Here is a 247,092-nt window from a genome sequence, read left to right as displayed (position 1 = left end):
TTTGACCATGACCATCCAACATTCTTTGATTAGTTAAATGTGGAAAGAAACCTTTTCTTAATTAAGCAATTCTTAATTCAAGGCCCAATGTGGAATAAACCATTTGCTCAGAGTGGTATGGGTGTTTTGACTGCTCAAAATATGGTAAGAGCTTTTACTCCAAAGTCTAAATGGAAAAAGCAGTCAGGTAATAGGTTGACCGCACATTTCTTCTTTTAAAAAAAATAAATAAATAAAATTATTTATTTATTTATTTATTTATTTACTGTAGAGACAGGGTCTCCCTATATTGCCCGGGCTGGTCCCGAACTCCTGGGCTCAAGCGATTTTCCTGCCTTGGCCTCCCAAAGGGCTAGGATTACAGGTGTGGGCCACCATACCCAGCCATTGATTACACATTTATACCCTGTGGGTTCCTCAGGGGTTGGCACTACTGGCCAAGAATTTGAGTCTGGTCTGGGTATTTCCTAGATTTGCAAACTGGCACCCCCTGCTGGTAAATGCAAATGTTCACTCCCAAGAATGAGAATTGGGAAATTTGTTCATTTCCATCCCAGTTAGAGGTACATTAGGTACAGAAATAATGAAATTATCTTAATTAAAAGAACACAACTGAACTACAAAGTGGTTGCACAGCACCCCAGGGATAGAAAAATCCAGCCCTGCTGGCAGTTTCTCTGTGAACAACTCATAGAGAGTTGTCCATCTTGTGCATTTGTCCATCTTGTGCATTTTGAATCTGGGGACAAAACCGGTCATCTCCTTTCAGGGTCTGGGGACCTAGGATCAGAATACATTTTGCTTTGTTAAGACTCAGTCTTAAGCAAAAGGAAAAATTTCTAACGTAGGAAAGGATCAATCAGTGGTTTTACATGCAGTTTTCACAGTACAAGGGCTATGTAAATTGTCATTTGTGTTTTAAAATGTGGATATGTAGCCTATCAGACTGGGTCTCGCCCTTAACTTCTCTGTATTCTATTATGAGATTCGGAACTCCCCAGAGAAAGCCTGCTCTCTTGCAAAGACAGCTTTTGATGAAGCCATTGCTGAACTTGATACATTAAGTGAAGAGTCATACAAAGACAGCATGCTAATAATGCAATTACTGAGAGATAATTTGACATTGTGGACATCGGATACCCAAGAAGACAAAGCTGAAGCAGGAGAAGGAGGGGAAAATTAACTGGTCTTCCAACTTTTGTCTGCCTCATTCTAAAATTTACACAGTAGACCATTTGCCATCCATGCTGTCCCACAGTTTTTTGTTTACAATTTGTGACAGGTTTATGTTACTTCTATTAGAATTTCTATATTTCCCATGTGGTTTTTATGTTTAATATTAGGAGAGTAGAGCCAGTTAACACTAGGGAGTTATCTGTTTTCATCTTGAGGTGGCCAATATGGGGATGTGGAATTTTTATACAAGTTATAAATGTTTGGCATAGTACTTTTGGTACATTGGGGCTTCACCAGGACCAGTGTAAAACCGCTTCCATGTCTAAGCAAAGAAAACTGCCTATATATTGGTTTGTCCTGGTGGGGAATAAAAGGGAGCATTGGTTCCAGTCACAGGTGTAGTAATTGTGGGTACTTTAAGGTCTGGAGCACCTAGAAGGCTGTGGTAGAAACATACCCCATGGATACCACAGGTTAAACCATGTGTATCTGTGGAATACTCAGTCTCAACGTGCACATCTTTGACTACAGCTGCAGAAGTGTTCCTTTAGACAAAGTTGTGACCCATTTTACTCTGGATAAGGGCAGAAATGGTTCACATTCCATTATTTGTAAAGTTACCTGCTGTTAGCTTTCATTATTTTTGCTACACTCATTTTATTTGTATTTAAATATTTTAGGCAACCTAAGAACAAATGTAAAAGTAAAGATGCAGTAAAATTGAATTGCTTGGTATTCATTACTTCATGTATATCAAGCACAGTAAAACAAAAACTCATGTATTTAACTTTTCTTTAGGTTTTTTGCTTTTGAGATTTTTTTTTTTTTTTGATACTTGCCTAACATGCATGTGCTGTAAAAATAGTTAACAGGGAAATACCTTGAGATGATGGCTAGCTTTGTTTAATGTCTTATGAAATGTTCATGAACAAGCCAAGCATAATCGTTAAGAACACGTGTATTAAATTCATGTAAGTGGAATAAAAGTTTTATGAATGGACTTTTCAACTACTTTCTCTACAGCTTTTCATGTAAGTTAGTCTTTTGGTTCTGAAACTTCTCTAAAGGAAATTGTACAATTTTTGAAATTTATTCCTTATTCCCTCTTGGCAGCTAATGGGCTTTTACCAAGTTTAAACACAAAATAACAACAAAAATACTACTAATATAACTACTGTTTCCATGTCCCATGATCCCCTCTCTCCTCCCCACACTGAAAAAAATGAGTTCCTATTTTTTCTGGGAGAGGGGGAGATTGATTGGAAAACAATATAATATGTTCCATTTAAAATTTTGGTATATGGCATTTTCTAACTTAGGAAGCCACAATGTTATTGGCCCATCATGACACTGGGTAGCATTAACTATAAGTTTTGTGCTTCCAAATCACTTTTTGGTTTTTAAGAATTTCTTGATATTCTTACAGCCTGCCTTCGATTTTGATCCTTTATTCTATTTGTCAGGTGCACAAGATTACCTTCCTTTTTTAGCCTTCTGTCTTGTCACCACCCATTCCTACTTGGTGGCCATGTACTTGGGAAAAGGCCGCATGATCTTTCTGGCTCCACTCAATGTCTAAGGCACCCTGCTTCCTTTGCTTGCACCCCACAGACTATTTCCCTCATCCTATTTACTGCAGCAAATCTCTCCTTAGTTGATGAGATTGTGTTTATCTCCCTTTAAAACCCTACCTATCCTGAATGGTCTGTCATTGTCTGCCTTTAAAATCCTTCCTCTTTCTTCTTCCTCTCTTCTCTAAATAATGATGGGGCTAAGTTATACCCAAAGCTCACTTTAACAAAATATTTCCTCAGTACTTTGCAGAAAACACCAAACAAAAATGCCATTTTAAAAGAGGTGTATTTTTTCTTTTAGAATGTAAGCTCCTCAAGAGCAAGGACAATGTTTTCTGTATGTTCTATTGTGCCTAGTACACTGTAAATGCTCGATACATATTGACGATGGGAAAATAAATAAATAAATAATAAAATAAAATAAAATGTGGATATGTAGGCTGAGCGTGGTGGCTCATGCCTGTAATTACAGCACTTTGGGAGACCCAGGCAGAAGGGTCACTTGAGGCCAAGAATTCAAGACCAGCATAGACAACATAGCAAAACCCCATCTACAAAAAAGTTAAAATGTAGATATGTAAATATACACTTATATTTTAGCATATACATATAGCCTGGTATATACATATACCCTTTTTTTCTGGAAGTATACACTTCCAGAAAGGAAGAACTAAAGGATATGGGAAGGAAACTTCACTACCTATTTTATACCCTTCTGTATTTGACTTTTACCATAGACATTTATTACTTTTTAAAATTAACAGCTTATTTTGATGGACTATTTAAATTTTGGAATGTTGAGATATTGTGAAATATTTAAATTTTTCTTATAGGTTTTTAATGTTAAAACTGAATATTATCTAAAAGAATTTTTTAAAAGTTTCCAAAAATATTTTAGTAACCACATTAAAGGATAAAGACAAAAGTAGAGAAACTACCAGAAATTTTTTTAAATTTCCAAAATTTTATGAAAATAAATGATTTGAGTCTCAGCCTCCTGAGTAGCTGGGACTACAGGCACATGCCGTTATGCCCAGCTAATTTTTTATATTTTTTGTAGAGACAGGGTCTCACCATGTTGCCCAGGCTGGTCTTGAACTCCTGGACTCAAGAGATCCACTGCCTTGGCCTCCCAAAGTGCTGGGATTACAGGTGTGAGCCACCATGCCTGGCCAAATTTATATTTTCATATGTATTATTTTTTAATGAATTAAGTTTAAATGGGACTCCTTGGTATTTGTTATTCATTTACTGATTCAACAAATATTTTCCAAGTACCTACCACATTCCATTAAAGGTACTAAATGCCTGAATTCAAAAATGCATAAAACACAGTGCTTGCTCTCAATGCAATCACAGTCCAGTGCCTTTACTTTGCAGAAAGGATGATGTCATCACCTCAAGGAGCTCCTTTTATTGTCTTCCTCGGCACTTTACAGTCAGAACATAAATAAATATTAAAATCAGAATCAAGAGAATATATTTTTCCCTGTATCCTGTATTCTTATAATTAATTATAGGCCATCTTAGTAGTTATTTTAACGTAGAAGCTAAAGTAAGAGACTAGTTAGGCTGGGTGGCTCATGCGTGTAGTCCCAGCACTTTGGGAGACTGTGGCAGGTGAATTGCTTGAGCTCAGGAGTTCGAGACCAGCCTTGGCAACATTGTAAAACCCTGTCTCTACTAAAAATACAAAAATTAGCCAGGCATGGTGGCACATGCCTGTAGTCCCAGCTACTCAGGACAGGTGAGGTGGAAGGATTGCTTGAACCCAGGAGGTCAAGCTTGCATTCAGCCATGATCAATCACATCACTACACTGTAGCCTGGGCAACAAAGCAAGACTGTCTCTCAAAAAATAAAAAATAAAAATAAAGAGACTAGTTAATTCATCTGAGCAGTTACCTTAAAAATATAAGGATTTATTTAGCAAATAACAGGATTTTCTTTTTTTTTTTTCTTTTTTTTTTTTGAGACGGAGTCTCGCTCTGTTGCCCAGGCTGGAGTGCAGTGGCCGGATCTCAGCTCACTGCAAGCTCCACCTCCCGGGTTTACGCCATTCTCCTGCCTCAGCCTCCCGAGTAGCTGGGACTACAGGCATCCGCCAACTCGCCCGCTAGTTTTTTGTATTTTTTAGTAGAGACCGGGTTTCACCGTGTTAGCCAGGATGGTCTCGATCTCCTGACCTCGTGATCCGCCCGTCTTGGCCTCCCAAAGTGCTGGGATTACAGGCTTGAGCCACCGCGCCCGGCCCAGGATTTTTTTTAAAAGAAAAATACATATTTACAAGCAAGATAAATACACAAAATATTTCCAGAATACTATTCTGATACTCAAAAACACAAGACACTCACTGGTGGGCAAGTTAACTATTATTTTCATTACTTACATACAATCACTTGCCAAAATCCCTTGCTAACTTCGGAAGAATTCTCAAAAACTGACTCTGTGGTACATCACTAAAGAAATATCATAAATGTTTCTAAAATCTTGATTTCTTAGCCTTTTTCCACTGCTAAAGCCTACCATTAAATTACAGTCATCTAAAAAAGAATAGAGTGGCTGGGTGCAATGGCTCATACCTGTAATCCCAGCACTTTGGGAGGCTGAGGCGGGCAGATCACGAGGTCAGGAGTTCAAGACCAGCCTGGCCAGCATGGTGAATCCCCGCCTCTACTAAAAATACAAAATTTAGTTTGGCATGGTGGCGGGCGTCTGTAATCCCAGCTATTCAGGAGGCTGAGGCAGGAGAATTGCTTGAACTCGGGAGACGGAGATTGCAGTGAGCCGAGATCATACCACTGCACACCAGCCTGGGTAACGGAGAAAGACTCCATCTCCAAAAAAAAAAAAAAAAAAGAATGGAGCCCAGGAGTAGACTCTACATAAACAGCAAGGTAGACTCTACATAAACATAAAACAAGGTTTTAATCCTTGCTGTTTATTGTCTCCAAAATACATTTAAAAGTGAATTAATTAAAAATACTTTTAATGTTATTAAAAAGGATAACAACAATTGAAAAACCTCACGTGAGTATAAAATCAACAGCTGATTCAAAATGGCACATGGAAAATGTGTAGCCTTTCATTGTGAAAAATGCCTAACCTTGTGATAGCACCAGAGTTTGCCATCCTTTGCAAAGGATTCTGTTAACATATTTAATATTCCATGATAAATAAGGATCTGTGGTAATTGACAACCTTAAAGGAGAGCAAGTGTGTAGATGACATATTTCCTAAGGTTCTTATCAGTTCTGAATTCTGTAACAAAACAGAAATATTTGGTATAGCTCATCCTATTATTTTTGCTGTTGTTCATTCTCATTCCATCATGATTATGACTGTGTGACTTTATTACTGTGAGTTCCCTAATTCGCTAATTCCTTTCTCTAGCCACCTGTACCTAAAGGTTTACACTTTCTTTTTAGGGTCCCATTTTCTATACTGAATGGCCCCATGGCCACAATGAAGAAAGTCACCCTCACACTCTTAAATAATCACATAATTTTTATTGGCTTTGTTTTTTATCGTTTTAAATGTATAACCATTCTAAGTAGCTAAGAAAACTGTTCATGGCTTAGCAGTTTTGTAGAACAATATAATCAAGAACATGGAAACATCCTTCTTGTGGTTCCAACAGTCTCTCTATAACCGCACTCCTTACAGAAAACATGTAAATATAGAAAGATAAGATACATAACCACAAGCTTCACTACCATTTTTGTCTTCTCTGTGATAATGTGCTGTGTGAGTTCACTCTTCTATCTATGTGGCTGTTGAAAGGTTCACCGCTTCTCCTGTTTCTTCTTCTTTGGTTTCAGCCCCTTCCCTCACTTTCTCATTCTCCATCTCTGTTTCCACCTTTTCCCCTGTCTCACCTGGAAAAGTAACCAAAGGAGATACTAAGAGACACTTATTTAGAGTTAACAAATTATCCCACAGTTTGTCTCCAATGGGGGGCAGTTCTTGATCTTTAGGTCTAAACAGTAAGTTTATCTGGGGGTATCAAGAAAAGTAATCATCTCGGCTGGGCACAGGGGCTCACACCTGTAATCCGACACCTCGGGAGGCTGAGGAAGGTGGATTGCCTGAGGTCAGGAGTTCAGGAGCCTGGCCCAAAGTAATGAAACCCCATCTCTACTAAAAATACAAAAATTAGCTGGGCATGGTGGCACAAGCCTGTAATCCCAGCTACTCGGGAGGCTGAGGCAAGAGAATCACTTGAAACCAGGAGGCAGAAGTTGCCATGAGCCGAGATCACACCACTGCACTCCAGTTTGGGAGACAGAAGAAGACTCTGTCTAAAAAAAAAAAAAAAAAAAAAAAAAAGGAAAATAAAAAGAAAAGTAATCATCTCGATTCTCTCAGAGCCTCTGAATGGCTGATGTCAAGTCAATTAACATCTCAAGTCTTGGCATACTCTTATGAAATAAATTCTCTCTATAAAATCAGGATGCAAAATTACCAAAGAAATGGCGGTAGAACATGTTACAATAGAAAGTTCATGACCAGGTGTGATGGTTCACACCTGTAATCCCAATGCTTTGGGAAGCTGAGACAAGAGGATCACTTGAGGCCAGGAGTTCAAGACCAGCCTGGGCAACAAGACCTCCTGTCTTTACAAAATATTTTTCAAAAAGTAGCTGGGCAGTTGGGCGTGGTGGCTCACGCCTATAATTCCAGCACTTTGGAAAGCTGAGGCAGGCAGATGGCTTGAGCCTAGGAGTCTGACACCAGCCTGGCCAACATGGTAAAACCTTGTCTTTACAAAAAATACAAAAATTAGCCAGGGATGATGGCACCCAGCTACTCAGGAGGCTGAGGAGGGAGAATGTATTGAGCCTGGGAGGCAGAAGTTACAATGAGCTATGCACTCCAGCCTGGGTAACAGAGCAAGACTCTGTCTCAATAATAATAATAATAATTTTCTGAAAGAAAAAAAAAATTAGCCAGGCATGGTGGCACATTCCTGTAGTTCTATAGCTACTTGGGAGCTGGGTCAAGAGGATCCCTTGAGTTCAGGAGTTGGAGTTTATAGTGAGCTATGATTGCATCACTGCACTCCAGCTTGAAGCTCTTGTCTCTGAAGAAAGAAAGAGAGAGAGAGAGAGAGAGAGAGAGAGAGAGAGAAAGGAAGGAAGGAAGGAAGGAAGGAAGGAGGAAGGAAGGAAGGAAGGAAGGAAGAAGGAAGGAAGGAAGGAAGGAAGGAAGAAAAAAAAAGAAAAGAGAAAGCAAGCAAGACTAATTTGTAAGTAAATCAAAGGGTGGTCCAGGGGTGCCCCCAAACCTGTCTGACTTGGCCATTATGTGTTTAAATACAATCGTTAAACATTTACAGACAGCTAACACTAACAAGTCTGGACATTGCACATACAACCCTGTTTCCCTGAGAAGTTGGCTTTGGCAACATTGGCTCTAGTTCCATGGCTGGAGATGTGCAGAGCTTCCTCTTTTGACAAGGCTGTGCTCTCCTGTTTGCCAAGGTCCCCTGGGCTCCCACGGTATGACGTGTGTCCTTTACCTCACTCATTTTCAGTATCCTAGGCCTAAAGACTTTTGAGTTTGACAATCCTGATGTAAAAACTATCTGCTTTTATTTGCCTCTCCCAAGTTGTTCCCAGAGCACTTCTTATACATTCTTAGGAAAGCAGTTCCCACAACAGACTATGGTGATGCACACACATCCTGCCTTCCCACACTAGACAGTGAGTCCCTTGAGGACACAGACTGATTCTTCCTCAGTCTGCATCTCAGCACCTAGCATATGTTCAGTTAATAAATGAAAGAATTGGCCAGACACAGTGGCTCATGCCTGTAATCCCAGCAGTTTGGGAGGCCGAGGCGGCAGATCATGAGGTCAGGAGTTGGAGATCAGTCTGGCCAATATGGTGAAACCTCGTCTCTACTAAAAATACAAAAAGTAGCTGGGTATGGTGGTGTGCACCTGTAGTCCCAGCTACTCGGGAGGCTGAGGCAGGAGAATCGCTTGAACCCTGAAGGCGGAGGTTGCAGTGAGCCGAGATTGTGCCACGGCACTCCAGCCTGGGCAACAGAGCGAGACTCTATCTCAATAAATAAATAAATAAATAAATAAATAAATAAATAAATAAAATGAAAGAATTAAAAAAAAAACAGATGGATGATGATAATGAATGTTTCACTTAATTATACTGAACTGTGAAGCTAAAATTTACCAAAATGTAAATCATACCCCAGAAGAAAATATTTTCTGAAATTATAATACCAATAAAGAACACTGTAAACATCATTTGTTTTATGCTGGTAAAATACATTTAAAATTTTAAAACACTATATGCTAAGACATAGTACATTTTCTCTGGTCTTCTAATACAGATTTTAAAACTACAGAAGAACAAGAGCAGACTGACAGTCATTTTCTTTTTTCTTTTTTTTTTTTTTTGGAGAACGAGGTCTCACTATGTTGTCCAGGCAGGTCATGAACTGCTGGGCTCAAGCTATCCTCCCCTCTCTGCCTCCTGAAGTGCTGGGATTACAGATGTGAGCCACTGCACCCTGCCCTGACAGTCATTTTCTAAGATAAGCTTCACAAAGATGAAAATAACATTCTAAGATCCATTATGTATATATCATTTCATTGGAAGGTGAATTCCTCCAGTAATCATCTATTCACCTTTACTTTGGATCCTTATTTCATACATAGGGCCTGATGAAGCATCAACTTGGAAAAATTCAGAAAGTTTCACACGTTGCCTTCAAAGTTAGACAGTATTTAAACACTAGGTTAAAATTTTGAACAGAGATGATGTTTCGGAAAAGTTTTGCTGATAAACTGAGCATTAATTGAATGCCTCTTTCCCAGGCATAGAAGCCTTTTTGGTTTGGTCAAACGAACTTCAACCACCTGAAAATGACTTCAGGTACTGTGTGTCAGTCACCCCACCCCACCCCCCAGAGCTGGTCTCCTATGGAACACATCTAAACATCCAGAAGGTTTGCCAGCATAACTTTTACCTTCAATGTGTTGGTCCTCTTCATTAGTATGGATGTTCCTGACCATTTCCACATATGCTCCTGTCTTTACATTTCGTGCTGGATGTTCCATGCTTCCAACTATTCCTTCAGATTGAATCTGCTCCATGTTTCCTGGACCTTCAGGAGTTTTATGGAGTGGATCATTCATAACAGGCTTTTCCACAAGCTGACTTCTGTCCAATACTTCTGGTGTTACATTCTCTTTGGGAATTGTTTCTAGAAGCTGGGGCTGCTCCTCTTTTCCCAATGTTGCCTGAAGTTGCTGCTTTTCAGCTGTTTCCACAAACTGACTTCCTTCCAATATTTCTGGAGATTCGTTCTCTTTGGAAAATGTTTCTAGAAGCGGGGCCTGCTCATCCTTTCCCATTGTGCCCTGAGGTTGTAGCTCTCCAGCTGTTTGCAGAGGCAGAACATTCCCAGTTGTTCCTAGAGGCTTCATCTCTGCAGCAGTTTGTGGATTCTCGGTGGCCTCCACTGCTCTGAGGGAGTCCTTCTCTCCTTCTGTCCCCAAAGACTGACCCTTGGCTTCTGGTCCTAAAGGCTCAGCTTCAGCATTTCCTTTTAGAGGCTCAGCCTCTGTCCCTACTCCTGCATCTTTCTTCTTTCCTTCTGCTGCTGAGGCATCCTCTTTGCCACCTGGCTGAGGTGGCCCAGATTCCTTCAGTCCCTCTCCAGGCTGAGTCTTTTCTGTGGACCCTGATTGGTCTGCAGCATCCCTTCCAGGCGCTACGTCCTTGGTCAGGGTCTGTTCTTGGAGGGGTTTAACACCATTCGCTGTAGGCTCTGCTGAAACCTTGAGCTTTTGTAAGGGAGGATGGCTTTCCCTTTGTACATTGCCATCAACAGTAGATTCTCTTCCCAATGTATGTGGCTTTGGTTGGGCAAAGCAGGACCCACTTTCTTCTGCAGTTGAAAAATGCTCATTTGAAGTTACTTTTGGTTATTCATTTGAAAAATAAAAAGAAAAGAGAAAACACAAATTATTGTTTAGTTTTTCTTGGAAAGTGAATTGACATCACAAAGTAGATTTAACAGTTCGACAGTTCCAAGTATATCTGAGTACAGAAAGGCCATACCATGCCCCTAACACTCTCCAAGTCAAATCCCTTTATTGTCTTCATCTCAAACATTTCATCTTAAGCTCTGAAGTCCTCCAAAACCACAGTTTTCTCCTGTGTGCTCCTTGTGCATCTTTTCATGGCTCCTGTCCCAGATTCTAACTGAGCTTACTCCACTTTGTTTCTCTGTTCTTTTCCTTGTCTCACACTTTCTTGTCTTGAGACTTAGAAGGTTTCCTTTTTTTTTTTTTTGAAATTTTTTTCCATTTTTTGCAGGGGGGAGGGCAATAGAAGATTCCTAAACTTAGAAGATTTAATGATGTGAGGTCCTTGGGCTGCTAGAGAGGTCTTATTTTCCTTCTAACACAGAAAAGCCCCCAGCAAATGGAAAAGGGACTGTGGCAGAGAAGCCCTAATAGGTAAAGGCTAAGATGTCTGGGAAGGGAAGTAGCAGAGACAGTTCAGCCTGAGTTGCATGTCATTTGGGGGACACAGTGGGAAAAGAAATCAACAGAAAGTAGGGAAACATGCATTTTACTTCTGGCCATTGTTCCAACCATATGAGCTTGGAAACTTAGCTCCCAATGATCTTGTCTCTAAAACAGCAGTGAATCTCTCTTCTTTCCCTCATATTGATCTCAGAGTTGCATGAGGCATGATAGTTTAAAGGATGCAAAAGTGCACTGAATAGTTAAAGATAAGAAATATATTTGGGGGGGCGGAGCAAGATGGCCGAATAGGAACAGCTCCAGTCTCCAACTCCCAGCGCGAGCGACACAGAAGTCCGGTGATTTCTGCATTTTCAACTGAGGTACTGGGGTCATCTCACTAGGGAGTGCCAGACAATTGGTGCTGGTCAGCTGCTGCAGCCTGACCAGTGAGAGCTGAAGCAGGGCGAGGCATCGCCTCACCTGGGAAACGCAAGGGGGAAGGGAATCCCTTTTCCTAGCCAGGGGAACTGAGACCCACAACACCTGGAAAATCGGGTAACTCCCACCCCAATACTGCGCTTTAAGCAAATGGGCACACCAGGAGAATATATCCCACACCTGGCCGGGAGGGTCCCATGCCCACGGAGCCTCCCTCATTGCTAACTAGGCGATCTGCGGCGATCTAACCGCAAGGCAGCAGCGAGGCTGGGGGAGGGGTGCCCACCATTGCTGAGGCTTAAGTAGGTAAACAAAGCTGCTGGGAAGCTCCAACTGGGTGGAGCTCACAGCAACTCAAGGAAACCTGCCTGTCTCTGTAGACTCCACCTCTGGGGACAGGGCACAGCTAAAAAACAACAGGGGAAGCAGCAGAGACCTGTGCAGACACGAACGACTCTGTTTGACAGCTTTGAAGAGAGCAGTGGATCTCCCAACACGGAGGTTGAGATCTGAGAACGGACAGACTGCCTGCTCAAGTGGGTCCCTGACCCCTGAGTAGCCTAACTGGGAGACATCCCCCACTAGGGGCAGTCTGACACCCCACACCTCACAGGGTGGAGTACACCCCTGAGAGGAAGCTTCCAAAGTAAGAATCAGACAGGTACACTCGCTGTTCAGCAATATTCTATCTTCTGCAACCTCTGCTGCTGATACCCAGGCAAACAGGGTCTGGAGTGGACCTCAAGCAATCTCCAACAGACCTATAGCTGAGGGTCCTGACTGTCAGAAGGAAAACTTATCAAACAGGAAGGACACCTATACCAAAAACCCAACAGTACGTCACCATCATCAAAGACCAGAGACAGATAAAACCACAAAGATGGGGAAAAAGCAGGGCAGAAAAGCTGGAAATTCAAAAAATAAGAGCGCATCTCCCCCTGCAAAGGAGCACAGCCCATCGCCAGCAACGGATCAAAGCTGGTCAGAGAATGACTTTGATGAGATGAGAGAAGAAGGCTTCAGTCCATCAAACTTCTCAGAGCTAAAGGAGGAATTACGTACCCAGCGCAAAGAAACTAAAAATCTTGAAAAAAGAGTGGAAGAATTGACAGCTAGACTAATAAATGCAGAGAAGGTCATAAACGAAATGACAGAGATGAAAACCATGACACGAGAAATACGTGACAAATGCACAAGCTTCAGTAACCGACTCGATCAACTGAAAGAAAGAGTATCAGTGATTGAGGATCAAATGAATGAAATGAAGCGAGAAGAGAAAACCAAAAGAAAAAGAAGAAAAATAAATGAACAAAGCCTGCAAGAAGTATGGGTTTATGTAAAAAGACCAAATCTACGTCTGATTGGGGTGCCTGAAAGTGAGGGGGAAAATGGAACCAAGTTGGAAAACACTCTTCAGGATATCATCCAGGAGAACTTCCCCAACCTAGCAGGGCAGGCCAACATTCAAATTCAGGAAATACAGGGAAAGCCACAAAGATACTCCTCCAGAAGAGCAACTCCAAGACACATAATTGCCAGATTCACCAAAGTTGAAATGAAGGAAAAAATCTTAAGGGCAGCCAGAGAGAAAGGTCGGGTTACCCACAAAGGGAAGCACATCAGACTAACAGCAGATCTCTTGGCAGAAACTCTACAAGCCAGAAGAGAGTGGGGGCCAATATTCAACGTTCTTAAAGAAAAGAATTTTCAACCCAGAATTTCATATCCAGCCAAACTAAGTTTCATAAGTGAAGGAGAAATAAAATCCTTTACAGACAAGCAAATGCTTGGAGATTTTGTCACCACCAGGCCTGCCTTACAAGAGACCCTGAAGGAAGCCCTAAACATGGAAAGGAACAACTGGTACCAGCCATTGCAAAAACATGCCAAAATGTAAAGACCATCGAGGCTAGGAAGAAACTGCATCAACTAACGAGCAAAATAACCAGTTAATATCATAATGGCAGGATCGAGTTCACACATAACAATATTAACCTTAAATGTTAATGGACTAAATGCTCCAATTAAAAGACACAGACTGGCAAACTGGATAAAGAGTCAAGACCCATCAGTCTGCTGTATTCAGGAGACCCATCTCACGTGCAGAGACATACATAGGCTCAAAATAAAGGGATGGAGGAAGATCTACCAAGCAAATGGAGAACAAAAAAAAGCAGGGGTTGCAATCCTAGTCTCTGATAAAACAGACTTTAAACCATCAAAGATCAAAAGAGACAAAGAAGGCCATTACATAATGGTAAAGGGATCAATTCAACAGGAAGAGCTAACTATCCTAAATATATATGCACCCAATACAGCAGCACCCAGATTCATAAAGCAAGTCCTTAGAGACTTACAAAGAGACTTAGACTCCAATACAATAATAATGGGAGACTTCAACACTCCACTGTCAACATTAGACAGATCAACAAGACAGAAAGGTAACAAGGATATCCAGGAATTGAACTCATCTCTGCACCAAGCGGACCTAATAGACATCTACAGAACTCTCCACCCCAAATCAACAGAATATACATTCTTCTCAGCACCACATCGCACTTATTCCAAAATTGACCACATAATTGGAAGTAAAGCACTCCTCAGCAAATGTAAAAGAACAGAAATTATAACAAACTGTCTCTCAGACCACAGTGCAATCAAACTAGAACTCAGGACTAAGAAACTCAATCAAAACCGCTCACCTACACGGAAACTGAACAACCTGCTCCTGAATGACTACTGGGTACATAACGAAATGAAAGCAGAAATAAAGATGTTCTTTGAAACCAATGAGAACAAAGATACAACATACCAGAATCTCTGGGACACAATTAAAGCAGTGTGTAGAGGGAAATGTATAGCACTAAATGCCCACAAGAGAAAGCAGGAGAGATCTAAAATTGACACTCTAACATCACAATTAAAAGAACTAGAGAGGCAAGAGCAAACACATTCAAAAGCTAGCAGAAGGCAAGAAATAACTAAGATCAGAGCAGAACTGAAGGAGATAGAGACACAAAAAGCCCTCCAAAAAATCAATGAATCCAGGAGTTGGTTTTTTGAAAAGATCAACAAAATTGACAGACCGCTAGCAAGATTAATAAAGAAGAAAAGAGAGAGGAATCAAATAGATGCAATAAAAAATGATAAAAGGGATATCACCACCGACCCCACAGAAATACAACTACCATCAGAGAATACTATAAACACCTCTATGCAAATCAACTAGAAAATCTAGAAGAAATGGATAATTTCCTGGACACTTACACTCTCCCAAGACTAAACCAGGAAGAAGTTGAATCCCTGAATAGACCAATAGCAGGCTCTGAAATTGAGGCAACAATCAATAGCCTACCCACCAAAAAAAGTCCAGGACCACATGGATTCACAGCTGAATTCTACCAGAGGTACAAGGAGGAGCTGGTACCATTCCTTCTGAAACTATTCCAATCAATAGAAAAAGAGGGAATCCTCCCTAACTCGTTTTATGAGGCCAACATCATCCCGATACCAAAGCCTGGCAGAGACACAACAAAAAAAGAGAATTTTAGACCAATATCCCTGATGAACATTGATGCAAAAATCCTCAATAAAATACTGGCAAACCGGATTCAGCAGCACATCAAAAAGCTTATCCACCATGATCAAGTGGGCTTCATCCCTGGGATGCAAGGCTGGTTCAACATTCGCAAATCAATAAACGTAATCCAGCATATAAACAGAACCAAAGACAAGAACCACATGATTATCTCAATAGATGCAGAAAAGGCTTTTGACAAAATTCAACAGCCCTTCATGCTAAAAACGCTCAATAAATTCGGTATTGATGGAACGTACCTCAAAATAATAAGAGCTATTTATGACAAACCCACAGCCAATATCATACTGAATGGGCAAAAACTGGAAAAATTCCCTTTGAAAACTGGCACAAGACAGGGATGCCCTCTCTCACCACTCCTATTCAACATAGTGTTGGAAGTTCTGGCTAGGGCAATCAGGCAAGAGAAAGAAATCAAGAGTATCCAGTTAGGAAAAGAAGAAGTCAAATTGTCCCTGTTTGCAGATGACATGATTGTATATTTAGAAAACCCCATTGTCTCAGCCCAGAATCTCCTTAAGCTGATAAGCAACTTCAGCAAAGTCTCAGGATACAAAATTAATGTGCAAAAATCACAAGCATTCTTATACACCAGTAACAGACAAACAGAGAGCCAAATCATGAATGAACTTCCATTCACAATTGCTTCAAAGAGAATAAAATACCTAGGAATCCAACTTACAAGGGATGTCAAGGACCTCTTCAAGGAGAACTACAAACCACTGCTCAATGAAATCAAAGAGGACACAAACAAACGGAAGAACATACCATGCTCATGGATAGGAAGAATCAATATCGTGAAAATGGCCATACTGCCCAAGGTTATTTATAGATTCAATGCCATCCCCATTAAGCTACCAATGAGTTTCTTCACAGAATTGGAAAAAACTGCTTTAAAGTTCATATGGAACCAAAAAAGAGCCCGCATTGCCAAGACAATCCTAAGTCAAAAGGACAAAGCTGGAGGCATCACGCTACCTGACTTCAAACTATACTACAAGGCTACAGTAACCAAAACAGCATGGTACTGGTACCAAAACAGAGATATAGACCAATGGAACAGAACAGAGTCCTCAGAAATAATACCACACATCTACAGCCATCTGATCTTTGACAAACCTGAGAGAAACAAGAAATGGGGAAAGGATTCCCTATTTAGTAAATGGTGCTGGGAAAATTAGCAGCCATAAGTAGAAAGCTGAAACTGGATCCTTTCCTTACTCCTTATACGAAGATTAATTCAAGGTGGATTAGAGACTTAAATGTTAGACCTAATACCATAAAAACCCTAGAAGAAAATCTAGGTAGTACCATTCAGGACATAGGCATGGGCAAGGACTTCATGTCTAAAACACCAAAAGCAAGGGCAGCAAAAGCCAAAATTGACAAATTGGATCTAATTAAACTAAAGAGCTTCTGCACAGCAAAAGAAACTACCATCAGAGTGAACAGGCAACCTACAGAATGGGAGAAAATTTTTGCAATCTACTCATCTGACAAAGGGCTAATATCCAGAATCTACAAAGAACTCAAACAAATATACAAGAAAAAAACAACCCCATCAAAAAGTGGGCAAAGGATATGAACAGACATTTCTCAAAAGAAGACATTCATACAGCCAACAGACACATGAAAAAATGCTCATCATCACTCGCCATCAGAGAAATGCAAATCAAAACCACAATGAGATACCATCTCACACCAGTTAGAATGGCAATCACTAAAAACTCAGGAAACAACAGGTGTTGGAGAGGATGTGGAGAAATAGGAACACTTTTACACTATTGGTGGGATTGTAAACTAGTTCAACCATTATGGAAAACAGTATGGCAATTCCTCAAGGATCTAGAACTAGATGTACCATATGACCCAGCCATCCCACTACTGGGTATATACCCAAAGGATTATAAATTATTCTACTACAAAGACACATGCACACGTATGTTTATTGCGGCACTATTCACAATAGCAAAGACTTGGAATCAACCCAAATGTCCATCTGTGACAGAATGGATTAAGAAAATGTGGCACATATACACCATGGAATACTATGCAGCCATAAAAAAGGATGAGTTTGCGTCCTTTGTAGGGACATGGATGCAGCTGGAAACCATCATTCTTAGCAAACTATCACAAGAAGAGAAAACCAAACACCGCATGTTCTCACTCATAGGTGGGAACTGAACAATGAGATCACTTGGACTCGGGAAGGGGAACATCACACACTGGGGCCTATCATGGGGAGGGGGGAGGGGGGAGGGATTGCACTGGGGAGTTATACATGATATAAATGATGAATTGATGGGTGCTGAGGAGTTGATGGGTGCAGCACACCAACATGGCACAAGTATACATATGTAACAAACATGCACGTTATGCACATGTACCCTAGAACTTGAAGTATAATAAAAATAAATAAAGAAAGAAAGAAAGAAAAGAAAAAGAAATATATTTAAGATTGGCAAAATGTTGATACTCTTTGGCCCAGCAGTTCTACTTCTGGAAATTTTTGTTGTCATTGTTTTACTTCTTGAAAATTTATTCTAAAAGCATAAACCTATGTAGATGCTTTGGGAGAGAATATATATGTGTGTGTATATATATATATAATCCCAATATTCTTCCATGTTTTTATTTTTGTTTTACTTTTCTATTTAAAGACACAGGATCTCGCTATGTTGCCCAGGCTGGTCTTGAACTCCTGGGCTCAAGTGATTCTCCTGCTGCAGCCTCCCAAAGTCCTAGGATTTATAGGCATGAGCCACCACACCCACCCCACAGTGTTCTTTATAGCAGCAAAAGCTAGAAAACAACTTAAAAGTCTAATAAGTTAGAGAATGGATAAATATTCCATACCATGGAATATTATTATACCATGAAAAAGATGATCATCAAGACCAGATGCTAAAATAAGAAAATAATTATGATACAATAACTTGAGAAATCACTCATGATTGGGTTGATCAAATAAAGTAATGCATATAAAGTACTTATTAACCCAAAGTCTACTGTGCGATTAAGTGCTGAACAAGTTAGCTATCAATTTCATATAAAGTATGATTACAGCAATGTTGAAAGAAAGGCAGGCAGGGGAGGAAGGGCAAAAGAGGGAAAATAAATCACAAATGAGCGGGGAGGAAACTGGAAGAAAGTAAGTCAAAAGTGAAAGTGGGTCTCTAGGGGATCTTTTTTCTCTTCTTTTTTTCTCCAAAGATTGTTTTTTTCTTTTCTTTTTTCCCACTAAGTTACCATCCACCTGTCATATGTGCATGCAGTTTAGAGTTATCTGCTTATCTAGTGTAAGCTAAAGACAAGTATACTCAGGTCTCCTCTCCATTTCCCCTTCTAAAAAGAAATATTTGCTTATAGAAGCAATAATTCGCTTATAGAAGCTAATTGTTTTAGCTGTTTTGGAGGAATATTTTTTTCTATGTTGCTAAATGAATTGTGCTTCAGGATTTTTCAGTTTGGACCTTTCAATTAACTTTTTTTTTTTTTTTTTTTTTTTTTTAATAGCGATGTGGTCCCATGCGGTTCGAGTTGCCCAGGCTGATCTCAAACTCCTGGGCTCAAGTGATCCACCAGCCTTGACCTCCCAAAGTGCTGGGATTATAGGCGTAAGCCACCACGCCCTGCTCAATTAACTTTTACTCTGGAAGATAAAAACTTAGCTCTTTTCCTATTCTCCTCGACCACCAGCCACTCCCTCCTGTTACACATTCACATTTCCTTTTTTTTTTTCTTTTTTCTTTTTTGAGAGGGAGTGGTAATACCCTACCTTGTTTTACCTGAGTGACTCTCTCCTAGCAGAGAGAGAGCCAGTCAGACTCCATTTTTAGTTTCTTCACTTGCAGCTCCCTTTCACCTCCCTCCCTTAAGGCACACCTAGTGTAAAACTGACTCAAAGCACGTCCAGGAATGCACCTACTGATAAGATATTGAGGCAAGCTGCACCAGCAGCTCCAGGGGATGCGCTCGGTGGATGGCACCCAAACCCCTGCATTTATCTCTGTGATAGTTTAAGCCCCTGCACCTGGAACTGTTTATTTTTTTTGTAACTGCATTTGTAACCAATTGATTTTTTAATTTTTTGCCAGTTCTGCTTCTGTAAAAATTGCTTCAGCTAAAATCCTCCCTCCCCTATTTAGACCACGGTATAAAAACAAAACTAGCCCCTTCCTCGGCGCCCAGAGAATTTTGAGCGTTAGCTGCCTCTCGGACGCCGGCAAATAAAAGACTCTTTAATTTGTCTCAAAGTGTGGCATTTCTCTATAATTCGCTTGGTCACAACCGAGTCTCACTCTGTCACCCAGGCTGGAGTGCAGTGGCGCGATCTGGGCTCACTGCAAGCTCCGCCTTCCGGGTTCACGCCACTCTCCTGCCTCAGCCTCCCGAGTAGCTAAGACTACAGGCGCCCACCACCACGCCCGGCTAATTTATTTGTGTTTTTAGTAGAGATGGGGTTTCACTGTGTTAGCCAGGATGGTCTTGATCTCCTGACCTCGTGATCCGCCTGTCTCGGCCTCCCGAAGTGTTGGGATTACAGGCGTGAGCCACCGCGCCCGGCCCACATTTCCTTTCAGTTCGTGACTGTACATTAATTATTTAAAATAGTAATGTTGTAATTTGGATCATACCAATATCCAATTATATGTCGGTATAATGACTGTGTCTTTTATGAAGAACTGAGCCATATATTAAGCTATTACAATTTTTTATTTTTCCCCGAGTTAATAATTGTCATGCCTTTTCATTTCCTAGGAGTTCAGGTATTATCATTTATTCAACTCACTGCCATTTTTCTCTCTTTTGAACACACGTATTCATATCAAACAGCCTATCAATTTAATCTTCATGAAGAGGAAGGACTTACTGAGGTACCAAGCCACCAGCTCCGGAGCGTTTTAAGGAGCCCGTGGTATCCAGGGTGGTTCTCAGTTTTCTCTACTGCTAATCAAATTGAGCTTTCCTTGGCATGTTAAAAGAGTTATCACATGTCTGTCTGCTTCCTAAACTCCAGTACTGTTCTATTATTGTCTTTCTTTTCCCTGTTCTTCCCATTTCTGTGGGTTTAAACTATTTTTTAAAATCTCTTTACTGTCATATTAGTGGTTTTCAGGAAGGCACAAAATGAGATCCATATCTTCAATCTACCACCTTCACTAACACCTCTGAAGATGCTTTAATGATTATTTATAATGTAAAAAAGAAAACTTTCCAAATGAAAACACGGGATGTACAAAAGCAGTTTACGTACAAAGATGAAAACTACAGGCTCTAGTACCACAGTTGAAGCCATCAGAAGCAGTAATCTAACAAAAACAATCCCATGCGATAAACGCTGTGTGACCTCTGTGTACTCAGAGTGGCAAGAGGTCACACATGAGTTGAGTGTGCTCAGAAAGTTTCTACGAGTTCCAGGAGAACACACGGGGAAGACTGAAGGACTCAGGAAAGGATAGTGTGGCTGGAGGCTGGCGCAGAAGCCGGGTCAGGGAGGGCCCTGCAGGTGGTGCTAAAGAGTTTAGATTTTATCCTCGAGGCACCAAGGATAAGAATTTCTAGCAGGACTTTTTTAAAAAGTTAAATAAATACACATGCACCATATTGCTCAGCCATTTAACTTATAGGTATTTTCCCAAGAGAAAAGAAACCACATGTCCATACACTTATACACAAATGTTCATAGCATCTTTATTTGTGACTGCCCAAACCCGGAAACAATCCAAATGTCTATCAACAGGTGAATGGGCCAAAAAATCTATGGAACGTTCACACCAGGGAATATGACCCAGTAATAAAAAAAGAAATGAACAATTGATAAGTGCAACAACATAGATGATTTTCAAAATAATTATGCTGAGTAAAAGACGACAAAAAGATTACATAGCATATGATTTCATTTATATAAACTCTAGAAAATACCAACTTATCTACAGTGATAGAAAGCAGAACCATGGCTCTCTGGAGACTGGGATTGGGTAGACAGGAGGGAGATTTCAAAGGGGCACAATCTTGATTGTGCTGATGCTTCTATGGTATACAGATATACCAGAGTTTACTACAATGTACACTATAAATGTGTACAGTTTACTGTATGTCAATTATACCTCCAAAAAACTGATCATTTTTAAAATATAAAAATAAATAAAAGATAACTAAAATAAAGAATTGTGAGCAGAGAAATGAATCAATCCAATCTGGATTTTAAAAACCTCCCAGCTGGGTGCAGTGGCTCACGCCTGTAATCCCAGCACTTTGGGAGGCCAAGGTGGGTGGATCACCTGAGGTCAGGAGTTCGAGACCAGCCCGGCCAACATGGTGAAACCCTGTCTCTACTAAAAACACAAAAATTAGCTGGGCGTCGTTGAATGCACCTGTAATCCCAGCTACTTGGGAGGCTGAGGCAGGAGAATCACTTGAACCCGGGAGGCAGAGGTTGCAGTGAGCCGAGATAGCACCATTGCACTCCAGCCTGGGGGACAAGAATGAGACTTCATCTCAAAAAAAAAAAAAAAAAAAAAAAAAAACTTCCCTCTGTAGAATGAATTAGAGGCATGCAACACAGAAGTCAACGTGTCCAGTGACACAGGGCAAATAGGACTCAGAAATGAGAAGTAAAAATGACTGGATATAATGACAGTTCAGGGGCTGAAGAGAGAGGCAGGGTCTAGAGAAACACTGGTTCATAGCTCTGTTGCTGGAGATAGAAAATATAGGATAGACTAGGCACAGCATGCCTGTAATCCCAGAACTTTGGGAGGCTAAGGCAGGAGGGTCACTTGAGGCTAGGAGTTCAAGACCAGCCTAGGCAATATAGCAAGACCTGATCGCTATAAAAAAAAATTTTAATTAACTGGGCATGGTGGTGTGCACCTGTAGTACCAGTTACTTACAAGGCTGATGGAGGAGGATCACTTGGACCCAGGAGTTCAAGGCTGCAGTGAGCTGTGATCGTGCTACTGCACTCAGCCTGGGCAAGGGAGAGAGACCCTGCCTCTAAAAATATGTGTTCTGGGGAAGGGGAGAGGGATAGATGGATTTGGGCCAGTGAGAGAGACATGAATTGCTCAGGCTGGGGCATGGCATCTTGGAGATGGTTGTAGATTGTACATCCTGGTGGCAAATCCAGGAGGCTATTGGGCATATAAATCTTAGCTGGAAACATATGTAACAGCCTGGAGCTGAGCTCTCTATCTTATTAACAAATATGTCTTCTGTTTTGAGAAAGGGGCAGTTTTTATAGAGAGGTTCCTGTGAGGAGGGAAATGAGGAGGGTAGCAGGGTGTGTGTGTGTGTGTGTGTGTCAATATCTGCATCTCCACCCTGCCTCGGGGACTAGGTATGAATCCTCCTGCAGAGAAGGATTACAGCTGGAAATAGAGAAGCAGAACTCAAGAAAAACCTTATGAGACTTAGGGCTCAATTAGAATTGAGGAGAGGGCTATTTTTCACCTCCCCCCTCCCCCGCCTCATCATGAATGAAGCCTTCAAATTAATTGCAAGTAGGGCGACTTAATCAAGGTGATTTTTCAGGTCTAAAAAGAAATTCATCCTGAGAAGACAATGCATTTAGATATCACACAAAGGATGGTCTGGTGATAATTGCCTTAGGGAAAAAAACAGGAAATGTGTTAATGTACTAATCACAGATGTCTGCCAAATTATATTTTCTGGTAAAATAGTTATTACAGTGATTAGTACTGTCAGTTAAATGAGACAAACCATTTTCATCCACCTGTGCCAATAGTGAGTACATTCTAAAGGCATCATTCTCCTACAGCAAAAATTGTGCAGAAAAAAATGTGATGGCACACCCAAAACACAGCCATAAAATTTTACATTTTGAAAAACATATTACGCTATCAGTCTAAGTTTTCTCTCCCAAAAAAAGCTTTGTGAAAGTTTGAGAAAATTAATTTCTCCACAAATGGTGTCCTAAGTGTCCAAGTGATCCGTTGATTTTTGCCATAGCTAGAATATTTACACCCATGATGACAATATCCATTCACTTTCATTCTTTTATTGTTGTTGTTGAGACAGGGTCTCACTCTGTCACCCAGGCTGGCGTGCAATGGCATGACCATAGCTTACTGCAGCCTCAATCTCCCAGGCCCAAGTGATCCTGCCACCTTAGCCTCCTAAGTAGCTGGGACTACAGACATATACCTGTGTAGTACATGTGGCCCTGCCCTTCTAGCATTTTCTCTATTTTGGGTGTGTATGGTCATTTTAAAAGTATTATATGTCCTTTGGGCTACCACAAAAAAAAAATATTAGAAGACAATGACATTCTTTTGTAAAGTTTCCCAACTTGGTTGACTATTTTCAGGTTGTGTTTTATAAAAGTATATGTTGTGGACACTTGCCTACTTCCAATGTACCAGTACAATTGGGAAAGTTACATAAGAACTGGCTTCGTGCCTGTAATCCCAACACTTTGGGAGGCCGAGGAGAGCGGATCACCTGAGGTCAGGAGTTCGAGACCAGCCTGACCAACATGGAGAAACCCCCACCACGCCAGGCTAAGTGTTAAATTTTTTTAGAGACAGGGTCTCTCTGTGTTGCCCAGGTTGGTCCATTTTTTTTTTTTTTTTTGAGATGGAGTTTTGCTCTTGTTGCCCAGGCTGGAGTGCAATGGTGTGATCTTGGCTCACCGCAATCTCTGCCTCCCAGGTCCAAGCGATTCCCCTGCCTCAGCCTCCTGAGTAGCTGGGACTACAGGCATGTGCCACCATGCCCGGCTAATTTTGTATTTTTAGTAGAGATGGGGGTTTCTCCATGTTGGTCAGGCTGGTCTCGAACTCCTGACCTCAGGTGATCCGCTCTCCTCGGCCTCCCAAAGTGTTGGGATTACAGGCACGAAGCCAGTTCTTATGTAACTTTCCCAATTGTACTGGTACATTGGAAGTAGGCAAGTGTCCACAACATATACTTTTATAAAACACAACCTGAAAATAGTCAACCAAGTTGGGAAACTTTACAAAAGAATGTCATTGTCTTCTAATATTTTTTTTTTGTGGTAGCCCAAAGGACATATAATACTTTTAAAATGACCATACACACCCAAAATAGAGAAAATGCTAGAAGGGCAGGGCCACATTTACTTTGTAATTCATATTGATTAATTACACTCTAAATTTTTAAATGGCTGTATTTCAGAGACAGTAGCTCCCAAGGAATAGCTCAGTTCTTTTTCCTATGTGATAGAAGAGACAAATCTACTCTAAAAGGACAGACACCTTATGACCTTGAAAAGGACACCTATAGCATAGTGGATTTATATGTGTGTCTATATATATATTTATATATGTATATATATTTTTTTCAGATGATGTTTCATTCTTATTGCCCAGGCTGGAGTGCAATGGCGCGATATCGGCTCACTGCAACCTCCGCCTCTCGGGTACAAACGATTATCCTGCCGTAGCCTCCCAAGTAGCTGGGATTACAGGCATGCACCACCAGCCTGGCTAATTTTGTATTTTTAGTAGAGATGGGGTTTCTCCATGTTAGTCAGGCTGGTCTCGAACTCCCGACCTCAGGTGATCCACCTGTCTCAGCCTCCCAAAGCGCTGGGATTACAGGCGTGAGTCATGGCACCCGGCCAGTGTAGTGGATTTTAACTCCAGTTCCTGCACTTACCAGTCTTGTTAAGCCTCTCTCTGCCTCAGTTTCATCACCTGTAAAATGGGAATAGTGTTATTACTGAACCAGGGAACTGACATGAGGATTATATGAGATAATACTCAGAACTAGTACAGAGACTAGCACCCACTAATCTTGTCAATCTTAGCATCACTATTGTTATACGTCCCATAGTGGCCCAAACAAGGGTGAAATTAGATGCACAGTGTCTGGGTGTGGTGGCTCACATTTGTAATCCCAGCACTGTGGGAGGCCAAGGCAGGTAGATCACTTGAACCCAGAAATTTGAGACCAGCCTGGACAACATGGCAAAACCCTGTCTCTACAAAAAAATGTAAAAATTAGCCGGATGTGGTGGTACAGGCCTGTAGTCTCAGCTACTCGGGAGGCCAAGATGGGAGGATAGCTTGAGCCCAGGAGGTTCAGGTCACAGTGAGCCATGATTGCACCACTGCACTCCAGCCTGGGAGACAAAGCAAGACCCTGTTTCAAAAGAAGAGAGAGAGAGAGAAATTATGATGCACAAACAGAAAAGTAAGGTGATTTCATTCATTCCAATATTGGTACATTTGTGTGAAAGAAGAAAGATTAGGCTGGGCACGGTGGCTCACGCCTGTAATCCCAGCACTTTGGGAGGCTGAGGCGGGCAAATCACTTGAGGTCAGGATTTCGAGACCAGCCTGGCCAACATGGCAAAACCTCATCTCTTTAAAACAAAAAAATACAAAAAATTAGCTGGCCATGGTGATGAGCACCTGTAATCTCAGCTACTTGGAAGGCTGAGGTCGGAGAATTGCCTAAACCTCAGAGGCAGAGTTTGCAGTGAGCTGAGACCACGCCAGTGCACTCCAGCGAAATGCCTAAACCTCAGAGGCAGAGTTTGCAGTGAGCCGAGATCGTACCAGTGCACTCCAGCCTGGGCAACAGAGCAAGACAAAGACGAAGACGAAGAAGATGGAGAGGAGGAAGAAGGAGAGGAGGGAGGAGAAGAGGAGGGAGAAGAGGAGGAGGAAAAGGAGGAGGAGGAAGAGGAGGAGGAGGAAGAAGAAGAAGGAAAGAAAGAATGAGAAGGAGAAGGAGAAGAAGAAGAAAGAGGAAATAAATGAAAAGATTGGAAAACAAATAGTTGTTTTGAACCGTCTCTCAGAGAACACAATAAAGGCTACAATTACCACTAAAACTTCCTTTCTGGCTCCAGATTACATAACCCTCACCTTAGTCTTACCCTTGAGCTGCTAAAGGAAGTACATTTTTTAGTGTTTGATCTCCCTCCCTTCCCTCTAGCCAAAGCAGAGCATTCAGACTGTTCAAACACTGGGTGTGAATCCTGACTCTGCCATTTATTTACTTAACTGTGCAATCTGGACAAGTTAGTTCCTAACCTCTCTGGATCTCAGTTTCCTTATCTGTAAAATGTGGATATTGTTTGCCTTTCAGGCTTGTCAGGGGAACTGACAGAGTGGATAATGTGTGTAATTTTCCCAGCATGGTATCTGACATGAAAAGGTAGCCACTAAACAAGGATGCAGCACACAGCCGTACAAGCTTCTCACTGCATGAGGCAGAACTCCAGCCTGGGTGCACCTGAAGGGTGCATGTGTTGTTGGTGGGGAAGGCCTCTTTCTAATTGTACAAAGGTCCCTTGAGTACCAGGGGTGACCTGTCAATACACTATAGCTAAATTAGCAACAGAAAAACTAACTTGCAACATTAAAGGGCTTAGATACACAGTCTCCTAAACACTATGAAGTTGTCAGTGTTGACCTACAAAGTTGTATTGTTATCATGGTACAGTTTAAAACATGATTATTGATTAATAATAGAAAAGTAGGCTGGGCATGGTGGCTCACTCTGTAATCCACTTTGGGAGTCTGAGGCAGGTGGATAACCCGAGGTCAGGAGTTCGAGACCAGACTGGTCAACATGGTGAAACCCCTTCTCTACTAAAAATACAAAAAATTAGCCAGGCTGGTGGTGGGTGCTTGTAATCCCAGCTACTCGGGAGGCTGAGGCAGGAGAATCACTTGAACCCAGGAGGCAGAGGTTGCAGTGAGCCAAGATGGTGCCACTGCACTCCAACCTGGGCAACAAGAGCAAAACTTCATCTCAAATAAATAAATAAATAAATAAAAGTACTCGTAACATTAGCAATGATTTAACTAAACTTGATTGGGGTTAACAAAGGCCATTCATAATTTGTATATAAATAAATGTTTCATTCTGTTTGCTGGCTTTGATTTCACTCATTCATCACATTTTCATCAAATGCATACTACAGGCAAGATCTGGGTGGCCACAGGGGTTCTAGCAGGTAGCAAGATTTGGATTAGCTGGGCAAAGTGGCATGCACCTGTAGTCCCTGCTACTCAGGAGGCTGAGGTGGGAGGATTGCTTAAGCCCCAGAGGTCAAGGATATAGTGAGCCATGATTGCGCCACTGCATTCCAGCCTGGGCAAGAGACAGAGACCTTGTTTCAAAAAAAAAAAAGAGGAAAATGTGGTCCCTGGTATCCTAGGGTTTACTGCCTTCAAGGAAATTCAAATAGCTACTCCCTTCATTAAGCACAACTTAGTGGCTATACATTACCCCTTACCCAAGTATTTCCATATACTCTGTCCATATGAGTTTGTGAATCCTCACCATACCTCCTCAAGGTAGAAAAAGGTACTATATCATTTCTTCTAGCAGGCTAACTTGAAAAGTAATGAGATATATTTTTGTCCACAAATAGGACACATTCTATGCCTAATCTATGTTATTACATAATAAATATTATAGACAGATGCATTGTTTTCACATCTGAATTTGAAGATGTGTCTGTTTTCTGAACTCCACATTTCATCAAATCATGCACTGCTCTGAGCCTAATCCTTTGGTGCTCATTATCTCCCTTGATTCTGTTGTAAATTGATCTATGCACAAATTCTGTGTGACAGCTGAACTAACAGAACCCTTGTTGTAAGCACCGTTGTGATAGGCACACAAAGAAACTAAATACTAGGCAACATTACAGAAGGGATTAGAACTAGAGCTAACATACCTGAAATTCACATTATGGTGAAAGCTTTTCAACTCAGTTCAACCCTAATCAGAAATGAAAAGTTTCTACCCAACAAAAAGAAAATCTTGTCGTTATTTCCTGTGACTATGCCATATCAGACATCCTAAAGACTTCACTGGCCTGTCTGCTGGGTTTTTGAGCAACTTTGTAAGGAAGGGGGTCCTGGTATTTTTCCTTGCTGTCACCATTTCTAGGTTCTTGAGCTTTTGACATTTTGGAACCAAGAATGTAGCATGAGTCAACTCCAGAGAAGTAGTCCACTCATCTTCCTTCTCATTTTCTTACTTTGCTTTTGCCTCAATTCCATTCTATCCTTCATCCATTCATCCAATCAACATTTGTAGAGCAGCATTATTCTAGATCTTTTTGCCCTTTTCCCACATCAAAGCATGTACAAACACTGTCTTGTGTGCCATGGTACAAATGCTAATCCCCAAGTGTGCATTCCATCAGCTGGTAGATGCCAACAGGACACTCATTTGAAGAAAGGCGAACTTAGGCTATATTCCATGTAACTGACATATAAAATTATCAACCAAAAAATTCTTTGGGGGCAAATAAAAATCAATCAGACCGCTTTTCTTTTTTAGTAAAAGCACCTGAATTTACATACCTAGAATTCGTTTTGATCATCACAAAGTAAATGTGATGAAGTTGGAAGACAAACTTAATCTTGAAATTTAAATATAGAGAAACAAGAATAGGCTAGGCATGGTGACTCACACAAAAACCCATAACTCCAGTGTCATCGTGAGAAAAATACCAGACAAATTCCAGTTGAGGAACCTTCCACAAAATAGCTAACCAGCGCTCCTCAAAACTGTCAGAGTCATCAAAAACAAGGACAATCTGAGAAACTCTTAGCCAAGAGGAGCCAAAGGAGGCATGATGACTACATGCAATGTGGGTTTCTGGATGGGACGCTGGAAGTGAAACAGGTCATTAGAGAAAAACTAAGAACATCTGACTAAAGCATGGACTTTAGTTAGTAATCACGTAACAGATTTGGTTCATTAATTGTGACAAACATATCCTACTAATATAAGATGTTAAAAAAGAGGAAAGTGAGAATGCAATATGTGAGAACTCTGTACTACATAATTTTTCTGTAAATCTACAACTATTCTAAAATAAAATTTATTTTTAAAAATTATAGCAGGGAGGCTGAGGCAGGAGTATCACTTGAGACCAGCAGTTTGAGACCAGCCTGGGTAACATAGTGAGACCTTATCTTTACGAAAAATAAAAAATTAGCTGGGTATGGTGGTGCACATCTGTAGTCCCAGTTACTCAGCAGGCAGAGGCAAGAGGATCACTTGAATCCAGGAGGTTGAGGCCGCGCTCAGCCTGGGTGACAGAGACCCTGTCTAAAAAAAAAAAGTAAATTAACATAAAAAAATTTAAAAATTATAGCAGCAAAAATACAAGAGCAAGTAATCTAGCTAAATAAGAAGACCTGGTAGCCTTAGAAAAGCTGTCTCATAAACTGTGGCCATTCACATACCACTTTTATGATTTTTGAGTATTTCTTTACCATTTGTGCTATTATTGACTTAATATTTTTGTCACCATTTTTCTTTAAATAAATTTACTTTTTAAAAAATTGAGCAAGGCCAGGTGAGGTGGCTCACACCTATAATCCCAGCACTTTGGGAGGCTGAGGCAGGAGGATCACTTGAGCCCAGGAGTTAGGGACCAGGTTGGGCAACATGGCAAAATGTTGACTCTCCAAAAAACACAAAAAAAATTAGCCAGGTGTGGTGGTGCATGCCTATAGTCCCAGCTGCTGGGCTGAGGTGAGAGGTGAGAGGCTGAGGTGGGAGGTCGAGGCTGCAGTGAGTTGTGATCGCGCCACTGCCTTCCAGCCTGGGTGACAGAGTGACAGAGTGAGTTCCTGTCTCTAAAAAAAAAAAAAAAATTTAAAAAGGAAGGAAATCAACAAACTCAGGGATCTAGAACTTGATCTTGAACAAACAAAAAAAGCTGTGTGCGGTGGCTTACACCTGTAATCCCAACACTTTGGGAGGCTGAGGCGGTTGGATCACCTGAGGTCAGGATTTCGAGGCCAGCCTGGCCAACATGGTGAAACCCCATCTCTACTAAATATACAAAAATTAGCCAGGAATGGTGGCACATGTCTGTAATCCCTGCTACTCTGGATGCTGATGCAGGAGAATTGCTTGAACCCGGGAGAATTGCTTGAACCCGGGAGAAGGAGGTTGCAGTAAGCCAAGATCACAGCACTGCACTCCAGCCTGGGCAACAGAGTAAGACTGCCTCAAATAAAATAAAATAAAATAAACCACTATGTTGGTTAGGCTGGTCTCGAACTCCTGGCCTACAGAGCAAGATTCCTGTCTCAGTCTCCCAAAGTGCTGGGATTACAGGCATGAGTCACTGTTCCTGGCCCAGACTATATTCTCAGTGCATTATATGTATTAACTCATTTATTCCTCAGCTCTATTAAGTGCTATTGTTGATCCTATTTTGTAGCTGAAGAAGCATGGAGAGGGTCAGTACCTGGCTCAAAGTCACACAACTAATAACTGATCCTGAATGAGGATTTGAATCCAGTTTAACTCCAGGCCCACATTCTTAATCAGCACTCTATACTGTCTTTCAGTTGAAATGAAATGTTGAAATTCATACCCAACCATCCTGACTAACACGGTGAAACCCCGTCTCTACTAAAAAATACAAAAAACTAGCCGGGCGAGGTGGTGGGTGCCTGTAGTCCCAGCTACTCGGGAGGCTGAGGCAGGAGAATGGCGTAAACCCGGGAGGCGGAGCTTGCAGTGAGCTGAGATCCGGCCACTGCACTCCAGCCCGGGCGACAGAGCGAGACTCCGTCTCAAAAAAAAAAAAAAAACAGAAATTCATACCCATACATTAATGCAAGGTGTACAGGTAACCAGAACCTCCCATAACATCTAGTCTACAGGTGCTATACCTGTAGACTAAGTACTAAGTAAAGCAAATTAGCAAAAAAGAAACTCTGTGGTTTATATCAGAGTCTTGAGAAAATGGGAAGAGGCAGAAACAGGCACACACACAAAAATCACCTTACAGGAAAAAAAAAAAGAGAAGGTTCATTATCATTATCATTAACAGTGAGGAAAAGAAATAAGCAAAGAGAATGTTTTAGGAAGAACATTCCAACAGAAGTCCTTGCTGGGGTGGCTGAAGGCAGATGTTGTCTCTAAGCAAAAGAAACTACTAGTGAAAATGACAGACGAGCTGGAATGCACATCCCAGCACTTTCTTTTTTATTTTAATTTTTATTTTCTTTATTTTTTTTGAGATGGAGTCTCACCCAGGCTGCAGGGCAGTGGCACAATCTCGGTTCACTGCAACCTCTACCTCCCGGGTTCAAGTGATTCTCCTGCCTCAGCCTCCTGTGTAGCTGGGACAACAGGTGCACGCCACCATGCCCAGCTAATTTATTTCGTGTTTTTTGTAGAGATGGGGTTTCACCACGTTGGGCAAGCTGGTCTCCAACTCCTGATCTCAGATGATCCTCCTGCCTCGGCCTCCCAAAGTGCTGTGATCACAGGCACGAGCCACTGCACTGAGCCACCCACACTTCCTGATCTTTTCAATGTCATGACATACATAGAATATGGTATTTGTGCATTACACTGCAACAAATGGAGGAACCTGCTTCCAGGTGGCTCAGTCTGTCAAGATCCCACCTGGCTGCCCTAAAGGCTAGGAGAAATGCTGGCATGGCTATAATCTATTCTCACAGGCTGGGAAACTCTGATATAACAACTTAGGTAGTGCTAAATCATGCACACCTGCACTGCCTGTCTTATTTCACCCGCCTTCATAAGGCTTAATTCCTAGGGGATTTCAGCTGCCAAAAACCATGTGGGGCTGGGCATGGTGATTCATGCCTGTAATCCTTTATTTGGGAGGCTGACTGAGGTATTAGGGTTGCCTGAAGCCCAGAGTTTGACACCAGCCTGGGCAGCATAGTGAGAACCAGTCTCTACCAAAAAAAAAAAAAAAAAAAAAAACTTAAAAAATAAAATAAAAACAATGTGGATTGTTGTTTTCTCAATCTTCATTCTTAAAGGATAAAGCTCAGACACCCTTGATTATATACAATGAATGAACTTGAGAGCCCAAAGGCAGTTCCCAAGAAGTGGTTCAAGGACTGTAAACAACAGCAATAGCCCTGAGATGGGTGAAGAAGCTTCTGAGGTCATTACAGTACTTTCAAGACATAAACACACCTGGAGAGCTATAGTCTGGCATTTTGCTTAAAAAAAAAAAAAAAAATTTACGGTGGGGCACAGTGGCTCGTGCCTGTAATCCCAGTGCTTTAGGAGGCTGAGGTGGAAGGATAATTTGGGCCCAGCAGTCCAAGCCGCAGTCAGCTTTGATTGCACCATTGCACTCCAGCCTGGGGAACAGAGCAAGACCCTGTCTCTAAAAAAGAAAAAAAAAACTACCTAGTACTACTCACACTTACACACTCTAGGATTAGAAGCCTTGTCAAGTTTGGCTGGGCGCGGTGGCTCAAGCCTGTAATCCCAGCACTTTGGGAGGCCGAGATGGGCGGATCACAAAGTCAGGAGTTCGAGACCATCCTGGCTAACCCAGTGAAACCCCGTCTCTACTAAAAAATACAAAAAGCTAGCTGGGCGAGGTGGCTGGTGCCTGTAGTCCCAGCTACTTGGGAGGCTGAGGCAGGAGAATGGTGTAAACCTGGGAGGCGGAGCTTGCAGTGAGCTGAGATCCGGCCACTGCACTCCAGCCTGGGCGACAGAGTGAGACTCCGTCTAAAAAAAAAAAAAAAAAAAAAAGACTTGTCAAGTTTTTATCAGCTTTGGTGAGCCTTTCATTAACCCCCACAGGTATTCAGGGTTTCTTTCAACTTGATATTGTTAAAACATTAACATAGAAGTGAAACTGTACACATGAGCTGGATGTGGGGCCATCTTACAGAAGCATGATTTTTTTTTTTTTTTTTTTTGAGACAGAGTTTTGCTCTTGTCACCCAAGCTGGAGTGCAATGGCGTGATCTCTGCCCACTGCAACCTCTGCCTCCCAGGTTCAAGAGATTCGCCTGCCTCAGCTTCCCAAGTAGCTAGGATTACAGGTCCTAGCTACCACCAGCTGCCACTACATCCAGCAAATTTTTTTATTTTTAGTAGAGACGGGGTTTCACCATGTTGGCCAGGCTGGTCTGAAACTCGTGACCTCAGGTGATCTACCCGCCTTGGCCTCGCAAAGTGCTGGGATTACAGGCGTGAGCCACTGCGCTCAGTCCAGAAGCATGATTTAATGGTAGTCAATCAAGCGTTGTTTTACAGTGTTAACCTTTTCCTGCATAGCTAGAAGGCCTCTTCATAACCCAACACTCTCTTCCCAAGCCCATCTTGGCCAATATTACCTTTCAGTTTCTGGTATTCATTAGGTTCTGATTCCTCCTCTACTTTTCTGAGTAATACTCTTACCTCCCTGAATCCCTGTCTCTGTCAATCATCCATTTACCCATCCAACTACTCAACAGTTATTGGTTGCCTCTGTTCTTTTCTTTTCTTTTCTTTTTTCTTTCTTTCTTTCTTTTTTTTTTTTTTTTTTTTTGATGGAGTTTTGCTCTTGTTGCCCAGGCTGGAGTGCAATGGCATGATCTCAGCTCAGTGTAACCTCCACCTCCCGGGTTAAAGTGATCTCCTGCCTCAGTCTCCTGAGTAGCTGGGATTACAGGCATGCGCATACCTGTAAAACATTAGCCACCTAATTTTTTGTATTTTTAGTAGAGATGGGGTTTCTCCATGTTGGTCAGGCTGGTCTCGAACTCCCAACCTCAGGTGATCTGCCCACCTTGGCCTCCCAAAGTGCTGGGATTACAGGTGTGAGCCACTATGCCCGGTCTCTTTTTTCTTTTCTTTAGAGAGAAGTCTCACTCTGTTGCCCAGGCTGGAGTACAGTGGTGCTTGACCTCCTGATTCTCCTGCCTCAGCCTCCCAAGTAGCTGGGATTACAGACTCAAGCCTCCACACTCAGCTGATTGTATGTGTTCTATGTGTAAGGCCACACTACAGGTTTCTTGCAGAACTAGGATTAGATCCCAGATGGAACTGGAAGTTGTGAAAAGAACAGGGGCTTTGGAGTCACACAAGTTAGCCATGTGCCCCAGGTCCATCTATCCATCTAGTAAGTAGGCTTACTAGACTTACTAGCTCTGAGACCAGGGCAAGTGACTTATCTGCACTAAGCTTCCGTTTTCTAGCTGTATTTGGTGCAACTAATGTTTGTGTTTTAAGGCTATTGTGAGGATTAAATGAGATCACAAACTAAAGCACCTGAAACCAAGTGCGTGCTCCTTACCTTGTCTCCTGACTTCTGTCCCATGTCTATGTTTCGATGCGATTACCCAAATGTCTGAAAGTTTTCCATTTTAGAAAGAGATTTACTTTATTGTTGATGACAGTGTAAACTGCTTCAACTCTTACAGAATACATTTAGGCAGTTATCTATCAAAATTATCAGTGCGTATTTTGACCTAGTAATGCCACTGCTGGGAAACTGTCCTACAGATATACTTGCACACATTCAAAATGATGTAGGCACAAAGGAATTCATGGCAGTCTTGTCTGCAACAGGAAAAGACTGTAAACAAATTAAATGTCCCTCAATAGGGGACTGGTTAAATAAATCAAGGAATAAATTATTATGCAGGTATAAACACGAAGAAAGAAGTTCCCTATATATCAACATGGAAAAATCTCCATAGTGTTAGGTAAAAAAAACAAAGTGAGGAACAGTGGGTATAGTATATTACATTTTATAAATAAAGATGAGAGAAGGAAATAATATTTGCAAAGCATAAAGAAACTTTGAAAGAATATATCCAAAAAACCCCTAAAATAATAAGTGTTTATTCATGTGTGTGATTCGAACTAAATAGATGATGAGGATAGGGTGGAAGGTGTACTTTTCAGGCCTGACTTTTCCCAGTATTTTCACATTTTTGAACCATGTATGTAGTTTTTTTATTCCATTTCAATTAGCTGTATGCAATTGCCAGGCCTACCACAAAGACATACCAAATGCTATTTATGTGCCAGGCTCCAGAAAGGACACGAAGGCACACATTTGAAAGAAAAAAAATTTATATAATTTATATATGCAAGAAAAGCCTAAACAAATTAAGTTTAAGGTTAATGAAGTTTCTTCTTCAATTCAAAAGGAAAACTTTTGTGTAGTTAGGACCAGATGACCTAACTAGATGTCACAGTGTGAAATATTGGGTGAAAACTGAAGGTATGACCACAGTACAAAGAACAATTCACATAACTGTGTGAAATTCAAGCTTCATCTGATTGCCTAGGCAGCATGGACAGCAAGCAGCTAGTGAAAGTTCAGGTTAGAACAAACAAATGATTATAGCTGTCAGTGGAAATGTACACATTAACCTAGCAATGAACTTGTCAATAATTACCACCTATTGACTTTGTCCATGTTTGGTGCTTGGGCTGTAACACCTTGGAAAGAAGTCTGCCAAAACAGATCGCATTTATAGTACGAAAGAATCGAGCAGTGATTATCCATGTTAGCAGAGGGCTAGGAATACTGGGAGGAGGGTTTGGATGTGAACGTCTAGACACCTTCAAGCACATTAAGGTCTGCGGAGTCAATAAAACCTTTGTGTTCAGATTGCATCGGATCCTCAGGACACTCAAAAGAATAGAAATTGTCCTAATATTTAAAACTTGCTTCCACAAACACAAGAAATTCCAAACTTAATCTGTCTGATTATCCTTTGGAAAGAAAATCTCTTTTCTCACACACTTCAGGGCACGTCATAAAAATCGATGACTACCACATATGAGGCACTGTTCTACGCTTTGAGGAGCACTGGATAATTGTTTGCAATCAGAGTCTCCAATTCTGCTCTCCCCAAAACACACACCTATCAGATCAGTCATCTTGGGAGGCAATAGGAAGAAGCTCTGTGAGATTCAGTGTCTAATGGGTCAGGGCAAATGTCCCCACATAATCAGTAGAATAGATTATTCCTGTGCAACCTAATGTCTGTCTACTAGTAGCTGCTGTCTAATTTAAATTTACAACATAGGCTGGGCACAGTGGCTCATACCTGTAATCCCAGCACTTTGGGAGGCCGAGGTGGGAGGATCACTTGAGCTCAGAAGTTCAAGACCAGCCTGGGCAACATAGCAAGACCCTGTCTCAATTTTTTTAAATAAAAAATAAAATAAATATATAATATTTGTATAACACATTATACTATATATCTTATTTAGGGATTAGACTAATATTTAGAATCATAATAAGGGATTATTCTATCCCTAAATAATATATATAGTATAGGCTGGGCACAGCGGCTCATGCCTTTAATCCCAGTACTTTGGAAAGCTGAGATGGGTGGATCACCTGAGGGCGGGAGTTCCACCAACATGGAGAAACCCCATCTCTACTAAAAATACAAAATTAGCCGGGTGTGGTGGTGGACGGCTATAATCCCAGTTACTTGGGAGGCTGAGGCAGTAGAATCGCTTGAACCTGGGAGGCGGAGGCTGCAGTGAGCCGAGATCACACCATTGCACTCCAGCCTGGGCAACAAGAGCAAAACGCCATCTAAGAAAAAAAAAAAAAAGATATATAGTATAATGTGTTTATTGTATTGATTTCACTGTTTTTATAGTGGGTGACCACATACCTAATGGGGATCCAGAGTGATCTGAGGCAAAAACAGATTTACATCTCGTTAGCAGAAGTTGGTTTAAACATATAGGTTCTTTTTTTTTTTTAATTGAGTCTCACTCTGTTGCCCAGACTGAAGTGCAGTGGCTCAATCAGAGTTCACTGCAGCCTTGAACTCCTGGGCTTAAGCAATCCTCTCACCTCAGCCTCCTGAGTAGCTGGGACTTCCGGTCTGTACCACCAAGAGTTACACTCCCTGAAATACATGTTTTAATTTTTTTAAAAAATTTTTAGATACAGGGTCTTACTATGTTTCCCAGGCTGGTCTTGAACTCCTGGCCTCAAGCAATCCTCTCCCATCAGCCTCTAGAGCCACTGGAATTACAGGCATGAGCCTCTGTGCCTAGCAAAGCATATGAGTTCAAAGCACCAGCTCTGATTCTTAGGAGCCCTGTGACCTTGGGTAAATTATTTACTCTTATTTGTAAAAACAGGACAACCATAATATTTAGCCATAACATTGTTATAAGGATTAAATGAAGTAATTCATTCAATAAATCATTACTGAGGACCTATTATATGCCAAGTATTGTTAGGCACTGAGAGTACAGTGAATAAATGCATATACCAGACACATAATAAACTTGGACTGTTTTTGTCTAAAAGTATGTACACTCAAGCTTGCGGTTGTACATAGGATTTAAAGAAGTTTAAAGCTGCAGAAACAGGAATGAATTATTTATTGGGCCTAAGATCATGAAGTTGAAATGCTGACGAACACAGAATAGTATCTAATTACAAGAGAGTATTGTTTGATCGAGGGTCAGAAGCAAATAGACCTGTTGATTGATTCAACATGTGTGTTGAGCAATTTATGCAGCATATTAGGTTAATTTTCTAAAGGCTAGAACTGGTTGTCAGGTGTTTTAACACCTCTTTCACAACATCTGTGAAAACTCAGAACAGCAATGAGTTCTAGAATAAAAAATGGAAGAGTATAACTCAAGTGGAATAGTTATCAATATTGATGATAAAATATTTTTAAGATAAAGTTATTCATTATTTTCTGAGAGGATTAAAAACTGCACTCCACCTACTGAATACTTTTGCCCCGAGAGTTACATTCCCTGAAATACATGTTTTAATCAGTTTAGAACTATGTAATGGTGACTCAGTACTCTGCTTGTTAAACCAGGATACTCCTCCTAGCATAACTGAAGCACAGCAGGGGTTAAGAGAAGTCAGAATAATAAAATGTATCTTCCTGAAGCATCCATTTTCCCTCAACTTTTCATATTGAAACCCACAAAAATGTATCAGAGAACAGAATGCGAAACTCTACTTACTTTCATAACATAAAACATGACACATTGGAGAAACAGCTTGCTCTGGCCTCTCGTTGAGGGTATGGAAGCTCTGGGCTCTTTAGGAGAAAAGTTAGCAGCACTGTGCATTATAAATGAATTTTTCCATCTTTTCACATTGTTGTCAGTGAGAAGGGGTTTGGAATCACTTTTATAATGTTTTTAATTTTTTGTTTACTTCCTGACTTGTCATTGCTTTCTGTTATCTATGGAAACTAGAAATAAACTATCATACATCACAAAAATAATAGAAACACAACCTATTTCTGACTAGGACACAGCGGCTGAGCTTTGAAAAGCATTCATGACCATCTGGTGCGCTCTACCAACAACATCAGAGAGGAAGACTTTTCTGTTACTGCAATAACACAAGGTGCTAAGAGAAGATCTGTGAAAAGGAATTCACTCCAGTACAAAATCCCCGCTAAAGTTCGCCTTGCAGAAGACTGTAAACTACCTTGATGGAGTTTGCTTAACCTCTATAGCATTGTCCAAAATGTTAGACATTCAAAATCTAAGAAAAGTGAGTCGGCTGTAAAACCCATTCTCTAATTCATGGATCTGCGTGTATACTTTTCACAGTACTTATCACTGTCAGAAACGATCTTAGCCAATTGTTTCACGTGTTTCTTGTTTCCTCCACCCTCAATCTCCACAAACGGTCACTTGTATCTCCAGCATCTAGCCAAGCACTGGGGTATTATATAGTAGATGCTCAAAATGTCCTTGTTGAGTTTCTTCAGCAAGAGTCAGTGATGACCACTTTTGATCATACATACTTCTCAATGGATACTTAAGTCAAAGATAGGGGAAAGTGTGTCTGACCTATTCAGAGTGGAGGGACCCATTTGATGGAGTGAATGCTTCTCTGGATTCTCCTCATCTTTTGCAGTCTTTGATGCTGAAACGCTAATGGGAGGCGTAAATGGGGAAAAGTGTTTTTTGTTGTTGTTTTAGTAGAGACGGGGGAGTGGAAGATCTCGCTTTGTTACCCAAGTTGTTCTCGAACTTCTGGTCTCAAGCGATCGCCCCGCCTCAGCCTCCCAAACTGCTGAGATGGCAGGCGTCAGTCACGGCCCCCAGCCTTGGGAGAAGGCCTTGATAGGACATTTCTCCTGTGTTTAAGGCAATGCCGAGGCTAACCGCCTTAGGGCTTCAACACCAATTCCCCGAGATCCCATCAGCGGACAGGGTGAGTCCAGCTCCCGGCCTCGGGCCCCCAGCGTCCTGCAGCTAGCGCTGCGAAGCGCACCAGGGCCGCCGCATCCGCGGTCACAGCAGCGCCGCTCCAGATTCGGGAGGAAATCGCGCTTTGTCCCTGGTTCTGCTGGCATCCTCCGGGGTGAGGCCCGGCTCCTGCCAGGAGGGGTGGACACGGGGCACACCCTTTGGACCTCCCGGGGAGTTAGCCCACCCGAGTCCCCAGCCCGGACGCCGGCGGCGCCGGTCCCTTGCTCACCGCTAGGGAACCTGCTGCTGTCGCCGGCCTTGTTGAGGGCGCTGCTGGAGCAGCCCATCTCGGGGAGCGCAGACACCTGTCTCAGCCCCGCGCGGGTGTCGGCTTGGAGCCGGGATCCGAAGGCAACCGCACCGGTAGCGGCGGAAGTTTCTCCAGCTCTGCAGCCCGGTTCCCTTGGGCGTAGAGCGCAAGCGCGCGGCGGAGCTACGCGTAGGGGTGCGCACCTGGAGGCGAAAGGTAGCTGGCAGGAGGTGGAACGAGCCACGGAGGGCAGAGCGGAAGAGAGCGGGAGGGCCAGGACGCAGAGGAGGGCAGAGACAAGTGGATCCCAGGAGGCAGGAGGGGAGACGGTGGAGGGTATGGCACAGTCAGAGAGGAAAAGTCTCCAAAGCAGGGATAGGGAGGATGTCAGGGGGCGAGGGCGAAGCGCTGGGAGGTATCATCTGACTCATCACTAAATAGCCAGGGACGGGAGGCAGCCTTGGGACTAGGGGCTATTGATTGGTGGACTAGATGTGCGATGGCAGTCTTACATAACTACAATTACCACAAGAAAGTTTAACTTTGATACAGTACGGTTTAATCCACCCTCCATGTTTCCTTGTTGCCAATTGTCCAGTACAGGACTGCAGGTTGCATTTAGTTGTGTGTCTCTTTAGTTTGCTTTAATCTGAAGTAGTTCCTCCTGTCTTGCTTTGTCGTTCATGACTTTGACATTTATTAAGAGAACAGACTTTTTTTTTCCCCTGAAACCGAGTCTCTTTCTATTGCCTAGGCTGGAGTGCATGGCACAATCTCGGCTCACTGCAACCTCTGCCTCCCGGGCTCAAGCGATTCTCCAGCCTCAGCCTCCGGAGCAGCTAGGATTATAGGCGCCTGCCACCGCTCCCAGTAATTTTTGTAATTTTAGTAGAGACAGGGTTTCACCATATTGGTCAGGCTGGTTTCGAACTCCTGACCTCAGGTGGATCACCCGCTTCGGCCTCTCAAAGTGTTGGCATTACAGGCGTGAGCCACCGCGCGTGGCCTTTTTTTTTCCGGAGACTGAGTCTCACTGTGTCGCCAAGGCTGGAGTGTAGTGGCAAGATCTCAGCTCACTGCAACCTCCACCTTCCTGGTTCAAGCAACTCTCCCTGCTTCAGCCTCCTGAGTAGCTGGGATTACAGGCATGCGCCACCACGTCTGGCTATTTTTTGTATTTTTTAGGAGCGATGGGGTTTCTCCATGTTGGTCAGGCTGGTCTCAAACTCCCGACCTCAGGTGATCTGCCTGCGTCAGCCTCCCAAAGTGCTGGGATTACAGGCATGAGCACCGTGCCTGGCCAGGCCTTTTTTTAAAGAGATATAGAGAGAGGCCGGGCGCAGTGGCTCATGCCTGTAATCCCAGCACTTTGGGAGGCCGAGGCAGGTAGATCACCTGAGGTCAGGAGTTTGAGACCAGCCTGGCCAGCATGGCGAAACCCCGTCTCTACTAAAAATACAAAAATTAGCCGGGCTTGGTGGCACACACCTGTAATCCCAGCTATTGGGAGGCTGAGGCAGGAGAATCTCTTGAATCCAGGAGGTGGAGTTTGCAGTGAGCCAAGCCTGCTCTTCAGCCTGGGTGATAGAGCAAGATTCCATCCAAAAAATTTTTTTTGTAGAGACGGGTATGTTGCCATGTTGCCCAGGCTGCTCTTGAACTCCTTGCCTCAGGGGATCCTCCTCCCTCTGCCTCCCCAAAGTGCTGGGATTATAGGCATGAGACACTGTGCCTGTAATTTTCTAATTACATTATTCCTTCTATATTGATTAGCTGCCATTCTATGAAGTAAGGAAGTGCTTTTCCTTTCCCCCATTTATTAACTTACATCAGTGAGCACTCATGAAGTCTCACACTATCCAATGTAGCATGTTACCATCTGTGATCGTTTGCTAGGCCTGCTATAACAAAGTACCACAGACTGGATGGCTGGAAGTGCAGACATGGATTTCCTCATAGTTCTTGAGATTAGAAGTCAAAGATCAAGATGTCAGCAGAACTGGTTTCTTCTGAGGGCTTCTCTTCTTGGCTGGTAGATGGCCACCTTCTCTGTGTCTTCACTTAATCTTCCCCTTGTGCTTGTCTGTGTCCTAATCTCCCCCCTTACAAGGACACCAGACATATTGGATTAGAGCCCATATTACCTCATTTTACCTTAATCACCCAATCAAAGGCTACATTTCCAAATAGTGTACACATTCATAGGTTCTGGGGGTTAGGATTTCAGCATATAAGTGTCCCAGGAGACAATTCAGTCCATAATAGCATCATTTTAAAATATTTGAGACAGAGTCTCACTCTGTCACCCAGGCTGGGGTGCAGTGGTGTAATCATAGCTGGCTGCAGCCACGAGCTCCTGAGCTCAAGTAATCCTCCAGCCTCAGCCTCCTGAGTAGCTACGACTGTTAGGCATGCACCACTATGCCTGGGTAATTAAAAAATATTTTTTTAATAGAGATGGGGTCTTGCTATGTTGCCCAGGCTGGTCTCAAATTCTTGGCCTCACGTGATTCTCCTGCCTTGACCTCCAAAAGCTGGGATTACAACACCATCATTATTTACTTTGATGCTCAAATTGCCTAACATTTGCCATATTTGTCTATATGGGTCATGTATACACAGCCCTGGGCTTTACTATATGTTTAGAAGTCCCTCCCTTCCTTCTTTTTTTTTCCTTCCCTTCCTCCCTCTCTCCTTCTTTCTCCTCCTCCTGTTCCTCTTCTTTTCTTTACTTTCTCTGTCCTCCTCTTCCTCTTTCCCCTGTAATTCAGGCCTGAAAAAGTCTTGGCCACTCAGTAATCGAATCACTAATCCCTTTGAATGCAGGGAGACTGGGTACCTTTGAGGAAGTGTCCTTCATAACAATACCAATATGTACAGTGATTCTACCTTCCAGCCTTCCACCAAGGGTTACTGTGCCTCAAGGAAAGAGAAATATGTTGAAAGTGGCTAGTGATTTCACTGTATGGTTAGAGACTTGGAAGGAACAAGATTACAGGATTGGCACAAGGAATTTAGGGGAAAGGAATTAGATGGACCTTTCAGAGTGAGTCCAGATGTGGGGAGTATTTGTATCTTATGTAAATGCTTACAAAAGGCCCTGTATTAGTCAGCTTGGACTTCCATAGCAAAATTCCATAGACTGGGTGGCTTAAACAACAGAAGTTTATTTCTCACAGTTCTGGAGGCTGGACAGTCCAAGATCAAGGTAGGGGTCAGTTCAGTTCCTGCTGAGGCCCTTTTCCTGGCTTTGCAGACAACCACCTTCTGGCTCTGTTCTCACATGGCAGATCTCTCTCTCTCTTTTTTTTTTTTTTCTGAGACGGAGTCTCCTTCTGTTACCCAGACTGGAGTGCAGTGGCACGATCTTGGCTCACTGCAACCTTCACCTCCGGGGTTCAAGTGATTCTCTTGCCTCAGCTTCCCGAGTGGCTGGGATTACAGGTGTGGGCCACCACGCCCCGCTAATTTTTGTATTTTTAGTAGAGACAGGGTTTCACCATGTTGGCTAGGCTGGTCTGGAACTCCTGACCTCAGGTGATCTACCTGCCTCAGCCTCCCAAAGTGCTGGGACTACAAGCATGAACCACCACGCCTGGCCTCTCTCTCTCTTTCTTATATTCTCTTACACTTATTAGGCCACAGTCCTATTGACTTAGGGTCAGACCCTTATGACTTCATTTAACCTTAGTTATCTCCTAAAAACCCAGTCACACTGGGGTTAGGATTTCAATATATGAATTTGGGTTGTGGACGGGGGGAACACAATTCAGTTGACAGCAGGCTTCTACTTCTGATGGCGCATTTTAAAATTAAAATCACATTTAATTTTATTAGATAGTGAAATTTCTAAAAACTCCATTCTTCCCAAAAGAGAAATGCAATAACCTCACAGATTAAATATCAATATGTAATTTAAAATTCTCCGAATCTTAATACTTTCATGTTAAACCAGGGCTTATTGAGCCCAGTTAAGTTCCCCCCTTTTCCCCATCAATTATCTTTTAGGAGCTCCCTCGGATCTCTCACTTTTCCTTAAGGGTAATTTGTCAGCCAAGCCATGGTATCTTCTATTTTCTTCAGAGGAAGCATTTTATAATTAGGTGAACAACCATAATTATGGGCTCAACACCACGCTCTTCCTCTTACTAAGGTTTACCTGGCTGAGTGCCTAATTTGCCAGCAGTAGCAAGAGGCTGAAATGGTACCATACTTGGAGAGGACAGCAGATGATCTTTACTGTATTGGACACTGCATTAGATTTGCTTTTCCTGCCTATCATGCTTCTGCCAGCATCACCCAATAGTGTGCATGCCAGCATGGTACATTCAGTACAGTTGGCCCTTGATATTTGCAGGCTCCACATCTACCAATTCAACCAACTGCGGATCAAAACAATTCAGAAAAAAAAAATAAAAATAACAATACAACAATAAAAAATGCAAACAAAAACAATACAGTGTAACAACCATTTGGATAACATTTACATTATATTAGGTATTATAAGTAATCCAGAAATGATTTAAAGCACACAGGAGGGTGTGCATAAAATATATACAAATACCACACCATTTTACATAAGGGACTTGTGCATCCATGGATTTTAGTATCCTAGGGGAGGGGGTCCTGGAACCAATCCCCCAGAGATACTGATGGAAGACTACTGTATCTTATCAAGGAACTCATTTTATTATGAGTAAGGTAGTGTGAGACAAGTAAGGTAATAGGTTAATTTCTGTGTGATTTACTGATCTTTCCATTTACCTCATCATCCAGAAGCAGCCAAACATATACAATGGTGGAATGGCACCTTGAATATTTGGCCAGGGCCGGGCGCAGTGGTTCACGCCTGTAATCCCAGCACTTTGGGAGGCTGAGGCGGGTGCATCACCGGAGGTCGGGAGTTGGAGACCAGTCTGCCTAACATGGTGAAACCCCATCTCTACTAAAAATACAAAAACTTAGCTGAGTGTGGTGCTGCACACCTGTAATCCCAGCTACTCAGGAGACTGAGGCAGGAGAATTGCTTGAACCCGGGAGGCGAGGTTGCAGTGAGCCAAGATCATGCCATTGCACTCCAGCCTGGGTAACAAGAGTGGAACTCCATCTCAAAAAAAAAAAAAAACAACGGCCGGGTGTGGTGGCTCATGACTGTAATCCCAGTACTTTGGGAGGTTGAGGCAGGCAGATCACTTGAGGCTAGGAGTTCGAGACCAGCCTGGCCAACATGGTGATACAAAAATTAGCTGGGAGCGGTGGTGTATGTCTGTAATCCTAGCTACTCGGGAGGCTGGGGCAGTAGAATTGCTTGAATCTGGGAGGCAGAGGTTGCAGTGAGCTGAGATCATGCCACTGCACTCCAGCCTGAGTGACATAGCAAGACTCTGTCAAAAAAAAAAAACACTCAATTATAGTACCAGACAAGGTAAGATTGAGGTGCCACCCTGCAGTTTGCATGGTGGGCTCTGAATCAGTGACTAATAACTTGTGCTGCTTCTCTCATGACCTGCATATGCAGATCTGGCTTCTTGTTCATTTGTGGTTTTTTCGTTGGTTTATTTTGGTTTTGGTTTTGGTTTAGAAACAGGATCTGGCTCTGTCACCCAGGCTGGAGTACAGTGGCGCTATCTCGGCTCACTCAACCTCCACCTCCCGGGCTCAAGCCATCCTCCCACCTCAGTCTCCTGAGTAGCTAAGACTATAGGCATGCCATCATGCCTGGCTAACTTTTGTATTTTTTTTGTAAAGACGAGGTTTCACCATGTTGCCCAGGCTGCTCTCAGACTACACCTGAGCTCACGTGTTCCTCCTTTCTAGGGCTCTCAAAGTGCTAGGATCACAGGCATGAGCCACTGTGCCTGTTGAACTACAAAATAAATTTCTTTTCTGCTTAGTTGAGCTACTTTGTTTCTGTTGCTTACAAGTCTCCAAACTAATACACACACTTATACCACCTCCCCTTTCCCTGACTGCTTTCTCAACAATTACCTGTCCTGTCTTATTCCTTTAGTCTTATTTGATGACTAGCTTCATACCAGGTCATAAGTGATACTGTGATTAAAAATTTTATTATTACTATTATTATTATTATTTTTGAGACAGGGTCTCACTCCTGTTGCCCAGGCTGGAGTTTAGTGGCATGATCACAACTCACCTCAGCCTCAACTTTCTGGGCTCGGGTAATTCTCCCACCTCAGCATCCTGAGTAGCTGGGACTACAGGCACGGGCCACCTCACCTGACTAAGTTTTTGTATTTTTAATAGAGATGGAGTTTTGCCATCTTGCCCAGGCTGGTTTTAAACTCCTGGGCCCAAGTGATCCATCTGCCTCGACCTCCCAAAGTGCTGGGATTATAGGCGTGAGCCACCTTGCCTGGCCTGATATTGTGATTTTTATAGCTGAAAATAGACAGTAATTCATAAATCTTTTCACCTCCAGGGACTCCTTTTATCATTTTTCTTCCACATACTTATGTTTTGATTTTATCACAAAATTGCATTTATTATGTATTTCCCCATTAAGTAATCAGTGATATTTTCTGATCAGCATGACACGTAGTGTTACATTAATATTACTCTGATTAAAAGCAAAAAACATGTGACATCTTAGTCTGTGCTTCCTGGCTTTATTAAGGACAAAAGTACATTGTAGGCTTTTCAAATCATTGAAAATGGTATGTAAAACTTCATACTCTTGTGGACAGAGACACACAGGAATATCAGTTATGGTAAAATTTCAAAAACTGACTCTAAGAAATGTAAATCAACCAAAAGACCAAACTTTTTAGATAACATTTTACTTTCCAGAAGTGTCACTTCTCCACAGTAAAATAGTGAATAAAGTACTGTGAGCTCTCTGTACCCCAGAATATAAAAAGCATATGCTTCCTTGGATTAAAAAAAGTTTTAGAAGAAAATGGGAGATAGCATTTATCTGGCCTATTTTTAACCAAGTCCAGCAGGATTCGTAGAGTGTGAAGGCCAGAAAACAAAACTGTTAAGAGTCTGGAGCACTCCCAGTCTGAACAGAATGAAATAGAGAAGTATTTCAGATTCCGTATTATTGTGGAGGCAGAAATGGTAGAGATGAATAGGTAACCTTCATTCCCTCTTATTATTGTGGAGGCAGAAATGGTAGAGATGAGTAGGTAACCTTCATTCCCTCTTGTCCCCTGTTCAGAATTCTGTATAGGTGTATATATGTTTTTAATGTTTTATGGGTTTTGTTTGTTTTTGAGACAGGGTCTTGCTTTGTTGCCTAGGCTGCAGTGCAGTGGCATGATCACGGCTCACTGCAGCCTTGACCTCCTGTGCTCAAGCGATCCTCCCACCTCAGCTGAGAGTATAGGCACATGCCAACCACCATGCCTGGCTAATTAAAACGAATTTTTTTTTTTTTAATAGAGATGGCGTCTCACTATGTTGCCCAAGCTGGTCTCAAAATCCTGGGCTTAAGTGATCCCCCAACTTTGGCCTCCCAAAGTGCTGGGATTACAGGCATGAGCCACTGTGCCCAGCCTATGTAAATGTTTTAGTTAGCTGTAAGGCCACCAGCTTTCACTGAGTTTACCGGGTTCTCTCACTTGGATTCATTGTCCTTCCCTCTCCTGATCTTTGTGAGCATGTTTAATGTCCAGGATGACTGGCAAGAATATGAAGGATGAGTTAGGCAAATTAAGTTCCAAATCAATAATAGGCGGCTTCCTAATCTGAACACTAAATAGTAGATGACAATGAATATGATAGTTTTCACTGCTTGACAATAAGGAGATGGGCCAATACAAACCAGATGAACTTGTCAGTACTTGCTCCAACAGGAAATGCAGCCTTGTCACTTTTAATTTTCATAGCAAGTAAAAGCCAGAAGCACAAGAATTTCAGGTGTATACAGAGTTCTCAGAAACTTGGAGCGGCAATTTTGGTGAAGGAAAACCAAAGGAGGGCCTTGTGTTAATTCTGTCCAACATTTACCTGCTGGTATTCTTTCAAAGTCACTCTGAAATGCTAGACTAGTATCAGAAAGAATAACATCTGGATGGCAAAGTCCTTTCTTAAAGCATATACATTTCCCAACTTTTTGGTATGAAGGTTTTTAAATTTACAAAAAATTGAACGGTAAAATGAACACTCATATACCCTCTACCTAAATTCAACAATTAACATTTTGTTGCATTTGTTCTACCTGCCTATCTACATACATTTTTATTTGAACTATTTGAAAATAAATGGAAAAAATCATGATATTTCACCCCAAATATGTCAATGTACATCTCTTTAGAATAAGGGTATTCTCTATATGACTTAAAAATAGTTATGTTCAATAACAGTAATCTTCTTATAGTCTGCACACCAGATTCAGCTGCTGCCTGATTTTGTGAATAAAGTTTTATTGGAACACATTCGTGCCCATTCCTTTACATATTGTCTATGGCTGCTTTTGTGCTACAACCGCAGAACTGAGTAGTCACAGAGACCATATGGACCTAAAGACCTAAAATAGTTACTATTTTGTTCTCAACAGAAAGTCTGCCAACCCCTGCTCTAATAATTATGTATGCGGAAATGTTTACAAAATATTCATGAACCAAAGGATCTGGCTGTCATTTTTGCATTTCAAGTGTTTCTCCCTCTAGTGTATAGGTTTTGTGCTGTTGTGATTAACTGCAAAAGGTATGTATGGGTTGCAGTGGTGTGGAGGTGGGAGTGAGATTGAGGAATATCCACTGCCTGGTTTTCCTATACAAGGCCCTGTGATCGGTGCTATAATATTTACCGAGATCCTCACAACGATACTATGAGGTACACATCTTCATTTTATCCAGTTTTTTTGTTTGTTTTTGAGACAAAGTCTCACTCTGTTGCCCAGGCTGGAGTGCAGTGGCACAATCTCAGCTCACTACAGCCTCTGCTTTCTGGGTTCAAGCAATTCTCCTGCCTCAGCCTCTTGAGTAGCTGGGACTACAGGTGCATGCTAACACACCCGGCTAATATTTGTATTTTTAGTAGAGACGGGGTTTCACCATGTTGGTCAGGCTCATCTTGAACTCCTGACTTCAAGTGATCCACCCATCTCTGCCTCCCAAAGTGCTGGGATTACAGGCAGGAGCCACTGCGCCTGGCCTATTCTATTTTATCCAGTTTTATTGATGAGGACACGGGGGCTTACAGAGTTTTTTTTTTTTTTTTTTTTTTTAGATGGAGTCTCACTCTGTCTGTCACCCAGGATGGAGTGCAGTAGCACGATCTCAGCTCACTGCAGCCTCCGCCGCCTGGGTTCAAGCAATTCTCCTGCCTCAGACTCCCAACTAGCTGGAATTACAGGCACCTGCCACCACATCTGGCTAATTTTTGTATTTTTGGTAGAGACAGGGTTTCAGCATGCTGGCCAAGCTGGTCTGGAACTCTTGACCTCAGGTGACCCGCCCACCTCGGTCTCCCAAAGTGCTGGGATTACAGGTGTGAGCCACCACACCCAGCCGCAGAGATTTTAAAAATTGCTCAAAGTCATGCAGGTATGAAAGAGAAATGTTGACCAGACACAGTGGGTCACACTTGTAATCCCAGAACTGTGGGAGGCTGAGGCAGGAGGACTGTTTCAGGAACAGTTTCAAACCAGCCTGGGCAACAAAGTGAGATCTCCATCTCTACCAAAAAAAAAAAAAAAGAGAGAGAGAGAGAGACAGAGAGACAGAGAAACCAAGGCCTCAAGTCCGTCTCCAAAGAGAGATACAGTGGATTCAGTTAAGATTCCCTAGGAGGCATTCCCATTTTGTGGTCATGATTCATACACAAAATGAGTGCTTTGGGCATCACTGGTGTCCAGTACAAAATCATGGTAAGATCCTTGGGAGAAAGCAACTAAGTCCTTTCTTTAAAGTATAGTGAGGACACATAGTATCTTAGTCTTTTCCTGCTGCTTTAACAGAACACTTGAGACTGGTTAATTTATAAACAGAAATTTACTGGCTCACAGTTCTGGAGGCTGGGAAGCCCAATATCTAGGTGCCAGCAGGTTTGGTGATTCTTATTCTAAGATGATGCCTGGAATGCGGCATCCTCTGCAGATAGGAATAATTTATCTTCACAAGGCAGAAGGGCAAAAGAGACAATGAACCTTCTCATGGCCCTTTTTATGGCACTAATTCATTCATCAGGGCTCTGCCCTCATGACTTAATTACCTCTTAAAGGCTCTACCTACTAACACTATCGCATTGGGGCATTAGGTTTCAACCTATAAATTTTGGAGGGGACACAAACATTCAAACCATAGCACATAATTGGGACAGGATACTTGGTATCATATAAAGAAAAGTGCCTCAGAAAAGTTACCTCATGCACTTTAATCATTCTGTAAAACAGGGACAGCAACTATCCTGATTACTTTGGAGGAAAGTGAGTATTTAAAATCTTTGTGGCCAGGCACAATGGCTCACACCTGTAATCCCAGCACTTTGGAAGGCCAAGGCAGGCAGATCATTTGAAGTCAGTAGTTTGAGACCAGCCTGACCAACATGGTGAAATTCCGACTCCACCAAAAAATACAAAAATTAGCCGGGCATGGTGTCGGGTGCTTGTAGTCCCTGCTACTCGGGAGGCTGAGGTGGAAGAATCGCTTGAACCGGGAGGCGGAGGCTGCAGTGAGTGAAGATCACTGCCACTATACCCCAGCCTGGGTGACAGAGCAAGGCTCTGTCTCAAAAAAGATTAAAAAAATAAATAAATAAATAAATAAAAGCTTTGTGCCACTTACTCTGCTCTCCTTCCATCTCCTCTCTCCTAAATTAATTAATAAAAACTTTGGCACAGCAGCTCACACCTATAACTCTAGTACTTTAGGAGGTTGAAGCAGGAGGTTTACTTGGGGCCAGGAGTTCAAAACCAGCCTGGGCAACATAGTGAGATCCCATCTCTAGAAATAATTTAAAAATTAACTGGGCATGGTGGCATGTACTTGTGGTCCCAGCTACGCTGGAGACTGGTGCAGCATTGCTTGAGCCTAGGAGGTCGAGGTTGCTGTGACTGTGCCACTGCACTCCAGCCTGGATGACAGAGTGAGACCTGGTCTCAAAAAATAAATAAAACAAAAGCTTTGAGGCAAGTTCTTGTAATCTCAGCACTTTGGGAGGCCAAGATAGGAAGATTGCTTGAGCCTAGGAGTTCAAGACCATCTTGGGCAACATAGTGAAACCTGTCTGTACAATAAATATATTATATAAATATAATATACATATATATATAAGCTAGGCACAACAGCACACACCTGTAGTCCCAGCTACTCAGAAGCTGAGGTGGGAAGATCCCTTGAGCCAGGGAGGTTGAGGTTGCGGTGAATCATGACTGTGGCACTGTACTCCAGCCTGGGTGACACAGCAAGACCCTGTCTCAAAAAAAAAAAAAAAAAAAAAAAAAAGAAAGGAAAAAAGGCGGGGCATGGTAGCTCATGCCTGTAATCCCAGCACTTTGGGAGGCCGAGGCGGGTGGATCACGAGGTCAGGAGCTCGAGACTAGCCTGGCCAACATGACAAAAACCCGTCTCTACTAAAAATACAAAAAATTAGCTGGGCATGGTGGCAGGTGCCTGTAATCCCAGCTACTTGGGAGGCTGAGGCAAGAGAAGTGCTTGAACCTGGGAGGTGGACGTTGCAGTGAGCCAAGATTGCACCATTGTACTCCAGCCTGGGTGACAGAGCAAGATTCTGTCTCAAAAAAAAAAAAAAAAAAAAGGTTTGAAAGTAGAGCACTCAATACAAGGGATCATTATTGTTTACTTTATACCTCTATCTAAGCAGGTATGTCTTAGAACCAATTTGGCTATCTCATTCTTTAGGTCTCTAATTCTCAAACTTTACTAATTATAATAATCATCTAGGATGACTGTTAAACTCAGATTCCCAGGATCCACACCCAGAGATTTCTTCCATAGGCCTAGGTGGGGTCCAGGAGTTTGAATCATTGATTTTGATGCAGGTGATCTGAGAGCCAGACTTTGAGAAGTATTACATTGAGGAGTAATTGATGTTTCATGACACATTTATTGCAAAGGAACACTTTATTATTAATATTAAAAAGGAATTTTTTATGTAACAATAATTAATGCTTACTGTAAAATAATTCAAGCAGTACTAAAAAAACCGAAAGAAAAAGTAAAGGCCCCTTCCTCATGACCCACTCTTCTCATCTCTCTACATTTTGATAATATCTGACTTTTCCAGACTTTTTTCTATGCCTCTACAAATATTTAGTTTTCCAGACTGTTTTCTATGCCTATACAAATATATAGTCATTCATCACTTACTGACCAGGATTCATTCTGAAAACTACGTCGTTAGGCGATTTCATTGTTGTTGGAACATCAGAGTGAACTTGCACAAACCTAGATGGTACAGCCTACTACGCACCTAGGATATATGGTGTAGCCTGTTGCTCCTAGGCTACAAATCTGTACAGCGTGCTACTGTATCTGTAGACAACAGTAACACAGTGGCATTTGTGTATCTAAACACAGAAGACGTACAGTAAAAAGAATGTACTATAATCTTATGGGACCACTGTTGTGTATGTGGTCCATGATTGACCAAAACGTTACGCCGTGCATGGCTGTATATTGTTTAAGAATGATGAGCATTTGATGTTTCTAATTTTTTGCTGTTATAAATAATGCTGCTCAGGCATGGTGGCTCAAGCCTGTAATCCCAGCAGTTTGGGAGGCCGAGGCAGGTGGATTGCTTGGGTCCAGGAGTTCAAGACCAGCCTGGCCAACATGGTGAAACCGTGTTTCTACTAAAAACACAAAAATTAGCTGGGCAGGAGAATCGCTTGAACTTGGGAAGCGGAGGTTGCAGTGAGCCGAGATCACGCCACAGCACTCCAGCCTGGGCAACAGAGGGAGATTTGGTCTCAAAAAACAAATAAATAAAGCTGAAATAAATACTCTTGTTCCCATATCTTTAAGCAACTCTGTGACTGTTTCTGCAGGATAAATTCCTAAAAGTTGAATCACTGGGCCAAATGACTCAAATAGCACAGAAGGGAATTTTAATAAAAAGTACTTCTCTACCTCCTTCCAACCTCCAATCCCATTTTCCTGAGGAAGCCACTGTCATCTTGTTTATCTTCATACAAAATGCTTATATAGGTATGTTCATTCTGTTTTGACACACTGTCAATCTGTCCTTCAAGAAAAAAAAAAGGCCGGGCGCGGTGGCTCACGCCTGTAATCCCAGCACTTTGGGAGGCCGAGGCGGGCGGACCACAAGGTCAGGAGATCGAGACCACAGTGAAACCCTGTCTCTACTAAAAATACAAAAAATTAGCCGGGCGCGGTGGCGGGCGCCTGTAGTCCCAGCTACTCGGGAGGCTGAGGCAGGAGAATGGCGTGAACCCAGGAGGCGGAGTTTGCAGTGAGCTGAGATCCGGCCACTGCACTCCAGCCTGGGCGACAGAGCGAGACTCTGTCTCAAAAAAAAAAAAGAAAAAAAAAAAAGCTTTGTGCTCCTTTCTCTGCTATCCTTCCATCTCCTCTCTCCTAAATTAATAAATAAAAACTTTGGCACAGCAGCTCACACCTATAACCCAAGTACTTTAGGAGGTTGAAGCAGGAGGTTCACTTGGGGTCAGGAGTTCAAAACCAGCCTGGGCAACATAGTGAGATCCCATCTCTAGAAATAATTTAATATTTTATATCTAACTTTAATTTTCCTGGTGGCTATTGAATTTTAGAGCCTTCACTGTTTTCAGGTCCCAATGGCATCACTGATCAACATGCCTCTTCCATTCAGAATTCATTCTCCCAAAGGCAATTCAGTAATGGACAAGGAATCTCCAGGGATTTAAATAAATTTCTGGGAAAAGCTTAGAAAAGGAAGTAAAATTTGAGCGTAAAATGATTTCTTTTTTTTTTTTTTTTTTTTTTTGAGACAGAGTCTCGCTCTGTCGCCCAGGCTGGAGTGCAGTGGCCGGATCTCAGCTCACTGCAAGCTCTGCCTCCCGGGTTTACGCCATTCTCCTGCCTCAGCCTCCCGAGTAGCTGGGACTACAGGCGCCCGCCACCTCGCCCGGCTAGTTTTTTGTATTTTTTAGTAGAGACGGGGTTTCCCCGTGTTAGCCAGGATGGTCTCGATCTCCTGACCTCGTGATCCACCCGTCTCGGCCTCCCAAAGTGCTGGGATTACAGGCTTGAGCCACCGCGCCCGGCCAAAATGATTTCTTATAATTCCACTCTAAAGCAAACTTACAATTGTGACATTTAAAGCTTTAATATTCCACTTTTCTTTTGTATTCTTTTTTTCTCCTTCCTTCTCATGAATGCTATATTCCAGCCAAATTGTACTAACCACTCTTGCTTGTCTCCTTTTAGCTTTTTTTTTTTCCCACAAATTTGTGTGTCATTGCTGTACAGGGGTCATGCTAACTTCTCTGCATCGTTCTAATTTTTAGTATACGTGCTGCTGAAGTGAGCACCTTTTAGCTTTGCTTCTGCTCTTCTCTGACTAGAATGCATCCCCTCCTTGATTTCAGTTAATCCTGCAAAGTGCTTGACTTCAAATCTCAGCTCTGACCTGTCTAACCTTTACTAAATTATTTAACAACTTTTCTCTCTAATCTTAGCCCTTGTAACATAAGGATAATAATGCCTATGAGGTTATTGTAACCATGAGTTAAGGTTTGTGAAAAGTACACGAAAGTCTATACAAAACTAATTATTCCTATATTACTCTCCTTTAAGGCCTAGCTAGATAGTAGGCTCTTTAAGAACAGTCAGCATGTCTTTGTATATTCTTATTGCCTGGAGTGAGGAAGAATTTATCATATATATTTGTTAAATAAACACATTATGCTATTGGCTTATACCTTCCTTCAGACAATAGACAGCAAGGTTTCTGAAGGAATCTTTTATGACCACAGGCTCAACACAGGTGATGGCACATGATACTGTTTGTGGAATGAACATGTAACATCTGTAACGACAACTTCACATGGCAGTTAGAGTTGTACTCACTGTCTTTATAGGTCTTGCCTTCTCAACATGACTATTAGCCTACTGAAGTAAGGTGTAGTTCTCTGCATATCAAGAAAAATGTTTGATGATAATGGAAAAAAAAGATTCATATCTGAATGTCTAATGTCAGTGGCAGACTATAAATATTTCCAAATCGTACGTGGAGTGAATTGCAATGGAAAATGCTCTTGAGGATTCAGTTTTTATAATAGGATGACAACCACAAATGAAATGTGGACCAGGAAAAAAAAATAAAGAACACAGGATTAAAAGGGGGAGGGATGTTTCAACTTTTACTCTATCAGGTAGCAGCACCACAACTTCTCCAGGTCTCAGTTTCTTTAAGTCAGAGAACTAGTTATCTGTTAGTTCTAAAATTAGTAAAAAACAAAAAGTTTGTTTATAGAACTAGAGTAATAGAGGAAGGCAAATATCTGGATTTGCAGTGTTAAGTAATTTATGACTAAATATTAAAGCAAGTACTATGATAATCTAATTCAACTTGGTTAATTTCTCATCAAAGAGGGGCACACACTTGAATCAACGTTATTTTTATTTCTTATTATTATTGCTATTTTTTGAGACGGAGTCTCACTCTGTCACCAGGCTGGAATGCAGTGATGTGATCTCTGCTCACTGCAACCTCCACCTCCTGGGTTCAAGTGATTCTCCCGCCTCAGCCTCCCAAGTAGCTGGGACTACAGGTACGCGCCACCAAGCCCAGCTAATTTTTATATTTTTAGTAGAGAAAGGGTTTCACCATGTTGGCCAAGATGGTCTCCATCTTTTGACCTTGTGATCCGCTCGCCTTGGCCTCCCAAAATGCTGGGATTACAGGGGTGAGCCACCCGCCCGGCCTTTTTACTTTTTTTTGAGACGGAGTCTCGCTTTGTCACCCAGGCAGTGAGTGCAGTGGCCCGATCTCAGCTTACTGCTACCTTTGCCTCCCAGGTTCAAGCGATTCTCCTGCTTCAGCCTCCTGAGGTAGTGGCGATTGCAGGCACAAGCCACCACACCTGGCTAATTTTTGTATTTTTAGTAGAGACGGGGTTTCACCATGTTGGCCAGACTGGTCTCCAACTCCTGACAGGTGATCTGCTCACCTCGGACTTCCAAAGTGTTGGGATTACAAGTGTGAGCCACCGCATCCGGCCTGAATCAACTTTGTGAAGAGACCTAAGTTACCTGGGCTCTGGTCCTAGCTCTGACAACAGCCCTAGATATGTAAAATGGACAATAAAAGGGTTACTATCTCATGGGACTTTTGTGAGTATTAAATACATATCTGTAAATGATTCCTGGTACAGCACGCGTTTTTTGGTGAGGCTTAATTTAGGAGGGGAAGAGGTTTCCCTCACGTAGCTTACCCACTGGTCTGATTGATTAGGTGGGGATTTTCAGCGCCTAATATTTTCAGTGGTCTGTCTCTGGACATTTATACCAAGATCCAACGTTAACAGCAGAAACACTTTTTAAAAATTAGACCTGTTTTTCGCGCTCTCAGTGCAAACTCGGCTCACCAGTTCACGCTAACAGACACAAAAGGCGAATTTTGGGAAACTCGCGCAGGGCTCCACAGCTCTCCAGGGGAAGGGGACCGGAGGGGTGAGGGCACTGCTGCTTCTACCAAGCGGAGAGTAAATGCGGGGGCTGCGGCGCAGCGGAGTCATCCACAAGGCTCTCCAAGAGTCGCGCCTCAGGGAAAAGGTCAATTCAGCCGCATTAAGACCGTGGTCGCAGCCGCCGCAGCCTCTTCTCATCGACCCTCCCACCTCACCTTCAGTCGGCTTTTCCAGCTCCCTCCGGGTTCTAAGCTCCTCGATTCGTTAGACCTCAGCTCCAAGCCGAAGAGCAACACAACGCCGAGAAGCTTAAAGGCCCGCAGAGGGGGAAAGGAAACACCCCCGCCGCCATTCTTTTTTTCCCTTCTTTGAGACAGAGTCTCACTCTGTCGCCCAGGCCGAGTGCAGTGGCGCGATCACGGCTCACTGCAGCCTCGACCTACAGAGCTCAAGCGATCCTCCCGCCTCAGCCTCCGGAAGAGCTAGGAGTAACTGGGACTACAGAAGCGCGCCACCACGCCCGGCTAATTTATTTTTTATTATTTTGTAGAGACGGGGGTGGTCTCACTATGTTGCCCAGGCTGGCCTTGAGCTGGACGCAACAGATCCTCCCGCCTCGACCTCCGAAAGTGCTGGGATTAAAGGTATGAGACGCCGCGTACTGCCCCCTCAGCCATTCTAGCTAGCGGTACCAATAGCAACCCGCAGCGGCCCTCCGCTCTTTGTTCCGCCCCTTCTGCTTGCGATCTGTTTCCGCTTCCGGTCCTGCAATTCCAGCTCTGCCGTGAAGAGCTTTGCATTGTGGGAACTCCTTCCTTTCTCGCTCCCCGGCCATCTTAGCGGCTGCTCTTGGTGAGTGGGCTCCTGCTGACCAAGGTTTAGGCAGCGCGGGGAGCTTTGCGGGTTGCCATTTGGAACTCCGGATCCTAAACTTCCTGTCCTGTCCTCTTGTCTCTTCTAGCTTGGGGGCCGTCCCGCACCTGAGGCAGGAAGATGGTGGCCGCAAAGAAGACGGTGAGTGAGGCCGGCCAGGCCCGGAAGCCGATTCACGTGGAGAGATGTCTCGGCTGGGGCGGGCAGATGTGAGCCCACTGGGGTGACAGCCTGCCTGCTGGCATTTGGAGGGCCCCAGAGGGAATCCCAGTGGCCCTCTCAATGACTTGGGGCCCTCGACTTCGGAAGTTAAGAAGCTTGGCTTCAAAAAGCTGAGTCCAGTTTTGAGGTGGTTGCAAATGAGGCCCTTAGGTCCGTGTTTGTTTGCTTTGTAGAAAAAGTCGCTGGAGTCGATCAACTCTAGGCTCCAACTCGTTATGAAAAGTGGGAAGTACGTCCTGGGGTACAAGCAGACTCTGAAGATGATCAGACAAGGCAAAGCGAAATTGGTCATTCTTGCTAACAACTGCCCAGCTTTGAGGTAATCGAAGAACCTGAACGGGTGTCGCCTACCGCGAATTCATCGTGAACGAATATACAGGAGTGTAAACTTGTAATCTGAGTACCATGAACTCGAACACTTGCAGGATAATTATGGTAGATATTGTGGTGTTTGGCCCTTCGTTGCCGTCTCCCCCACCCACCCCCAAATCATGTGCTCCCCTTCTGTGAGCTTATTTCTAGGGGAGAAATGTGTGTGTGGCAGGAGGAGTGAAAACAGGACATTGGGGTTTGATGGAAGCACAGACACATTATTTGTTTTTTCCATGTATTTTGTGTCCTGCTTTTTTGGTTCTTTTAGCTTTGAGGTGTTTAATTATGCTTCATTGTGTGAACTTGTTTTATTGTCAAAAAACTAGGTAACAAAAGTTGAGGCTGGGCCATGGAGTTGCAGGCTATCATAGAATCACCTAGGTTAGCCCACTAAATCAGTTCTGAGTCAAGGTTTATGCTTAACTCACTGTTCTGAAATTGAACTTAGGGAGTGTTGTAAATAAGCTAAAGAAACTTGGACCTTGCAGAATATAAGCCATGTGACCAAATTTTCTGTGGTAATGCATAAGCTGCTTACAGCGTTTTATATAGGGTGTCTAGTTATTGTCAAAGCTTGGAGGGCCCTTTCCATCTCGTCCCATGGGTTGGGCTTTTCCCTAACCATTCTTTGAAACTTTAAAGCCTGTCTGCTGTAGTAGTGCTTCTGAAACATCACTGTGCAAAGGAGTTACATGGGTAATGTCAAAATGCAAGTTCTGATTTCATTGGATTTGGGATGGGGCTCGTGGTGCTTTTTTTTTGAGCCAGAGTTTCGTTCTTGTCACCCAGACTGGAGTGCAGTGGCACAATCTAAGCTCACTGCAACCTCCTCCTCCCAGGTTCAAGCAATTCACCTGCCTCAGCCTCCTGAGTAGCTGCGATTACAGACACCCGCCACCATGCCTGGCTAATTTTTGGTTTTTTTTTTTTTTTGAGACGGAGTCTTGCTCTGCCGCCCAGGCTGGAGTGCAGTGGCCGGATCTCAGCTCACTGCAAGCTCCGCCTCCCGGGTTCACGCCATTCTCCTGTCTCAGCCTCCCGAGTAGCTGGGACTACAGGCGCCCGCCTCGTCGCCCGGCTAGTTTTTTGTATTTTTTAGTAGAGACGGGGTTTCACCGTATTAGCCAGGATGGTCTCGATCTCCTGACCTCGTGATCCGCCCGTCGCGGCCTCCCAAAGTGCTGGGATTACAGGCTTGAGCCACCGCGCCCGGCCAATTTTTGTATTTTTAGTAGAGATGGGGTTTCGCCATGTTGGCCAGGCTGGTCTGGAACTCGTGACCTTAGGTGATCCACCCACCTCAGCCTGTCAAACTGCTGAGATTACAGGCATGAGCTACCAGCTTGAGGTGCTTCTTTAACTAGTACATTGTAGCACTATTGCTGGTATGTGGATCTACATAATTGAGTGGCAAGATAGTATAGGACTCCTTTCCGATTCCTAAAACCATTAGTGTCTACTAAATTGACGCTGAAATTTTGTATTTTTAGTAGAGACAGGGTTTCACCATGTTGGCCAGGTTGGTCTGGAATTCCTGACTTCAAAATGATCCGGCCTCCCAAAGTGCTGGGATTACATGCATGAGGCCAGAAATTTTAACTTTAAAACGATGTCACTCCCCATCTAGAATTCTGGGCAGTGGGGGATAGTGATAGAAATGGCTTATTTTTTAAAGGTTTGGATTCTGGATCCTCCACTTACTATTCTGTGGCTCAGTTTCATTAGATTAAAAAAAAAAAAAGAATAGGGCTGCATGCAGTGGCTTATGCCTGTAATTCCAGCACTTTGGGAGGCCGAGGCGGGCGAATCCCTTGAGGTCAGGAGTTCGAGAGCAGCCTAGCCAGCATGGTGAAACCCCATCTCTACCAAAAATATAAAAAATTAGCTGGGTGTGGTGGTGCACGCCTGTGATCCCAGCTACTTGAGAGGCTGAGGCAGGAGAATCACTTGAACCCGGGAGGTGGAAGTTGCAGTGAGCCAAGATCGTGCCACTGCACAAATAATGCTTTGCTTTTGTTTATTTGCATCCTACCATCTTCTGTGAGTATTAATACTGTCTTAAACATGGTAGGGGTTGAGTAGATATTTGCTGGTTGCCCCTTCACTTACAAAGGATACATATAAATGTTGGTTTGTATTGGATAATGAATATGATGTTTTTAAGGGTAGTATGTGATTTTGTTACTTTTTGAAGGTCTTAAGAACATTAACACTAGTAAAAGAAGTAGTAACATTTAGTCTGTCAGTCACTTGGTATTGCATTTATTTATTTGCCTTTTTTTGGTTCCCAAAGGAAATCTGAAATAGAGTACTATGCAATGTTGGCTAAAACTGGTGTCCATCACTACAGTGGAAATAATATTGAACTGGGCACAGCATGCGGAAAATACTACAGAGTGTGCACACTGGCTATCATTGATCCAGGTATGCTTTTTAAATCATAAAGTCTTTTTTTTTTTTTGCCTATCTAATGTAATGTCTGGACAAGTATTTCTTACTACGGAAATTTCTTTGGTTCCTAAATTCAGATAGAATATGGATATAGCAAGGCAAATCCTGTAGTTGTATTTTGTAGCAAATTGGTTATGGATGTCAACACATTATAATTTGGCTTTATTATAAATTAAAATTTTTACTGTCAGATAATGAATTTCATTTGATGAAGTACCTACGAGATAATAACTTAGAGATTTGGTAAAAGGTGAAATTATAAGGGGAGAATAATCTGGCAAAACAGAAGAAAGTAATTCTTGCTTCCTGAGAATAGACATGTAAAATTAGCTTGAGGGGAAAAAAAAAAGTGCCAAAAAAACCTACATCATTTTGTTTCCAATTGTGGATCTTTGATTCATAGAATACTGCGAATATTCTCGCTGTTCTGATTTTGTAATAGTCAGGACAGGCTAAACATTCGCTATATTAAGACCATGCGTGTGTCCCCAGACCTAGTTCTTTCCCTAGGTCTGGTTTTATAAATGCTGGTGATAAACCAATTTTATTATATGATCGTTTTGTGTGATCATATAATGGCTATGATTCTGGGTTATCTTTGATCAACCTTAAGAAAAATGACAGTACAGGTAATGTGATAACTTTTGCAAAAAATCAGTGCTAATTTGCAGACCATTGTCTACAGAAGGGATAACCAAAGGTAGAGAAATTTTATGATACCAGTTGCTATTAAATAAATTGTAAAATTACTGTATTTTTATTTTTTAGGTGACTCTGACATCATTAGAAGCATGCCAGAACAGACTGGTGAAAAGTAAACCATGCAAAATTTTCCTTTAATAAAATTTGCTTGTTTTAAAAATATTGTATCTATTTCAGTATTTTTCTCTATTTTTGTTTCAATACAATTTCCTGAAGGTTGGATTAGAGAGGATGAGGCAGATGTGGTGGCAAGACTTTTCAGTAGTTACACATCCTGATTTCTGTTTTCCAGGGTTTTTTTTGTTGCTGCTGTTGTTGTTTGTTTCTTTTTGGAGGCAGTGGTGCAATCTCGGCTCACTGCAGCCTCTGCTTCCCAGGTTCAAGCGATTCTCCTGCCTCAGCCTCCTGAGTAGCGGGACTACAAGTGCATGCCACCAAGCCCGGCTATTTTTTTATTTTTTATTTTTTATTTTTTTGTATTTTTAGTAGAGACTGAGTTTCACCATGTTGGCCAGGATGGTCACGGTCTCCTGACCTCGTGATCCCCCGCCTTGGCCTCCCAAAGTGCTGGGATTACAGGCATGAGCCACTGATCCCAGCCCAGTTTTTGTAAAGGGAGGGCACTGGGTTCCTTTCTAGTACTAGATTTTTAGGATGCTCAAGTTTTGTAATACCATTCTCAGGACATTGTTTGCATTTTATATTTGAGTGTGTTTAGGAGGCAACAAGTTAAATGCCCGGAATTTAGCCAGAATTGGCAATTTACCAAATCTGAGTAGCTAAAAAAGATTAACTGAAATGTTTCCCCATCCAAAATGCTGTCATAGGTCAAGAAAAGTTTTAATGAATAATCTTTCCTAAGGTAAGTAGTTGGTGCACTTGGACAATTTCTGAGTAATCCCAGATAATCAGTAGTTAAGTCCATGTTTGCCAGAGTATGTTTTATATCATATACTCCTAAAAGATACACTGTGAAGTACATTAAGTATTCACATTTTTGGAAACTACTGCATCCCCCAAGAGTATGTCCCAGGGAATCCTTCATATGTTAATATCCTTTGGAACATTCAAAGGAATTAATTTGAGGGGAAATAATGATTTAGTTAGATATTAATTTACAGAGTTGAATGGTGCTAGTAACGTATGCCCTATGTAGTCAGCTGGGCTTTGAGGGAGGGAGGCCACAGAAGTGTCAGAAAAGACAATGTCTTTTGGATTTTAGGTTCAATCTCCTTGCTCCTTCTTTCTCCCCTCTTTCAGGCAATTTTTGATGGTAGATGAGTGAGACAGTAAATGAGGATGCCTTCTAAATAGTATGCAGAGAATCAAGCATTTACTGCACTTGGAGTCAGAGGACCCCAGCTCTTAATAGCTATGTAACAGCCCTGGGTGGGTCATGTTCCCAATTTGATAGGTGGGGGTTAGAAGTTTGGTTTTTTTCAAGGGAATAGCTCATGATTTTAGTTTGTGTCCGAAGTTAATCTGAGGTTGTGGATATATTAATACTTTGGAGAGTCTGGTTTTTAGTAGTTTTACCAGTTCATTTACTCAGTATTTCTCAGTTTGGGAGCACTACTGACATTGTGTAATGGGACAATTCTTTGTCGTGGAGGGCTGTGGATTCTGCAGGTATTTTTCATTCTTGGTTTTCCTTCCATGTCATTGTAATCACCCCCAAATGTCACCACATTTTTAAACTAGCTTCTCTCCTGGTTAAGATCACTGAATATGTGAAAGATTTTAAGTGTTCTAAGGTGTTTATGTTTACATATCCAGAGACCGGTGTGGCCAAAGTGATATAAAATATTTGAATCTTTGATAAGAATTGCTTGGTCTGACTACTGGTCTTTAATAGTGTGTTTTCATAGTTCAAAATGTTTCAGTCTCGTGGTTAAGGTAGTTTGTGTGCTTATTATCTACTTGGTCAGTTTTTCCCATAAGTTGACTTTTCACACTATTTGGGTTAGTTTTTCCTTCAGGTTGACTAGTTCGAATTTAATTTCTCAAAGGGTGGTGACCTGAAGACTACAATATTGCAGAATGTTGGTGTACCCTTTCTTTGTGTGGTGTCTGTTGTAGTTTTCTGGCTGCAGGCATTTTGGAATGATGGTTTTTTAGAAAATGTATGATTTCTAGGGCCTTCTATTTAGTTGATGATATGCTAAGATCATCAAACCAAAGATCATTTGGTTTTTGCCTTTTCATTACACGTTCTTTTTGTGCAGTCACAACTATTCTCTCTTTCAGCAAGAAAGTTTAGAGAGACAAGAATTTTAAAGCTAGTAGATAGGAAACATTCCTCATTCATTCTGGCCTATGTTACCTTTGATTAAGTGCTCTTAAACTGCTGTCAGAGAGAAAGTGACACCAGGAAGATCTGGGAAAGTGTAAGGTGACATTTCAATTTTCTTTTCTGATTACAATGAAAGCAGTGTGTTTGGGTAGCTCTAATATTCAGAGGATTGTAGGAAATTCCAGCCAAGTGGATTTACTCCATACCTCTACTGAACTCTTAGATATGGAAATAGAAATCTGAAAGAAGAGGTTGGATATTGTAGAATGTGTTAAGAATTGCAGTTGGTATGGGATGGTGGCAGGAGCAAAAGGAATGTAGAGAAGAAACCAAATTTTAGGCTGATTATGAATACAACTATTAATAGTTGGGTTATCTGAAAGATAATCATCTGTGTCATGGAAAAGTTTTCCATCCCCTGTCTTCCACCTACCAACTACTTAGACTTGCTACTCCCTTCACCTGCAGTGGAATCTGGTTTCCTTCCCCCATTCCTCCCTTTTCTGGGCCTACCTGTGCTTGTTCTGAGGGTCAGCCTAGCACCCAGTCTAAAACAGGTGCTTCTGAGTTACCTTAGAACCTTTTTTTATGGCATTGATTACCTCTCTCTAAGATTCTGCAGGACAGGGACTCAAGGTATTCAACTTTGTGTCACTTATCAAAAATTGGAGTGGATAATGACTACTAGGGCTTAAACATTTACTTAATTCTCTTATTGATACACTTGTGCCTTTCTATTTCAGAAGTTTGTTAATAGTAGTTCTTAAATTTCTTAGCATTTACCATTATTTAATTTACTACTGCCTGTTTGCTTCAAAAGATGCTTTGGGGTGGGAATCTGCCAGATTACTTTCCTCAGGTCAGCAAGGAATTTATTCTGTCCTTTCATTCACTCAACATACACTTAGCTCTAGCACCATCTTTGTGTCCAATACTCTTGGCTGCTAAAGAGTAAAAATATAACAGTTAATACTGAACATTTAAAATGTTTTAGGGGCCGGGCGCGGTGGCTCACGCCTGTAATCCCAGCACTTTGGGAGGCCGAGGCGGGTGGATCACAAGGTCAGGAGATCGAGACCACGGTGAAACCCCGTCTCTACTAAAAATACAAAAAAAAAACTAGCCGGGCGTGGTGGCGGGCGCCTGTAGTCCCAGCTACCCAGGAGGCTGAGGCAGGAGAATGGCGTGAACCCGGGAGGCGGAGCTTGCAGTTCGCCGAGATCGCGCCACTGCACTCCAGCCTGGGCAACAGAGGGAGACTCTTGTCTCAAAAAAAAAAAAAAAAAAAAAAATGTTTTAGGGCCCAGCACTGTGGCTTACGCCTGTAATCTCAGCACTTAGGGGGCTGAGGCAGGAGGATCTCTTAAGGCCAGGAGTTTGAGACCAGCCTGGGCAATGTAATGAGATCCGTTCTCTGCAAAAAAGTTGAAAACATTAGCCCATTGTGGTGGCACAGGCCTGTGGTGCCAGCTACTTAGGTGCCTGAGGCAGGATTGCTTGAGCCCAAAAGGTTGAGGTTACAGTGAGTTATCGTGGTGATACTTCACTCTAGCCTGGGTGACAGAGCAAGACCCTGTCTCTAAAAATAAATAATGTGGTCGGGTGTGTTGGCTCATGCCTGTAATCCCAGCCCTTTGGGAGGCTGAGGCTGACCACCTGAGGTCAGGAGTTCAAGACCAGCCTGGCCACATGGCGAAGTCCCACCTCTACTAAAAATACAAAAGTTAGCCAGGCATGGTGGCGGGTGCCTGTAATCCCAGCTACTGGGAGTCTGAGGCAGGAGAACTGCTTGAACCCGGGAGGTGGAGGTTGCAGTGAGCCAAGGTCACGCCACTGCACTCTAGCCTAGGTGAAAGAGCAAGACTCCATCTCAAAAAATAAATTTTATAAAAGTTTTAGGTACCTTACAAAATAGTGTGTATGTTAATTCATTTAATCCTCTGACCACTCAATATTATTATTAGCCTTATTTTGCAGATTAAATCCAATAAGTGATGAAAATGGAATGCAGAACCCTTACACTGAGATGTACACGTGGCAAAAACAAGGAAAATTGAGAAATAATATTTTAGACAATCTTCAAGTTAAATATCTTGTATTAATCTGTAGATTTTAATGCATTGGTTGGAGGCTTTTTTTTTTCTTTTCTTTTTTTGCCATGAGGTTTTTCTTCCCCCAGGAGAAATGTGTTTAATAGCTTAAAAAAAAAAAAAATTCTCATGGCAGAGAGATAAAATGTTAGGTTCAAAGGTATTTAATTGCTGAAAAGGAGGAGGCAGTCTTTTGAGCCACTAGGTGGAGCCTGAACACAACAGAGAGTAAAGTAGAATTGAGCCACCTTGGCAGCAATGCCAGAACTGATGCACCACATAATGACTGCATACACAACAGTCATGCACCAGTGATGGACTGCATATACAACAGTGATCCCATAAGATTATAATAAGGCTGAAAAGTTCCTTTTCTGTGTTTAGATAAAACACCATTGTTTTACAGTTGCCTACCGTGTTCAGTAACATGATGTACAGGTTTGTAGTCTAGGGGCAATAGGGTATATAACATAGCCTAGGTGTGTCGTGGGATACCCATCTAGGTTTTTCTTTTGTTTGTTTGTTGTTTTTCTTTTTGACACGGAGTCTTGCTCTGTCCCACAGGCTGGAGTGCAGTGGCCCGATCTTGGCTCACTGCAAGCTCAGCCTCCTGAGTAACTGGGACTACAGGCGCCTGCCATCACGCCCAGCTAACTTTTTGGGGTTTTTTTGTTTTTTTTGTTTTTTTTTTTTGAGACGGAGTCTCGCTCTGTCGCCCGGACTGGAGTGCAGTGGCCAGATCTCAGCTCACTGCAAGCTCTGCCTCCTGGGTTTACGCCATTCTCCTGCCTCAGCCTCCCGAGTAGCTGGGACTACAGGCGCCAGCCACCTCGCCCGGCTAGTTTTTTGTATTTTTAGTAGAGACGGGGTTTCAGCGTATTAGCCAGGATGGTCTCGATCTCCTGACCTCGTGATCCGCCCGTCTCGGCCTCCCAAAGTGCTGGGATTACAGGCTTGAGCCACCGCGCCCGGCACTTTTTGTATTTTTGGTAGAGACAGAGTTTCACTGTGTTAGCCAGGATGGTCTCAATCTCTTGACCTCGTGATCCACCCACCTCAGTCTCCCGAAGTGCTGGGATTACAGGTGTGAGCCACCGTGCCCAGCCCCATCTAGGTTTTTCTAAGTGCACTCTCATGTTCACACAATGATGAAATGACCTAACATGACAGTTCTCAGATCGTATCCCATCATTAAGTGATGCATGACTACCTCAAAAGTAATGTCAACCCAGACCAGTACTACTTCCTAATGAAAACTTGTGTTTTCAGAGTCAAATGGATTACTCAAATGTAATATAAACTAAAAGTTTAATACTTTGAATCAAAACTTCTATACCCAGAAAGAATCATGATTTTCAGATAAAGTCAAGGCCTAGGAGATGGTCTTCCAATTCTCCTGCACTGTCCCTTAAGAGGACATTCTAATGGAAATACTTGTCTTTAAATATGTAAACATAAGCTTATTCAACATGTCTTGTTTGTAAAGCATCATTTGGACTCTAAAATACAGTGACTTCCGTGGAAAGGATGTCATCTTGGCTATCTTCGTTTCTTATTGAAGCTCCCACTTAGGGTGTTTCTTGCTATAAGTTCCTTCTTGAGTTGATAAAGTTGAAGTCTTTGGCCCTATTCTCACTTCCCTATTTTCTCAATTTAGGTATATCCTTTTAGAATATTTCCTATACTTACATATACATATTTACATATCTTTGAACAACTAGTGACATTTTTTATTTTGTTTTTTAATTTTCAGGAATGGTATGCTAAATATTTTGTCATTCTTTTAAAAGTCATCTTTGTTTTGAGTTTGACCATGTATTTGTGTAGATGTAGCACATATCTGTACATGTGGTGGTGTATTTCTGTGGTATGGAATACACCAGAGTTTATCAGTTTCCCTTCTGATGATGTTTAAGTTGTTCCTTGTTTTTTGCTTTTACAGAGTCTAGTGACATTCTTATACGGGTCTCTTTGTATGTATGTGCTGAAATCATCTAATTAGATAACTGAGTGCAGTTGCTAGATTTACAGGGTTGTGTGCATTTTCAGTTTTATGAGATGTCAAAGACTTACTCTACAAAGAGTGCCATTTACATTCTTTTTTATTTTTTATTTTTTGGAGTCTCACTCTGTCGCCCAGGCTGGATGGAGTGCAGTGGCCGGATCTCAGCTCACTGCAAGCTCCGCCTCCCGGGTTTACGCCATTCTCCTGCCTCAGCCTCCCGAGTAGCTGGGACTACAGGCGCCCACCACCTCGCCCGGCTAGTTTTTTGTATTTTTTAGTAGAGACAGGGTTTCACCGGGTTAGCCAGGATGGTCTCCATCTCCTGACCTCGCGATCTGCCCGTCTCGGCCTCCCAAAGTGCTGGGATTACAGGCTTGAGCCACCGCGCCCGGCTCCATTTACATTCTTAGAAGAGCCTCACATTTCCACATCCTTACCAACACTTGTTTAAAAAAATCCTCGGCCGGGCGCGGTGGCTCAAGCCTGTAATCCCAGCACTTTGGGAGGCCGAGACGGGCGGATCACGAGGTCAGGAGATCGAGACCATCCTGGCTAACACGGTGAAACCCCGTCTCTACTAAAAAATACAAAAAAATTAGCCGGGCGAGGTGGCGGGCGCCTGTAGTCCCAGCTACTCGGGAGGCTGAGGCAGGAGAATGGCGTGAACCCGGGAGGCGGAGCTTGCAGTGAGCTGAGATCCGGCCACTGCACTCCAGCCTGGGCGGCAGAGCCAGACTCCGTCTCAAAAAAAAATAAAAAAATAAAAAAAAAAATAAAAAAATCCTCATTTTTGCTAAGCTGATGGGTGAAAAATGGTATTGTTTTAACCTGCATTTTCCTGATTACTAATGAGATTCAGCATTTTTTTCATAGGCATATTGGCCATTTCACATATATAGATATCTTCCATTTAAAGTTAAACTAAGAATTTTGCACTGAATACCATTCTCTGAAGTGCTGAATTTTAATATTGTATAAAAAATCCAACTTGTTCCACAAGTACATGTCGTATGATTTTATGCATACATCCATATACATATATCAAGGTAAAGTCCAATACAAAAAAACAGCATTTCCTATGGCCAGTGTTCTACAGAAGTAAGACTGTGCAAACTTTATCGTATAGTCAAATGAGATTGCAACACTAAGGCAGGACGAGGCAGAAGCAAGTTGTGTCCACAGTATATTACAAAATGCCTTGCATAGCTTATTCATTCTCACCTGGTAAATTCATCTTAGAATTCTGAAGGATTTTTTTCCTAGATAAATTTATACAAGGTAGTGTCTACTTCTTGTCTTTGTTCTATGGCAAACCAGCCTTCTCAGTACTGATTGTTCTACTTCACAACATTATTGATTTAACAATAGCCTGCGCTTTGGGGCTCTGCACTGCTTTCATTGTAATCCTTGATACAATGACTACAAATGTGTCGCGATTTCTAATCTTCATCTGTATCTCAGGCGATTTTCCAGGGCTTCCATTCTCTGTGTCATTTCTTCTAGTAAATCTCAAATTAAGGAAGATGAAGAATTGTCTACTTTTATTTACATTTAATTATAACTTGATTTATCCATGTAAAATTTTGGCTTCTGAAATAGAAAAGGTTTTGGTTTTTTTTTCCCCCATTTCTGTTGAGTATTTTAAAACCCTGACTTGTAAATTTATAGAACTCATTTAACATTTCTGTTAAGACAAATATTTTGGGTTTTTTTTTTTTAAAACATCATCAAAGCCAGATAGCTCAGTGTGAATTTGTCTTTTTAATTTTAATTTTATTTATTTATTTATTTATTTTCTCTTTTTTTGAGACACAGTTTTGCTCTTGTTGCCCAGGCTGGAGTGCAATGGTGTGATCTTGGCTCACTGCAACCTCCGCCTCCTGGATTCAAGTGATTCTCCTGCCTCAGCCTCCCGAGTAGCTGGGATTACAGGCATGCGCCACCACGCCCAGCTAATTTTGTTGTATTTTTAGTAGAGACAGGGTTTCTCCACATTGGCCAGGCTAGTCTCGAACTCCCCACCTCAGGTGATCTGCCTGCCTTGGCCTCCCAAAGTGCTGGGATTACAGGCGTGAGCCACTGCGCCCAGCCTTATTTATTTTATTTATTATTTTTTAGAGACAAGGCCTCCCTATGTTGCCCAGGCTGATCTCGAACTCCTGAGCTCAAGCAAGACCACCTTGGCCTCCCAGAGTGCTAGGATTACAGGTGTGAGCCACAGCACCCAGCTGCAGTCTTTTTTTTTTTTTTTAATTGTAATTCCATTTCCACCCTTAATGCTTATAAATTAGTTTGCCATAGCACACTGCTAGGAGCCAGAATTGATAATGTTGAGAATGTGGTGAAGAGAAGACAATGAAAGAATTCAGCCTTGGAAAGTAAGATACGAAGCCAGAAGCAAAGGGAGATAGGGAGTTTTCACCATGATGCCACATAAGGCCACCGTTTTGAGGAATTCTGACCTATGTAAAAATATACCTTCTTTAGTCTCTTGTGAGTAGAACTTTGGGGTGGGACAGGCAAGCGAGAGGAAAAGGGCATTAGAATAGGTATTGGTCTACCCTGTAAGCTCCTCAGTACCCTCTATCTGCCCACTTGAGGGCAGAATGAGAGCCCAGATTTGTCAATGTATATTAACCACTCTCAGGAAGATTATTTCATTTTACTTTAGGGAGCATATTTCCAACTTTCAGAAATGGAATTGTTCTATGCTGTTGTTCCTTATTACATAAGCCCATTGGCACAGAGATAGATAGTTCAGAATTAAGCCATTTCCCTATAGACTAGTTGATGCACTTGAGATATCAGACAGCTTTAGTACGCTTACTGTAATTTTAAGTTTAGAGCACTTGGCAGGGTGTTCAATGTGCAAAAGCACCGAATCCTCTTTTCTTTATTATCACCAAGCATTCCTTTCATTTGTAATATTGTTTTAATGAATCACTGGATCCTGCTGTTCCCTTGGTGGAATGTTTCATTTTTTAGAGTGCTGATAAGAGAAGATCTCTGCTGCCAAGGAAAAAAAAAAAAAGAAAAACAACCACCCCTGTCCTCCAGAAACTACACACACTGAATCCGTATGTGGCTGTGGTGTTCCTTTGGGCTAAAGGACAAGTTTGGAGTTTAGACTGAGTTTGAAACCTCTTCATTCTACAACATTCTTTGCCTATACTTGCTGTACCTTTGATGCACTTCAGACCTCATTCATGTCCTACATACCCTCCTAGCAGAGAGGGAGTTAGGTCAGTCTCTTTTCCTTACTTTGTATGCTGACCGACGGGCCTTCTTGCTAAGCCCCCTAGAAGGGCCGATGGCAACTAAGTGCTTGACTGTTGCTGCTAAGCTTGGCTTGCCCTTGGCTCTCAAACACCTGTCAGGCTGCTTTTTAAAGCAAAAAGCCTTTCCTGGAGTTCACTGTTCTTCGTGACTTCATGGGATTGACTTCAGTTGATAAAACCTACATAGAGTGTGTGTGAAGTTTTGATAATATTCTTTGCATTCCATACAGAAGCATAATACAAGAAAAGGATATAGCGCTGTGTTAATTTTCTTACTTCTTCATTTGCAAGGTTCTGGAACATTATAAGGTTTTCACATTTGCATTGATCGTGTTTTTCTTCCAAAGGGCTTCCTGAGAAAGCAGATGGAAAGTGTTCACCTCTAGAATCCACCAGACTTCCCAGACACATAATAATAGGAATGAATCAGCATATGGAGGAAACCATAATGAAAGACATGTTCCACTTTTTCCATGCAGCCAGATCCAGTAAAGTAAATACCAGGAAAGCGCTGTATATGCTTCCAACACTGGAAGTGGCCCTTACTGTGGATTAGTGAGGAACACTGCTCCAGTTTCTTTTAGTTTATGTTTCAGTTCTCATTTTACTTAAGTTCTTTCTTCTCTTTTCCTCTATACCATTTCCTACTTCCTTCTTTCCTTTCCTTCTAAGCTAAGGTTGTTGGCAAGCTGAAAGGCTGAAATTAAGTTATCTTATAGTAATATTTTACTTGGAATTACCTGAAGGTTTTGTTGAATGAGAAAGCTTTTGTGTAGACCGTAAGAGATTGTCTTCTTCAAACAGGTATCTGTGTTGCACTGCAAAATTAGAACAGGAAAGTAGGTCTCGGATATTTATGGTGACTGGCTCAGATTCTGTAAAGAGAAAGAAAACTGCAATCAAACCTGCTTAACGCTTTTGGTTATAAAACAGCCATCAGCAGAGTAAGGTACTTGGTATTCCTAGCACTTGGTGCAGAGCTTTACTTTGGGACCATACTGAAGCAAAACGACTGTTACCTTCAGTGGAGTAAACATCGTTATTAAAAAAACAAACAAATAAAAAAACAGCAAAAAACCAAAAACAGCTGGGCGCAGTGGCTCATGCCTGTAATCCCAGCACTTTGGGAGGCCAAAGTGGGTGGATCACTTGAGGTGAGGAGTTCAAAACCAGCCTAGCCAACATGGTAAAACCCTGTTCTCTACTAAAAATACAAAACTAGCCAGGCATGGTGGCAGGTGCCTGTAATCCCAGCTACTTGGGAGGCTGGGGCAGGAGAATCACTTGAGCCCAGGAGGTGGAGGTTGCAGTGAGCCAAAATTGTACCACTGCACTCCAGCCTGGGCAACAGAATGAAACTCTGTCTCAAAACAACAACAACAACAACAAGAAACACTGTCACCTGAAACGATGCTAGTTACCAAATATGGCTTAATGTAAGAGTAAAAGTTAACTAGCTTTTTGAGGGAAAAAAGGCCTTGATTATCATAATTTGAACATACTTACATTCACTTCTTTACAACTGTTATCTGGAGGGAAACCATGGTAGAAGCACCCACCAACATTTCTAAAAACACTGCCTTAAAAACTGTACCTGTTGGCTGTTGGACCCTTTTTGGCAGTTCCCCTGCTGGAGAGTCCTGTCTTCCATCGGAGTCTTCTAGAGCTGAGCAGAAAAAGATGACCAAAAGGAGTGACGGTTGTCCACAGGCATGTGTGTGTGCTTCAGGAAGCTGGTCCCAGACCACCTCCTTACCTACCTGCCATAACCTAAGGTCTTTTGGTTTTGTTTGGTAACACCAAAGATTCAAAAAAGCAGTTGGTTACCATGATACCTATGACCACTCTAGGGCAATTCTCTCTCGTAAGAGAAGCTTGGACCCCTTAAGTACATCTGACTTAAGAATGCTCCCAAAAATGTCATGTCTAGAAAGCAGGGCAGAAAAAAAGGTGAAGTTGTTGAGGGATTTTAGTTGCACTGGCAGCAGCTCCACTTGAGGCATTTCAACTTGAATGAAACAATCAAGAGGCAAAACATTCTCTACTCACAGAGATCTGAAAGGCCTTCCCTCCCTGTTACCCCTCATCTCAAGAGTTCTTTCCCTAGAGGGGTAAGACACAGCACTTAGACTGGGATCTAACTGCTGAACCGGGGACATGAGTACAAGGAAAAATGGGCAGAACTGCTATCCGTAAGCATATCTGGCACACTTAGTAAACTGGAGAAAAGCATGCATACCAAAAATCTAAAGGGCAGTCTAATATTCTGTAAACAAATAGTCCATGCAGAAAGGCATTAATTTTAACAGTGGGCTGGGAAGAACTACGTCCCTTTCCACTTCAATTATAGGTATGTTCTGAAATTGCACCTCAGCTCTCCTGATTTATATAATAATTGATTTTTAGTTAAATGATCATTTCTCTAGGGTGTTTGTGAGGATGAAGCATGCTGGTATGTCAAAACACTTATTACATTGCTTGGCACAGAGCAAGGGCTCAAACAATGGTAGCTATTACTTTTTTCTTTCCCACCTCCCCTGTTCCCCACAACCCTTTTTTTTTTTGAGACAGGGTCTTGCTTTGTCACCCAGGTTGGAGTGCAGTGGTGCAATCATGGTTCACTGAAGCCATGACCTCCAGGGCGCAAACGATCCTCCCTCCTCAGTCTCCAAGTAGCTGAGACTACAGGTGTGTGCCATCATGCCTAGCTAATTAAAAAAATTTTTTTTCAGAGACTTTGTTTCCCAAAGGGTTTTACTTTTGTTGCCCAAACTGGTCTTGAACTCCTGGACTCAAGCAATCCTCCCACCGCAGCCTCCCAAAATGCTTGGGTTACAGGTGGGAGCCATGGTGCCCAGCCCTTCTTTTTGTACTGTTTCTAGGCATTGCTGGTCCTGCCCATGAAGGAGACACTTTTTTTTGGTTGAGAATTTATCAATAAAGGGTTCGTATTGGCTGGACACGGTGGCTCACGCTCGTAATCCCAGCACTTTGGGAGGTTGTGGTGGGTGGACCACTTGAGGTCAGGAGTTCGAGACCAGCCCGGCCAACATGGTGAAACCTCATCTCTACTAAAAATACAAAAATTAGCTGGGTGTGGTGGTGGGTGCCTGTAATCCCAGCTTCTCGGGAGGCTGAAGCATGAGAATCACTTAAACCCAGGAGGTGGAGGTTGTAGTGAGCTGAGATTGTGCCACTGCACTCCAGCTTCGGTGACAGAGTGAGACTCCATCTCAAAAAAAAAAAAAAAAAAAAAAGAGTTCATGCTGCCCTGTTTGCTAAGGTCTTCTGCGTAAGCTATAGTACCTTCACAGATGCCTTTCTTGAGTTTTTCACTTATCTCATCCATTGTGCTGAAGTCTTCAGCATAGAAGAGATGCTTGTCTGTTGGCTCAGAGGCAATCTCTTGTAGTTCCTCCTCAATGGCTTTTCCTACCCCAACAGCATACATAGTGATACCTAGGGTGCAGGAAAAATTAAGAGGAAGGTAGAGTTGTGTTCCCAGGGTCTGGAAGTTGTGTGTACTGCACCCAAAGCCAGTTAGATGTTAAGTGGTGTGATTTGAAAGGTCCATGCCAACCTTCCTTTTTATTTTTCTACCATTTTAATTTTTGTCCTATGAGCGAAAGGGAGGGATCCAAGAGAGAAGTGAGGCATCTGGGAGATGCTGGGGAACTAAACTACTAACCTGTTTCTCAGCTCTGGGCTGGGCTGTTTAACTAATCTGCAACTTCCCTCTGAATTAGCCTTCTGGATTCACAGAAATGAGCACTATTTTATGGCTTGCTAAATGGGAATCTATTCTGGAAGAATTCTAAGAATCAAGTCAATGTATGACTTAATAACCTAGTTTCTACTCAAAGCTACAGGATAAGAAATGTAAGTGACCTGAGGCCAAGTGAAGCTGCTTTTTGCCCACTTCTCTTAAGATGACACAACCTTGTGAGGAAGTGCTAAGCTGAAAAGGAGAATCTGCAGACCATTGGAAACCCCTAAAGTCAGGAAAAAGAACAAACCCAAGATCAGCCTTAAATTTCAACAAGGATATGCGTTTGCTTCAAAAGCTTTTCTTACACTGATCATTAGACTCCCTTCCCCTATATACTCTTCATTTGAAAGTAAAACACAATAAGAATATGTTCTGCTTGAGTCCAAACATTTTTCAGCACTGATAACTTATTCTAGCTAATTAATAGACTAGATTCTTAAAAATGTACTTAAAAATGACTCAAGACAAAGGGCAAGAGTTATGATGCCTTGTTCTGAGTCTGTGTAAGGTCAATAACCAAGTTCAGCATATTTGTCTGGGAGCCCAGTGATTTTATGCATAACTTCCTAAAAAGGATAACTACTATTTTAAGATTCTGTTTGCTATACATAAGAGTAGTTAAATTCATAAGAGGATGTCACCTCATATAAATCTTGTTGATTCAAGAATCAAATAAACATCAGTTTCTCCTACCACCTGCCTTTGGGTGATGTGTAGAGACATTTAAATGGAGCAAAGGGTAAGGTAGATTAGTTTCAGTGAGATGAAAGTGCTAACCACTGTCTCTGGAGACCAAGATGCTTCCCCTAATTCTTTTTAAGAATGCAGACTAGGGGGCCCATGAGTTTGACATGAACTCTAGCAATCTAGGCTAGTGTGAACAGTCAGTTTTACAATCTACTCAGATGATTCAGGGCAGGACACTTTGTGGCTACCACTCTCGGGCTAGAAAAAGAGGAAAGTATGCAGTATCAATAAAATGACCTCCATCACAAAGACAGCGAGTGAATGTTGATGTGAACCGGCCTTTCTGTGAGGAGGAACGGAGTTCACCAATGGGACTGCCAGTACTCTCACTCCTTTCTTCATTCACTCAGCAAGTAGTTGTCACACATCTACTATGTGCCAGGCCTGATCTAGGCCCTGGGTCCATAAAGTCTTGGATGAGGCCTTGATCTGTACATACCTTATTTCCTCTTACAGGACTTGCTAAAGCAGTATGTCCTCAAGAAGTACTTTAAGAAGGCAGTTTTTGGCCGGGCACAGTGGCTCACATCTGTAATCCCAGCACTTTGTGGGGCTGAGGCGGGTGGATCACAAGGTCAGGAGATGGAGACCATCCTGGCTAACACGGTGATACCCCGTCTCCACTAAAAATACAAAAAGTTAGCTGGGCATGGTGGCGGGTGCCTATAGTCCCAGCTACTCGGGAGGCTGAGGCAGGAGAATGGCATGAACCCGGGAGGCGGAGTTTGCAGTGAGCCGAGATTGTGCCACTGTACTCCAGCCTGGGCAACAGAGCGAGACACCGTCTCAAAAAAAAAAAAAAAAAAAAGAGAAAAAAAGGCAGTTTTCAAGCAAACTACTTCACTACTTCAAGTTTTCTTATCTGTATCAAGGAATCTAGAAACTTCACCATAAACTGTCTCTACCAATCATCCTAGCTTCTGGGTTTCCTTTGGCCAAGGGTCATACTCCTCAAGCATGCTTCACATCTGTACAACTGAAGTAACCCTCAGGTCAGCAAAACCCAGAGAAGAGGCTGGGCTTTACTGGGCAACAAGAGCTTAGAGTCATAATCTCTTCCATCATCTGATTTTCTGAAAAGCTAAATTTGCCTCCTGCAAAAAAACACAAAAGTATTATCCATCCTAAGGCTATTGCATTTTCAGAATGTTCACTTGAAGTATTGGTTAAAAAATACAAGAATATATATACATAATCAGTAAAAATTTCCATCAGAACAAGCTCTTCAGTTGATTCTAGAGCAACCAGACCAGTGTTTTGGAACTATTATGTATATGTCTGTGGTGGAATAGAATGTTCTAAGTGATTCTCACACTGGAGATCACACACTGGCTAGGAAATCAGAGTGACAGGATACCCGCCTGTGGTCAGCTTAGCCTAACCTTCTAGTCACCAGACTCCTTTAACTCTTGTGGGGTCCTGTTAAGGCCTCTAGGTGGCAGGGTAGTAAAGATGTATAATGGCAGTTGCCAGGAGGCCTTTCTGCATTACTCAAAGAAGCTTACCCCTATGGCCAACTGAGACCACTGAGTGAGTTTAAGAAACCTGAACCTTGAGTGGTGTAAACCGCATCTCCACCCCATATTACCATTGGCCTTGGCTTTACTGGCCCACTCGGAGACGTCATCCTGAGCCCGTCCGTCGGTGAACACGATGGCTGCTCTGGGCACCCTTGTGGAAAGGGGCCTGGCCCCTTCTCCTTGGGTAAAACTTCTCTCAAACATGTGTTTCAGGGCCAGCCCAGTCATAGAGCCCTTTCCCATGTATTTTATGTGGGCCACAGCTTTTTTCATGTCTTTGGCGGAGTTGAAGCTTCTCAGGGTAAACTCTGTGCGGACCTGCGTGGAATACTGGAGCAGCCCCACTCGAGCGGCTTTGGGGGAAATCGTCAAGGAATCTATAATTCCGGTGACAAACTGCTTCACGACCTCAAAATTCTCTTCTCCAAGACTCTTGGATCCATCTATCACAAAGACCAGGTCAATTGGGCCTTCAGTGCATTCTATAAGAATAAAAGGAAAGTTGACATAGTTGAATAAAAAATCATTTATGCACAAAAGTAGAATAAAATGATGCTTTAATTGGAGGCATAACCACTTTGGGGAACCAGTTTTCTTCTTCTTTAGATAATATACAGGACAGATGAGGTGTTGGGAGGGCCACAAGCAACAATAATTTTCACATATACTTTTATGGTTGGCTTGTCATATTGATAAAAATAGTATTTTTCACAAGCAAAATGGCAGATGTACAATTGTCTAGGAAACTAAGTCTATATTGTACCCTGGAACACTGACAGGTCTGGGAGGAGCTGGGTGTAGAGTACACTGAAGGGTCTAACAATACCCAAAAGACTCCCAGAACTTTACTCCAGGAGGGTGACGTCACCCTAGTGCTGGCATTCTGACAGTCAATGGAGAAAGAGATTTCTTCAGCTCAGCCATCACCTCTGCCGGGGAGCCTTCCTAGTAACTCAGCTTGTATTGCTTTCTATATACCCCTAACACTACTAATTTATTCAACCAAAAAGTTATTGAGGACCTGCTTTGTACAAGGCAGTGGACGTAGCAGGATTGCAATAGTGACCAAGACACAATCCCTGACACCAAGTTGCGTACAATCTAATGTACTCTATATAGTGTTCCACATTCTACAATAATTATTTAATGATGTGTTTCCTCCTCCAGTCTGTGAGTTCCTCCTCAGCCGGGACTGTGTTTCATTCATTTTTGTGCCCCACCCCCCAATACTTGGCACAAAAAAGGTGTTCAGTAAATGTGTGGTGACAGACTAAGTGAATGAGGTGATGTTCATTGAGTAGCACACCTGTAAGTACCCTACTGACCTATTAAAGCTGACAAAATAATTATTAGCTTTGGTGCAGTGGCTCACACCTATAATCCCCAGCACTTTGGGAGGCTGAGGCAGGAGGATGGCTTGAGCACAGGAGTTCAAGAACACCCTAGGCAACAGAGTGACTGTCTCTCTTAAAAAAAGAAAAATTAGCTGGGCGTGGTAATGCATGCCTGTAGCCCTCACTACTTGGGAGGCTGAGGCAGAAGGATTACTGGAGCCCAAGAATTATATGTTGCAGCGAGCTATGATTGTGCCACTGCACTCCAGTCCGGGTGACAGAGCAAGACCCTGCATCTCTCTGTAAAAAAAAATAACAAAAAATTATCACCATAAATTCTTTACATGGAAATTTTTCAGGCTTTTTTGTTGTTGTTGTTGTTGAGATGGAGTCTTGCTCTGTTGCCCAGGCTGGAGTACAATGGTGTGATCTTGGCTCACTGCAACCTCCACTTCCTGGGTTCAAGTGATTCTCCTGCCTCAGCCTCCCAAGTAGCTGGGATTACAGGCACACGCTACCACGCCTGGCTAGTTTTTTTGTATTTTTAGTACAGACTAGATTTTGCCATGTTGGCTAGGCTGGTCTTGAACTCCTGACCTCAGGTGATTCACCCGCCTCGGCCTCCCAATGTTCTGGGATTACAGGCATGAGCCACTGTGCCCGGTCTCAGGCAACTATTAATAGATGGTTGATAGTAAGACAGAAATAAAAGCTTTATGTTAAGCAGTTTGGGTATGGAGAGGCTTTTTGTTATTTAGGACTGCAAAAGAAAAACGGACAGATCCAAAATGGATTATCTCATTTCTTCTTTTTTTTTTCGAGACAGCATCTTGGTGTGTCGCCCAGGCTAGAGTACAATGGCACTTTCTCAGCTTACTGCAACCTCTGCCTCCTGGGTTCAAGCGATTCTCCTGCCTCAGCCTCCCAAGTAGCTGGGATTACAGGCACATGCCACCACGCCTGGCTAATTTTTGTATTTTTAGTAGAGACGGGGGTTTCATGATCTTGGCCAAGCTGGTTTCGAACTCCTGACCTCGTGATCCACCCGCCTCGGCCTCCAAGGTGTTGGGATTACAGGTGTAAGTCACTGCGTTGGGCCAGATGATCTCATTTCAAACAATCCACAATCTGTGATAAACATTCTGTTTTATATATCAAGCAACTGTCTAATCTTTCCAAGTGAGGCACAACAATATAAGCATGTAAAGACACACACATGCAAAACCATTTCTATGCTTGGCCAGTATAACATGCTTAATGTCAGAGTGTGTGTGTGTGTGTGTGTGTGTGTGTGTGTGAGAGAGAGAGAGAGAGAGAGAGAGCATGTTCGGGGGTTGGGTTCTTCTGTTTCTCCATTAAGTACTTTTCCTCATCACTCAACCTATCGATCTTTTATTAGTGAAAGAGGAAAAGGCCAACTCAAAGCTTCATTTACATTCATAGTCTGTTCCTAAGTGAACCAAAAAAAGACTCAGGCAGCATGCATGTGGCTCTTCAGCAGATTTCAAAAATACTGAAATAATTTTCCAGCAGTGAGTCTGTTTTCTCCTCTTTTCTGTACACATTTTTCTTACAGAACAAAACTAGCACTTGCAACCCCCACGCACAGAATGGGGTCCAGAAGCCTTCTCCAGGAAACACAAAACAAGGCAGAGTGGAAAAACATCAGGGAGATCAGGGCCCACATATTTGCTTTCAGACACAGAAAGGATAGCCCCACTTGTTAGCTATTTTTTTTCCAGAGGGTAATTCCCACTTTTCTTGGGCATTTTCTTTTTGATAGATAAGTTGATAAGACTGGAATGGAGCTGTGACTTGCTTTCAGAATGTAATTTTCAGAAAGTTCTAGAACTTCAGGCATGGATAAGCCCTTTAAAGATCATCTACTCTAGCCGGGCGTGGTGGCTCAAGCCTGTAATCCCAGCACTTTGGGAGGCCGAGACGGGCGGATCACGAGGTCAGGAGATCCAGACCATCCTGGCTAACATGGTGAAACCCCGTCTCTACTAAAAAAATACAAAAAACTAGCCGGGCGAGGTGGCGGGCGCCTGTAGTCCAGCTACTTGGGAGGCTGAGGCAGGAGAATGGCGTGAACCCGGGAGGCGGAGCTTGCAGTGAGCTGAGATCCGGCCACTGCACTCCAGCCTGGGCGACAGAGCAAGACTCCGTCTCAAAAAAAAAAAAAAAGATCATCTACTCCAGCCTCACTGTTGCTTACATCTTCTTTTCAACATCCCCACCCAGTGACCATTCGACCTGGGCCTCAATGCTTCTCCTGTTGAGGAATTGTCACCTTACCACTGAAGCCCCTTTTTGGACATCTCTGCTGTTGATGATTACAATAGTGATCATTTTGTTTGTTTGTTGTTGTTGTTTGAGATGGCATCTCGCTCTCTCGCGCAGGCTGGAGTGCAGAGGTGCAATCTTGGCTCACTGCCACCTCCGCCTCCTGGGTTCAAGTGATTCTCCTGCCTCAGCCTCCCAAGTAGCCAGAGCCACAGGCACGTGCTACCACACCTGGCCATTTTTTGTATTTTCAGTAGAGACAGGGTTTCACCATGTTGGCCAGGCTGGTCTTGAACTCCTGACCTCATGTGATCCGCCCCCCTCGGCCTCTCAAGGTGCCGGGATTAAAGGTGTGCGCCACCGCACCTGGCCTGTCTGTTGTTTTTTAAATTTAATTTTATTTTAGGTTCTGGGATACATGTGCAGGACATGCAGGTTTGTTACATAGGCAAACGTGTGCCATGGTGGTTTGCTGCACCTAGCAGCCCATCACCTAGGTATTAAGCCCTACATGCATTAGCTTTTTATCTTGATGTTCTCACTCCCCTGACTCCCCCCAACAGGCCCCAGTATGTGTTGTTCCCCTCCCTGTGTCCGTGTATTCTCATTATTCAGCTTGACTTATAAGTGAGAACATGCAGTGTCTGGTTTTCTGTTCCTGTGTTAGTTTGCTGAGGATAATGGCTTCCAATTCCACCCATGTCCCTGCAAAGGACATGACCTCATTTCTTTTCATGGCTGCATAGTATTCCATGGTGTATATACATCACATTTTCTTTATCCAGTCTATCATTGATGGGCATTTTGGGTTGATTCTATGTCTTTGCTATTGTGAATAGTAATAGTAATAGTGATCATTTTTTGAGCACTTAATGTGTGTCAGCACTGGGCTTAACACCTTTATTTATTTTTTATTAAAAAAATTTTTTTGAGACAGGGTCTCGCTGTGCCACCCAGGCTAGAGTGAAGTGGCACAATCACAACTCACTGTAGCCTCAACCTCCTGCACTCAGGTGATCCTCCCACCTCAGCCTCCCTAGTAGCTGGGACCATAGGCACGTACCACCACAACCAGCTAATTTTTCTAATTTTTGTAGAGACAGGGCTTCATCATGTTGCCCAGACTGGTCTTGAACTCCTGAGCTCAAGCAATCCTCCCACTGCAGCTTCCCAAGGTGCTGGGATTACAGGCGTGAGCCACCACACCCGGCTGTTCAGCACCTTTGGATACATGATCTCATGTATTCCTTGTGATGGCTTTGTGGGGTATTATTCTCATTTTATAGATGGGGAAATTATATAATTTTTTGTTTTGTTTTGTTTTTTTGAGACAGAACCTTGTTCTGTCACCCTGGCTGGAGTGCAGTGGCATGATCTCGGCTCACTGCAACTTCCATCTCCTGGCCTCAGCCTCTCAAGTAGCCGGGATTATAGGTGCATGCCACCACACCTGGCTAATTTTTGTTTGTTTATTTATTTATTTTGAGATGGAGTCTTGCTCTGTTGCCCAGGCTGGAGTGCAATGGCGTGATCTTGGCTCACTGCAACCTCTGCCTCCCAGGTTCAAGCAATTCTCCTGCCTCAGCCTCTCCAGTAGCTGGGATTATAGTTGCGTGCCACCACACCCAGCTAATTTTTATATTTTTAGTAGAGACAGGGTTTCGTCATGTTGGCCAGGCTGGTCTCGAACTCCTGGTCTCAGGTGATCCGCCTGCCTTGGCCTCCCAAAGTGCTGGGATTACAGGCGTGAGCCACAGTGCCTGGCCGAGGTTAAATAATTTGACCAAGGTCACAGAGGTAGTATGAATCGGGGTTCAAATCCAGATCTGTCTGAGCTGAAGCTTATGCGCTGAACTAATTAGACATGCAGCTTCCCTGGTAGAAGGCTTCTTTGTCCTCGTGCTGAGCTGTAGCTTCTCCCAGTGTCCTTTCTTTCCAGGGTAGGGTGGGGTGGGGTGGGTATCATACAAATCATGAGTGAGATGACAGTCACGTTGGTATTTGGTACCTCAAAAGTTTTTTTCTACAAAGATCCTCAGTTTCCTAATTTTTTTCTGCTTAACATAATACTGAACTTCCTCACAAGATCATGATTCTTAATTATTTCTAAATCATGTTTATCTTTTTTTTTCTAAAAAATAATACATGCATTTGGAACAAAAAATATTAGAAAACGGGTGTGTGTGTGTGTATAAGGGTATACACACACACATATCTATAGAGAAAGAGAGACTGTATGTTAGAGTGTTTTACAAAATATATCGATGGTAACATACTATAACAAACATTCAGCACCATGCTTTTTTCACTTAAAATATCTTGGGGACACATCCAGAGCTGCTTGTTGTTTTAACAGCTGTGTCGTGTTTTATTACATAGGTGTGCCTTAATTTATTCAGCCAGGCTCAGGGGTGATCATTTAGCTTGTTTCCAGTTTTTTGCTGCTACAAATAGTGCTGTATAAAATATCCTTGTATACATGGCTTTGTAAAAATGCACATATCTGTAAGATAAATTCTAGAAGTGGAACTGGATTCATAACATTGCCAAATTGCGCTCTGAAAGGTTATACCAGTTCAGACACCCACTGATCCATTTATCATTCCCTACTACAATATACCTTTGCCAACATAAGGAATCAAACTTTTTGATCTCTGGTAACTAATAGGTTAAAAAAAGGTATCACAGCTTTACTCTCTTACTGTATATTTTCCTTTGTTTTTCTTTTATGGCTTTTAAATTTCATGTCATGTTTAGAAAGATCTTCTCTCAGATTATAAAATAATTCTCTCAAGACTCCTTTTGCTCTTTGTGTGTGTTTTAATGTTTAAACCATTGATCCATCTCTCTTCTCCTAAAGTACCATGCCCAGAACTGAAGGTAATTCTCCAGCCCAGAGTAGAGCACAGCTGTCTCCACCTCCCTCATCCAGACATTGCTGTTCAGCCTATGATCAGCCTAGCCTCTTGGCTGATAATGAATTTACTGTCAATTAAAACTGAAAGTGTTTTCACAGGGGCTGCAGTTAAGCCCTCTCTTCCCCATTCTGTATTTGTGCATATGCATTTATATTTATGGGAGAAGCAGAGGTGAGGGACTTGTCGCCTGAAAATACTCCAAAAAGCAGTTGCTCCAAAACCAAATTAAAGCAGAGAGCCAAGTTCAGATCACTTACTCTTGCACCGTCTTCCATCCTCAGCTAGAACAAATCCCTCTGAGCATTTGCAGATGTAGGAAATCCCATTATTAACACAAATGTGTTCGCAGCCATGGTGGGTTGATTTGCAGACATCCTTCCCTGAGGAAAATGTAGGGAGTTGAACAATGCCATCAGTGTAGAAATGAGGTGAACTGAATAGTCATGTGAGTAGAGATTGTGGAAGTAATCTCTTTTAAAGAAAATACACCTCTCTTCAAACCTCCTTCATAATGTCTTTTTTAGTCTCATACTCAGGATAGAGAAAAAGCTCCTCTCAGAAAGCTCCAGCTCCCATGAGTCTGAATGGTATGATGGGTGATTAGGTGTCCCTGATTTACTATCCTATTATTAGATGTGCTTTAGCTTCTCATTTATTTTGCCACAGACATCCCAAACACTCCAGTTCAGATTGTCTAATGAACATTTCTCATGTGTGAGGTAATTTAAACTCTTCAAAGTACTTACAGCCCTTTAACCCTCACAACACTCTGTGAGAGGAAGAAGACAGGGGTAATTATACTCAAGGTATAAATGAAGAATCAGATCCTCAGAAAGCTTCACTGCTGCCCATGGTCATCTGGCAGGTTGATGACACAGCTGTCTCCTGAGTGCACCTCCATAGCATGACAGCCTATGGCTCTGTCCTGTCATTAGCCCTTACAAGGAGAGGCTTCACACGAAATTGGAATCAGTGAGTACACATCCCTCTAGGAAGCAGGAATGGTGAAATCTGATTTAGGATCAAATTCCAGAGGTAGAAGTTGTACCTTGTGTACAGTAGCTTAATTTACTGAGCAAAAAATGTGTTGAATGAATAAACAGTGTGTGTGAGTGTGCAGATGTTTGCAGAAAGAAAAGCAAGAGGGCTAGGCGTGGTAGTTCACACCTGTAATCCCAACACTTTGGGAAGCCAACGCAGGCAGATCTCTTGAGCTCAGGTGTTCAAGACCAGCCTGGGCAACATGGTGAAACCACATCTCTACAAAAAATACAAAAATTAACTGGGTGTGGTGGTGCACGCTTGTAGTCCCAGCTACTCAGGAGGCTGAGGTGGGAAGATCGCTTGAGCACAGGAGGTGGAGGTTATAGTGAGCCAAGATACTGCCACTGCACTCCAGCCTGGGTGACAGAGTGATACCCTGTCTCAAAACAAAAACAAACAAAAAGAAAAGCATGAACAAAGCAGCACAGACAGCCACAATGGGCAGAATTATAGAAAAATCCCCACAAGAGGGCCACTGCAGTGTGAAGCTGAACCTGCAGTTGTGAAGGGAATCCCTGCAGAGTCAGGCCAGGGCACCACAGGCACCCTAGGCACCAGTTGTTCACACAGAACTTCTCGGTAAAGGCAGGAGTCCCTCTTCCCGGTGGAAGAAGCGAGGTACTGAGATCCATCCAACCCGCCTTGCTGGCTTGTGGAATGTCCCCAGTTATCTCAAAGGAGCCTGTGAGAAAATTCCCAAAAATCAACCTCAAAAGCAACTGAACTTATTTTGACTTAATTAAAGAAGGGTCATTTTACCCACTGGGGCAAAGTGTCACAAAAGCAAGTAGACTTTGTCAACCACCCTTCCCCCCCAAATAGGGAATTACCAGCTCAGAATTTCATGGTGGGGAAAAATCCCTGCCCTATACTCTCCTAATGCCCGCCTCACTGAGCTCGTATGACATCCCTCTCTTCCTTTGGGTACTGTGAAGGTTAATTTGGTGTGTCACTTTGGCTAGGCTATTGCGCCCAGTTGTTTGGTCAAACACCAGTCTAAATGATGCTGTGAGCTAATTTTTAGATGCAATTAACATTTAATCAGTAGACTTTGAGTAAAGCAGATCAGATTACCCTCCATAATGTAGACGGGCCTCATCCAATCACTTGAAGGCCTAAAGAGAAAAAGACCGAGGTCCTCAGAGGAAAAGGGAATTCTACATCCAGACTGCCTTCAGACTTGGGCTGCAGCATCAGCTCTTGCCTGGGTCTCCAGGCTGCCTACAGATTTAGAACTTGCCAGTCCCTGACAATTGTGTGAGCTAATCCCTTAAAATCAACCAATGTTTTCCTCTCTCACCATATGTGTGTGTGTGTGTGTGTGTGTGTGTGTGTGTGTCCATTTTTCCTGTGGAGATGATATATTAATAGAAGATAGAAACAGACCATTGTATACATATATATATACACACACATACATATATATGTGTGTGTATATATCTTCTATGATATATATAAATAGAAGATAGAACAGACTATAGAAGACATGTATATTATATATGTCTTCTATTATATTTCTATATAATAGAAGATGAAGATATACATAGAGAAGGTCTGTTTCTCTGGAGAACTCTGGTGAATATACCTTCTAACTAAACTCTCAGAGCCTATTCTGGGTGACCTATAGAAGCAAATGATACAAATAATAGAAAAATAAAACCCACAGGACATCCCTCTGATATGGTTTGGCTGTGTCCCCACCCAAATGTCATCTTGAATTGTAGTTCCCACAATTCCCATGTGTTGTGGGAGGGACCTGGTGGGAGGTAATTGAATCATGGGGACAGGGCTTTCCTGTGCTATTCTAATAGTGAATAAGTCTCCACAAGTTCTGCTGGTTTTATAAAGGGCGTTTCCCTGCACAAGTTCTTTTCTCTTGTCTGCCACTGTGTGAGATGTGCCCTTCACCTTCTGTCATGATTGTAAGGCCTCTCCAGTCAAGTGGAACTGTGAGTCCATCAAACCTCTTTCTTTTGTAAATTGCCCAGTCTCAGGTATGTCTTTATCAGCAGTGTGAAAATGGACGAATATACCCTTTCACCCTTTGCCCTTACTTTTAAGGTCTGCCAAGAGGAGAAAGCTCTGTAATTAACCTTTGATCCTTGTAGTGATTGCTGGCAGAAGTTCTAATTCAGGCCAGTGACTAGGCAGGCACTGTGCGAGGCTCTGGGCACCCACACAGCTGCTGTGGAAAGGGCTGACGGCTGGCAGAAAATGAAGAGAAGCAAAAAACCCAAAACTCAGGCCTTGACTGAGCAATTCCCAAAAAAGCAAGAGGCTACTGAACTGATCTCTAGCTAAACACTTTCAGAGCACCCAAGGCAGGAACTGACACTTGTGACAGTGGTAATAAAGGAGGACTTTAAGGATTAAATGAAGTTCTCTAATTCTGAGTCCACAGAGGGAAAAGTTCTTCTCCACCTCGAGGCTACTTACTCTGGCAGTGCTTCCCATCCTCGGCGAGCCGGAATCCCTCCAAGCACTTGCATGTGTATGAGTCGTCACTGTTCACACAAATGTGTTCACAGCCATGGTCTACTGCTTGGCAGACATCTTTCCCTGAAGACAGGAGAACAAGTTACAACAATTTCACCAACATGCATTTCACATGGACTTCACCCTGGAGGACCCATCCACTGGAGTCAGCTACCGGATTCTACTGCCACCTGAGCTCAGTGGTCCATGGGGCAGGAGGATACAATTGAGAACAAAGTTTAGTGGCTCTAATTTGGGCTAACCCTTCAAACTGTTTCACAGTCTTCACCATCATCATTCACCAGCACTACTTTAGTGTTAAAATGCAGTCCATCATCAGCTTTCTGTAGACATAGTTTCTGATATCAGAATAGAAACACTGTTGATATGATTCCTTAGGAGATGAAACCTCAATTTAGATTAGCAGCACTGAAATCTCACTTTGGCTTTGTGCCTGACATAGTGTATGACTTAGGAGAATCACTTAACTTCTTGGAGTCTTAGCTTTGCTGTCTAAAAAAGGAGAGAGTAATTACTCCAGCTACCCATCTTTCCTTACAAAAGTGTCAACATGAGTTGCTCTTTATAAAGTGCTTTGAGACGTTGAGAAAAAGATAACTGATAGGGCTGGAAACCAGGGTCACACACTCCCCTTTGATTATTCAGAGATGTGTCTTGAGATTTACGCCAGCAATTCACTCTAAGGCTGCTTGTGCTGGGCTGGCTGGCTGCAGCCCCATCTAAGAGGCTTTGCCTTCTGAAAGGCAAAACGGGCTTCACCACAAGGTGCCCTCTGGGAAGGATTTGTGCTACCAGAAATAACAACAACAACATTATTAAAGATAAATAAGCAGAGAGGCTTAGAGAAGTTAGACAACTTCCCCAGCTAATGAATGGCAGAGACAGGAGCTGATTGAATCTTGGATTTCTGACTGTCCATCTTTCCACTAGCGTATACTGCCAAACCACTGTTTGTTGCCACAGAGCATATAAATGAAGAACTTCAGTAACAGCTCTGGCATCCACTTTGTTTGTCCACTTTTTAAATAGACTTTATTGTTTAGGACAGTTTTAGATTTACACAAAAATTGAGACGATACTGCAAAGAATTGCCATATACCCTACACCTAATTTTCCCTATTATTAACACCTCACGTGAGTGTGGTCCATCCGTTATTATTAATAAACCCATACTGATACATGATTATTAGCTAAAGTCTGTATTTTATTGACATTTACTTAGTTTTTCCCTAATGTCCTTTTTCTCTTTCAGGGTCCTATCCAGGACACTACATTACATTTTGCCGTGTGGCATTGACTTCTGAGAGGAACTGATGTATACAGAGGTGAGGATAGCAATTTCACACAGTGGTCTGGCATAGGAGTAGGAGCCAGCTCCAGTACAAACTTACTTCTACAGGTTTTCCCGTCTTCACGGAGTATATAACCTTCAAAGCACTGGCATACAAACGAATCTTCACTGCTTACACATGAGTGTTCACAACCGTGGTCCCCCAGAGCACAAGAGTCCAATTCTGAGAATCAAATGGGAATGAGAGAAACAGAAGAAGAAAATGACTCATACATGAGTGGCTTATTCAATCATAAAAGACATTTCAGACACCTTGAATTAAAACAGTGCCTTATCCTACAGTACACATTTCAGAATATAAAGCGTGTCTATGAGCAAAAATTCCTTTTTGAGAGAGGGTCTCACTCTGCCGCCCAGGCTGGAGTGTGGTGGCATAATCTCAACTCACTGCAGCCTCCGCCTCCTGGGCTCAAGTGATCCTCCCATCTCAGCCTCCTGGATAGCTGGGACTACAAGCACGCACCACCGCACCTGGCTAATTTTTTGTAGAGATGGGATTTCGTCATGTTGCCCAGGCTGGTCTCGAATTCCTGGGCTCAAGCAATCTACCCACCTCGGACTCCCAAGTGAGAAATAATTCTTTTTTTTTTTTTTTTTTTTTTGAGGCGGAGTCTCGCTCTATCGCCCAGGCTGGAGTGCAGTGGCCGGATCTCAGCTCACTGCAAGCTCCGCCTCCCGGGTTTACGCCATTCTCCTGCCTCAGCCTCCCGAGTAGCTGGGACTACAGGCGCCCGCCACCTCGCCCGGCTAGTTTTTGTATTTTTAGTAGAGACGGGGTTTCACCGTGTTAGCCAGGATGGTCTCGATCTCCTGACCTCGTGATCCGCCCGTCTCGGCCTCCCAAAGTGCTGGGATTACAGGCTTGAGCCACCGCACCCGGCCAAGAATTCTTAATATATACATGGCACATAAAATTCAAACAATATAATCATCTCCACAAGAAAAATGAACAAAAAACATGAGAATACAAGTTACAGAATGAGAGATAAATTACTTATAAATATTAGAAAATAAGATTAACCTAATTGGCTATTATGTAACTATAATATCAACTTATTTACATATCTACTTATGTATGTATGTATATATTACACTTAGGTAACCAATTCATTCATGTATTCAGTCAGTTCACAAATATTTTGTGAGTCCCCGTGATGAGCCAGGTACTGTTTTAGGCTCTGGGGATACAGCAATGAACAAAACAAAGTCTCTGCTTTTGTGAAGCTTACATTTGGCAGCAGGTGTCAGGGGAAGAGGGATGCGTGGGAAACAGACAAATGTGTGATATATCATGTGGGAAAAAGTGCTATGGAGGAAGAGCAGGAAAGAAGGATGGAGAGTGGCTGCTGGGCTGGAGAATAGGGAGGGCTTGTTATTTTATATGGTGTGTCAGATACAGTGACACTGAGCAGAGCCCTGCAGAAAGAGAGGAAGTGCGTGGTGGTGTCTGGGAAAGAGCATGATCAGCAAGAAAGAATAGCATTTGTAAACTGCAGCAACAGGAGCTGCTTGGTTGCTGTGTTTCAGGAAAGGCAAGGAGACCACTGTGACTGGAGTATCCGGGAGCCTGGCAGGGGATGAGGCCAGCAAGGCTGGCTGGGGCAGACCATGTGGCGGTCAGATCTGAAGGAGAAGGGTAGTCACTGCAGTGTTTTGAGCAGTGGAGTAGCATGATATGGGTTTGTTTTGAAAGGATCACTCTGCACAGAATGGAGCTCGGACAGCTAGGAGCAGCCCTGTGCAAAGATTTTGGTGGTCCAGACCAAGCTAGTGAGAAGTGGTCAGACTGGCTGTATTTTAAGGTAGAGAATAAAACTTGCTCGTGTATTAATAAAGAGTCCATATGGATAGGACGGAAGAGTCAAGGAAGACTCCGAGGTTGCTGGACTGAGCAACTGAAGGATGGTGTTGCCATCTTATAGGGCTGGGTGGCTTCTGGGGGACTAGAAGGTTTGTGAACCTGTGAAAACCAGGCTGTTATTTTAAAAGCTTAATACTGAGGATAGGTGTGTGGTGACTTTTTATAAGATCCGGCCACTGCACTCCAGCCTGGGCGGCAGAGCGAGACTCCGTCTCAAAAAAAAAAAAAAAAAAAAAAGAACCATACATATTTCTGAAAGTTAACTCAATCCTTTCAGATTGAGTAGAATTTCTAAAATGGACACGAATTGGAGTTATTAAATAAAGGCCCCAAAGCACATAATGACCTTTATAATCAGGCACAAACCACACACTTTTTTTGGTAAAGCATCTTTGCAGTATCTCTCTGGAGAGGACTCCTCAGAACCACCTCTGAGTTAGTTAAGGCAGCTGTTGTTATTCTCACTCACCAGCTAGGGAAACTAAGGGTTGGGAAGGCTAATGGCTTGTCAAGACCAATTGTTAACAAGAGAAAGAACCAGACAAAAATTGTCATCTTATAAATAAATCCCCATTTTTTCTGACTATACTGCATTGCTATATTCTAAAGCAAGCTTTCAAACGTGAAGGGAATTCTGCCTCTCTTTCTTTGGGCAGAAGCACTGCCAAAATCTTTGAAGAATGGGAAAAGGTTGATAACTGCAATTACAGCTGCAGAGGAGGCTCAAAGCCGAGTTGGACACTCCTGCTTGCCCTGAGCATGATTTACTTTTCTAGGCAAATTCTAGTCTCACTACTAATGCAGAACATTTCCCAATGGCTTGGGGTAGTTCCCCACATAGTGTAAGAGTGGAAAGTACAATTAAGTAATCCATGATACAGACAACTGGATGGCTACGGAGGTGAGGTTTTTTTTCCCCCATCATGAATTTATAATAATAATAATAATACTCCACTTTCCATGGTAATAAAATAGCTATAGCTCTTTCATGTCAGCCTTGTCAAGCCATAATCTAGACAGACCCGTCTGAGCAAGCCCTTCCTTTCTGGAACTTCCCTTGTGCCCAGTCCTGTCCTCCTAGCTTCAGCTCAGGCGTTTTTTTGTTTTTTGTTTTTTGTTTTTTGTTTTTTTTGAGATACAGGCTTGCTCTGTCGCCCAGGCTGGAGTGCAGTGGTGTCACTGCGGTTCACTGCAGCCTTGGCTCTTGGGCTTATGTGACCCTCCCACCTTAGCCTCCTGAGTAGCTGAGACTACAGGTGCATGCCACCATGCTTAGCTAATTTTCATATTTTTTGTAGAGACGGGGTCCCACTATGTTGCCCAGGCTGGTCTTAAGTTTCTGGCCTCAAGTGATCCTCCTGCTTCAGTCTCTCAAAGTGCTGGGATTACAGGCATGAGCCACCACACCTTATCTGCAATGGATATTGTACATGTAGTTTTATGTACAATGTGAAGGCATACCTGAAAGTTACACATCCAGAAGCAGAATTGCCTAGGTAAAGGGTATGAATATTTAAAGGCAGATAAGTATTTCCAAATCATCCTCCAAAGAGATTATTTCAATCTCTACCCTCACCAACAATGTAAGACCGTCTCTGTTTCTGTTTCTGATTCAGGGTTTCTGGGATGCTGCCTGGGTCTTTAGACTTTTTCCAAGCCCCACAGATGATTTCAACGAATCATCAGAGGTGAGATGTTGGCAGTGGCCATAATGCCTGGCACCTAACAGACCCCTAGGAAATCCTGTTGAACAAAAGGAAACATTTCCTCAGTTTTCTATTCTGAAAATTGAGGGTAATTAGATCCACCTCACAGAGGTTTTGTGCAGATGTTTTAAATCAGGACCCATGGCGTATGTAGATGTTTGTGGCCAGCTAGGCTTCCCACTCTCTCCCACACACCCACCTTGCAAAATGCACGACTCATATTTGTTCAGCAAAATGTCCAGTTTCTGCCCTTCAGGGATGTTCTGGGCCACTTATAAATTCAAAGAACCATGTATGGGAAATTAGAGAATGCCAAAGTTGGATGATAGTTAACCTGCTGACCATAGGCACTAGCTTTCTATCCACCAAGTCTGGAAACCAACTTGGAGTCAGTTTCTCCCCAGGGCAAAGATACTCCCCTATAGGAAAATGCCTCAGTGGTCCCCTAACAGGCAAAGAGAGCCACCACCGTGACTCACTACCACCGGGTGTCTTCAGCCTGGGAGACGATGGTGGGCACCACAATAACTTCATTCATTCGGCAAGTGTTTACAGAACACTTATCTGAGCCAGGCAATATCCTTGTTTGGGGGCTGGAAGTTCAACTTATTGGATATGAACTAGTCCAACCCCTTCATTAGAGATGAGAAAACTGATGGTCAGAGGGGAAGTGACTTTCCCAATGTCCCTGAACCTTCAGAGGTGACTGGTCTTAGCTGTCCTGGGGGCAGAGATGGGACTATATTCAAACCTGTCACCTCCGTGTCCCTGGTCCAGCTGCACATCCACGGATCATCCTAGGTTAAAAGGGTGTGCTGAGACAGCCTGGCAGATTCTCAGAAGACAAATTAGACAAAAATCATTTTCTCAAGAGATGCCTGCCAGGAAGTCTCCCGTAACTCTGCAGGCTGTAGGTGGGTAATGTGTCCCACTGGTGTCCCCAGGCTTGTCTCTCACCCGCCTCCCTCTTGCACTCAGTACCCCATACTCAGAGCATGGAACTTCCTGCAGTTCACTCTCTGGCCCCTAGGAAAGCATTTCCCCTCCATCTCTGGCTGGCTCACTGTACTCGCTCTCTGGGTGTCAGATTAAACATCTCTTTCTCTAGACTAGGGGAGGCTCCTGCGGCCCCCTCCTCTGGGTGTCGGATTAAACATCTTTCTCTAGACTAGGGGAGGCTCCCGCGGCCCCCTCCTTCCCACATCACCACTCTCACACCATGGAATGGACGCTGTCTCTGCTATCCTTCTTCCCCAAGAAGCTTTAAACGCTGTCAGGGCACAAACTGAATCTGCATCAACCCCAGAGATCCCCAGCACCCCGCACACTGCAGGTATACAGTAAATATTCGTAGAGAACAAGGGTAAAGGAACCAAGCACTTAAGGAAGTACCTAGATTCAAATCCAGAGAGGAGAGTAAAGACAGACTCCATGAGGAGCCATCACTTAAGTGAAATAGGTGGGAGGACGCATGAGAAATCTCAAGAGGGAGGAAGAAAACATTCTTCCTCTCAAAGAAGGATTCTCCTCCTTTTACACATAAGGACCCAGGCCTACGTTTTTAATTAAACCCTCATCGTGAATGGATTCTGCAGTGTGTGCTCAGGATGATGAGAAGTTTTAGGATGTAGCACAGGTCTTTAGGGTCCATGTCTAGCAGCCCTGCACGCTGACACAGGTGAGTCACATATGTCTGTGGCGCAGCAACTGCGGGGCAACGTGTTCTGTGGACTTGCACCTCTGCCGTGATGACAGACAGCAATCCTGCATCTGGGCCTCCACTTAAGACGCTGTTAAAACCAACCCCAACCCCAGAAAGGGAAAGCCACAGCGGCCATCTGCCAAGACAGAAACCAGAAGCCGACAGATAGAATTATACTGCTTCCTGGCTTTTCTCGTAATAAAACTAGGAGCAGCCAATCCTTTGCTAACTTAATATAGGCTTTTTCTCAGACAAACCAAGAAGCAGTTGAACTGAGATGTGCTTTTCCACGGCATCTCACACTGGGCAAAAGATCCTGAAATCAGGGGACTCGGCTCTGGTCCTGGCTCTGCCACTGACTCCCCGACCAGGGCCAGCTTGGAGGCATCGTTTTCCTCCATGTGTCCGTTTCCCACAAAATAAGGGAAAATCTCTACCTTCCTTCTGTTGCATCAAGCCTGTAATGTGAATACCTGAGAGTGAGGGTGGTCCCCTCCCCCTACTCCCTGCTACAGACTGTTTCCCCCAAAATTCACATCTGATATTAGCCCTGATGTGAGGGTATGTGGCGGTGGAGTCTTTGAAAGGTAATTAGGTTTAGATGGGGTTGTGAGGGCGGGATGCTGACCTGATAGGATTAGTGTTCTTATAATAAGACGAGACACCAGAGAACTTGCCTGTACTCTTTTGCTCTCTCCCCCTACAACCCATACAATATGAGGACACAGTGGGGTGCTGGCTGTCTGCAAACTAGGAAGAGGGCCCTCACCAGAACCCAGCCATGCCAGCACCTGGATCTTGGACTTCCAGCCTCCAGAACTGTGAGAAATAAATTTCTGTGGTTAAGAAACAACATTCAGTCTATGGTATTTTGTGATGGGAGCCTGAGTAGACTAAGACACTCCCCTAGCCTTGCCTAGGGCTGCCTCAGCCCTGGAAGGCCAAGCTCAGGGCCTCAGGCAGCCTAACAGGCCCTCGCAGATCTGCCCGTGGTAGTTGGACTGGGAGTATCACCAGCAGAGATCCCCCAGTGCCCTAGGCTGACGGCTCTGATCCCCGTTGGCGTCCTCCGCTTGCAGAAGGCAGGGTTCCTTGTAGGACAGCCCTTGGAAAGAGTCCAGCCCCCTTCCAGAGTTGTGCATCTCCGGGGCCCCTCCAAGGAGAGCAGGCATGGCCCTGGGAGATGTGTCCCCAGGCAGCAATGCCAGGAGCTACCTTCTGAGTCTCCTCAGTGCAGGGGGTTCTGATGCTGAGGAGGGTAGACAAGAAGAGGAATCCCTTAGGGGTCACGGCAGCTCACAAGTTCACATAGCACTGCAACAGCAGTCTCCCTGAACCACACAGTGGCCTTGAAAGGCAGCAACGACCATTCTTAGTTTAGAGATGAGCGCTCAGACCCCGAGAGGGCCAATTCCCTTGCCCAGAGTAGAAGCAACATGATTTAAACCCAGTCTTTGGACTTCCAGTTCAGTACTCTTTTTGCTCTGCCACACTGTTTCTCACACCTGTGCACAGAGAACCCCAGGATGAGGCCAGGCAGGAGAGCTCTGAAGAGAGGCCCCAGCAGAGTCTGGGATGGGAGGAGGAGAGGACAGTCCATCAGGTATGGGAGGAGGTTGCCCATGGGGGTGACATTGGGATGGGCTGGAAGGCACCAGGCCTGTTCAGAGAATAGGGGACTTGCCACTTTGACTGAAGAACAGGAGGAGGCTTCAGGGAGGGCGCGGGGCGAGGCTAAAGAAGTGGAAGAGGGGGTTCTTCACTCTGCCAAATCAAGGAGTGTAATGGAAATTTATTCTAGGAGACAGTGGAAAGCCACTGAGGGTTATCAAGTGGGGAGCGGACCCTGTGCCAGGGGCCGTGGGGCAAAAAGACAGGTGGCCTCTGTCCATTCACACTCCCAGTCATTTCATGTTGGCCTCTGACCTCCAACCTCCAGGAGCTCGCAGGCCAGTGGCCAGTGTGGTCCATGCACATCAGGCCTGTGGAGTCTTTCTTGGTGCTGGGATCCCCTTGCACAAGGTCAATCTCAGGGAACCGTCTAGAGAGGGAAGGAGTCCTCTCAGCTGCAGCTGGTAAAAGAGATCGCCCCATCCCCTCCCCCGCACACCCTGAGTCTGTGCATCTAACCGCCTGAGGCAAAAAGGCCTCTGGGAGAATCTGGGAAAGCAGAGCTTGGGGTCAGGGGGCTGGAGGAAGGGAAGGGACATCACTCCAGAGGCCAGAGAACCCAAGGTGCCTGAAGGGGTAAGGGGGACAGCAGTGCCCATTTCATCCCAGGGCCCCTGGAACCCCTCCATGCTTTAGAGAACTTTCCAGAAGATGAGTGACACATTCTTAAGACCACTTGCTATCAAAACTCTAAGCAGAGGCTGCCTCTATAAAGAGCCAAGAACACTCTTATCTGCTGAGCCAGGCCTGGCTGCCCCCCCGCAGGCTTTACCAAAAAGGTACAATCATGCTGTCTGGCTCTTTGTCATCTAGAGTAGAGCTGGGGAACATACATCCCAACCCCCAGTTAGCTGTGGCCACACTGAAAACCTAGCCCATTATTACAGGACAGGACAGTCAGAATGAATCATTCTGGGGCAGGCAGAAAGTCTTCAATTAGGGGAATAGCTCAACACATATGTATCAGCTGGTGGGTTAAATGCATCTCTTATGTACAGTTCCTGAGGACAATTCTAACCTATCTGATTATCTCACAAGTTCTCATCTAGACACAACCATATATAAATAACAAAATTCACTATTCATTGCATTGTTGAACATTACTCATGTAGATGGTTCCTCTGTGCCATTGGTTAGAAACCCACTTTAAATGAGAACATGGGCAACACTTAAAAGTGGCCAAGTCATAATCCAGATGTGGAACTGGGCAGGGGAGAGGAAGGGGCACATGATTCAAAGGAGATGGGGCTGCATTTGTTTAGAAGGGCTCATGAGAATTTCTTAGGGTCCTATAATCATCTTATAGTCCATTCTTGATTATTACAGGAATGAGGTAGACAGAAGAAGGACTCCTCTTATTCTCAGAATAATCTAAAATGATGGAGAATTAAATGAACCAACAAACCCCTTACATCTGGCTTTGGCATGCTGTCAATGTTGATGCAATTCAACACACCCACCCTCTTTCTGCATCCCCTGTGCCCAGTCCCTCCCTGAGCTGGCTGCAGAAGCAGTCTGGGAGGCAGCTGGGCGGGGAGCCACCGAAAGCTATAACATGGATAACCCATTTGCTGAGATTCAAGGATCTGTCCCAAACTGGAAATATTTTCTCACAGGCAGCATAGAGAGGCACGCCCAGCTGTGCAGCCAGCTCATCTGCCTAGATGAATGGATGATATAAAAAGGTAGATAAATTAGGTTGTGCCTACAATTGTACCAGTGGTCAGGGAACTTGGCCCTATAACCAGAAAGACCAGCAGGCTGGGGAAGATACATTGTGGTCCTTTTCTTCCATTTCTGATCCCTTCTCTCAAAATGACTATATTTCAATTCTTTATCTTGGTCCACTTAGAAACAGAATTGCAGGGCAACAAACACACCAGCATTCTTCAGTGAAGGAGAGAAGGAGGTCTGGGAGCTTTTTTTTTTTTTTTTTTTTTAATTAATGGAGACAGGGGTTGGGACCAGCTGCAAGGAAATGTGTACCCAGGACACATCACTGCCAGCCTTACCATATGCTGTGAGATCACCGGGATCAGAAAGCGGAGCAAAGAGTTTCTCAGGAGCATCCTCTTCTCCCAGGACTGACTTTGGAATCACACCCAGTGGAGTCTGAACCCACCACTTACTAGCTGGTGACCTTAGGCTCTTTACTTAATCCGAGCTACAGTTTTCCCCTCATCTGTCCCCTGAATGCAACAGCATGTGTGCTTAGCCCAGTGCTCAGCACGCAGCCAGCAGTCAGCGAGGGGTCCACATGATGATTATTCATATGCCATACTAGACGGCTGGGGGTAGAGCAGAGAGAGCTGAGGACTAGGGCTCTGTCCAGCTTCGGAATGACAGGGAGGTGGGCTATGGAAACAGCAAAAAGCCACTTCAGGGCATGGGGGAAGCAAGCTTGAGGACAGGGGTGGAGTAGCCACCAAGGCTCAATGGCTAAGAGATGCCATCACACACATTCATTCAGGCCCAGCAAAGCCTGGAGACAGGACACACAGGCACATATACACGTCGGTAGCGTACCCACACCTGCACCCACGGAACACCTGTGTAGGTCCCACTTGTCCTTCAGACACTTACTTGCACACGTCTTCCCATCGCTGCGGAGCACGTGTCCCTCAGGACACTGACAGGCAAAGGATCTGTCCATGTTGACGCATGAGTATTCACAACCATGGTCACTCAGCAGGCAGTAATCCACCCCTGGAAAACCAAAAGCCAGGCAGCCCTTTATCAGTGAGACCTCTGGGCGACGGTGATGGGATCAAGTGACCATCATGCCCACCCCACCCTCCCTCGAAGGCATGCAGTCCCAGTGGACATCCCCACTATCTCCCGGAGCAGAGCAAGGGGCAGGGGAAGAGTGCCCAAGCACGACCTGTGCCCTCTGCAATCACATAGGTTTCACTCCTGGTGCAAACCTTCCCCTACGAGAGGAGCGTGCAGGGACTCACGGGAGCAGGTCTTGAGGTCCTCGTTGATGAGGAAGCCTTCTGAGCACTGGCAGACGAAGGACTCCTCCGTGTTCAGACACAGCTGCTCACAGCCATGGTCCTGCTGTGCACAGTGGTCCACTCCTGCATTTCACACATGTGAAAGCATAGAGGAGCTGAGGGGGCAACACCCCACCAGCAACCAAGATTGAAAAACAAAACCGGAGGCATAAAAAGCCACGGGGAAGGTGTCATTCTACCCCACGCCTCTGGCCCCTCTAGAAAATCAGCCTGGCTTGTTGGTTTTCTTTCCCTTTTCACCCAGGCTGGAGTGCAGTGGCGAGATCTCAGCTCACTGCAACCTCCGCCTCCTGGGTTCAAGCAATTCTCCTGCCCCAGCCTCCATAGTCGCTAGCTGGGGTTACAGGTGCCTGGCACCATGCCCAGCCTTCTTTCCCATTTCTTTGTTTAAAGAGTAAAGCATACAATCCTAACAGCTGGGAAATGCTGTCCCTGGTATTGATGACAGCAGCACTCTGCCAGGGCCATGGCGCACAGAATCCACCGTCTCAGGGCACCTCTGAGAGCAGGTGCAATTCCCATTTCACAGAGAGGAAAGTGAGGCTCAGAAGGGTCAAGGTCAAAGCCACACAGCTGATAGAGTAGTGCTTAGAATGCGGGTTCTGGCATCAAACCACCTGGATTCAAATCACACCTCTGCCACTTGCTAGCTACGGATGCTGGGCAGTCCCATGGCCTCTTTGCCATCGTTTCCTGATAAGTGAATGTGGATGTTGATGGTTGCTTTCTTTTGTTTTTCTTTTTTGAGGCGGAGTTTCACTCTTGTTGCCCAGGCTGGAGTGCAATGGCACAATCTCGGCTCACCGCAACCTCCGCCTCCCAGGTTCAAGCAATTCTCCTGCCTCAGCCTCCCTAGTAGCTGGGATTACAGGCATGTGCCACCAGGCCCAGCTAATTTTGTATTTTTAGTAGAGACGGGGTTTCTCCATGTTGGTCAGGCTGGTCTGGAACTCCCGACCTCAGGTGATCCACCCGCCTCGGCCTCCCAAAGTGCTGGGATTACAGGCGTGAGCCACTGCGCCCGGCGGATGGTTGCTTTCTTATAGGAACAGGGTGAGAATGAGAGGAGTTGATTCACGTACAGCGCTTAGAACAGTAGCTGGCATACAGCAACCACTTAATGAACACATTATTATTATCAAGTAGTGCTAAGAATTAGTTGTACCGTTTCGTTTCTAATTGAAAATGAAAAAGAATTGTCATTCTCAATGAAATCAATTTCTTTTTTTTACCCCCATCATCAGGACATCCGGATTAAAAAAACAAACCAAAGCCTGGGCCTGCATGTGTGGCCCATCCTGGCATCCGAATGCTGCACAGCTGGTCCCCCGGGCAGCAAGCGCCGAAGGCTAATGAACACACAGCTGTGGTGGACAGCTCCCACTAACAGCCCTGCAGGCTGCCTCCCCAGTTTCCCTGATGGAGAAAATGCACCTCCAGAGACTGGACAGATACTGGCGGCCTTGTGCAGGACTGCCAAGTGGGCCTCTTGACTCCCATAGAGCCTGGGACCAGTGCCTTCTGGAACATTCCACTGGTGGATGTACCTCCTGCGAACACTTGCTGGATCTTGGGAGATACATGCCTGTGTTCACATCCCGATGTTGCCATTTGCTAGTCACAGGACCCTAGGACAGTGACTTAATCTCTTTGTGTCATAGTTTCCCCTAATGGGGACAAAAATGTGGGTGCCTAGTAGGGTGGCTGTGAGGATGCAGGGAGTTTATACATGGAGGGTGCTCAGGGCATTGGCTGCAGAGTGAGTGCCTCAGAAGCGCTTGCTGTCTTTATGGCCTGGGCTCTCTGATCCCTCAGGGAAAGCAGAAGCCCATGGCTTTCTCTAAGAACTGCGAGACAGAAATGGCTTGGTTTGTACTTTGAGTTGACTAGATCCCAGAGAGACGGGAGGGTCCGGATCTCTTGTGGTCTGTCCTTAGAACTCTTCTGGCCCCCGGAAGCATGCTGGGAGGGGCAGTCAGGCCATGTCCCTGGTGATCTGTGTGGGCTCAGTCAGGTCAAGACCACCTGCCCTGGGAAAACTGCCAGGGCCATCAGCAGGCAGACCTAACACTCCAGGAAACAGGACACATACAGATCCATGGTCACCAGGGCATCTCCCGTCGAATGGGAGACCCGCTCCCTGATGGTCTCTCATGAGGACTCACAGACACGCAGAGGCAACACACAGCAGGCACTGACTTTGGCACCAACTTTCCAGTTCAAAAGCCCTTTGGCCTCCGAGATCAGTCCTTAGAAAGCCTTTACCGAGGCACTTTGTTCTCTCTGGACACTGGAGGGGCCCGCTTTCCTGAGGACTGCCCTGGACCTCTTATTTCATCTGGGAAACTTCCCTGCCGGCCGTGTGGAGCCCAGTGCTCAACAGCTGCATTGTCCTTACTCACAATCTATCTCTGTCTCCAAAGGGGAGCAGATGTGGAGCTTGCTGAGGGGAAAGGCACACAAAGGGCCCCTTCTGCATAGGCCATGTCATGGAGGTGGGGCCCTCTCCCGCATGCCAAGGGCATAGGGTCCATTGCCACACTCAGGCACTCCCACCCTGCTGGCCAGGACTCGTGGAGACGGTACCTCATAAAAAACCACGGAGCTGCCCAGCTGGCAGAGTCTGCAAGTTCCCATACATTTACATCATCCAGTGGAGCTTTGTTGTGGCTCTGACACAAGAAAATTAAGACAAGCTTTCTCAGAAAATCCCATGTTTCTTGATTCTGCCCTCAGGTCAGCCTCTGTAGCCCACTGCTTTCCAAGGTCTGTCCCCTCCAGCCTCTTGTCCCAGTGTGGCGCCAGGCACTGGCACTCTCACAGTCTCCACAACTGTTCCCCTTGATTGGAAGTTTACCCTGTGTCAGGCACCAGGCTAATGTATCGAAATGGCCCCGATTTCTCCCTATAAAAACCCTGCAGGAACAATATGACTATTAGTTTTGCTTTTTGTCATAGATGGGAAATCAAAGCATGGAGAAGTTAAATAAATTGCCCAAGGTCACACACATCTAGTAGGTGGGAGAGGTTGGATTTGAAATTAGGCCTGTCTGACCTAGTAAATGCGCTCAACAGAAAATACTAATATTAGTTGACATTTAAGGAGTGCTTATGCCTAGCAGCATTGTTCTAAGTATTTTACGCCTTTTTTTTTTTTCTTTGAGATAAAGTTTTGCTCTTGTTGCCTAGGCTGGAGTGCAATGGTGCAATCTCAGCTGACTGCAACCTCCGCCTCCTAGGTTCAAGCAATTCTCCTGCCTCAGCCTCCCGAGTAGCTGGGATTACAGGTGCCCGCCACCACACCCAGTTAATTTTTTGTATTTTTAGTAGATATGGGGTTTCACCATGTTGGCCAGGCTGGTCTTGAATTCCTGACCTCAGGTGATCCGTCCACCTTGGCCTCCCAAAGTGCTGGGATTACAGCATGAGCCACAATGCCCAGACTATTCCTATTAATTCTTTTAATCCTTGAAACCCAAGTTGGGTAGGCCAATAGTATTAATAGTCATATTCTATGGGTGATGAACCTGATGGACCATCAGGAAACCCCAGGGGCTCCAGAAATGACTGGTTGCTAGTGAGCCCGCCAGCGCCTGTGAGTGGACCCCACCCTCCATCAGCAGCCCACCCCTAGGGTACACTCACGGCTGCAGGTTTTGCCGTTGGGGTCCAGAGTGTAGCCACGGCGGCAGCGGCAGTAGTAGCTCTCCTCCGTGTTGACGCACTCGTGCTCACAGCCTGGTTTGTTCAGTGCACAGTAGTTGATCCCTGAGGGGAAGAAGGACAGACCCTCCTTCAGACTCTGGGCTTCTCCCAGGGCTGACAGCAGCCGCTCGGGGCTTCCAAGAACCCCCATGGAGAGGGCTGGTGGGTGCCACCTGCTGAGGTGAGCTGGGACAGATCATTCATTCGTCTGCCAACCAAGTGCCAGGCCTTGAGCTAGATGCAGGGATTTAATGATGACTAAGATGGAGGCCTTGCCTCAAGGGATGCAGGCTCTAGTGAGGAGTCAGGCAAGGACAGCAACTGTAAGACAATGCAGAGCACAGAGCAGGGGCCTCACTGAGTCCTGGGGTGAGAGGGTCTTCCAAGAAGAGATGAGGCCAACTGGAGGCCCCAGGGAGGAGGAGGAGTTCCATAAGTAAGGGAGCTCCACAGGAAGGAGAATGTGAGGACTTGAGGATAGCAAACACAAACGCCTGAGGGTGAGGGGACAAAAAACACAAGTGCTTGGGGACGAGAGGACAGTGAACACAAACGCCTGGGGACGAGGGGACAGTGGACGCGAACGCTTGGGGACGAGGGGACCGTGAACGTGAATGCCCAGGGACGGGGGGGACAGTGAACGCGAACGCCCCGGGATGAGGGGACCGTGAACGCAAATGCCCGGGGATGGGGGGGACAATGAACGCGAACGCCCGGGGACGGGGGGACCGTGAATGCGAATACCCCAGGATGAGGGGACAGTGAACACAAATGCCCGGGGATGAGGGCGAGAGGCATGCCTGGGGAGTTGTGAGGAGCTGGGTATGGCTGGAGCATGGGAGAGAGAGGAGGCTGGGAGGCAGAGGGAACTGGCCCACCTGAGCATGGCTGGTCGTGTGGGCTTTGCAAGCCCCAGGATGGATCGGCGAAGGCTCTAAACGGGTGACTGGAGGTGAGAATTTTGGTGGAGGTGACAAGGCCAGGGTTATGTCTTAAAGAAGACTTTGCAGTAGAGGTAGAAAGGTAGGCAAACTTCACTAAATCTTCAGGAAACCAGGTGAGCTATAGGACGCAGAGAAAACAGCTCCTGCTCTCCCGGAGCTTGCTTAAAAGAGAGCCTGGCACCTGAAGTATACCTGTGGATTCTCTAGCATTTTCCCTCTTTGATGGCCAAAGAGCAAGCCAAGGCTCAGTTGAGCTGAGCTGAACTGAGTCAATGGCCAAAGAGCTGAGAGCTGGGGTGAGGGCCACACTCCCCAGCCTACCTCCTTGCAAGAAAGATGGAAAAGCTAAGAAAATCCAGTCTCTCTCTTAAATTAACCTGATCACTAGGGCTCAAAGCATGTAGAGAGTTCTGTCTACAGTGACATCTGACAGTGACATTGGATGGCACGAGGCAGAATAAACAAAAGGTGATCTTGCAAAATATCCAGTTATTTAGGGAGGCAGGAGTTGGCAGTTCAATGAAGAAGGGTCCAAATGCTTCACCTTGCTCTGTTGAGATCACACTGGCATCCTATCATGGGACTGGAGGAGGCACATCTCTGATGCTGCCCCAGACTATTGCAATTCTGTCCTATGATAAGGTCACTCTATCCATGCTGTGTTTCTGCCAGCAGATGGAAACTGTGTCATAACCAGCAAATAAGCAATTCCTTTCCTGGTAGAAAATGCTAAAGCTGTAAGACCCCACATATAGCAGGCTCCAGGGGAGACGGAGAACTGGAAAAGGACACAAAATGAGCTTGTGGAGAGCCTTTATGAGACTCGCGTTGCAGGAAAAGGTCACCACCAACCTCACTGGATGGGCTGGATCAGTTTAACTGCACAGCATTGTTCTTTCTCTGGGGATGTGGCAGACACTGTTGGTTGTCTTGCCAATAACCATTACCCCATGACCCCCAAGCATGAGTCATGGCTGGTCTGAGCCAGCGTGGCAACCATGTTCTTCTTTGTCAGTTATTGGTCAAGGGGTGAGAATATGCCCTAGTTCTGACCAATGAAACAAAAGAAGTCTACTGGGGACCCTCAAGAAAAATTTTTCTTCCTGAAAAGACAAAGGTGGCCAGGAGCAGTGGCTCATGCCTGTAATCCCAGCACATTGGAAGGCCAAGGTGGGCAGATCACTTGAGGTCAGGAGTTCAAGACCAACCTGGCTAACATGGTGAAACCCCACCTCTACTAAAAACAAACAAACAAAAACAAAATTAGCTGGGCATGGGGGCACGCGCCTGCAATCTCGCTACTTGAGGCTGAGGCACAAGAATCGCTTGATCCCAGGAGGCAGAGGTTGCTGTGAGCTGAGATTGTGCCACTGCACTCCAGCCTGAGACTCTGTCTCAAAAAAAAAAAACAAAAAACAAAAAACAAAAAAACAAAGGTGTATGAAGAGAAACGTTTTTCTCTGTCCTCTGTCCTTTCTGCCTTTGAGTCTAGTAGTGTGAGGATATGATGCTGGGAGCTGCAACAACCATCTTGTAACCAAGAGGTGACAAGGATGAAGATGAAAATGCAACATGCTTTGCCAGAATAGAAAGAAAGAGTCTGGATTCTTGATAATATCACTGAGTCACTGAGCCATCCATAGAACCAACCACCTTTGGACTTGTTAGGTACAAAATAAATGTCCTTAAGACACCATTAATTGGATTTCCTGTTCTGTGTGAACAAAAAACACTATAATTGATACAGGGAAAATGATCTGAAATCACAAAGTAATGAATACATTTTATTCTTACCATGTATCTGCCCAAAAGTTATTTGACGAAGTTCACATCCACAAATCATTTGAAGATATGACACGTTACCCTCTTGCCTCAGTGGCTCCTCGCTGCACTGGCTAACCTCTATCTTCCTTCACAGTCAGCTCAACGTCATTTTGTCATCCTTTGTGACCTCCCAAATGAAGTCAGTTCTTTCTACAGGATCTCTCTTTCATTGCATTCATCACAATGGTTACGTAGTATATTTTGTATCTGTGATGGTTCAAAGTCTGTTTCTCTCACTAGATTGAGTTTCACAAGCAGGGACCATGCCATCTTTATTTTTCTCACTATTAGTGGCAATCTGATAGTAACTTTAGAAATGATAATCATAGCTGCTGCCATTTGTTAAACACCTGCTAAATACCAGATGCTGTGCCAGCCACTTTACAAACATAACTTCATTTGACCCTGCAAGATATGTGTGATTGTTATCCATATTTCAAAGCTGAGAAATTGAGGTATAGTGAGGTTAATAACTTGATCAAGACCCACTGCTAGTAAAAATGGAGATGTGAGTGGGACCCAGACCTGAGGGACCTCTCAAAGGGTCTTTGTTAAAGGATCCGGCTGGGCACGGTGGCTCATGCCTGTAATCCCAGCACTTTGGGAGGCCAAGGTGTGTGGATCACTTGAGGTCAGGAGTTCCAGACCTGCCTGGCCAACATGGTGAAATCCCGCCTCTATTAACAATACAAAAATCAGCCAGGTATGGTGGTACACATCTGTAGTCCCAGCTACTCGGGAAGCAGAGGTGAGAGGATCACTTGAACCCAGGAGATGGAGGTTGCAGTGAGCCAAGATCATGCCATTGTACTCCAGCCTGGGTGACAGAGCGAGATTCCACCTTAAAAAAAAATAATAAAAAAAAAGAATCTGTGAGGTGCCCTTCCAGGTGACTGGTGGCTGGAGCTTGCTTCATGCCCAGAGTATGAGCAGAATGGCTGCAGACAGAGTGCATGGGGAGAAGGCCACAACACGCATGGATGGCCTAGAAGAAGGGACATCACCTTGCTGTATCACTGACCCTTGGCGCTGTCTCTCTAGAACCCGCTCCCATGTGAGGAGAGGCAGGATATTGTTAGCTGTGTGCAGTTTCCATTCACCTACCTGACTCAGCAGCAGCCTCACCTGTGCAGGCCATAACTGAGTGCCAGGAAACAAGCCAAGAGCTTCGATGGAGAAAAATGAGATAAAACACCAGCCACAGACAGACAGACAAACACAGAATAGGAAGGGCCCGCAGTCTGGGGCCTGTAGGAATCACTCCATTACACCATCAGGGAAAGGGGAAATGATCTTTAGCCAACTCTCTCTTTAAAACCCAGCATTCAGCCACTGTGGAAAACAGCATAGCGGTTCCTCAAAAAATTAAATATAGAATTAACCATATGATCTAGCAATTCCACTTCTGGGTATACGCACCCAAGTTCAGAGCTGTATTAATAAACAAAAGCCAAAAGGTGGAAGCAACCCAGGGGTCTATCACAGGATGAACAAAGGACGATGTCTAGATACAATGGAACCTTATTCAGCCTTAAAAAGGAAGGAAATTCTGACACGTCCTACAGCTGAATGAACCTTCAAGACATTATGTCAAGCTACATAAGCTGGTTACAAAAGGACAAACATTCTGATTCCACTTATATGAGGCACCTAGAATAGTCAAATTCATAGACAAAAAGTAGATTGGTGGCTGCCAGGAGATGGAGGAGGGGGAGCTGGGGAATTATCGTTTAATGGGTATAGAGTTTTAGTTTGGGATGATGAAGAAGTTCTGAAGATTGAAGGTGGTGATGGTTACACAGTAATGTGCATGTGCTTAATACCACTGGACTATGTACTTAAAAATGGTTAAAATGGTACATTTTATGTTACATATATTTTGCCACAATAAAAAAGCCAATGTTGTCTTTAAGAAAAATTTATATTTACATATTTCAAAACAACATATTGTACACAATAAAAGTATACAATTTTTATTTGTCAATTTTAAAAAAATGCCAAAAAGATGTACAACTATGTTACATCAATTTTAAAAATATAAAAAGGAGTGCTCACTTCGGCAGCACATATAATAAAAATATAAAAAGAAAAACATTTTTAAAAAATTAAAATAAATTAGTAAACAATGTTTCAAGCAAGATTTTTTTTTTTTAAAGAATGATTTACACATAAGGTAATTCAACTGAAAAACATTTAGATTCTTAAAGAGGTTATCACCCAGCAATCTGGCCCACAACAATTCAAATACCACCCTTTTCGGCTGGGTGTGGTGGCTCAGGCCTGTAATCCCAGCACTTTGGGAGACTGAGGCGGGTGGATCACTTGAGTCCAGGAGTTTGAGACCAGCCTGAACAACATGGTGAAACCCCATCTCTACTAAAAATACAAAAACTAGTCAGGCATGGTGGTGCACCCCTGTAGTCCCAGCTACTCGGGAGGCCAAAGTGACACAATCACCCGAGCCTGGGAGACAGAAGTTGTAGTGAGCCAAGACTGCTCCACTGCACTCCAGCCTGGGCAACAGAAGGAGATTCTGTCTGGGAAAAAAAAAAAAAAACCTTCTCCAAATGGTTCTTTTTAGCAGAGTTTTAACAGTGGCTCTTTGCCTTCTCACCACCCTTTTGTCGTATTTCCTCATGTGTGTGCTTCTTAGATATTCACTCACTCACTTATTCATTCACTAAATATTTATTGAGGACCTACTGTGCATCCTGTATCTGGTACCATGATAGGTGCTCTGATGTGGCACCCACAGGTCAGGAGGGACACAACTTAATCGGGTAAGGCCCGAAGTGTCCACTAAAGCTCTGTGAGGTCAGATGACAGGACTGTCAGCAAACAAATCAAACGATCTTTCTGAGTGCTAACTTGTGAAAGAGTTGGAGCCCTGAGGAGGTAAGTTGAAACCATGAAAGATCAGTGACCCCAGGCAGTACATTTTGATACCAACAGAGTGCACAGATAATAAGTTTCAAAAAAACTGGAGAGGCAACAGGGTGTTAAGGCAGGAAGTCCTGTTCCTACAGTTTAGGAAATCCAGGTCCTGAGAAGTAGAAAGTAGCTGCTCAGAGACACATAACCAATATGAGTGACATTGCCAAGCCTGGACATCACGTCTCTTGGCTCAGTCAAACCTGTGGGCTTCACACCAATTCTTGAGAGTGCTCATCATGGTACCAGAATCAGGGATCCTGGAGTCCAGCAAAGGGGATAAACCACATCTGATTTGGCCCTAGGGCTCTACCTGGGCAGGAAGGGCAGTCATAGTTTCTGTGCTTTGCACTGCTGCCTTAATAATTCATGCCGTAAACTGATGACAGCACTCTCCAGGAGGAGAAATTGTGCCCAGATGAGGAGCAAGAACAAATCCTGGCCAAGAGTCTTTTCTCCAGTAGGATTCTGCCTTGATCTTTTTCCCCCCAGTTTAATTTGGATGACATCAAATTCCTTTAAAAACAGATTTCATATTAGATTTGAAAATTGCCCACATCCATCAACCTACTATTCAATGTAAATGGCTGTACCCTGGGCTGCAGATTTGTAATGCTCAGATCACTCAAGAGACCTCAGGCTTCTAACAACGGACTCCAGATTTTTAAGCCCAATTTCTTGGCTTCCCTCATCCACATAATGCTCCAGAGAGACTAGTGAGCACTCGCTTCCGTTTATAGCTGTCTTGCCCTAATGGACTGAATGCAAGCATGAAGTCAGAGGCCGCTCCTGCAGGCTGACCTCAGGAGTCAGAGTTGGGTTCACAGCAAAGACAATGGAAAATGTAACGATGAGGCAGGATGCTGGGTGAGGGCTGATGAGGACACGAGCCTTTAGGAACAAATTTCATTTTTCTTGGATGAAAAAGTAGGGTGCCTGGCTAAAGAGGTGCTATACCCACTGAATATACATGGATGAGCATTAGGGACTCTGGTCTGGGCCACAGCTAGCTTGCAAACAGGCCCACCTGGGGACCAATCTGTAGCGCTCAGACCACTCCCAAATGGTCACTCCCTCTCTACTCGCCCTTCCATTCTCAATCTTCTTCTTTCCATGCATGCCTGCATTGCACTGGACCTCCTCTTATACCAAGTGCCTCTCCAGGAAGGGTGTGGAGGGAGTAGCAGAAGTCGAGGGACTCAGACAATTGGTAAGAGATGCAGAAAATGTCTTCTGCCCATAGCCCCAGGCCTGACTTGTTTCCTTTTTCCCCCTCCATCAGTAACACATGAGGAAGCTTGCAATGAGCATCTGAGCTGAACCAGATCTAATCACCACCCACAGAAGAGCTTTGGGTCTGCAAATATGAGTCCACCTGGGAGTGATTTCCCCTGGGTGCAGTCAGTCCCTCACACACCCACTCCTAGCAAAAGGTGTAAATAGCACAGAGGAGTGGCCAGACCAGAAAAGTTGGCCCTCTGACCTATTGCAGGCATGTGCGGTCTTATGGAAAATAGCTTATCTAATTGTTTTCACATTCTGAATGCTCTCCATTAAAATTTTCATTTAATGCTTGAATGTGTCCAGGGTTTGTACCCTCACAAGGCAGTGGGAATAGTTTTATAAGAGAGGCTCCATTTCAAAATCCGGGATTTGCAACCATCTGCCACTATACACAGTTTAACACTTGCTAGAATGACTAGGAAAGTTAATCTGTGCTATGAGCAGAATGTGACTCATCTGGATTCAGTTAAACAGCTCATGGTGCTTTTCAAAAAAGATATATGTGAAACCTTTGAAAACACAGTCTTACCATGCAGAACACTGCTGTACACACCATCAGGAAGAAATGGGTGAAGAAGCATACAGAAAATTACATCCCTCAATGGAAGCTCCAGAGAGTTCTATGAATGACATTGTCAGCAGACCCCAAACAATTCAGTGTGCCTAACTGTGGACTGACTAGGGAAAGACTTCCTGAAAAAAAAATCCACAACTTGCACGCCTAAAAAAGGCTATCTTTCTAACAAGATTGAAGAATTAAAAAAAAAAAAAATACCCACAATTTCTCCAGGATGATACATCGTAGAAAGATTCACTTACTCATTCCCATTCAGCAAACATTGTGCACTTCTGTGAATGCCAAGTACTCTTTGAGCTTTTGAGAATTCAGCAGTGAGAAAAAGACAATCGCCTCTGTCCTTGTGGGCTGTCCATTCTAGCAGTCTCTTGGGAATGGTTTGTCTTAAACAGGTGCCCTCTGGGGCCTGTGCTCAGATCCCCAATCATGCCCCTTGATGTGCCAGATGACAGGCATTTGAGGCACTCAGCATATCCTCAATATCATCCCGCTGACACCCTGTACCCCTTGAATCCTGCTGGGATGTCCTAGAGTCTCATTTTTCTTCTTCTTTCCTATCAAAGGGAATACAGCTGCAATGTCCTCCCTCTTAGCATCCATCAAGTGTCTTATCTTGTAGAACTAGAAGAAACCAGCTCCTTCTACCTGTCATCTCTGGGCCCATTCTTTTCTTTTTCCAAGATCCCAGTGCTATGGAATAAGGGGGAGGGAGAGTGCACCTGCATTTCACATAGGTGGGAGTTTCAGCTTGGGTCCCCACTTGGCTAATTGAATCTAATGACCAGATCTATTCAATATCTAAAAATCATCCACATAATAGGATCTATTGAAAAAGTAAAGGACAGAGTAATGTTAATAGAAACAATGCTGAATACAAGTACATCTTTCTTAAGATTTGTACGGAAAGGAAAACTAACTAGAGGAGCATTTAGCAGAACAAGCCCTCCTCCAACTCCCACTGTAACTTACTTCTGCAGGTTTTCTTATCTGGATTCAGGGTAAAGCCTTTCAGGCAGCGGCAGGAATAGGAATCATCTGTGTTAACACACTCATGCTGACATCCGTGATTAGATGAGGCACAGTAGTCTATCTCTGGCAAGAAGGAAAAATCACAAGAATGGCAAACCAATCAATACAACTAGCATATGAAAACCAAGGATTTCCAGTCTTCATTTTCCTAAACAGGTAAAATCCCACACCTCACAGAGTCACACCATGAAGGGGTCTCCCAATAAAGCTACTTCCATGTTTAGAGATATGGCCTCTCCTAAGAGAAACTTCTTCTCCTTCTTTCCTTCTCCTTCTTCTTCTCCTCTTCCCTCCTTCCCCTCCTCTCCCTTCCCCTTCCCCCTCCTCCCTCCCTTCCTCCTCCTCCCTCTTCCCTCCTCCCTCCCTCCTCCTCTTTCCCTCCTTCCTTCCTTCCTCTTTCTTTTTTCCTTCCTTCCTTCCCTTCCTTCCTTCCTTCCTTCCTTCCTTCCTTCCTCCTCCTCCTCCTCCTTCTTCTTCTATTATTATTATTGTTATTACACCTGGACTCTTCTGCTAGGCAAAGACAAACTTCCTGACATATTAAAAAACGTTTATGCAACCAACAAATTTGTGAACACGCTGTCCTTGTCTTGATTCATGTAAGAGCCACTAAAATGAAAATGGGGTATTTGCCAGACTGTAGGCTGAGAATGGTTTAGCTGAGTGTTTTAGCAAATTTAAGCAATTAAAACAATTAAACGTTCCCAAAGCCAAACTCCAAACCACTTATACCCATCAAACAGTAAGCCAAACAATAAGACACAAACTCACCTCCTGGGAAAAATAAGGCCTAGGAGTGAAAAGCATAAATACTCTGAGTTCAAAACACCTCCTGGTTACTTTACTGGGCTCGACTGCACATAAACAGGATCTTTACCTCAAGATTCACAGAGAATGTGACCTCTAGGGATATACTAATTTAAACCAAAATATATTTTTTTAAAGTATTTCATGAAATTTGTCATAAAGAAATTTTACTTGTGTATTTTTTTGTTTTTGTTCTTTATTTTTTATTTCTTCTTTTTTCGTATTTTTTGTACAAGTATTTTTAAATATGGAAATAAACTTTTATTGCAGAATCTGAGCAAAGTATTTTCCCAGAGTGGAACTTGAAAACATTGTTTAAAATTGCTTGAAATAAATGACCACTGATGGAATCTTAAAAGGAGTCTTTGTTTTGATGAGGGTTTTTATTATTTTAAGGAACATTTAAACTGCATAAATAATCTTCCTAATAAATAATTTGGTATAAATGAGAGTTCCCAATCCATACCAGAGGAAACAAACTGAGTAAGGGAAAGATATACAATATTCTTGAAAGGAAAAAATGTTGAGTAAGATGCCAATTTTTCCCAATTTAAACTTATGGAAACGTTAAGCAAAATATACAATCATGTCCAATTTCAAAAATGGACTGAGTAGTATAATAAATCCATGTACATATCACCTAGCTTCAGGAGAATCAATCTATGGCTGCTCTGCTTTCAACTATGTTCCAACTCTCTGTAGTAAGAGCCCACATTACTTTGAAGCAAACTCCAGACATTGTATTGTTATTATTACTATTATTACTATTATTATTATTATGTGTTTTGAGACAGAGTCTCGCTCTGTTGCCCAGGCTGATGTGCAATGGTGCAATCTAGGCTCACTGCAACCTCTGCCTCCCAGGTTCAAGCAATTCTCCTGCTTCAGCTTCCTGAGTAGCTGGAATTACTGGTGCGTGCCATCATGCCTGACTAATTTTTTTTTTTTTTTTTTTTGAGATGGAGTCTCACCCTAACACCAGGCTGCAGTGCAGTGGTGCAATCTTGGCTCATTGCAACCTCTGCCACCTGGGTTCAGGCAATCCTACTGCCTCAGCCTCCCAAGTAGCTGGGATTACAGGCGCCTGCCACCACACCCAGCTAATTTTTGTATTTTTAGTGGAGATGAGGTTTCACCATCTTGGCCAGGCTAGTCTAGAACTCCTGACCTCGTGATCCACCTGCCTCAGCCTTCCAAAGTGCTGGGATTACAGGAGTGAGCCACCACACCTGGCCCAGATATTGTACTGTTTTGTCCATAAATGCTTCATAATGTAGCTTTAAAACACTGGGAGTCTTTATAAACAATATAATTGCAATACCATAGTCATATATAAAGGCATTTTAAAAATCTTTCCCTTTTAAAACAATTTCAAGCTTACAAAAAGTTACAAACATAAAAATAGCACAAGAAACACTTACATACTCTTTACCCAGATTCACCTTTGTTAACATTTTACCCCATTCTTGTGATTACTTGGTCATCTCTCTGACCTAGGTGAGGTTACATTATATACATTCTGGTCCTTTCCCTTAAAAACAGTCTGTGTTTCCTAAGAGGAGGGATATTCTCTTATATAACTGCAGTATGGTTATAAATTTCATAAGTTTACATTGATACAATACTTACATTTAATCTACCATCCATATTCTAATCTTGTCAGTTGACTTAATTATGTTCATCATAGCATTTTTCACCTTTCAGTACAGGATCTAGTCTAGAGTCAGAGACTGTATTTTGTTTTCGTATCTGCTTAGTCTCCCTTAATCTAGAACCATTCTGCCTAATATGTCTATTTAAATTAAAATTGATTAAAATGAAATAACAATAAAAATTCAGCCAGGGGTGGTGGCTCATGCTTGTAATCCCAGTGCTCTGTGAAGCTGAGGCTGGAGGATTGCTTGAACCCAGAAATTTGAGACCAGCCTGAGCAACACAGCAAGACCCCATTTCTAAAAAAAGAATTTTTTTTTTTTTTTTGAGATGGAGTCTCGCTCTGTTGCCCAGGATGGAGTGCAGTGCCACAATTTCAGCTCACTGCAACCTCCGCCTCCTGGGTTCAAGCAATTCTCCTGCCTCAGCCTCCTGAGTAGCTGGGACTACAGGCGCACGCCACCACGCCCAGCTAATTTGTTGTAATTTAGTAGAGACAGGGTTTCACTGTGTTGCCCAGGCTGTTCTCGAACTCCTGAACTCAGGCAATCCACCCGCCTCAGCCTCCCAAAGTGCTAGGATTACAGGCATGAGCCACTGCGTCCGGCAAAAGAATAATTTTTTTAAGCTAGCTGAGCATGGTGGCACCTGCCTATAGTCCCAGTTACAAGGGAGGCTGAGGCCAGAGGATCTTATGAGCCCAGGAGTTGGTGATTGCAGTGAGCTATGAGCTATGACTGTACCACTGCACTGCAGCCTGGGCAACAAAGCAAGAGCCTGTCTCTAACAACAACAACAACAAAAAAACGAAACAAAAATTCAGTTGCTGGGTTGCACTGGCTGTATCTCAAGTGCTCAATGGCCACATATGGCTCCTGACTATTGTACTATCTGATGCAAACAGAGCATTCCATCAACCCGAGTGTCCCACTGGATAGTGATGGGCCAGAACATTTCCACAGCCTCTCTTTGTGTTTTATGGCATAGCAATTTTGGAATAATACAGTCTCTTCTACTTGTTTTTAGTTTTTATGAGGTATAATTGACAAAAACCAAACTGCATATACTCAAGAAAAACAATCTGATGCATTTTGCATATGTATCCTGCCATGAAACCATCGCCACAATCAAAATAACGAGCATATGTATTACTCTCAAAACTTTCCTCCTGCCCCTTTCTAATTCATTCTTCCCCACCCTCTCCAGTCCCAAATAACCATTTATCTTCTATCCAGATAAATCAGTTTGCATTTTCTAGAATTTTATTTTTATCTTCTTTTTTTTATCTCCCTATGGAATTTTAAATAAATATAATCATATAGTATGTATTATTTTTGGTCTGGTTTCTCTCATTCAGTATAATTATTTTGAGATTCATCCATATTCATATGTGTGTCAATAGTTTGTTCCTTTTTATTGCAGAGTAGTATTTCACTATGTGATTACAACACAATTTGTTTATCCATTCACTTGCTGAAGGGCTGTTTACCTGTTTCCAGTTTGGGGCTATCACAAATAAAGCAGCTATGAACATTAATGTGCAAGTTTTTGTGTGTACATATGCTTTCATTCCTCTTGCATAATGGCTGAGTCATATGGGACATGTATGCTTAACTGCTTAAACATTCCCACCAGCAATTTATGAGAGTTCCAGTTGCTCCGTATCCTCATCAACACTTGGTAATTTCAGTCACTCTAGTGGGTATGATTATCTCAATATGACTTCACTTTGTATTTACCTAATGACTAATGTTGTTGAATATATTTTCATATGCTTCTTTGCCACCTCCATATATTCTTTGGTGAAGTGTCTATTCAAATATTTTGCCCATTTTTATTGAGAGGCTTGTCTTTTTTTTTTTTTTTTTTTTTTTTGACAGAGTCTTGCTCTGTCACCCAGGCTGGAATGCAGTGGCGCAATCTCAGCTCACTGAAACCTCTGCCTCCTGGGTTCAAGCAATTCCCCTGCCTCAGCTTCCCAAGTAGCTGGTATTACAGGCACCTGCCACCATGCCTGGCTAATTTTTGTATTTTTAGTAGAGACAAGGTTTCACCACGTTGGCCAGGCTTGTCTCAAACTCCTGACCTCAAGTGATCCGCCCACTTTGGTCTCCCATTGTGCTGGGATTACAGGCATGAGCCACCGCGCCCAGCCTGAAAGGTATTTTTTAAATTTTATATTTTGATTGTCCATTGTAAGTATATAAAACTAACTTATTTTTGTATACTAAGTTTGTGTCCTGCAACCTTGATAAATTCACTTGCTATTAAAAGTTCTAGTAGCTTTTTTGTAGATTCCATTGGATTTTCTACATAGGTGATCATGTTATCTGTTAATAAAGATGGGTTTTTTTTTACAATCTAGGTATCATTTATTTATCTTTCTCTGTCTTATTGCACCGGCTAGAACTTCCAGTACCATATTAAATAGAAGTGGTATGAGTGGACATTATTTTATTCCTGATCTGAAAAGAAATTTTGTTCCTGAAAGGAAAAGAAAATTTATTCCTGAAAGAAAGCAATGTCTTTCACTATTAAGTATGATATTAGCTGATGGTTTTTTCATTGATGTACTTTATCAGATTGAGGCAGTTACCTTCATTCCTAATTTGCTGAAAGTTTATTTAAAGAATAAATTAATGTCAGATCTTATCCAATGTCTTTTCTGCATCTATTGAGATGGCTTTTTAGTATGTTAATATTATGAATTACATCGATTGAGTTTTGAATGTTAAGCCAACTTTGAATTCCTGGAATTCACTTGGTCATGATGTATTGTACTTTTTAATATATTATTGAATTTGATTGCTAGAAACTATTTAAAGAACTTTTGCAGGTATTTCATGAGACATATTTGTATATAGTTTTCTTTTTTTATGTCTTTCTTTTCTGATTTGGGCATCAGGGCAATGATAGCCTCGTAGAATGAGTTGAAAATTGTTTTTCCTCTTCAATTTTTTGGAATAATTTGTGTAGAATTAGTATTAGTTTTTCTTCAAATGTTTGGTAGAATTCACCAGTTAAGCCAACTAGGTTTGAAGTCTTCTCTGTGGGAAGGTTTTAAAGTGCACATTCCATTTCTTTTAATAGATAGAGATCTATTCAGACTATTTTTTTTTTTTTTTTTCAGTCTGGCAGGGCACAGGGTCTTACCCTGTTGCCCAGTCTGGAGTGCAGTGGTGTGATCATGGCTCACTGAAGCCTCAACCTCCTGGGCTCACGCAACCCTCCTGCCTCAGCCTTTTGAGTAGCTGGGACTACAGGCACTTGCTACCTTGCCCAGTTAGTTTATTTTTTGTAGAGATGGGGTCTTGCTATGTTGCTCAGGCTGATCTAGAACTCCTGGCCTCAAGCAATCCTCCCACCTCAGCCTCCCAAAGTTCTGGGATTACAGGTATGAGCCACCATGCCCAGCCTCTATTTATTCTTGGTCTTTCAAGGAATTTGTTCATTTCATCTAAGTTGTCAAAGTTATTGGCATAAATTTGTTCATGATTTTTCTGTATATATATATGTGTGTGTGTATACATGTATATGTATGTGTGTATACGTGTGTGTGTGTGTGTATATATATATATATATATTTTTTTTTTTTTTTTTTTGGTGGAGATGGGCTCTATGTTGCCCAGGCTGGTCTTGAACTCCTTGCCTCAAGTGATCCTCCTGCTTTGGCCTCCCAGAGTGTTCAGATTACAGGCATGATCCACCATGCTTGGCCTGTATTATCCTTCAAAGTTTGTAGGATATGTATTGATGTCCACTTTCTCATTCCTGATATTAGTAATTTGTGTCTTCTCTCTTTTTTCTTCCTTGACTAGTCTGGTTAGACATTTATTAATATTTTTAATCTTCTAAAAAAACCACATTTTGGTTTTTACCAATTTTCTCTATTGCTTTTATGTCTTCTATTCCTTTTATTTTAGCTCAGATCTTTATTATTCCCTCTCTCTTCAGTGTCTCATATATGAAGACATGTTCAGTTCCCTGTCTATTCATTCATTCAGTAAACACTCCTGAGCACTCACCATGGGGCAGGCACTAGGATCAGCACTGAACAAAGAGGCACAGTCCTTGCTGCATGAAATTTGTAGGATTCCCTTACAATCACTTATATTGGAAAATATTCATTAATCAAATAATACACCAATAAATATACATTTATAAATTAGATATATATATATATAATTGGATAATTTTATGAAGAACAGGTATTAAAGACATGATAAAAAAGCATAAAGAATAAATTTTCTCCTAGAAAATCAGCAAAATTTTTTAAAGTTGCCCCCTTAAGAAACACTTTTTTTTTCTTCAACTTTTAAGTTCTAGGGTACATGTGCAGAATGTGCAGGTTTGTTAGGTAAATATGTGCCATGGTGGTCTGCTGCACAGATCAGCGCATCACCCAGGTATTAAGCCCAGCATCCATTAGCTATTCTTCTGGATGCTTTCCCTCTCCCTGCTTCCTGCTACAGGCCCCGGTGTGTGCTGTTCCCTACCATGTGTCCATGTGTTAAGATGAAATAGACAAATTCCTTTTTCACTGCTGGTGGGAATGTAAACTAGTACAACTACTATGGAAAACAGTGTGGAGATTCCTCAAAGAACTAAAAGTAGATCTTCCATTTGATCCAGCAGTCCCACTACTGAGTATCTACCCAGAGGAAAATAAGTCATTATATGAAAAAGATACTTGCACACACATGTTTATAGCAACACAATTTGCAATTGCAAAAATATGGAACCAGCCCCAATGCCCATCAATCAACAAGTAGATAAAGAAAATATAGTGTCTATATACACCATGGAATACTACTCAGCCATAAAAAGGAACAAAATAATGGCATTTGCAGCAACCTAGAAGGAGTTGGAGACCATTATTCTAAGTGAAGTAACTCAGGAATGGAAAATCAAATATCCCACTTCTCACTTTTAAATGGGAGCTAAGCTTTAAGGCATAAGAATGATACAATGGACTTGGGGTGGGAGGGTGGTGAGGAATAAAAGACTACACATTTGGTATTACATATCCTGCTCAGGTGATGGGTGTACTGAAAATCTCAGAATCACCACTAAAGGACTTGTCCATGTAACCAAACACCACCTGTTCCCCAAAAACCTATTGAAATCATAAATAATTTAATTTAAAAATAAAAATTGCTCTTTAAACACTTATGGTACAGTATAAATCGGTACAACGCTTTTGGAAAATAATTTTGAATATGTATCAAAAGCCTTAAAAATGTTAATAGCCTTTGACTCAATAAATTTTCTTTTTTGTTGTGTTCCTAAGAAAATGATCAGAAAAAAAAGATTCAAGCATAAGAATGTTTATCACAATACTATTTGAGCAGCCAAAAAAACCTGAATACGTTCTGACATATACCTTTAGTAGAATTTTACACAGACATTAAAATGTTTTTGATAACGTTGAAGTGACATGTCAAAATGCTTATGATTTATTGTTATACTACATGATCTCAACTCTATAAAAATAAATCCATATACATACATTAAAAAAGACTGGAGAGAAATGTTCCAAATTGGCATAAACAATGGTTATCAGCTAGGTGCAGCAGTGTGTACCCATAATCTCAACACTTGGGAGGCTGAGGCAGAAGGACTGCTTGAGCTGAGGAGATCAAGACCAGCCTGGGCAACATGGTGAGAACCCCGTCTCACAAAACAAAACGAAACACAAAAACAGTGGTTTTCTCTGGGTGATAGCATCACAAATCATCTTATTTCATAGAATTGCATTTCTATAGGAACCAGTTTCCCTCAACGAGCCTGTATTACTTTTGTAATCAGAAAAAGTACTAAAAATAAATGTACACATTTGTAATTGTGAAACTAGTTGCCATGGAAAATGGCCCAAATCATACACAAAAAAGAACAATGGGCGGGCGCCATGGTTCACACCTGTAATCCCAGCACTCTGGGAGGCAGAGGCGGGTGGATCATGAGGTCAGGAGATCGAGACCATCCTGGCTAACACGGTGAAACTCCATCTCTGCTAAAAATACAAAAAATTAGCCGGGTGTGGTGGCAGGCACCTATAGTCCCAGCTACTTGGGAGACTGAGGCAGGAGAATGGTGTGAACCCGGGAGGCAGAGCTTGCAGTGAGCCGAGATAGGGCCACTGCACTCCAGCCTGGGCGACCAGTTAGACTCCGTCTCAAAAAAAAAAAAAAAGGACCATATAGGAAGTGTCCTGTGATTTACAGAAGAAAATAATCAGGGAACATTGCTGAAAACAATATATATATCTTCTTTTTTTTTTTTTTTTTTTTTTTTGAGACGGAGTCTCGCTCTGTCACCCAGGCTGGAGTGCAGTGGCGCGATCTCAGCTCACTGCAAGCTCCGCCTCCCGGGTTTACGCCATTCTCCTGCCTCAGCCTCCCGAGTAGCTGGGACTACAGGCGCCCGCCATCTCGCCCGGCTAATTTTTTGTATTTTTTAGTAGAGACGGGGTTTCACCGTGTTAGCCAGGATGGTCTCGATCTCCTGACCTCGTGATCCACCCGTCTCGGCCTCCCAAAGTGCTGGGATTACAGGCTTGAGCCACCGCGCCCGGCCACAATATATATATCTTCAGGTGTATATCTGCTACAGTTTGGATGTTTGTTCCCATAAACTTCATGTTAAAATTTAATCCCCAGTGTTGGAGGTGGGGCTTAATGGGAGGTGTTTGGGTCCTGGTGGGGAATCCCTGATGAATAGCTCGGTGCTGTCCTCACAGTAATGAGTACGTTGGCTCTGTTAGTTCTCATGAGAGCTGGTTGTTAAAAAGAGCCTGGCACCTCCCCATCCTTTCTCTCTTGCTTCCTCTCTCACCATGTGACCTCTGTACAGGTCGGCTCCACATCACCTTCCGCTGTGAGTGGAAGCAGCCTTAGGCTTTCACTAGATGCCCAATCTTCCAGCCAGCAGAATCATAAGCCAAATAAGCCTTATTTTCTTTATAAATTACCCAGTCTCAGGTGTTCCTTTATAGCAACACAAATGGACTAAAACAATATCCATTTTGTACTGGTGCTGTGTGATAGTATCACAGATCATTTTATTTCATAGAATTTCATTTCTACCTCTGCCTCAGGTTTCCTCCGTCTGTCACTGCCTTCAAATCTTGAATCAAAGGCTAGTATTACTTTGCTGTTGAGACCTGTAGTATTCTCTTATCCTGCTCCAATAGAATGTAGGCTCTATAAGGACAGATATTGGCTGGGTTTTTTTTGTTCTGTATAATTTATTACTGCATACCCAGTGTCTACAATCATATCTGACACATAGTAGCTACTCAACAAATATTTGTAGAATGAATAAAGGTTATTGGTATTACTCTTACTGGAGTGTGTTTTTCGAGGGTTTAGATACATAAACATTGCACACCAAGAAGCAACATGGGGGACATTACGAATGGGAGATAGCTCTCATGCCTTCCATAAGGCTTCTTCCCAGCAAACTGTTTAAAAACCTCCTTCTAGGAAGATCTCAGTTCAACAATCAGCATCCTGTGGTTACAGACATTTGGCCAGTTACAAACCCAACCAATCATTCCTTGAGCACAAATTTCTCCACACACAAATTGGTCAAATGCCTATTAAAGTTTAGATGGTCGCTACTACATTTTCCATGCCTGGCTAGTCTACTAAATGAAATAAAGTTACTCTGATATGACTCATTCTTACTGGCCACAAAGAATGCAAGTAGCCAAATTTGTTTTGTTCATTTCTAAGAGAAAGGAAATAGATATCAGCTCCGTCTAGGGAATCACTTTCTAAGAGTCAGAGCTATACAAAGTGGAATGAACTGCCATGGGGTATAGTGAATATCCTGTCAGTGGGGGTATTCATGTGCAGGTTGGGGGATGGCACAGTGAGAGTATTGTAGGATGGATAGTTGGGCAAGAACTAGGTTGAACTTTAAGGCTTCTTCCAGCTGAAAGTGTTTGATTTATGCACATAGGGACTCACAAAAGTGGCATATGACAGGCTATAGGAAGGTAGTGGCACTCAGTATGTTAACTATGCCCTGGCCAGGAAACCTGACAACCGATACTTTGTAGTTCTTCTATTGCTGATTCAGTATAAAATTATTTCCGGCCAGGAATGGTGGCTCATCTCAGCACTTTGGGAGGCCAAGCTGGGAGAATCACTTGAGGTCTGGAGGTCTAGTCCAACCTGAGCAACATAGTAGACCTCATCTCTACTTTAAAAAGTTTATTTCCTTCTGTGCTTTGTTTTTAGTGCAAACACAAACATATCCATTCAGTGCCTTACTCTGTGCAGAGCATTCTTATTTGAAAAATAAGGATGGAAATGTCAACCAAGTTATCACTGGAGACTGAAAATCAATGAACATAATGACCTCCAAGTACGAAAATAATAAATGGCAACATGCAAAAGATGGTGTCCACAATTGCCTTTATGCATCATTACAGGCATTAGATGATTGAGCATTAGACTCAAAGCCCACAGTCTCCTTGCTACCAAAAACATGAATCCCTGTCCAGCGGACTGAAGTCCTCTATAGATCTTTCTGGTGAAAAGACCCTGGATATCTGAGAGTGTTCTTTCTCATGCTTGGCTAAAGAGTAAGGGTTTCAATTTAGATCTCAAAAAGTCTTGCTACCAGATGACCAGCAATTCCACTTCTGGGTACAAAAACCCACAAGAACTGAAAGTAAGGACTGGAACACTCATGTTTCTAGTAGCATTATTCACAATAGGCAAAAGATGGAAGTAGCCCAAATGTCCATCAACAGATGAATAAACAAAATGGGGTATATACATACAATTGAATACTATGCAGTCTTAAAAAGGAAGGAAATTCTGATATATACTACAACACAGATAAACCTTGAGGACGTTATGCTAAGTGAAATACGTCAGACAGCAAAGGACCAACACCGTACAATCCCACTTACATGAAGTACCGAGAGTGGTGAAATTCACAGACAGAAAGTAGAATGGTGGTTGACAGGGCTGGCAATGCAATGGGGAGTTATTGTTCAATGGGTACAATGTTTCAGTTTGGGATGATGAAAATTTCTGGAGATGGATGGTAAGGATAGTTATAGCTGGGTGGAAATCAGGTGACCCCAGCCAAGGGGTGTGGTCTGGAGAGGCAGGAAGGAGACAGGCTAGGATATGTGTTTTTCACAGTGTGAATGTATTTAATGCCACTGAATGGGTACAGTGGTAAATTTTCTATTATGTATGTTTTACAACAATACCAAAAAAAAAAAAGTCTTGCTAACATTTTGCAAACTGATGGTACCTGTTTCCACCTTTCTCCCCTCTAGCTTTGGATGGGCTGCTCTAAGGTAAGAAATTGATATAAAGGTAGTGCTTTTTTTGAACAACACTTACAGATTTCAAATTATAGTACTAGCTCATGAACATGAAGCCCTATTATGTACATTTTGTCTTAATCATAAATTAACCATGCTTGGTTTATTACATTGACTAGTCTACATTTTTTAGACAATAATTGCATACGTACTAATTGGATTCGCTTTCAAATATACTTTTGGTTAAAAATATAGGCTGAAATTTAAGAAACTGAGTTTATTTTATTTTTTGCAAGTTTATAAGAAGTAGAATTAAAAAAAAAAATCTTTCAACGTCACAGCAGTAGCCAGGCTGACTTGGCTGGAAGCCGGTGGGAGGCCTTCGTACTAACAGGGTGGCCACCTCGGTTCTGAGCTTCTGCCTCTATCCTGTTTCTGTAATTTTAACTGGTCCCTGTTTCTCAGTTCTTGTACCCGCCACAGATCTGGAGCACTTCTGAGTGTTTCATTCTTACGACTGGGCTTTTGCCTCACTTTCTACTTTTAGCTTTCCAAGTACTCTGTCTCCTCTCTTCCTCTTGTCTCCCTCCTCCCGGGTCTGGCTCCTGCCCACCCCAAGCATGGTGGGAAGAGGGCTCTTCTAAGGGATGTACTGCCCTGAGGCTGCCTGCCGGAACCCTCCAATCTCCCAGCACTCTTCCCTGCCCACGCATTGGGGCGGCCCACTTCTGGGTCTTGATTCTGACAACTGCACTGCTGAGCTCGCTGCCTAGCTGGTGAGACCTCACAGCTGGATCAGCCCCTCCCGTGGCTCCTAGCCAAACCTCCTCTCCCAGTCCCCCTACGCTGCGGTATCTACTTCCAGGGTCTGATTCCAGGGCTCCAACACTCTCCTTGCCTGCACCACCCTGGGCTGGGGATCTGGGACAGGAGGCATGCTGAGCCACAGGGTGGGGAAGAGGGTGCCACTCTGGGAACTAGGGCTGGTGCTGGGGTAGAAATCAGGTGACCCCAGCCAGGGGGCGCAGTCTGGAGAGAAAGGTAGGAGACTGGCTATGCCATGTGTTTTTCTCCAGTCCTCATCCCTGCAAGGCAGCATCTCACCTGTTCTGGTCTAACTGGTCTCCTTCCTCTAACTCCTGCTGTGGTCCTGGTTGCATCAAACTGTAGGCTGTTGGTCACATAACTCCTGGCACCATGACTCAGCTACTCAGTGTGGCTATGGCTAGGGTCCCTCACCAGCCTGCAGTAGAAATCCTGAACGGTTTACGCACCTTTAAACTTAGCCCAGACATGTGGTATATGCACAATAAATAAAAATTTAGAGTTTTGGAGACCAGGTGTGGTGGCTCATGGTGACCATAATTCCAGCACTTTGGGAGGCTGAGGTGGGAGGATTGCTTGAGCCCAGGAGTCGGAAGCTGCAGTGAGCTAGGACTGCACCACTACACTCCAGCATGGGTGATAGAGCAAGATCCTATTTCTAAAAAACATAATGATAATAAATAAAGAAATAAAGTCTTTGAAGCCTACATCGCCCCTTTTTAGCCTTTTTTTTTTTTTTTTTTTTTTTTAGACAAGGTCTTACTGGGTCGTCCAGGCTGTAGTGCAGTGGTGCCATCATGACTCACTACAGCCCCAGCCTCCCAGGCTCAACTAGTGGTCTTCCCACCTGAGCCTTCCAAGTAGCTGGGAGTACAGACACTTGTCACCATGCCTGGCTAATTTAAAAAAAAAAAAAAGTTTTTGTAGTTATAGGGTCCCTCCATATTACCAGGGCTGGTCTCAAACTCCTGGGCTCAAGTAATCCTCCTGCTTCTCTTTCCAAAGTGCTGGGATTACAAGCAGGAGCCACTGTGCCCAGCCTCATTTAGTCTTCAAGATTATGCTATGGCCGGGTGCTCTGGCTCATGCCTGTATTCCCAGCACTTTGGGAGGCTGAGGTGGGTGGATCTCTTGAGGTCAGGGATTCGACACCAGCCTGGCTAATATAGTGAAACACAATTGCTATCAAAAAATACCAAAAAAATTAGCTGGGTGTGGTGATGCGAGCCTATAGTCTCAGCCATTCGGGAGGCTGAGGTGGGGGAATCGCTTGAATCCAGGAGGTGGAGGTTGCAGTGAGCCGAGACTGCATCACTGCTCTCCAGCCTGGGTGACATCGAGTAAGACCCAGTGTCAAAAAAAAAAAGGAAAGAATAATGCTATGTAGTAGGCAGTATTATCATCCTCTATGGTAACTGAGGAAACTGAGGCATAAATAACTTGCCCAAGATCACCAAGAGAAAAAGCAGAGAAGCTGGGATTGGAACCAAGGCTGGCTGCTGACAGCCCACAACCTCCTCTTTGATGAGGAACACTGACTCATCAGCCCAACAACCACAACTCCCCAACCACAACGACAGCCCAGGCTGCTATTTTATAGTTCAGAACATTCAGAAGGGAAGGGAGACCAGGAACACAAAAGCCCACTCATTCATTTACTTACTCTTTCAAAAAACAACACAAATAAACCACAGTATACTCCAGTCATGCACGGGGCATGGAGACTACAGTTCTCTGCCTGGTTCACATCTTCGACTTCTTTCCTTCTCCTGGAACCCCCACCTCACCCTTTTCTGCCTAATGAATGACAGCTCCACTTCCAAGACTCAGCCACAGTATCTTCTCCATTAACGACCTTGCCTTATTCATTTCTATTGGCACATGGCTGGGGCTCCAGAAATGTATGCTTTTGACCTAATGTGTCCCTTATAGTTCCATATATCACCCACACCTCCAGCTCTGGTGTTTGTAAGCTGCTGATATTTAGGTATTGAAGAGTAGGAAGTAAGTTTATGTTGAAAAAGGTTTTGTGCAGACGTATCCTGTTTTACATAATGAATACATTTTAGCATTTTAGAAAGGTTGTAGGTACATGAAATTTTTATGAATTAAAATCCTGTTTTAATTGATGCATTACTCTGAGGATGTATGTCACTGATGCATGTCTCTGAGGTGCCTTACCTTATTCTAGACTGTTATTAAAGTTCACTTTTTATAAATGCTTGGCCCTAATACTTAAAAAACAAGCTTTTCTCAAGCGATCCTCCCTATAGAAGGATAATAATCCACACACAATCCCTTAAGTCTCCTGATGTACCTTTATATTTAATAGAACACTTTTGGAATCTTTTTGCAACTAGTTATTATCTTTTTTGCAAAACTAATGATCATCTTTAATTTATAGAGTTTTATGTTCAGATTTTGGGAGCTGAAATTAATTCTGATTTTTATGTATATAGTTAAAATCAAATCGAACTAAATATCTCAAACAAAAAATGAGCAGTTCTTTGCAAACTGCCATCCAACAGAAGAAACCACTTACGATTCTTTTTGGCTCAGCGATTTTCTTGTGTGGAGTCAGAGCTAAAGCCCACAAGCCACAAAGCTTCAATGAAAACATCTCAAGCCCTGTTAGTGCTGATGGGCACAGTCAGGCTGAGTTAGCATGAAGTAAGTTCGTCTGATTGTCAGCATGCTCAGCAGATGCTGAAGGAACAGTCATGGTACCTTCATCATATTCCCTGAATAGTGATGTTGAGATACACTATGGTCTTAAGCCAAGTCATGAAAGTCCTGACAGAAGAGGAATGGGGCAAAAGGTATTAGACCCCCATGACATAATTATATGCTAATCTATACTTGAGAGATTTCCATGGCCACAGTTACCACAGCAATAACATCAACATTTCTCTGTGTGTGCATATGTGTGTAACTTACTTGTGCACGTTTTTTTATCTGGGTTAAGGGCAAATCCTTCATGGCACTGGCAAAGGTAGGAGCCATCAGCATTTACACATTCATGTTCACATCCATGGTTTTCTGAAGCACAGTAGTCCACAGCTGGAGAGAATAAAACACATTCAGAATTAGAAATGCAAACGGAGGAAAAGGGAAAGGTAGGATGAGGGCATACTGATAACAGATACTAATTAGGATTAATATTATTGCCCCCAAAAAGAGTAGGATAAACAGATATGAACTCAAGGTCTCTGCCCTCCTCAAAAAAAAAAAAAAAAAAATCAGGAGTCTATATCAGGCAATTCATACAGGAAGATAAACTAAAGAACAAGTGAACTATTGTATTTAAAAGTTAAAGAACTGCAAATCAAAATCATCACAAGGTGCACTTACAGCTAGTAAACTGGCAAAAATAAGATGAGAGAAAACCCAGTGGTAGAAAGGCAGCAGTGTTATTAATGGTTGGGGCATTATAAATTGAGAAAGATCCTTTCAGAAGGCAATTTGACAATGTTCACCCTGGATGTGAAACCCAAAGAAACAGCTGGGAAAAGGGTGAAATTATATACAATAAGCTATTAATAGTGTTGTTTACAACAACAAAAAATCCTAGAAAATAAGATGAACATTGAATAAGGGTAAATGGTTTAATAATGTATGAGAAAATACACTGGCTGATTTTTCATTAGTTCCACAAATATTTCCTGAGTACCTACTATGGGCCAGGTCCTGTTTTAGGTGCTAGGGATAGAACAAGGAACAAAATAATCCAAAACTCCAGCCCGAGGAGCTTACATTTGGATAATGATGGTGGAACTGGGGAATAGACAAGAAATAAAATAAGTAAATAGCATAGACTATTAGGAAATAAAGAAAATTCTGGAGAAAAACAAAACAATGAATAGGAGTAGGGTCCGTGGGGGAGTGGGTAGCAGGTGGGATATAATAGAGGTGGTCAGGAAAGGCCTCTCTGAGAAGGTGGGTGGTTAGGAATAGTGCTGACTAACATACGAGCCATACGGGTATCTGGGAGATAGTATTTTGGGCAAAAGAAACAGCAAGTGTGAAGGCCAAGAGGTGGGACTCTGCTTGAGGGGCTGGAGGATCAGCAAAGAGGCCAGGGTGGCTGGAGGAGGGAGAGAGGTAGGAGATGAGAAGGCGGAAGTCAGGAGGGACCCATGGGCCATGCAAGGACCTCAGCTTTTAGTCTGAATGAGTTGGGAGTCACTGCAGGGTTCTGGACCCGTGAGTCAAGAATAGACTGAGAGGGCAAATGTGAGAGTGGAAAACCAGTAAGGAAGTGACTCCAGTGATCCCACGGGGGATGGGTGGAGGCTTAAACCAGGATGTTGCAGGGGATGAGGAGGAGTGGTGTTCTGGAAGTTATGGGTTGAATTGTGTCCCCCAAAAAGACATGTTGGAGTCCTAAACCCTGGTACCTACTAATGTGGTCTTATTTGGAAATAGGGTCTTTGCAGAAGTAACCAAGTTAAAATGTGCTCGTTAGGGTGGTGAGCTGTAATTAATATGACTGGTGTTCCCAAACACCTCCCAGCAGGCCCCACCTCCGACACAGGGGATCAAATTTATTTTCTCTTTTTTCTTTTTTTTTTTTGAGACAGGGTCTCACTTTGTCACTCAGGCTGGAGTGCAGTGGCACCACCTCTGCTCACCGCAGCCTCAACCTCCTGGATTCAAGTGATCCTCCTTCCTCAGCCATCCAAGTAGCTGGGACTACAGGTGTGCACCACCACACCCAGTTAATTTTTATAGTTTTAGTAGGAACAGCGTTTCGCCATGTGGGCCAGGCTGGCCTCAAACTCCTGAGTTCAAGAGATCCACCTGCCTCAGCCTCCCAAAGTGCTGGGATTACAGGCATGAGCCACTGTGCCTGGCCACAGAGATCAAATTTCAACACGAGACCTGGTGAAGCCAAATAAACCATACCCAACCCAGAGCACAGCTCTAGCAAACTAATACACCTGGTAAATACTGAAGGTGGGCTAACAGGATTCCTGTTGGATTAGAGATGAAATGAGAAAAAGAGAGTGCACCTAGGATCGACTCTGGGGTCGACAGAGCAAGACCCTGTCTCAAAAAAAAAAAAAAAAAGAAAAAGTTTTTGGAAATCCCAGCTACTTGGGAGACTGAGGCAGGGCAATCATTTGAGCTCAGGAGCTTAAGACAAGTCCCTTTTCAAAAAAAAAAAAGTACTCCCTACAATGTTTTAGGATATATTAGTATCAAAAGTGTGTAAATAATAACAAGGAAATAGAATCTACAAAATTAATACACATGTAAAATTTTAAAAAGCAAAACCACGCATGGAGAAGATAATGACATATTTAGCATAGTAATAAAAGATGCAAAGGGAAACACTAAAGATTTGTAAAGGGTAATAACCTGTGTTAAGTTTATTCTTTTGCTCCAAAGCTTCATTAAGTTTCAGTGCAGGCCGGGAGTGGTGGCTCACGCCTGTAATTCCAGCACTTTGGGAGGCCAAGGCGGGTGGATCACCAGAGGTCAGGAGTTCGAGACCAGCATGGCCAACATGGCGAAACCCTGTCTCTACTAAAAATATAAAAATTAGCTGGGCATGGTGGCGGGTGCCTGTAATCCCAGCTACTCAGAAGGCTGAGGCAGGAAGAATTGCTTGAACCCGGGAGACGAAGGTTGCAGTGAGCTGAAATTGTACCACTACACTCCAGCCCGGGCAACAGAGCAAGACTCTGTCTCAAAAAAAAAAAAAAAAAAAGTTTCAGTCTAAATATTGTTTTTGTAACTTCAGCTCCCTAAAGAGTTCTAGTAGAATCTAGTATTTGCAGGTTAAATTCACAAGTCATTATGTTGGGGATAGGGCATTCATGTCGTCTCAGGGTCTGAACATCAGGGAACGTTAGCCGCTTGCTAGAGTGGAGTCATAACGACTGAGCTATCACCACCTCCTTCTAACAGTTCATTTCTCATTTCTCAAGAACCAAGGGATCATTAAATGAATCAATGGTGACATTGGGAACACTGAGATCGAGGAAGGCTAAATAAACCCTGGCACATGGTCCAGTCTGTTTGTCAAAGGAATTGGCCATACCAGAGCCTGCATGGGCCTGTGTTAGCAGGCAACAATCCCCAGCTTCAACTTACTCATGCTGGGCTCGACTCACCATCATGAAACTCTCCCAACCCCGGATATGGGTGCCTGCCATCAGTCATCCAGTCCTATCTATGGCCACCCACTTCTTAGTATCCCCTACAAAAAGAGGAGCCGCTGATCTGACTTCCAACTTATAGGACATTGATGGTGCTGCAATGATGAGTGGTCAGGTCACTACACCTAAAAGTCAGAAACTCAGACTCTACCTCTCTCTTGAACATCCTCTCTTATACCATGGGGTATAATCTGAGCCCGGCCACTTCTGTCCCTCAGAGGGATACCTCATAATTATGCTGGCCCCATAATTTAGACTAATGTAATAATTAGAGAGGTGTTGAAGGCTTGGCTTAGGCTTCGGATCTAAGCCACATACTCTAAACTTTCCCCTTTTCCAGAATGTTTTAGAATAGAGTATCCACGTTGGCTCAAGTGTTTAAAAAAAAAAAAGTTGTACTAAGATGCTCTTTTAATTGATAACTCTTTAGCCAACTTCTGATCAAGCAATGCTTTCATTCCCTCTGACCATATGAATCCTGATAACCCAGGGCATGCTACACGCTCAAGGCAGTTAGAACACCTGTGTTTTAAACACCTGTGGCCGGGCACGGTGGCTCACGCCTGTAATCCCAGCACTTTGGGAGGCCAAGGCAGGTGGATTATGAGGTCAGGAGATCGAGACCATCCTGGCTAACACAGTGAAACCCCGTCTCTACTAAAGAATACAAAAAATTAGCTGGGTATGGTGGTGGGCGCCTATAGTCCCAGCTACTCGGGAGGCTGAGGCAGGAGAATGGTGTGAACCCAGGAGGCGGAGGTTGCAGTGAGCCGAGATTGCACCACTGCACTCCAGCCTGGGCGATGGAGCGAGATTCCGTCTCAAAGAATAAAAAAAATAAAAATAAAACATCTGTACATGCCTCGCAATGGCTGGCTTGTATGCTGATAAAGCAGCCTTGGTGGAACACATGGGCTCTAGGACACCTGTGTACTTCTTCCATTGACTGAGATGTATTTTTATAAACATTGGTTCTCAAAGTGTGGTCTGTGAACCAACTGCATCAACTATCGCTTGAGAACTTGTCAGTAATGCCCATTCTCAGGCTGCATCCCAGACCTACTGATCAGAAGCTCTGGGAGTGGGACCCGGGAATATGTGTTTTAGCAAGCCCTCCAGGTGATTCTGAGGCGTGCTAACATTTGAGAGCCATTGTTAGAGGCAAGGTTGCTTTTGTTTCCCAACCTATATATGTCATTTGTACATGTTATTGTAAGTAATTTAAATATTATAAAAACTGGGCTGGGGCCAGACGTGGTGGCTCAAGCCTATAATCCCAGCACTTTGAGAGGCCAAGGCAGGCGGATCACAAGGTCAGGAGTTCAAGACCAGCCTGTCCAACATGGTGAAACCCCATCTCTACTAAAAATACAAAAATTAGCTGGGCATGGTGGCAGGCACCTGTAATCCCAGTTACTCAGGAGGCTGAAGCAGGAAAATCATTTGAATCTGGGAGTTGGAGGTTGCAGTGAGCCGAGATCGCGCCACTGCACTCCAGCCTGGGTGACAATGCAAGACTACATCTCAAAAAAAAAAAAAAAAAAACTGGGCGGCTCACACCTGTAATCTCAACACTTTGGGAAGCCAAGGCGGGTAGATTGCTTAAGTCCAGGAGCTCGAGACCAGCCTGGCCAACATGGTAAAACCCCGTCTCTACTAAAAATACAAAAATTCACCAGGTATGATGGTGGGCACCTGTTGTTGCAGTTACTCTGGAGGCTGAGGTGGGAGGATTGCTTGAGCCCAGGAGGCGGAGGTTGCAGTGAGCTGAGACTGTGCCACTGCACTCCAGCCTGGGTGACAGAGTGAAACTCTGTCTCAAAATAAGTAAATAAATAAAATAAAAACCAATAAAATATAAGCATGAAAAGAAATTGAGATTTTAAAAATAAAAATTAGGTTGAAAGCTTTGGAAAAAATTAAAGCAATTTGCTAACCAAAATTGCTATAGAACCAGGCATGGATGAAACAAATGTAAAACATTGGGAAATTTTCCACTAAAATTTACAAGAGTTCTGCTGTTAGATTGCTTTACAGATGTCTTGAAATCCTTGCTCCAATTTAAAGAAACCAAAACTAAAAAATCATAGACAACACATTATGGGTATGGTTTATGCAAAAAAATATGTTTATATAATCCCAGCACTTTGGAAGGCTGAGGCAGGTAGACTGCTTGAGCCCAGGGGTTCAAGACCAGCCTGGGATACACAGCAGGACCCCATCTCTACAAAAAATACAAAAATTAGCTGGGCATGGTGGTGTGTACCCGTGGTCCCTGCTACTCAGGAGGCTGAGGTGGGAGGATTGCTTGAGTTTGGGAGATTGAGGCTGCAGTGAACCAAAATCATGCCACTGCACTCCAATCTGGGCAACAGAATTATACCTTATCTCAAAAAAAAAAAAAAGATTTGTAAATATATTTTTTCTTCAACTTAAAATTAGTATTTTTTAAAAGCATAAAAGTGATTTTTACTAAGTATACGTTTATGTGTTTTAAATAAGAATAAAATGACTAGCATGGGTTTGCATATGTAGTTTTTTAGGATTCCCCTCTCTGAATGATATTTTCCATTAATCAGCTAACCACAGGCCCAATTCATGGCATAAGAGAGCTTCTCTGGATCTTGACTCTCATAATGTTTTTGCTCTTTGTGTACACAGCTCTCTGGGGAACTGAGGGGGAGGATGTGATTGGCAAGGCAGGATTCACTCATTCCTGGGTCCCAAGTCTCTGGTCTGTAGAACTCCAAGGTGTCAAATCCCATCTCGATTTGAGATCCACCCACTGATGCACTGCTAGGCTTCTGGAGACAGCAGATGAGGCCATCAGTGCAGCGGTTAGACACGGAAGAACCCCCTGCCATGCACGTGAACCTAACAGTTTGTTAAGGCCAAGAGAGTTCTAGTGCATTCATCTCTAATGTTATTTGCCAAGTGGTCTGGGTTCTTTGCATAACTTCCTTGGTTGCAAAATTGTACTCATAAAAAGAGAGGTCAAGATTAGGGTGCAGATGTATGGAGGTGACCTCGTGCGTAACTCAGTGATGGCTCTATTGTTCCAAGTTCTCATCTACTTCAACAAAATCTGTTCTCAGTCATTTATGCCTGAAATTTCTACACTCTTGTTTACAAATGGAAAGAGTAATTCCCCAGTTGTAGCTCTTTAGCCCTCCGGATCACAAGTGCTAAGATCCCAGAGTCAGAAGTCAGTCTTGCCACATTCATTCTCTGCCCCATGTGTGAGAAATCACTCCACTGTCTCTAAGAATAAATGATACTTGCTGCCGGTAATAAAACCCTAAAATCAATGATTTCTGATTTACAAGCTGGTCCAATTCTAAGGTTTTCTCAGCAGGACTCAGTCTGCAAGGGTATGGCATTAGCAGAAACAGGATACTTTAGAGAGGAGCACTTGGATTTTAAAGTTTTTTGATAACAAATTAAGAAAAACCAAATTTGTCATTTAGAGAAATGGTAGAACCAGTTTACTTGCTGAGCATACATAGACACACACACACAGAGTCAGACTCACAAAACCTCTCCTCTGCACGGCATAATTGGAATTCCAAATGCACAATTTAAAACCCACAGAAAATTTCTTTTTTTTTTTTTGAGACAGGGTCTCATTCTGTCACCCAAGCTGAAATGCAGTGGCACAATCACGGCTCACTGCAACCCCGGCCTCCCAGACTCAAGCCATCCTCCCACCTCAGCCTCCCAAGTAGCCGGGACTACATGCATGTCCCACAATGCCTGGCTAATTTCTTTATATATTTTTGGTAGAGATGGGGTTTGGCCATTAGCTGGGAGTGGTGGCACACACCTCCTTGGGCTCAAGCAATTCTCCCACCTCAGCCTCCTGAATAGCTGGGAGTACAGATGCATGCCACCACCCCCAGCTACTTTTTGTTATTTTTGTAGATACAGGGTTTCACCATGTTGACCAGGCTGGTCTCAAACCTGAGCTCAAGAGATCTGCCCGCCTCGGCATCCCAAAGTGCTGGGATTACAGGCTTGAGCCACCATGCCTGGCCTGACTTTTTTTTAAAATAAACAAAAATGACTTTATAATTTAAAAATCAGTCAATGGGGAAAATATTTTTTATAAAACATGAATGCATCAGACTGCGATCAACCTCAGTCAGTGCTTCAAGAAAAATGTATTTCAAGTCCAGTCTATGAAAGATGAAAAGTACAAGTGGTTCTGCCCTCAAGGGTTTACAATCTGCCTGGGTAGATAAGATGCAAACAGGACCAAAGTTACCCCAAAATAAAAGGCAGTTTGTAAACACCAGGTGAGTAAGTACAGCAGAAAATTCATGTTCAGAGAGCAAGATAAATGGTCTTTGAAAAACAGTTTTGGATGGCAATGAATGTGACTATGGTGGCAGCTGATGAATTATAAATTCAGGGACTCCACTAAAGCAAAGGAGGTTGTTAGTCAGCAATCCACCATTGAACATGGAAGTAAATTCAGGACTGCCAATGGTGAGATGAGCTCGCAGGGAGTTGGAACTCTGGTGCTGGAATTGAACGTTCCACTTACTCAAACATGTGACAATCTATAAAAAAATGCTGAGTCCATGACTAAGAACTGAATTTTCATGCAGGTCACAGTAATAATTCAGGGATGAATCAAAGTGAAACCGGCCCAATTGTCTCACAGAACTGATGTTTACGGTTTATTTTGAATAAACATAGAAATTTACCTTTCCAGTCTTGAAATTTGAGAAAATTACATTTGTTTTATCTGAGAACCCTTCTCAAGAAACAAACCATTAGGCCTCCCTGACAGTATCAAGGAGCTGAAACTTACTAGATCACCGTATCTGCACAATGACATGCCAGACCCCTCACCATTTATGAGTGCCTAACCAACCACCTGCTGCGTATTGACCAACTCCTCTTCTATACTCCTCCCTAATTCCTGTTTTCCCCCCATATGGTTATTATACATTTATTCCCTGTTACATAAACCCCTAATTTTTATTTTATTTTATTCTGAGGCAGGGTCTCACTCTGTCACCCAAGCTGGAATGCAGTGTTGCAATCATGGCTCACTGCGGCCTCAACCTCCCAGACTCAAGCAGTCTTCCCTCCTGAGTAGCTGGGACTACAGGCGTGCACCACCACACCCAGCTGATTTTTTTTATTCTTTTCAGAGACAGGAGTCTCACTATATTGTCTAGGCTGGTCTCAAACTCCTGATCTCAAGTGATCCTCCCACCTTGGCCTCTCAAAGTACTAGGATTACATGCATAAGCCACCACATCCAGCCTAAGCCCCAATTTTAGTCAGTCAGGCAGATGGATTTGAGACTGATCTCCCATCTTCTTGACACCTGATTGAAGCCTTCTTTCCTGGTAATACTTGTTGTCTCAGTGATTGGCTTTCTGTGCAACAAGCAACAGGACCTAGACTGAACCCCTAATGTTTTGGTAACAAAAGAAGTACTAGAACCACTGCTATGAAAGTGTTGAAACTGAAAACCTACCGCATAAATTCACCAGTAGCTGTGAGGTAGGAGGCAGGACTTGACTCCAGAGGCGGGGTGGAGACATCAGACCAGATTAAGAACTAGCTAAAACAGGGCTGGGGTGAAAGCAGCCTTCAATCAGACAGGTCCACCAGTGTGCCATGTCAATTTACTGTTGCTATGGCAACACCTGGGCGTTACCATCCCTTTCTGTGGCAATGACCCAATGATTACTACCCCTTCCCTAGGAAGTTCTGCATAAACCTCCCCTTAATCTGCATGCAATTGAAACTGGGTATAAATATGACTGCAAAACTGCCTAAGCTGCTATTCTCTGCCTACAGGGTAGCTCTGCTCTGCAAGAGCAGTCACGGAGCTATAACGCTGCCTCTTCAATAAAGCTGTTTTCTTCTACCTCTGGCTTGCCCTCGAATTCTTTCCTGGGCAAAGCCAAGAACCCAGGTAGGCTAAGCTCCACTTTGGAACGTGCCTGCCCTGCATCAGCTGGACATGCTTAACTTCTACCAAATTTCTTTAAATAAATAGTTTGAACCTGCTGCCCACACTTTCTCATCACCCACTCCCTGACTCTTGAAATCTGCCCTTTACCCATCTCCCCTTTGCCATTATCAATGGCCTCCTGGTCACCCTTGTGTTCCTCAAGCCTAGCAAAGTCCCTGGCAGAGTTCTGAAATGTTTGCAGAGGTGAATCTGTGACTCAAGTTGATGGCTTTTTCTCTAAGTCCTGTTACCTTTGGCCATGCTGGAGCATGACATTAATATTGATCTGGCCAAGAAATTATCTTCCTGTCATGTTCCATGATTCTTCTGTCTCTCCCCCAGCCTTAAGCTACTTCTTCATGAATATTTTTCCTGCCCCCACTTCCTGCTTCCTACATGTGGCTGCAATCCAAGGCTCAGTCCTTCACCCTCTTCTCGCTCCATACTTCACTATATACAGGAATTATGATAATAGGTGTTGTAATAATGATGCTAAGTTCCTAGAGTATACTGGGAACGTCACTCACTATCTTATTTAATCCCATAAAACCTTACAATGTAGATATTAGTATTCTACATTATGGATGAGGAAAATAAGGCTCAAAAATTAAAGACTTAAAGACATGTGCTTAGTGATATGGTCTGGATGTTTGTGTCCTCCAAATCTCACATTGAAATGTGATCCCCCCGAGGTCAGGAGCTACAGACCATCCTGGCTAACATGGTGAAACCCCATCTCTACTAAAAATACAAAAAAATTAGCCGGGCGTGGTGGCGGGTGCCTGTAGTCCCCGCTACTCAGGAGGTTGAGGCAGGAGAATGGCATGAACCCAGGAGGTGGAGCTTGCGGTGAGCCGAGATTGCGCCACTGCACTCCAGGGTGACAGAGCGAGAATCCGTCTCAAAAAAAAAAAAGAGAAAGAAAGAAAAGAAATGTGATCCCCTATGTTAGAAGTGGACCCTGGTGGGAAGTATTGGATCACAGGGATAGATCCCCCAGGTGGGCTTAGCACCACCTCCTAGGTGATGATGAGTTCTTGCTCAATTAGTTCACATGAGACCTGGTTGTTTAAAAGAGTGTGGCACCTCCCCACGCCCCAACTCTCACTCTTGCTCTTGTCATGTGACATACTTGTTCCCCCTTAGGCTTTTGCCTTGATTGTAAACTTTCTGAGGCCCTTACCAGAAGCAGAGGCCAATGCCATGCTTCTTGTACAGCCTGCAGAACTGTGAGCCAATTAAACTTTTTCTTTTTAAAATAAATTACCCAGTTTCAGGTACTCCTTTATAGCAATGCAAGCAGCCTAACACAGAAAACTGGTACTGAGAGTGAGGTGTTGCTATTAACACACTTGAAAGTATGGAAGCAGCTTTGAAACTGGGTAATGGGCGAGGTCAGATGAGTTTGGAGGGCTTAGAAGAAGACAGGAAGATGAAGGAAAGTTTGGAGCTTCTTAGAGACTTGTTAAGTGGTTGTGACCAAACTGCTGATAGATATGGACAGTAAAGGCCAGGCTGATGGGATCTCAGATAGAAATGAAGAATTTATTGGGAACTGGAGTAAAGGTCACCAATTTTATGCCTTAGCAAAGATCTTAGCTGTGTTGTGTTCATGCCCTAGGGATCTGTGGAAGTTTCAATTTAAGAGTGATGACCTAAGGTAGCTAGCTGGTGGAAGAGATTTCTAAACAGCAAAGCATTCAAGCCTATGATCAGATATGGGAGCAAATAAATAAAGTTGGAACTTATATGTAAAAGGGAAGCAGAATGTACAAGCTTGGAAAATTTGCAGCCTAGCCATGTGGCAGAGAAAGAAAAAGCATTTTCCGGAGAGGAATACAAGCAGGCTGTGGAGCAACCACTTGCTAGAGAGATAAGCATAACTAAAAGGGAGTTCAGTGCGAATATCCAAGACATGGGAAAAAGGCCTCAAAGGCATTTCAGAGATCTTCTAGGCAGCACCACTCCCCCCCATCAAAGGCCCAGAGGCCTAGGGGGAAAAAATGGTTTGGGGAGCCAGGTCCAGGGCACCACTGCCCTGTGTAGCCTCAGCACACTGCTCCTCACATCCAGGCTGCTCCAGCTCCAGCCATAGCTCACAGGGCTCCAGGTACAACTTGGGCTGCTGCTCCAGAGAGTACAAGCCACCATAAACCTTAGAGGCTACCATGTGGTGTTAAGTCTGTAGGCACACAGAATACAGGCATGAAAGAGGATTGGCAGCTTCTCTCTAGACTTCAGAGGATGTCTTGGAAAGCCTGGATGCCCAGGCAGAAGCCTGCTGCAGGGGCGAAGCCTCATAGAGAGACTCTACTAAGTCAGTGCCAAAGGGAAATGTAGGGTTGGAGCTCTCATACAGAGCCCCTACTGGGGCACTGCCTAGTGGAGCTGTGAGAAGGGAGCCACCACCCTCCTGACCCGAGAATGGTAGAGCCTCTGGCAGTTTGCAACCTTAGCATGCAAAAGCCAATGGGCACCCAACAACCTGTCATGGCAGCCTCAGGGGCTATACCCTGCAACCACAGGGGCAGAGCCAACCAAGGCCTTAGGGGCCCACCCCTCCCACCAGTGTGCCTTGGATGCAGCACATGGAGTCAAAGGAGATTGTTTTGGAGTTTTAAAATGTAATGACTGCCCTGCTGGGTTTCAAAGTTGTATGGGCCTACCACCCTTTCTTTTGGCCAATTTCTCCCTTTTGAAATGAGAATATTTATCCAATGCCTATAACACGTTGTACCTTGGAAATAAATAACTTTTTTTTTTAATCTCACAGGCTCATCGGTCGAAGGATCTCATCTTTAGATAAGACTTTGGACTTTGGAGTTTGAGACTTTTGAGTTAAGGCTGGAACAAGTTAAGACTTGGGGAACTATTGCAAAGGCATGATTGTATTTTGAAATGTGAGAAGGACATGAGATATGGGGGGCCAGGAGTGGAATCATATATGGTTTGGATGTTTGTTGCCTCCAAATCTGATGTTGAAATGTGATTTCCAATGTTGGAGGTGGGGCTTAGTGGGAGATATTGGATCACAGCAGTGGATCCCTCATTAATGGCTTAGTGTCATCATCTTGGTGATGAGTGATTTCTCGCTCAGTTAGTTCATGTGAGATTTGGTTGGTGTTAAAACAGTGTGTCGCCTCCCCGCACCTCTTGCTCCTGCTCTCACCATGTGACATTGCCTGCTTCCCCTTCACCTTCTTCCGTGATTGGAAGTTTCCTGAGGCCGTCACCAGAAGCAGATGCTGGCACCATGCTTCCTATACAGCCTGTAGAATCATGAGCCTTTTCTTTTAGCTAATCTCAGGTATTTGTTTTATAGCAATGCAAATGGCCTAACACACCTAGCAAATAGCAGAGTTGGGATTTCAACTCAGGTTGCACTGTTTTAAAGGTCCAGATGCCCTCAAAACAAATGAACCAACACATAAATATTTAAAACAGAAAATAACTGAAAATTAAGAAATAAACTATGCTGCTTCCTGACTGCAGCATTGACTCTAACCTCTCTCTGTCACATTAATGCTGAGTTTTCTGCTTCCTTTTGACATGTTCTTGTGGTGTCTGACCTGAATTCAAAATTCGCCTTGTCTATGACTACTAATGATCACCCCAACCCTTTTTTTTTTTTTTTAGACAAGGTCTTGCTCTTGTTGCCCAGGCTAGTGTGCAGTGGCACTATCATGGCTCACTATAGTCTCAACATCCTGGGCTCAAGCAATCCTCCCACCTCAGCCTCTTGAGTAGCTGGGACTTTAGGTGTGCACCACCATGCTCAGTTAATTTCTTAATTTTTTTTGTAGATATGGGCCTTGCTTTGTTGCCCAGGTCTGTCTAGAACTCCTGGTCTCAAGCCATCCTCCCACCTTGGCCTCACAAAATCCTGGGTTTACAGGCATGAGCCACCACACTTGGCCTTATCTTTTTGAAAATCTATTCCATCACTCTTCTATCACTGTTGCCATCACTCTCAGAGTCATGGAAGCTCAAGATCATGGAGTCTTTTTTTTTTTTTTTTTTTGAGATAAGGTCTCGCTCTGTCGCCTAAGCTGGAGTAAAGTGGTGTGAACACGACTCACTGCAGCCTTGATCTCCTGGGCTCAAGCAATCCTCCCACCTCAGCCTCTCAAGTAGCTGGAACCACAGGCATGTGCCAACGTGCCTGGCTAATTTTTTTTTTTTTTTTTTTTGAGATGGAGTTTTGCTCTTGTTGCCCAGGCTGGAGTGCAATGGTACAATCTTGGCTCGCTGCAACATCTGCCTCCCGGGTTCAAGTGATTCTCCTGCCTCAGCCTCCAGAGTAGCTGGGACTACAGATGATCACCACCATGCCCGACTAATTTTGTATTTTTTTTTTCAGTAGAGCTGGGTTTCCTCATGTTGGCCAGGCTGGTCACAAACTCCTGACCTCAGGTGATCTGCTTGCCTCAGCCTCCCAAAGTGTTGGGATTACAGGCGTGAGCCACCGCATCCAGCCATGCCCAGCTAATTTTTTTATTTTTTGGTAGAGATGAGGTCTCACCATGTGGCCCAGTTGGTCTTGAACTCCTGGGCTCAAGCAATCCTCCTACCTAGGGCTCCCAAAGTATTAGGATTACAGACATGAGCCACAGTACCTGGCCTAGAGTTACTTTTGACTTTTCCTTGTTCCGTTTATGTATAGCACCTCCTTTCATTCCTTACTGTCTCCCTCTCCTTTCCTACAGTCACACCTCAAATCCTGGCTGGCTCCTGTCCTCTCTCACCTGATAACTGCCACAGTCTCCTATCTGATCTTCCCACTTCTTGCCATCCTTCTCCTGGAATACACCCTGCGGTTCCCCATGAGGTTACATTTCCTAAAAATGAAGCTTTGCATTTGTCACCCAAATATAAACCTTTCGGTGGCTCTTTTTCAGAGATAAAATCTAGGCTTTACATCTGATTTTCAAAATCATGAACAATCCAGTTCCTTCTGCTGTCTTCAACTTCATCTCTACTTCATGTATACAGGAATTCTCTGCTGAGCTTAACAGTTTAAGTCAAAATTGGACAGCCTTAACTGGGGTGATTATGTAATTTATCATCCAGACTGGAACCCCTTTCAAAGTGAAAAGATGTGCCATCAAGAAATGAGGTCAGCTGGGTAAGAAATGGGGTTGGCTGGGTGCAGTGGCTCATGCCTGTAATCCCTGCAGTTAAGGAGGCCGAGGCAGGTGGCTTGCTTGAGCTCAGGAGTTCAAGACCAGCCTGGGCAACATAGCGAGACCTCATCTCTACCAAAAATACAAAAAATTAGCCAGACGTGTGGTATGCACCTGCGGTCCCAGTTACTTGGGAGTCTGAGGTGGGAGGATCGTGTGAGCCTAGGGGGCGGAGATTGCAGTGAGCCGAGGTTGCGCCACTGCACTCCAGTCTGGGTAATAGAGTGAGACCCTGTCTAAAAATAAAAAGAAATGGCATCAAGCGAGGTGGCTCACACCTGTAATCCCAACACTTTGGGAGGCCTAAGGCAGGAGGATCACTCGAGCCTAGGAGATTTAGACCAGCCTAGACAATGTACGGAGACCCTGTTTCTAAAAAAAATAAATTAGCCGGGCACAGTGGTGCACACACACAGTCCCAGCTACTCAGGAGGCTGAGGTGGGAGTATCACTTGAGCCCAGGCGATCGAGGCTGCAAAGCTGTGATCATGGCCTGGGAAACAGGGCAAGACTCAAAAAAAAAAAAGAAAAAAAAAAAAGAATTGGTCCACAGGACGTAAACTGGTATTGTCCTGTATTAACTGGGAGGTATGATCACTCTGTTCTTAATGTTACCTTGCCATCTATACACAGGCCACCTCAGATCAGCTACTAATGGAATATGTCCAGAGTCCTCACCAGTCTCTTCTCTCCTCTAAATTTTCTGCTCTAAGTCTGGTATCTGGAGTCTCCATCTTTGATAAGCCCTTTCCAGCCCTCAGGTTAGGCCACCTGGTTAGCTTTCAGTTTGGCCTTCTCACTGTAACAGACTCTCTGACCTACCAGCTCCCGGGAGCTGGCCCTGCCCATCCCAGGCCAGCCTCAGCTCTAATGCTTAAAGAGCATTGCCACCTCCACAGTCACTGTCCTTCATATCTCCCCCTGCCTTGGACATTTGTCCAATTGCTACCCTTCCTTTCACACTCAGATCTTCCAGCCTAGCCATTAGGATGTCTCTCTCTGACCTTCTGTGGCCTCTATTTTCTCTATCATTTGCTTTGCACTCACCATAGCCCTATTGAGCAGCAAATAACCTTGTGGGATTTTGTTTGGAGTCCCTAAGAAAGGCTACTGGCAACAAAGGTCCTGGCTGCTTAATCATCTCACTCCCAGCCTATAACAGATCGGGTGCTTGGTGAATCACTACAAAGGGCATTGGGGAAAGGTGGTAAGGCTGGTGATGCTAGGATCATCTGATGGAGGAGACCTGGGTTGCAATGGGATGCAGTCTCTCCCATTTTCCCACTCTTTGGATTGGATCCCCTCTGAGAAAATGCAGACATTCTTATACGCAAACAAGCAGCCGCAGAGAAACGCCCATCTCTAATAAACAGCATGCCAAAGCTCTCTGGCAATGACAGCATCTACCCTCTCATGCATGTAGCTTTCAATAAATGTCAAATCCCAAAAATAACAGCAAAATCCTCAGAGATACAAAGGTTCTCTACCACACATGGACAAGCAGGTAATTATTTGGAAACACTCAGAGAAATGGGTTTTTCAGTGGCCTCCAGTTTCCCATGGGTCAAGGTGGGCTTCCTGCCCCATCTATTCCCTGTGACCAAGCAAGCCCTGTGTTCTACTGCCCCTCCCCTTGTCCTAATCAACCAATTACCCTCATCCTGTTTCCTGAAGCTCCTCCACCCGCCTAACTCACAATGGCTCGATTTCCTCCTGACCACACAGCACTCAGAGTTTCTACCCAATTAACAAACAGTGGGGCGGAGGCAGGCGGGGAAAGCAGGTTATAAAACAAAATAGACAGTGTGACCTCATTTTGCTAAATCTTTACAAAATATTTTTTGTTTGAGATGAGTCTTGCTCTGTCGCCCAGGCTGGAGTTCAGTGGCACAATCTCAGCTCACTGCAAAATCCGCCTCCTGGGTTCAAGTGATTCTCCTGCCTCACTCTCCCAAGTAGCTGAAACTACAGGGGCATGCCACCAGGCCCAGCTAATTTTTGTATTTTTAGTAGAGATGGGGTTTCACCATATTGGCCAGGGTAGTCTCAAACTCCTGACCTCAAGTGATCTGCCCGCCTCGGCCTCCCATAGTCCTGGGATTACAGACGTGAGCCATCACGCCTGGCCAACAAAATGTTTTAAAGTAGATATTTATATGGAGAAAGTCTGGTAGAAAATACAATAACCTATTAATAGTGATTTTTCTCATCTGTTTTTCTGTGAATGGGTATTACTTGAATAATAAAAATTAATGAAGCAAAAATAACCATAGGTATATATGTTGGCTTCTTTTTTGCTAGTGGTAGTGGGTGTGGCACCTGCCACTCTATCATGACCACTACCGGCAGATTAAGAAGAAAAACAACCCTAAGGCCCAGGAGACCGGCTGCATTTCTGGCCCTCTGATGAGAGGCAGAGTCAGAGGTTGCCTTCATTCCTATCAGTGTGTAAAAACAAACCTGCCAATTGCAGGCTACCACCTATGCTACTGTTTTGTTGTTTTGTTTTGTTTTGTTTTTGCCTTCCATATCCCTAGCCAAGAATTAAGGTGTGCTGGGAAATGCAAATTCTATGTGCAAAAAAAAATAAGCATAGCTTGTTTGTGAGAAGCAAAATAAAATAGGGCCCTGAAAACAATAGAACACGGAAGACAAAATGCAGGATTTAGCGGAAAATTTACATTCCACTTTTGATGTCAGTCAAGTTCTTTTCCTTCTAGATTTTCTGCCTCATAAGTATTCAGTTCAGTTTATGAAACACCTATTATCCACCAGGCACTGTTTATTGGTATAAGGAGGAATGAGGCCATGTTAAGTTGCAAAGGCTTTGTAGACAAACGGGGGGATGTCTGCAGCATCAAGCACTGCCCTTGAGCCTCATATACCTGGGCTGGTATTTGAGGCTACTGCTAGTCTCCTCTGACCACGCTATCTGATTACGCTGAGTCCATATGGCTGGGCTCTTCCACCTGGAAGTCACTTTGGCCTTTCACTGAGCTATAGGTGACATTAGGGAGGAAAGCTGCCTGTTGTCTTTGAGGTGTCACTCAGCAACCCACCCAAGTAAATTTCATATATAACACATGAGCTCTATGTAAGTCAGGCCATTCCAAACATACCCTCCAAAGTTGAAGAAAATCCACCCAATCCTTTTCAAGAGACGCAGTAACACACAGTTACATTTGCATGGATTACCATAAGTGTTCCTTTTACTGGAAACCCAGAATGAGAAAACACTGACCTCAGCCGTAAATGAAGCTTTTAAAGTTCAAATTCTGCCTAACAACTACACCAAACAACTGAGCACTCTGTGGAAACCCAAAGGCGAGGAAATGAATATGTGGGAGGTACATGTGAGTCTCCCCTCCTCCTCACCATGCTTAACTTGTCCTTCCCCACCAAGCCCAGCTGGAGGGATACTCACCCACACAGCTCTTCCCGTCCTCAGCCAGGGCATAGCCACTGTAGCACTGGCAGACGAAGGAGCCCGGCACATTCACACAGAGCTGCCCACAGTTGTGGTCCTCCATGGCACACAGATCCTGGACTGAGGCAAAGTCACGCTGTTAGAACACAACGTCGGGCACACCTGAGAACGCCTCCAGCCCAGGGCAAGGCAACAAGCAGCTCCAGAGCCCTCACCAAAGTAACTTTTAAAAACATTATAGGATTCGATATGTGATCATAGTGGAAAATTTGGAAAGCATTAAAAAACAGATAAAACAAAATTCACCTGTAATCCCCCCACCCGGAGGCAACCACTGTTAACATTTCGGTGAGTTTTCTTTCCAGGTGAGTTTCTGCGTGTATATAAAAACACATTTTTCAGTCAGGCGCAGCGGCTCACGCCTGTAATCCCAGCACTATGGGAGACCAAGGTGGGCGGATCACTTGAGGTCAGGAGTTGGAGACCAGCCTGGCCAACATGGTGAAACCTCATCTCTACTGAAAATACAACAATTAGTTGAGCATGGTGGTGTGTACTTGTAATCCCAGCTACTCAGGAGGCTGAGGCAGGAGAATCACTTGAACTCGGGAGGCAGAGGTTGCAGTGAGCCGAGATCGAGCCATTGCACCCCAGCTTGGACGACAGAGCGAGTCTCTGTCTCAAAATAAATAAATAATATAAAAATAAATAAAACATATTTTTCAAAGTTGGAATTATTCATCACCTCTATGAAATACATTAAATAATTTTTTGAGATGGAGTCTCGCTCTGTTGCTGGTATAAGGAGGAATGAGACAAAGCTCTTTGAAAACCCTCTTTGTGGTCTATTTATTCATCCTAGTAACAAACGAGGAAAATGGAGAAGCCAAGAGGTTAGGTAGAGGTAACAAACATTACCAAGGAGAAATACATATATGCCTATTCGTGGTCTTATTTTGGTCAAACATTTATTACGTGTCCACAAAGTGCTAAGCTCTGGCTGTTTATTCACATGCAATGTAGGAACAGACTTACAGTATGCATCTACTGCAACAGAACTAAGAATATGTTGGTGGATGAAAATATTAAAGGCGTCTTCCATCCATCACTGATTCAGTCTCTGACACTATTTCCCAGCAAGGAGAACAGCTCGGATACCATGAAACAGCTAGCTGTACCAATGATTTTACCATTAAAATGGGAGACAATCAGAGAGCATTAAAGGGGTTGAATATATTGAAGAGAATTTTCTCTGGTTAAAAGCTATCACTGGCCAGGTGCAGTGGCTCAAGCCTGTAATCCAAATACTTTGGGAGGCCGAGGCGGGCGGATCTTCTGAGGTCAGAAGTTCGAGACCAGCCTGATCAACATGGTGAAACCCCATCTCTACTAAAAATACAAAGATCAGCTTGGCTTGGTGGCACGCGCCTGTAATCCCAGCTACTCGGAAGGTGGGAGGCTGAGGCAGGAGAATGGCTTGAACCTGAGAGGTAGAGGTTGCAGTGAGCCAAGATCACACCATTGCACTCCAGCCTGGGCGACAGAACGAGACTCTGTCTAAAAAAAAAAAAAGCTATCACTACAACAGGTATGATTTAAAAAAACTTAATTACCTAGAAAGCTTGATTAATTACTGAATCCAATGGCTACATTTTAATATTATCTTCTAGATCTTTGAATTTCATAGCTTATTATGCTTTTAGATAAATATAAAATATCAAATTGATTTTTAAAAAGATAAAAGCTGATTTGATTCAACATCTCTATTAAATGCATTAAACAATTTTAAACATTAAAACTTACGTCATCGCATTTTAAAAATGCTTAGGTCTAAGATTATACAAATAAGAATTCTGGTTTTAAAATCCTAAAAGAAGTCTTTTCACTGCCAAATCAATAAAGCAGATGAAAAAAATAAAGCCTTATAGACACAAATTGTTTTACCTCTCAGCAGTATGTTTATATCTTACATTTACAATTAGGAACTCCAATCAGAATGTCCAATGTAGATTTCCAATGGATTCAGATGTAAGGAAAACACCCATAACCAGAAGAAAACTTCAGCTAATACAAAGATCACAGTGAGTGATCAAAGAATGACAAAACCTAAATAAGCTAGGCCAGAAACATAAGAAATGTCTGAATCATATGATAGTCATTCATTTACTCAGTAAATATGTGTTGGGCACATACTATGTCCTGAGCATTGGGGATATCGTGGTGAACAAAACAGACAAGGGGTTTCTGCTGTCACGCAGCTTGTATTCTACTAGCTGCTAGTAACAAGAAGCTTTAGGAAGAGTATTTTCGGCCAAAAGAACAGTGAATGCAAAGGTCCTGAAGAACAAACTGACCCCATTTGAGGAACAGAAATGCCACATTGGCTGTTAGATGCCACCTAAATAACTAACACGCGAGGCAGGACATGATAAAAATCCCTAAGAGAAGTGCCAAGAAAACTATGGGAGTTCAGAATTGGGACAGATTACTGCAAGTCTAGCAGGGACTGGGAAAGGCTGGCAGGTACGGAGAAAGAGAAACGGCACTCCACACTGTGAGTAAGAGGGAAGCAGGAGAGGCGTGGCAGCTTAATTCTGCTCTGGAAATTCCAGGGGAAGTAGCAGAAGAGGGGATGGGAAAGACCACTGACACCAGAGGCAGAGGGATCTCTACACACAGACTGAGTAGGCTGAACTCCAATCAGCGGGCAATGGGGACCACCTAAGGAAAAATCCTTAAAAAGAGAGACCAGCAATTTCACCCAAGTTGTGCTTTGGAAGGATAAGCCTGGCAGCACCACAGATCCTCTCGGGTCTGGGAAAATTTAAGGACCTCTAGCAAAGTTCAGTGAAAAGCACTGCTTTCTTGGGAACAGCAGTAGGTTTCTGAGTTCCGGGCTGAAGTAGCTTTTGGTTGCCTGAATAGTGATGAGAAAATGAACCTCTTGCTATGAGGACCTTTAAACATTCTTTAAACTTTTGGCCTCACCCATCGGCTGTCAGCCCACCCCTGCACTTTCCCTTCCGGCATAAATCATAATGTTAACTACCTATGTGTTTATGGAGTGATGGATGTACTGTGTCTTGGAGCTTACCAGACTCTAAGCTCCCTAAGTGGGTGGGCAGTGTCCCTGCACAAAGTCCTGACGGCTAGGAGATGACACTCCAGCATGTTGGAACCAGCTCTGGAAGGGTGGCAGCAACTTCTCCATCTGGGTCCTCCCAATCTCCACTGCAGATGCTGCCTTGCCCCATCACGGGTCTGACAGGAACTCTGCCTACCATGGTTACCAAGTAGTGGCGTGAACACAGGTGATTTTTCATTCTTTTATTTATAATTGTCTGATTTCATATTTTCTAACAGGAACTTTTATAATAATGGAGGAAGAAAAAAATCAACCTATTACAAGTGAACCCTTTTGAAAGTACCATTTCAAAAGCAATGAACCAGGACTTCGAAGGAACAATCTTGTTTTCTAAAAGACTTCCCTGCACAGGGTAGGCAGAGCAAGGCAAGGACATGCTTGTTCCTTTCCGGATGGGCTCGGATATCCTCAGAAGAGTCTGTGAGTAACTGCAGGCTCCCATCTGCAGAAGCAGCAGGAACCTTTGAAAATCTCCAGGCCAAGGTACTCTCTCCCACAGTTAAATTAGACTGGTAGGGGTGGGATTTGGGCAGTGGTGTCTGTCAAAGTCCCCAGGTGGCCCCAGTGTGCAGCCAGGCTGAATGCCATGGAACCTAGCAGATAAAAGGTCCTCACAATCCTCCGTGGGGAAGGGGCCCAGATCCAGCAGTCAGTCTCCCCCTTTAATGACTGAGACCCTAAGGTTCAGCTTTCCTCTTCTAAACAAATCTGAATGATTTTTGTCCTTGCTCACCTCTCCAAGAGGCTAAAAGAACCCCAAACACCTATGTGCGGGTGCGAGATTACTGCTTGCATCCCAGAACTGTCCCACAAACAGCAAGCTTGCCAGCTGGCTTCATGCGGATTGTCCTTCCTTACTGTTTTTAGAATTGTTGGGGATTTATGGCCACGAGTGATTTGTACCGACCCAAGGGAAACCATTCAGGGATTAATCTAATTAAACAAAGACAAAGGAATAAATACAGACTGGGTTCTGACAAAACAATTTTGCTGTTTTTCTGGCAGTGGCCATTTCCTTTTGAAACAAATACAGATGTTTTTGGATGATTCCTTATGCTTTTGAAAAACAGCCCTTCTTTCTCTCTGAGGCCAGGAGGATTTCACTGAAGCATGACAAGCACTGCGTCCAGAGCTCCCCCTACCCCGGCACAGCCTTCCACCTTCTCCACCTGGTGATCCCTGTGAACGGCTCACAGCCCCAGTCAAATGTCACCTCCTGTGGGAAGCCTCCTTCGAGTTGGCTGGACTTAAGGCTTCTTCCCCTGTGTCCCCACAGCACTATAGACATGGCTCCGCTCTAGCATTTAGGCACTGATCCCATGGTATTGGAAGGACTTGATCACGGCTGTCTGCCCCAATATAAACAGGTCAGTTTTGACCCCCCAGAGCTTAGCACAGTGTCCTAGCACATGTATTTGGCCTCCATAAGAGTTCATTTGCTGAATGAACAATGAAAAAGGCCCAGATGCCCTGCCTCCCAGGAGGGATGGTCCTAAAATCCTAAGAATAACCTCCTCCATCAGATGTGGGGTCTTCAGAAGATGACTGAGATGGGAACAAAATTCTCTCCAAGTCTCTTTGCCTCTCCTCATCCCTAGCAAAAGGTACTCACATACCAGAAGAGGGCTCAGAGTGAGGTAGGAGGCAGGACTCAACACCAGAGGCGGGGCTTGGACATAGGATCAAATTGAGGACTAGCAAAAACAGGACTGGGGCAGAAGCAGCTTTCCATAAGACACGCCCACCAGTGTGACACGTCAGTTTACCATTGCCATGGCAACACCTGGGTTACCACCCCGCTCCATGTCAATGACCTGACAACCCAAGAGCTACTATCCCTTCCCTAGAAATTGCTGCATAAACTGCCCCTTAATCTGCATGCAATTAAAAGTGGGTATAGGCCACTGGTATCACACCTCTAATCCCAGCACTTTCGGAGACCAAGGCTGGTGTATCATGTGAGGTCAAGAGTTCAAGACCAGTCTGGCCAACATGGTGAAACCCCATCTCTACTAAAAATACAAAATTAGCCAAGTGTGGTGGCAGGTGCCTGTAATCCCAGTTACTTGGGAGGTTGAGGCAGGAGAATCACTTGAACCTGGGTGGCAGAGGTTGCAGTGATCTGAGATCACGCCACTGCACTCCAGCCTGGGCAACTCCATCTCAAAAAAAAAAAAGTGGGTATAAATCTGACTGTAAAACTGCCCTGAGCTACTACCTACTCTCTGCATATAAGGATAGCCCTGCTCTGCAGGAGCAGTCACAGAGGCGTAACACTGCCAGGGCTGTAATACTGTCTTGTCAATATTAAGACAAGACAGTATTAAGAATATTAAGAGGTAGAAGCTGTTTACTTCTACCTCTGTTTGCCCTTGAATTCTTTCCTGAATAAAGCCAAGAACCTTCATGGGCTAAGCCCCACCTTGGGGCTCACTTGTCCTGCATCAAGAGCACAATGACATCTCAGAGCCAGCCCCCAGCAATGGACTCCAGAAAAGCTGTCATGACAGTTAGGGAACCTGTGTGCCCTGCTATCCACCACGTCCCGGTATTTAGCACAGTGCCTGGCACATTGTCCTTGCTCAACAAGTACTTGTTGAATGGATGAATGAACTCATGCTCATGTGACACAAGCACAGGGTTGTCAGGTGTTCCTAACTCATCTCTCTTACCTACTCTTGTAAGCTCTGTGAAGGACAGGGCCATCTCTCTAAGTTTTGGTGTTCCTTACAGTGCCTGTATAATGCCATGCACTTCACACAGTCGGTGCTTAGTAGCTATCTATTGTTGACTTGACAGCCTCCCTTGCTGGGCAGCCTAGAGCACTGTCTCAATTAATAAATGTCACTGGGCAGAAATGGGACAGCTGGGGATGATTCTGAAGTATTCTTTAATTTCCCTTTAGCAAAGATGAATTTTTAGAATAGCTAACTTTTACCCTGGGGCCAAAGATGGCAACAGAAACTTGAAAGTCACGGGGTTCCTCCCTCTCCTGTACCCCTCAGATCCAGTCAATCCTGGATTTACTTCTCTTCATCTCCCCTGCCACCATGGAGCCACCGTCATCTCTTGGCTGAACAGCCATGGCAACCTCTTAACTGGTTTTCCTGTATTCATCCCAGCCTAGCGTTCTCCCGTAGCCAGAGTAATCTGCTCCTGCCTCTCTTCTGCTTAAAACCCTTAATGGCTTATCACTGCTTTAGGATGAAGTCCAAAAACTCTAATGTGATGGTCAAGGGGGCTACAAGGCCCACCCCTTCACCTCTCCAGTCTTATCTCAAGCCTCCTCTTATTTTCTCTGCTCCATTTACACAGCCCTCTCCATTTTCAAATCAAGCTTCTTCACGCCTTAGGACCTTTGCACAGGCCATTCGTTCTGTCTAGAATGCTCAAGCCTCTTCCTCACCTCCTTTCCCCTACCTAACTCTCATACCTCCTTTAGGACTCACCTGAAAGTCTGCTTTCTCAGGAAGCTCTGACCTACCACTAGGGGTGAAGTCCTCCCTCAGAGTTTCCCTTCATAATCCTCATCACAATTATAATTTAATACTTCATTTGCAACGAATTATTTCATGTCTATTTCACCTGCCACATAGGGCAGCCATAGTGCATGTCTTGCTCAGCGCACTAGTTCAGATATTTAGCATCTGACATGTGGCCCATTTTAAAAGGATTGTGGATGACTGAATGAATAAATCTATTCCATGATGAAATGGTTCAGAGTGCTGGGGAAACAACAGTGAATAAGTGGACAAAAAAAAATTCCTTCCCTTATAGAGCTGATGGTCCAGTGAGGGACCAGTCATGTGCTAGAGGCAGCTCGTACTGACTCACATGATGATGTGCATCTTGGTAGCTTGAAATGTCCATGGTGGGAGTATTTACACCACTGAAATTGGCAGACACTCCAAATCAGAGCTTTTGTCTCCTGGAGACCTGATTGTTAAACATTTAGCAGCACATCACTGACAGAAGATTGATAGTAAACAAAGCAAATAGGTAAAAATCTGTGACACATTATAAGCAGGAAAGGGGAGTTGAGAGTGGTGAGAGAGCAGGCTTCCATTTTTAACAGTGTGAAATGAAAATATGATTTTGACCTTCTCCAAATTTTTATTTGGACCTGAAAGAGGTGATATGAAAAATGATAAAGGGAACCACCACTGGGGGAGGACAGGATGTCAGTTACATCTCCTCAGAAAAGGTAGGGGTGAGGCAGGCAGGTGAAAAAAATATCGACTTTGGAGCCAGACTTGGCCCCAGCTAGGTGATGACTTTAAGTAAGGGACTTTAGAGAGATTCCATTTTAATAAAGAGGTTAAATATCTTATTTGTAGGGTTGAGTGAGATAATCTAGATGGGCAAAGCATCTGTCTCACAGTAGATTTTTTTTTTTTTTTAATTTTTTTGAGACAAGGTCTGGCTCTGTCACCCAGTCTAGAGTGCAATGGCACAATATCTAGGCTCACTGCAACCTTCGCCTCCCGAGCTCAAGCAATCCTTCCACCTCAGTCTCCTGAGTAGCTGGGACTACAGGAACGCACCATCACACCCAGCTGACTTCTGTATTATTTGTAGAGACAGGGTTTCACCATGTTGGACAGGCTTGTCTTGAACTCATGAGCTCAAGCGATCTACCCACCTCGACCTCCCAAAGTGCAGGGCTGACAGGTGTAGCCCACTGTGCCTGGCTCACAGTAAGTCTTCAACACATGTTAGCATCCTTCTCCTTTCCTAAATTAAGGGGGAAGAGAAAAGTGTCAGTAGCGCATACCTATTTAAGCATGGGAGAGAGGTGAACTTCAACCAAAGTTTGCTCACATCCCAATTCTAATAGTTTCACTTTATTAGATATCTATAAAAGCTACAAACATGGGCTGGCACAGTGGCTCACACCTGTAATCCCAGCACTTTGGGAGGCCAAGGCAGGAGGATCAAGACCAGCCTAGGCAACAGAAAGAGATCTTGTCTCTACAGAAAATCAAAAAATTAGCCAGGCACGTGGCACACGCCTGTAGTCCCAGCTACCAGGGAGGCTGAGGTGGGAGGATCATTTCAGCCAGGGAGTTCCAGGTTGCAGTGAGCTATGATTGTGCTACTGCTCTCCAACCTGGGTGACAGAGCAAGGCCCTGTCTCAGAAAAAAAAAAAAAAAAAACCCTACAAACATGAATATTAGATCCTAACATTCTAAAAATGTATCTCCAGTTAAGTTTGGTTTTTGAGTTCTATGCTGAATTGAAGTGGTACAGCAAAGTAGGTAATTTGGAATTTTATAACAAAAGACCTGGCGAAATTTGAGCTATGCCTTGCCAGGGAGCAACCATTAGCATGTATCTGACAGTCAGCAAAATCTGCTTGCTTCTTTCAGTGCCTGGAGAATTTTAAGAGGGATAACTCAGTCTTCCCAGGTGAAACTAATGAGTGAAGATTTGCTGCCAAGAGCCCCAAAGCTGTGCTCAAACCCAACCACCGTTTCCCCAGAGGCTCCCATGCACCCTAGATGTAAGTGCCTTCCTTTAGAAACCCTGGCGCCTGCATCTCAGTCCAGAGAATTTGGAAACTTTCATCTGCTTATACCGGAAGGAGGGAGAACTGACGGGGGAGCACAAAGAATGGGGCGAACGCTTTGGCCATCATCCAGGGCTAAATCAAAGGGTTTTTTACCAATGTTTCAGAATTTTAGACAAGCTGCACTGCATGCTGTTGACACCAATGACATTTTAATCTCGTCTTTGGAGTTAAAGTAAATGAACACCTTTAGAACACACCCTCTACTTTTTATAGCTCTTGGTGTTATTTAACCTGAGATGTAGAAATCAGAAATTGTTTATCGGGCCAGGGGCGGTGGCTCACGCCTGTAATCCCAGCACTTTGGGAGGCCGAGGCGGGCGGATCACGAGGTCAGGAGATTGAGATCATCCTGGCTAACACGGTGCAAACCTGTCTCCACTAAAAATACAAAACATTAGCCGGGCGTGGTGGCGGGCACCTGTAGTCCCAGCTACTCAGGAGGCTGAGGCAGGAGAACGGTGTGAACCCGGGAGGCGGAGCTTGCAGTGAGCCGAGATCGCGCCACTGCACTCCAGCCTGGGCGACAGAGCTAGACTCCGTCTCAAAAAAAAAAAAAAGAAAGAAATTGTTTATCACAGCAAGAGAGAAGGAGAAATGGGTTATTAGGGCTGCCATTTCACTCAACTGGGTAAACGATGGGGTCTCTGACCACTCCCACAGGAAAGCCTGCTACGAGGTAGGGGCTCCACAAATGCAGGAAAAACCCAAGCTTGCCTTTTCGAGACCGTGCCCTCTCTTTCAGCATGTCTGAAAGTCCTAATCTTATTTTGACAACTGCAGTTTGGATTTAAAGACGTCCATGGTGGATGAGTCATCAGCCTCGTGCTTCTACACTGAAAGAAACAAAACAAACCCAATGTCACTGAGAAAAACTATCCTTTCAGGCAAACTCCAGCTGTGCCTAGTCTCCTCCTTTCCCGCAGCAGTTGAAGTTTTTTCAATCAATTCTCCTGTTCACTAACAAGATTTTGGTTTTCCTTGGGGAAGGGAAAAGGAGGAAGGGGGGAATTTCTGAAACAAAGTTTTAAAATACAGGTAAATCTGAGTGAATGAGGTTGACAAAAATAATAAATAAACAAGAATAATGTCTTACTCTTGTAGAGTGCTTTTCAATTTCCAAACCGTTGTCACATTATGTGAATATAAACCCGCTTTTGAGTGGACACTCCCAGAGAGAGATCTTATTTAAAACATCTAAGTCAGTAGCCCTTAAACTGCAGCGTACATCGACATTTCCTGGAGGGCTTGGGAAAACCCACATTCTTGGGCCCCAGTTCCAGAGATCCTGATTCAGTAGGTCTAGGGTAAGCCTGGGAACCTGCATTTCTAGTAAGTTCTGGGCAAAGCTGATACTGTTTTCCGCGGGGACCGCACTTTGAGAACCATTTGCCTGGGTGCTCATAAAAACAGCCAAGCGGAGGAAAAGCTGTACAAGGTTCAAGCTCATGTTCCCCTGATGTGTACATTTTTTTCACAATTGGCATTTCTCCACTCACATTTAGTCAGCTCAGTTCTCCCATGGGGCTCTACTCACCCCAGATTCCTTCTTTCGTAGAAAACGCTGTGTCCTGGTACAGCCAGAGGGTGAGCAAACTGCACATAACGATCCCTAAGCTCCCAGGCCCAGGTCTGACAGCCGGGGTTAAGGGGAAGCTGGATGATGGCATTTAGCAAGCCCACTGCTTCAGCTCACAGCAGCTGAGCCACAGCTCATGTGGCTGCTATTGATTGTCAGGGAAGGCAGCTGCTTTGAGTGTGTGTGCGTTCGGCCTGCTCACCCTTCCAGCCTTGCCCCAAGCTCTGACTGTGGGCCGCCCCGGAGCTCACATCCTGACCTGCACTTTCCACACCCGCTTTCTCCCTCCAAGATTTCATCTATTTTCAGGGTCAATGACCACCACCAAGCACATACTGTCCAGGCCTTTTCCTTGAACTCGAATTCTCCATCTCCAGTTGCACCCAACCACGTGTGTGGGCTCTCTCTTGGGCGCATCTGTTTGCCCTGAAAACTAGATTTCCTCTATGAAGTTATCTGTCAGTCTCAATTACTCTGACCCCACCAGCCATCACCTATCTGATGTCATAAACTCCTCCCGGGGGCTGGGATGGTTGCCGTGGTCTCCTACTTAATTCTGTGGGCGTAAGAAACATACACTGAATTGACTGGACCGATTAGAATTGTTCTCTGATTCCATCTTTCACATTCTTCTCTCTCTGTTGGGGGCAAAAAGGAAGCCAAGATCTGAATGTTTCTTGGGTCCCTAATATGTAAGAAAAATACGCCATAAGAGTGCCAGGCCCATAGAGGGGAATCCACAGGTATTGAATGAATGAGCGGATAAGTGAAGGCATCCCTGCCCCACTCTCTATCTCTAATCCAGCACACACATTATTGCCAGCCCCAATTTACTAAAATGACCTGGTTTTGCCCTTGACACACCATGTTCAGTTCCCCTACTCAACAAAGGACACTGTTGGAACTTAGCTTGAGAATCAAATTGCTCCATAATTTATCCCTGCTTACATTCCTTCTCTCCTCCTCCACTGATGCCACAAACAAACTATTCCAGAAAGGCAGTCTGGTCCAGCACCACTACTTGCTTCCGAAACCTTGTTCTGATTAATGAATGTCAGCTTTATTGAGTGACAACTGGCATACAATAAACTGCGCATATTTCAAGTGTACAGTTTGATAAATCGGGCTTATCAATATATCATCACCACAATCAAGATAATAAGCATCGTCATCATCCCCCAAGTTTCCTGATGCCGCTTTGTTATCCCTCTCCCTGCTGCTCTCCACTCCTCAGCCCAAGTACCCCACTAATCTGCTCTCTGTCATTATTGAGTAGATAACATATCCTAAAATTTTATACAAATGGAACCACATGGTATGTACTGTTTTTTTTGATCTGGTTCCTTTCATTCAGCGCAGTGATTTGGAGATGCATCCAGGCTGCTGCAATTGTCGATAGCGCATTCTTTTCACTGCAGAGGAGTATTATACAGGATGCCTGTATTGCAATGTATCACCCATTCACCTGTTAATCAACATGTGACTTGTTTTCAGCTTGGGGCTATTACAAGTAAAGCTGATGTGAACATTTGTGTTCAAATCTTTGTTTAGACATAAATTTTTATTTCTTTTGAGTAAATATCTAAAAGTGGAATGGCTGGGTCACATAATAGATAAATATCTAACTTTGTAAGAAATCGCTAAACTGTTTTCCAGAGTGGCGGAACCATTTTACATGACCACTGGTGGTATATGAGCATTCCAGTTCCCAATTTTGTGAACACATGGTATAGTCAATCTTTTAAAATGTATCCATTCTGGCCAGGCGCAGTGGCTCACACTTGTAATCCCAACACTTTGGGAGGCTGAGGTGGGCAGATGATCTGAGTTCAGGAGTTCAAGACCAGCCTGAACAACATGGTGAAACCCTGTCTCTACTAAAAATACAAAAAAAAAAAAAAAAATTAGCCAGGCTTGGTGGCGCGTGCCTGTAGACCCAGCTACTTGGAGGCTGAGGCAGGAGAATTGCTTGAACCCAGGAGGCGGAGGTTGCAGTGAGCCGAGATCATGCCACTGCACTCCAGCCTGGGCAATAGAGCAAGACTCTGTCTCAAAAAAATAAAAAAAAAGTATCCATTCTAGTGGAGATATAGTGGTATTTCATGTCTGATAACATTGAGCATCTCTTCATGTGCTTCTTTGCTACCCATATGTCTTCGGTGATTTAGTGTCTGTTCAAATCTTTTGCCCATTTTTATGGTGGTGTTTGTCTTCTTGGTACTGAGTGCTAGAATTCCTTATATTCTAAAGTCCTTTGTTGGACATATGTTTTGCAAATGTTTTATCCCAATCTGTGGCTTGCCTTTTCATTTTAGTAGCAGAGTATTTTGAAGAGCAAATGTTTTCATCATGATGAAGTATACTGATATTTTTCTTTTATGTTTTGTAGCTTTTTGTGTACTATTTAAGAAATCTTTGCCAACCTGAGGTCACCAAGATTTTTCTTCTACCGTTTCATCAAGGTATTTAATAGTGTCTGCTCTTATATTTAGGCTTAGAATACATTTTGAATTAATTTTTATACATGGTATGAGGTAAAGACAAGATCTATTTTCCTTTTGTTTGCTTGCTTGCTTTTTTGCACATGGCAATTCAATTGCTGCAACACTATTTGTTGAAGACATTAGTGTTTCCTCATTGAATTGCCTTCCCATTCTGTCAAAAATCATTTCACCACATACATATGGGTTTATTTCTCGATTCTGTTCTGTTCCATTGCTCTATATGTTCATCTTTATACCAATGCCACACTGTCTTGATTACTGTTGCTTTATAATTAGTCTTGAAATCAGGTAGTTTAAACAAAATTTAAAGATAAACTTTATCTTTTTCAAAGTTTTGTTTAATCTGCATGATTCACAGATTCCATATTTGTGAATTTGCCTACTTGCTAAAATTTGCTTGTAACCCCAAGTCAATATCCATGACACTTTCTCAGCCATTCATGGACATATGCAGAGTGGCAAAAAATTTGAGTCACCCAGTACACATATTCCCAGGCAAGGTCAAACAAGGCAATGTTCTGTCTTCTTATTTCAGCTCTCATCCCATAAACAAGCAGCCTTTCTGTGGTCTATGCAGTGCCACATTTTTTGCCTTTTTGTACTTCTCGTTGGTGATTTTGCTGTTGAAAATGGCCCCCAAGGCCGGGCGCGGTGGCTCAAGCCTGTAATCCCAGCACTTTGGGAGGCCGAGGCGGGCGGATCACGAGGTCAGGAGATCGAGACCATCCTGGCTAACATGGTGAAACCCCGTCTCTACTAAAAAATACAAAAAAACTAGCCGGGCGAGGTGGCTGGCGCCTGTAGTTCCAGCTACTCGGGAGACTGAGGCAGGAGAATGGCGGGAACCCGGGAGGCAGAGCTTGTGGTGAGCTGAGATCCGGCCACTGCACTCCCGCCCGGGCCACAGAGCGAGACTCCATCTCAAAAAAAAAAAAAAGAAAGAAAAGAAAATGGCCCCCAAGGCCGGGCGCGGTGGCTCAAGCCTGTAATCCCAGCACTTTGGGAGGCCGAGGCGGGCGGATCACGAGGTCAGGAGATCGAGACCATCCTGGCTAACATGGTGAAACCCCGTCTCTACTAAAAAATACAAAAAAACTAGCCGGGCGAGGTGGCTGGCGCCTGTAGTTCAGCTACTCGGGAGACTGAGGCAGGAGAATGGCGGGAACCCGGGAGGCAGAGCTTGTGGTGAGCTGAGATCCGGCCACTGCACTCCCGCCCGGGCCACAGAGCGAGACTCCATCTCAAAAAAAAAAAAAAGAAAGAAAAGAAAATGGCCCCCAAGAGTAGTGCTGAAATGCTGTCTATTGTTCCTAAGTACTTTGTTCAGACATGAACAATAGCTTTCAGTGTTAATGAATTAACAGTATATACTCAAAAATGTGTCTTTAACAGAACATCAAACAAGTTTATGATTGGATGTTGTGATTGGAAGCTCTCAGGAACCCAACTCTGTATTTCATCTAGGAGCAATGATTCAGAATTTGCAATTTAGTGTTTATGGATATTTTATAGATCATAACTACTGGGAATAATGAGAACTGACTGGGTTTGACTATTCTAGTTTTTTTTGGCATGTTCATATACATTTTAAAATCAGTTGTCAATTTCTAAAAACAATAGGTCTGCCAGGATTTTGAAGGAGATTGCTTTGAATCTATGGATCAATTTGGGAAGAAATGACATCTTGGCCATATTAAGTCTTCCAATCCATGATGTGGTATAGCTCTCCATTTATTTAGGTCTTTTTAAATTAATCCCAGAAATCTTTTATGTTTTCAATGTGTAAATCATACACATCTTTAAAATTTATCCCTAATTTACATATTTTTGATGCCATGATACCTGGGATTTTAAAATCTCAATTTCTGACTTTTGTTGCCAGTATACAGAAATACAATGAAGTAATTTTTTAAGTATATTGACATTTTATCTTGCAACCTTGCTAAACTCATTTATTAGTTTTAGTGGCTTTTGTTGTTGTTGTTTTGACACAGAGTCTCGCTCTGTTGCCCAGGCTAGAATGCAGTGGTGCAATCTCGGCTCACAACCTCCACCTCCCAGGTTCAAGCAATTCTCCTGCCTTAGCCTCCTGAGTAATTGGGATTACAGGCATGCACCACCACACTAGGCTAATTTTTTTTATTTTTAGTAGAGACAGGGTTTTGCCACGTTAGCCAGGTTGGTCTCAAACTCCTGACCTCAGGTGATACGCCCAACTCGGCCTCCCAAAGTGCTAGGATTTCAGGCATGAGCCACCACGCCTGGCCACTATGGTTAATTATATTGATTGATTTTTGAATGTTAAACCAAACTTGCATTCTTGGAATAAACTCCATTTGGTCTTGATGTATTGTTCTTTTTATATATTGTTGAATTCTATTGGCTAAATTTTTAAGAATTTTCACATCTAAATTCATGAAAAATGTTGGTTATAATTATCTCTCTCTAATAATTCAGTGGTTTTTCTGGGTCATGCTCCTTGTTTAAACTCTAGCATAAATCTATTAAATCACTTATGTAGCTTGGGAAAAATAATGTTGGGAACATTTCCAAAGAATGAAAGCAGTTAAATGCATTTGGTATCGTTCTTGAGAGAAAAAAAAAATTTAAGCTGGATAAGAAAGTCTACATTTTCTGCCAAATGAAGTGTTCTAAATGCTGCATTATCATCGGCTTTCAGATAGATTAAATGTTCCAGAAGAAAGGGGAAAGTCCTTATTTTGAAAAATACGTCAAGAAAAAGAAACAAGATAAAGTTCTTTCTTGTTAGTAGGACAGGAATTTGGGGAAGGGGAAGCATGTGAAGAGGGGCACACTTCATGAGGTTTTCTTTCCCCCCATTTTTTTTAAAAGGGAAAAGGAAGGAACATAAAATTCCATTGTTCTGGTATTATGCTGATGCTTTTGCATATATCTCATATAATGGTATTGGATAGGGAAGACTTTTTGAAAGGCAGAAGTAATCCACAATGTTGACATCCAGTACATTCAAAATTGTCCATATAGACACAACCTGGAAGGTAAAATTCTACACCTTGATCTTAGCCAAAAGGCCAAGAAAAGATGGAAGTTAAGATTCTTTAATGCATTTGATCTAGTCTTCGGATGGAAAGGCTCTTTTTAGACAACTAATATCCACCCAGAAGAGGGTTACCTGGACAGTGAAGAGACCCAAAACTAAGGCATCAAAAGATGTGTTTTTTTCCCCTGAAGAAGAGAAAATTGGTAGGAATGGCGTCAGTGTGTGGGAATAACACTCTTCAATAATTGAAGGGCTTTCTCTTTTTATTTGGATAAGGAAATAACTTTTTGGTATACGGCTTCAGATGGCAGAAATAGGATCAAAAGTGGAAATTACAGACAAGTAGGATTTCAGCTCAACTGCTGATCCAAGTTGTCTGAATATGGGATTCAGGTGTTTTGTAATAACCTGATTCTATAAGAACCATCACCCTTCTGGGACACTGGGAGGGGACAGAATTCTGAAGTTCCATAGGAAAAGAAGCCAGAAGTCTAATAGCCAAGGTCCATCACCATTCAAAGAATGTATCAATCAACTGTCTGCTTCCCCTCTCCACACGAATTACAAATATACAATGGTGGGGACATATACATATGTATATATTCTATAGTGTGTACGCGTGTGTGTATTCGAAGGCAGTTGCTGAAGAAGCCCTCCCACTATGATTTTGTGCAGTGACAGTACCACAGCAATTGGTAGTGACCTTGGGGAAGTAACAATCTGTTGAATGTTAGTCCTGAATTAGTTCTAAGTCTCCCCAGGATTAGTGGGCTGGGGAACCTATCTGTCTTCCCGGCTTGGAGAAGGTTTTCTGATTGAAGGGTTGTCCTGCTGCCATCTAGGGGTCCTCTAGGGTTATGGGACACTCTCAAATGAGGGCCAAGAGTGAGGACATAACAGGACATGGATTCTGGTTTGATCACGTTGCTAGCCATGTGACCTTGGGTAAATCGTCTAACCTTTTTGTTCCTTATTTTGCTTATCTGTAAAATGAGAGTGATAAAACCCACTTTAAGAGCTCATTGTGGGCCAGGCACGGTGGCTCAAGCCTGTAATCCCAGCACTTTGGAAGGCCGAGACGGGCGGATCACGAGGTCAGGAGATCGAGACCATCCTGGCTAACACTGTGAAGCCCCATCTCTACTAAAAAATACAAAAAACTAGCCGGGCGAGGTGGCGGGCGCCTGTAGTCCCGGCTACTCAGGAGGCTGAGGCTGGAGAATGGCGTAAACCCGGGAGGCGGAGCTTGCAGTGAGCTGAGATCCGGCCACTGCACTCCAGCCCAGGCGACAGAGCGAGATTCCATCTCAAAAAAAAAAAAAAAAAAGGAGCTCATTGTGAGATTTAAATGAGACAGCAGATATAAAGCACACAGGAAAGCTCCTGGCACGTGGTAAACACCTAACAAGTAGCTATAGTTAGGCCTGACTTCATGTGTTGCACACTGAGGTGGACGTGGATTGCAGTCACTTTTGATTGCAATTACCCTGGTTGTTTACTTGATTCACTCCCATGTAAAAATGTGAGCTCCAAAAAAGAAAGAATATTGCTGTGTTATTCACTATTTTATTTCCAGTACTTTTCATGCTGCCTGGCACATTTTTATGCTCAAAAACAATTGTTAAATGAAAAAATAAATGAACCAATCAATGATTGTATGGAAGAAAGAATGGCAAGCACTTCTTAGGGAGTAAGAGGTGCTTTGGGGAGGAGGTGTCAGCCACATGGCTTTTCATCTGGGAGATTATCCAGCTACGCCCAGGACATGGAAATTAAGTGGAAATAGCTTCCAGAGGTGGAGTGCATCCCTCCTCTCGAGGCCCATTGTGAATTTCTCTCGGTGTTGGCAGGCACAGGTCCCTGCTCATCAGCAGGGGTCAGTAGATGGCACAGCCTTTACTTGGCATGGCTTTTAACTGTCCCTCAGACCAAAAACAGGGCCTAACAAGGACATAATCAGTGAGATAGGTATTGATTTGTTAACACCCTTCTTTCCCATCTTATGGGTGAGGAAACTGAGAGTCAAGGAGTTTAAATAACCAGCTCAGAGTGAGACAGCCATAGTTGGTAAGTGATAAGGTCAGGGTTCAAGCCCAGATCTGTGGACAGTGAAGGCCTTGTTCTTCCACCAAGGCCCCTGGTACACCAATTTTGGGAAAGCAAAAGAGTTATTAGTATTATCTTCTTCTGAAAGAGAGAGAGCTATCCTTTATCACTGCACATTTATTAAGCTAAGTCTGGCTGAAGGTTAAGATGGCTTAACTGCTTCAGGGTGACTAGAGAGCTGGGTCAGATGGGACAGCAGAGCTCAGCTAAGCCCCTCCCTGGGATCCGTCACTGCCTGAGGCCAGTGAATCTCAAAGCGTGGCAGTCATTCGTCAGTTCATTGAAAATCCAGACCTGTTAACTCTGAATCTCTAAGGGTGAGCCCAGGAGTCGGCTTCCTGGCTCATTCTTAGTCACTGAAGTTTGAGAATCCCTGCCCTGAGCTCCTAGCCCTCCTTTGCCGGGGCCTCCCTGCCCCTCCACCTGGTCAGTCTGTCTGAAGTCCAGGCAGGGTCTGCTTCACGTTCTCCTGTGGCACATCCCTAGGCAGGAGGAAGCCAAGGCCAGAGCAGTACTTGAGAGCTGGGGGACATCAGGGCCTGTGGCAGGCCCAGGCAGGGGTCTGGCAAACCTTGCTGTGTGGGGGAAGGCCTTGCTCATAAAATCAGGGCAAGAACATTTTATTTTTTATTTGCTGGTGTCAGAATTCCTCTGGCTTGGCTAGGCCAGCCCACGGAAAATAAATATCAGCAGATTCCCAGATCCCAGTCACTCAGTGGGACATGAGACAAGGAGAGGAATTCTTTGTGCTCCTAAGAAGAGAAGGGTGCCAGGCACAGTGGCTCACTCCCGACTCCCGTAAATCTCAGCATTTTGGGGGGTTGAGACAGATGGAGCACTTGAGCTCAGGAGTTTGAGACCAGCCTGAGCAACCTCATCTCTACAAAAATTAGTCCGGCATGGTGGCATGCAGCTGTGGTCCCAGCTATTCAGGAGGCTGAGGTGGGAGGACTGCTTGAGCCTAGGAGGTTGAGGCTACAGCGAGTCATAATTGTGCCACTGTACTAAAGCCTGGGCGACAGAGCAAGACCCTGTCTTAAAAAAACAAATCAAAGGAAAAGAAGAAAGGAGAAGGAGAAGGAGGAGTTGGAGGAAAGGGGAGGAGAAGGAGAAGGAGAAGGGCAGGAAGAGAGTGGGCAAGATGATGGGAGGCTGAGATGGGCCAGAGAAGCATCTGGGGCAGAGGGGAGGATGCCTGAAGAGGATGAGGGATGCCTCCAGAGGATGGTTGTGGGGAGGTAGAACACCTGGAGAGGTGGAGGTGTATAGAGGGGGGTGTCTAAAGAGATCTCTAGGTTGTTTGCTGAGCAATGTATGAGATGTCCTTTCACAGTCTCCCCCAGTTCTTTAGGAAACTCTAGGAAACCTGTGAGTATTTGGTGCAAGTGACTTTGTTGTGGGTCTTGAGGAAGCGTCAGATCTTCAAGTGGAAGATAAGGGTGATTCAGGCTGCTGGGATCCTGGGGTCTGAGAGGAGCCTAAGAACACATATCCCCCACCCACCCCTGCGATTCAGAGTCCAGAGGGCTTTGGGCTTCCACAGGCCACATAGAACTGGAGGGTCAAGCAGATGTTACCTAATCTTGAGGGGCAGGGAGAGCACTCCAGCCAACCACTCAACCCTGAAACTGAAGAAGAGTGAGAAGAAACATGAAAAAGGTGGTTTGCCTCTATAAATGTGACACTAATTACAGCCATTTGTGCAAACTGCTTTCCATTAATGCTTAATTGCTTGCCATGAGGTATAATAACAATGACACATTGCAACAATGACACATTGCAACAGTTACTCAGTGCATGAACTAAGTGTCAGATTAGCTGAGTTTTGTTTGCTTCCATGTGGGTTCCTCATGCCTTGCTTTTGGTAGCCTGGTCATCTGTGGGTTAACTCAGTGGCTTTATCCATAACTTTAAAAAGTAAGGACATGGTACTCTGTGTATGGGTAATTCTGTCCTTTAAGGGGTAGACTACCTTGTGCTGGCTCAAATATCAGTATATTGTCTAGTCTTTGGCACTTAGCCAAAAAAGAGAATGCGAGTTCTAATATCTTACATCTGTTTACCCCCTTTTTAAAATCTAGGACACCTATAAAGTGTCCCACACCAAAGCAACTGGGTCCCTGCACCCCTCTAAAACAGAACTTGAATAATCACTCCCAGCAGAAGTTAATAACTCTTCCTAAATCCACGCTTTATAGAAGATAATAAAATATGGAAACAGTTCCTTAGGGTACAGTTAATAAAGACAGTGGATGAAAAGGCTCTTCGGTAGTCCCTGCTAAAGAACAAGCTTGGATGTAAAGAAGACCAGTTCATACATTCAAAAAGGCTATTTCTGAGATGGTGCTTCTACCTAGCTTTCTAACTCTTCCTGATGGCCTACTGTGTGCCCAGCTCTGGACTAGGAACTGTGATGGGGTCAACAGAAAATACCAAACTTTATTTCTGTCCCCAAGAGATGATAACTGGGGTGGGTGAGGCATCACAGATGAATAAAATGAGCCCAGATAAAAGAAGAGAGAGGAAGAGGGAAGAGGAAGAAACCACAAATATATCAGCAAAGCAGTCTTACTTCTGCAAGTCGTCTGATCTGAGTTGAGAATGTAGCCTTGTTTGCACCTGCAGACGTATGAGCCAGGGATGTTGATGCAGAAGTGGGCACAGTTATGCTCCAGGGTGCTGCACATGTGGGCCGCTGAAAGGGAAGACACAGGAAGGTAAGTCAACGGTGACGCCCTTTCTCACTCCATTCCTGCCAGCAAGCATTTATTCGGCACCTACTCTCTCCTATGGGCAGGACTCAGAAACAAGCTGCAGTCCCTACCCTCAAGGGGGCTCACAGTCCAAGGTGGACAAGACAGGGCCAGATAAAGGGCCATGGAAAATCAAAGAGAAACCGTGTTAGGCTGAACTATATGAAATTGCTGATACTTGATTGGTTTTGATCTACAAAAAAAAAAAAAAGCAAGAAATTTCCAATTCAACTTAATATTCAACTTAAATTTCCAATTCAACCCATGTGGTGGGCTGGGGAATCAGAAAAGTTTGCCAGCATCAGAGGGGCCTTTGGCTTAAGTGTGGATTTTTAGGAAGCAGCAAAGGGGCTGGAGGAAAAGCTATTAAATAAGCAAGAATGTGTTAAAGAACCAACAGTTTCTCAAAATCATATTTCAAGGGTAATGTAATTTTTTTAATATGCAAAAGTATACACCAAAATTTGGAGTAAAAAATGCATTCACATGTTTCATGTTTCTATAATCTTTATGTTATCTCTTTATTTAGCATCTTTTCTTTTTTGTTTTTTTTGAGACAGGGCCTTGCTCTGTCTCCCAGGCTGGAGTGCAGTGTCACAATCACGGCTCACTGCAGCCTCAAATTCCTGGGCTCTAGACGTCCTCCCACCTCAGCTTCCCGAGTAGCTGGGACTACGGGCGTATGCCACCAGGCCTGGCTAACTTTTACAATTTTTTTTGTAGAGACAGGGTTTCACTACATTGCCCAGGCTGGTCTCAAACTCCTGGGCTCCAGCCATCCTCCCAGTTTGGCCTCCCAAAGTGCTGGGATTATAGGCATGAGCCACCACGCCTGCCCTCTGCATTTAGTTTCTGAAGCACCTCAGCTTTCTGGTACATTGGTTCTTGCATAAGTCTGTCTGCAGCTCATAAAAATTCTCTTTTTTTAATATCCTAATTTCTGACTTTACTCAATGTAACTTGATTGTATTTAAAATTAACAAGCAACAGTACAAACAACAAGTTATGCAAGTGTTCTCATAAACAAAAAAGGTGTCTATATGTAGAAATATATTTTTATGAAGCTAAAATAAAAGGAGCTCTCAAAAGCTTAGAACAATTCCATTAATCCAGCACTTATGAAAACTCAGCTGTGATTAAATCCATCTGAAGTTTATGTCACTTTACATTGGAGTAAGAAATATGGTGGACAATAAATGAACGAGGGAAGTGAAGCTGTTTTATTTCACAACAATATAATTTAGAATGTACTGTTCTGAGTTTGATTGTCTGTGTTTTGGTTCCTGTTAGGACACAAATAACACTAGGAAGGTTTGTAGATCCAATCAGTCATTTTTACTTCAGGGTGAAATAAACAGGTTTCTTGTGACCTTGTACAATTTTCTTTTATTATTATTATTTTTAAATAAACTAGAAATTTTCTCATTTTCAAAAATAGAGATGATGTCTTACTATGTTGCCCAGGCTGGTCTCAAACTCCTGAGCTGAAGCAATTCTCCTGCATCAACCTCTCAAAGTGTTAGGATAACAGACATGAGCCACCACACCCAGCCCTTTGTGCAATTTTCTTAACCTCTTTATATGACATGAGGATAAAAATAGCACCTACCTCATAAGAACCTCAAAAAGGGTAAATTAATGGAGATGGTAGAGTGTTGAGAATAGTGCCTGGGGAATGCTGAAGATACCTGTTAACCATTTTACAGCAAAGGAGAATTATGGTGGCATTTTGTTTTATTTTGCATCTGTAGGTTCATCCTATATATTGACCTTCAACTCAGTTTTCACTCAACATTAATCACAGATTCTATCCATGTTGATACGTGTACTGTATTTCATGGAATCTAAAATGCACCCCAGTTTCAGAGATGTCAAACTGTGAAGACATGTTCAGTTGATCCTCATTCTTCACAGATTCCACATTTATGAATATGCCTACTCACTAAACTGTATTTGTAAGCCCAAACCAATACTCACAGCATTTTCACGGTCACTAGCGGACATGCTCAGAGTGCATAAGCGCTCAATTTAAAATATCTCTACATTTAGTTTCTTTTGTGAGACAGGCTCTTGCTCTGTCACCTAGGCTGGAGTGCAGTGGCACAGTCACAGCTCGCTGCAGCCTCAATCTCCGGGGCTCAAGTGATCCTCCTGCCTCAGCCTTCCAAGTAGCTGAGACCACAAAAAAAATGTGTTGCCTGGTGCAGATGTTCCCAGCTGAGGTTGGATAAGGTGCCACTCTGCCTTCTTTTTCAGCTTTCATTCTGTGAACAAGTATCCTTTTCACAGTCTACTTAGCACCACGATTTTTTTTTTCATTTCTGTAAATGATTTTGCTGTTTAAAATCGTGATGTTTTGTCTAGTGTTCCTCAGTGCAGAAAGACTGCAATGTGCCTTACAGGGAAAATACGTGTTAGATAAGTTTCATTCAGTCAGGAGTTATCGTTGGCTCTGGGTCTGATGTTAATGAATCAATGGTATATATCAAATAAGATGTTTTCGGCCAGGCATGGTGGCTCACACCTGTAATCTCAGAACTTTGGGAGGCCGAGGTGGGCGGATCACTTGAGGTCAGGAGTTTGAGACCAGCCTGGCCAACATGGTGAAACCGTGACTCTACTAAAAAAAATACAAAAAGTAGTCAGGAATGGTGGCAGGTGCCTGTAATGCCGGCTACTCGGGAGGCTGAGGCAGGAGAATCGCTTGAAACCAGGAAGCAGAGGTTGCAGTGAGCTGAGATTGTGCCACTGCAGACACAGCGAGACTCTGTCTCAAAAAACAGACAAACAAAAAACAAATAAGATGTTTTTAAATAGAAACATACATAAAACAAGGCTACGTATTGATTAGTTGACAAAAAATGTTGTCACCAGAGGATTGCAGGAACCTAACCCTATATTCCCGCAGGAGCAATGGTTTAGTATTCTCTAACTCAGTGTTTGTAGTGACTTTATAAAACACAATTATTGTGAATAATGAAAACTAACTGTATTTTAGATTTAATCAAAATCTGAGATCTAGTTTATCCCTCCCAATTGATTTATCCATTGGTCACATGACTGTCCTCATTTTATTTGGCCATTTCCCCATTGGTCAGCATTTGGGTGGTTTCCAAGTTTTTATTTCACAGTGTTGTGATGAACATTCCTGAACATGTCTCCTTGAAGGCATGTGCGATGGTTTCTCTAGGACTGGGTCTCACTTTAAATGGATATGGCCTAATTGCCTTCCAAGACAGCTCGTATCAGCAATGATGGTCCTAATGATGCCCTCAAAACTTCGGTACTTGGTGTCATCAAACTTTAAGTTTTGACAATCTTATGGTGAAGGGTAATCATTATCCCACTTTTAATTTGCATTTGCTTTGCATCCTGAAAGACTCTCTTCTTTTCATGGATTGCTGGAGTCAAATTACCCAAGGGCAGAGGGCATTTCTGAGGCACTCACAGCATGTCCCTGTCTCCCTCCGTAATTAAGGAAGTGTGGTGTGTAGGCAGCCAACTACACAGCAGTCACCCACTGCCATGAGTGGGAGGCCCAAGTGATGTACCTGGTGCCTGTCTTCTTGCTGAGACCCTAACAGACAAAGTAAGAAGACAGGAGATGTGAGGGAGAGATAATATCTGGAGGGCAGCAGGCAGCAGTGGGGAGAGGATGGCTGCTGGAAATAGACTGCCTGAAGGGTCAGCTTCGCCACTCCCTATGACCTTGTGCAAATGACTTGGTTTCTCTGAACTCCACTTTCTTCACCTATCAAATGGGGAAATTAGGCCAGGCATGGTGGCTCACGCCTGTAATACTAGCAATTTGGGAGGCTGAGGTGGGCAGATCACTTGAGTCCAGGAGTTTGAGACCAGCCTGGCCAACATGACGAAATCCCATCTCTACTAAAAACATAAAAATAAGCTAGGCATGGTGGTGGGCACCTGTAGTCTCAGCTATTCGGGAGGCTGAGGCAGGAGAACTGCTTGAAACTGGGAGGCAGAGGTTGCAGTGAACAGAGGTCGTGCCACTGCAGTCTAGCCTGGGCGACAGAGAGAGACTCCATCTCAAAAAAAAAAAAAAAGTGGTGGTGGGGAGGGGGAATTAAAAGAACTACTGCATTGGGTTTTACAGTGACAGCTTGTTACTAAGGCTTATGTTGGCCAGGTGCCATAAGAGAAACTGGAACTAGAACATTATAACTTGGTGTAATGGAAAAGGCACTGGATTGGGAGCTAGAAGACTGTGTTCTAGTTCCCCTCTACCTTGAACAAGTGAGGGAAGTTCTGGGAAATCAGGTAGCTCTTGTAGGCTATTTCTTTACCTGTAGAGGCATGGATGGGCTCTAGGGACCTCAGTACAGACATTTACTATTATTTAATCTGGTACTTGCTTTTTCTAAAAACTGCCTTTCCTTCGCACTCCAGACACCTTGCATCTGGGAGCTGCCGTGGTGGTCTGAGGTAGTCCCACTCCTGACCACTGTTGGTTGGTACAGGGTTTGACAATCAGAGTCCTTTACTGGCATTTAGGAACCAGAACCGAATAAAAGGGGGCTCAAACTGAGGACAAGTGAGCCTCAGGGCCTGGGGTCGGGGGGGGCCATGCTTCCTGACTGTGGACCTGAGAAGGAGAGGAGTGGAGGGGTGATGGAGTGAAAGCACGACCCCCGCGACTGCCGTCCTTGTTTCCATGGATATAATGCACTAACCCTACCTTTTAGAAAAAAAATGGAATTCCTGACACTTTCAACCAAAAGAATCCCAAACATCTTCACTAAACTAAAATAAAACTTTCCCATCTGTAGAATGCTGTGGGTGAGTGCTGAGTGACTTTCAGAGCATCCAGGCCTCATGCCTTGCCATCTGTGGGACGGGCATTTGTGATGAGAGCCAAGGGGAGACCACAGTCTTGCCTCCTCCACTGGCCTGCTGGAAACAGTCCTATGAGCCTCATTTATCAGAAGGCCCTCTGGGTTTACACTCAGGCAAGGCCTTGTGTTCAGCAGGAAGGAATAACTCATCAGCAGTCTAAGTCATTGGTGGGATTGGATATGTTGACTAGGAAGTAAGAACAGTTTTTTTTTTTTTAATGATTGTATGAATGACTAAAGGAGTGGTCAGTGTAGGGAGGTGGGCTGGAGGTCTTGTATTACTGAGTACAGTAGACTCAACGTTGTGAAGTCAGTCCAGCCTCCCCACTTCACAACAGGGCCTCAAAGGGGTACAATCACTGTAGACTTTGCCCAGGTCAGTTCATGAAGGGTGTGTCCTAGGAATACTATTAGGACCTTAAATTGTGCCTGGCCTGGGTGGGGTGGGGCTATTAGGGTAGGAACAGCCTGGCTCCCTGCTCCAAAATACCAGACGAGGCTGATAAAGTCAGCATCTAGAAGTTAATTAAAAGCAGTCCTGCCCAGGTGGCAAGAATCACCAGAACACTTGGGACAGTGTTTGCAGCCCCTAGATTCAGTGTTTTCTCTTACTGGGTGGCAAAAATGGCAGACTCCAGGATGTGTGGGTTTTGGTCATCTCGTAGACAGGACCTCAATTCACAGGGCACCTGGCCTCTCCCTGGTGGTCTCAGGGTTGGCCTGAGAATGCAACCTCAGGATTCCCCTTGCTGTGGCTGGTATGGGAAGTCCCTGCCTGCAGGTATAAAGCCTCCACTGTGCTCAGGTTCACAGCCAGACAGCCAAAGAGACAAAGCCAGGACTCTCACCCAGCGAGGTCTGACTCCAGAGTCTAATCAATTCCTCACTGTATGATAAAGGTCCTGCCTTGATCACACCCAGACACCGCCTGTCCCAATCTGCGGATGCAGCATTGGTTTTCAGTTCTGCCTGCAGAATGCCTGGGCTCACGTCTCAACTCTACCACTTACAGGCCAGGCACAGTGGCTCATGTCTGTAGTCCCAGCACTTTGAGAGGCAGAGGCAGGAGGGTTGTTTGAGCCCAGGAGTTCAAGATCAGACTGGGTACCATAGTAAGACATTGTTTCTTTCTCTTTAAAAAAAAAAAAAAAAAAAGATTTAAATAAAAATTATTCATTTTTGGTGGCACACACTTGTAGTCCAAGCTGGGATGGAACTTTGAGGCGGTAGTGAGCTATGATCATGCCACTACACTCTAGCCTGGGTGGCAGAGTGAGACCCTATCTCAAAAAACAAAACAAAACAAACAAATAAACAAAAACAAAAAACAAGCTCCAGCACTTACAGGTGTGTGATCTTGGACAAGTTATTTAACCTCTTTGGTTCTCAATTTCCTCTTCCATAAAATGGGAACTAAAAGAGCATCTACTTGACAGGTTTGTTGTGTGAATAAAGTGAGTTAACATATGCTAATAGCCTGAAACAACACATGCATACATTAATATCAAGAAATGTTAGTAATGATTAGCATCACCTTGTCTTTAAAGCTCTCCTGGAGCCCCCAGGCAGACCCTGACAATTTCCAGTTCTGTAAAGTAGGGATAATAGAGCCACGTATAGTGACACATAGTCCCAGCTACTTGGGAGGCTGTTGCTTGAGCCCAGGAGTTCGAGGCCAGCCTGGACAACATAGTGAGACCCTATCTCTTAGAAAGAAAAAAAAGATAATGATAGTACCTGCCTCAAAGGGCTATTTTAAGTATGAAATGGAATACTGTATTTAAAAGTGCCTAGCACAGGACAAGATTAGCTATTATTGGGGTATAGTTTGTGAAAGGAAAATAAAATCTCAGGATCCCAATTCACTATGCCAAAAGGAAAAACATTAAGCTAAAAGCTGAGTAATGCAAGAAACTGCCTTTGCTTTTGTTCCTAAGCAGATTGCTACAGATAAAAGGTTAAATATCTCCATAAGTAGCTACTCTATGTTCACCTTATCTTATGTAAAGTGTTGATTTACTGAGCGCTAGAGGAATATATAATTGACCATTCCCTTACCTGCTCCTTTTCTCTTGCAACATGTGGATTCAGTAATGTGACCATGCCCTCCCTCTCTCCCTTTTAAATACTGAAGCCCTCAAAATCATCTTTGGAAAAAGGCACAGACCACAGATTGTTCCTGTGATTTTGTGTTCATTTTTTCCAGGCATGTCCTTAACCTTGGCAAAATAAACTTTTAAATTGATTGGGACTTGTCTCAGATACTTTTTGGTTTACAAGTTCAATGAATGTTTAAGGAAAAAATGAAACTTCTGAAACCTCAGAGATGTCATCTGCAACTTGGAAAATGCTCACCATTGTTGTCTAATCATCTGAGTGCAGAACAAAACTGAGGCCATCTGCCTAGCCCATTGGTCCGCAGTGTATTTGATTGTAATAATACATAACACAGTGCACATCGAATAGGACTCTACCATTTACAACACCTGTTCACTCATCTACTTTCTGCATATAAAATCCCATTTTACAGATGAGACAACTGAGGCTCAGAGAGCACAAAGATTTGCTCAAGATTGTACAGCTAGAGTCAGCTCCTCCTCCTCCTACGAAGGCTCCCTTCAAAGTTTCACCTATTTCAGGTGAATGCCAACTGCAAGGTAGGTTTACCTGGCCAGGCTGGACTGTGGAGGTGGCCATCAGAAAATAGTTTACCTTAAAAGAGGAATTTATAATTCCCAACATGCAGAGGAGTGAAATGAGCAAGAGATTTGGAATTAGCATCCAACTATATCTTGGCTATCTGTTTTTCAGGTGATTCACTTAGCAACTTCCTTAACCTGTAAAAAGAGAGTGGCAGGAGTGTGCTGCCTGCCTCCTGGGGCTTTCTGCGATAACATACGGGAAAGTGCTTTATAAATGTTAGTTACTGCAGTCTTTACTGTGCAGTTGATAAAGAGGCCCTGGGGCCTCTTCAGCCTTTCAAGACTGCTGCTGAGTCTGCTGAGCAAAGCCTGGCAGTGCAGTGCAGGGAGAGACAGCAGCCCTGTCTCCTGCAGAGTGGATGGGGGGACTCACAGGGGATTCATTTCTCAGGCCACAGGAACAAATGGAATAACACTGATGTTTTCTTAAAGCTTCCAGATTATAACAAAGAAGATGAAGGGAGGAAAAGTCCAAACTGCCTTTTCATTTTGCTGCCTTGTCGTAAAGCACACAGAGATAGTTTTTCCATGGACAAGTCCATATTGGTATATCCTATTCAACACCATGGGGGTGGAGCGGGGGTGGTCAGTCCCACGGTGTAGCTCCTCAGCCTTACCATGTTATCTTTCCATTTTCTGATAAATCCAGAATGATTATAAAAAGAAGCCCTCCATTAAAATTTTCCAACACAAATGAATAAACTGTCAAAATGGTTACAGAACCAATTTCCCTTTTAATATTTTCAGGAAAGGGGAAACATAAATTCTGCAGAAGTCATTTAAAGTCATAAACCTTGGAAATGCTTGCAGTGTGTCCTGCTGATTAAAGTGTTCCAGCTGACTTGGGCCATGGCACACCACAACACGACCTCTGCAGTGCCAGGGAAATGGCACTTCTGAACACTTTCCAAGTGGCATTGCAAGGAAAAAAGTTCTTTCTTCTTCATGGCATTGATTTCTTAAGTAAATCTTTTGATTCTGGAGTCAAGAACAAATGAGATCTCTGCACTTGTTGAGGTTAGTTCTCAGCAGGGGATTTTGTTTAATACACATCAAAAGCACACTGTTTTTCCCTGGGGCCTATATCTTAGGGGTCTAGAATATGTCACATTCTGAGAACCCCCTCCTGGGTGCCCCCTCCTGGGGAGTTGGTGCGGAGTCTGGCTCTAAAGCTCATTCTCCACCCTGCTCTAGGAAAAGATATTTTACATTTTACAAATAGATATTTACACATAGATCATTTACAAATAGATATTTAAAAATAGATTATTTCCTTTTATTTCCCCATCAAAGATTCATGGTAGCTGGAAGGGACAGGGACCACTGGGAATGGATAAGTCAGGGTGGGACATTGTTTACCAAATCAGGACTCGAGTTTCCCGGATTGGGCCGCTGGCCCCCTGCCCTCCTGGAGGAGGAAGAAACAAAAAGGCAGCCACAGAGGCAGGAAACTACGGAGAATGCAGGCTGACCAGCTGAGAAGAGTGGGGGCAGGAGCAGGGGTAGAGATAACTGGAAAGTGCGCGGGAAGGAAGGGAGAGAGAAGACCTATGGAAAGAGGGTTAGAAAGCAAAAGAGGGAAGAAAGCTTCCAACACAGAAGAATGCAGCTCCGAGAGGCATCTTCCTGCAGAAAGAGTTGGCAGGTGAGGAGTGGCCCCTACAATCTTAACAGGCAGGGAGCTGCCAGGACCACACCTTGGTCCTCTGTATACGTTGGACCTCTTTGTCAGCTGAGAAAACATCCTCTGCCAGCACCACCATGGGGCAAAAATGCCATGGTATTCCACACCATCCAAGGAGAGATTCTGTTACTTTTTCTGCCTTTCTATTCCTATCCCTCCTCCAACTCATGAATTCCAACTTAGGGAATTCCAGGGCAGCTCCATGTGCTGAAGAAAAACTTTGTCTATCTACTCTTCCTCATTCTGTGGCTTGGACTTATGTGTCCCTTCCCCAGGGCAATCTCCCTGAGCACCCAGGCCTAGGTCAGGTCCCGGGGTTGCACACTCCATCATGTCCTGAATTCTTCCTCCATTACACTGGGACAACTATAGTTACTTATTTGTATAATTACATATTTAATGTCTGTCTCAGCTGGGTGCTCATGCCTGTAATCCCAGCACTTTGGGAGGTTGAGGCAGGAGGATCACTTGAGGCCAGGAGTTTCAGAACAGCCTGGGCAACATGGCGAAACCTTGTCCCTACAGATAATTAAAAAATAAGCCAGGCATGGTGGTGCACACCTGTAGTCCCAGCTACTTGTGAGGCTAAGGCAAGAGGATCACCTAAGACCCGGAGTTCGAGGTTACAGTGAGCTTTGATCATGCCACTGCACTACAGCCTGGGTGACAGAGCAAGACCCTGTCTCTGAAAGATAAATAAACAAAAATATGTGTCTGCGGCCGGGCGCGGTGACTCACGCTGTAATCCCAGCACTCTGGGAGGCTGAGGCGGGTGGATCACGAGGTCAGGAGATCGAGACCATCCTGGCTAACATGGTGAAACCCCATCTCTACTAAAATACAAAAAATTAGCCGGGCGTGGTGGTGGGTATCTGTAGTCCCAGCTACTCGGGAGGCTGAGGCAGGAGAATGCTGTGAACCCGGGAGGTGGAACTTGCAGTGCGCCGAGATCGCACTGCTGCACTCCAGCCTGGGCGACAGAGCAAGACTCCGTCTCAAAAGGAAAAAGAAAAAGAAGTGTCTCCTTGGTCAAAGTGTAAGCCTCTGGAGCACATTGTGTTTATCTTGGCCTTTGTTGAAAACCCATTGCCAGCACAGTATCTGGAACATGGTAACACAGAATGAACACCTGAAGATGAATGAATGAATTCTAATGGTTTATCTAGAAGAGTGACAGAGGAGCAGGACTTACTGCACAACTTCTTCTGGAACACGGAAGTCAGCGTCTCAATCTGGCTGAAATTGGCCACCAGGAAGACATGGTCCTCATGGGGCTCACTCCCAATGGCCTTCAAGGTGTTGAAGTCTACCTGGCCCACACCAATGGCAAAGATTAGGATGCCCGTGTCCCGTGCCTTAGCAGCCACCTCGGCCACAGAGTCCTGAGGTCTCCCATCCGTCACAATCATTATGACCCGTGGCACATTCTCCCTCAGGGGCCGGGCCCCCTCTGCTTCTGAGAATGCGATGTTCAGGGCATACTGGATGGCCAGCCCCGTCATGGTGCCCGTGGACAGATGCCGCATCCTCTTGACAGCACGCTCCACCTCGGACTTCCTCTTGAAGGTCTTGAGGGAGAACTCATTCTTGACAGTGCTGCCATATTGGAGCAGGCCCACTCGGGTGACGTCAGGACCAATGTCCAAGAATTGCAAGATGTCCATGAGGAACTCCTTGACCTTTGCATAGTCATGGGTGTTGACACTGCGGGAGCTGTCAATGATGAAAACCAGGTCTGCCCGCTTATTCTCACAGGAGCTCTCTGGGGAAAAAGGAGTGGTCAAATACATTAGAAGAGAGGCCAGGCGTGGTGGCTCACACCTATAATCCCAACACTTTGGGAGGCGGGTGGATCACCTGAAGTCAGGAGTTCAAAACCAGCCTGGTCAACACTGTAAAACCCTGTCTCTACTAAAAACACAAAAATTAGCCTGGTATGGTGGCGGGCACCTGCATTCCCAGCCACTCAAGAGGCTGAGGCAGGAGAATCGCTTGAACCCGGGAAGCAGAGGTTGCAGTGAGCTGAGATAGCGCCATTGAACTCCAGCCTGGGCGACAAGAGCAAGATTGCATTAAAAATATTTATAAATACAAATATAAAAACATTAAAAGGGAATTAAGGACCCAGTGCAGACCAGCTATTGTTGGAAATCCTGGGGCTGATGATCACCTTTGAAACCTCCAGTCTTCATCAATTTTCCTCCCCACTCATGGAATTATAAGGTTATATTTGTGCATGGCTGGAAGATCATGACTACTGGCTATAATCAGATGGCAATCCTTTTTGCAAGATAAATCAACATGTTAGTTTCCAGAAAGTCGCCAATGCAGTTTTTATGTAACCAAATACCTGATCAGGGTCAAAATTATTTTATTCTTTACTGCATGACACATAAGCTTGGCTGGGCACTGCAGAGAATATAACAGAAGCTTAGGACAGGGTCCAAAGTTAAGGAGCTTCCAGTCTACCTGGGGAGACATAACTAATAAAACTATGAAAGAATAACTGTCACAAAAACTGTGTGGTCCTGACAATAGCTGCTAAGAGAATAGGGATATGAATGGGCTGGGGTCAAGGAGATGGGACATTAGCTGACCTCATAGGTGCATGGTGATTAGATTAGAGAGAAGGCGCACATGGAGTGGATCACATGAACCAAAGCCCAAGATGGAATGAATGTGGTGAGTAACAGAATAAGTGATGAGACCTTGCAGTAGAGGGAATATTAGGAGTTTCAGGAAGAAATTAGTTGGAGAGATGGCCTGAAGCCAGTTTAAAAAGACCTTTCCTTTCAGACTGAGAAATATGTACATGATGCCACCAGTGAGGGGCATCTTAGCATCATATTATGTAACTCACCTCTCCCATAGGGGAGTTACATAATGAAAAGTCAACAGAGTCTGGCAGTGGTTTGCAAGATGGATGGTCTACACAATTTCTGGACTAATCTCATTGAGAGGGGGACTCAGATCTAATCCCAGGACAGTAGTGGAAATGGAGAAAAGGGGACCTAAGAAATATTTCAACAAAGGACACAGTTAAATTGGAAAAAGGTAAATGTTAAGTCTTTCCCTTACCACCATGACTACCATATTTATGCCTTAAGCATCTAAGCAAGAAGGCTGTAAAAGGTTTGAGTCCACAGACAAACTCATCCTTTTTGTGTTTCTAGCATTAGGATGATATTGGATGAGATGAGAGGCCTCCAGCCTCAGTGGGTGGAGGCTGGGCATTCCTGTTGGAGTTTCTCGGATATTCTGAGCTACTGCCTTTCACCAGGGTGGGTCCCTCCTCCCCCGTTCTCTCCTCCCTTCCCGGACTTTGCAGCTGAATCAGGATTTGAAAGGGATTAAAAAAGGGATCCCAAATGCTTGCCCTAAATCCTAATCACCACAGCTGCAAGAAAGAGAGAGAAAGCCAAAACGAAACAGTGAAGCTAGTCATAAAAATGAGAAGTGGGAAAGGCCCGTGAGGTCATCCTGTCCAGGCCAGCTTGCCAGACTGTGACTCGTCCCTGAGTGCCTGCACACACACCTCATCCTTGCTGCCTTACAAGTCTAATGGTTTTAGGAGAGGAGGCACCCCCCAAACACCAGTAGCCTGGCAGGAAACCAACCTTTTGCCATACCCATGCATAACCCTGGGGGCTGGGTGAGTCCAGGGTGAGTGTCTCAAAACAGAGGACCCAGAAACTGAGCCTTTGAGGTCTCAGCGATAAGATCTATATGAAACCTAACATTTGCAGGATGTTTTAACATCTTTTTTCCAGAGCTCTTTGTCACTGTGGTGTCATTTGATTTTCAGAACAAGTTTTTGAGAAAGGAGCAAGAAGCATCATACCCACTGCATAGATGAGAACATGGGGGCACTGAGGGTTTGAAATCTTTCATAATTTAGAAAAAGAAAAAAATATACAGAGGTGCAACCACTATCCACCTCGTTGGGCAGCTGTAAGAATTTAAGGAAATTATGTAATGAAGGATCCAGCACGTGGGAACTCCCGACATGTGCTGGCTGCATGTATAGGCTCTCCCCTGCCCATCCCTCCATCAGCCCTCACTCATGTCCAGCCCTAGGCTGGGTAGGGGCAGGGTTACAGCTATGGCTGTGTGGTTGGTGCTGCACACAGGCACCTGCTCAAGGAGGTGAGAGGAACTGAAATCCAGCCAAGCCCTGAGCCCCAGGGGCTGAGTTCACCCTAAGAGGCACCTTAAGGGGGTGCTTTTCAGCCAGGTGCAGTGGCTCATGCCTGTAATCCCAGCACTTTGGGAGGCCGAGGTGGGTGGATCATGAGGTCAGGAGATCGAGACCATCTTGGCTAACATTGTGAAGCCCTATCTCTACTAAAAATACAAAAAATTAGGCAAGCATGGTGGCATGTGCCTGCAGTCCCAGCTACTTGGGAGGCTGAGGCAGGAGAATCGTTTGAATCCAGGAGGTGGAGGTTGCAGTGAGCTGAGATGGTGCCACTGCACTCCAGCCCGGGCGACAGTGCAAGACTCCTTCTCAGAAAAAAGAAAAAAAAGAAGGCGGGGGTGTCTCATTTTCATGAAGGCTCCTATGGTTTAGCCTATAGCCCTGGGTTGGGGCAGTGGATGATGGATCTGCAGATCCCAGGAAGGAGGACAAGGGAGAGCATTCCCAAGACCCAGGCAGGCCCCTCTCCAAGAGCCACACCTGCCCCACCCTTAATGTCTGAACTTACTGCAGGGAGAATGTGACCCAATAATCTTTACCTGCTGAAAAGAGGGGCCAGGCTTAGACCCTGCCATGGAGAAGGATATTAATTAAGGCACCTTTGAAGGGAGGGAAATTCACACAAGACTCACACTCTGAGAACTCTCTTCCTTTGGAGATCTTTGGAAGTAGCAGATCCTCCTTGGATTGGGCCTTTATTATGGGTCTTAGTCATGGTGTCAGTATCTATCCAAGCATCACAATCAATTTAAAGGGAAGCCTGGAAGTTCCATGGAGAATTGTGTGCTAAATTGGATTCTTTCCCTACAAAACAAATGGGTAGCTTCCACAACACCTGCACATTTACAAAAACACCACAAAGGTTCAAAATGTTGTTGGAGGTTCCAAGAAAGCTCCAATTCTGAGTTGAAAACACCAAGTCCTGGCAGCCCAAGTAACTGAATTTTCTTCAAAATGTCTCCTTGGGTCCCTGAAGGCTCAGAACCACAGTCTCATAGCTTGTCCCTGAAAGGGCTAGTTCAATGGTTCTCAAACTCAAATGTGCATCTCAATTCTCTAGAGAACTTATTAAAAACTAAGACCAGGCCAAGTGCACAGTGTCTCACGCCTGTAATCCCAGCACTTTGGGAGGCCAAGGCAGGCGGATCACCTGAGGTCGAGAGTTCAAGACCAGCCTGACCAACAAGGAGAAACCCCATCTCTACTAAAAATGTGATAATAATAATAATAATAATACAAAATTAGCTGGTTGTGGTGGTGCATGCCCGTAATCCCAGCTATTCAGGAGGCTGAGACAAGAGAATCGCTTGAACCTGGAAGGCAGAGGTTGCTGTGAGCCAAGATCATGCCATTGTGCTCCAGCCTGGGCAACAAGAGTGGAACTCCATCTCAAAAACAACAACAACAACAAAAACAAACAAACAAAAAAACTAAGACCAGTGCACCACAACCCCAGAGCTTCTGATTCCGTAGGTTTCCATTTCTAACAAGTTCCCTGGTGAAGTCAATGTTACTGGTCTAGGGACACACACAAGTCAAAGAAATAGAGAGCTCTCTGGAGAAAAGAAGTTCTATAAAGTCGACCTTGCTATCTCACTGGGACTTCCCCAAGGTTAGGAAACTAGTCTCATTTATCTTTGTAGGCATGCAGTTGGAAACACAGAAAGTCTTCATTCAACATCTGTGGAATTAAATGGAATTCTGGTGGAAGCAAGTCGTCAGGTGAAAGAGATTGAATCAGAGCAGTTAGTTCAAAAAGATGATGACAAACACGAAGCCAAAAAGTTCTAGAGGAGGTGTGGTCCTGCTAATGGAGTCAGAGATTCTAGGACCCAAATCTTTACCATTTTATGAGGGAGCATAACCACTTCGGAAATTTAATTCATGGAATCATAGACTAGTAGACCCTTAGAGGTGGAGGGATCCCAACAGAGTCCAAGTCACTCACTTTATAGAAAGGAAAACTGAGGCCCAGAGAGTTGACTCTATCTCTGCAAGGCCCTCATGGCTCACCATGGTCAGACCTGATGCCCTTTCCATTGTCTCATGGCAGGCACCCTTAGGAAATTATCAATACAGCCAGCTATTATGATAGGAGCTTTGCAGATACCTGGAAACACTCTAAAACATTTGCTGTAAAAAGTCTCACATATTCTCCACATGGGAACTGTTGAGAGTTGTTTCCAGGAAATGGATTTCCTTGCTGTGTGTTCTTCTTATGCTGACAATTGGTTCTGATGAAGGACATCCTGTCTCCTTGGCCTGGGAGAAGAACATACAATGATCTTCCTTCTGGCCTCTCATGACAGGGTTTTCAGCCACAGTTGGAAGACGGTTTGTGGGCCCATAATAAAACGTCCTCCCTCTAACCATAAAGTGATGATCTGGACTCTGTTAACAGCTCTTCCAGTACTGTCAGCTTGACTCCAAAGTCCATGTATTGGGCAAATGAGTGTCTTTTACCCTTCCAGAGAAAGGGAACTGAGCCAGGACAATTTTAAGCAACATTCCTACTCCAGCAGAATGACAATGTGCAACCTCAGAACTATTTCCTCCTCTCAAGATTGCAGCCTTGTCACTAATCAGCCTCTCTCCCGTTCTGGCTAAATTCAATCAAGGCCGTGTAATCATACTGTAAATATTTGGTGCCATCTGCCTGGGGAAGTTAGGACACATTTGGAGAAGGAATGAGTATGAATCTCCATGACAAGGGTAAAATCATTTCATCTGGAGACCAAAGCGGGCTCTGAAATCCTAAGTGAAACAGTATTAGAGTCCTATGATCCCATGCAAGCCCAACCTCTGCCACATTCTGTCCAAATGATCTTGAGCCTCTCCTTAACCTGTGTGACCCTCAGTCTCTTCCTCTGCAAGATAGGGATAATAATACCTTACAATACTGTTGTGAGACTCAAAAGAGAAAATAATCGTAATTTATAGCTAATATTTATTGAGCACTTAATTAGTGCCAGGCCTTGTTCTGAATGCTTTACAGGTGTTGGCTTGTTTACTCTTCACACACACCTTAAAAAGTAGGTGTTGTGGGGAGGGGGGAGGGATTGCATTGGGAGTTATACATGATATAAATGATGAATTGATGGGTGCTGACGAGTTGATGGGTGCAGCACACCAACATGGCACAAGTATACATATGTAACAAACCTGCACGCTATGCACATGTACCCTAGAACTTGAAGTATAATAAAAAAAAAAAGAAAAAAGAAAAAAAAAAAGTAGGTGTTGTTACTGTTCTTTTATAGATGGGGACGGTGAGTCTAGAGAGGTGAGACGACTTGCTTGAGTTCTCCTACCTAGTGTAAAAGTGAACCAAATATGGCCTGAGAATGACTCCATGCTTCTATATTTCAGTCTTTGTGGAAAAACTGCAACCAAGATTAGGAAGCAGACAAGACTGAAAACCTAACTTAGGAGTATGCATCTGTAACAACAGCTGAGTCTTGGCCAATCCCAGCAGCCGTATTTCAACCATTCATACACTGCTGAGTGTTCAAACCGTGTTCAAATAAGAAAAATGCCAGCTGGTAGCCAATCCACCCGTTGTGTACCTCACTTTTGATTTCTGTATGTCATTTCCCTTTTTTTGTCTATAAATCCTCCACCATGTGGCTGTACTGGAGTCTCCGTGAATCTGCTGTGATTCTGGGTGCTGCCCGATTCACAAATTGTTCATTGCTCAGTTAAACTCCTTTAAATTCAATTTGGTTGAATTTTTTCTTTTATCACTAGGAAGTAGAGGAGCTGGGATCTGAACCCATCGTGATGGTTCTGTAGTCTGCACTCTTAACCACCAAGCTATACTCATGATGAATATGAAAGGATTTTGTCCTTTTAGATCTGCCATTTCCAGAATATGCAAGATGCACCAGGGCTGCACTGGCTCTCTGGGGTCAGTTCTTTCCTTGCCTGGACTCAGGGCCTGAGAGCAATGGTCCAAACTTGCCTACCTCCTGCCAAGTGCTTAAAAAAAAAAAAAAAAAAAAAAAACTTAATAATATGATGATATGATGAAAACAGATGCTTGCCTCCCTGGATAGCAGCAGCCCAGCAAATCAAGCCACGGGTGGTTCCCATTCTCACTCCTTGACAGGCGCTTATGGAAAGCTTCAGTAGGAGCAAGGGTCGGGGGAGAATGAAGGATGGGACAGGTGTGATGGAGACAGAGAGGTCACCAATCTTTGAAGGGCTGTGGGGAATAGAAGGACTATAGTCTGCACAATAGTCAAATACCCAGGAAAACTGATTTCAGAAAATATGATGTTCCATATCAATTCCCAGCAAAGTTCCCACAAGCAGATGGTTTGTGGGCACTTAACAAGCGAACCGTGAAAAATGTAATAATACAAGTGAAAAAAACTGTAACAGTTTCTAGGACAGTGGAAGAGTGAAGGGATTAGGGAACTAGAGTATGATTTCCAGGCCGCATTAAAGGCCTATGTGAAGGCTGCAGTTATGAAATTCACATGAGACCAATCCACGTGGTTGCATGTTTTGCTGCAGCCACATTCGGCTACACAGATATGGGGGAAGGCTGGCAAAAGTTGAATGTAACCAGGGTTATCATGTAGCCAAACGAGAATGATGAATCAGGAAAGGGGCAAAGGTAGTTGACAGTGACTATAGTGATTCCCTATGGAATTAAAGCTGGGGAAGCAGGAAATAGAGGAATCGAGGTGAAAGGCAGTGAAAAAAGAGCAGGATCAATTAACTGAAAGTCCAGATAAGGTCACAGAATTGTTGGAGTTGGAATACTAGTAGGGGTAAGCTGGGAAGATAGGAGGTTTAAACTGAGATTATGGCAGGATAAAAGTTACTGTAATTACACAGTCAAGATAAGAGTGTGACTGAAATCTAGCTGGGAATAGTAGCTCATGCCTGTAATCCCAGCACTTTGCGAGGCCAAGGTGGGTGGATCACTTGAGGTTAGGAGTTCGAGATCAGCCTGGCTAATATGGTGAAACACCATCTCTACTAAAAATACAAATATTAGCCAGGCGTGGTGGCAGGGACCTGTTATCCCAGCTACTTGGGAGGCTGAGGCAGGAGACTCGCTTGAACCCAGGAGGCTAGACGTAGCAGTGAGCTGAGATTGTGCCACTACACTCCAATCTGGACAACCAAAGCGAGGCTCCATCTTGAAAAAAAAAAAAGAAAGAGAGAGAGAAAAGTGAGTGGTTGAGATCTGGTGGAAGACCAGAATATTGGAGAAAAGAATCTCAAAGCTATTAAAGGATGATTCATGATTCATGTGGATATTGAAATCACCAACAATTATGACAAGGGTAATGCTGGACAGAGCAGCAGTAAGCCAAGAGCCAAAACTGTTCTTAGAACTAGGAATAACCAGAGGATTTTAAAAATTACGTAAGGGTGACCCAAAACACTACAAAGCATGATTAAAAACATGATTAAAATTTCCTAAAGGGACAGAGAATAAACTAGCTCACCAAGAGTTTCAAAAGAACACTGGGGAGAAAAAGCTGTTTTATGATGAGAGAAGAACAGAGAGAAAGAGAGACAGTAAGCCATGATCATAATGAGCCAGCAGGAGTTTAAGAAAGAAAGAAAAGGGGGGGCGTGCAAAATGTATGTTTTATTCCTAGATGGCCCAGAGCAAGAGGATCCAGGGAACTCTGTAGTATGGATCTCAGCAAGGCAAATGACTGACCCTAATGAGGCAGATTCCCTGTATGCAGAACAATTAGGTAGAACTGTTACGTAGAGCCAGTCATTCAACATACCTATTGTATGTCAGGCCCTGGGGATACAAAGGAAGGAAAAGACTCCCGACTGTGAAAGGGACACAAATAATAATGGGATACATGAAGCAGGCAGACCAAAAAGATACAGTGTGCTGTTGTTGATAAATATAAACATATCAAGCCAGTCTGGAAGGAGGTCTGTAATGATTCATGCTGAGAGAGAAGGACAGTGAGGGAGTGGTTGACTATCTCTTGGTAGAGAAGGAGAGGGAATGGTTGACTATTTCAGGCTCTAAGGCAAGCTTAGCAATGCCTTTTTCTTCAGTCTCTGGCAGATAGTGTTAATCAATTCTGGCCCTGTCCCCCTCAGTCTGGATCCTTTCAACGTGGCACTTCAGTACCAGTAAACAATCTGTCAGAACTGGCACATGAAATAGAATCCTTCTACCAACCTGGTCGTACAGCCTGGTGCTCTGCAACAAAGATTGAAATACTCAATTTTACCCATGTCTGAAAAAATGAATAGAGGTAAACTAGCTAATCATATGAGACACTGTCTGACTATAAGGGCTAACATTCCTTTTCAGTGAGAAATAAGGGCAGGCAGACAAGGCTGGCCATGTGAAGGGTCGGCACATGAGCTTCCAGGCAAAACCGCATTCATGACGGAGGGCTGACAGGTGGGCATGGGGTCAGAACAAAACAAATAGAAAGATTGGAAGAGATACTCTCATCAAACTGTGAAAGTGGTATGGATCCTCCACCATAAGAATATAAAACTAGCACACCAGAATACAAGGAAATTGCATCCAATAAGCCAGCAGTCCCCAACCTTTTTGGTACCAGGGACTGGTTTCATGGAAGACAAATTTTCCAGGGACAGAGTGGGGAAGAGGGGGACTGTTTCACCTCAGATCATCAGGCATTATTTAGATTCTCATAAGGAGTTCGCAACCTAGATGCCTCGCATGCACAGTTCACAATAGGGTTTGCACTCGTATGAGAACGGAATGTCGCCACTGATCTCACAGGAGGTGGAGCTCAGGTGGTAATGATCACCTGCCGTTCACTTCCCGCTATGCAGCCTGGTTCCTAACAGGTCACAGATTGATATTGGTCCACAGCCTGGGGCTTGGGAACCCTGGCTATAAGCATTTGATTTATGAGACTTGAACTACATGAGCTTGTCAAAGAAAGACAGAGAGACAGATGGACTGAGAGCAAAGACGACCAGGCGACACAGCACTGGGATCCCACTCACCACTGTGCTCCTGCAGGAGCACGTCCACAGACACCCGAGATGCGGCCCCTGAGCCTCCTCAGGTGCTTCTGTCCCTGTGTGCCTCCAGACTGTGACCAGCTCTCAGTACTTAAGGACAATTGAAAGGCTATTTCAGATGTAATTTAGACTATATTTGTTTTGTACCCCAGAGCGACTTCCCCTGCAGTGGCCTGCATTTAGGGCACTTGATTAAGGCACCATGGTCCTTAGCCAGGAAATAATCAATTCTCCCCTCTCCAATTCCCTTATTAGTCAGTCGCCAGCTGCGGCATTGCATCAGGCCTGACACTGCAGAAGGCAGTTGATGAGCTAGGGCTTTCTTTGACTCAGTCGTGCTCTATTCACATTTTCTGAAAAAACCGCTGGGGAATATTCTGCAAACTTGCTTCTACTATATTAGGGAGACACCCTGGATTACTTAATGGGTCTAAGACATATTGTGAACTCATTAGCAAATCATTTCCCACTTGGTAACATTTTCCGAACATTTTTGCAAATTCTGGAGGCATTTGTGGTTCTCCCTACACCACTGCATACAACGCTGGGAGGAACTGCTAATAATCTGAGTAATAGTGTCAGGCTCAGAAAGGGTTTCTGAGGGATGGAATAATGAGTAGAAACTAATAAGATGAAGTGTAATTGGTAAAAATGTCAAGCCCTGCATGTAGGGTTTGAAATCAACTGCATAAACCAAAGAAAGAGAGACAGCGGGTCACATGATAAAATCTGCAGCCAGGATGGCAAGTCCAAGCCTTGCATGTCACCCCCATGTCCCCAGCCCTGGCATCTGTGGCCGACAGCCCTAATCAGTCCTGGTCTCAGAATCAAAGTTCAATCACAGGATTCCTCTTGACACAGCACTCCAATTTCCCATCACACACAGACTGGAGGGAGCTTATGAAAAGAAATCGATTTGTCCTCAAGGTGTCACTTTCCAATCACTCCCATTAGACTCCTCCCAACCTTATGCCCCAGTCATCTCATCAATGGCTTTTCCAGAGAGAGACTCTCCTGACAAAAAATGGACCTTAATCTTCCTCTTTCTGCCAGAACTTTCCCATGAATGAGTATTTTGGTGAGTTTCATTGATCTGAGTCACAAGAGCTGGAAATGACAGCTTTAAATTCCCATTATCGGGCTGGGTGAAGTGGCTCCTGCCTGTAATCCCAGCATTTTGGGAGGCTGAGGTGGGCAGATCACCTGAGGTCAGGAGTTCGAGACCAACATGGCAAAACCCCATCTCTACTAAAAATGCAAAAACTAGCCAGGCATGGTGGTGTGCTCCTGTAGTCCCAGCTACTCAGGAGGCTGAGGCGGGAGAATTGCTTGAATCCAGAAGGCAGAGATTGCAGTGAGCCGAGATCATGCCACTGTACTCCAGCCTGGGCAACAGAGCGAAACTCTGTCTCATAAATAAATACATAAACAAACACATAAACTGCCAGTATCCATAAGTCTCGGGGAGTTATTCAATCAAAGCAATTTATTCAAAAGCCACCATCACTAATGGCAAGGTTGCTGATGTTCAGGGGAGAATGAACTCATGAACTCAGCCTTCTACACCAGCCCACCACTCCCTGCCCTATACCTTATACCCCAACAATGTCACACTGCCTGTCTGTAGTCCCTACACAGCGCCCTCTCTGCTAGGCATGCCCTCAGCTCCCTGTTCAGCTTAAGACTCAGCCCTGTGGTCATCTATTTTGAAAACCTTTCCTTGATGGGCCACTCTCCACTGGCCTCAATGGCCTTCCTCTGAGCCCCAACACTTCCTGCTTACCTCTGTCTGACTGCCTTCCACCAGTATCTCCTGCAGCTACCTGGCCACATGCAGTGTCTCCTATGAATCCCTAGTACCCGATCTAGTGCCAGGCACCTGGCTGCCCGTCTGGGTCCTTGCTTATTCCCTTTGGTGTTTACATGAGCTTCCAGGTAAAGCTTGTGGGTGGGGGGTGTGGGAGGGCAGGGAAGAGAAAGGTTGCAGATACTCTGCCATGAGCTGGAATGGGCTGGGAATGCTGGTCAGCAAAGGCACAATAAAGAACAGGTAGCAGCTGGGATACTCGACAGCTCGATAACATCAGAAACAGGTGGGGACAGCCAGGCATGGTGGCTCATGCCTGTAATCCCAGCACTTTGGGAGGCCAAGGTGGGTGGATCACTTGAGGTCAGGAGTTTGAGACCAGCCTGGCCAACATAGTGAAACCCTGCCTCTACTAAAAATACAAAAATTAGCCAGGCATAGTGGCAGGCGCCTGTAATCCCAGCTACTCAGGAGGCTGAGGCAGGAGAACCACTTGAACTTGAGAGGCAGAGGTTGCAGTGAGTTGCGATCGCACCACTGCATTCCAGCTGTACCCTAGACCCAGGGAATCAGAATATCTGGGGTTAAGGCCCAGGAATCTGCATTTGTAATTGCTCCAAGTGATTCTTAAGCACAACAATTCTGAGAGCTCTCTCTCTAGGGATATGTGAGCCTGAGAGACCATCTGCCAAGGGTCTAGAAAAGAAGATAGTGGCAGGGCACCCCATTCTGATGTCCTGCCACCTTCTTCCCCCAAACCAGGAGTGGCCTTGGAAATATGGCAGTCATACATCCTGGAGTCTCTCGTGTCTCCTGATGCAAATATTCTGTTCCATTATCAGATCACGTGCATGACATACATATCTGGCATTCAATTAGGTTCAGAAAATAAAGAAGATAGGCACCGTTGCCCTCCACTTGTGTGAGGCTCAGAGGGGTTAAGTGGCAATTGCACAGTGAGGGGATTAATGAGTGGGGGCAGAACAGGGATTTAAACCCCAAGTCAGTTTGACTCTAATACCTGCATTTTTAGCCACTGCTCCCGGTAGGAGGGTAAAGGTGAAGAGCCCTTTACCCTCCCCATCACCAGATAACACGTTGACTGGCAGCTGAACCTGGCATGCGACTCAGGAGATAAAGCTCAACTCAAGACACAGTCCCCTAAGTGCAAATGTCCCCACTTCACCCTCTGCCCTGGCCAGTGCCCTGGGAGGCATCGCTCAGGCCCAGTGATTCACCTGCTGCACCTACCAGAGTTCAAATGTGCCTTCTCAGCACCAGGTCGTGATGACAGTAAGCCAAATGAGTAACTTAACGTGCGTGATGTTGCCCCACAAATACTTATGGTATTTACTGGCCTGTAAGTCCCATCAATCTATAAGCCACCTTTGAGATCATGACTTGGACTTACTCATCTTTCATCAATGCCTGGCTCAGGGCTGGCACATAGAAGGCACTTTACTGAAGGCACCACAGGCAAAATACAATGGTTAGTGCTGTACCGTCAGGCCCTGGCCTCAAGAAGCTCACAGTGCAGGAGTCATTGAGACAAGTATAGAGGCGACTGTAGAGCTAGGTAGGGTAAGAGGAATTATTATTCAATAGGCACAATCTGTGCTTAAGCAGAACACCCTAACTTCAGATCACACTCAACAGTCGCTAGAGATTCTTCTTTTCTTAAAATTAGTGTTTTTAAAACTTTTTTAAAACTTTTTTTCTTTTTTTGAGACTGGGTCTCACTCTGTCACCGAAGCTGGAGTGCAGTGGCGCAGTCTTGGCTCACTGCAACCTCCGCCTCCCAGGCTCAAGCAATCCTCCCACCTTAACCTCCCGAGTAGCTGGGACTATAGGCACACACCACCACACCTGACTAATTTTTTGTAGTTTTGAAAGAGACAGGGTTTTGCCATGTTGCCCAGGCTGATCTTGAACTCCTGAGCTCAGGCAATCCACCAGCCTCAGTCTCCCAAATTGCTGGGATTACAGGTGTGAGCCACCATGCCCAGCCTAGATATTCTACTTCTGAATAAGGGGGGATGAACCCAATAGAGATATATAGAGAATACACTCTACTTCTTGACCAACTACTGAGGATAAACGCAACAATGTACATCTAGATGGAGGTGATTTCCAGGGTCTTCCTCTGCATACATCCTGCTTTGGATGCCTAGTTGCAGAAAAAGAAAAGTAGCAGATGGCTCGGGAAAAGGAAGTTGGGGTAACCAGGCTCCCTGTCCTGCCAGAGCTGGTGCAGTCTTCTCCCTGCTGTGTATATTTTCTCTCATGGACCCACTTATCCCAAAGAGCTGGGTAGAAAGCAGCTGATGCCATTCAAGATGCCAGGCACTGTGTGTTTCTCTCAAGAATGCTTGAGACACAGGCTGAATGTCAACCTTCATTCTGACAAGTTCTTCCTGAGCAGAGCTGAAGTTCACAAACAAAAGTTGAAATTTCAGAATTGCCGGATTTGCTCTGTGTACCCTTGAACAAGCTACTACCCAGAAGGGCATTTGCAGAGCAGAGAGAGGTGAGTGTGCTGGCAGAGAAAGATGCTTTCGGGATGGATTCCATCTGCCCATGGAGATAGAATCCATCCTGGGTAGTTTTTATGCAAAATATGCTTGGCAATGCCATGACAAGTTTTTGTTGTTGTTTTATGAAGGTGCTGGGGAATGGGTGTGCATCTTTGGGTAGCAATGATGCTCCCTAAAGCAGAGACTCCAGCCAGTAGGGCCCTGAGGGATTCTGGGTTCACACCAGCTCAAATTTCAGTTGTCCCTGCTGACTGTCATAAATTCCTTTAGGAACACAGCCCTCTCAGGCCCTCAGGAAGTGTGCACCAAGGAGCCAGCAAAATGGAAAGAAAAAAAAAGGAAAGAAAAAACACGCCACATCACACCAGTCTCCTCTAGTAAATGTTGCATGAGCTGAAAGAAAAGAGACGTCATATGAGGTTCAACAACTGTGGTTTCCAGACCCTGGACAATTTTCTTTGTGAGGGAGCCAAAATGAAAGCTGCCCCAGTTTAGTCCTGGAGGAAAAAGTTTCCAGTGAATTGAATTTCCTTGCAACGTAAAGTAGTTTGCTCAAGTCTCACTAAAAAATGCCCCTCATATCTTCTCTTGGAGTTTGCTATACTAACAGTCTTTTTCTTAATTGATAAAGAGAAGTATAAATAAGCTGTGAAATAGTGGTTTTTATAAGTGGGAGCTAAATGATGGGAACACACGGACACATAGAGGGGAACGACACACACTGGAGCCCATCAGAGGGTAGGAGGACGGAAAGGATCAGGCAAAATAACTAATGGGTAGCAGATTTAATACCTGGGTGATGGAATAATCTGCACAACCAGTCCCCGTGACACATGAGTTTACCTACATAACAAACCTGCACATGTACCCCTGAACTTAAAATTAAAGTTAAAATTAAAAACAATAGTCAGGCCAGGCACGGTGTCTCATGCCTGTAATCTCAGCACTTTGGGAGGCCAAGGTGGGCAGATCACATGAGGCCAGGAGTTCGAGACCAGCCTGGTCAACATGGTGAAACCCCGTCTCTACTAAAAATACAAAAGTTAGCCAGGTGTCATAGTGCGTGCCTGTAATTCCAGCTACTTGGGAGGTTGAGGCATGAGAATTGCTTAAATCCAGGAGGTGGAGGTTTCAGTGAGCCAAGATTGTGCCACTACACTCCAGCCTGGGTAAATGAGTGAGACTCTGTCTCAAAAAATAAAATAAAATAAATAAAAACAATAGCCAGTGATATTAAAATATTTTCTTTTAAAAAATGAGCTGACGGAATACATACAAAATAATTTTGATATTCTCTATCAAACCCCTTCACTATCTTCCTTTCTCAAATTGAGAAATGATAGGCCGGGCGCGGTGGCTCAAGCCTGTAATCCCAGCACTTTGGGAGGCCGAGACGGGCGGATCACGAGGTCAGGAGATCGAGATCATCCTGGCTAACACAGTGAAACCCCGTCTCTACTAAAAGATACAAAAAACTAGCCGGGCGAGGTGGCGGGCGCCTGTAGTCCCAGCTACTCGGGAGGCTGAGGCAGGAGAATAGCGTGAACCCGGGAGGCGGAGCTTGCAGTGAGCTGAGATCTGGCCACTGCACTCCAGCCTGGGCGACAGAGTGAGACTCTGTCTCAAAAAAAAAAAAAGAAAAAGAAAAGAAAAAAAAAGAGAAATGATATGTTCTTAAAATTGTAATACACACACACACACACATACACACACACACACCCCATCCCTCAATACAAGAGAGTGCAGAAAGCACCAGGAAACAAAACAGGTAATTTATTTCTGCTCTCTGCAAAGTAAAAAGCAGCATAGGCAGGTTTTAAAAAGCAAACTGACATTTGACCCACAGGAGCACTTTAACTGAATAAATTGCATCATCTGCTTTCTGAGAATTCAGCAAGTGAAAGCCAGAGCAGAGCAGAGAGACCTGTGAATAGCAATGCAGGGCTGGGCTGCAAGACAGGAGAGGAAGGAGGTGGAGGCCCCAAAACAGTGCCTCAGGGCTGGAAGGAGGAGGGGAGGAGGGGCAGGTATGCAAGGAGGAAGGGGCTAGACAACAGGGTACAAGGTTCCACACCCCTGTGCCAGCAAAGGCAAAGTTTGTCTTTGGAGACAATTCTATCATCATTTTGGTTTGGTTGAGTTGTACAAACATTGCAGGAATCCCCTCTTTGTGCTGGGTGCTAGGGATAGAGTATGAGAACCAGTCTCAGCCTGGGAGGAGCTTACAACCCTGCAGAGAAGACAGATTCATTAAGATTCATAAAAAACACGAGCAGGCCAGGCACGGTGGCTCACACCTATAGTCCCAGCACTTTGGGTGCCTAAGGCAGGAGGACTGCCTGAGCCTAGCAGTTAGAGACCAGCCTGGGCAACATGGTGAGACCACATCACTACAAAAAAAAAAAAAAGTTTTTTAATAAGCCAAGCATGATGGCATGCACCTGTAGTCCCAGTTACTTGGGAGGCTGAGGCAGGAGGATCGCTTGAGCCCAAGAGGTCAAGGTTGCAGTGAGCTATGATTACACTGCTGCACTTTAGCCTGGGCAACAGAGAGAGACTCTGTCTCTAAAAACAAAAAGCAAAACAACAACAACAGCAAAAGCATGAGTGACTAAAGCCTGGAGTAGATCACCTGTCCCAAGATAGAGGGTGGGGGAAGATCCCTGGTCAAGGTGATGAATATTAGAATAGGATGATGTTATTATAAGGTAAGCAGGTGTTGACCAGGCAACAAGTTGGGGTGTGCATTTAGGTAAAAAGGCAGCATATGCAAAGGCTGGAGGCCAGAACAGAGTGGGATGCACACGCACCCAGGTAACCACAGGTGATGTAGCAAGGCTGGGTCCTAAAGGACAAGTTGGGGAAGACAGGGCCATGTGGGCGGACAGCATGTGCCTCCTGCATAAGAAGTCTGGACTTCAGGCAGGGCACAGTGGCTCACATCTATAATCTCAGCACTTTGGGAGGCTGAGGCAAGAGGATCACTTGAGCTCAGGAGTTTGAGACCCTGTCTCTACAAAAGATTAAAAAAAAAAAAAAAAAGTAGCCGGGTGTAATGGTGCAAGCCTATAGTCCCGGCTACATGGGAGGCTGAAGCAGGAGGATCCCTTGAGCTCTGGAGGGTGAGGCTGCAGTGAGCCATTATTGTGCCACTGCTCTCCAGCTTGGGCAACAGAGCAAGAACTTGTTCCCAAAAAAATAAAAGGTCTGGATTTCATTAGGAGAAATGAGGAGCACTGAAGGGTTTTAGACGTGCCCTTCCTACTTTAGGCTTATTCTAAGGGTTCCTGACTCAGCCCAGACTTCAGTCTTCTGTATCTATGGCCCAACCCAAAGCCAATCTCTCCAGGCCTGCCCCCCAACCCTGTTTCCCCTCCCATCCAAGTTCCCAGCCTACTCTGTAAATTAATGTTTCCTTATGAACGTACTAATAGAGAAGGCACCAGAGAGAACAAACGTTAAGGCTGCTCCTTTGTCTCTGGGAGTTGAGTTTCTGCCCCTCTGTTACCTAGACTTAATCCCAAAGGACTTTCAGGTGGTGGAGCAAATAGTTTAGGTCAACGATGGGCCCTTTCAACTCATCTCTATTTGGTGTTCAACTCCTCTACCTACTTAATCCAAATTTCAAATGAAATAAATATCAGGCTGGGCGAGGTGGCCCATGCCTGTAATCTCAGCACTTTGGAAGGCCAAGGCAGGTGGATCAGCTGAGGTCAGGAGTTCGAGGCCAGCCTGGCCAACATGGCAAAACCCCATCTCTACTAAAAATACAAAAATTAGCCGGGCGTGGTGGCACGTGCCTGTAGTCCCACCTACCTGGGAGACTAAGGCAGGAGAATTGCTTGAACCCGAGAGGCAGAGGTTGCAGTGAGCCAAGATTGTACCACTGCAATCCAGCCTGGGCAACACAATGAGACTCCGTCTCAAAAAAAGAAAAAAAATTGGCAGGGTGTAGTGGCTTATACCTGTAATCCTAGCACTTTGAGAGGCCAAGGAAGGCAGATCACCTGAGGTCAGGAGTTCAAGACCAGCCTGGCCAACATGGTAAAACTACGTCTCTACTAAAAATACAAAAATTAGCTAGGTGTGGTGGTGTGCACCTATAATCCCAGCTACTTGGGAGGCTGAGGCAAAAGAATCACTTGAACCCGGGAGGCAGAGGCTGCAGTGAGCCAAGATCGCGCCACTGCACTCCAACCCGGGCAACAAAGCGAGACTCCATCTCAAAAAAAAAAAAAGAAAAAAAAAAAATAATCGATTGCTGTCAATTGGCACTTGGCATGAACCCCCACCTCTCCCTATGAGTCTTCCAGTGTCGCAGAAGCTAAAATGACAAAACCAGTATTTCCCAGACTATGTTGCAGGCAGCTAGGATTCTGAGTAAGAACTGGGGAACCCCAATTCTATACATTCATAAAGGATGAAGCGGGGTGGATGCTGGCTCTGCCGGCAAGCAAGGTTTTAGAAAGCCAGTTAGTTGCAGCAGCCAGACTTTGTATTCTGGTGTCTGCTCAGCAGTTGCACAGAAGTCAGTTCTGGTGGCAGCAGCATCCTGATCCCAGTGAGGTGCTCTTGCGTGGTGGTGCCTGGGCTCCCACTCCTCCAGCCCTCCCAACAACTATATAACCGAATTCCCTAGGTTAAACCTTTTTCTTCCTGAAATACCTAGTGAGCTCTGTTTCCTGCACTGGCCCTAGTGGCTCCGTCAGTCTCAGCATCTCTGCCTCTGTCATCCTCAGCATCTTGGCCTCTTTGATGCCTCACTCACGCAGCACCCCAACTCTCTGTTGAAGTCGGCAAACGGGCATGCTCAGTCCTCACAAAGCTCACCTGAAGGCCTAGTCACCCAAAGTTGGGGAAAGCGGAGCTGCCCTTCCTCCCCACCCCTACGTCTCTGCAGGCCCACTCTCATCTTCTGCAGAGACTCCCCTAGAGGCAGACATGTACGCACCCTCCAATCTGCTTGGAAACACTGTACACTTTGATACAATGCTTCATTTCCTCCATTCTTACTTAACTTGGCAGAAGTCGTAACTCCCTAAACACAATGGGACAGTATATTACACAAAAGGAAAACTATTGAGCCAACGATTTGTTTCCTCAGCGCTCTCAGCACGTCAATGCCCAGCTCCAGCTGCTCTCGCTGACTCCATTAAGCTTAACGCCCTATGTAGGGTTGCTATGGAAGCCAGAAATAACATTTCAGGAATCTCTCACAGGCTTGGTGACTTGGTTTCTAGGCTCTTCTGCAAATAGTCTTTCTTGTAGATGATCATTAAAGATGAAGACTAGTTAAAAAGACAGCAGTTTTAATGAAGTGGAAAGGTATTTCTTCAAGACCCGATAACAGAAAAGCATTTAGGGTCTGCAAATTTGAAGGCTGAAAAAGGACTTGAAAGACTAGATTCAATTTCCCTGTTACATAAAGGGAGAAGCAGGTCGTGCAGTGTAATGGGGCAGCAGCCTCCTGCCCATGTCTCCCAAACCACACTCATTCTACACCCTGGGCAAGTGGCTTTATCCCTCTCACCCTCAGTTTCCTCTTCCACAAGATGGGAACAATAACTGTATCTGCCTCATAGGGTTGTCATGAGGATAAAATGAGCAAATATGTGTACTTAGAATAGTGCCTGGCACAAAGAGTCAAATAAGCCTTTATTGTTGTTATTATTATTCTCACCTGGTGTTATATGGGAGCAATGTGGCATAGCAGAGAGAGTACCAGACTGGGAGTCCAGAGACCTGTGTTCCGGTCCCCACTCTGCTACCAGCTAGGTGACACTGGTCGCATAACCTTATTTTTATTTTATTTTATTTTATTTTATTTTTTGAGATGGAGTCTCACTCTGTTACCACGTTGGAGTACAGTGGTGTGATATCAGCTCACTCCAACCTCCACCTCCCAGGTTCAAGCGATTCTCCTGCCTCAGCCTCCCAAGTAGCTGGGATTACAGGCATACACCACCACACCCAGCTAATTTTTGAATTTTTAGTACAGATGGGGCTTCACCATGTTGGCCAGGATGGTCTCGATATCTTGACCTCATGATCCACCTGCCTCGGACTCCCAAAGTGCTGGGATTACAGGCATGGGCCACCGCATCTGGCCCATAACTTTATTTTATTTTATTTTGGCTATGTAACTTTCTATCTCTAGTTTTCATTCTCCCCTGTAAAATGAGAGCATTGGTCTAAACGAAGTGTCTTAGTTCTTTTTCAGCTCCAGTATGCTATGGCTCTAAATAAACTAAGTTAATTAGTTCACACATGTAATCCCAGCACTTTGGGAGGCTGAGGCGGGCGGATCACTGGAGGTCAGGAGTTCAAGAGCAGCCTGGCCAATATGGTGAAACCCTGTCTCTATCGAAAACACACACACAAAAAAAAAATTAGCTGGGTCTGGTGGCGCATGCCTATAATGCCAGCTACTCCGGAGGCTGAGGCAGGAGAATTGCTTGAACGCAGGAGGTGGAGGTTGCAGTGAGCCAAGGTCGCACCCTTGCACTCCAACATAGGCAACAGAGCTACACTCTGTCTCAAAAAATAAATAAATCAATAAATAAAATAAGTTAGAGACATTCCTTGACCTTTACAAATGGTTATATCCATATCCATAATGAGAGCTACTATTTTATTGAGCCATGGTTATATATCAGTACAATGCTAAATGTTGTACACACGCTAACTCATTACTCCTCACAGCAACCCACTGTCCCCATTTTACTAGAGGGAAAAATGAGGCTCAGAGAAGTTAGGGTAATTTATTTGCCCAAGGTCACACAGTTAGTAACTGGTGGAGCCATGATTTGAGTCTAGGGACTCTAACTGTAGAACTCATAGTCTTCATGATTTTGCTACAGGAAACAACCAGTATACACACAACTATACAAGCGTACAACCTGCATGCCTTTATATTACATGAATGTTCCCTTGCTAAAACCGCAGGGTACTCTGTAGGCTGTTTCTATACATTCCCAGCAACCTGGTACTGTTCAAGAAAGCTTTAGGACATTTGCCACAAAATAAAATAATTCTTAGTGTTTGTTACACTCCAGAGATTCCTCAACCCTACCATCATCCTGTCCCTGGACAATGGCATTAGCCTCCTAAGCACTGCTTGACTTTGCCTCTCTGCAGACTGTTCCCAATTCAGCAGCAGAAGTGATTCTTTAAAAACCAAATCAGCTGGGCACGGTGGCTCACACCTGTAATCCAAGCACTTTGGGAGGCCAAGACAGGCGGATCACTTGAGGTCAGGAGTTCGAGACCAGCCAACATGGCGAAACCCCGTCTCTACCCAAAAATACAAAAATTAGCCGGGCGTGGTGGCACGCCCCTGTAGTCCCAGCTACTGGGGAGGCTGAGGTGGGAAAATCGTTTGAACCTGGGAGGCGGAGGTTGCAGTGAGCCAAGATTGTACCACTGCACTCCAGCCTGGGCAACAGACCGAGACCCCATCTCAAAAAAAAAAAAGTGAAATCGTGTAATTCCCTTACCAATGGCTCCCATCTCTCTCAGAGAAAATCCTAAGCTGTTTCAATGGCCCCACTAAAGGCCCGCTTGTTACTTCTCTGATCTCCTCTCCTACTGTGGTCCCCTCACTCACTCAGCAAGAGCCACACTGGCCTCTCTGCTGTACTGAACAATTCATGCATATTCCTGCCTGCTGTTCTCTCTTCCTGCAACATTACTCTGGCGCCTTATCCTGTCACTGCCTTGAGGTATGTGAAGAAGAGTCACCTTCTCATTGAGGCCTTCCCCCGACTCATCTAAAGATTCCCCAGCCCCATCCTTTGAGCTGGAGCAGGGAAAAGGAAAAGAAAAAGAAAACAAAAGAAAAAACTTCCCTGGCCCCATGGTATGCTAAGTGAAAGAAACCAGGCACAGAATGACAAATACTGCATGACCTCACTTATATGTGGAATCTAAAAAAGCCAAACTCATAGAAATAGAGAGCAGACTGGCTCATATGACAAATTCTATAGAGAATTGATTCTAAGACTGATACTTGATTTAAAGTTGAAAGAGGCTGAGCATGTTGGCTCACACCTGTAATCCCAGCACTTTGGGAGGCCAAGGTAGGTGGATCGCTTGAGTTTAGGAGTTTGAGACCAGCCTGGGCAACCTAGTGAAACCCCATCTCTACCACAAGAAATACAAAGAATTAGCTGGGCATGGTGGTGCACACCTGCGGCCCCAGCTACTTGGGAGGCTGAGATGGGAGGATCACTTGAGCCTGGCAGGCAGAGGCTGCAGTAAGCCAAGATCAGGGTGCTGCCCTCCAGCCTGGGCAACAGAGTGAGACCCTGTCTCAAAAAAAAAAAAAAAAAAGGTTGGGGGGTGCAGGCATGGTGGCTTACACCTGTAATCCCAACGCTTTGAATGGCCAAGGCCAGTGGATCATCTCAGGTCAGGAGTTCAAGACCAGCCTGGCCAACATGGCAAAACCCTGTCTCTACTAAAAACACAAAATTAGCCGGGCATGGTGGCACACCTATGGTCCCAGCTACTCGGGAGACTGAGACAGAAGAATCACTTGAAACCAGGAGGCAGAGGTTGCAGTGAGCCGAGATTGCACCACCACACTCCAGTCTGGGTGGCAGAGTGAGACTCTGCCTCAAAAAAAAAAAAAAAAGGCCGGGCGCGGTGGCTCAAGCCTGTAATCCCAGCACTTTGGGAGGCCGAGACGGGCGGATCGCGAGGTCAGGAGATCGAGACCATCCTGGCTAACATGGTGAAACCCCGTCTCTACTAAAAATACAAAAACTAGCCGGGCGAGATGGCGGGCGCCTGTAGTCCCAGCTACTCGGGAGGCTGAGGCAGGAGAATGGCGTAAACCCGGGAGGCGGAGCTTGCAGTGAGCTGAGATCCGGCCACTGCACTCCAGTCCGGGCAACAGAGCGAGACTCCGCCTCAAAAAAACAAACAAACAAACAAACAAACAAAAAAAAAGGTTGAAAGAGAAAAACTGATATTTTATATCTAAATCCGTACAAGAGATGGTCAAATAGGTAAATAAAAGATAAAAGTTAATAAAACATTTACTATTAGTAAATGTCATCTCATTCATTCATTCAGTATACAGTTCTTGAGAAGCTGCTCCACCAGATGTTTTAGGCCCAGAGATGAGAAGCTCTAATTCCTAAGGTTTTTTTTTTTTTTGGTTTTCTTTGAGACGGGCTCTCACTATGTTGCCCAGGCTGGTCTGGAACTCCCGGGCTCAAGCAATCCTTCCCCCTTCAGCCTCCTAAAGTGCTGAGATTACAGGCATGGGCCATCATAACTGGCTTAATTCCTAGTTGTAAAGATCTCATAGTAGAGTTGCACTTTGCAACTTACAAAGTGACTTTTTTTTTTTTGAGATGGAGTTTCGCTCTTGTTGTCCAGGCTGGAATGCAATGGCACAGTCTTGGCTCACTGCAACCTCCACCTCCCGGGTTCAAGCCATTCTCCTGCCTCAGCCTCCCAAGTAGCTGGGGTTACAGGTGCCCGCCACCATGCACAGCTAATTTTTTGTATTTTTAGTAGAGACGGGTTTTCACCAGATTGGTCAGGCTGGTCTCGAACTCCTCACCTCAGGTGATCCACCCGCCTCAGCCTCCCAAAGTGCTGGGATTACAGGTGTCAGAGTGACTTTTAATAATAAACTTTAAAATCAACAATGACAGCACTAATGAAATGCTTACTCTGTGCCAGGCCCTGTGCCAAGTCCTCTATGTGTATTGTCTTATTCCATCCTCATACTCACTCTGTGAGAGAGGTATCATTATCACCCTCATCTTACAAACAAGACAACTGAACTTCAGGGTGGTTAAGTTACTTATTCATGGTTGCACAGTGGAGAGCTAGAATTAAAACTCATTAAAAGTCAGCTATGGGCCGGGTGCCGTGGCTCACGCCTGTAATTCCAGCACTTTGGGAGGCTGAGGCGGGTGGATCACGAGGTCAGGAGATCAAGATCATCCTGGCTCACACAGTGAAACCCCATCTCTACTAAAAGAAAAAAAAAATTAGCCGCACGTGGTGGCGGGTGCCTATAGTCCCAGCTACTTGGGAGGCTGAGGTAGGAGAATGGCATGAACCCAGGAGGTGGAGCTTGTGGAGAGCCGAGACTGAGCCACTGTACTCCAGCCTGGGCGACAGAGTGAGATCCGTCTCAAAAAAAAAAAAGTCAGCTATGATGACAGGACATAGTGGCTCACATCTGTAATCCCAGCAGTTTAAGGGGCCAAGGCGGGCAGATCACCTAAGGTCAGAAGATCGACACCAGCCTGGCCAACATGGTGAAACTCGGTCTCTACCAAAAATACAAAAATTAGCTGGGCATGGTGGCAGGCCCCTAGTATCCCAGCTACTCAGGAGGCTGAGGCAAGAGAATTGCTTGAACCCGGGAGACAGAGGTGGCAGTGAGCCGAGATTGCACCACGGCACTCCAGCATGGGCAACAGAGCAAGACTCTGTCTCAAAAAAAAAAAAAAAATCAGCTATGGTTATTTCAAAAACTGAGCTGACAAGTGTGGAAAGGTTCGGGAGCCAAGGCTGACAGAGCTCAGTAAGAAAACTCAAGAGGCCATCTGAACCTGCCTCTGCGGAAATAGAGGGTCCCCACAAAGAAACGAGAGATCAAGACACCTATTCTGTAATTAAATGAAACATACACAGGGTTATTTCTCCCTCCTGAATTTCATACCTATAAACCAAATTGTCCGTTGATGTCCCGGTAAGTGTCCCCCAAACACTCCAACTGAATATGGAGTTTGATCTGCACACAGGCATTCGTGGATGTTTGTAGGCTGGATAAGGATTTAGCGGCCGTGGTGGTGCATGGTAGTTGTACGTTGCAGCGATTTGCAAACAGGGATTAATTATGTCCATCTAGTCTGTGTCTGGTGCTGGCCTCAGCTTCGGTGGCTGGTTGGTCAATGGCTTAGCTCCAGCTCTGACTCAGTTCTGACCACTGGCTGGGGTGGATCATGTACATGAGAACAGACCATCTGGTAGGAGGGAAAAGGGCTCCTTTGAGACCCAGGAAACTTAGTTCTAAGGCCTGGGCTGCTGCTAGTCCATCACCTCACCTTGGACATGTGACAATATCTCTGAGCTCTGAGTTCCCTCATCCTAGTTTTCTAATCTTTATTTGTATCAGGGACCCCCATAGCAGTCTGGACTCCTTCTCAGAATAAAGTTCTGACTCCTTCTCAGAATAAAGTTTTTACATGCCTAAAATAAAATGCAACACCCACTAGGATGGTAATTTTTTTTTTTTGTAATGAAAAACACAAGTATTGGTGAGGATGTGGAGAAATTGGAACCCTCGTGTACTGCTGGTGGGAATGTAACATGCCTGCAGCCACTGTAGAACAGTTTGGCAGTTCCTAGAAAGCTAAACATAGAATTACCATATTTCCCAGCAATTCCGCTTCTTAGTGTATATCCAAAAGAATTGAAAGCAGGAACTCAAGAACATATTTGTATGCCAGTGTTCATAGCAGCCTTATTCACAATAGCTCAAAGGTGGCCAGGCACAGTGGCTCATGCCTATAATCCCAGCATTTTGAGAGGCCAAGGCAGGTGGATTGCTTGAGCCCAGGAGTTCAAGACCAGCCTGGGCAACATGGTAAAACCCTGTCTCTACTAAAAATACAAAAAATTAGCCGGGCATGGTGTGTGCCTGTAGTCCCAACTGCTTAAGGAGGCTGAGGTGGAAAAATTACCTGAGCCAGGGAAGCCAAGGTTACAATGAGCCCTGATCACACCACTGCTCTGCAGCCTGGGTGATAGGAATGAGACCCTGTCTCAAAACAACAACAACAAACCCACAATAGTCCAAAGGTGAAAACAACCTGTGGCCATTGACAGATGAACGGATTAAAATGTAGTGTATTTTTGAACCACAAAAAGAATGAAGTTCTGATACATGCTACAACATGGATGAACCTTGAAAACATTAGGCTAAATGAAAAAAGCTAACCACCAAAGGATAAATATGACAGAATTTCATTTATATGAGGTATTTAGGCAAATTCTTAAAGACAAAAAGTAGAAGTTACTGGGGGACGGGGAAGGGAGGAATGAGGAGTTATTTCTTAATTAGGTACAGAGTTTCTATTTGGGATGATGACAAGCTCTGGAAATAGTGGTGATGGTTACACAACACTGTAGATTTACTCAATACCATCAAACATGTACTATAAATGGTTACAATAGTCCATTTTATCTTATGTATATTTTATCACAATAAACAAGTAAATGAATGCAAAGGATTAGAAAGGAAGCCAATTATTTGAACTGCAGTTACCAAAATATTTTAAAAAACAAATTTGGTATACAGTAACATGTACTTTTAAAAATAACATGTCAAGATCAAGAGGCGGGTCTACTAATGTGCAATTTTGAAGTAGAGATGAATGTAAACCATATTTTGAGTTATCTCTGACAGCTACAATGTGCCATGAAAATACCTGTGATCTCTATTGGAGACATAGTACTGCTACTACTCTGGTATTTGTTGCTTGCAATCATAATAGAAGGAAATGTTAAATTGCACTTAGAGTTTAGTGAAAAATAACGTAATTTTGTTCTCATCCAAAGCGTGGAGCCACTGAAGTCTACCCAAGAGCACTTTGAGGGTCCATGGATCCCAGGTTAAGACTCTCTCAACAAGATGATCTCTAAACTCTCTTCTAATTAAAATGGTGTGATCTAGGAGTGGCTTCTGATTTCATCTATGTTATAGATAAACTGGTATCTCTGACTGGCTTTTCCTTATCTATAAATCGAGAATCATTATAAAATCTACATCTCAAGGACTTTGAGAAGACAAAAGAGATAAGGCAAGCAATAGGTGTGTTGAAAAACTGTAAGGCTTTTTTACATATGCCAGATATTATCAGAGAAACTCAAGAGTCAGTCTAGACTCAGCTCCCTGCAGCACACACACCCATCCCCCAATGTTTCCTTAGAATTTTTCCTAAGAACTTTGTGATCTACAGAAACAAAGCACTGGGCACCTTTGATTAAAGAATCACATGTTCCCTATTAAAAAACAGCTGGGTATTATGAACTGTCATTTATGCCAACAGATTTGAAAATGTAGACAAATGGCATAATATTCAAGGAAAATATCAATTACCAAAATAGACTCAAAAGAAATGGAAAAGTCAAATAGACTAATGGCTTTTAAAGAAATTAAATTAGTTTCAAACATATCTCCCCTACAGAAGGGTTTCAACCCAGATGGTTTTATGAGCAAATTTACCAGCTCTTTAAGGAATAGCTAATACCTACTTTACAAAAACAATTTATTTTCATGAAATTAACTTAACTTTGATACCAAAACCAGACATTGCAAGAAATGAAAATTAGAGGGAATACTAGCCAGTTTAATTTATGAATCTAAATACAAAAATAAATTAGCAAAATAATTCTAGTAAGGTATTAAAAGGTACATTATGATCAAGTAAAGTTTACCCCAATAATACAAGGATTGGTTCAACATTAGAAAATCTATCCATATAACGCATTGCATTATCAAACCAAAGTAGAAAGAGTTGATTATCATGCTAATACATGAAGGGAAAACATTTGATAAGACATAGCTCTGAACCTATAAGGATAGATCAAGTGGTCCTATCTCTGTCCCCTTGGGTTTCACTTACTATTTGGAGCCTCCTACTCAACCATGCTCTGACCCCTGAGGTTACACGGTACCTCCTCTAATATTCTGACCCCAAAATAGATCCAAAACCCCTCTTTTGCTAGCTGACACAGGCTGGATGTTTTTCCAATCTTTGTTCCACTGACTCTAGAGAACTGCATCTGCCAACTTCCCAGTTCCCGCCTAGAATATTTGGCATCTACAGGGCAAAGACCAGGAGAGGCAGAGTCCTTCCTGCCACCCACCTAGGCATCTCCATTTCATTCCAGTTTCCATTTGTTCACCCATCCAGAAAATATTTGCTGAGCATCTATCATGTGCCAGACAAAAAAGCAAACAAACAAACAAACAAACAAAAAACCCTTGCCTTCCTAGAACTTAGATTCTACTGGTACCCTTTCAATGTCTGTAAGGAAGAACTCTTCCACGTGGAACTAACACAAAATATGATCTTGTCATTCAGGTACTGCACAGAGAAGCTTGTAGCACTATAACCACATCCAAGGGCAATAGATACAGTGTTCCCATGCCACAAATTCCAAAGGTACAGGAAAGGGTGGGTGAAGGTGTGCATGTGTGTGTTCCATGGAGCACCACCTGCACCCCTCAGAGCAGATGAAAGTCTATGTTGATTACCGTACGTGGTGAAATAAGCAGGGTTGTCAGAAAATGGCTGGCAACAAGCTTGCTGGCATCTGAGGCTCTCCTTCCTCCCAGAGGACTGGCTGCCCTAAACTCAACTTCTCTTGGGGCCAGTGTCTTCCCCCTGCTAGCGTGGGGACTCTAACATCCCAGGAGTCTCACAGTCCCTAGGTACTGGGCAGCTGACATCCCTAGACAACTCCTGCAAACAGCTGGGTCCCCAAACCCAGCATCTGCACCAAGAAGACTGGGCATTCCTCCACGGACAAGACTGCTTTCTTAAGCTGCCTAAAAACAGGAGACTCCTGTGTTGAGGGGAGTGGGTAACGAGCCTTTTACTGCAATATAGACCCACACCATGGGCCCAGCGGTGCCCTGGCCCTGGCAATTCTGAGAAGTTGGAGGCATCAGACAGACAAGGGAGATGGGAGAGGTAAGGCCAGGGATGGGTGCTTTGAAAAACTGTGAAGCTCTTCTACAAAAGCCAGGTATTATCGGAGAAACCCAAGAGGCAATAGAGACTTCTCTCCTGGCAACACACACCCATGCCCCAGGTCTCAGTGTTTCTTTAGAATTTTTGCTAAGAGCTTTGTGATCTATGAGAATAAAACACTGGGCACTTTTTGCTTTTTTTCTTTTTCTTTTCCTTCCTTCCTTCCTTCCTTCCTTCCTTCCTTCCCTCCCTGCCCCTCCCCCCTTCTTTCTTTCCTTCCTTCCTTCCTTCCTTCCTTCCTTCTCTCTCTCTCTCTCTCTCTTTCTTCTCTCTTTCCTTCTCTTTCGAGATGGAGTTTCATTCTTGTTGCCTGGGCTGGAATGCAATGGTGCAATCTCCACTCACTGCAACCTCCACCTCCTGGGTTCAAGTGATTCTCCTGCCTCAGCCTCCCAAGTAGCTGGGATTACAGGTGCCTGCCACCACACCCAGCTAATTTTTTGTATTTTTAGTAAAGACGGGGTTTCACCATGTTGGCCAGACTGGTCTCAGACTCCTAACCTCAAGTGATCTGCCTGCTTCAGCCTCCCAAAGTGCTGGGATTACAGGTGTGAGCCACCACACGTGGCCTAGCATTGGGCACTTTTTGTTAAAAAAATACGTGTCTCCTGGCCAGGCACAGTGGCTCACATCTGTAATCCCAGCACTTTGGGAGGCTGAGGCAGGAGGACTGCTTGAGCCCAGGAGTTCCAGACCAGCCTGGGCAACATAGTGGTACTCTATTTTTATAAACATGTATTTATAAAATACATGTTCCCTATTAAAACATAGCTCAGTTTTTTTTTTTTTTTTTTTTTGAGACGGAGTCTCGGTGTGTCGCCCAGGCTGGAGTGCAGTGGCGCGATCTCGGCTCACTGCAAGCTCCGCCTCCCGGGTTCCCGCCGTTCTCCCGCCTCAGCCTCCGAGTAGCTGGGACTACAGGCGCCCGCCACCGCGCCCGGCTAGTTTTTTTTGTATTTTTAGTAGAGACGGGGTTTCACCGGGTTAGCCAGGAGGGTCTCGATCTCCTGACCTCGTGATCCACCCGCCTCGGCCTCCCAAAGTGCTGGGATTACAGGCTTGAGCCACCGCGCCCGGCCTCATAGCTCAGTATTATGAGCTGTAATTTATAATTACAGATTTAATTATAATTTACAGATAAAAACAGATTTCAAAATGTAGACAAATGAGACAATTTTTCAGAAAGATGTCAATGACCAAAATAGACTTAAGAAGAAATGAAAAACTTGAATGCACAAATGGATTTTGAAGATATTTAATTTGTTGTCAAATATATCCCCTCTACAGAAGGGGATGAGTGAGTTTCCCATCCCTTTAAGGACTTCTCTTGCTGATCCCATGCACCCATGGTGCCTGAGGCCATGGAATTTGTACCAGACCCTAAAGCCTGACTGGTGGTGAGCCAGATGTGACCCTGGCCTGACCCTGCAGTATCCTTGGCACCCAAAGCAATGCCTTGCACACTGTAGCTTCTCAATACATATTTGTTGAGTGGATGAATCAATAAAACCCAGGCAAATAATGAAACAAAATAGTATATCAGGGCTGGGCACAGTGGCTCACGCCTGTAATCCCAGCACTTTGGGAGGTCAAGGTGGGTGGATCAGCTCAGGTCAGGAGTTCCAGACCAGCCTGGCCAACATGGCAAAACCCCATCTCTACTAAACATACAGAAATTAGCCCAGTGTGGTGGGGCGTGCCTGTAATCCCAGCTATTCAGCAGGCTGAGGCAGGAGAATCGCTGGAACCCAAGAGTCAGAGGTTGTTACAGTGAGCCCAGAACAGGCCACTGCACTCCACTCCAGGCTGGGCAACAGAGAAAGACTCTATCTCAAAAAAAAAAAAAAAAAGTGTATCAGAATGAAACCATTTTGGTATAGTTAAAAAGCTCCATAAAATTGATGGTTTTCCTATTCTTCTTCACTTTGGAGACAAATTCAGCTTTAACTGGAAGAGGAGAGTAGAGAGGCCTGCTTTGACCAGTGGTGGGACAATCACATGGGACAGGCCACATCTGGGTGCAAACGGATGAAAGGTACCTAGGAGAGGAGGACGCTTCCCCTATGACCCCACCAAGTCCCAAAGATGTAAGGATTCCTCATCTTTCACTGGGCCTAGCACAGACCTCGGAATAAGGGGGTTCTCAGTGTGTGTGTGTGTGTGTGTGTGTATTTTAGACCGAGTCTTGCTCTGTAGCCCAGGCTGGAGTGCAGTGGCGCAATCTCTACTCACTGCAAGTTCCACCTCCCGGGTTCACGCCATTCTCCTGCCTCAGCCTCCCGAGGAGCTGGGACTACAGGCACCCATCACCACGCCTGGCCAATTTTTTGTATTTTTAGTAGAGAAGGGGTTTCACCGTGTTAGCCAGGACAGTCTCGATCTCCTAACCTCGTGATCCGCCCGCCTCGGCCTCCCAAAGTGCTGGGATTGCAGGCAGACCGTGCCCGGCCAGTTCTCAGTATATCTTTATTCAATAAATGGATCGAGTAGGCTGGAACAAGCGAGCCCCAGTGTCAGGGCTTGGGAATTAAGAGCTGGAGATGGAAAGCAGCCCTTCTCAGCCTTTGCCAAGTCTGAGCCCTCCTAGGAGAAATTCCTCCACAGTTTACTTAACGGTCCACTCTGACTTTAAGGGCCTCTGGGGCTCATCCGCCCGGGACTTCTTATGGCGCAATGACCCACAGTGCACATAATCCATCATGCCTTTCCAAAGGCCTCTCCCCGCTCTGAACTCAGGTTGTCCCAAGCATCCATTCATCTTGTTTCTCCCGAAGAGCCTGCCTGTGCCCCAGCTCTTGGTCCATCTGGCCATCCAGCTTCCTCTTTGATGTTCTTACTAATTGGCTGGCTGTAGATAATAACTTCCTCCTCCTCCCTGTCCAGCCCCAGGGTCTTCTGAGCAGCCAAAATAATATACACATTGTCCTCCTTTCATCTTTCCCTATAAATCAGCCTCCCCTGGATATACTGAAACAGGACTGAGCTAGTTGTGCTAATTCTTGGCTTTTGAAAAATCTTACTTGGACTTGGTTTCACACCCTGGTTAGAGTGCACTCGTGTCGTATCTGCAGCCCTAGGATACCCGCTACACAGCCCACTGCGCTTGCTGGAGCTGCTCTAATGACTCTGAAATATGCGATGGTAAAGTAATAAGTGACACACTGCTCAAGTCTTTGAACATGCTTCCCCAGCATTTGTCATATCACCCTGAAGTGGGAACATCAAGTGAATCAGAAAGGAAAAAGAGGCTATTTAGAAACATGTTGAAAGATGACACACTGTCCTCCACAAACCAGGAAAGTGAAAAGCAAAGCAACTTGTCATGGGCTGACTTCTGTCCTTCTCCCTGCCCCTGATTCATATGGTGAAGTCCTCACCCCCAGGCCTTCAAGATGTAACTGGATTTGGAGTTAGGGTCTTTAAAGACGTGATTAAGTTAAAATGAGGTTATTAAGGCAGGCCTCATTCAATGTGACTGGTGTCCTTATAAGAAGAGGAAGTCTGGACACTCACAGGTACAGAGGAAAAGACCACGTGGAGACACAGCGAGAAGACGGCCACCTACAAGTCAAGGAGAGAGGGCTCAGAAGAAACCAACACAGCCAACACCTTGAGCTCAGACTTCTAGCTCCAGAAATGTGAACAATATATTTCTGTTGTTTAACCACCCGGTTTGCAGTATATTGTTATAGCAGCCCTAGGAAACTAATACACAACTCAAATTTCTAGAATATATATATTTATTGAGGAAAAGTCAGTTAATTTACTTTTCCTACAGGCATTTATGGAATACCTGCTGTGTTCCAGGCACCTTGCTCAGCCACGCTGGTACAATAACAAACCACATAGACAGTTAAGCAGGCAATTGCTGTACAGGCTAAGTGCAGTTTTGGGGACATACAGCACTCCATGAGAATGCAATAGTTGGAGTATTTAATCCTAACCTAGAAGATTAGAAGCGCTTCTACTGAGACCTGAAAGATGAGTCCAATTCAGTTGGATAAAACAGGGAGGGTGGGGTTAGAGAAAAGAGTTCAAGTAGGCGGGGTGTGGTGGTTCCTGCCTGTAATCCTAAAACTTTGGAAGGCCACAGCAGGAGGATCACTTGAGCTCAGGAGTTTGAGACACGCCTGGGCAACATGGTGAAACCCTGTCTTTATCAAAAATACAAAAAAAAAAAAAAATGCTGGGTATGGTGGTGCATGCTTGTAATTGCAGCTATGTGGGAGGTTGAGGTAGGAGGATCACCTGGGCCCGGAGGTCAAGGCTGCAGTGAGCCATGACCGCACCACTGCCCTGCAGCCTGGGTGACAAGAGTTTAAATAGAGAAAACAGCAAGTTTGCTTCTTGAATTCTACCTCTGGCTGCTCAGTAGTTGAATGACCTTGTATGAGGCATTTAAGGGATAATAGTACATGCAGAGTGAAGTGTGAGCTGCCTACCACAGTGCCTGGCACATGGTGGCTTGTCATCACTACAGTTTTTTTTTTTTTAAAGAGTTTCACTCTTGTTGCCGAGGCTGGAGCGCAGTGGTGTGATATCAGCTCACTGCAACCTCCACCTCCCAGATTCAAGTAATTTTCCTGCCTCAGCCTCCTGAATAACTGGGATTATAGGTGCCCACCACCACGCCTGGCTAAATTTTTGTATTTTTAGTAGATAGAGGTTTCACTATGTTGGCTAGGCTGGTCTCGAACTCCTGACCTCAGGTGATCCACCCAACCCGGACTCCCCAAGTGGTAGGATTACAGGCATGAGCCACTACACCCAGCCATCATCACTACTATTGTTATCATTATTATCATTAGTTAGAGAGATGAGGGACAGGACTGGCTCCTTAGGGGTAAGGTTGTACACCTTGTCTCCTAAAAGCACCAGCTAGCAAAGAAAAGAAAGGTGACTGTCACTCACGGAAGGGATAATCCCTCACCTCTACTCCCCAACACACACGTGAGTTGCAGGTGCAAAACACATGGGCAAGCTGAAGAGAGAACATCCTGGAACTGAAGAAGGGAATGAAGAAGTGGGAGGACTGGAGGGGGAAAGATCAAGGAAGTTTATAGAAAAGGAAAGGGACAAAGAAAGAGTTTCACACAAAGGAAAGGGAGAAAGAAGAGGAGAGAGAGGATCTGAAGGAGAAAAAAATCAGGTTATATATTCCTTGCCTAGAAAAGCTTTTAACTTTATAGCTTATTGGAGGTCAGATGCTGTGCTTTTTGGATTCTCCCAGCGTTAATCACAAGATAGGAATGAAGAATTTTACTTCATACAGTTTATAAAAACCGATTGATAAGAGAGAGGTTCGTTTCTATATTAAACAGAGCATAGGCACGGATGATGAATTTGATAGGGAACAGCAGGTCTGTGCTGAGGGCGGCCATGACAGTCCCTCCATGGGGTCCACATTTCCAACTGTCATTGTGCTGCCCACGATGCACTGCAGCTGAGCACTGAAACGGAGGCGGTTTTACTTCACAGGGTTTAAACAAAGAAAACCTTTGCTATATTTAAAACAATTTGATAAGCTCAATGCACCAACCTTCATTTGTATAATCAATTCTGATGATAAAGACACATGCCAGCCACTTAGTTCTTTAGATGTGTATTGCTAACCGCCGTGCTATAAGAGGCTGGCTCCCATGTAGGCTTGAAGCCCACCTTTTGCCAATTCCTTATAAGGTTGGACAATGCTAGCAGCTTATTTTTAAAGTTTCAGAAGGGTTGGACCCCGATTACAGTTAGTTTATACTCTGCAGCTGCAATTTTCTGCAGATGTTACTCATCTTGTATTGTCTTTCTGGCTCGTGTCCCACAGCATCTCCTGCTAGTATCTTTTCCTCCTGCCCATTCCCACCCAACCTTGTAGGTTTCTCTACAGTAATAGTTCTCAAACTGAGATCTCCAGGAATACCACTTATCAGGCCCCAACCCAGACCTACTGAATCAGACACTTTGTGCACAGGGCCCAGTAATCTGTGTTCTAACAAGCCTTCCAGGAGCTTTTGATGCACAATGAAGTTTAAGAACCCCTGCCTTACTGCTTAATCCCACTGCCCAGCCCTGCCATATTGCCTGATCCCACTGCCCAGCCCTGTTGTGTTGCCTGATCCCACTGCCCAGCCCTACTGTGTTGCCTGATCCCACTGCCAAGCCTTGCTGTGTTACCTGATGCCACTGCCCAGCCCTGTTGTGTTGCCTGATTCCACTGCCCAGCCCTGCTGTATTGCCTGATGCCACTGCCTAGCCCTGCCATGGTACCTGATCCCACTCCCTAGCCCTGCTGTGTTGCCTGATCCCACTGCCCAGCCCTACTGCGTTGCCTGATCCCACCGCCCAGCCCTGCTGCGTTACCTGATGCCACCGCCCAGCCCTGTTGCGTTGCCTGATCCCACTGCCCAGCCCTGCTGCGTTGCCTGATCCCACTGCCCAGCCCTGCTGCGTTACCTGATGCCACTGCCCAGCCCTGCTGCGTTGCCTGATCCCACTCCCTGGCCCTGCTGCATTGCCTGATGCCACTGCCCGGCCCTGCTGTGCTGCCTGATCCCACTGCCCGGCCCTGCTGTGCTGCCTGACCCCACTGCCCGGCCCTGCTGTGCTGCCTGACCCCACTGCCCGGCCCTGCTGTGCTGCCTGACCCCACTGCCCGGCCCTGCTGTGCTGCCTGATCCCACTGCCCGGCCCTGCTGTCCTGCCTGATCCCACTGCCGGCCCTGCTGTGCTGCCTGACCCCACTGCCCGGCCCTGCTGTGCTGCCTGACCCCACTGCCCGGCCCTGCTGTGCTGCCTGACCCCACTGCCCGGCCCTGCTGTGCTGCCTGATCCCACTGCCCGGCCCTGCTGTCCTGCCTGATCCCACTGCCCGGCCCTGCTGTGCTGCCTGACCCCACTGCCCGGCCCTGCTGTGTTGCCTGACCCCACTGCCCGGCCCTGCTGTGTTGCCTGATCCCACTGCCTAGCCCTGCATTAACTGATCCCACTGCCTAACCTTGCTGTGTTACCTGATCCCCCTGCCCAGCCCACTGTTCTGCCTGAACCCATTGCCCAGCCCTGCTGTGTTACCTGATCCCACTGCCCCATCCCTGCTGTCCTGCCTGATCCTACTGACCATCCTGTGTCTCAAAACTTCTCCTTCCTTGGCTTCCAGAATATGATTCCTCCTGGGCTTTCCTACCTGGACAGAGTGAGGGAAAGCTGCGGATTTCATCAGGGTTCCCACACAGAAGGGTATCAGGGGAATTGGTGACATCACCACATCCTAGATGAGACCTGAGAGATCATTGACTTCAACCTCCTTTTAGAGATGAATGAACTGAGGTCCAGGAGAATAAAATAACCTCTTGCTAAGAAGAAATTTAATCAAGATGGAAATCATTCAAATAAGGACGAAATCAGCCTTCTGCATGTCTCATTCACTTACTTGTTCAATACACACTGAGCCCTGGGCAGGACCACAGCCAGGGCTGGAGGTCAGTAGAATCCAGGTGTGACAGGCTGCAGCAGCACCTCCAAATACAGATGGGCAGGGCATTCTATGGCCTACATAAAAACTCTGGGTGGAGGAGCAAGCAGGGGCTAAAATAGTACATTCAAGAGTATGGGTGCTTTTCTCTTTGCTGCAAGGCATATCTGCCCTAAGCCATGCATCCTTTCCATAAAGGGGCTGGGGATTGAAGACATTTTCTGTCTAGGTTTGCAGAAGTCTTGACAAGTTTGCTAAAACTGCTTAACCTATCTGAGCCTCAGCTTCCTTGCCTGAAAATAGAATATAACAATAATTACCTTGCAGTGTTTGCTCCTGCTATGGATTAGGTGAGATAACACGTCCCAACACACAGCAAGGGCTCAGTAAATGAGAGCTGCCTTTCATAGGTGCTATGAGAAATGAAAAATATTCAGTCCCTATCTTGAAGAGACAGTCTAGTAGTAAAATGAGACAAGTGCAAAAATAGCTAAAATGTGAATCCCTCTGAGGAAGGTATCACTATTACCCCTTGGAATGTAAGGCAGGGAGGGTTGGCACTTTGGCAGAGGATCTGCAATGTGTGTGGTCCCTCAATGGAGGCCTTGCCTGGAGAGGGAGGAGGCAGCATTTGACCTGGCCCTGGATGAGAATGGGTCTTGTTTGGGGAAGGATATTCCAGGTAGAAGGAAGAGGATGGACAAAGCTCTGGAAAGCTCAGGGAAGGAGACAAACTTTTAACCATGGCAAAATGGCTTCAGGAAATGTTGGGTTGGTTGGAGAGCCAGAGACTCTCATGGCTTCTGGCATCTGCTTTCCCTCCTTCACAGAAGAGGCCAATAAAAGTCAATTCAAGGTATTGTTTTGGGATGTAGAAATCCCACTGAGTGGGAGCCTTAAAAATGTAGGTTGGAGCTGGACACGGTGGCTCATGCCTGTAATTCCAGCATTTTGGGAGGCCTAGGTGAGCAGATCACATGAGGTCAGGAGTTTGAGACCAGCCTGGCCAACATGGTGAAACCCCCTCTCTACTAAAACTACAAAAATTAGCCGGGCATGGTGGCTGGTGCCTGCAATCTCAGCTACTCAGGAGGCCAAGGCAGAGAATTGCTTGAACCCGGGAGGCAAAGTTTGCAGTGAGCCAAGATCGTGCCATTGCACTCCAGCCTGGGTGACAGAGCAAGACTCTGTCTCAAAAAAAAAGTTAATAAATATCAACCTAGGTAAAAATTTCCATTAGCAACACAGAGCAGGCCATGCTTACATTTAATTCTCCAGACAGCCAACAACTTCACATTGCTCACTTAAGAGGTTTTAGCTCATTATATGAAACGTATTGCAATTTTATGAATATTTTGATGTCAGGTTTAGAGATACATGCAAAAATGAAAATAAGTGCCTCTTAATACATTGTGATTCCCCAAAAGCAGAATGTGGGGCTGTGTAAGGTGAATTCTGCCAGGAGCAATGGTTCACACTTGTAATCCCAACACTTTGGGAGGCCAAGGCAGGAGGATTGCATGAGGCCAGGAATTTGAAACCAGTCTGTGCAACATAGTAAGATCCTGCGTCTACAAAAAAATTAAACAATTAGTTGGGTGTGGGAGTGCATGACTGTAGCGCTAGTTAATTGGGAAGCTGAGTTGGGAGGATCGCCTGAGCTCAGGCTGCAGTGAGCTATGAGAGTGCCACTGCACTCCAGCCTGGGCAACAGAATAACGTCCTGTCTAAAAAAAAAAAACGGGTGAGTTCTTAGATTTTCTTCGTTAGCTTTTAAGTAGTAAATTAACTGTTATATGTAAACTTTACTAAATGCTGTGGTGTCTACCCTTGAAACACCTCTGGAATTCTTCCAGCAGTGTGTGAGGTGGGGTTGGGGGTGGGAGGGAGCTCAGGCCCCACCATCCCCTGACCAGACTGCAGGGCCAACTTCCTTTTAAATCTTTGTCTCCCACTTCTAGAATTGATGCCATATTGCCACAAAATGCTCTCTTAAAACACAAACATAACTTCTGAGTGTGTAGTATTGATCCAAAGGGGAATCTATAATAAGAAAAGAAAAGGGTTTCAAGGTTAGTTAGCAGAAATAAAATGAGCCAGTTTAGTAAATTTAGAAAAGAATGTCAACAAGACCTCATAAGACAGACCACCACCAGAGATCACAAGCTGGCTGGCGGTAGAGTAATTTGTGAAGTGGTGGGAATCAAGAATATACTGGGGCCCGGGCACAGCGCCTCACGCCTGTAATCCCAGCACTTTGGGAGGCCAAGGAGGGTGGATCACGAGGTCAAGAGATCGAGACCATCCTGGCCAACATGGTGAAACCCTGTCTCTACTAAAAATACCAAAATTAGCCAGGCGTCGTGGCAGGCACCTGTAATCCCAGCTACTTTGAAGGCTGAGGCAGGAGAATCGCTTGAACCTGGGAGTCAGAGGTTGCAGTGAGCCAGATTGCACCATTGCACTCCAGCCTGGTGAAAGAGCAAGACTCTATCTTAAAAAAAAAAAAAAAAAGAATACTCTGGGAGTTTGGGCAAGGAGGATTAAGGTTTCCAAAAAGGCTGATATACCGCACTTGTTGCTCAGGAGATAGGTCCACCCTCTCAAAGGAAAGTGGTGTAACAAAGAGGAAAAGTGTGCACAAACGAAGCAGGCAGCCATTAGCAGTGGGGCAGCATGCCTTCCAGTTAACGCCCCCTTGAGGAGGGCCTAGGGAGGGGTGTGGAAGGGGATGAGTGTTACTGATAAGGTTGGTCAAGGGGAAGAATCCAAAGTCCAAAGTGTTCTGGGTACAGCACAGCCAGCTTCTCTGACTCTACCTGCCAGCGTTGTTGCGTGGAGCGACCTTTGGCCTAGGGCAGATGCTCATTCCTTCTCCTGTTGCAGCCTGCTATTTAGATCCCTGCTCTTTGCCACAACCCAGAAAGGTCAAGTCTGTCCAGAGAGTACAGTGGGTGCAAAGACAAAGTGACACCCACTATTGACTGCTTAAAGCCCTCCACGGCTCCCACCCCTGCAAAATGAAGCTCAAAATCTTCCTTGGAGCCCTCAATGTCCTAAGTGATTTCTGGCTTATCTCCAACTCAGACCACCTGCCCGGCAGACCCAGCACCACATCAGAGCCCACTGCTACACTCCATCCTCATGCCTCTGCCACCTGCTGTCCCACAGGGCTCTCCATGGTCAGGACCTTCACTGGGAACGATTCCCTTAAACCAGCCATTCTTAAGTGTGGTTTGGGTAACTCTAGGGGTCCCTGAGCCCTTTTCAGAGGATCCATGAGGTTAGAACTATTTCCATAATAACATGAATGTTTGCCTTTCATACTCTCATTCTCTTGTGGGTATATAGAGAACAAAAAGTTTGTTGATCTGGTTTTAGATTTCACATTGCAACTAACCTTTAAGAAACTACTCTTTGTCAAGTTTTGGTGTAGTATCAAAGAACATTCACAATTATATGAAAAGGCTATTTAAATGCTCTTACTTTTTCCAACTACATATCTATGCATTTTCGTTTTTTTTTTTTTTTTTTTTTTTTTGAGACGGAGTCTCGCTCTGTCGCCCAGGCTGGTGTGCAGTGACCGGATCTCAGCTCACTGCAAGCTCCGCCTCCTGGGTTCCTGCCATTCTCCTGCCTCAGCCTCCCGTGTAGCTGGGGCTACAGGCGCCCGCCACCTCGCCCGGCTAGTTTTTTGTATTTTTTAGTAGAGATGGGGTTTCACCGTATTAGCCAGGCTGGTCTCGATCTCCTGACCTCGTGATCCGCCCGTCTCGGCCTCCCAAAGTGCTGGGATTACAGGCTTGAGCCACCGCGCCCGGCATCCATGCATTTTCATATAATCTAACGAAAATATTTCGTGACAGATTGAATGGTCAAGAAATGACAATCCAGCTGTCTTCTATGAAGCCAGACCATTACAAGATTTGCAAAACTGTAAAACAGTGCCACTCTTCTTTTTTTTTTTTGAGACAGGGTCTCACTGTTGTCACCCAGGCTGGAGTGCAGTGGCACCATTATGGCTCACTCATGAAGCCTCGACCTCTGGGGCTCAAGTGATCCTGCAGCCTAAGCATTTCAAATAGCTGGGACTATAGGTGTGCATCACCACACCCGGGTAATTTTTTCTTTCTTTCTTTCTTTTTTTTTTTTTTTTTTGAGACAGTTTCGCTCTTGTCACCCAGGCTGAAGTGCAGTGGGGTGATCTCGGCTCACTGCAACCTCCGCCTCCTGGGTTCAAGCAATTCTCCTGCCTCAGCCTCCCGAGTAGCTGGGATTACAGGCGCACACCACCACACCAGGTTAATTTTTGTATTTTTAGTAGAGACGGGTTTTCACTATGTTGGCCAGGCTGGTCTCAAACTCCTGACCTCAAGTGATCTGCCCACCTCGGCCTCCCAAAGTGCTGGGATTACAGGCGTGAGCCACCATGCATGGCCTAACTTTTAAATTTTTTTGTAGAGACAAGTTATCCCTATGTTGACCAGACTGGTCTCAAACTCCTAGGCTCAAGTGATCCTCCCACCTCGACCTCCCAAAATACTGGAATTACAGGCATTAGCCACTGAACCTGGCCACGCACCTGGCCAGGAAATATAGTTTTTTATACATATATAGTTTGTTAACACATTCTGATTTTATTATTGTTATTTTTAAATTTCTGATCAAGTAGATACCAATAGATCTAACCCACATAAACAAAAACTCCCTTGATTGTCCTCAGGATTCTTAAAAAACAAATGAACAAAAGTTCTTGGGGATTCTTAATAATTTTTGGCTGGGCGGCCAGGCGAGGTGGCTCAAGCCTGTAATCCCAGCACTTTGGGAGGCCGAGATGGGCAGATCACAAGGTCAGGAGATCGAGACCAACCTGGCTAACACGGTGAAACCCCGTCTCTACTAAAAAATACAAAAAACTAGCCAGGCGAGGTGGCAGGTGCCTGTAGTCCCAGCTACTCGGGAGACTGAGGCAGGAGAATGGCGTAAACCCAGGAGGCGGAGCTTGCAGTGAGCTGAGATCCGGCCACTGCACTCCAGCCTGGGCGACAGAGCGAGACTCCATCTCAAAAAAAAAAAAAAAAATTTGGCGGGGCACAGTGGCTCACGCCTAGAATCCCAGCACTTTGGGAGACTGAGGCGGGGGGATCACTTGAGCTCAGGAGTTCAAGATCAGCCTGGACAACATGGCGAAACCCTGTCTCTATAAAAAATACAAAAATTAGCCAGGTGTAGTGGCATTTGCCTGTAGTCCCAGCTACTTGAGATGCTGAGGTTAGAGGATTGCTTGAGCTCAAGAGGTCAAGGCTGCAGTGAGCCATGATCATGCCACTACACTACAGCCTGGGAGACAGTGAGACCCTGTCTCAAAATAAAATAAAATACAATAAAAATAATTTTTAGTGTAAAAGGAAGGATCCTGAGACCAAAGCTTGAGAACCACTGCCTCACACTAAGCCTGCTTAGCAGGCAGAGTTGAGCTATAATGTAGCCATGCCTCTACTTTTGCACACCGATTCTACCAAATTAATGATCTTTTCACATGCCTGTCTCTTCCACTACTCTGTGCACCTCCTGATGGTGCCTATTCATCTTAAACACTACCCCCGCCCCACAACCAGTGTCTGGCACAGAGTAGAAATTCCAGATAAATGAATGAGGTAAGAGATAAGCCCATGTGGACAGACATCACAGGCTGCGGAGTGAACAGCCTGCAGATGTTCACAGGATGGGTGGATAAATAGATGCGTTATTTTTTCAAACTGACTCAAGTTGTTACTGAGACTCTGATCTGAATTTAAACATAAAAGATAAACATTTTTAAAACCCAGAAAGTTCAAACAAAAAGTTAACCTAAGAAACCATTCTGCTGTTTCTACTCTGTTAAACTTTCAGGAACATACTTGCAAGCAAATAACCAGTAAAATAAATCATGCCAGTGGATGCCATAGCTTTAGCCAAAATGATTTGCCACTAAAAAGTGAAATGTGGCCTGGGCCATATTCTGAACAAATAGTCCAAGAGCCAAGAGAAGCAAACATGCATAAAATACAAAACACTATAGTATTCTAAGAACGAAGAGAAGGTCATACCCTCGGGGCAAGGACTACCAATGAGCATGCATTTCCATTTCTGTTCCCCATCAAAATAAGAACCAAAGCAGATTGCACTTGAGAATCCAGGCCACAGCCATAGTGTTTGCCTTCTGGTTTCATGATTGTCACGCCACCGTTTTCTTTTTTTTTTTTTTTGAGACGGAGTCTCACTCTGTCGCCAGGCTGGAGTGCAGTGGCATGATCTTGGCTCACTGCAACCTCCACCTCCCAGGTTCAAGCAATTCTCCTACCTCAGCCTCCTGAGTAGTTGGGATCACAGGCACCTGCCACCATGCCCAGATAATTTTTGTATTTTTAGTAGAGACAGGGTTTAACCATGTTGGTCAGGCTGGTCTCGAACTCCGGACCTTGTGATCCGCCCACTCAGCCTCCCAAAGTGCTGGGATTACAGGCATGAGCCACCATGCCTGGCCCACTCCACCATTTTCATAAGTCAAGCAGCCCTCCAGCATATCTGGGAGCAGCCACTTGCACAGCTCATGGAGTGAAAACACCCATGCCCACTTCCAGTCTTGGGGTGGAAAAGATACGCTGTGTCCCATCCTCCTCTTTGTCTCTGACACATTCTCTTGAAAAATGAGAAGAAGGAATCAATGCTGGATGCAAGGTTGGTGGCTTTAGCAAAATGGGCTTCTAGGCGAAGGAGGATGTGATGCTGACAACCAGGGAAGGTGGGGGTGATGTGGTCTGTATGTGTGTATGAGAGGGAGGAAAGGAGGGAGAGACACTTGGAGCCCAGAGAAGCGGTGTGCTTTTCCAGGCAAGTGTGTGGTGGCTTTTCCTGAGACCAGCCCCATCAGAAACCCAACTGTGCAGTCACTGCTGGTGATCCAGAAATCAGATATCTTGGCCAGGCATACTGGCTCATGTCTGTAATCCCAGCAATTTGGAGGGTCGAGGTAGCAGATCACTTGAGGCCAAGAGCTTGAGAGTAGCCTGGCCAACACGGTGAAACCCCGTCTGTACTAAAAATACAAAAATTAGCTGGGCATGGTGTTGTGCCCCTGTAAACCCAGCTACTCAGGAGGCTGTGGTGGGAGATGTGCTTGAACCCAGGAGGCGGAGGTTGCAATGAGCTGAGATTGTGTGCATCATCAGTTTTATATATATATACATACATATATATATATAGAGAGAGAGAGAGAGAGAGATGTTGTTAATCATCTTGGAATTTGTTTTTCAAAACGTTTCAATTAACATATTAAACACTTCCCACTCATTTTCACATTTGCAAAAGTCTTGTTTACATCACTATGGAAACAAGGACTTTCAAGAACCTGGAAGATCTATCACTGGGGTCCTCATTTAGTTAACATCAATAAAGAGTCTGACCTCTGAAAACAGGGCTCTTTAGGTCCCTGTGGTCCCTGATTGTAATTTCAGATGCTGCTGAGGCTACCAGGTCGCTGGGCAGTTCTCTTAGCAGCCTTTGTAGGGGGTCAGATTCGAGTGGCTGGCCAACAAGATACAAATGTCAAATACAGTTTCAAAGAACGTATTAGAATGAGAATTGTGGTAAAGCTTTTACTTACTGCGTACCTAGAATTTATGTGTGTTACCTCATTTATTCCTCACAGAAATGTTCCAAGGTTGGCATTCACATTTCCATTTTACAGATGATAAAACTGAGCCTCAGGGAGGTTATATCACCTACGTTATATCACATCTATAGCCTCAGGGAGGTTATATCACATCTGGAAAGTAGCAGAGGCAAGACTTGAACCCAGGTCAATGCCAAAACTCATTCTCTTGGCACTACCCAACCTTCCTATAACCTCCACAAGCCAGGCTTACCAAAGCCCTTGTTTAGAATCAGCTGATTTATACGTTTTCCGTATGTTTTCATGACATTTTCTTTCTCTAGGAAACATGTTCACTGGATCAGATGAATAGACCCCTGGCATTTTCCATTCCTAATACTTCGATTCAGCTCACAATGTCCCCTGGGCCAGCTCTTTCTTCCCTGCTGCCACGCAGGGAAGCATTATTAACAGATCTAGCTGGGCAAACCCAATACACAATTTTCAATAACACCTTTGCCCAGATAGGTCCAACAACAAGGACATTTCAGATAAGAAATCTTGCCCCGAATATTGGAGAAAAGCCATGAGCCTCAGATTCAATTAAAGGCTTCAAAGGAAAGTTTATTCTGAAAACTCGTGTGCAACCGTGTCCTCAACTCCAGATGCATTCACCACCGGTGAGGACCCCAGACCCAGCACATCCCACGAGGACCCAGGGAAAGGAGAACTTCCCAAACAGTCACCAATCCCTGTCCCTGAGCCCTCCCCGAACCACCCCCACCTGCCCACTTTTGGGGGTGGGCACCGTCACTCACCCAGAAGGGCAGTCTGCGGGTGGGTCCGAGCGTGTCTGCCTCTAGAGATGGACCTCCCACGTGACCGCTCCCTGGCCTCCGCGGGGAGGAGGAGGATCTGTCCGAGGAACAGCAGGAAGCAGCCTGCGAGCATCTTTTCCATTTTCAAGACGAGCAAGAGGGGCAAGGCTGTGACAAACACAACACGGGAAGGCGGCAGGGTGAGATTTCTGGGTCTCCCTGAACTCCAGGAGCTGCAGGCCTGCCGCCCCGCCTTTTCAGAGTTCAAACAGGCCACTTGTAGTCAAAATGCTGTTTGTGTGTTCAGTCTTTGAGAGCTTAAGTAGCCCCCATTGGTAGGCTCTTCTTGGACACTCTGAGCAGGGCATGCATAGTTGGAATTTTTCATCACTTTACTCACTGTAAGACTGAATGGAAAACTTGAGAAAAATCTATCCTGAAGTTTCTTATCAGTTAAGTTCATTATCAGTTACTCATAGTCACATTTTACATTTTGGATTTGAACAAAAAAAAACTATTATATATCTGAGAGTTCCAAGTAACAATATTAGTTCAGTCTAATAATAGTAGATGGCATCAATTAGTTTATATAAATTATACATATAAAATTAATGTGTAGTTGACATAAAGTAGCATCACATAGCCAGCCTCCCTGCCTCCCTGTCTCCCGCATACATTTATTAGGAGAGTGTTGGCACAATGGTTATGGGCTTTGACTCTGGTAGTAGACTGAGGCCACATGCCAGGCCCTATTATAAATTCTTTACCTATATTAACTTGCTCAATTACCTAATATTATTCCCACATTCCCATAAGGCTCAAGAAGGGTCAGTGGCCTGCCCAAGGTCACACACAGTCAGGAAGTGTCAGAGCCAGAATTCAAACCCAGGGTCAAGGCTGGGTACCATGGCTCATGTCTGTAATCCTAGTGCTTTAGGAGGCCTAGAAAGGATTGCTTGATGCCAGAAGTTCGAAACCAGCCTGGTCCACATAGCAAGGCCCCATTTCTACAAAAAAAAAAAAATTTTTTTAACTTATTTAAAAAGTAAAAAAAGTCCAGATGTAGTGACTCACACCTATAATCCCAGCACTTTGGGAGGCCGAGGTGGGCAGATCACTTGAGGCCAAGAGTTTGAGATCAGCTGGCCAACATGGCGAAACCCAGTCTCTACTAAAAATACAAAAATTAGGCAGGTATGGTGGCTCGCGCCTGCAGTCCCAGCTACTTAGGAGGCTAAGGCACAAGAATCGCTTGAACCCAGGAGGCAGAGACTGCAGTGAGCAGGGATTGCACCACTATACTCCAGCCTGGGTGACAGAGCAAGACTTTGTCTCAAAAAAAAAAAAGAAAGAAAGAAAGAAAGAAAAGAGTAAAGCAAATTCAAACCCAGGACTAGCAGGTCAATTTTCCAATGCATTGATTAGTAGAAAACTGAAAGGAAAACCCCCAGAAATCAAGTCACAAAAAGCCATAGTTGTTTCCTTGTCAGAGGCAGGGACAGGGCAGGGGTGAGGCAGGGACCACATTTCAAAACTTAACAAAAAAAAAAAAAAAAACCTCACTATTTCAGTGAACTGTTTGTTCAGCAAATTGCTTCCAGGAATTGACCTGGGAATGGACCTGGGCCTGTCAACCTTCAGAGTCCAGTTTTTCACACTTGCTGTGTTGAACTAGCTCACTATTTTTAGTATAATTTTACTATGCCTTAAGATTATATTTAAAATAGTGAATGTTTACTCAGCATCTCCTATGTGCCAGGCACTGGGCCAAGTGCCTTCAACTGATTTAATTCATAGAGTAACTCAGAGAAGTTAAGTAACTTGCCCAAAGTAACATTGCTCATAAGAGGTGAAGTTCCAGAACCCACTAGCTCAGTGGTCCCCAACCTTTTTGGCACCAGGGACTGATTTCATGGAAGACAATTTTTCCACAGACCCAGTTGGGGGCGTGATTTTGGGATGATTCAAGTGCATTACATTTATTGTGCACTTTATTTCTATTATTATTACATTGCAATATGTAATGAAATAATTATACAGCTCAACATAATGTAGGAATCAGTGGGAGCCCTGAGCTTGTTTTCCTGCAACTAGATGATCTCATCTGGGGGTGACAGGAGACAGTGACAGATTATCGGGCATTAGATTCTCATAAGGAGTGTGCAGTTCACAAGAGGGTTCATGTTCCTATGAGAATCTAATGCCTTAATTTGTGCAGCAGCAGTTAAAAAAAAAAAAAGAATCTAATGGATTTAATGGTGCTGGTAATCTGACAGGAGGCAGAGCTCAGGCCGTAAAGCAGGCGATGGGGAAGGGCTGTAAATACAGGTGAAGCTGCGCTCGCCCACTGCTCACCTCCTGCTATGCGGCCTGGTTCCTAAGAGACCACGGACCGATTCTGGCCGGGGTTGGGGACCCCAGCACTAGCTCACCACAAATAACTACTCTCCGCACTCCCCTTTTTTTTTTTTTTTTTTTTTTTTGAGACGGAGTCTCGCTCTGTCGCCCAGGCTGGAGTGCAGTGGCCGGTTCTCAGCTCACTGCAAGCTCCGCCTCCCGGGTTTACGCCATTCTCCTGCCTCAGCCTCCCGAGTAGCTGGACTACAGGCGCCCGCCACGTCGCCCGGCTAGTTTTTGTATTTTTAGTAGAGACGGGGTTTCACCGTGTTAGCCAGGATGGTCTCGATCTCCTGACCTCGTGATCCGCCCGTCTCGGCCTCCCAAAGTGCTGGGATTACAGGCTTGAGCCACCGCGCCCGGCCCCGCACTCCCCTTTTTAAACCATTTTTTTTTCTTTTTTTTGAGACGGGGTCTCACACTGTCGCCTAGGCTGGAGTGCAGTGGCGCGATCGGGGCTCACTGCAAGCTCCGCCTCCCGGGTTCACGCCATTCTCCTGCCTCAGCCTCCCGAGTAGCTGGGACTACAGGCGCCCACCACCACGCCCGGCTCATTTTTTGTATTTTTAGTAGAGACGGGGTTTCACCGTGTTAGCCAGGATGGTCTCGATCTCCTGACCTTGTGATCCGCCCACCTCGGCCTCCCAAAGTGCTGGGATTGTAGGCGTGAGCCACTGCACCCAGCACTTTTTAAACCATTTAAACTATTTTTTTGAGACAGGGTCTCACTCTCTCACCCAGGCTAGAATGCAGTGGTGTGATCATGGCTCATGGCAGCCTCAACCTCCCAGGCTTGAGAGATCCCCCAACTTCAGCCTCTCAAGTAGCTGGGACTACAGGTGTGAGCCAACACACCCAGCCTATTTAAACTGTTTACAAATTAGATTGGTCCCTTTTCATAGCTTTAACCCTGAGATTCCTTCTAAGCAAAGGAAGAAAACTTAGAACATCTTGCCTCTTTCTCAAATCCTAAACTTACTATTTACTTTCAAGCCGCCTTGCTATTTATCATCTCAGGATTTTTGTTAGGGGTGGGAGGACAGGGTCTCACTCTGTCATCTAGGCTGGAGCGCAGTGGCACAATAAGTCACTGCCTCTTTAAACTCCTGAACTCCAGTGATCCTCCCACCTAAGCCTCCGGAGTAGCTGGGACTACAGGTGTGCCATCATGCCCTCACCTTATTTTATAAAACACTATTCAGTGTGTTTCATCATTTATATGTGATTTATTATTTTATTGCTATTCCCCTTTCTCCAAACTGAATAGATAAAAAGTCCAGGCTTATTTGTTTCAAAATGTATACAACATGCTCTCAAGGCCCACTTCCACTCTGAGGCATTTGCACTCAAATCAAACACTTGGAATATGATGTGGTGTGTGATCATTTCCAAAAAACAAACATCACTGCATGTGGTTTGGGTTTAATGTGGATTTCAAGAAATGTTTGTATTTCCAAGTCACCATTGCTAACCAAAAGGCACTGAAGAGAGGTGAAGAGTGAGCAGTTAAAAATAAACAAAGCAAAATAATGCTAGCTGTCTAACCCTGAGCAGGTTACTTACCCTCTCTTGACCTCAGCTTTCTCATCTTTAAAATGGAGATAACAGTAGACCTAATTGCTATATAGAATAAATCAGTTCATATGTAGATATATTTAAAGCACTTCAAACACTGTCTGGCACATAGGAAGTGCTGAATAAGTGTTAGCTATTTTGTTGTTGTTGTTGTTGTTGTTCTTGTTGTTATTTGGAGACAGAGTCTCACTGTCGCCCAGGCTGAAGTGCTGTGGCGTGATCTTGGCTCACTGCAACCTCTGCCTCCCGGGTTCAAGAAATTCTCATGCCTCAGCCTCCCCAGTAGCTGGGACTACAGGTGCACCACACTGTGCCCAGCTAATTCTTTGTATTTTAGTAGATGTGGGGTTTCATCATGTTGCCCAGGCTGGTCTTGAACTCCTCACTCACCTCAGCCTCCCAAAGTGCTAGGATTACAGGCATGAGCCACCACATTCGGCCTGTTGTTGCTGTTATTATTATTATTGGTATTATTCTGTAATCAAACCAATCAATAGTATACACTGTTGACCGGGTGCCGTGGCTCACACCTGTAATCCCATCACTTTGGAGGCTAAGGTGGGTGGATCACCTGAGGTCAGAAGTTCGAGACCAGCCTGATCAACACGGAGAAACCCCGTCTCTACTAAAAATACAAAATTAGCTGGGCATGGCGGTGCATGCCTGTAATCCCAGCTACGTGGGAGGCTGAGGCAGAAGAATTGATTAAACCCAGAAGGTGAAGGCTGCAATGAGCCAATATCATGCCATTGCACTCCAGCCTGGGCAATAAGAGCAAAAGCAAAACTCCATCTCAAAAAAAAAAAAAAGAAAAGAAAAGAAAAGAAAAAGAAAGTATACACTTCTAATTCACTTCTAATTTTGACATATTAAGCCACTTAATGTATATTAGACAGATTTTATGCTTACTTATGTATATTATCCTAATAATGACATACAAATCCATAACTGTTAAATACACATTAGTATCTAAAAATATTTAAAACTTTATTTTTATCAAAATGCAATGGCAAAAGGCCAGGTGCAGTGGCTCACTCCTGTAATCCCAGCACTTTGGGAAGCTAAGGCAAGGCAACATGGCAAAACCTTGTCTCTACAAAAAATACAAAAATTAGGCTGGGCGTGGTGTCTCATGTTGGTTCAATCCCAGCACTGTGGGAAGCCGAGGTGCGAGGTCAGGAGATGGTGACCATCCTGGCTAACACGGTGAAACCCCGTCTCTACTAAAAATACAAAAAAATTAGCCGGGAGTGGTGGCGGGCACCTGTAGTCCCAGCTACTCGGGAGGCTGAGGCAGGAGAATGGTGTGAACCCAGGAGGCGGAGCTTGCAGTGAGCCAAGACTGTGCCACTGCACTCCAGCCTGGGGACAGAGTGAGACCCCGTCTCAAAAAAAAAAAAAAAAAAAATTAGCTGGGGAGGGTGGCACACACCTGCAGTCCCAGCTACTTGGGAGGCTGAGACTGGAGGATTGCTTGAGCCCGAGAGGTCGAGGGTACAGTAAGCCATAATTACACCACTGTATTCCAGCCTGGGCAACAAAATGAGACTCTGTCTCAAAACAAACAAACAAAATGCAATGGCATGACAAGTCACAGACTAGTAGAAAATATTTGTAAAATATGTATCTGATTGATTATTTCTATCCAGACTATATAAACTCTTTTTTTTCTGAGACAGAGTCTTACTCTGTCACCCAGGCTGGAGTGCAATGGCGCGATCTTGGCTCACTGCAACCTCTGCCTCCTGGGTTCAAGTGATTCTCCTGCCTCAGCCTCCTGAGTAGCTGGGACTACAGGTATGTCCCACCACACCTGGCTAATTTTTGTATTTTTAGTAGAGATGGGGCTTCACTATGTTGGCCAGGCCAGTCTCGAACTCCTGATGTCAGGTGATCCGCCCACCTTGGCCTCCCAGAGTGCTAGGATTACAGGCGTGAGCCACAGCGCCTGGCTGGGACTATATAAACTCTTATCACTCAATTAGAAGAGGATAAACAACCCACTTCAGAATGTGCAAAATATTTGAATAGTCACATCACCAAAGAAGATACATGGATGAAAAACAAACATATGAAAACATGTTCAACATCTTTAGTCGTTAGAAAAATACAAATTAAAAGCACAATAAGATGCCACAACAAATCTGCTAGAATAGATAAAATTGAAAAGAGTATAATATGAGCTGGAATTGAAAAGAGTATAATATGACCTGGGAATATGAAAAAATTAAAAAACAATTTTTAAAAGACTGACATAGCCAAGTGTTGGTGAGGATGTGAAGAAACTGGAACCTTGGCTCGGCACCGTGGTGCATACTTGGATCCCAGAACTTTGGTAGGTCAAGGTGAGCAGATCACTTGAGCCCAGGAGTTAGAGACCAGCCTGGGCAACATGGCGAAATCCCATTGCTACAAAACATACAAAAATTAGCCAAGCATGGTGGCACAAAGGAAGAAAACTTAGAACAGCTACTCAGGGGCGGGGCTGAGGTGGGAGAATCGCATGAGCCCAGCAGGTCAAAGCTGCAGTGAGCCATGATCGCTGCCACTGCACTCCAGCCTGGGTGACAGGGCAAGATCCTGCCTCAAAAAAAAAAGAAAAATAGAAAGAAAATCTTACAGTGACTTGAAAACTAACATGAAATCTTCTAAAGTTCCTTTAAGTAGAAATATTTTTAATATAAAATATTTTTAAATAAAGTAAATTAAACATAATAAATTTAAAAAAGGATTATGATGTTTGCTGTGGGCTTGTAAAAAAGATAAATAATAAGGGTTGGGCATGGTGGCTCACACCTGTAATCCCAGCACTTTGGGAAGCCGAGGCGGGCAGATCACCTGAGGTCAGAAGTTTGAGACCAGCCTGGCCAACATTGTGAAACCCGGTCTCTACTAAAAATACAAAAAAAATTAGCCAGGCATGGTGGCACATGACTGTTATCCCAGCTACACGGGAGGCTGAGGCAGGAGAATTGCTTGAACCTGGGAAACGGAGTTTGCAGTGAGCCCAAGATCACACCATTGCACTCCAGCCTGGACAACAGAGTGAGACTCTGTCTCAAAAAAAAAAAAAAAGTAATAAAGGATGGGAAAAGGATACTATATAGATGCCAAAATAAAATCAGTGTGGCAATATCAATACCAGACAAGATAGATTTTTTTCCTAAAAACTGCAATGCGGCCGGGCGCGGTGGCTCAAGCCTGTAATCCCAGCATTTTGGGAGGCCAAGACGGGCGGATCATGAGGTCAGGAGATCGAGACCATCCTGGCTAACACAGTGAAACCTCGTCTCTACTAAAAATACAAAAACTAGCCGGGCGAGGTGGCGGGTGCCTGTAGTCCCAGCTACTCGGGAGGCTGAGGCAGGAGAATGGCGTAAATCCGGGAGGCGGAGCTTGCAGTGAGCTGAGATCGGGCCACTGCATTCCAGCCTGGGCGACAGAGCGAGACTCCGCCTCAAAAAAAAAAAAAAAAAAACTGCAATGGCAGTGAAACAACAACAAAAAAATAAGTCAGTGCATGTATCCATCTCAATGGTTGTTTCTCAGTTTGGCATTTAGAGCTGTCAGCATTTGAAGATCAGGACCCATTTCTAACTGGAAAATGGAATGGTGTCTGAGAACAGTTCCTTTCATATATGGGCATCTGAGAATTGCTGTGCTGAGAAATAGAGGTTAATTCAATCTGAACAGATTCCATGAAGCATTTGGGAACATGGAAAGAATATTTTAAAATAATACAACGGCTTTGACTTTTGTTTTAGCAATTTTTCTCTTCTCCATGGGACAATGAGTCTTTTCATTTAACTTTACCAAGGGGGTGGGGTAAGAGAGAGAGAAGGAGATTATTCTGTCTTAGCTACGGGTTCTTCTAAGCATCAATGTTGCAAGTAAATTGACAGGCGAGTAGAATTCCCTCCAGAGCCAGAACTGTATGCTGTGGTCCTTGAGACTGGTCCTGAGGCCTGGTTCTACACACCTGCGTGACCTCACCTAGGTAACAACTCTCTGGGCTTTAACCAGTCATCCATAAAATAAGAGGCATGGCCTGGGAGCCAACTTTCTTCATCTAAACCAGACCATTGGCAAGATCCTGCTATCCTGAAGAAGGTGGCAAGATCCCCTCTCCAGTGGCAACCCCACCTCCAGACAAAAAGAGAAAGGGGACAGGACACTAATATTTATTAAGTGTCTGGATGGGCTGGCCAGTGAACTGGGCATTTTGCACAGTATCATCTCATTTGATCTCCACAGTCATTCTGTGAGGCGGATGAGCTATAAGCTCCAAATTTGATGGATGGAACACTAAGATTTACAGGTAGAAAAACCTCTCCAAGGCCTCAGAGCTCGTTATCTGGCAGAGACAAGGTTGTACCCTGGCCCCTCTCAGGCAGTCAGTCTACTTGTTAAGAATAAGATTTTCAGGCCGGGTGTGGTGGTTCACGCCTATAATCCCAGCACTTTGGGAGGCCAAGGAGGATGGATCACTTGAGGCCAGGAGTTTGAGACCAGCCTGGACAACGTGGTGAAATCCCATTGTAGCGGGATTTTTTAAGGAATCAGAGAGACCGATGGGGTCTCTGGGGTTGAGGAGGATATTTATTATTTAAGTGCACTGGCCCAGTCAGATTAACATCCAAAGGACTGAGCCCTGAACAAAGAGTTAAGTTACCTTTTAAGCATTTTGTCGGGTGGGGAGAGATCTGTTCAGGGGGAAGCATATCACAGAAGCAAGAAACAAAGACAATTGTTCAATTGATTGAGAGACATGCATTACATCATTTCTTACTTTCCAAGGAAAAACATGTTTTACGATTTGAGTTTATCTGTCTAGTGACCTTGCAGTTGCACAGCTAGAGAAACAGGGTCTTCACCATGCCTGGGAAAGGAGGAGAGATAAGGCTCACTCGCCACAGAAAAACAGGCAGTTAATTTTTTTTTTTTTTTTTTTTGAGACGGAGTCTCGCTCTGTCGCCCAGGCTGGAGTGCAGTGGCTGGATCTCAGCTCAATGCAAGCTCTGCTTCCCGGGTTCACGCCATTCTCCTGCCTCAGCCTCCCAAGTAGCTGGGACTACAGCCGCCCGCCACCTCGCCCGGCTAGTTTTTTGTATTTTTTAGTAGAGACGAGGTTTCACCGTGTTTGCCAGGATGGTCTCGATCTCCTGACCTCGTGATCCGCCCATCTCGGCCTCCCAAAGTGCTGGGATTACAGGCTTGAGCCACCGCGCCCGGGCAGGCAGTTAATTTTTAAAGGACTCCGGCTTTTTCTCTTTCTCAGGGGGAATTGAGTTTTCTTATATACAACTGAGTTTCTGCTTACACATTCTTTAATTTCTTTTAATTCCTGTTCCACCATCTCTACTAAAAATATAAAAATCACCCGGGCATGATGGTGCACACCTATAATTCCAGCTACTTGGGAGGCTGAGACAGGAGAATCGTTTGAATGCAGGAGGTGGAGGTTGCAGTGAGCTGAGATGGCGCCACTGCACTCCAGCCTGGGTGACCATGCGAGACTCGGTCTCAAAAAAAAAAAGAAAGAAAGATTTTTCTAATAATAAATTCTTAGACATCAGGCTCAATAGTTTTGCCCAAGATCTCTCTGTCAGCATACCAGGTATGCACACCAACTGTTCTATGCGTTCACAGAGAATCATACAATACTGGAGTTGCGTGAATCTCAGGTGTACCTTCCTGTCTTCCGCCTAATCCTGGAATCCCTGGCAAATGGGAAGACATCCGGTTAGGACTCAAGGCCATCCACGATCTTCAGGCAGCTCTAAATGTCAGACCTCGGTTCTCCACAATGTTGACCTGATGCTGTCTGTAACTTCCACCCAGTGGTGCAGGCCTGCTTGCCAATTCAGCCTGTCCAGACACAAAGTCATCTTTTCCTCAAATCCTTTCATGGTCTTGCTAACCACATCCGCCCAGCCATCCAGACCAGAAACTTGGAGCCAGCCTCCACGTGTCCTCTGCATCCTCAACAGATTTGTGAATGGATAAATTCTGGTGTTCCCAGCTCTGTACGGCTCCCCTGTCCAGCCCTCCTGATGGTTCCCACTGCTGCAGCGAACGTTCTACCCTCACCCTTTCTCAGTCAGACTCCCAGGAGCCTCAGAACTGCCCTCCATGCCTTGGGTCCCTCACCTACTGGCCCTTCCCTTGTTGTTTTGAATTGGCCTGTGGCCTCACTGTGCAATGTTAACATTCAAGGCCCTCCTTGACTGACCACTGCCCACCTCTCGGACCATGACGGCCCCCCTCATCCACCTCAGCCTCCCCATTAGGGCTTGAAGAACTCAGACTCTTGTCATGGTGGGGCACCTCCGTCCATGGCGTCCCTTGCCCTGAAATGTCTACATTCTACATTCATTGAAATTGCATTCAGTCCTCAAGCCTCAGCTCACATGTCACTCATGCTGTAAAATATTCTCTCGTTTTTCTAATGAGAACTGATTGCTTCATAGACCCCTGACAATGGGTTTATTGTCTGCTGCAGCACACACCTTGTCACCTCTGTTTGCTCCTTGTGCTAGGTACCAAATTGTGTGAATAAATTTTTAAAAAATTATTAATTTGAACAAACACATGTATTGATCTTTCATTAATTAACAAAATACTAGTTGAGCAAAATGGCCCTGGTTCTGCATCCAAAAAGTACCGAAGTCAAGCCCATGTCTTCCTCTACATACTATGTTTGCCTGAATGTAGGGGACTGTAATAGGAGGATAATGTCTTCCTTCTTCTTCTTCTTTTTTTTTTTTGAAATGGAGTTTTGTTCTTGTTGCCCAGGCTAGAGTGCAGTGGCGTGATCTCAGCTCACTGCAACCTCCATCTCCTGGATTCAAGTGATTCTCCTGCCTCAACTTCCTGAGTAGCTGGAATTACAGGCAACCACCACCACACCCAGCTAATTTTTTGTATTTTTAGTAAAGATGGGGTTTCACCATGTTGGCCAGGTTGGTCTTGAACTCCTGACCTCAAGTGATCCACCCGCCTTGCTCTCCCAAAGTTTTGGGATTACAGGCGTGAGCCACCATGCCCGGACTTCTTTTGTTTTTTTTTTTTTTGAGACAGAGTCTTGCATGCCCAGGTTGGAGTGCAGTTGCACAATAATGGCTCATTATAGCCTTGAACTCCCAGGCTCAAGCGACCCTCCTGCCTCAGCCTCCCTAGTAACTGAGACTACACCAGTACCACCACATTTTTGTATCTTTTGTAGAGACAGGGTTTTGCCATGTTGTCCAGCTGGTGGCGAGCTCCTGGGCTCAATGATCCTCCAGCTTTGGCCTCCCAAGTGGTAGGATTACAGGTGTGAGGCACTGTGCCTGGCTCCTATTTTTCCTGATTGGAAGACCCCACATACAATTTCTTGGTCAACTTGAATATTTTGAAGGATACAGATGAAATATCAAGTATCTACTTATAATAATGTATCAATTTAGTCAAAAAACATATTTAAAACATTTTAAGTTATAAAATAACATGTTAATTTAGAAAAACTGCTTTTTCATTTTATAAATGTTCCATAAAACTTTTTTTTTTCCATAAAACAACGTTTTCAAATGCCTTACCTGTCTCTCTAACATCAGTTTTTTTTTTGTTCTTTTTGGTTTTTTTTTTGGTTTAGTACTCAGCAGTCATCCCGAAATCCGGGGTGAGACTGTATGGAAATGGAAGCTATGCATGCTAAAAGCAACCAGGCACAGGTCATGGGGCCTTACCCCACACACAGTTTGGACACTACTCACTGTCTCCAGACGTCTTGAACACAACACAGAAATAAACTTCTTTCTTCAACCCACTGTCATTTCATTTTTTCTGTAACTTGCAGCTGAACTTAATCCTAACCAGTAGACCGTTTTTAAGTCTCTCCTAATGAACGCATTTGGCACCAGTGCTAAATACAATCTTCCCTTCCTGAATTTCTGCAGGTTGAATTGCATTTATGACAATTGAGATATGGGTAGGTAATCACTCCCCTTCAAAATGAAGTATAGGCCAGGAGCAGAAGCTCATGCCTATAATCCCAGCACTTTGGGAGGCTGAGGTGGGAGGATCACTTGAGCGCAGGAATTTGAGACCAGTCTAGGCAATAAAGTGAGACTTCGTCTCTATAAAAAAAAAAATTTTTTTTTTTGAAACTCAGTTTCGCTCTTATTGCTCAGGCTGGAATGCAATGGTGCAATCTCAGCTCTCCGTAACCTCCACCTTCCGGGTTCAAGGGATTCTCCTGCCTCAGCCTCCAGAGTAGCTGGGATTACAGGCATGCACCACCACACCCGGCTAATATTGTATTTTTAGTAGGGAATGGGGTTTCTCCATGTTGGTCAGGCTGGTCTCGAACTCCCGACCTCAGATGATCTGCCTGCCTCAGCCTCCCAAAGTGCTGGGATTACAGGCATCAGCCACCGTGCCTGGCCCAGAAAAAAAAATTTTTTTTTAATTAGCTGAGCATGGTGGTACACACTTATAGTCCCAGCTACTCGGGAGGCTGAGGCAGGAGAATCACTTGAACCTGGGAGGCAGAGGTTGCAGTGAGCCGAGATTGCGCCATTGTACTCCAGCCTGGGCAACAAGAGCGAAACTCTGTCTCAAAAAAAAAAAAAAAAAATACAATAATTAGCAAGCGTGGTGGCACATGCCTGTAGTCTCAGCTACTCGGGAGGCTGAGGTGGGAGGTTGGCTAGAGCCAAGAGGCAGAGGTTTCAGTGAACTAGGATCATGCCACTGCACTCCAGCCTGGGCAACAGTCAGACCATGTCTCAAAAGAAAAAAAGAAAAGTTTGCTTAAAAAACAGGCAAATACTCTACACAGGTCCAGAGAGCAAAATAAAAGATAAAGCAAGATAAATTTACCTATGGTGATAGAAGGTAAAATAGTAGTTGCCTTAGGGGAAGATGATAATTTATTTGGGGTTCGAAGGGGGCTATGGCTGCAGATCTTGGGGGCAGTTACATGGCAGTGGAGAGGGCTCACTTGTAAAACTCCACTGAGATTTCACTTATGATTTGTGCACCTTTTTATATGTTCCTCTGATTTAAAAGAAAAAAACTAACTTAACAAATAAAGTGTGCAGTTCCAGGCTCTATTGCCCTCAGGTCCTTCCACCAACACAGGAACTGAGAGACCTGAGAGCTGTAGCAGAAATTTTGAAGAGTTTAACAGGTGTTCTCTCTTGAGTGGGCCATTGTGCACATTCTGGAAGGGGGTGGTTATTAAGAATGAGGCAGCCCAGGCAGTCACTATTTGGAACTCCTTCTCAGGTCCTGTGGTAGGCAGAATAATTGCCCTCCAAAGACGTCTACATCATAATTCCCAGAAGCTGCGAATATGTGATGTTAGATGGCAAAGGGAATTGAAGTTGCTAATCAGATGACCTTAAAAAAGAGGAGATGATCCTGGATTATCTAGGTGGGCCAATGTAATCACAAGTGTCCTCAAAAGTAGAGGAGGGGCCGGGCGCGGTGGCTCACGCCTGTAATCCCAGCACGTTGGGAGGCTGAGGTGGGCAGATCACAAGGTCAAAAGTTTGAGACCAGCCTGATTAACATGGTGAAACCCCATCTCTTCTAAAAATACAAAAATTAGCCAGGCAGGGTGGCTCGCACCTGTAATCCCAGCTGCTCAGGAGGCTGAGGCAGGAGAATCGCTTGAACCCAGGAGGCAGAGGTTGCAGTGAGCCGAGATCACACCACTGCACTCCAGCCTGGGCAACAGAGCAAGACTCTGTTTCAAAAAAAAAAGTAGAAGAGGTCAGAGCATGATGGCTCACACCTATAATCCCAGCACTTTGGGAAATCAAGGCAGGAGGATTGCTTGAGCCCAGGAGTTGAAGATCAGCCTGGGCAAGATAGAGAGACCCTGTCTCTACAAAAAATGAAAATTAAAAAAAAAAATCTAGCCAGACATGGTGGCACATCCTTGTAGTCCCAACTACTTGGGAGCCTAAGTGAGAGGGTCACTGAAACCCAGGAGACTGAGGCTTCATTGAGCCGTGACTGCACCACTGCACGACAGCCTGGGCGACAGAGCAAAACCTTGTCTCAAAAAAAAAAAACAAAGGATAAGAAGAAGAAGGCAGAAGAGAGATCTGAGGGGTGGCAGCGAGAGAAGCATGCAGCCTGACATTGCTGGCTCTGAAGATGGAAGCAAACTAAGCAATGTGTGCAGCCTCTGGAAGTTGGAAAAGGCAGGGGAACAAATTCTCCCTGCTGAAACCTGGATTTCTAGCCCCATGAGAACCATTATAGAATTGTGGCCTCCAGAACTGTAAGATAATAAATCTGTGTTTTAGGTCACTAAGTTTGTGCTAACTTGTTACAGCAGCAATATGAAACTAGTACAGACACCATCTGGGAATTTCAGGGAGGTCAAACGTCACTAGAGTGATTTGCTTCACAGAGATCTTGCTCTGGACGTGGGGGCATTTTTTCTATTTCACTAGAAATGGAGGAGGAGAAGCAGCTAGAAAAGTCGGCAAATGCTGTTGATGGAGAAACAGAGACTATTCTAAGGGCTAAAGTTGAGGGTTACTGGCCAGGTGTGGTGGCTTACGCCTGTAATCTCAGCACTTTGAGAGACTGAGGCAAGAGGATCACTTGAGCTCAGGAGTTCAAGACCAGCCTGGACAACATGGCGAGACCCTGTGTCTATTTAAAAAAGTTTAAAAAAAAAATCTACAAAAGAAACAAATGTGAGGGTTACTCAAGGGGAGGGAGAAAGCCCAAAAAGGACAGGAAGGAGCCACTTCTGAACTGAGTTTCAAGAAGCCCTGGGCTGACAAATGGAGATTTGATCCACAGCTTTGACCCCTCTGGTCTTGAGCTTTTGGTCTTTAAGACATGTGAAAACAGCCGGGCGTGATGGCTCATACCTGCAATCTCAGCACTTTGGGAGGCTGCGTCAGGTGGATCATGAGGTCAGGAGTTTGAGACCAGTCTGGCCAATGTGGTGAAACCCTGCCTCTACTAAACATACAAAAATTAGCCAGACATGGTGTTGCAACTTGGGAGGCTGAGGTAGGAGGATCGCTTGAACCTGGGAGGCAGAGGTTGCAGTGAGCAGAGATTGTGCCACTGCTCTCCAGTCTGAGCAACACAGAGAAACTCTGTCTTGGGAAAAAAAAGAAAGAAAAAAAAAAGAGATGTGAAAACAAACTCACCTAACTGGGAGGGTACAGGGAGAAACCCTAAACAGCAGTAAGCTAAAACTCTTTGATTTAGATCATTTTCTCTAATACTCTAATATTTCTTTCTTTTTTCCAAATAGTTTTTCTTACCATCATGCCCAATCTAATACTCTAATATCTCTGGCAGACAGAATAATATGTCAAAGATGTCTATGGCCTAATCCCCAGAATCTGTGACTGTTGCCTTACATGGCAAAAGGGACTTTGGGCTGGGTGTGGTGGCTCACGCTTGTAATCCCAGGACTTTGGGAGGCCAAAGTGGGCAGATCACCTAAGGTTAGGAGTTCAAAACCAGACTTGCCAACATGGTGAAACCCTGTCTCTACTAAAAATACAAAAAAATTAGCCAGGCATGGTAGCTCATGGCTGTAATCCCATCTATTTGGGAGGCTGATGCAGGAGAACACTTGAACCTGGGAGGCGGAGGCTGCAGTGAGCCAAGATCACACCACTGCACTCTAGCCCGGGCAACAGGGCGAGACTCTGTCTTGATTAGCTCAGATTTTCTAGGTGTGGTTTTGTAAGACGGAGACAGGAGAGTCAGGATGGAGAGGAGGGTTGGAAGATGCTGTTACTGGCTCTGAGGATAGAAGAAGGAACCCAGGAGCCAAGAAATGCAGTCAGCTTTTAGAGGTCAGAAAATGAAAGACATGTTCCCAAGAGCCTACAAAAGGAACCACAGAGCCCTGCTGACACCTTGATTTTAGCTCTATGAAACCCATTTCAGAGTTCTGAACTTCAGAACTGCAAGATAACAACGTTGGGTTGTTTTAAGCCACTATGTTTGTCAAATTTGTTATAGCAGCAATAGGCAACTAATACAACAACATAAAATAACTACAGGGTATCCCCATGGGCAGTGAGCCCCACTTTCCATAAGTAGATAAAGGTTTCTCTGACAGTACTTTTAGAATAACTTTCCAAAAATGTTAGCTGATCCACTTGCTCAGCCACTGATTTTTACATGCAGGTATTTTGTGAAATTTTCCATTTCAATGGACTCACTTTGAGTACTTTACACCCTTCACACACTGTTGGATAAATTCACACTAATTAGTTCATTTAACCCTTACAACAACCCTATGACGTAGTATAATGCCCATTTGACAGATGACATAACCGAGGCTCAGACAATAATAGTAAGTATAGCTAACAAATATCGATCATTTATTCTGAGCTAGGCATTGAACACATGTTAACTAATTTAATTCTCCCAAAAAAATCTATTCTTCATTTACAGATGAAGAAACAGATGTCAGGCACAGACAGTCTAAGTAACTTTCCAAAATCTTTGCAGGTATGAGGGACTGGAACTGGAACCCACGTCCTTCGGGTGCCAAGAGCAGTGTCCTCTGGGTTGTACCCCAACTCTATCTCACCCATGTCAAAGCCACTGTTGTAGTCACTACCACCAATTACTGACAATAGCCCAGGCCTCTGGAATTCAGCCCAGGCCTGCCATTCCATCTGAGCTCCCTTCAGGCAGTGGTGGCTGTCTGCCGAGCCACATGGCAAGGTTCAAGGGTGACCTCATGGGCTGAAGCCTCAAGTGGCAAGTGGTCCCTTGGAAGGACCTCCCTGGCACAATTCACTAGCAATAGCAATGGCATTCCCCATTCTCCCCTTGGTGTATGCTCAGCCTCCCTCTTTCCCTGGCCCTCCTGAGTTCTCTTCCCATATGCTTTAAACAGGGGAGTCCTCCATAGCTTCCCTAGAAGACAGGGAATCCCTAGAAGGGATGCTCCTGCATGTGCTACAGACCAGAGGGCAGTGAGTGCCAGGGACAGCATTAGAGGCACTCTGTCAACTTGACTGGTCTTAAACCTCCCCCACTCACCTCTCCCACTGCTTGTCCAGCCTCACACCCAACACCTTGCTCAGGCCAGTGTTACACCCATCACACCCTCTTCGACCTGCTTTTCCTGAGGCCTAAGCCTGTCACTCCCCCTTTTCCACTCCCCACCTCATGCCTTGCCTTCTCGTAGGTGCCAGTCAGAGCTGTTTCTAGATAAACTGTAGTTTTTTTTTCCAGAACCTCCAATGGCTCTCTTATTTCAAAGAGCAAACATCTCTCCTTTTCTTTAAATCTCAGGCCACACTTTTAACTACCTTTTGCTAAACAAAGACATATGGCACTCGCTGATAAGAGCTTAGGGCATGACAGCTGCTTGAGGGTGTTTCAGATTCGGACTCTGCTCTGACACCTCCGACAAGCAAGTTCAGGCCTTGGTGGCCCTGGGTTGCCTGGGTCTGCACTCTGGGAACAGGGAACCCCAGAACCCCAATTTATAGAAGACAGTGTCCTGGTAACTTGGGGGCCTGAGATTGAATTCTATTGGCGGAAATAAAAGTAAAAAGTGTGGACAGATAGGAAAATGCAAGGTGAAGAGCCACAAGCATCTCGTTCTGCACAGAGGATTCTAAGCGCCCAGTTTCAGGGACTGAGAGGAAACATTCCAGGCCATAAACCCATCTTGGTATTTTGAAATGGTTTTATGAGGTGGTCCCTTTGGAAGCAAGCAGGGAGAACTGCCCTGGTGTGGACTCCTGCATGGCAATACCAGCTGAATACACATGGCTTATCTGCTACCCTCACGTATCCATGGAGAGCCTCTCTTTCTGAACTTGGGAAGAGGTGCATTCACTGCTCATAGCAGATCCTTGCTATTTCTGGAAAGACAAGCCATTGAGCTCACCTAATCTTAGGATGCTCCTGGAAATGTCCTAAGGACTTTACTTGCCATATTTCTTTTTTTTTTTTTTTTTTTTTTTGAGATGGAGTTTAGTTCTTGTAGCCCAGGCTGGAGTGCAATGGCACGATCTCGGCTCACCGCAACCTCTGCCTCCTGGGTTCAAGCGATTGTCCCACCTCAACCTCCCGAGTAGCTGGGACTGCAGGCATGCGCCACGACGTCTGGCTCATTTTGCATTTTTAGTAGAGACGGGGTTTCTCCATGTTGGTCAGGCTGTTCTCCAACTCCCGACCTCAGGTGATCCGCCCGCCCCGGCTTCCCAAAGTGCTGGGATGACAGGCGTCAGCCATCGCGCCCGGTAGCCATAATCTCACTTAATCCTCACAGCTCTGTGGGTATTACCATCCTCATCAGACAGATGAGGAAACTGAGGCTTACAGTAGTTGGGTACCTTCAAGTTGGGTACCCAACTTCACAGCTGGGGTTGAAACCTAAGCAGACTGACCCCAGTCTCTTCTCTCGACTATTCCTTAAAGGCCGATTGTAAGTGTGCTTGGTGCAGATGCATTGTGGCTTCCTGATTTATGACTAATTGAAACTTGGTCAATTGGGTTTGTTCGGGTGGGCGCGAGTGTCCCTGAGGAGAGCACCTTCCTGTGTCCCCAGTCCTGGACACCCTACCAGAGACAGTCCCCATTTCTCTGTCCTCTCCCCAAACGGCTCCAAACTGTTCTGGGGTTTCTAGCAACTACCACAAAATGCCTTCCCCTTTCTCTCCCTCTTCCATAATATAGGGAAGCTGGAGGTTTAGCTGCCATAGAGAACCCAAGAACAAAATCCAGATGACACGGGCATGAAAATACTAGGTTCCGGCCGGGCGCGGTGGCTCAAGCCTGTAATCCCAGCACTTTGGGAGGCCGAGATGGGCGGATCACAAGATCAGGAGACCGAGAACCATCCTGGCTAACATGGTGAAACCCCGTCTCTACTAAAAAATACAAAAAACTAGCCGGGCGAGGTGGCGGGTGCCTGTAGTCCCAGCTACTTGGGAGGCTGAGGCAGGAGAATGGCAGAAACCCGGGAGGCGGAGCTTGCAGTGAGCTGAGATCCGGCCACAGCACTCCAGCCGGGGCGACAGAGCTAGACTCCGTCTCAAAAAAAAAAAAAAAAGAAAGAAAATACTAGGTTCCAAAGAGAGAAGAGGGAGCCATCGGCTGTCCGTGGAATAGGAATTACCCCGCATACCCACTCAACAGGTCTCCCTTTCCCCGGGTCGCGGTGGCCGTGGTCTGGGCGTCCCCGCTGCGGGCCACAGCGCCCCCACGGGGCATTCCGGGGCGGCTGCGGCGCGTCTTGCCCTGCGCAGGGAGCGCGCCCAGCTCTCCCGGCCGGGGTGGCAGGACTTCTCCCGCCGAGGGGTCCGGCAGCGCCTCCCTCCCTCTCCCGCTGTCCTCGCAGGGGTCGAAGGTGCCGGGGCCCCGGGACGCTGGGGGCCGCAGTACGGGCCTGGGGAGGGCGCCTGCGCGTCGGGCAGCCCGAGCTCGGTATGTCTGTCGGTGGGTCGGTCCGCCTGCACCTCGGGGCCGCCCGGCCGCGCAGAGCCGGGGGAAAGCGCGCTGCGCTCACCTGCAGCCGCCGGCGCCTGGGAAGCGAGGCAGGAACGCAGTCACCCGGCTCTTTCTCGTCGGCCTCTTCGCCTAGCCGAGGGCCGCTGCTCTCCTCGGGAATCGCTCGTGGGAGGCGAGGACGGAGCCCCAGCCTCTGCCTGTATCTCCGCCGCCGCCGCCGCCTGCTCCAAGTCCCATCCCAGAGCGCTCCCCTCGCTCGCTGGCTGCCTGGGAGTCGCTGGGCAAGGGCGGGGGGGCGGGCGGGCGGCTGGGGAGGCGGTGCCGCGGCGAGGGTGGGGAGCGGGCCGGGCGGAAGGAGGGGTGTCCTCTTTGGGGATGGGGAAGGCGCGGAGAGGGAGCGGCGGCGAGGGCGGCCCCACCCTGCGGGCAGCCCCGGGAGCTGGGCATTCTGGCGGCGCGCCCTGCCTGCTGCCACCTGGCTCCTCTCTGTCGGTGCCTGAGCCCAGGAGGGCATCGGACTCCAGGGGTAGGGAGCCGCAGGCTCAGAATACAGGCAGCTTTAGGGGCCTGTCGGGGTGGGCGTTCGCAGAGGGGTCTTCTGGGGGAAAGGAGACATGGCAGGAATCTTATATCTAGAACTTGGGGTCATGATCTGCGGGATGCACCCACTGATGACGGGGATGGAGAAAAAAAGTGGTGAGAATTGGGCTAATTGATGACAAGCGCCAAGAGCTGTCTTGCCAGTGCCCAGAGCAACCCACCGGTGCCAGTTCATATTAACAGAGCGTCCACTGGCTGGGGACCAGGCCCCGGGGTGGGGAGGAGGTAAAGATGCCAGGATGAAGAGGAGACAAAATTCCTACCCCGAGGGAGCAGGGAAAGTCTAGTTCAGACAAGACTTTTGAAATTATGAGCAGAGATATTTTCAACTTTGCAAAATGGAGGAACCTCACCTTAGATGTCCCCATGGAGCCTTGGAGGGATGCAGAAGACAGGATTGGCCAGTGATAGTCAAAGTGGCAGGCACCCCACTCTACTAGCTCCCCAGTTCCTGGAGGCTGGGGTGGTGAGTGGCTCTACAACAGACCAGGACATCTCCTATAAAGCTCCAAAATTCTGTTCCCAAACCACTAACCAAGGCACCCAGTTCAGGTTTTAACAAACTACCAGCAGAGACAGCAGCATTATCTAGTTTCAAAACTTCTGGATGTGGCACAGTCTGATAAATTGGTGCTTTGGGTGAACTTTCTTTTGTAATTGACTGTCACTCCTATTTGATGATAGAGTTGGTTTCTGAAATATGAATAAACGCCACTTACAAAATCAATTCTTCAGAAAAGCCCCAGGAGGGGTAATTAAAATTCCAGCCATGAAGCAAGGGGTTAACATACTCGAGCCATCAGGCAACTCAATGGTACCTTAATACCAAGAAAGAATTGTGGATTCCTGTCCCTTTACCCAATACCTTAGGCCCACTGGGCACTCTTGGCTGCCTGCGCTGATCAGAAATCGTTTTTTTGTTATGTCTTTGGGAGGAGGTAGGTGGAGGTCAGAAAGCAGAGGAAAGTCTTCAGGAAATGTTTGGTCTCTGAAGTCTTGGATCCCATAGAAGAAAATTCTTCCTGAGTCTGGGCCAGTGAAAATCCCCCAGGAACTGGGGAAGTTGAGCTACAGTTTATGGAAACTTAAATTTAAAATGTGTTGCCTTATTCCAAGACACCAGTGTGATCCAGTAATTTACCAGGAAAACAATAACAATCCCCAAACCCTTCCAAACTGTAAGGAAATTGTAATTTAGTAACTGATTCCGGTGACTCTGGTGTATGCCAATTAAAATGGGTGTTTTCCCCCCAGGGAGTTCTATTGGAATTCTTCAGAATAGTTCATCTATGTACAAAGCATACTTGGGGCCAAGTCAAATAGGTCAAATGAGTTGTTCTACCTTGTGGGATGATCTTCAGGTCTGCCAGAAAAAAATGAAGCAAAAGCAAGTTCAATGTCCTGAAATATAAAGTCAGAACAAACAATGAATTGATTTCTGGGTTACCTTCAGGATGAATTGCAAGTTGATAATTAAGGCTATAGATTAGGAAAAGGCCAAAATTGCCTTTTCTGCTGGAGGTCCTGCCATGTCCTAGATGTACAGAGAACCTTATTCAGAAGTGTGGGGTTAAGATTTTTAGTTCTGGGACTGGGCAATGGCTCAGGCCTGTAATCCCAGCACTTTGGGAGGCTGAGGGGAATGGATCACTTGAGGTCAGGAGTTCTAGACCAGCCTGGTCAACATGGTGAAAACCCATCTCTACTAAAAATACAAAAGATAGCTGGGTGTGGTAGTGGGCACCTATAATCCCAGCTACTCAAGAGGCTGTAATCCCAGCTACTCAGGAGAATTGTTTGAACTTGGGAGGCAGAGGTTGCAGTGAGCCGAGATTGTGCCACTGCACTCCAGCCTGGGCAACAAAGCTAGAGTCCTTCTCAAAAAATAAAAATTAAAATTAATAATAATAATAATACAAAAATTAGCTGGGTGTAGTGGCACACGCCTGTAATCTCAGCTACTCAGGAGCCTGAGGCTGGAGAATCACTTAAACATGGGAGGCAGAAGTTACAATGAGCCGAGATCGCACCACTACACTCCAGACTGGGTGACAGAGTGAGACCCTGTCCCAAAAAAAAAAAGATTTTCAGTTCTTACGTGGGCACTCATGTAAGCAGACAAAAATGAGATATGTATTATCTGAGAACTCCTAAGAGTTCACGAGTTAACTGGAATTGGTATCTGTTTAATCACAACCTGAGTAGCTATATTTGGGACCAACTCTCAGTTCTCTGTCTCCACGTAGAGTCTATTGTGGAGTAAGGATTTGGGTCGGGGGAGTCATTTGACCCAGACCTCACACTCGTGAACAGCCTCAAATATAGACTTTAAACATAAGCATCCCTTTGCTCCTTGTAAACATTAGAACTTTTTTGTTTTGCCTTAGAATCCTTCTTACTTGAGACCTAGCTATCTGGCCTAGATGGCAGATTGAAATGAGACTGTCAAATCCAAAGGGGACCAGAGTACAGTATAAGGAAACTGAAGAACAGACACGTTGCCTCACAGACCTATAACCTAAAATAAAGCTCTACTGAATGCATGAGGAGACATGTAAAATTGCAATGTCATCTCACGTGCACTGTTTCCCTAGGTGACAGACAGTGTTTGAGTCCCATGTAAACTATTGGAGCTCCTCCCTGTCTCCCTGAAGCAGAAAGGCAGGAAAGGAAACATCTTCATATCTGGCCAGCTGCCAATTTGTTGGAGCTGGAGTTGCAGGGTTAAGGGAATGTTGCAAGGTAGTGGATGAGCTTGGACTCCAGCTCAGGGAGGGGAACCCTGTAGGCAGGGCAGTGGTCCCTTTGGGATACCCCATCTACATGGACAGCTGGGTCCATGTCCAGAGAGTTCCTTTGAGGACAGGCTGACTGATGGCACCATTGTCCTAGCTGGCATAATTTCTTTTTTCTTTTTTTGGCATATGATAATTTATTACTACAGTGTTTTCACCGTTAAAATTTATGATCTTGGTCTTTCCTTCTTGCCTTTGTATAAGGCCAAAAGAAAGACATAGGCTACTTTGACAACCTGAAAGCAGACTCCAGAAATATAACCAACAGCATGACCTTTTTGACCAAATCCAGCAACCACAACTTTATTATTTTCCTCAATAAAGTTCAAGCAATCATCATTGAGTACAAAGGCTGTGATTTTCTTGCCATCCTTAATCCACTGGACCCTGACACACTTCCTAATGGCAGAATTTGGCTTTTTGGCTTCAACTCCTACTTTTTCCAGCACAATTCCTTTTGCATGAGAAGCACCTCCAAAAGGGTTGGCCTTCAGGGCTGTGCCCAGATGGGCTCTCTTGTACTGTATCATGCCACTTCTGATCTCATCGGTGACTACAGAGCCTCCTAGCAGTACGAAGTCCACGACACTTGCCCATCCTGCCAGTGCTACAGGCCTGAGCAAAAGAGAAGCAGCTGTCGCAGGTGAAATCATTTCTAAACAATCATATCCCATCTTGGAAAGACTGGATGAAAGTGATCAGGAAAAAACTACAGCAAGTTGAAAATTTGTTCAGGAAAACAATACTCATTTCAAAGGGGACTCAAATGTTTTTATGTGATCTTGACTTGGATCACGAGCTCCTGAGGACAAGGACTGGGCCTTTTTCTTGTTAATAGATCTTGCCCTATGCCATGCTGTAGAAGGGACTGGGTTACTGGCTTTAACCTGGATTTTAGAGCCTTGTAGTTTTGTGGAATCAGACTGATGCAGCTTCCTATCAAGGATGAGGTAAGGCCTGGCACAGTGGCTCATGTCTGTCATGTCAGCCCTTTGGGAGACCTAGGCAGGAGGATCACTTGAGCCCAGGAGTTCAAGACCAGCCTGAGTAACACAGTGAAACCCCATCTCCACAAAAAATTTAAAACTTAGCTGGATGTAGTGACCTGTGCCTGTAGTCCCAGCTATTTGGGAGGCTGAGATAGGAGGATCACTTGAGCTGGGGAGGTCAAGGCTGCCATGAGCTGTGATTGCACCACTGTACTCCAGATTCCAGCCTAAGCAACAGAGCCAGACCCTGTCTCAGATTTTATAAAACAGAGATAATAGGCAGTCGCGGTGGTGCATGGCTATAGTCCCAGCTACTTGAGAAGCTGAGACAAGAGGATCCCTTGAGCCCAGGAGTGTGAGCCTGGCTTGGGCAACACAGCAAGACCCCATCTCTACCAAAAATAATAATAATAATAATAATGTTAAAGAATGAGAGAATAGAGTGAAGTGGGGAGCCTTAATGCATACGCAATAGTAAGTACAAATATGATTTGTTTTCTTGGATACTGACAAGGCTGAAACACTGCCTGTCTACCTGCAGACTGTCATCCAGGGGAGAGTGGCATGACCATGGCTCATTGCAGCCTCAAACTCCTTGGCTCAAGTGATCCTCCCACCTCAGCCTCTCTGAGTAACTGAGATTACAGACATGCGCCACCATGCAGACATAGACTCATTAATATCCTTGACAGAAGGTAGTTAGTTGAGTGTCACAAGGATGAGGCTATCGGCTTCTTTTGGTTTTTTTTTTGAGGCGGAGTCTCGCTCTGTCGCCCGGACTGGAGTGCAGTGGCCAGATCTCAGCTCACTGCAAGCTCCGCCTCCCGGGTTTACGCCATTCTCCTGCCTCAGCCTCCCGAGTAGCTGGGACTACAGGCGCCCGCCACCTCGCCCGGCTAGTTTTTGTATTTTTAGTAGAGACGGGGTTTCACCGTGTTAGCCAGGATGGTCTCAATCTCCTGACCTCGTGATCCCCCCCTCTCGGCCTCCCAAAGTGCTGGGATTACAGGCTTGAGCCACCACGCCCGGCCAGCTATCGGCTTCTAATAGCAGACCACTTTGCGCCAATTTCTAGGTTAGTGAAACTACCTGCAGACTAGGTTTCACTTTGGAAGTGGAGGATGGACCTGCTATTTATGGAAGTATCGCTCAGCAACACAGATTGCTGCTGCTTTCATTCCTAAACCTAGAAATTGGCACAAAGTGGTCTGCTATTAGAAGCCGATAGCCTCATCTTTGTGACACTCAACTAACTACCTTCTGTCAAGGATATTAATGAGTCTATGTCTGCATGGTGGCGCATGTCTGTAATCCCAGTTACTCAGAGAGGCTGAGGTGGGAGGATCACTTGAGCCAAGGAGTTTGAGGCTGCAGTGAGCCGTGTTCATGCCACTCACCCCTGGATGACAGTGCGAGACAGTATCTGAGTAAAAAAAAAAAAAAAAAAAATCATTTCCACTGCAGAAATTGCCTGCAGTGGGAATTTCTGTGCTTGAGTCTACGGTACCTGCCACAGAGGAATTTATATTGCTTTTACTACTGGAATTTTGTGATCTTCTTATAAAGGATGAAAGACAAACAAGGTTTATAATGCATGGTCTTACAGGGATTTCATTTAAATCTGAAGGGACCAGGAAGTAGGTGAACAGGTCACTATCTTTAAGTTGTATATTAGCTGTTGAGAATTTCCCCCCATTTATCCAAGGTCTCAGGGTTCCACCAAGGTCTTAGATTTGGTCATTTATTGCTTTAACAATGATTTACTAGGAAAGGGAAAAGAGAAAGCTCCTAAGAGGAGACACATCTAGCAATTTAATTGTGGATTCAGATTCCTACTGAATGAAGCTCACATGAAAGGGACTTGATCACAAGAATAGTGAGAACTAAGAATGCTGGTTTCCTTTTGATTTCAAATTTAGGCAGACTATTAGGTAGCCTCTCATCTTAGCAGGACTTTAATCTTTCTTCGGAAAGCAATCCTTTTATGACTGTGTTGCTGTTATCACCTTTACAACTTTCTTGTAAGAGTCAAGACACTCCCCTAAAAGACCCCCAGCCCAGTGCACACTACTCCAGCTGTGGCTTTGGCAGGGTTGCTGGAGCAGTGACTTTCCCACGGTCTCCTTGCATCATCTATAGGAGTGAATGAATTTTTTAATTTTTCTTTCTTTTTTGTTTTCTTTTTTGTTTTCTTTTTCTTTCTTTTCCTTTTCTTTCTTTCTTTCTTTTCTTTCTTTCTTTTTTTTTTTTTTTTTTGAGACAGGGTCTCACTCTGTTGTCCAGGCCAGAGTGCAGTGGTGCAGTCATGACTCACTGCAGCTTCAACCTTTCAGGCTCAGGTGATTCTCCCACCTCAGCCTCCTGGGTAGCTGGGACCACAGGCATGTGCCGCCACGCCTGGCTAATTTTTGTATTTTTAATAGAGACAGGGTTTTGCCATGTTGGCCAGGCTGGTCTTGAACTCCTGACCTCAAATGATCTGCCCACCTTGGCCTCCCAAAGTGCTGGGATCACAGGTGTGAGCCACCACGCCCAGTGGAATGGAATGTTTTTCTAGTAGGCGCTTCTGAGTTATCTCTGGGGAACATGAGCTCCACTGAGTTGCTTTTAAAAATTTGTTGCAGTCACTGGGATGGGATTACAGCTGGCTTTAATTTTTCCCTATGTGCTTATTTTATTTTATTCTAGTAAATATGTTTTGAGTTCCTTCTATCTACCAGATATATGCCATACACGAACAGAGCAATAAGTAACACATAGACTCTTCTGAGTTGATAATCTACTGGCGGACTATCAACAAGAAAAGTAGTAACCATAGAGCAGAAGATATACCTTGATTGGGGATGCTGAGGATGCCATGGAAGAACATAAAATGAATGCCATCCAGGGCCAGGCACGGTGGCTCATGCCTGTAATCCCAGCACTTTGGGAGGCCAAAGGGGTTGGATCACTTGAGGCCAGGAGTTCAAGACCAGCCTGGCCAACATGGCAAAACCCCATCTCTACTAAAAATACAAAAATTAGCTGGGCATGATGGTGCACACCTGTGGTCCCAGCTACTCGGGAGGCTGAGGCGGGAGGATCACTTGAACCCGGGAGGCGGAGGTTTCAGTGAGCTGAGATTGCACCACTGTACTCCAAGCTGGGTGACAGAGCCAGAGACTCCATCTCAAAAAAAAAAAAAAAAAAAGAATGCCACTCAGAGTAGTAGGCCATAGGCTTTTAGAAGGAAGTCATGTTCACATGGAGACCAAAAGGATGAGTTATTGGCTTTATTTTCTGTTCTTTCTTGCAACCCATTACTTACATAATTTTATTAAAACCTACAAGTTTGCAATGTGTCTTGATGCCCAGCTCATACCTGGATTTTCTATTAACATGTCTAAGGAAAGGCCGGGCGCGGTGGCTCAAGCCTGTAATGCCAGCACTTTGGGAGGCCGAGACGGGCGGATCACGAGGTCAGGAGATCGAGACCATCCTGGCAAACACGGTGAAACCCCGTCTCTACTAAAAAATACAAAAATCTAGCCGGGCGAGGTGGCGGGCGCCTGTAGTCCCAGCTACTCCGGAGGCTGAGGCGGGAGAATGGCGGGAACCCGGGAGGCGGAGCTTGCAGTGAGCTGAGATCCGGCCACTGCACTCCAGCCTGGGCCACAGAGCGAGACTCCGTCTCAAAAAAAAAAAAGAAAAAAAGAAAAAAAATGTCTA

General features: G+C 44.4%; 4 protein-coding genes and 2 non-coding genes across 8 annotated transcripts; 2 read left to right on the top strand and 4 right to left on the bottom strand.

Moving 5' to 3' along the window:
* Positions 1–6,238: 6,238 nt before the first annotated feature.
* Positions 6,239–39,911, bottom strand: ERICH5 (glutamate rich 5). 2 transcript variants are annotated; one of them, XM_033203599.1, is made up of 3 exons: positions 39,500–39,911; positions 9,743–10,696; positions 6,239–6,627 (listed from the first exon to the last, which is right to left on the bottom strand). In XM_033203599.1, the coding sequence occupies exons 1-3, from the start codon at positions 39,555–39,557 to the stop codon at positions 6,515–6,517; spliced, it is 1,125 nt and encodes a 374-aa protein (XP_033059490.1). In that variant the 5' UTR covers positions 39,558–39,911; the 3' UTR covers positions 6,239–6,514. The 2 variants fall into 2 exon arrangements, with proteins under 2 accessions (XP_033059490.1, XP_033059491.1); XM_033203600.1 differs by lacking the exon at positions 9,743–10,696.
* Positions 39,912–53,874: 13,963 nt separating this feature from the next.
* On the bottom strand, positions 53,875–53,981 carry LOC117079679. The gene has a single exon (XR_004435536.1). It is a non-coding gene; the product is annotated as a U6 spliceosomal RNA (small nuclear RNA).
* A 2,846-nt stretch (positions 53,982–56,827) lies between these two features.
* Positions 56,828–60,863, top strand: RPL30 (ribosomal protein L30). Its single transcript, XM_033203598.1, has 5 exons — positions 56,828–56,933; positions 57,043–57,095; positions 57,350–57,495; positions 59,842–59,972; positions 60,768–60,863. The coding sequence occupies exons 2-5, from the start codon at positions 57,075–57,077 to the stop codon at positions 60,815–60,817; spliced, it is 348 nt and encodes a 115-aa protein (XP_033059489.1). The 5' UTR covers positions 56,828–56,933; positions 57,043–57,074; the 3' UTR covers positions 60,818–60,863.
* On the top strand, positions 60,407–60,538 carry LOC117079691. Its single transcript, XR_004435546.1, has one exon. It is a non-coding gene; the product is annotated as a small nucleolar RNA SNORA72 (small nucleolar RNA).
* Positions 60,864–68,034: 7,171 nt separating the features above from the next.
* MATN2 (matrilin 2) lies at positions 68,035–239,515 on the bottom strand. 2 transcript variants are annotated; one of them, XM_033203596.1, is made up of 19 exons: positions 239,059–239,515; positions 219,573–219,740; positions 174,525–175,094; positions 163,910–164,032; positions 143,409–143,531; positions 125,598–125,720; positions 110,024–110,146; positions 101,435–101,557; positions 97,730–97,852; positions 97,356–97,478; positions 87,873–87,995; positions 86,422–86,544; positions 83,199–83,321; positions 76,472–76,885; positions 73,674–73,826; positions 71,962–72,033; positions 71,108–71,185; positions 70,622–70,720; positions 68,035–68,591 (listed from the first exon to the last, which is right to left on the bottom strand). In XM_033203596.1, exons 2-19 carry the CDS (start codon positions 219,712–219,714, stop codon positions 68,536–68,538), a joined length of 2,814 nt encoding a protein of 937 aa, XP_033059487.1. In that variant the 5' UTR covers positions 219,715–219,740; positions 239,059–239,515; the 3' UTR covers positions 68,035–68,535. The 2 variants fall into 2 exon arrangements, with proteins under 2 accessions (XP_033059487.1, XP_033059486.1); XM_033203595.1 differs by having other exon boundaries at positions 71,108–71,242; positions 239,059–239,334.
* A 2,990-nt stretch (positions 239,516–242,505) lies between these two features.
* LOC117079571 (40S ribosomal protein S23-like) lies at positions 242,506–242,992 on the bottom strand. Its single transcript, XM_033203597.1, is given in 2 exon segments — positions 242,506–242,920; positions 242,922–242,992. Coding segments are annotated over 2 exon segments (429 nt in total). The 3' UTR covers positions 242,506–242,562.
* Between the last annotated feature and the right edge of the window lie 4,100 nt (positions 242,993–247,092).

The sequence above is a fragment of the Trachypithecus francoisi genome, unplaced genomic scaffold, assembly GCF_009764315.1.
Source record: "Trachypithecus francoisi isolate TF-2019V2 unplaced genomic scaffold, Tfra_2.0 Lachesis_group7, whole genome shotgun sequence".
Taxonomy (NCBI): domain Eukaryota; kingdom Metazoa; phylum Chordata; class Mammalia; order Primates; family Cercopithecidae; genus Trachypithecus; species Trachypithecus francoisi.
Note: the sequence above shows the minus strand (reverse complement) of the source record. Positions and strands in the feature narration are given on the sequence as shown.

What these genes read in the sequence shown, in the direction of transcription:
- ERICH5 (XM_033203599.1), bottom strand. Translation starts at nt 39,557, where the DNA reads ATGGGCTGCTCCAGCAGCGCCCTCAACAAGGCCGGCGACAGCAGCAGG. An exon ending in CAGCAGCAGGTTCCCTAGCG is followed by an intron (nt 10,697 to 39,499) that starts GTGAGCAAGGGA and finishes AATAACCAAAAG; the next exon opens with TAACTTCAAATGAGCATTTT. An exon ending in AGAGGACCAACACATTGAAG is followed by an intron (nt 6,628 to 9,742) that starts GTAAAAGTTATG and finishes TTACTTTTCCAG; the next exon opens with GTGAGACAGGGGAAAAGGTG.
- RPL30 (XM_033203598.1), top strand. Translation starts at nt 57,075, where the DNA reads ATGGTGGCCGCAAAGAAGACG. An exon ending in TGGTGGCCGCAAAGAAGACG is followed by an intron (nt 57,096 to 57,349) that starts GTGAGTGAGGCC and finishes TTTGCTTTGTAG; the next exon opens with AAAAAGTCGCTGGAGTCGAT. An exon ending in AACAACTGCCCAGCTTTGAG is followed by an intron (nt 57,496 to 59,841) that starts GTAATCGAAGAA and finishes TGGTTCCCAAAG; the next exon opens with GAAATCTGAAATAGAGTACT.
- MATN2 (XM_033203595.1), bottom strand. Translation starts at nt 219,714, where the DNA reads ATGGAAAAGATGCTCGCAGGCTGCTTCCTGCTGTTCCTCGGACAGATC. An exon ending in GGATGGGAAGCACTGCCAGA is followed by an intron (nt 83,322 to 86,421) that starts GTAAGTAGCCTC and finishes CATTTTCCTCAG; the next exon opens with GGAAGGATGTCTGCAAATCA. An exon ending in AAGAAAATTAACACAGCGCT is followed by an intron (nt 68,592 to 70,621) that starts ATATCCTTTTCT and finishes TTTGAGATTTAC; the next exon opens with TAGAAGAAATGACACAGAGA.